Genomic DNA, 288,358 nt, shown 5'->3' with positions numbered 1-288,358 from the left:
CAGCTTTCAAAAGTGGACTAAGCCATATCCCTTAGACACTTTTTGTCTCAGCTTCACACTCACCTGTGACCCAGCAGTGACTGAAGGCACCACTAAAACTTCTCAGGGTGACAACTGTAATTGGAGAGTCTGGTGCATGTGAACATAAAATATCAATGGAATAAATTTACAAACTAAATGCTAAGCCTGAATGATTATGATCTGTACATGCATTCCCAAATAGTGATTCCCTGTACCTTAAAATGCTGATTTCTAAGGGTGAACCCTTTAACCCAGCACTGCCCTTTTAAAACCAACTGTTTTAGAAAACACCTGACAAACATGTAGCAAGAAACTCCAGGAAAGTTGTCATATACTTTCTCTCACCTTAAGGAAATGGTATTGAAAAAATGCATTATTCATCTGCTATCGTATGGAGCCACTGACAAAGATTCTGCATTCCCTCAATGCATTTGCTCATAATCAATGTTTTCATTAATATTAGTCAAGATTATTCTCTATTTTCTTGAAAATAGTTAACCTGAAGCTTAGGAACCAGTGAGCTTCTTTTCAAAATTTCTTTTGGAAAGAGTGAAAGCACTTCAAACTTTTGGCAGCTTTACTTTGCTTCATTTAAAGGTTTAGTACAACACATTGATTTTTTTCCCCGCCCTGGTCAGGCCAAATTTACGCTGATGTCACCTGGAGTACATCATCAGTGGACTTAAGACATGGTGTCCCAAGACTTGTAAATATTTTCAACTGTGTCAGACAAGCAGCTGTTAGAACTGGAAAAGAGCCAACATAATACCCATCAGTAAGGTCCTTTCAGTCTAAAATTTAGGGGAGAAAGACGACCTAATGCCATGCCCTTACACTTTGGTGGTGTAAGAAAACTCAATATACCTCATCTTCAAAACATCACCTGTGTCCCTCCAGCTTTCTTTCCTTTTTAAAGACCTCAACAATCTGTCAGCTTCCTGTTCAGCCAAGCTAACCAGACCCTTAAGGAGTTAAGAAAAAGCAATGTCATCCCTCTTGCAGTGGCCCGTTCTTCTGTGGTTGCACGTGGCTTAAGCAAGGATAAACCTGGGTGTTGGGTACGCCCTGCTGGGATGTATTAATCAGAGAAAGAGCACTTGTACTTGAAGCCAAACACCCCCAAAGAAACACAACCATCCGTCCCTCTTAGCTTTGCTCTCGTCTGTAAATCAAGCAAGAAATAAACCAGATCCCCTCTGTCTTTCACTATCAGTACCGTAGATAATCCCACTCTGGTAACAATCCATATGGGTAATAATCAATCAAAGGGAGTGAATTAACAGCAGTAAGCAAATGCACCGCGACAAAAGACTTTCCCTTGCACCCTGGCTCCTGATCAGAAAATTGTCAGGATGAGCTCCTTCTCAGGCTAATTGCTGACAAATGCAAGATAAATAGCCTGTTACCACAGCCACCTCCCCTCCTTTTCAGGAGGGGGGATGCAATTAAAGCCTTAAGTATTACACAGAACGTGACATCCATTTATTGTTCTTGTTTCACAGAAATGGGGGTTTATCTCATTTCACACAAGCAGATTATGAGAGACTTACATGTGATGAAGAGGCAGGCTGGGGAAATTTATAGATGAAGAAGTTATAAGAAGGCTACAGAAAAAGAAATGCTTCATTTTATTTGCAAACTGGCAGGTGTTAATGCAGAACCTGGCTGCTACAAGAGGTAGGGGATGGGGCAAGGCTGCTGGGGCATGGACAGGGGCTGGACATCAGAGATACCAACCACTACCTACCCACAGCCAGGAGTATTCCCCCTTACACTGCTGCAAGAGCCATACTTGGCTGGGAAGAAGCAAGTAAGGAGAGAGAAAACACCATGTTAAGTGCATCCAATTATCCACTCAGGCCCTTCTCCTCCCTCTGCCACTGCCCACAGAAAATACTTGTGGCAAAAGCATGAGATGCAGTGCAACATCTGTGACAAGGAGGGCACTTGCCTGTATTGTTTATGGCTTTATAAACCTCCATTGTACCTCTTCTCCACTCTTTTCCAGGCTGAAGAGAACAGTCCATTCAGCTTCACAGCAAGCAGAAGTCATCTCACACCTCTGCCCAAGCTTGCCATCCTTGTCCGTGCCCCTTCTCCTAGGCCCCATCTGAGATGGAGTGACCACAGCGTTCAAACCTCAGCGTGCAGGGAAACCATGCCTGCTGGAGCTCTGCCTCGTCTGACTGTTCCCTGATAATCCTTGGCATCCTGATTGCCATTTTAACTAACCTTACAGCACTGAGGTCATATATTTACAGAAATGTCCACCATGATCCCAAATTCCCTTTTCTGTGTGGTAGAAGGCAGTGAGAGCTCAGAACCTTGTATGTATACAGCAGGGTGTACATCAGGGGTAATTTTCTTCAGGGGGTGTTACACTCTAATAAAGAGCAGAATTCTGCTAATTAGCAAGGAGGTGTCAAAGGGTGAAATCCTGATATTAATTATTTGGGTAAAGAACTGGAATACCTTCCCTGAAATCCAACAGACAGATAATTAGCTGCTTGTACCCAGACAGCCTACGCTGCCTGGCCCTAGATGTCTAAATTCAAGCACACAGGTTCTGAGAGGAGATGATCAGATGAAAACAGTGTGATGGAACCTTCTAATGAAATGTGGCTGGCAGCTCCCTGAGTTGCCAGTGCTGGATTTGCAGTCAGGCTGCACTAATGAGGTCTCAGCACGTCACTAACAACCCCACACAGCTCCTGGGTTGTGTAGTAACTCCACCCAAGATGAGACATCAGACAGATGCATAAGAATTCATATACGTCTATGTATGTCTCCTGTGAAGAGACCATCAGGCCAATACAAATAATTAAGAATCGTGAAAAGTGGAATTTACCACTTCAGAACTACGTTAACAACATTTAAAGCATGCAGTCTGTTTTTATGTCTCTGAACAAATCCATCAGAAATTATACCCTTATTTTACACAGCAGGACTCATTATAGCTTAATTTCATGTTTTACTAAAGCGTACATTCAGAAACGTGGTTATCTCTGATTTTCCTCTACTTTTGTTTAATTTCCAGTTTGCAACAACAAGGAGAAAAGTGGTTAAATATTATTGAACAGATCTATGATAAAGGAATTACCATAATTTTAATGCCATTTGCAAACTTCACATTCTGCCTGCTGCCTTTCATCCCCCATGCCTGCAATGGAAGAGCCCTTGGCAAAGCAGAGGGGACAGTGCTCATCTAGTCTAAGTCTGGCAACCTTTTACTGTCACCTTATGCAACCATTTATTAATATAGTGCAATCTATTTAATATATGACAGAATATAATTTCAAAATGTGTTGCTGGTCTGCTTATACTGTAACAAAAACCGCTACCTAATACCTGTACTTTACACCTATCTAGCCCATCACTGATAGCAAACTTAATTTTGCACACAGAAAAGCATAATTATTTACAATTTAAACCTCATGTGATTTAATATCAGGGGAACCCACTATTTTATAGCAAGTTATGGAATACTTTTGAAGTGAAACGCTACAATTAAAATCTTTGCAACTGTGTGACTTTTGTGTTACAGGATAATGCTCTGCAGTTGATTTTACTGAGGAAGAACTAAGGAATTAAGTCTGCATTTGTTAGACTTTTGCAGGAACACATTTAAATCTAGGTACATGGAACGGATGTATTTGTTGAATAAGAAATCAAGATGAAACACTTACCTCTCTTGAAATTATACCCATATATAGAAATTTGTAACACCAGAGTAGTTATGAAATTGTACTTTACAGTCATTTTACCATGGGATAAGGAGTAGGCTTAGTAAATGCAAAACCATGGCAGCTGCATAACTGGGTAAGGCAGTGGGAACTGGATGGTATTAACACATAGCTAACAAAACTCAGTAGAAAGAATCAGATGGAGCACAGAGTAGAGATTCCTCAAATCAACTAAAGGCATCCTCTAAGATGATAATAAGTAAATAGGAGATGTTCCACAGAGAAGGTGGGTAAAGTGCTGAAACTGTCTCATGCCCTGTGAACCTCACCATGATCTATGATCCCACGTATGGGTAGGTATCTTATGCAGCTCTTAGATAAAACTGAGCTCATATATTTCTATTAAGCAACCTCGAAAATACAGTAGGAAATCAGAAGGGTCTGTGGGAGGAATCTTTCTGCCTGTTGAAGTCAGAAGATTCACAATGAATGGTTTAGTCCTAGTTAACTCCTTTTCTCAGAGTGATACTTCCAGAGGGGAACACATAACTGATTGGGGGGGTGGGGGTGCGGGGTGGGGGGGTGGCTGGGGAATGATAGATCAGTACATACATCTTCACTAGGACAGAAAAGATGGTTTAACAACTCTGTTTCTTACAACTATCTGTAATTCCTGCATCAACCTCACAGTAAGTGGTGGTTTGGACAAAAACATCCCTGGTAAGGGACAGTCAAGTTTGCTTTGAACACTTGAAGTGAAGGCAAATCCACCACCACTTAGGAAGTTATCTCAGTGGGCACTTGCGGATTCAGTGGTTTGCTTTCTGTTGACACGCCAAGGATTTTTCAGGCCCTGTTTTAGAAGGACTTTAATTGTAAGAAGTTTACATAGTAAAACATCTATACTTGCATAGAGAACTTACTTTTTGAGAAATTACATAAAACTTCACATCTTAGAGCACCAATCACTGGAGTTGACCAGGAATTAATTACAGATGCATGATTGGACCCATAATATATTTTCCTTTCTTTCACAAACAGTGTGAACATCCATGGAGTCGTCTCAGGAATTGATGTCTCTCATGTCCTGGGCTCCTTTGCAGCTATGTATTTCCTACAAAACAACAGTTTTCCTGCCCGTTATACAGTAGAACAGATTCAGAGACTTAAATGGTATGAGGTGCAGTAGGCTGTGATGTCCAACTCATGAAAGCAACACGTATCTGGACCAAACTGCTCTCAATCACCATGGCTTCACAGGCAGATGGGGCTTAAACTTGCAGTGAAATGCCTTGACATTTCTAAATGTACGTGTTTTTAAAGTTTTTATTTCTTGAGAATTTTTCCCTTCTGATGATCCCTTTGGGGCTAAGGAGTCTATTTGCTTCAGCAAGTTTTGCTCTGCCACAATATAATATACAACCTATAAAAACATCAGAATCTCGCCGATCAGTGATTTTTTCAGTATTGTTTGCAACAGGGATTTTTGCATCTACTCACAAATCATCTGGTCCTGCCAATACTGGAAAGGAGTTACTACACTGAAAGAGCAATGGCTTTATCTCATACAAAACTACCTTCCTCATACAAAACACAGGGGCTCATTCTGCCACTTGCAGGCCACTGCACATGCAGCAGGTGGGCTTCCTTCCCCGCAGGCTGAGCCCCCAGCAAAGCGCTGGTCTGTGTCGATAAGTATTTTCTCTTTCACTGGCAAAGCAAGCTGTCTTCCTCTCACCCTTCTTCAAAGTAACCCTTTGTTCAAACATATCTCACCGCCTTGTGCTCAGGACAAGAACCAGATGGTTGCTGCTACCGCTCACCTGAGCCCTAATGCTATTATGGCAAAACTGAATTTTAGAGCTACGTGATTTAATTAATGCTGCGAACTCCTTGGATAATGCTGTTTCCAATTTAATGAAAGAATTTCTTCCAGCTTTCATTTATTTATTTTTAACGAAGACAATAGCCCTCTCTGCATCTCCTGCTGTCAGCATGTAGTTCCAGCCTGTCCCAAACTAACCTGCTTTCTCCTGTAAAGCTCTTTAAAACTTATGCACAGATGTCCCTGTGTACATATTTTTATAAAAAAAAAAAAAAAAGAGGGGGGGTATTTGCCTCTTTAGGGACAAAGGCTTTGGAAACAAAATAATCTGAACCAAGCTTTAGACCGTTATTAAAAAAAAATAAAACAAACAAACAATCAAGCAATGCTACAAGGTTTGCTGCAGATGGTTGGGAGCAGCACCTCATTTTTCATTATGGAGGGTGGCTGGTGACTTTATTTTTCTTGGCCCTGAGAAAGACCAAGCATTCCTTAAGCCATGTAAATATCCAGCTATGTCTCACTTAGTGCAAGATGAGCATATACATTAGTGGCTTTTCATCAGACACATGCTAGCTGCTTTAAGACTAAAACTTAAAGGGAGGTGAGTGAAAGAAGGAGTAACAAAGTTCATGGGAATGTCTCCAATCCCTTTTCTTCCCAAAGTAGTTCCTGTAAAATGTTGTTGATAAGGTATTTGTGATGTCTTTAGAGAAAAAAGTTAGGGACGGCTTATGAACACAGAAACTGCTGTCTCATCTAATACCTTGTCACCAACTGTGGCCAGCATGGTGTACTTCAAAGAGAGACGTGGCTGACCCAGGCCACCCACAGAGAAAGTCTATCCCTGACTCTCACTAGTTAAGGATGGGTCCAACATGTGAAGCACTGGAAATTTTCCCTTGGAGGCCACAAGCCTGTTCACTTACTCATGGCAGTTGTCTCGTCACAGGCACAGAAACTACCGGCAGATCGAGCGAGCAGGATGTGACCTTAAATCATTATTTCAGAAAACAGTTGCAAATAAGGCATTGAAAACACATGCTGCCCTTACAAACCAGAGAGCTGTCATTGTTAAATGATATCACAGCTGGTGAAGAGGAATTCTTCTCTGGTGGGCAGAATGCCCCTCCTGACTAATTTCGTGGATACATTCCTCCTCCCAGTTGTTCATTGTCTGAGCTGTCTTCCCGGTTTGTGGTGCGAGCTTCAGATTTCTGTTCCTTGTAGAAAGCATATAAAAGAAATGAAGAAACAAAAAATTTCCAACACCAGACTCTTCCCTAATACTTTCTATATGTAAAAAGATCTTTTTTAAATGGATTGAAAACATTTTGTCTGGCAATTTCAAGTTAATGTTAATTTTTTTTTTCTGGGAAAGAGGTGTCTGGCTCTCCTAGGCATCTCTGTAAACCTCAACCTCTATTTAAACGTAATTGTAAAAATCAAATCTGAGTGCTTGGCAGTTCTTCCTTCTTAGGATCCCAAGAAAAACCTTATCTGAATATGAGGACAGGAGTCAGAAGGCACTAACAGACCATCTGGCTGAATATTTACAGCTAAATCTTGCGAAGTAGGGAAACTTCATGTTCTCCTCAACCACTTTCAGGATACAGTACCAAATACATTCTCTCTTACATTTTTTCTAAGCATTAGACAGTTTAGCTCAACAAAGCAGTTATTTGTTTTGCATAGATTCTCTTTAATCTTTGGCTGTTTGTTTAGGAAGACATAAGACAAAGACAGCTTTTAGTGTGAATGATAGCATAGGAGATCCTGAATTGGCCTGGGGGGAGGGGAGGGAAAGTTCTTCTCTTTCAGTGGACAAACTTTTGAAATGAGAAGGAAAATATGCTTAGATGGAAAAGACAGATCTTTAGGGTTTGTTGTTTTTTTAAAGACAACTCTGAAAACGTTGCATTTTGAGACAAGCCACCTCTTTCATTTAACTCACAAGTTCTTTTCATTTTCTGAACTTAGTCAGTTTAAAAAAAAAAAAAAAGCAGGCAAAATCCCAAGTTGGGTTGTTGTTTGTTTGGGTTTTTTTTAAGAAAAGACAAAATGCTTTGACAATTCAAAAAATTATCTTTTATCATATTTCAAAATTGATCCCTTTTTTTTTTTTTTACCTAAAACTATTCACTGGACTTGCCTACATATCCTTCTCCTGAAAAACAATTTTTGGCACATGTATGATTACATTGATTACATCGTTCTTTTTCCTGTACATCCTTACACTACAATAAATCAGGTGATCACCTAATGCCGTTCACATCCTTTGATCTAGAGCCCTCTTGTTCCCATTTTAGGAGGGGTGCAAAGAGCTGAAACACAGCGATCCTTTCTCTTTTTTGTGGTTACTCCACCTACCTACCAGCAGCTGAATGCGTCCTCTTCCTCCTGGATGGCACAAGGATTGCACCCTTTTTCCTGAAGGTGCACAATCACCAAAGGCAGGAGGGAGGTTCCCCTGAACCAACACCTTGGGCACAAAACCAGCATCGACAGCACACAGTAAAAGCAGGCAAAGCACAAGTCCAAGCATCGACCCAGGGTTACCTACGTGGTCCTGCCGACCCTTAGCTCATGCCCCAGCTGAGCCATACGCCATGCTTCCCTGGCGGTTGCCTGTGCATGGTTTGCAGGTGACACATGCTGGGGACATTTCCCAACAGCCGTGAGGCTGAGCCCACTCCTCTGGCAGGTGGGGAGCAACCCTTGGGTCTGTGGACCCAAACAAAACTTGCCCGTTGGCCTCGGGGTGAGGAAAGGGGCTCTGACCCATTTCATTTATTACTGTGGGTGAAGCCATGGTGTCTGATATTTGGCAAGAGCGTAAGCCATAGTCCTCACTTCAGAAATAATTTATAGTCTTTGCCTCTGTAAATACCATATGAACTGGTGGATAACTTTATTCCCACAAGTAGCTGCAGTGAGTTCCCGGCACCATGACCTGGCTCTCACCCTTATAGGTTTTTTTTTTAGACTGAGAAGTCCCAGCTCTCAGGTAATGCAGACCAGTGTTTTCATTTAAGTGAACAGAAATATAAAAGAATCCCCAGCATAACAGATAGGAAAGGAAAATAATATATACTATATTATGCTCTAAGATCTTAAGGATCACAATTATACTGGACCTTTCACTGAAGGTTTTGCAATCGTACATCAGAAGTTTCTTTACTAATCATTATATTTCAGAATGCCTTGCTCTGGATTCAGCCTCCTGGTGCCGACTGCTTGCAAGAAAAGATGTCGCGAGTAAGACAAGACACAGTCTGAGAAATCTTGTTGTTAGCATCTTTGTTGTCCTTTCCCTACCATAATTCCCCTCATCTGTGCAAGGAACCATACTGACCAAGTTATAAAGAAGATGAGTGGGAAGATGACAGGGGGGTAATCTCGCATAAGAGACAGAGAAAAGGACACAGATCAGAACCAGGAGCAGGAAGCAAAGGGGGAGGACCCATGACTGAAATGGCAATACCAACAGCAGGAGACATTTAACAGCACTGACAACATAACATCAATAGTAATAAAATAAATATTAGTGCTGCATCCCCATTTCCCTTTCCCCACTATATAACTCTTCTTCTGGCTTGGTATTTGAAAGCTGAACTGTTTTGTTAGTAATCAGTAGAATGGTGAGAACTTAAACAAACCTGTTTGGCGAGAAAGCTCACTTGAAAAAAAATTAAAAATAAAGCAGCTTCCCAAGCCGAGAGAGAAAACGAGAGAGAGACAATAATTAAAGTCAATTGAGAAGTCCCCGGGGGCGGGGGGGGGGGGGGGCGGGGCGGAATTAGGAAGACTTAATTATGACCTAGTTTCTTTTCCTAGCATGTTTCTTGACTTGGCACAGCTGGAAAATTGAAAGCTTACTGCCAAAATATCAAATGTGCCTCATGTGGGCTCAGTGCTCATAAAGTTGTGTGTGTGTGTGTGTTTTTTTCTCTCACTTTGTCTGATTGCTCACAAAGATAAAATAATGGACTCAGTGAGATAAATACTGGCAGCTGTCTGGATTTTCAGTCTAGCAGGCAGGGTCTCTCGCAAGAAACCATGAGGGGCTTTTTGCACATAAGCTGGAGCCCTTGGCCAACAGTAAGCAGCAACTTTTGAAACTAGCTCTTTCTAGAGGACACTGCTGTCAGTCCCCAGATCCACTTACCATTCTGAAGTGATAAATTGTTGTCCTGAGAACATGCTACTGCTGAAGGATGTGCAACAGACTTAAACATTTATTTTGTTTCATGAACTAGTAGGTTTCTCTTTGTAACTTGCAAACAATGAACTTTCTGTATAGTCAGTCCTATGATAGGACTGTAAAGGGAGATGAAGTTTAGCACAGAAATAGGCCCCAGGCTATACGGGACAATTCACTCATGAAGATACTGACCTTATTCATTCAAATATTAAATAGAATTTATATATTTAAATCAGGATTGGGTATCAGCTTTGAAAGGAGCCAGAGAACCACACATGATAAAGCTGCCAAGTCACTGGGACTAGGGACAATATTTTGCTGCCCAATTAGTATATATTTCTTCAGTGAGCTCTTTCTCAGATTTAATTTCATTTGGCTTATAACTTTCTTGTGACTTCACTTCCTTTTTTGCTAACTTCTCTCTAGTTATGACAGGGAATATTTTAGACTGTAACATTTAAAAATAAAAATAAAAAGTCCTGAAATCTATATATATATTTAGACTTGCAAAGATAGTCATATATCATTGTGACAATATGACATAAATAAAAATAGAGTTTCCAGCTAGTAAAAACTAACATGGCCCTTATCATATCAACACAGGTCTTAACATGATGGAACACTTGAGGGATTTGCAAACCAGCCCTTGGCCCCACATAAGCAGTCCTGTGACTTTGTCGGGCAGATTTCCTATTGGAGAGTTGTGTCACTGTCCTTGTAGATGGCTGGAGGTGCTGTAGTCTGAAAACTACTAAGAGAGTTACCCTTCTGTATTTTTAAAAAACTCCCTCCATAGTAACAGATAATTTTCATTGATGATAGTCATGACAGTTTAGCATTCAACCAACAGAAAATTCCTCTGTCCCTTTCCTTTCTTTGCAGATTTTGGTGGCATGCCAAAGTAGTCACCATGCAAGTATGTGGTGCTTAACTTGGCCACTTGGTCTGCTATCTGTTTTCCAAGCTGGGTCTTTCCATAGGGCAATAGCTTCAACCCTGCGGTGGTTTCTTATGCCAGAAGATTTGAGGAAAACTTGGTTCCAGCATCCACAAAGAGATTTGATGCAGAAATGATGAAAGCAAGCACTGAAATTTATCTTTTGAGGACCTCTCCTGGATCATGATTCTGGGAATAGGGAGGACACCTCAGCTGGGGCCATGGCACTGTAGACAGGTAGGTTTAAGACACAGGAAAAGTATGTTACAGTGCTTGCAGGCGATGCAGGCTGGCAAGTTTACACCAAACATTGCTCCGGACACAAGCACAAATCACATTTGAGTGAATTAAGAAGATTGCTCAGCCCTACCAAAATGTTCTTTGAGGAACAATACACAGGCTCCTCCCTCCCTCTGCTAACATTTTTATAGCCTTTGCTTTTTATTGGCTTGGTGAATTGTGTGTGCACCATTGGTAAACATTCTAAATCATAGGAAAGGCTGGTCAGAGTTCTTTTCCCCATAATTAATGACGCCTTTGGTAATTATATTTGTTCTTGAAGTTCTTTATAGAAGACTTTCCCACCATTATTTGTGACTCTTCTTTATCCTCTATCATGTGATTGTTTTATTGTAGGAACATGGGATTACCCTATTATGCATAGCGCCTCCCACCAACAGTTGGCTTAGGATGGTTATTTTGTTCATATTTTCCTTTCATGTTTCTCAGACTTCTCTGGCTTTTTTCCCTTGAACTCTGGAAACAATGATGGAACTGAAATGTGGAGAAGCCTAATGAAATATGAAATCTGGTGACAGAATAAGATGTGATAAAAAACAGTTATAAGACTTTCAATAATCCATTCTTCTAAAACTTCACAATCCCACAGATGGGTTACAACATAGATCAGCCAAAACATATCAGTCAGAAAAGCAACTGGATTGCTTTTGATACCCTGCAAATGGAATTAGATTAGAGTCTTGCCTGTTTATGTTCTGCTGTAGAACATGGATCAAACACCACGAAATGTTGAGTTTACCTGTTCTTCATTGCCTCTCAAAGAAATTAATGAGAAAGGCTGTACACATGGTCAGATAGCATACAGTAAAGATGCTTTAACTGACAGGTGTGATATTCTTAGGTTATAAATGAGACAATCTTTGTACGGAAGAGCGGAATCATTTCTTAAAATAGATAAGATAGCCAGTTAACTTATATACCCAACATCTTGACCCATTTTTTCTGACTGGAACTGTTAATATTACCTCTTCACACAAATCCACTGCAGATTTAAATGCATCTCAGTCAGCAGAAGAATTTACCAGAAGAAAAGAGGGGCAGGCTAGATGAGCAACATGATTTACTTGTTTTTCACATCTAGATGACTTCATTCAGATGAAAGCTGTCATCCCATACCCGTAATTGCAGTAGAGTCATTCTGCTTCAGGAGAATGCTTTCTTCATCTGTCCAGGAAAAGCAAGAGGTACTTTGAAGGTCAAATAAATAAATATTCTGTTTCTTTGCCTAAGCCTTGTGTCTTTTTTCCCTTCTCTTCAAAAAGGCCTGCAACCCCAGCATAAGAAGGAATGTGAAGGTGATGCAAGACATGGCCACCTGTGACTTTTCTCACTCAGTGGAAATATCCAGGCTTAAAACATAAGACATGTTGAAAACCTTACCATATGAAAGCACTGCAAAGACTACGAACCTGGGTGTCTGCTACCATAAAGGTAATACCAAAATAAGAGTTAAAAGATGCAGGGAGTTCTAATCTGAGACTATTAAAAAAAAAAAAAAAAAAAAGAAAAGAAAAGAAAAGAAAAAACACAAAACCACACAACAAAAACCCACAACCAACCAAACAATAAGCTCCAGGAAGAATAGTTCTCCAGCACTAAATGAAGCCTGCGTCTATCTGTCGAACTGCGCTGCCGATACCAAGCAGTGACATATAACTGCCTGTGCCTATGCCTAGAAGCACAATGGAGAGACAATAATGAATTTGGCATTTTACAGATTTCAGTTAGAAATTGAGGGGCCTGTGTAGAGTTCCAGAAAAGAAACAAAGGGATTTGGGCTGCTGCATGGGCCACTTCCTTGGGTTTTGTTTGTTTGTGTTTGAGTCCTATTGATAGGAACCTCTTGGAGCATTTACCCTGTGTATGGGTGGCTGGAGAGCAACTTGACTCGCATGCCAAAGCACAAGAGTGGTGAGGTCTAGATTTTCTAGACAAGGACCGTCTCTCACTGCGGGTGAAACCTGACTCTTGGCTCCATCGAAGCGAGTGGGATTTCTGCCACTGGCTTTAAGTGGGCCAGGACTTCGCCCAAAGTGTTTTCACAGTTCCCAGCACAGTGGTGTCCCCATCTCAGGTAAGTCCTCCCGACAGTAATTCAACAAACAGTAGTGCATTTTACCAGAAGTGTCTCCAGCCCTGTGCTCAAAACTGAAGTGCTTAAAAAAAAAAATTAAAACACTACAAAAACAGCAAAACATGAAAAAAATTAAGCAGATAATCTTGTGAGAACTTTCTGGTAAAGAGTTTCTTTATATATCATTTTGAGAAGCAAAGGTACTTGCAAGCATATTCCTAGAACACTGCTAAAATAACTAAAATTATTAAAAGTACAGTTTACTTATGACAATGATGATAATTGTTTATTTTTCTACTGAGGGATATCAATGCATTAAGGCATTGAACCCTAGAGAAATATTAGCACTCACAGCAGGACCTGTGGAAGGGAAGGCTTGTATTTGTTGTTTGCTCAGAGGAAAAGATGATATTTCCATTCTTTCTTTTACAAAACAATTTGAAAAAAATGTTGTCGCTTCCTGTAAAACTTAAATTATAAAGCATGTTTCAATATTAAAAATGACACAACGTTCTGATTCTTTTAGATTTTTACGAATATTTTTGGTTTAAAATTATGGCAATGAAATATTAACCTTTCCTTTCAGGAGAACACTGCAAATGCAGCTTTACTTGATATTTTTTAAACTGTCGTTTGCTATAAAGTCAGTATTTTTCATGAGAAGATCATTTTTCATGAAACAATGCAGGCTGGTCTCTGGCACTCTAAGGTTTTTTTTATTATTATTATTAACATATTTTTAACAGTGAAGGTAAGATGAAGACTGAATTATCTTCAAGGTGATTGCATTTCTGATCCTCTATGACATCATCTCAGAGAGGTCCGGGGCACTGCCATAGTCTCATACAGAAAGTGTGCAAATTGCCTTGCCTACTCTGTGCTTGAAAATAGATATTGACCAAGTTATGGATGGCAAAGGTTCCATGTAATTGCAGTTCTTGTTAATTAAATCACTCCTCTCTTAGCTTTTTCAGGTGGCACCATGGAGTGTGTCCCTCCTGGCATGCAGCACGGTCCCCAGGCAGGTCCCTGAGATGGTGACTTCAGGGCAGGCTTTAACTTGTTAATAGCAGGCCTCACCTTTAGCAGGAGGTCTCAGCGGACCTCCAGGATGATGAGCTCTGACTCGCTAAGAACGAGGATAAACAGCAAAAATCTATCATAAAACCATCAAACACACTTTGCTCATCAGCAATCACTCATCTTCTATGTGACTTCTCTGTTGGGACTAGACCTTACTGTGGGCTTCCCTTTTCTGTGTATTTTACTGAGGTCGAGTAATTATATTTTTTTTAACATCAACACCATCACTTTCCAGACTAGCTCCTGAAGCAATCAACATTTCAGCAGTGTAAGGGAATATGGAAAGCCAGCTGCTCTGCTTTAGCTTTGAATTAACTCCTACCCTGAGAGACTGCGTTTCCTCCAGGGAATCATCCTTATAAATACGGAAAACTTTTTAAATATTTGTACAAGATTATACTCCATTTACCTAACATGCTTCAAATCATTCAGCTACATAGTTCATTCTTGTTTCTGAGAACAAGGATCAAACTTACAATTCAATAGCAAGAACAGTGTCTGGTTTTCCTGTATGGAAATGCACACAAAACAGAGCACATATAATAGAAATGGACTATGTAATATAAATGTTATGTAAACAAAAAGGAATGGGATTAAAAGGCCTCTAGTTTGACTTCAAGAGTAGTTTTGACTTAAAAAATATAATTTTGAGTTCATTAATAGACAAATCAGACTCTAGATAGCAAAATAAATTTCTATGCATATAATTTATGTGTAACATATACTTTATTTTAAATTTCCTGGATAAGAGATGTTTCTTTACCCAGAATGTTTGTATTCAGATTAAAAAATAAAAAAAAATAAAAAATCAGGAAATTGATTGACTCTACAGCAACAAAAGCCTATCAGACCTATTCACCACAACCCCATTCATACCTTTATTCCATTATTACTATGTTAAGCCTTCTTCCCGAGAGGGGGTGAATATTGCCTCAGTGTTCTAAATATGCAAAAAGTGTATTCTAGTGGAATCTTTATATATGTTTAACTAGAGACCAGTTGGAAAAGTAATCTGAATATAAAATGTTCACAATGTCAAATACAGGGGGTGAAATGTGGATGACACATAATTTATTCCGTATGGTAATAAACCATATGTATAGTGTATACTATATCCTATACTAATGATTTATACTGCATAGTAATAAATTATATGTATAGTATATACTGTATCCTATACTATATATTTTATTCTAAATGCTGTTTACTATAGTATATAATATTAAGCATTATATATTAGTTGTAAAATGAATATTAATTAATGAATAAATATATAAATATACTCGGTTGGCTATAAATATTACATATATAAATACATAATATTATACTTTAATATTAGTTCTATAATAGTACTAATTAATATCTAATAGATATTTAAAGTAATACATATTTTATAATTTATAATATTATGCTATATAGTACTAATTGTAGTACCGTGTGGTACTATACCATATACTATACACTACTCATGTATATTGTATTATATAATGGGCTTGTTCGATATAACATGGAGGTCATAAACTCTAATGATCCGTGGAACCAATGCTGCAGTGAATATAATCTAGGTTGCAATTCAGCAACACAAGGATGATATGAAATCTCATCAAAGATGTCAAGCACATGCTTAAATATTTTGTTGAAATTTGGCCTTTAAAAGGAATATTGCCTTTAGATTTGAATGTGGGGCTCTGCACAGGAATTTCAGAATGACTGAACAATAACATAAGAAAGCATTGCCATATATCAACCAAATACTCCAGTTCTGAGCTTTTTTATTTGAAGCAGCAGCCTGTAACTATGCTGGAGTATGTGTTGGGTTTGAGAAAGGCTAAAATTGAAGGTTATGAAGGTAAAACTCCACTGAGGGTAAAATCCACACTGTCCTTCAGCCCTTTCAGCTGTGGATCTTCCCGTTGCTGGAAACCTCAAATGCCTAAATTAAATAATTCCTAAGTCCTCTTCAGTGCTAGGGAAGCCCCGACACGTTAACTCCAGCACTCTGCGCGTAACTCCAGCCCGTTCTTTTGCAGTCGTATACAACAGTGAGAACTGCGTCCCTGTCGACTGCAACAACAACAAAGAAGGGCATGTTCTGTACACAAAGGAATCATACAGATGAGCTGTGTTTGTACAAAACGTCAAGACACTATCATAAGCCTACCATGAAAGCCAGGAGGCAACTGGCTTACGAAAGACCTCTCTTTCTGGTGCTCGACGGAGTAACACAGAAAATAGATGTTTTCTGGTCAACCCTTTATTCCAAACACTAGCTGCGTGGCTGGGTAGGTCTGGGCAGATGTAGCTCGTGAGTGAGCAAGTGATCCTGCCCTGGCACCTCTGAGGCTGGACTTGAAAGCAGTGGGGATCTGTCCACCGTCTCCAACGGGCTTCAGTTTGTGCTCTCGACCCTTCATCTGCGTTGTCACCTTCACACCTACAACCCATGCTTTATGGAGCACACACAGCAGCCCAGTGCAAGTACATTTTGCGTGGAGAAGGGGAACTTTTTGATGCTTTCACCTAGAGGTCTCCTTAACCAAGGAAAGCCACTCCCCTGTGCTCTAACCATCTCTCAGAGGGCACAACCCAGCTCAGGTTGTGATCAGCAACTCAGCTCCCCCAAAATCAATACCAAGCCTCCTTCAGTTCCCATGACACGAGGTCAGGCAAAGGAAGAAAGCTTCAGAAAACTCCCTCCAGGATGTTTGTTCAGACAGGGCACAATCCTAAGGTGTTAAGGGAGGATTTATTTGGCTGATGCTCAGCCAAATTTCTGTTTATCCTGGGAAATCAGAATTCATCATATTCAGAAAGAAAAATCTTAACAGCTAAAGTAGAAGCAAATTATTCCTTTAATCTCATTTTGCCCATCACTACTGTGTCAGAAGTGACAGTGCAGACCAACGTCCTTCTCAAAACATGTGTCCTTGGTAGCCTTTATGCAAGTTTGTTAATTTTGTTTGCCACACAGGTGAACCCTTGCAGTTCGGTGTTACAACGGAGAAAGGGGAACTGGCAGCCCAGTTAGGCTGAGCAGCACCAGGAATTTCTGTGAAGAACACCATGAGAAATGAGGGTATATACCTTGAAATTAATATTAATCTTAATGCAGAGTATTTCTACTCTGACCAAGGATCAGGCAGTTTTAATGACTTACATTATACCGGGGATAAACTTGGCCTCAAAAGTCCTGGAAGAAATTCATAAATGAAAGAAACTTTCAAACTGGACAGAGTGGTAAGAAACACACTATAAAAAATAATCTGTCTTGACTGAGGAATGGACAAAATGACCTAAGACATCTCCTTCACAGTTAACGTACAGCTTTTTATTTACAGTACACTTAAAGCATATCATTAACAGGCTTAAAGTTTCTTTGGCAATTTGGGGAGGATGGTTAATCTGAACGGAAAGTGATAAGGGGTGAAGACGAAATGCATGAAAGCTAACAAAAAATACGTTTATCCGCTAAAACTCAAACCCTGTGCCTCTCGTGTGAACTTCTGTAGGGCTAACTTACACCACTATTTTATCTCAGTCAATGGTCCTGTGCCACCAAGCTGGGCTGCTTCACTCTGATCAGTTCAGAGCCCACCAGTAACTGAATGCCATGGAGAGGAAAGTAATCACATCGTGACATCAGGATGAGTCACTGCCACTTGGGCTCTGCAGAACTGAGAAATTAGCAGCAGTTCCTTGCAGAGGAGGGTTTGGAGGGATCAGCTCTGCATCCTGACATGCTAAACCATCACACTTCTTGTTCTGCCCCAGTGCATGGATGAGCCAGAAGCAAGTGACACCTCTGCAATTAGGAAAGCTTGCAGAATTGGGCCGTTAATAGCACAAAAGTCAGTTACTTGCTCTACAGGTCAAAAAAGAGGCAAGCCAGTGATTCAGCCGACCACCAGAGCAGGGCAGAGGGCAGGGAGGGGGCAGGGTGCTGCCTCCTTTGAGGGAGCTGGGGAGCACAGCTCTCAGCATCAGCTCTGGTGGGAAGGGGAACCTAGATCCCCCCGCGGGAGCCGTGGGGTCAGACTTTCCCCTCAGCAGCACGGGGCTGCACCTAACTGTGATTCATGCCTGCTTCCTTGCAGAACCACTTGTCGCTTGTGCTCCGACATAAACCTTCTCAATAAGAGAAGTATATTCCTTGTCAGGTGGCCTAATTCCTACTAAAGGCTTTAGGTGTGATGTGAGGCTTTCTTTCTAGCTTTGATTGTGAACTTAATGTCTTTTCTTCCTCATTCTGGGGGGGGACACCTCTAGTCTAGCCTGCCCTCTAGTGCTTTGTGGAGCCAAGGATCTGGCTCCTAACGCGAACACTGGAAGAAATCTCGGAACGCCAAAGAGTACGCAGTGCTATAGCCAGAACGTTTAGAATATTGTGTGGGCAGTAGCCTGCCACAGGTGCCCTAACCAATGCTTCGCAATGTCAGTTCACTATTTAAGAGCAAGAAAAAGCACGGTGTTTTGTACCTGAAATGGTAGAAACTTCGCCTGTAAGTACAACAGGATCATGATTTAGAGGAACCAGACTCTCCTTTTTTATTAAGGCATAGTTTTGCAAGCCGACTCTCAACATAAATCCCAGATGTGGCCCCTGTTGGCTTAAAGCAAACACAAATACATAATTCTTCCCCTGCCCTTATGTCAAGGATGCCTAAACATTTGTGCACATCTAACCCAAAGAAATGATAGTACTAAAATTCTTACATCTAATTCAGCCGGAGTACGTATCAGTGAAAGGAGGATCTTGATTTACAATAACTTGAGGTTTCAGTGCCAAGACTGTGGGTGTTTGTAGCAGCATACAGATCTGCAACTATGGCAATGAGAAGACTGATAATGAAACTAGCTAATAGGGGGAGGAAATTTTTAAAACCTAGAGACACAAATGCACACATTAATACATTAATCTGTCAAATTTTCAGGTGGGCAGCTCGAATGAAAAATACTTTCCCTGTAAAAGGCCCTTTATTTCTGTTTTGTGAAGGCATTCACACTGAGTTATGGACATTTTCCTTTTTCCTTATCAGTATTTTTAGAAATCATTTAAATAAAAAGATTGTTGCCAATTTCTGATTGTTGGTCTTTTTTAGTATAATGAAAATTGTACTTTCAGTAAACTAATGAACTCTGTGATCAGTTCAGTGGTGGTTTCACTAGTGGTTTTATTATTTTTATATAATATTTAATATAAAACCATATACATACATATATAGGCATCAAATCCTTTTGAAAATATAAATTGGATCCACTTCAAATAATTTGAACTAAAATCAGCTTCAGTGTTTGATATTTTTAAGTTGGTTTTTGGACCATCTAAAGAAGGACAGATTGTTTCCAGTTTTTGCCAGGGAAGCAAACTAGCACACGTAGTCACTTATTCTGGGGACTGTGCCTGCTCCAGCTCCTCTGCTCCTGTTTCAAGATCCATAACAATTATTTCTCCTTTTTTTTTTTTTTTTTTACTAGACAGACCAGTGAAACTCACACCAAAAACCTCTATCTGACCTTGTTTTCATACAAGAAATGATATCACTTAAAATACGTAGAACTGATCATCCTCAGTCTGTCCTCTGTGTCTTTGGCAGATGGTGGTCCATGGGCAGGAGCTGACCCAGGGGCAGCCATGGGTCCCAGGCACAGGTCCCCTCCCAGCAGTATCTGTTACAATACCGGATGACCCACAGCTTCCCAGTACCACCCACCTCAGTGGGTCGCAGCCTGCTCCCACACTGTATGTGCAAATCAGCTCATGCACCCCTTTAAAATGCCTTTCAGGCAAGCAAAGTTGGGTTTGAAAGTTTTTTTTGCAAACTCATTTTGACTGAGATGGGTTTAGGAGGCAGTCACAGATGCAAATCTGAGGAAAGCGGGTGGCCCGCAGCCCCAGCAGCAGAGCAGCACAGCTTTTGCTGAACACAACCACACGATGAGAAGAAGGCATGCCTGTAGCAGGGAGAGGGGTCAGCAGGGGGGACCCAGCCCCCCAGTCATGGCAGAAAAAGGAAAAATAACTACATCTGACCCCATCACCTGAACTCTATTCCTCATCTGTGGGGAGAAATAAGTTCTTGCAACATGCCATTCATCTGACCTGGTTTATAGAAATGAGTACCATGCCTGTACTTGTGCAGGTCTACAGCTGGCCAGAGGAATCCCCTTCTTCCTCCACAATAAGGTGGGGAGCAAAATACCAAGAAGTGGGAGCGGTGTGCAACCCTGTGTTTAAGAGTCATCCTGTGGCAATGAATTTGTCAAGTTTTTCAAGGACAGCAAGCCAGATAAATGAGCCATCAAAAGAAAAGATTTAGGTTTTCCCAGCACTTAAGTTGTTGCAGCTCTTCCATAGGAAACATTAATTTTCTCAGTCGCTTTTCCGTTTACAGCAGCCAAGATACAGTACCTGAGATATAACGTGTACTAGACATAATACATAATTTCGTGTTCCCATTGTGTCTGAGCAGCAAAAGAAGGTCTTTCATCCTTCCTGTAAAAATATCTCCCTGAAAGGAAGTAGAAGTCCAAGCTCAGCATATGTAACAGCCCCCTCGACCCCTCTGACTGCACATGCACGGCTCGTGATGTTGGTCCTCCGGGAGAGGTACAAAGTCCCTACTGTGTACATAGTTCACAGACAGAACTATGTAAAATACTACATAAAGCTGGCAAACCGAGTATGGCCCAATCCATTACTTGCACATTTCTTTCTCCCAGAACTGCTATTGACAGCCCGCTGATTCTTGTTGTTTCTTTCCTTGAGATGTTTCTCCACCCTGTGCTTTTTCTTTTTTTTTTTTCTTTTTTTTTTCTTTTTTTTTTTTGGTCCTGTAGAAACTTCTACCTGCTTCCTTTTAAGACCTACACACACAAATCATTGAGTGTTTCTGAATCCTAGGGATCTGAAGCCACTTGCAGGAGGGAAGGTGTTGAAAATCCCAGCTGGTTGAAAATCTGATCGATTCCAGTATCACTTATCACTAATTCTGTGAAAAACAACACAAAGATAATTATTTTCTCAGTACCAACCCTAGGCATTTAAAAATCATGACTTGGGACCTCAGAACACTGGCTGAAGCTCTGAGAATTAAAATAGCATTTTCTTTTCATCATACCCTTGGACATACAGACTTACACTGTTTTTTCTGCAACCAAGAAGGCCAGGAATGCACCCTTGCTTTAACACAAGCTGAGTTTCTGACCTTAGCATATAATCTGGGAGCTGAGCCTTTGATACTCAAACTAATAATAATTTTGAAAACACTGACAAAACTACTGACTTTTTCTGCCTTTTTATAGTTCACACATCCCACAGAGTATTAAGGCCACTGACTTGAGAGATACTTTGGAAAACTTTTGAAGCATGTTGCTGACTGGTTCCCTCTTCCAGAAAGTTTCTGTTAAGACGCATCTCTGTGACTCCTGGTCACTGTCCTTCTACTCTTCGTCTCCAGAAAACATTTTCAAAGCAGGCTTTTCTACTTCTCTATTTGTTTTCTTGAATCTTAGATCATTATTTGCATTCTCCTGCTTTCCTTGGGCAATAGGCAGATCTGAAGTCAGATTTTAAATAGTGGGGGATAACATCAAGATCAAATTTCCATGTCTATGTTGCATACTGTGTTGAAATAACTGCAGGCTAATAGGAGCCTTATAAATTAACTAACGAAAATCAGCCAAAAGACAGAAGGGGTTGGGGGAAAAAAGAGTCTGTTAGCATTATCTTGAAATTTAATCTTGAATTTTGGCTACCCTTTTGTCAGGTTAATATAATCAGATAAGGCTGTGAAAATACAGATAGTAATTAACATCTCTAACTTGGAATAAATGAACAAGTAATTCAATAGTAGAAATATATTCAGTTTTGTCTCTGTGCAGAATATGATAAAAGATTAACTATCTCCTAGGTTTCCTAGTTGTAACTGAGAGCTATTTGTAACAATGAAAGGATTGTGGTACTTTATCTGACAGAAAACTGTTACATGATTTTCTCCTGCGTCCAAGTACAGTGGTATTTCATGTATAAAGAGTCCCCATTTGATAAACAGTGAAGGAAAACAGATACATGATGTTGTTTGCTCATTTACTCAAAAGCAGGCATGCTCACAGAGACAGTTTAGCATAGCCAACTACAAAATTCCTTTACGTCTTGAATAAATCTCCATCATGGTAACCACAGTGCCACAGCACTCATTTTTATGTGCCTGGGGAAAAGACAGGAGCTTTGCAATGAGAACATTATGCATTCATAAATAAATACACACACATACATATTTCCTGTATTAAAAATCCTCACTTGCAGCTCAGGAGCCTCTGCGCCCCTCTTGAATATCCATCATCAATTACACAAATTCAACTGCCCTCTCTATCGAGGCTTCTTGTAGGTATTCTTTGCTCTGATCTGTTTCCTTTGTCTAATTGGACAAATCTAAAAACATTTTGTCTCATCTCAGGCTACCTCTTTGATACCTCCTTGTGCAGCGTCACTTCTGAACTTCAATATAGCTACAGCCAAGCTGTATCTTCTCCCTAAGCCCACTGCAGCTCTCCAACCTCCCTGTCTTCCTGGTCTGTCTTTCAGGCTCATGGCTGATATCTTCAAGTCAGATGTCTTTGTGTGTCCTCTGTTGATGAGGTGCTTGTTATGCCTGGCAAAGCATTTCTCCATTTACCTAAACTTTTTTCTTATCAGTCTTGGGTATTGCAACATCATCTTCTCCTATGATATGAGACTCCTGCCTTCTTGCTTTCCGATCAGACATGTGCATGCTGACCTATGGGAATCATTCCTGCATCCCATTGCTTTCACATCCTTTACAAGGTGCTGCTGCTCTTCCTTCTCCTTCTCTTGTGGTCACTGGAAGCAGTGGTCCTTGTTTCAGCTGGGATGGAGTTAATTTTCTTCTCAGTAGTTAGTACAGTGCTGTGTTTTGGCTCTGATGTGAGAACAGCGTTGACAGGGCACTGATGGTTTTAGTTGTTGCCGGGTGATGTTTCTACTAAATCAAGGACTTCTCGGTTCCTTGGGCCCTGCCAGCCAGAGGGCTGGGGGGGCACGGGACATGGGGAGGGGACACAGCCAGGACAGGAGACCCAAGCCAGCCAGAGAGGGATTCCATACCGTGGGACGTCATGCTGGGTATATACCCTGGGGGAAGGAGAAGGAAGGGGGGACATTTGGCATTATGGCGTTTGTCTTCCCGAGTACCCGTTACGTGATGGAGCCCGGCTGCCCTGGGATGGCTGAGCCTGCCTGCCCGTGGGGAGTGGGGAAGGAATTCCCTGCTTGGCTTGGCTTGCGTGGCTTTTGCTTTACCTGTGAAATTGTTCTTACCTCAACCCTGGAGTTTTACATTCCTTTCTGATCCTCCTCCCCATCCCTCTGGGTGAGGGGGAGTGGGCAAGCGGCTGCGTGGTACCTGGTTGCCAGCCGGGGTTAAACCACAACAAAGCTTCACTATTTTAAACTGGTTTCAGGCATTAACTGTCTTCTTCTGTGGCTGGATGGCACCTATCACAGTGGGCTTCAGGTCTTTGGTCAGACCTTTCCAGCATCGTGATGCCACCAGCTAGGAATAGCAGGAGCAATGAACCACAAGCAGGATGACTTTCAAATTTCTCATCTGCCAGTATAACTGACATGGCAAGATCCCTAAAGGCATGCAGAATTTCATCTGGCAGGGGCTGGCATGGCCACAGCCCTTCCCTCCCCTTGGTTCCTGACCTGACTCCACCCTAGGACATGGGAAACCAATCTGGAGAGCAAAGCCAACACAAAAGCTGGACTGACTATGCGGTTATGGATCCTTTCAACCTGGTTCTCTTCCTGCTTCATGACTACCTGGACAATTTTACTGGTAGGGCATGGGAAGGGGGGAGAAGGTGCCAGGAGCAGGAGAGGGTGGGACTGTTTCCTCCGGTATTGATGCCAGGTTACATCAGCTGCAGTTTGTAGGGTTGCAGCTGGAAACACATGCAAGGCTGGAGTCCATTCTTGTTTCTGTTTCACTTACCTCTAGTACCATTGCACAACACTAAAAGCTATTAATGCCTTAGCTGAGGCTCCAATTAACACCCACATTTAATTAACTGCACACAGACAGTATAGAAGACCTTTCCAGTTGTCAGTGACAAATAGACTGACTCCTACATTTGTGAAGCAGTTGTTCTGATCTCTTTGCCCTTGGATCCTCTTCCTGAATTTAAATGTTAAAGGAAAACATTTGTTAAAGCAATTCAGATAGAGGTTTCCTGGTTTTTCAGCGACACAACTTCAAAGTCACCATTCATCATTGATGAACCCTGTATCAGGTTTGGCTCTGCTCCACTGTGCTTTCCAGACAAGACAGTGAAAGAGCTGGGGGAAGGGAGAGGATTGTTTTTAATTTTAATTTTTGAAATGAATGTTTCTTTTGGGGTAAATCTTTTGAGTCAGCAGAAAATGCAGAAATAGAAAGCTCACATCAAAACATCTAAAGAACTGTACATCTTGTTCTGCTTAATTCTTCTCTGCCCTTAAAGTTACCAGCATCATTTGTATCTTATAGAAAAGCACTGCCTGTGTGGAAGTGCAATCCACAGAGATAAATCAAGGGGATATTATGATATGCTAAAATCAAACTGCAAATCTAGAAAGTCCAGGTCTGCTAACCGTGGCCTGGACTGTCAGGATCTTAAAACCACAGCATGACCTCATTGACAAGCTTCTTTGCTCCGAAGTGCTCAGCAGCAGTCACACCTCATTTATCGACCCAGTTCCTGGCAAATCAAACAGATGTTAGAAAAAGAGAGGCTGCAGAATAGCAGATGGTGGACACGAAGTTGACAGATCTCTGAGAAGGCAAGCTGGTAGGCAAAAAGCACAATATGCAAGCAAGCAGTTCAAGCAGAAACTGCCCTGGCACCTGCAAGCAGCTTGTCCATCAGACATCACAGGCGCGTGAGCATCCTTGCACAAGACCAAGTTTGAAGGTCCTGGTGTGGCAGTGCCACACAGGCTACTGCACTCCGTAAGTCCCGTCTCATCATCTGCTTTGCACGTGAACAATGCCACTCTGCCAAAGCCCACTCTTGAACAGTCTATAATACTCCAAGAGAGTATGTATTTGCTCACTGGTATCACTTATCTGAGCTGTTCAGCCCATGGACATCTTCATATGTCACTGAAGTGTATGTTTGATGCAATGTCACATACACCAACTGTGTGTTCTGGCACTCACTGCAGGTGGCTTACTCCAGATAGGGTCAGTACAGAACCACGGAGATGATCAGGAAAGATGTGTGGAAAGGAATCGTTCTGCCAAAAGGAAGGATGGTGAAAACTGCAATGATAGCTCTATCAGGGAAGAAATATCTGTTTTATTGGGTTTGTCCTCCCAAATGGAGCTCATTTGCTTCAATAGCTTCACCTTTCTGTATTCACACCATTTCTCCCTTAAGCAACTAAATCATGTTTAAGCATCATAAAAAGGTGAAAACACACAGCACACAACCTTAAGGTTTCAAGGCACCTACCTACTGAAATTAGAATTTGAGTCAAAAACCTCGAGGACTGCTCTTTAGCAAATGTAAGCAAATGTTGGTATAAGTAAACTTTCATTGACCATGTTATCTAGGGAGCTGAGTAACCAAGGATTGCAAGTGGGATGCAGCTGGGTCTCAATAATGAGATTTTGTATGAATACAAGAAGAAATTTTGTTGTGTCTTTAGCTCCAGTATCTGGAAGTGTCTTGCAGAAGACATCAGTCTACTTCAAAGAAAAGCTTACAGCTGATTTTTTTAATCCTGCTTTCCCACAATCTTGCTGGCCAGAATAAAACTCAGTAAGTAATTCCCTGGAAGCTACAGGAGTTTGCAAAATAAACCTTTTTGGATGTATTTACAAAGCCTTCTTGTAACACAAGAGAAAGAAAGCTGGTCAATGCAAAATGCAGAGAACATTTTCTTACAGCCCTCTTTAAAACAGTAACACAGCTGAAATACATAAGTAGATTAACACCTGTGCATCTCTTTCCAAAAGGGACCAGTTACGCGAAGGTGACATTAAAACCAGTGAAGGGTTCAGCATTACATTCAAGTTTCCAGAAGTGACCGCTAGAAGACAGGAAACGATAATGTTTTAAGAGGTCTATGAAAGGTTCATTGTGCTAGTGTTTCTCCACATTAAATCACACATTTGTCAGTGCATTTGTAGGCTACAAACCATCCCAAACTTCTAAGAGTTGCAGCCTGGACTCCGTATGGTAAAATTTCAGTTCCCCAGGAGTCCACTTCACAGGGTACTTTTTGTTAAAACAAGTATACTGTTACATATTTTTCCTTCACAAAACAGAATCAGTTGTTGTCTCCACAAGACCCACAACGTTCATCTTAGGCATCAAAAGGTACATGGCAGTTGCCTGGGTGTAAGATCCCTTCACTACAGCAAAACATGCATCCATACAGCTACAGAATTCAGGGTTTTTTCCAGCCTGTGCCATTCAATGGTTCACAGCCAATTTTGCTTGAAAATTCATGTCCAAACCTTAATGTATGAAAGTATTTTTTTCCAGGGGAAGCTGAGTGCTGAAAACCCAACCTGCTTAAAATAACTATTTGGAAATACAAGTAATCATTGCAAGGCCAAGCTATTCAATAAATTAATTTTCTCTAGAGCAGAGCAGCATACAAGGTTTCATTATTTATTTACCTGAATGCTCAGAGGCAATAAAAAGAATCATCTCTCCTCAGCTCCAGGGACTCAGCACTCAAATTACAAGAATAAAATAAATTGCAAGTAGCTGCATTCCACCCCAAAGGCATTGCAATCCCCCCACGCCACCCCCCACCCCTGCCATGCTTTAAATACAAGTGGCAATGAGCCCGTGCAGACACAACCCCCTTCTGTCTACTCCCTTTAAAACACCTTCTGGTTTACTGACCATATTTAGACCCTTTGGCAGTCTATAAAAAGTGCTACATGATCTTGATTGCACTAAAACCAGTAAGAATTATAATCTATTTCACACTTATGGTGAAAAAACCCTCATTTCCTATGGAGGGATTTCCAAAGGTGCCCGAGGCCTGCATCTACAAAGTGATTTTAAGTTCCTAAGTCAAATTTCCAAGCACAGCTGGCATCCACAAAGGACCTGGATTCACAAAGGGGATTTAGGTTCAGCTTTGCAGCAGCTCACTTCTGCCAGAACCCATGGATCTGGAGCCAGTGCCCTCATGTAACAGATGAGGAGAGTTGTCAGAGTTAGAGTGGGACTCAAGAAAGCCAACACATTGAAAGGAGCCTCCAGACTAGGAAAATTCTCAAAGGAGAACAATTAAAGCTTCAAAACCCTCAGGATGCAGGAGCAGACCTACACAGGAACATGACCAGGATGGCTAACCACTTCAATATCTGTGAGTCCAAAACTCAGGTTCCCTAAACTTGCTGCCTGAAGCTGATTACAGTTCCTATGGACACCGCAGTGCTGACCAGGCAGGGACTTCCCTGGTGCCACACCGCTTCTGACAGTGCTTTTCCTTCCGGCTCACACTTGAGGCTCAACCCAGCCAATGGGCTCTGAGAAGGATGGAAACCTTCAGCCTCTTCTGCTGAAGCTTCCACTTTGCGTATATGGACAACTTCCCTTAACCTGCACAACACCCAGAGTTTAAATGCCTGGTTTACTTTTTGTTATCTACTAGGTCTAGCTGGTGACCATCACACGTAATGAGCAAAAACTCGAGCACTAGCTTGAGAAGAGTTCACAGCATTATTCTTTAGAAATGTTAGAGTAGCAACTTGGAAGAACAGTGAAAATACGCATTATTCTCTTAGTGCCTTGACTGTTACATACCACTAAAGCTGGGCTGTTGACAAATGAGTGACAGAGACCAATGTTGCATGACTAGGGCTGGCTTGTTTTCTCTCACTGTTCATAAAAGCTATAGACAATTTTCCCACTGTAAACACGGGAGGGAAAAGCACACATATCTTTTAATCTGTGCTTTTCGCTAGAGATGCCAAAAGCAGAATTCCACACTCTTTCATGTGTGGAATGTCAAATACTGTTCGGAGCTAGTGTCACTGGAAATAAGCTTTCAGACTTACAATTCATGCAGTCCTCCCAGTGCAGGCTACTTCTGTTAATGCCTCCAAATTAATCAGTTTCATAGTCAGCTGACAATCTTTCCAAACCTTATAAACTAGGTTTAAGAAACTCCAAGATAAAACTTACCATGCTGTGCATGGACGTATTTCCTTCTATGCAGTAATGAAAAGCAAAAAAAGAAAAAAGATAACATTTACTTAATACCATAGGATTCAACAATTTAATGCAAATAATTGACAACATTTACTCTCTTCACGTCCACCAAGAATTATCTGTCTTAAAGAGACATAGCATTGCTTAACAGAGTAAATTCACCCACAGAGGAACAGTTTCAAAAACCCAGGTTCCATTCGTCTAGGTTCATCCTAAGAAATCTATCAGAATTTTATTGGAGGCTCTAAAGTTTAAAACCCAGTTGCTCCAGGATGGGATTCCTCAACACAGCGGGGACCTCAAGTATAACCAGATGCCACAGTTCACCTCAGATCTATATCACCCTGCATCCCACTGTCCCCAGGGAATAAAAGAGAGAGTGATTTATCTGGCTAGCTTTGGTCATGAGATGAATGACAGCCTTAAAGCACTGGATTTTTCTCTTCCTTAACTCTGAAGGGTATCTAAGATGATCAGTTCAGACACAGAAGTCCATACTACAGTCATGAGAAGTTATATAAAGTATCCTGTGTCCTGGCATCTTCCAGGAAAATTAATTCTACATCTAGGTGGTGATACAGATCTTAGACAGGTTGAATAACCCTCTACATATAATTTCCCCTATATATTGTCTGAAGGGGGAGTCCATGGCAAGAGCCAAAGCTCTAATAGAAGCCCTTGGTTGAGGTCAGACTAACTAAATTATGACCTAACTGTTGTGTGAGAACCTGCAGAGAAGAGCTAAAGTAAACGGGAGCAAGGAGCCAAGGAGGACTCCAAAGGCAGAAGGAGAATACTCGGGGCTTTGCAGACACCGATTAGCCTGGGTATGTTTGGTGATTTGGGCAGGGGAAGGCAGAATAGATGCTGTTTTGAAACATGAAAAATATTCCAGTGCCCTGTTCTGGCAGAACAGAGCCATGTGGGAAGCCAAACAAGCAACCAAAAAGCACCAGGTTTGACATGAAACAGCATTGTGGAGAGGCACAGATTTTAGTCAGGATGATTGCATTTCATGTTTTAATCCACAGACACTGTAAAAACAAGAGATTGAGTTTTATACAAATCTGCTGAATAAGGCCTATTCCACAGTGTTTCCAGGAGCCACTGAGCAGTATCTTATGGAAGGGTTATTACTTCTATGTGGCTTAAAGCCACAAAGAGCAGGGCAGTTTGGAAGTGTGAGAGCTTCTCAGATAGGCTTCCTTTCCCTCAGGGCATGAGTTATCAGGGTTCACATGACACCAGATTTAAAGGGTCATGAATTTAAGGTGCAAGATTACAATTGCACTGAAAACTCACAGCTGTTTTCACCCAAAAGCTAGCTTACGTTTTTTTCCCTATTCTCCCAGACCTGCCATTGAATAGAACTGAGTCTTAAATAATAGTGCTGCTCTGAGGCATACTGACTACGTAGCAGATAGATACAATTCTGTCTGATCATCTGAAGGTTTTGTCAGTCAACCAGAAAGATGTCAGCCCTGCAGGGGATAAAATGTGTGCATTAATTTCTTTCATGCTTTGTCCGTCACTGTATAAGGAAATGGAAGCAGCAGTCAGGCCTGCATTGGTGGATGGACCATTCATCTCGTGTAGCATCTTGCAGCTACCAAAAGTTTAATAGGTTGAACCTTGACCTGTCTTCTGACCAGGCAACTGCAGAGCTGTCAGGCATACAAAACTTTCCTGTACTGGTGTAGAGTTTAAAATGTTTTCTAAAAAGTCACATTATACAGTAATCACATCAGCTATACAAAATTAATTCAAAGAAGGAAAATTCACATAACAATAATCCTTGTTTTTTTCATTTTGTGCTTCAGTCAACCATAAATCTAAGACAAAGCCACAAAAAGCCTGGAAGATTGTGTGCAATCACTGGAGTGTACCCCAAGCTCTAAAAATGCCCCCTAGTTCACCTTTAATGTATTGAATTCCTGACTGGCCTCGGTTTGATTCTCAGCTGCAGATTTCCTTGACCTCTCAGTCACTTTGTCTCAGGCACTTTGTTTCCATTTGATGATGATGGAATTAATTTGGCCTGTGCACTGGGACTCTTTCTTACTGGCTGGAACTCCAATGGCTTGAGAAAGATCCAACCACTGCACACAGCCTTGAACCCTAGGTCTATTTTCACAAGGCACACAACAGAAGAGCTAACAAAAATATATGTAAAAGGGAGAAAATCAAAGGGTAGTGACAACTGCAAATCTGTCCAACAGAGGGAAGGTTTGAAGGCTCCTAAAGCTTGGCCCATCATTTGTTTATAGTGTGCATGTCACCATAACATGATCCCCAGTGAAGGGATTTATTAATCTCTGTGAAAGCATGTGGATCAGCTTCAAAGTAATTTTCTACCATAACCACTGCAGGACCACATTTTCATCCCGCTATTTCCATTTAAATTTTGTGTTCCTTTGACAGATTGGCCAGTTCAATTGTGCTGAAGACCCATCATGTCTGGTCCTTTTAATTTGTAGAGTAGCAATCGGTGGAGGTTTAGGTCCTCGTTTAACATATTCAAAGTTGTTGTGCCCCATTTGGTTTTCCCAGTTATCTCTCACAATTGCCTTCAGACATGAACCACAATGTCTAGAGACCACAGAAAACCACTGTTGAGATTAGCAGTCATGAAAAGTGAATCCACAGTTTTACATTTAGAGGAATTATACTTCAGATGTCCCAACAACAAGGGCTGCCCAACACACTAAATGTAGGCTGGCGCTGAGATCCGAGAAGCAAGTTGTCCTAGCCTTTGCTAGAGGAAAAAAATGTAGCAAGCAGTATGTGGCTGACAATGAAGAAGTGCAAATTAGTGTTCAAAGTGTATTCAGTATAACAGCAGCTCCTCAGGAGCATGGAAAAGGACACACGGTGTTAAGAGTTAAGGCAATGTTTTGGTGTAATTGATGTTTGGACAACCTACCGCTTTGCAGTAAGCAAGTGGCACTGAAGTAAAGTTAATGCTAAAGCAAGGTGGGATTTGTATTTAAGACCTCTCAGGTCAAGCAAATTGCTTCTATGCCTTTAGGCATGCCAGAGCGTCACCAGCAGACAGAGCTGTATCAGGCTCTGTTGTTTCCCACTGCAACAGGGACTCTATGCAGACATTTTCTTCTGTCTGCCTCAGGTTTTGGATTTGTATAAAATTAAAAAAAAAACACAAACTGCGACTGAATCACAACTGTTGCATTTCACAGCGCTTCTAAGAAAGCTCGGGGGGGATTATGGCTTCCTTACTATTTTGACACAGAACCATACCTCAGAGCTTATGGCTTCCTTACTATTTTGACACAGAACCATACCTCAGAGCAGCTTCTTTAAAAAGTAGTTTAAAGTTTGCTCAAAAAGTAACAAATGTTTTTATTAAACCAGTCTGAGATTGAAACCAAAGTATAAACTCAAGAGGTATATGTAATTTGAGATCTCCTGTAAACATTTCAAATGGATTTTTAATTGAGCTTTCTTCATTCCCTCTCACTTACTTGAAAAACAGGTCATTTCATGCACTAGGAAGACAACTTTATGAAATCAGTCATTCAAGGTGTTCATGGCATGCTTTCAAAGCTGAATATGACAAATGCATGTTTGTGTTTACGGACATACACCTGATTTAAATGCTTATAGCCAGAACTTGCACATGCAAAAGTGCACATTGTATGTACGCAGTGTGATTTTCCTCATCGTGAAAGTGATGGTGCATTTTGCTTCTCACATTTTCTTTTTTGTCTCTGGGACAAAGAACAACATAAAACAAATGCTTCCCCACCATCACCTTCTGTAAAACAAGGAGTTTGATTTCAGTGCCTGCTACATGAGGGCCTTAGAGGATTCTGCTCTGATAGTGTGTGAGTTGAGTTTATTTGGTCATATATTACTCCTGTTTGATATTTACGTGCTGTTGTACTGTGGGAGAAATTAATCACACTGCCTTTATCAGAGATAAGCTAATCCAACCAAAGTCAATGGTTTAGTAGGCACAGAGTTTGAGAACAGCAGTAAATTAAAAATGGATTTGATTAAGAGGTAATTAGCTAAACCTGTTTACCTTAACCTTTGCTGCAACTATTGTTTTTACTAGAAGAAGAGTGTCATTAAATTGTGTCTGGGATACAAGTTATGGAGTGTACACCACTTTTCACTGTCCAATTTTCATCTGTTGTTCAAGGAAGAGGTAGAAAGGTCAGGATCAGATTGCTATTGTACAATTCTCCTGAGATGAGAGCAGAAAGTTTCCTTGACAGAGACAAAATAAGCCATGAAGAACAGTAGTTTATTTTTCAGTAGGATGGAGGGGGAGTCAAAAGAACATATGTCTACAGCCCTAGACAGATTTTAGCAATAATTCAACTGTCTCAGTCGGTTTGAGAGTCATTTGAACTCATTCAGCATTTTACAGAAACAGAGAAGAGTAATACCAATTTGCTGCAGACTGCAAAATAGTGCAGTTGAGAAAAGAACTGGGTGATTTTTGTCAACTGCACAGCATTTTCTAAAATTATTTTACAATATATTCCTTCAAGAGAATTAAAAGAACCATAGGAAGCCAACTCTTAAATTGCTTTACAGTCATTTAATTGACCAGTTTAGATAACTTTATTAAAATAAGGGTTTAGATCAATCTGCATTCTTGTGTTATTGATAGCACTCAGCCAAACTGTAAGCACATTTGAGAACGGTGTAGATTTCTGTTTCTTGCTTGAGGGAACTTCAGCTTCGTAACAGAAAAGAGATAAGTAGGTGCCCAAGTAAACATGGTTGCTGAAGGACAAGAGATAAGCTTGTTTTACAGTTTTACAGTTAACTGCCTATAGATTTCATTCCCTAATTTTGATTCCTAGAACTGTTCAAAAAGAGTACCCACCTACACATACACATAATGGCTTTTACCTTGCTCGAAATTCAAGGATGGCCATTTCAGTTAGGTCACTGCTTGTTCCTGCATCTTCAGCCACAGTTTTTGCCCACGAATTCCCATTACATCCCAGAGGCCCACAAGGTCTCACATCAGTCAAGCTGTTTCTGCATGAGCAGAGACAGTTTCAAAGGGTTAAAGCATTATCCACCCAGCAATTCTTTTTTTGCTTACCCCAACAGGGCTCAACCTCAAAGATCTGGAGCCTATATTTCAAAAAAGGCAATTTATTATACAGTTCAGACACTTAGGGAGGAAAAAAAGGTGCATCAGTTATACGTATGCCCATGTAGGCTCAATAATAAAGCCGATAATTTAACTGCATTTTTCTACCTGAGAACAAAGTTGGTTGCTTATCTTTGTTTTAGCTTGGCTGGCCAAGAAGACATATCTGTACAGCGTAGCCTGTTTCTTATTCATAACAGTATCACATATTTTGTCGGCTGAAAAGTGATATGGGAATACCTTCTCCCAGTTGGTTTCCTGAAATCTTACTGGTCCCAAAGAGGAAACTACTTGAAATACGGTAGACTTTTGCAAAACAAAGGTTTGACTTACTGCTCTGAGAGTTACCTGTGTTGTTCAGTCTTTGTGTGGGCTGGGAAAGCACTGGAGACCTCACATCTGCCAGTCTGTAGTTACTGATTATCCCATTGTGCTGAGTGAGCAAAGGTTTATATCCCTTGGCAGCGTGGGCAGCCCAGTTTACATCTCCACTGGGTAATCGTTTAAGTGGCTAAAGCTGATCTTCCAGGTAGGTATGGGAACGTCAGTGTTTCAGGCCACAGCAAGAGGTTTATAGGCAAAAAAAAAATAAATTAAAAAACAATGTTCTATTAATGGCATATTGTTAAAGTTTCTTCAGAATAGGGAAACAAGTGCTCTGTGTGTTGCAATCTATAGGGGGTTTGCCATATCACTAGTTAGATTTGCTCTTCAACAGAGCCTTTGGATAGACAGCGTGGAAACCACTAGCTTTCTGCTGGAGATTGTCTAATGCTTTTTTAATAGGTAGTCTGCGCCTGTAAATCAGAGTAAGAGGCTAAAAGTGAGAGAAAAAGGTTGTGCGCCTGTGCACATGCACAAGTATGTTTTCTATGCAGACAGAAGCTTGATTTCCTCTCAAGGTAGAACTGACTAAAATTGACAACAGAGTTTAGACATCAGTTTTTATCATTATAAAGAATCTCAGTTCAGCTCATGTAGTAATTCTTTTTTGTTTTTTTAATAGAGATAGGAATTTCACTTAACCTAGGAATTGTTTTTAAATTCAAAATTAAAAATGTCTTATCCTTACCTTTCCAAAAGAACAAGAATTGCACATGACTCTCAGAGGAGTCAGGTAAATTGCTAATACCTCTCAGGCACCCTGTTCTCTTAAGGAATTGACATAAAAGCCACTTGATATAAGTGCAGTTGCTGAAACGCTGTGATTACAGTGACTCCTGCCAAATAATACAGGCTTATTGTTTCCTTGCTGCAAGCTTTTGGAGGGAGGGATCATCTTTTCATTCTTGAGTTGGAAAGCACCCAACTCAAAAGTGTTCTCACTTAGGAGGAGGACTTCTGGCCATTACAGTTGCACAAATAAAAACAAAGAAATAGTTATAATTATATTGAAACTGACTAATAAAGATATACAGTGACTATCTGTTTGGTGTTTAATTTTGGTATGACCAGACATAAATAAATTACAGAGATAGGTGCAAAGATAGTACTACTCTGTTCCAACCCAAAAGATTAAACAAAATGCTAGCTCCAAAACATATTTTTTTCTCCCCCATGAAGAAAAACAATTAATTATGACATCAGTTGTGTTTGGATAAAATTCTGTGTTTTTATAAAGCCTTTCCCAAGTCCTGGCTTCTTTACTGGAACAGAACAGAAGACCATCTCAGTATGACAACGTCAATGAAGTCCAGTAAAGGTAGTCAAAACTTGATATTACTCCCCCATCACAAACAAAAATGTTTCGAGAAAGGAGGGTAGATCTTCCCAATTAGAAAAAGTAGGACTTTAACTGTCTTTAAAATAAAATGTAAATCTACTTTAAGAATGTACAATTAGTGCATTCACATTATGATTCTGATTGGTGGCTCCTGATTTTGTAGGCTACGAGACTCATTCTGAGAGAAAAATTCCTACCTGTTTCAATAAGACAAATATAACAAAAATCCAGTAATAACTACAGAAGATAGAAACAGATGTTGTGGGTTTAAGCCTGTGTGTGCGTTTCTTCTTTTCATCCACCACGCAGGAAGCTGAACATTCGGAGCACCAGAAATTTCCTATTATGTCAGCAAAGTATTAGAAGATGACATATTCTGGCTGTTAATGGATGAGGTTTGGATTGGAAGCAGTAAGATATTTCATGCTGGTGCCCAGTTTTTAAGTCTGTTCAGCTTCCATTTTATGTTAATTATTCCTCACACTGGATGTGTAAAATGCATTTGCTGTTGTTCAGGTCCTTTGAATGTATGTCTTTACAGACTCATGCTGAAATTATTTCACATTTTCCCCTGCATCAGCAATTTTGTGCTGGGTTTCAGAATCCTTGGATGGTTTTATAAGACTCCTTTTTTTCTTTGTAACTCAGTCTTAGATCCTTTAAACAAGATTAGTCAAGGCTGAGTCTGTGCCACTGGCTTTTATTACCAGTTCATGGGTATGTCTGGTTGCAGATTTGGTTTTCACATACATTTGCACTGCTGTTTTCCACCCAGGATTAGGAAGTCATGAGCCTTACATCTTCTTTCATGTCTCCAACTTGCATGTACTATGTTAACGAGAAGCCTCAGTTTATAATTGCCACTGAATTATAATCTTCTGCATCACAATAATGCAGTTGGCACTGTTTATGGGACACCATTAGAAAACTCCTTACATCAAGATACATCACCAAATTATTATTTCTCACTATTTCTAGGTGAGCAACTCCCACATTTTAAAGAACTTTTAGGCTTAAAAAAAAAATACCTTCAAGACAACCAATACTCAGAACAAGGCAATTTAATTTTAAACCACTTGTAGTACATCTGGCCAAAAGGGTTGTGATGTTTTACACACAAAAATTCAGGCACGTAACAGCATGAGAAAATGTCGCATTACTCTGGCAAGTCAAAACCTATCTCCTTCAGATGTTCACCAGTTAAGGACACTTAAATCAGTGAAAATCAGTACTCCCATTTGAGAAAAATAAAAGAGTGGTGTTGAGCAAAGGGAAGTCGTACTGCGTTGTGGGTTTCCATGAAAGCACACCTGAAACTTTCCCATGCCATGGGTACAGCAGACAAGGCAGGTGATGTCACACCCTTCAGCCTAAGCCTCTGATCTGGTGTACTGCCTACCTGAGGTCCTTGTTGACCTGCTGTTGCAACTGGTTGTGCTGGTGGTGACTCCAGGGATGGGAGGAGGTTAACCCTGAGACATAGCAGGATGTCCACTGAATTTGTGCAGAGTCTGAAAACACTTTTCAAGTCTGTGATAGCTGTTCCCATGTCTCAGAGAACCAGTGGCAGTGACTCATATAAATGCTATGGGAGAACAAGATGAGTTGCAAGAGGAATTGCCTCCTGAAACAACAACTGCTTTAGGCATTACTAAGCATCAAGATAAATTTTAATTACTCTGGTGGCTTCCTGTCTTCCAGTTCAGCCTGACACTGTGGTCAAGTTCCTATTTGCTATGGCAACTGTCATGCTAAGCTGTGTGTCTCCATGCATTTAATTTCTGAGGGCAAGTGTCATCCCACCCAATTTAAGCTACTGAAAATTCACAGGCTTTACCTAAACCAGCAGCCTCCTCTCCCTCTGAGGTCACAGGGAAAAGACATCCACTTCTCACGGCTGATTCACCCTGTCCTAAGCCAGGGCTCTAGGATGGGTGTGATAAATCACCTCCCGGAGGTGCCTGTTTCTCTTCACAGGGTGTGAAAGGAGCTGAGGGGAACATGGAGACAAGACACCCAGCTCTCAGCTGCTGCAGCTCAGCTCTATGACCTCCTCTTGCACGCTAGCAATGCCATATGGGAAGCATAAGGAAAGGGGATGGACCAGTGTACATGCCTAAGGGCTCAGGGAGAAATATTTCCTCTCATCACCCTCCTCATCCCCAGAAACGGCCTTGCAAGCATAGCGGAGGTGAAGGTACCTGTCCTGGGTTCCAACTGCACGCAAGGAAAGCTCAAAGTGAATTTCTATTGCGGCATCCCAGTTAGATACCCTCTCCCACCATGTCCCTGATGCTATCCCCTCCATACCCTCCACCCGCTGCCACTGCCCACTGCGTGGCATGTGTTAGCTGCTAACTGGCCTCACCCCACAGCAGGGCTTGCAGCTGGGAAATTCACTCCAGCAAAACAGGTACAGCCGATCCTGGCTGATGCAAATTATTCCTTCCTGCTGTCCAAACCTGGACAACCACTTGCTACATTTTGTAATGGTCCACTCTGGAAAACCGCAGTATCCTGCAGCAACACACTATGGTAACTTCAGAAAATCACTCAGCAAGCAGAAAATTATGCTTAAAGACTTATTTGCTAACAAAAGGAGAGTGCAATTCATTCAAAGACTTGTCAGACTGCAGGGTAGTTTTAGGCTTGGTTTGAAGACAGCTTGTTCACTGACTGGACTTTTGGGACTACTTTAAACAAATGTGTTTTGCAGTATTTCCCACTGTCTTTCCTAGATGGAGAATTTAGAAATAATAATAATAATAATAATAATAATAATAATAATAATAATAATAATAATAATAAAAATAAAAATAAAAATAAAAATAACGACAACTATAATGACGACACTGTTTTAATTTGTTTGACACATAGTGGTGATTGGCCTAAGCTAAAACTTTGCTCGGGAATTGTACTTGGACATATTGCACAAATGGAGTGAAGTTCAGACTAGGTATTTACGTCCCTGAGTTTCAGAGGTGTTAGTCAGACTCCTTCTCTGATTTTAATTAAATTGCCATGAGAAATTTCAGGGAGGGGGGTGGGAGCCACTATTTAAAGAGCTGTTTTAATCTGCGTTTCCAAGGCATTCTCTGTCCTAGCCTGGTCTCATGCAGAGATTAAACCACTGAATTGCTAAATACAAATATTTGTGGGCTTTTAAGATTCTTTGCTTTTTACCCCAAACATAAAGGGAGAGAAATCTAAGCAATGAGTTTGCAATATTTTCTTTTTCCTTTTTTTTTTACCCCAAAAATGTAAAGTCTCCTCTGTAAGCATTTACCCACAGCTAATGTTTCTGAACACCAGATCTGAGTGAGTCATGCAGAAAATTTACTCCTACTGCCAAAATTAGGTAGCTGAGTTCTACAACACCCAGGTCCCTTAACCCAAATTTATTTCCCTTCAGTACATTTCCCACCGTGTCCCTCCACATTCCTCTGAGCCACCAGTGTTCACTGCAGCTGCATGAGAACATCCCTTCCTATGGGAAATATTCATGTCTCTAGGAATAACCATAGCAGATCTCATGTCTCCCTCACCCTGTCCCGGCATAATGAGAAGAAAAAAAAGCAATCGTTCACAGATCATTGTTGCCCACGGGAGCCCCAGTAGTCAGCAAACAGCTGGATGTAAGCGAGAACAGCCCTGGGGAGCTTTGACTTCCATCTAAGGCTGTGTTTGTCCATGCCTTGCCAAGGGGAAAACACAGCCCTGGTTTAAAGCACAACTCAACTGGGCTCAAGAGCGTAGCCAAAGGCTCCACTGGGGTTGAATGGCAGGAGCTAAGAATCTACACCAGCGTGTTCGCAGGCTCCTCTGCTCCAGAGCTCCTCGTGGTGTAACCGGAGCAAGCACGAGGAGCAGATCTCACCTCCTACGCGCCAATTAGCAGTGACCTCCGTGCTGTAATGTACACAGCCCTCTTGCCGCATGGAAAGGCAGTTCCTTGTGGGGCCCATTACATTCACCCATTCTCATGACATTTTGCTGCTTATTACAGAAATCAGCTTCCAGACACTAAAATAAAGGGCATTTAAATTTTTCACTGTACTACTCATTCGCTCTGCTAGCAGTGTCAGCTGATCACACATCTAGGCCCAAGTTCAGGCCATAGTAAGTTTTCTTGTGGTATTTGTCTGCTAACAATGGTTTGGTGAGACTGTGTGGCACTGTTGGGGGCTGGCACCAGAAGCAGGTCACACTGGGAGGGGGCTGGCCTGTGGAGCTCCTGTACATAGCCAGTGCACAGGGGAAGAAGTTACACATGCAAAAACAATTTCATGATCATAAAAGATATGAAAATGAAGCAGGATTCTTCACTGTCATCCTTCGGGTCTGGTTCCCACCTCCTCTCTCCCAGAACAGCTCCCTGTTATCTGTTCAAAGGAGGTTCGCAGACCCATCCTTGACAACGTTACACCCACTTCATAAAATCCTGATCCCTGCTGCCTGTTACGGCTCTCCTACCTCCCTGACAGCATTTCCCAGTGCAGATCCAGCTGCCAGCTTAAACTACATAAAACATGAGCTTTGATCTTTTCCTCTCCAACCATCTCATCAGCTCAATTTCCCTCATTGTCATGGGGATTCCTCCACTTTCCCGTCAAATGTTCAAGCCCATAAGCTAAGTGCAATTGCCAGTCCAAGCTCTGCAGATAGGGCACCTTGCCCATCACCGCCAGTTTCAGAGTGTTTGGAGATTTAATCCTTCCTGCCTAGGTCTTACTTAAGACTGTATCACCTTGGGGAATGCCTACACAGAGAGGTAGTGTTAAGCAAGCATTGACTTGCCAAAGCAGATGAGCACAAGCTAGCTGTAGCCTGAAAACCGTGCAATGGCGTTAAAGGGGTGCTATGCCCAAGCTAACGTGGCCTCCTGAGAGGACTGAAAAAAACATGTTCATTCCTGCCCAGACCTCTCTTACAGCTTCTCCTCTGGCCTTGAGACCAGTTGCATCACTGTAACTCACACTGCTCACCTCCACTCAAAATACTGCTGCTGGTGACCCTGGTGGGGTCCTTTAGCAACAGCATCATCTGCTACATCCTCCTCCTCAGGCGTGAAGACCTTCATGCAGCTATCTCGCCTGCTGCCTTGTTGCACAGAATGCCAGAAGGAGTCATTAAAACTATAAATCGCTCCCACCACCCTCAGAAGAAAATATGAGACCAACTTGGAAAGCATGAAATTATTAGTTTTACAGCCACCCTCTCACTGCTTTGGCTCTTGCTGCCACTGAGAATCCAGGCTCGTTTACTGAAGTGTGGTGCACGGAAGATTTGGCAACAGATGGCTGGCTCAAGGTTTGGCTACTAAAAACTAAGATTTTGATTAATTTTGGAAACAATTTTTTTTCTTTCTAATATTATTAAGCATAACACTGAAGTGCACACAGAACATGCAAACAGCCAGTCTGAGCCACAAAAATTTGGTAAGCTGCAGTTTCTGAGTCTTCTTAGCTTAAGCAGTTCACTAGACCATCTCAGTAGCCAGCACGGAAATTAAAACCAATGGGAAGTTTCAGTAGTCCTTTCATTTTCTTTTCAAAACATTAACGGCAACCGCTTCATTTGTTTATGAAGAGCTCCCACATCTCTCAGAATGTTGAGGAGAGTGGAGGTTTTTCCTTACCCCCACCTCCCTTCCTCTCCTGGCCCTGCGCGCACTCCGGGCGAGGGGCTACCACTGGATCAGCGCTGCCGTATCGAGTTGCAGTGAGTTTGCAGCTTGGCTGCAAGTTCAAGCTGGAACCAGATGACATACTTCACTATAGTTTCTCATGACATCTCGGTAATTAATGTCCCAAATCTCACTCCATCTCCTCTCTGAGGAGAGCAGCTCTTATTTAATTGCTTCATAACATATACTCAGAATGAATACTTGCCTAATTGTCCCTAGACAGATGCTTGGATGAAAGCCTGTGAGAAAGCATATAGGCTGTAACACTGAATAAAGGCCCACAAAGCACAATAAAGCAAAAACTTATAACTCTTTGTTACTTTCTAATCCCATCAAAACAATATTTATTTATTTTTTAAGATACTCTAGTAACAAATTAAAAATAAAATTTTTCTATATGGTCTGTTTCCTCACCCCTTCAGCTATATAGAATAAGATCATGAGGCAGATTTCTTTAATGCAACAGCTTAAACAGGAAGGGATAAATTTTCAAAGCACAGTGTGATGCTTGAGCCATGTTACTGTAGTTTGTGGGACGGCATTGTCGTTTGACAGTTTTAATAAGCCAGCTAAAGAGCAAAAGCTCTGAGTGAAGTGAATTACTAGAGAATTGATATCTGCAGTAACAGTGGTATTTTGTACATAACCTGTGGCCATTGTGCCACCAGTGAGGCCACAATGTTCAAATAAAGAATACATCTTTAGAAACCACACTGTAAATTAAAACCTTGTGAATACGAAAGGTTACATTATTCAGTATTGAGTAGGATTCAAAATTATTCAAAAGCATACTTGGCAACACTGATTCTAAATGTTACTTGATCTCAAAGACCTTCCTCTTCCTCCAATCAGTAGGGGTATTAGGCTATAAGATCACTTGTTTCTTGCTATCTTAATTTGTTCAAACTGGTAATGGTTCTATCATTTCTGTGCTATCAAGGGTCCTCCTGAATTGACTTCTCTCTCTGCCTTTAAGAAAGGACCTTCCATCAATCATACCCAAAACACAGACCCAAGTCCATCCCTGCCCCCTACTGTGTTGTTTTTGCAGTTGTGGGCAGAAATTTCTGTTGAAACTCCTCTTAAAGCTCCTAACCTAAAATGCAAGATCAGGCTGAACACTATGATTAACTGTTGACTAATGTTTTTAGCCAAGTAAAAAAAAAAAATAATCACATTTTCATTTCAATGCTTTGAATACCTTTTTTCCTAACAAAACCATGAATTTTTCACTTTCAAATACTTGTTTCTTTGTTAACTTGCGGGAAGGTGAGGGGGTGGTAGTGGTGGTGTTACATTAAATGCCAACAAAAGGACTGTTTAAGCTAAAACAAATTTTGATTTTTCATTTCACTTGAAATATTCAAATATATCTAGGTCAGCTCAGCTCCCCCCACCACAAAAAATTGTGTTTGTAACCCCTCAGCCCATCTGCAGAGATGAAAGTCAACCATTCTCAGAGTTCTTCACAGCAAACCTCAGCCTGAATTGTAGTCCCACCTCACTGCCATGTGTCATATTGAGACTTCAGAACACACACAGAATTATAAGATTGTCCCAGCTGATCCCTTCAAATCATCAGGTGGATGATGTGGCTCAGCACAGCAGATGCTGAATCACAGAAATGAACAGAGTCTGGTCATACTGTTCCAACTACAACTACACACAAGTGCAATCAACAGGAAAACCCAGATTCAGCCAAAGCTTGGTACGTGGTCCAGATTCTGATTTTGACTGTTCACACACTTGCAGACTCTGCTGAAGTTGAGACATGTCCAAATTGCCACAGGGCAGCAGCTTCGAGTGCTGCTACAGTGCAGAATTCAGACTCTCTTAGACTAAATTCATTATAAATATCTCATAATACTCTATATTCTAACAGGTTTATTAGGGGGTTTTCTGTTTAAACTGCATGAAAATCTTATGAATTCCCATATCATACAGTTGAAATAAATCTGCTAAAAGGTAAGGTTTTTTTAACATGCCCTTGGTAACTTTTCAAGGAATAAACTCTGTGCATAATATTTAACAAGAAAACAAAACTACTTGGCCAAGCACTCTTTTAAAAATGGAGTAAAAGTCATAAATTAAGAGATTTGTTGGTAATTCAAATGGCAGAAATATTATCCTGTCTGCAGTCTGTTATGAGATATTACATATGTTCTGCTGGGAGTCAAACAAATTTAAAGAACAGAGCGTGTAACTTCATTTACTTCAAAATGCAGTTCATGTAGAGTACACATGTAATATGCACTTACTGTGATGTTAAATGCTAGAAATGAGCTGTTGCTGTAACTTGGAAAGGTATGAGGGTGTTCTCCCCCCTGTTCCCCCTGCAAAAATGAGGATTTTGGCAGACATTTCTAGTGTAGTTGTTTCTACACATGCTGGGGGCTCGCAAGAAAACCCCAAACTTTCCCTCAACAAGGAATTCAAAATAATATGTAAAGTCCTAAATATTAACATCTCAATGTGAACAAAAAGGTGCTGAGAAACATGGACAGAAGAACACAGATGTTTTAATTTCTGAATATGGAAGATCTGTTTGACTATGGCTCCATAACACTGGTCTGCATCTGTACTGCCTTTATCCCAGCATCAGATAACCACCACATAAAAAAAAAAAAATATTTTGAAATGGGTTATTTTAAAAGAAAATATCATAACCATAACCTTTTCAGAATGAACCAGTGTAGACATTCTTTCTCTTGTCTCTGGAACTGTAGTTTTAGAGATTTCTCTACAAAGTCAATTCCCTATAGGAAAAATAATTTTGCGTTGCAAAGCACTAGAACAACATGGGATGAGAAAACCTCAGATACCTATATTGATAGTTTGTCAATGAAGATACTGCTAGCAATAATTACCAGGGGGGAGGGGGATAAGAAAAAAGAAATTAAGATTTAAAAATAGTGGTTACATTTTGGCTCTGCTGAGGAGCATGAAAGTTGTATGTGGTGTGCCAGAATGCTACCTTAGATCACCAGAAAGACACATTAAATTTTAATGTCACTTTCCTGAACAGTAATTATGATTTTCATTTTGATTTCATTAAAATTTAGTATGAAAATTTCTAATTTTCAAGAAAAAAAAAGGGCGGGAGAGGTATTTCAAGTCAGCTGTCAACCTTTTAAGAAACAAAGAAAAATCGATTTTTAATCTCTTAGCAAGTAGGAGCAATTGTAGAGTTGTGTTCATTGGAAAAATAGTGTTGCATAGTAAACTGCTACAAGCACGCTAACCTTCCAGGTTAGGAAACAACATTTCTTCTGGAACAATGATGAGACATTTTGCAAAGCTGCTGGCTTTTGGTCTGCATCAGAGCTAAGCTTCTTAGTCTTCCATGCTGCTGTGTCTTACAGAGGGAGAGGTGGTGGAGGGCAGTGTTATTTTTTTTAATCAGTTGCCTAGAAGCAGATTATTTAGATAATCTAAATTATCTAAACTGGGATTTAGACTCGAATTCAGATTTACCCGTTTTGAAGTCATCTGAAAGAAATTAGCCAGTTAATAGCTTTTAATTGAAAAGACAGTAGATACACTATTTTCTGACTCTGACTCTCCTGAAGCATGTAGGTTCTGCCAGCTTGCTTCTCCACAGCAAGAACTCCGTCTCCCTTTTATTTGATATGTGCCGCTGAAATTGGTTAGCTGTTAGGGAAGCAGTTGAGGAGTTCTGGACTCAGACCCCCAAATAAATCAGGAGAAATTCCACTACTGCTATTTGAGATGCGCCTCCAGTAGAAAACCAGGAAGACAGCCCAGGAGTTGGGGGACTTCTGTAATATATCACAAGGTAAAATAAATGCAACTGGATCCTGAAGCAGTTTCAGCTCTCTGAAGAGCCTGGAACCGGAGATGTTAAAGTTGCAGTTGTTCTGGCACCACTCCTCTGTTAAACTAAACTATTTACAGTGCACAGTAGTAAGCTGCAGACATTACAGATCCCTAAAGATCTTTCTTAAAATAAAATTTGATAGGAAACACAAATCATTTATTTCACTGGACATATTCTCCAAGACAATTTAATCTGGAACATTCTACATCTTTTGCTTTCCACTTTAAAACACTCAATTCGGAAATTCTTACAGTCTTTCACTGCTTCCTTCTTCATCAGCTCCGATTTTTATGCATAGTTGAGCAATCCCATCTTTTGCCAGTAATCTATACATTCTCCTAAAAGCAAATGCCTTCTGACCCTGACATGCAGAGACTTTGCAACCAGCCTTTTTATGGGCCACCGCGACCCACCACGCTTTCTACAAGAAATCTACATGCGACAAAACCCACACAGTTTCCCTTTCAGACATGATGGGTGTTCGTCATTATACAGCTTTGAATTAGGAGTACCTAAAACAACTCTACCTGTCTTCACACTACATAGAAAGTTAATATTTCATTTAGGAAGTGATCTGTCCTCTTCTTTCTTTGAAAAAGTTTGTGATGTTGCATATACCGACCGCAGCTCTCTGAGGGACCCAAAGATCAATGGCATAAACCAAAAACCAAATACTTTGAGCAAAATTATTATCGTAATGTTTCCATGCAATACATATTTAATGTTTCAACAGGTAGTTTTTCATAGGAAATACCACACAGGGTCCAGGAATAACTGTGAGAGAAGTAGATGCTATGCTGCAAGTGCACTATATTTGGCAGTAAAGAGCTTTTCAATAATGTCTTTGAAGAAGGAACTCAAGAACGTCACAAAGAGTCAGAAGCAGCGAAAAAAGTTATAATCAGAGGCAAAATTATTTCAATTTGTTGAGATGAGAGAACAGTACAAAGAATTTCAGAGCATTTGAAAAAGCTACAGCTATACATCAACCTGGCAGATAAAAGACATGCAAAACAGTATGTATTGCAAGAAATAATGTCTTCTGCAGTAAGAAAACCATTCATAAAAAACTCCGGTGACACTGTGGAGAGATCTGTGCAACAACTATCTTTTTAAATGTGCAGGGGCAGATGTCAGTTTTTAAGGATGTATAAAGCATATGTGCATAAAGTAATACCAAAGGGATTATGGAGTCGCTCAGTAAATCAGTGGGGTACTCGTCTACAACTCTGGCTACTGTAAAAGACATACTGTAACAATAGAAGTGTCTCAAAAGAGTGGCATAACAACATGAAAAATCTTCCATAAGAAAAGAAACTGGAAATACCTGGCATACTTATTTGAGAGAGGATAGTCAGAAGAAGAGAAATGATTGACAGATGTCTTTCAAAACTACAATGACTACAAGAAATATCGTTTTGTGTTTTCTCAGAGTAGTTATGAAAACCAGAAACCATTCAGTGACCTGACAGCAACTAATTAAATCACATTATTTTATTACAAGATAATAATGAAACTGTGAAATTCATTGTCACAGGGTAGCACTGCAGCCCAAAACACACCACAGGTCTGAAGTGCACAGAACTTCCTATAAATAATATAACTACCTCAGCTAATATAAAAAGCAGTTAAGCCACTGTCTAAGCAGCTTGAGTTAACTGAAGAAAAAATGCCATTACCAAAAATTCTCACTATTCTTTGGAATCACCTGATAGTGACTACTCTCGGCAGTGACAGCAGCAACATGTGAGCTGCTACCACCCCACTGATTTGTACTCAACGACGCACATGAACCCATGATGTTAATCCTATACAAAACCGTTAATCGACTTCTCAGAGCATTTCCCATGTCCTCACTTTCAGGAGGAAAATTCTCAGCTGGTACCACACGAGACCATTCAGTGAAGCGTGGTCCACAGCATCTTTCTTCAGCTCTGCCCCACTGCAGCTGTTAGCTGCCACTGCAGCCCACGCCACGCTGCGGACACAACTCCGGGCAAACACCTTCACTGTCTACATCCTCAGTCCTGATGCTAAAAATGATGACTCTGAATCAGAAACACATTTACAACGTCTTTAACTGGTCAGCCACACAGCTAATTGTGTATCCCTACACGAACAATATAAGCACTGAAGGTTAGATGGATGGGTAAGAACACAACTGAACCCAGGCCTTCTTCATTACAGTTCTCCAGGCAAAATACTGTATTTCACCTTAGAATGAATATGATAAGGAAAAATCCATCTTCTGAGATAGAATTAATAAGTATTGATGCTCTACATTAAGCACCGCCAAGTGAATAATTTATAATGAGTGCTATAGGGCGAAAGGAATTTGAGTAAAAAAATTGTTAGATTAATCAATTTATCCTCATTTTGTGTGTATGAATTCAAAACTTAAGCTCTACAATTGTATAATAAATTATAATTACTCTTTCTTTTTTTTAAGATTGAACTGAAGATTGTTTGCAAGCGTTCTGTTTGACTCTGGAAAATCAGTACCAAAATCTAAGCCAAATTTATTATATTTGACATGCTAATCTCATGATATTACATATGTCTACTAGTGGAAAATTATTTTAAAAGTACATTCCAGCAATTTGGCTCCAGAAAACTCTTTTCTATACATTCAAATGTTACTTTATATAAACCTTCTCACAAACTGCTTTCAAACTCACTGGTTTTGTAAGATTACTTGCCCGTGTTTTTGTTCAGCAGGAAAAGTGGAGCAAATGGGTGCAAAATATTCTCAAAGAAAATTAATTTTTCCACTAAAGCAAACACACTAGAGAAAATGTTGCAGTATTCACCCACGTGATATTGAGCTGTCAGCAAAACTGTATAATTGCACTACGTCTTGTCCAAGTGACCTCCCACTGGGAAATGCATCTTTCCATACTAATGAAGTTCAGCACAAAGTGTAACTTAGGCATTTGCATGTTAATGGAGCTTTGTACATTAGACTGTTTATTCGGCATGGGAGAAATACTGAAAAGAAGGTGTTAACAGAAACCTTTAGCCAAAATAAGACAGGGTTAATTAGGACATATGGAATGGGATCCGAGTAACAAGAGACATTAAAATTAACCCTGTTTATCCAGCTGTAGCAGGACAAGGGAGGGGGTGGGAGAAATCCCTTCTTTGACCCACACAAAGGCCTTTTCTGCTATAGGATTCAAGGGCAATATTTTCCCACTGGCACAGCTCCACCGGTGGCTGGGGCATTTGCATGGATCAGGCGATGTGTATTCATCAGTCCTTTCATCCCTTCTCTAACTCCTCCCAAAAACTAAGAGAGCACCAAAACACCGCAGCTGGGCAGAAACACTCCTGGCGAGGTGAAAACATCTATAAAAGAAGCAGCAAGGTATTTTTGGCAAAACAATACAAGGTTCAGGCCAAATCTATCAATATATGCTCTGATCTGTACATTTTACAGACATGGTTAATGTTAAAGCGCTTGGGTAGACCTCACGGACATTCAAGCACCTTACATCCACGCATGGGCCTTCCTTCCAGGAGACTGGGGACAAGACAGCTGAAGGGCTGTTATGATTAAACTAATGTCTACGTGAGAGGAAAAGACCAAATAAAATGAAGAACAGGATGTCCGGGTCTTGTAGCAGAGTGTATCACAGTTTGGTAATTCTATATATGTTTTTCAGACTCCGTGGCATGTTTTTGTTTTAGGACAAGATGTAAAAAGAGCTTTTTCTTTCCTTTTAAATAGACTATTTTTGTTGACTTTTTTCTTATTTGACTTTTTTTCCTAAGTATTTTAAATGTATTGCTGCTTGCTGATTTCTGTGGGCAATGATTTCACCCCAGAATCACAGAAGGAATATCTGATCAGTATTTCTGATAGCTCGAATTCTCAGCTGCCCTCTCCTCTCACAAACTGACCACTGATTACTACAATCAAGGCAAGGACAGGGGATTTGGTTTCTCCTCATCTTGGTGTTTCATACTTGCATTTCAGACCTGGAAAAGGTTTTTTTCATGCCCTCAAGCTATTTTCTTGTAAGACTACCAGTTGGTGTAACAAAGGGTGTAGCTCCTCCCTACAAACTTTTTATTTCTAATCCTAGACCTTCACACCCACAACAACACTATTACTACCATATTTCAAAGCAGATTTTTAAAATGCAGGTTAAGTTCCTGTTTCTAACAGAATATGGATGCTTTGCTTATCACTGTGCACATCTGAAAAGGTTTTCTTTTTCAAAAAAATGGGGTTTATTTTCTCTCATCTTTTTATTCTGCTATGTGCCAATAAATGTGTAGTTTATTCAGTGTAAGCAGAACTTGCATTTGACTGATTGATGTGAAGTCTCTTCTTGCTTAGTGGCAATGTATCTGTCATCCTGAAAGAAGCAAAAAGGCAGAAGTGACAGCCAATGTGCAGAATGAGGATATCAAGAGAGCTGCTGTCTTCCTTGAGCATAAAGCCACTATAACGTAAAAGCAGCAAAAAAAATGATTGAACTGAAACATCAAGCAGTTACAAGCATCTCTCTTCTCAGTGCACAAGCAGCTGATGCATTGTTTACTTCATAAATTAAAAATTCTGCAATGCAACAACTCCTGTTAGGGGTGAACAAAGCAGCGAACGCATTGCTGCCGGCACTGCATTGCACAAAGAGGCTGCAAGGCACTGTGCTGTAGTGCAAGCACTGGCTGTGGTGCCATCCATCAGGAAGACTGCTGTTACCCTACACCGAATATTTTCTGGGCTCAGGTCTATTGAAACTTAACTGTGCTGGGCCAACTGGAATCATGTTTACACTGGAGAAATCTACGTGACCATTAATTATTACTCTGTTGTTGTTATTATTATGTGTATTACATCAGTGTAGAGAACCAGTGGCTAAAGTGTGGAAGAGAAAGCCTCTTCATTACTGAAAATTGCCTGTGTTTCATGGTGGGTAGAATGAAAGAGACAGAAATGGGATGGAGTTAACTGAAAGGAATAGTGCTCAGCCAAACTCCCACGTATGCACTGCTGCTTATGCAAAACAGACCGAAAGCTTTCCTCAGCACAGCACTACCTACCAGCCACTATTTACATGGCAACTACTTCAGAGGAATCAGAAGCTCCACTCTTTTTAGAAAACCTTCTGTTCTTCTAAGAACGAAAGGCATCTGTCATATGCTTCTCATAATGGTGGGTGCCTCAGCTTATTACCGGCAGGAGAACAAAGGAGGCATTTTGCCCCAAGAACGAAGCAACAATAAACTTGCTCCCATTTCTTCCTCTGTGAGGGGGCACATTTCTTTCTGATCTAATGAGCATAACACCAACATGAGCGAACCTCGTTCAAAACTTCTGCAACCCTAAGGCGTGTGGCTACTTGAACATCAAGAATTATGGCAACATTTGCAGGGAGCTCATAACTTTAGGACTGCAGTGATTTATTAGCAGTACTGACAGTTGCCTGGGTTGCTTGCCATGATACAGGCCAGTTGTGCTCATGATAGATTGAGGTCATTGAGGGGGAGTGGAATAGGTCCTGTCATATATCCTTCATCAGGTTTTCATTTGTCTGTGAGTTAGGGTTGTGGTAGCAGTGGGAAAAGGGTCTCATCTGAATGTTTATTTTTCTAGCCTGAAGGGCTCTGTTCATTAAACATGCATGTGTTTGATACCTGAAAAGGAGACATCAGCATGAGGGATTTGTGACTCAACTCACTGACCTGTACTGTCAGTCAAATTTCAAAAGTAAAATTTAGAGCTTGGAAGTTAAGGAGGGAAAAAACCCCAAACAAATAAAATAAAACAAAATAAAAAATAAGTAAATATATTAAAAAAAAAAAACAAACAACCACACAGGAAAAACAACCCACAAAGAAAGGAAGAAAGAAAAAGCAAAATACTAGATAGAGCACTACAGGTCTTTGAATAGCCACATGGGCTGGTCTTTGAAATCTGTGTGCCCACCACACGTGTATGCTACCCCACGCAGTGTACTCCTGCCAGCCCACGGTCAAGCCTGTCTGCTTTGTTCAGCCATGCAAAAACAGCTAGAAGTCCTACAAGGACCACAGAAAATGTCGACAACACTACTCGGGATTTGCCAGATCAGGTCCTTCACTTGCATGCTTCTGGTGGATGGGTTAACTAATTTACTTCTCTGCCCCACTGTCATAAATGAATGAGTACAAATAGGTACCAAAATCCTCACGGTCAAACATTGTGAATGAGAGATCATGCCCAAAACTCAGGAGTTTATTTCTAAAACACCATTCCCTCCGGTGGTAACTAAAGAAATTTTGTCGTCTAAAGAGCATTTTCTAAACACAGATAACCTCAAAAGCTGTAACCTTTTAACTCATTCTGTTCTTTTATCTTATTCAGCCAATTTTATACAATAGAAATCCATACAGCAAGTGTGAAGATGGTACTTTTAACTCTATAGTCTTTAAACCAGCCATGGAAAACCAAATACATTTAGGAATTGTGAAAACAGTGTACAATCACCAGAGGCTCGAGCACTGCAGCCCAGGACTTGGAAACAAGCAGTAGATGCAAAACATTTCACCACAGCAGGCAGCATGGATTTTGCATTTCACAGGTTTATTAGTGTGCATGTGCATACACGTGTGTGTGATGAAGTTTCTGCAACCAGAGCCAGTGGAGAGGTGCCGTTATCTCCCAGTGAGTGGCACACCGCTGGTTTTGCTAAGACAAACTCTCGGTCCGTGTGCTGCAGCTGCGTAGCTGAATGAAACCTTTCTGATGGCACATATTGCTGGGGAATAACGTTAAAATACCAGCCTATGTCTAACATTTATCCATGTGGTTTTGTACCTTCTTGGGCTTCTGTCAGGAGAATGAGAACTCATGAAAATCAGCCCCTTTTCCACACACCTCTATTAACAACACAGTACTTTTCTCCGCCCAGGTGTGTTTCACTCAGTATTAATGGCTTGGGCTGAGACTGAGTAGGGGTGATGGTGACCTCCCATTAGCACTATCTGATGCAGAGATGACGTCGTGAAGCTACCCTACTCTTTGCACCAGTAATATCCAAACTTCCCTGTGCTTTCTGCAATGGGATGGCTGTTTTCCTCAATGGACCTCGCAGAGTGTCGCTACCAGTATCGTGTTATTGACTAACACTCCCCCAAAAGCTTACTGAGACACTGGAGCCCAAGGAGCAGGAGGTCTCCTCCCATTTATATGGAGACAAAGCTAGAGCATCTCTGCTGAAAGAAATTGAGCTTCAGCTGCACCAGTGGAGATACTACCTATTTACAATCTAACTCAGGGGCTTCTTTTTGCTACATAATTAAGCAACCCATGAGACAGGAAAACAAAAGCAGTTGAGTAAGAGGAGGAATCCTTTAGGTATTGAGGGAGATAATAAGGCCTGAACTTGCTCTCATTTGAATTTTATCAGATAAACAGAAAGGAAAATAAAAAGACACACAGTTTAAACATATGCTTCCAATTTTCTCAGAACTAGTAAACGGAAAATACTGCTATGTCATTAACCATTTTCATATTTATTCTGCAGTATTTAAGGTTAGAGGTGGGTCATGTTTCTGTGGCAACTGTTGTGGAAACAAAAATTCATTGTGCTGTAGTTTTATGTTAATTAAAATCCATAGCATTTAAAAAACCCTCAAACAACTATTTAAATACATTTTTAGGTATTTACTTCAGATTCAGGATTGAGTCAGTCATCCAAGTCAACTGTAATCTGCAAAGCGAGAGAAAGACATGGAGTCTCCCAAAGCAAGATACCTTTCTTAGTTTCCCTATTACATGAGAAACATGAGTTACAAGACTCTCCTGCATTTGAAATTTCACTGCTATTAACCACAATGGGTATCCAACACTTGCCATGCCAGGCTTCATTCAAGGTTTTTGTTTGCTGGGTAAAGAAATAAACTAAACCGAACATATTTAAAAATCTGTTCCCCTTTATTTTGAACAAATCAGAACTGCTGTTAAGGAGCCTGTTTTCTTTTGGCTTGTTGGTTTAGGGTTTTTTCCATTTTCTTGAAACAAATGAAAATCACATGCTACAATGCAAAATCACTATGCTTTATCCAACATTTTATGCCCTTTAACTGAAGCCTGATTTCCAGGGGATGTAAAACACTCACACCTCTCAGCTGGTTCCCCAGCTACTCCTATTGTCTACTCACCTGCTCACAAAGCCTGTTCATATCTCCACTTTTAAAACACTCAGTGCTGGATGATAAAATCAAGCCTGATGCAACTCTGCGGACTACACTCTAATGGGTACCAGAAATATCAGTGACAACAGAGCAGGGAGAATCTGACTGTAATTAAAGCTAATTATTAAGGATCTTTCCTATTTCATTTTTACAAATGTATCTATTAAATCAGATGGAATTAATGAAATTCTGTTGAAAACCTTATGTTTGTGGATTTTTGGGAATTTAGGACTCAGCAACCGACCCATCCAAGCCTCATTGCTCTCTTACACAAATTCCTTACTTTTAATTTGCCATGCTAAGGAATTCTGGAAGCTATTGTAGTTGATACTCACAGGGACATGTATGATTTAATGTCTGTTATTCAGGTTAGTTTAATCCTCATGCAATGGTACCAGGAGTTATTACACCAGCTTTCATCATTTTCATACACATGGGTTTAGGAAACCTCTTCTTGCTTTAGTCTGTCAGAGCAAGGGATGCTTTGGCTTCATACTTTCATGAGGAAAGAGCTACACCCTACTAAGGGCTTAACATGCCCTGCAGATTTTCATACAGACCTATGAAATGCATAAGCTTTTGTGGATAAAACAGCAGCCTAATTTTTAGTATCTGCCTAATCTTTAACTCTCAATGCCACTACGAAGAAAAAGGGAACAGAGAGCATGTCCTGAGACTGAATGTTGTCTTTGATCTACTCTTCCCAGGGATCTTTTCCCTTTCTTTTGAAAATCTCCTTTAAGAAAAGGAGCTATATCAAGTATCATTTACCAAACAGTAAATTCAGTAGTGTTGTTACCCAGGAAAAATCCAAACAGCAGCTGGCAGCTAGGTACCAGGAGCTACCCACTTCGCAATGCCAGACAGCGAGATGTCCACGTGTGGTTGCTTTGCATTGGATATTTCATGCATTTCTTATTTCCAAAAGTAGGTGATCATCAGTTTTCAATGGCTTGTTTTGACCTTATTCCATGGAAAATGAGGTGCTATTTCTGGCATGCTTATGAACCTACTGTTTAGTCCTAAAAGTTTTGCAAGAAAAGGGATAATAAATAGTTATTCACTTCCACTGAATAGCTTTGTAGATTATGTGCTGAGGGCAGTAACAGCTGCTTCTCGTTACCGAAAAGGCCTCCTACCATGTGTACTGCTTACACACCGAGCTAAGGTCAAGCCGAGTAGCAGGTTTTTTTCCCCAACATTGTTTAAAGGCTTTTAAATAAAACCATATTAGAAATACAGTCACCTCTGGTAAATGATTTTCAAAAGCAAAGTTAGAAGAGCTGTAAGGTTTTAAAAAATCTTCTTTGTTTCTGATTCAGAAGGCTTTTTCTTTTCTGTGTTAAAACACTGGGCTGCCCTTATGCTGCTAAATCTGGAGATTCTTCCTTGCAGTTCCTGAAGCTTTTATTCATCTCCTGCTGTATTTTTTTTTCCACCCTGCTTTGCATTTTCTTCACAAAAGAGTATCATAATCCAGGTTGATGATTGTTCCAAAGACTTACATGCTGCCGTTTTTCCCTGCAGTGCACACAGTAGGGTTTGCCCATTTCCACCCATGTGAGGTGCACGCTGAGTTCCCAGGCTCCCATGTCTGCTCCTGCTCGCTGGAGGCTGACTTTGGAAAGGAGGAGATGGGCGTCCTCAGAAAGCAAGAGCTGACCCAAAATCAACACAGAGTAACAGAGGAGGACAACGGCTTCCTTCTAAAACTATCTTGACACCAGCACATCTCTCTTGATGGATGGTTTGAGGAGGGATTAGCACCTGCATGAGCTTGGCCCCACTGTGGCTACTTGTTAGGGGGCTGCTGCAACTCATGGGTAAGATTGTGCAACCAGCTGGAACTAAGACCCACACTCCTGATGGAGGGTTCATCCTAAAAGATAGAACGTAAAATCATCTCTGTCCTGGGGGTGGTCTTTTCACCCACCCACCCACCCTTAATTTGAAAGGAATGCAGGAAAATACAGCAATCCTTTGCACTACCTGTAACAGAGGAAGGCAAAGCATTCTGTACAGATAGGAAACAGAAAATATGAAGCTACAACTCTGCTGTGGTTTTAATTGCAAAGAGTCTTTTAGAGGCTGGTGAAGTGTATGTAATCAAGTTGAGATTCTCACAAAGCTGCCAGTTAGTACTACTGCCTTATAACCCATGATGTACTTCTTCCTAGGTCAAAATGCACTTACTACACATACGGTACACAAAGGTGCATAGGTTTTTTCCCACTTGTTTCCAGATGAAATTCAAGTGGGAGTAAGGAATAACAAGTTTTATTGATAAAGCAGCAAATGTTTAGGTATAATCACTACCCAATCCCATAGTGATGTTGCATTTCTGTGGAAAAAAATAATCAGGTATTTTCACAAAACTTTTTCACTCCCTTTTGTTCTGCATTTCAGTTTCCAAACTGCCAGGACTTCCATCTTGCCCTGAATCTACACAATTAGTGACATAAAGCTGCAAAAAGCGGATGAGTTTTATGAAATGTATGTCACTGTATTGCTTTTTAGATCATCAGATCTATATTTACTCAAGACAGACTTGGTGCTTACTTGCAGAATTAGCTTCTGATGGGGGAGATGACCATGGTAAAGAGGCACAGATAGATTTCCCTCTGCCCATGGAGGGGTTTGAAAGGAAACCACTTTCACCTCTGGGGACCTTTGTTCGTACCACACATTCTGTGTTCAGTCTTAGCTCAGCACTTTTGATAAATAAATTTTCTGGTTTAAAAAACAAAAAACAAAAAACCCCAAAAAAACAACAAAAACCAAAAACACACAAAAAAAAACCCCAACCCAAACCATGAGCAACTTTCACATAGCGTAATGAATTTTAACCAAGTTACCCATCATGCCACAGCAGCTGGTACTAAGTCTCTTTATCAGCTGCCTGGCATCTGTCACGTGCTGAATTTTCATAGCATCCCGACATAACAGAAACAGAAAAGCAGAGAAGACCTCTACTATGTTAAGGGGTTCCCAAGTCATATGCAACACCAATAGCTTTCACAGGACTTTCAGCAGTCATCACCATGTTTTTTATTTGAATCCAAACTGTTCTATACACAGTCCCAAATGGTTTAGTTCAGCCAGCTGTGACTAGGCTGGAAAATTATCATAAAGGGTTGGATACAAAACAGAGGGAAAAAATAGCAGAGTGCATTCTACTAAAACAAATGAAAATCAGAAGAAAAGAAAAACTTGCCATGTTAAGGAAGACCTCTCAGAAAGTCAACGTTTAAAGCCAGTGTAGACAACAGAAAGTAAAGGTGATTTAGAGCATCCATGCTTTCTTAACACTGACGTATTTTTTAAACAAAGAACTGAACAGAGCAAATAATACTCCATTCTGGTCAACAAATCTTGTTTGTGATAACCCTCACTCTAATGAAAAAAATGTGTGGTGTACCATTTTTAATTGCAGAAGTCAAGACTGTTTTTGAAGTTCTCTGCTATTGGTTTTGTAGTCATCACTGTAAATTGCTGTCATTCATCTCTGCCATCAACTTTAAGACGAAAAAGTAACACAGATGGAAAGATATACCAGTCTCTGGCCTCCAAAGTAGACTGTAGCAAAGAACAGTCTCTTGTAGGACTCTGAAGTGATCTTATTATACTCCTTGGCCTCTGCTCAGCTTTTGACACCATTCGTCTCTGTGTCACTTGCCTCCTTCCTTGGCTTCACCAGTAAACATGGTGCCATGGTGCAAATGTCTTCAGTGCAGTCACTTGGATGGTGTCAGCAGCATGGGAGAAAGACCAGTAAAAGACAAAGGGTAACTGAGAATTCCTCAAGAACCTGACATTCACAAATGAAGCTTTCTCCCAGTGAAAACTACGCTGGTTAATAAAGGATATGAAAGTAAAGTAACTATACCAAACAGGGACAATGATAGCATTGGCTACAAAGAGATAGCCGGGTAACAGATGAGTGTGGTGGGAAAAACTGAATGAAAAAATGAATGAAAAGCAGTTAGCTAGTAAGACTGAGCAAGAGATACTTTAAATAAAATCTTACCTTTTAAGTATATCCAACCGTAAATAAGGATGACATCTTGTCTATCACAATGCAGGGAGAATGGATTTTGTATTGTCTAATTGCAGAATTAGGAATTTCAGAATATGTAATAGATATTCTGCTATTAACCATGGAGGATGTTAAGAAATAATTGTTACTTTTAAAACAAAATATTAATAACATTGAGAGAATAACATTTCTTTACGTATAGAGAAAATTAGTTTTAACAAAGTTCTGAAAGAGAACAAAATTTCAAAGGTCTAGGAAAAAAGGAATATTGTGCTAGAATTTAATAAGCATACAGAACACACCATGGGAAATCATACCCTGATTAGCATGATTTTGATCTAAACAAAATATTTGAAAGGCTGAAGTAGGAGGTATTGGCTTAGAAAGCAGCAGTGTAGTTAATGTCCATTAACTCAATTAAATCAATGTAGCTTGATTTTATGGGAAATGCATCTTGCCAGAAAAAAAATCTGTTTTTTAAAGAATGAGATTATAAATATGACTAATAAAGGTAAATATATTTGCATTACATAAACAAACACACTGCAGCAGTTCACTTACTGCCCTATACTCAGGGCACGAAAACCTGTTATGTGCAGAGGTTTGTTTTGTAGTAGCTACAACTTTGCAGCAGCCACACCAATAGTCTTCAAGTTGTTCTACTTTTCTCTCAGCAGCTAGGTATCTTCCTTCATACCATGATGTGGCACTTTCCTCTGTTCCACAGGAGCACGTTGCAGAATTCATCACTCAGTATTTCTAATGGCAAAGGTTTGTGATTAATAAAATGCTCAGACCCTTCTGAATTCCTCCTGTGGAATTCATATCCACTCCAAAATCTACTGTGTTACCAATGTAGTGCAAAGGGTTCTTCACATCAAAAGGAATAAAAAAGTGATTATGTTTCACTGTTACTGATTTTAACACTCTTTAACAGGAAGTTAAGGCTAACGTTTCTTCTAGCACTACAAGCAAAAATTCTCAAATTCTCAAACATAATTTGCATGTCTTCTGTATAAGCTGCTTTTAACTGGAGCATCATTATCCCTGAGACAGACAAAACAATAACTTTTGTATTTGAAGAATGTTTCAGTAAAATGACCCATATCTTAACAGTGGAGGTTTGGAAATCTACAAGGTGAAAACACTGATAGAAAATTCTCCTTAATATATGTATGCATGTACAATGTATCTGGTGGAACTCTGTACTCAGAAGCAATCCCATGCATTTACGTTGTGATGCAATGGACACCCTCACCCCTGCCTACCCTGGCATCCTACCCCAAAATCAGAGAGCCATATATAATTTCCTGGAACCATAAAAAGCCACTGAGAAAGAAAATAATGAAGCATAAAAACGCATGGAAATCCAAGCCACAAACCACAGTGCATCTCTTAGTAAGTAGTAACCATGTCAAAGTCATTTCAGAAATGGGGGAAAGGTTTGCAACCTTGTTAAGAATTTTCACGGTCTAAATCTTATTTTCTTTTTCTCCAGTGAAACTTCACCAGTAGGAAGGATTCTTCCAAAATTGGTAAGTACAGACTAGAAAAATCAACCGCACTATGACAAAGCAAGGTACCATAAATAAATCGCCAATCTATGTGGTTTGGAAATGCAATTTAGAAAGAGATTACTAATTAATAATTCTTGCATTCCACAAAGCAAAATGTGTTTTTTCTCTAAATATCCCTGTAGCATTCTTAGCTCCCACACATACCACAGCATTCAGTTCATGCGGCACGAGCTATATGGCTTTATTCCTCTTGTACAAACTGTATTGCACTCACATTTCACGGACTCTCACCAGTCACCAAGTGCCACTGGATTTCTGTGATTTTATTATGGGGAAGTGAAATACTGAATATGTAAATATTTATCCAAAGCGTGCAAATAATCTAATTTTTTAAAATTTTATAGAGCTGGTAGACTTTTGGAAAATATCTTAAGCATAATTTTTAGATTAAACAGTTCTAGAATCAAGAATCTTGTTGAAAAATACTGAAAGTTGCCATGATATTTGTTATGTTAATTACTGGTACGTTGTTACAATCTTTTTTCATGGTCAAGATGAATCTAAATTACACATTTTATTGAAGATCTGATGATTCCTTGTTTGAACCCAGAAATCATTTTCCTTGTATATGATGTGGCTCTATTCTTTGTTGCTCACCTGGTAATTGCATTTTATTTACTCAATACTTTAACTATCTTTTAAGGTTGCAAATAGTATTCATAACTCTGGAGGTACATATGATGCTGATTTGTCTTGTCAAATTGAATACCGGTGAGAGTTCTGCAGCTGGAAAAATGTAGTTAGATCATCAGTATCAGGAATTCAGTTGAAATCACGCAGAGATAATAAGGTAAAACCTTGGGAAATACCTCCCTCTCTCTCTTCATTTCTGATCTGAAAGCATCATCTATTCTCTTTAAAAATAAACAAATAAGTAATCAAAACAAAGGGATGGACAGGATCCACCTTCAGATTTAAGTCTGTATTAGGAGAAACAAAAGTCTTTTTTGCTGGTATTCACTAGTTACTTACTAAGCCAATAAAACTGGACTCTGCAATTGAGCTGCACTAGGTGCAAGTCACAGTGCACAGAACAGCACTCCAAGGAGCTGCCAGAGGGTTCCTGTGCCTGGTCGCTTTACATTTTTGCCTGCTACTGGTTGTGTGCCAGGTTTGTCTCCCATGAACAAAGCTAACACATCGTGGCAGAGGTGGTGGGGAGGGGTCAGGTATTTTGGTTGTATGAGACCACAAAGGGTACTGATAGCAATGATTTGCCCATGAACTACCCATTTAAAATCCCGTTGCTGTTTTCCATGGCTCAGAATCACTTGCAGCTAGGCATTTATTTTTGGCAAAAGCTGTGTCGTAGCAGTAGCTCTTCTGGGCTGGCACTCAGTACACCAAGCGGACCGTTTCAAAGGCAATTAAGCAGTTCACTTCGAAAGGGAAACCGCATGGTTACTGAGCAGAGACAGATAGGACTGTGGGAAGAAAATTAGCACTGCTTCTCCAAAATGCATTCCATGCCCCAAAATAAATGTACTTTAATTTCAAAAAAACAGTATGTAGAAGTAATGAGTGGACCACTGAGCTCAATGCTTGGCGAAACATTCTGAGGTCTGTAGGCAAAGTGTGCAGCCTATCCCTTGGAAAGAAAGTATGACCTTTTCCTGTTGCAGTGACTTTCCAGCTTGCATTTTAAACCTAGCTGGCATAGGTGATACCCACCACATTGCACTCCCCCTGTTAACAAACAGCTCAGTATATATGAGAAAGTGATCATCATCCAAAGGCTGAATGGTCGTCACCCAGAAAGTGACAAGGGCTACTAAATTAGCCATAACCTGTTGTATAGAAATGTGTTTTCTCAAAGAAATTGGTTTGCCATGCTGTTAAACTTGAAGGATATTTAAATGGGGATAAGTGAAGTTTTTTACCAGGCATGTCACAATGCTTTTGGATATCCCTTTTCACAGATAACTGACAATTAGCAGCTATATCTAGACAACATTGCTCAGTTTAACTGGCTTTCCTTCTGACATATCTACTACAGAAATCAAATTTATTATGAAATTTTTAAGCTGCAGTTATCTGAGGCCAGAATACAAGATGAACATAGTATATTTGCCAGCTCCTACAACCATGACGAAAAAGAGACTTTATTCTGTATCTTCCTGAAGAACTAATGCCTCCATACGTAAAGCACTCCAGACAGAACCTGAATATGGAATAGACCCATACGACATAAAACCACCCAACAACACCACGGGCTCTTCCTCCATTAGTTGATCAAGGCTACAGCTGCAGCCCTTCAGATTCATTCCCCATAAATACATACCATATGCACAGTAGACATCGGTGTTGGCTAACTTGTCCTGCACAACCCTTCTCCCCACCTTAGGAGATAGATTTATAGTAGGATATGCACAGAGATCTGCCCTTTGGATGCACTCTTTCCATGTAAGAAAGGTAACAAAAGGCTTCTTAAATCCTGTTTAGGGATGGGGAGGTTTAGGCTAAGCACCATTCTTGTCCCAGCTATCTGCACTTGAAGAAAGCCTTCCTGGAACACAGAGATGCTCGCTGTGGCACGGCTCCTCAGGGGAGCAAGAGGGCTTGGAATAGAAGATGCTGTAGTCTCACACTGTGTAGCACTGAGCACCCACCACTACAAGGTAAGTACATTTATCCTTAAGTTTGCCTGCTGAGTATGCCTGTCAGAGACACAAGACTTCCAGTGGAATATGGAAATATCACTTGCAGACCAAGTGATGAGTCAACTGCTGAGGAGAAAAAAAAAAGGCCAAATACTTTTGAAATTAATAAACCACATTCAAACCATATTACCATTTTCTGTTTTTTTTCTAGCATCCATGCAGCTAAACCTCCAGTTTCTTGAGCATTTCTGATCATCTCTTGAATTCCAGAGAGCTTAGGATAATCATTAACAGCCAGAATGGATAAATGCTGCAAAGTCCAGAGCTTGCAATCCTCTTAGACAATTGTTTGGGTTTTCAAACTAGCATGAGTCTATAAAATTTTGTTCCTTTAATTTAAACCATTTTTCTCTCCCAAGAGCAATTCAGTTTAAAGACAGAGGCTTTTTTCTAGCTAAGAAAAAGCCTGTATGTGTAAATAATGTAGGTAATCCTGTATGTATTCTTTCAAAATGGCTAAACTACCATAAAAGTAAATGTTACATATATCTAGTTTAAGATGTGAATTTTCTTTTTCTATTTCTACCTGTTTTTATGGGAAAGGAGAGAATCATCCACCATTTTCATTTTGTTGCTTTCATTTTGTTAATCCACTTTTTAAGTTTGTATTGGATTGTCCGCAAACTTTTTTTTCTGCTTTTTCTTTACATAATCACTCATGTGAAAAACTTAAGCTCAAGAACATTTGTTCTAACTGAACTCTTAAACTTTTGTTCAGGTGGGTTAGAAATCAGGCAAACTGAATACAGTCATTCCTAATTAAAAATTCCTGAGCATATTTAATTAAAAAAAAAATAGAATAAGCAACTTAGGGCAGATGTTAAAACCTCCATTATAGCAAAAGCAAGCATCCTTGGTGCAGAACATGGCATAAGTTTTCACCATATACATATTATGGCTGGCAGTTCTCAGTTTCTGACAGCCTTCTGCTAACACAACCATTTATGTGGAGAACATGCAACACATACTTGGACAAGTGTTTTACAAAAGGTAACTTCTGTCTTGTTCAGGTCCATTTTGCTCAAATTGTAAATCCTGGAACGGAAGATGACTGCAAAACAGCTAAACTTCTTTTAATCTTTAACTCACTTCACGTGGGACTTCAGTCATAATCGCCTCTTTCACTGTTCTTACAGTTGTTCTTCTGGTTTCATTTGCTATTATTATTGTTGTTGTTGTTAGTATTAACATTATTATTATTTAGTTTGCTTAGGAATAAATTGAAAAATATCTAGAAATTTACATTGAGAATCTGGATCCCCAAATTCTTTTCCCCTGATTGTCACTGACTCACTTTGTGCTGTTGGTTATGTCATCAGTGTGGAAGTAATGACAATAATAGAGACAAGTAGCAACTTTCTTGTGGTTGACTGCATTCCTTGTGAGAAAAGTTTTTGTAGACTCTTTAAAACTTTAGTATTATATGAGACCACCATGTATCCATTAAACAAATACACTGCACTAAGAAATCATAGGTTTAAAAAATACTCTGGTACATGTAACCACTAACAGTTTGTTTGATTACTTATAGTTACTATTCTACAAAAGCAATAATTCTCTACTACAAATGAAAACTTGCATTAGCAGTTCTCAGTAGGTAGCAGAACAAAGCCTACATAAATTAAATTTATAAATTTATTTGAGCTAAATAATAATGTGTAATAGTCTAAAATTATAAGCTTAGACTATCCACACATGGAAATTATTTTTATTGCAGACATCCTACAATCAAGCAGAAATGAAGACTTAACAGCACTTTGCATGATGAAGTCACAGATTTTGCAAAGAATCTGTTGAAATCCTGAGGGTAGGGATCATTGTTCTGCTTTGTTTCAGTTTGTTCTCAGACAAAATGAGGGAAAGGTGTACTCATGGAAAGACCTGGCATTGTCACAAAAAAGTTGTTATTCGGGATGTAATCTCAGTGCTTCTTTTTGTCTCTGAATACACCTACAACGTTCACAACAAACAATATGCTTGACACCAAGTTACAGCAGTACACCTGCGAAGTCTGCAAAATTAGGAACCAAAGCACTTTGCCATTGACGGGTCACTCTCATATTTTGGAATCTTACTCTTCGCTGGACAGCCAGGAGAAGAAAAAGGTGAAATCTCTAAAAGATGAAGACAGGCTCAGAGTAACTGCAGAAAAGTGGACTTGATATCAAGTAGCACTGTTAAACTCTTTTCTAGTTTAAAAAAAATAATGAAGTGAGTCTAATAAGCTGAGTCTTTCCCTTTAATTTATTTTGTGGCTGTATCACATAACAGGAAAGGAAATCAAATACATTCGCCTGCGTAACACAAGCACAAAACACATTTAATGGCTTCCGTTCCTCTGAAATGTATTCGACGCAGTAATATTGGAAATGAGAAAATACATTTCATTTTTTTGTGTGGGTGAATCAAAGCTTGGCGAATAAGACCCGGTAACATTATGGGAAAAGCAGGAAAGGAGTCACAACAGAAAAGTTTGTCTTTATGTTACACACTTGCTATCAAAAAGATATAGCAGAAAGGTATATAATTCTCATGCACGGCTACAACTCTGATTAATCTTACTAGAATAGTAACCAATGAAATAATCTTTCCCAAATTTGAAGCAATGCCTCTAAAAAAAGCATTCACATCAGCTTGAAATCTCCCAGAAATTCAATATATGATGTTTGAAATATTTTTAAATTAAGTGTTGGCAGATAGTACATAAAAATGAGTCCAAATCTGTAAAGCAAAACAATATTTTTTCCTCCTGGTGACTACTGTGGCTTGAGAATATAATCTCTAAAAGACCAAGAAGTTTACATTCTTGGAGTGGAAGGGGATGAACCATCATCCAAAGCAACTCCAGCTCCAAGAACAATAGCAAAAGAATGTCTGTGCAAGGCAGGTACAACACAGAAAGTGCCCAAAAAATAAAGTGAAATTGCAGTTGTGGAGAATGCATGCGTCGCCCTACAAATGGCACCATTTGTGCTGTCTCTACACCATGTGTACTTGCAGTGTACATGTATGGGTGTGTATAAATAAGCGTGCATATGTTTATATTTATTTCTGCAGTCACATCCACCAAGAAAAACATGAGAGGCAGCAGGAAGGAAATGAAGGTCAACTCCCTAGGAGCTGGAAACAACAGCAGCAAAACAGCCCAAAAGGCACCTTTATGGCACCATATTGCTGTTTTTTGGACAATCCACTGACACTTCACCACTCTCTTCACAGCACTTTTCTGCCTGTGTATGACGTGGAGACACAAGGAATTTGAGCTCACTGAGAATTTCAAAGAGGGAGACAAGGTAACCTTAAATCTTACTCCTAGAAAAACATTAAAAAAAACAAAACCAAACTCCCAAGCTTGTAAGAAGGACAATTGATTCAAAAAAATTAGAACAGAAAAACAAACGTAAGTGATTGGCAAAACAACCAGTTGAAAAAATCGATGAAACTGCAGAAATTGCACATTAAAAGCTAGGCCTTTGAATTCTGCTACCTTTTCTCTCATTCAAACACACCTCTTTTAATGAAGTTCTTGCAAAATATTAAATCTTTTACAAAATCCATACCATACTACTTCATTAAGGGAGCCATATTGGCCTCTAGTGGTCTTTTTACTACTCTTACATACTATGTCATTCCCATTATTTTCAGGAACCCCATTACAATGCTGATATTCAGGACATGCCAACTGGACATCCCAAAATAATAAAACATCTGAACCACCTCGCTTGGTCAATAACTAGAGATCACCCTATAGTCTGAAAACAACTGCTACACAAACTTCCGTGCAAAGATGTTGGTCAGCCGAAGGGTACCAGACTACACAAGAACTGTTGAGTAAGGAACAGCCTGGAAGGGTTATAAAATACACCTGAGACTTCTTAAATAGGAGGAGGGAGTGTAAAATCACTTTCCTCTTTAAAGCAGCTCATTCCTTTGGGAGTCATTACTTTAGAGAGTTTAATTACACTTGCGAGTAGCTTTCAGAAATGACCAGCTCTAGCTAACATTCATTCATGCTGAACATTACAGGTGGGTCTTTCACAGCAAGTTTCATCTTTTGTTTTGTTATAAATAACAAAATGTCTCATTAAAAGCAATGTGTTCATAGGAAATAAAGTGTGATAAATGTGTGTTTCTGAGCTATTACATTAAATATTCATCATTCTTGTTCTAAGCACATGAACAAGACCAATTGTCAGTACATGTTGTTATCACAGACCTTAAAATACCTGATGATCATTATGACCAACTGACTGTGTGAACCTTTCTGCAACACTGTGCGACAGAGGAAGGTCCAAGCCACATCCAGAAGAAGCAGAGACCACATCACTCAAGCAGATTTCTTTCCCCTTTGGTCTTCCCCCCCTGGAAAGTGAAATAACCCCTAAGTGACAATCAGCTTGGAAGCTCTTACAAAACCCTTAGGTTTTCATGCCACCTCCGCATCTTGCACAGCTCCTGCCGCAAGCGTTGCTGAGTGGAGCAGCGGAGACCCACCTCAGCTGCCGATCTGACCCATCTGCACTGCTGTGGTTGCATAAACCATCAGCCGCGGGGCCCCCCATCCTTCACTGCCAGACAGCAACGCCGAGATAAACTTTCTCTGCAAAAAGCACTACATGTTTTGGAGTTTCCTGTGTTATCCTCCAAAGTTGGATCCAAGCCCTGGCACTTAAACTTAGATTAACTGTCTCACGTTTTATTTATTTACTGTTTCCTGAGTTATTAATATAATAAGCCTTCCCCATTTAAAGCCACCCCCCACATGCTGAAAAAGCACAACAAAGGCCTCTTAAAGTGGCCCATTTCCTGTTGCTGTAACTGCACCTTCCCTGCGTGATTTCCTCCGTTTGCATAAAATGATTAATTATGTGTGTACATATTAGAGAAGGTACACACACATTGCTTTTCCTCTTTGCTAATTTTTCATTGGTACCCAAGATATAAACCACCATAAAGTAAACACATTAATGTTAAGCACCAGGAACAGGATCTGCCAGGTCCAACGCACACTTACAATGACCAGGTCCAAAGACTCTTTTCATCTCCGGCTTTTTCCGAGCTGTCGGACTTGGACAGCATTAGCATGACACTGACTGCGTTTTCACTCCTACAGCAACTCTCGTCCAAAAATTTTGAAACATTTTGGAAACATAATGATTTAACGACTTCATCCCTGTGAAGTCGTTATCCCTTGTGCAGCTGGGCAGAGGGAAGGCTTACCTTCCTCCCTTCCAAGGCATTCCAGTTTTAATGGGCTCGTGCAGCCAGAAAATGTGACCCCAGCCAGGCTGGATCACTGCAGTTGGACTTATTCTGGCATACTCAACATGTTCCTTCTGAAGGAATCAGCTGCACACAAACGGCATTTATACATACATTGTGAACTGTAAATCACATTACAGCCTAGTTAATCTTAAATAGATGATAAAGTCCAGCAAGGGTTTACTCCTAACATGCAGAGGAATCTTCAGCAATGAACAGCAACCAGCATCAGTGGCCATTATTCAGTAATAAATGCAGACAACAATGGTTTTCCCAAACTCTTCCTTCTGTGCTTCTTTAAGCGGTCTTTTTCTCCTGCAGTCCCTCGGCCAGCAGCAGCTTCACCCCCCAGGCTGCTCCCTCTCCCTGCTGCAAGAACTGGGCAACTCCCAGCAGGGACAGCTGGCATCTCCCTGCTCAGTGAAAACGCTTGTGACCGGTAGTTAAAGACTGCACTCACCCTCTGGTGCTAGAAGGTCTCTTGTCAAGTAGGATTTTATTTCTGGACTTGCACCAGAGCAAGGCTGAGGTGGGAGAGGCACTCAGCATAGGTACTGCTCTGCAAGGAGGCACTGAACGTTTGGAGACAAATGGTCCTGCGAAGCACCATGGTCCACAGAGTGCAACTGGGTTAACACCTGGGATTTTTGCAGGACTTTGTATGTCCTAGAGACCAATCTTGAAAAAGGCAAGAGCAATGCAGTAAAAACATTTTATCTTACAAAGTACTAGGCAAGTTAGCAAAGGTGAGCCTAATGACTCACCTTTCATGAAGGAAATTCATGTCCATGCTAATTTGTTTGCACTGCTGAGATATAAAGCTTATACACTGAACAAAGCAAACTGTGTATCAGTTAATAATAACGGATTATGTTTTGGTTTAAACCTGTTAATTGTCCAGTCCACGTGCTCTCAGTGTTATTTCAGTGGTCATGTTGTAAATAAAATAAACAGATAGATGGGAATGGCTGTCTGAAGAAAAATATTTGTTGCCCCACTCCTCTGCTTCTATCAGGAATAACCCTTTCCTAATAAATCAAAAGGAGACATGCCTGTTACCCCTCTACTTTAGGTACATAAAAGAAAGTCCTTCCAGAAAAGGTAGGCTACTGCTGGCTTTGCTCAAAAAAAATGTCATGGACTTCTGTTGATCTGTAGATAAAATGTGTGTGTGTTGTATGTGTGTTCACACAAATGTAATTTGTACGTATATAACTATACAAAAAGAATGGAGAAGTCATTTCCTCCCCAAGCACGACAGGAATTTTTACAATTACCTTCTGTAACGAAAGCTGTCCAAAGGTATTGCTGCAGGGCCAATAGCTCAAGTACCTTCTGTTTAGACAGTAGGTCACACTCTGCCAAACCACATTTATTTGCAGAGAAGATTTCTAAATGGTACTGATAATAAGCAAACCCTGAGACTTCTCTCATGTGGCCAATTTTACACCAATTTAATTCAAATAGCATCAGTGTAACTGTTTCAAAAGACCAAATCTGATAAGAAGAAAACAGATCATGTCAATTTCATATGACTGCAAAGCAATGCAGACTCCAAATGGTTGTACCAACTATTTTTAGAACATGAGATTTACCTGCAAGCTAGCACTACAACGTAGACTGCTAGAAGCTCTTATTAGAGTGATACAGCAGTCTCTGGAGATCTTTGCCACACCTACATGCTACTAGATAGGAAAAGTCTTTCTACCTATGGTCTTAGATGAGAGTCAATTAAAACAATACTATTGTTTACAGCAAACCAAGGGTTTACCTCTCTGATAGACCCGAGATTATGGTCCCAGGATGATGCAGACCAGAATAAAATCTTTGCCCTATAATTCATGAAGTACCACAGGTTTGAACTCTGCCCTCAAAGACATGATATATGCCAGTTTCTCTCTTCCCATAAATTTCAAATTGTTAGAAAAAAATAACTTCAATCATAATCAAGGAATTTTCAATTCAAGCCTTCAGCTCAGGACTTATGAAAAATTAGCTCTCTTTTGCCACCTGTGTGGGCACTGAATTTTTGGTGGAATTCCTTATGTTGTGCTTGTATGGCTTAAGTTTGTCAGGTGCCCAAAGATGCATTACAAATCTTCAAAATCCATTAGATCTTGCTTTAAGACATGCCTCATTTTTATGTATTAAAGTGCTGTTTAAAGAAGGAATCACAGATGCTCTACACATTTCCTAAATTGATCTCTCTCAAGTTTTAATTTATGCTTTGTTAAGTAGTGCTCCTGGCTCCTGAAGTTCTCAGTCTAAATGCCTCTACAGATTTGACTGGTTCCAGGTCAGCAGATCTTTCTCACTCCCTGTAGCACACTTCTGCTTTTAATCCTCATGACAGATACATCACTACAGATTTGGGATTACAAGATGTCAAAGGGGTTGCACAGATATGTCATTCATGTTGCTCATGCACAAACTATCCAAATGCATTAGCTTTGAATTTTAAAACAGGTAAATCTGCCTAAGGAGAATAAAAAAATGATTCTTCGGAACCTTCAGAAAGAGACAAAAACCGTAACATGCAGCTGAAGAAACTGAGGGCAGAACTTATAACAGAAATTTTATATATTCTAAGGTAGGCTATCATATTTTGCTTACTTTCTTGATCAGCATCAATTAGATAATTGTGATCAAAGGATAACTTTTTCAGATAAGGATAACTTTTCAAAAATGGTAACTTTTTAATAAAATCACTTTAATATAGTCTCAGTACAAAATTAGGGTAGTAGATTGCAGTCAGGTTTTTTTACATGATCACATGGGATTATGTATGTACTGAAAAACATTTTCAGGTAAATGCAGGGCTGATGAGGCTGCAGGCATCTGGCAGAGTCCTTAACTTTTACACCTTTTGTGCTGCTTGTGCTAATTCTGTCTATAAAATATGTCAATTTGCGGAAGGCAGCTTCGCACAGGTGACTTGGACAGAAACAGTCTTGTCAATTCCAAAGAGGGCATAAACTCAAAAGGTTTAATTTTGTTTACCAAAAAAAAAAAAAAAAAGATACTGGTTGGAAGGTTAGAAGTAGGGCAAAACCCTGCTACTCTTAACTTCTGAAGGTTGTTATTTCTTTACCTTTTTCCCCAGCAGGGCACAGAGGCCTGCAAGGAGCCAAGGCAAAGAGCCTTCCTCTGGACTACTGGGGTATCAGCAGGAGGAGGAAAAAAAGTGTTGCACAAGCACTAAGGGTGGGGAGCAGCACTCCCATTCATCTGCTTGAGAGGCAGCATTTCAGATGCCATTTTCTCTGCCATCTAAGTGCTTGCCTTTTCCCAAACCTTTCCCAAACTGTTGCTAGTGGGTCTGTCAGGTCAGTAAGTTCCAGGTAAGGTCCAGGTCAAGCCCAACTCATCCAACTTTGTCTTCCACATAGTCCAGGCTTTTCTTTGATAACCTCCAGACCTCTCAGCCTTATCTCAGCAGAAAACTGGCAGCGATTTACATTTTTGATCTTCTACTAAGATCTTGACTTCATTATTTCTTGCTTAGACTGGTATAAATCAGGAATAAATGTCCTGGAACAGAATTATATGACATTATTAAATCAGGAGAAAAGAGGAAGCAGGAAAGTTTATTAAATAACAAATAGATGTTGTCAGGTTTGCTGAAGACTGTTATAGTTGCAGGCGGGAGGAAAGAAGTCTTAAACAACATTAATATAACTTGTTTTGCTACATAACAATCGATACCAGTTTCCTCCTTTTTCTTTGGAGTACATTTGTAGAACTATTACTGTAGTACGCTGTTTCTATTACTATATTACTTTCTGGCCTCAGGCAATGTATTTTTTCTCCCTCTCAAAACAGAACAAAAAAATAATCTTTTCTGGAGTTTGTAGTAAAATGGGATGTGTTCAGCCTTTCCTGAGCCTTAATCTAGCTCCTAGCTGCACTGCCATGTAGCAGGGATTGCCTTCATGCTTTCATGTACACTGTCCTTTCAAACATGAAAAAAGGGGAAAAGTGTTTGCAAATCTCTAAAAACATAACAAAAATTAACCCTAATAATGCTTAATAATCAGGTAGTGAGTGCAGCCTGCTAGCATAGTCACTGACTGTAGACGACTCCTCCAAAATTATGACATTGGGTCTCAGGATAAGCTTGTTCAGACCCTGTCCAGCTGAGCAGAATGACTCCTGTTCTGCTCAGGTTTCCCTCATTCCAGAATAAGGCACTCAAATTACGGCACACTAGGTGTCACACAGTCACACTGCAGTGACATACTGTCACCTTCAAACTCAAAGGGGAGTATGCAGGGATGCTGAGACCTTTCCTGAGAACCTGCCTCCAGATAGAAGTGAGGACCAGGAACGCACCAGCCTGTCCTCGACTTTTTGAATGAGGCTGAACGCCTTTCAGTGATGAAGCTGGACATATGGCACACATCCCTGCATCTCTGTGAACAGAGCAGGTGACCTCTGACATTGCTCTGTCCCAGGTGACCAACCCCAGTGGTGCCCAGTCAGGTCTGATTCACCCTCTGAATAGCTTCTCCAGAAATGGTCCAGCATTTCATTGGTAAAATTGAGTGTTGGGACAAGACAGAGGGATATTCATGACCCTCAGTTTTTGAGGAAGGAGTTTCAGCTGTCCATACGGTTTTGGCCCATGATGCACTGACAGCTGGTCAGGTCCTGCACTCTCCACTTCCCTGTCTGTCTCTTTTCATTTCAGTCTTCATTTCTTTTTCCCAAATTAGAAGGCCAGTAAAAACTTTAAAGTATCCTGGCCAAGATTATCTACTTTAAAGATAAGTATCTCAGCCCAAGCAGTTTCCTAAACTGTAATTTATACTTTAATACACACTCTGATAGTGAAAACTGAACCGTGGGATATCCTATCCCACCATCCTATGCCAGAGACTGACTTGCAATGTAATTAGAGTAATTGATTCAATGTCAGTAAATACCACTCTATTAAACAAAAAGGCTCTTTTTTTAAGTCACCTCTGCAGTCCTTTTTCACCTTGGCATAAAAACCAAACATTCTTTGGTTTTTTCTGTACTTTGATCTTTCCCTTTCCCAAGAATCTTAAAGTGGTGTGCAGACATGAATGAATTATTCTTCACAAACCCCTCTGAAATGTAAATACTACATTTTTTAAGATAAGGATGGTTTTATTAAAGTAGCACATCCCGTTTTAATTCAAAATCTTCTTTTCCCATCTGTAACAACAAAAGTAATGAAAAATGTCACTTTTATACCAGAGAAAGAACGTGTGCAAGGAAAAGGATTATCTTTGTTTATTGATGTGTTGTTGAATTCTCCACCTTCAGTTGGAAATTTTTCTAAGCACACTGCCAAAACTGTATGGTGTTCTTTCTAACAAAGTACGGATGGACACTGTGACATAGCAAGAAAAGTGTAGGAAGTGGCATTCATTGCTGAAAAGGTCATATTGGAAGTAAATTGGTCTCACTGAAATGAAACCGAATGAAAACGTAAGTTGTCTTGTAATCAGGTTTTTTCATTGTCTTTTCTTTCATTTCTGCATCTGTTTACTTCATTAGGATGGAATTACTTCATGGTTAACTACCACAGTCGCTTTTATTCATAATCTGGCAAGATGTGTTATTTGGTGCATAAAAGTTTTCATCAACAACCATTAGTGTGGGAGTTTAAATCAATCATATTGACTAAAAGCCCAGTTGTGACTTCCTGAGTTCATTGGGCTTTGTCATCATCTTCAAAAGAAATAAAAGTGCAAGCAACTAAAAACCTCAGCTTACGTGTAGAGGTGGACAAATGATTGCAGTTTTCTTGATGTGGAAGAGAAAAATTTCATCTTAAGGTCAACTTGATAATTTTAATTTGATATGAAGTGGTTTGTTTTCCAGGATGTTCAATCATTTCTATATCCTCTTTACTTCTGCTTTTAAATTGCCCATTCCAGAAGCAAGCAATAAGAGGATTTCTGTAAAAAAAAAAAAAAAAAAAGGCAAAATAAAGCCTCTTGGCACCTCTGAAAAAGGTGAAAACTATTTTGAAAATGTCATACCGATTTCTTGAAGATTTTACAAATGTTTTCCCACATTCTTTTGGGTTAAAGTTATTTACCATTTTGCTCCCACAGCAAATTCTGCCTTTTCTTTCCTTTCATTGGAGGAGAAAAAGCATTGCCCACGGCACTTCAGCAGTGCTGAGGGCTGGTTTAAAAGAGAATATACCTAATCCTACTGTCACTGTACTCAACAGACATATAGGATAGCTCAGGGTAAACCCAAACAAAGTAAACAATTTAATTTTTCTTTTTTTACCATTTATCTCAAGTCAAAGCCTCTGGTCCCTACACATACTTTGTCAGATTTTTCATTTATTGGAAGAATAAACAGCACTCAGCGTTGCATTCACTCCTCAGTTGACATTGTCATGAATTCAAGCCCACATATTGAATAACTCAAAGAAAATATTAATTTTCATATCAATTAACTTTTAATAACTATTTAACAAATTCCAAGTACTATTTATTCCTATGACTCACTGTAGCTCCCCACATTTTAACAAACTTACAGCATTGGCTTTCAAATTATGCACCGAAGGGCCAAGCAGCCTGTTGATTTTGGACTGCAAGGTGCCAGAATGTTCTGAGAAGTGAAAGGATTTATGTCCTGCAATGCAGGTGACAAATATTAGTCACAATTTTAAATTTTGGACACTGCACGTTCTACTCCAAACAGCTAACAGTTTTTTGGCATCTGAACCGTCACAACCTATGTGAAACTTACAATAAAGAACACAGCAAGGCATTATTCAATGTAATAAAAAAAAACACCTGGTTTCAGATTGATCATAAGAAATACATTTAAACAGTATATTGTGAAAGTTGTCAGTACAAGATAACCCTGCAATAAAAAATATTCAAAAGAGATAGGCGATAAAAATCATCCCCAGGATGTTTTCTGTTTAATAATGAAGTGATTATTAAATCAGGCACAAGGCATAAACTGCCCATTTACTGTTTGCAGTGAAGAGGGAATTTTTCTTCTGCACAAATTATTGCAAAATTACTTTCCAGTTTGTTTGAGGTGGGGTGGGGGTGGGGTTTTAACATTTTTGTAGGGATAGGGTGCTGTTAACCTTCCTTTGAAGCATATGCTATCCATCATTTTCTAAGCTCCCTCTTTAGGAAAGTACATGGCATACACTCAGCTTCACCTGTGGCTTTAAGGGCATGAGTTTTGGGATATTAGAGTTGTTTATTTAAACTGGGTCCAGACACAAAAAACTGAGTCATGAGAACCTTTGAACATAAGCTTAGATAGCAAATCCAGTGCTCTTCACTATCCTCCATTTCCAAATGCAATAATTTAGTCTTAAGTAACCACACTTCCCAGCAAAGAAGAAAGAAGCACTAACAGAAAATTTAACAGTAAAAAAATAACAGTAGCTCTCATACAGAGTAGCAATATTTGACACACTGCAAAGTGAACCATAAATTCAATGCAGACTTAGAAAATGCACGATGTTGTGAATGATTTGGGTTACCAGGTAATGGAGGCCCTACACAAAGAGCCAGTGCAAGGGCAGAAAGCCCGTTGTGATAATGAAATGGAAAGGTTGTTCTTTAACAAAGATTAAATGCACTTTTTTGTGCCTCGTGCATTTTCTAAAGATATTTTTGCATTCTAGTTGTTCATTAATAGAAGGCTGGCAAAGTGTGAAGGACTAAGTATAAAAACATATACAATTACACTATGTAAATAATCTAAACTTACATTATAGCATAGGGAAAAAATAAAGTGCAGGTAACTTGCAAAGGCTTGTACAGTGCTGTCAGGGAAGAAAGGCTGTTCTCAGTCAGCTGTTTGGGGTACCAGCTCATTACAAAAAAGATGCTGTGGATAGAAGTAAAAGAGAAGGAAAACCTGGGAACGACTCAGCCTGACACTTTTAGAGAGAAAGAGGATTGTGAGGATAAGTACTGACCATGTCCTGTCAGATTCATGGACCCTTCCCAGTGCTACTGAAGAAAGATGGAGCTCAGTGCCTGTAAGCATGCACGTCAGAGTGATGCAGGTAAACACAGCTTGCTTTTAGATACATTGGTCTACCTCAAGCAGCCTTGGTAATGTTATTTGGTTTAGAGTACTCCTACAGATCAAGGGATTTATTAAGAATTATCTGTCCTCAATTCAGTTTCCAAACAGAGTAAAAATACTGTTTAGCACCCCCAAACCCACATAATAACCTCAACTTGGCAGCTTACAGAAAACATAACTGAGAATTAACAATAATTCTTAAAGGTTCTTTATTTCTACAGTGAGATGGGGTTACCTCAGTAGCTTACAGCCTTCTACAGTTCAGCACATGGAGCATCAGCCTAAATCTGTTTTCTTTTCTCTACATTTCCCCTCAACCTGCATGCTTACCCGCAGCTCCAGATCCTGTGCAGCTCCTGATCATTCCTCGAGTCTTAAATCACAGGATTTTAAGAATAAATATTCCTGCTTTGTTAGTACCTCTCTTCACCCTTTGCCTTTTTAATAGAACACTGTTCTTCCAAGATGATGAAAACTCAATCCATGTTAAGAAATTTTCACTTGTCTTTTGTTTCTAGGGTGTTCTTTACCTCCAGTTTTTCCCCACATCATCTGCACCTATAAATTTACTTTTTGTCATCTCCAGGATGTTGTCAGAAGTTTCCATGCCTTCACCAAAACCCTTCCCACAGCTGCCTGGGTTCCCAGCTCTGCTTATGGTGACTCCAAGATGGTCTGCCTAAACCTGCAGCAGCAGACTTAATAAAACTGATATTATGTCTTGGGCTTTTTCTTTTGTCTCCAGGAAAATTATTCCTGTTTTCAACTTGCCTCAAAATTGACAAGGCACTGCTTTCGATGTCTTGTACATAATGAAGATTGCACAGCAGTGAACAGCTAATGGGGCCAAGTTCTCTATTTGACTTGTAAATGCCTCTGGCGGTCTTCCAAACTCAGTGCTATTACTACAGATTTACAACACTTTAAAGTGAGAGGTACAGTTGGTCTAGTAAATCCAGTAACACATAAATGCTGAAAAATCACAAAATTGTCACCCTTTAAGTAAGTTATGCTAACTTCAGGGCTTCTAGCTGTGCTGAGAGAAATGTGAAGCTCTCTCTATGTATAACATCCACCGACTTAGGGGTTTGTGTGTTAGCTCCTTTTAATATCAGGGACTTACCAAAAGAAACACAAGAAAATGTTGTCATACTCGGTACAACAGACTTAAGTTTCTGTGCCCTCCAGTTGCGGTGTATGTCACATCACATTGTGATGTATTAAGTGTGTTTACTAAAGTGACCTCTTTCTACTTAAGAAGGAAATTCAGTCATCAGACTTTTATCTTGACTTCAATAGACTCCAACAGGAACAGTGTGTTCCCACCCAAATAAAATTTGACCCTCACAATTTGCGCCGTTTCTTCCCATGTTTTGGAGACAGCATTGATGCTGTCAATACAAGAAAAAATAAAAAATAATTTTTTTTTTTAAAAAAAGGTAAAATGTAAGAACAGTGCCAGGCTTTGCCAGAAAATTAGCAGATTATAGGGTGCAACAGCTTGGATTGTGTATGTGTTAGAGCTGTGAACAGGAATCACCACCAAATGAAAAGCTGAGAGAGAGTTATTTGCAGAGCTGGGGGAGGCTAGACTAACAGACTTAAAAATATTTTGCAAAATGTGTATAGTACTGAGCTCCACGCCACTGCAGCAAGACTGCTTCTAGTAGTCAAACCAGACTTCCTCATGAAAGCTTTCCTACGTCAGCGTTTCACAGAGTACTTAGTATGACACACAGAGGTAGTACTCCTTCTTCATCCTGGGAGATCAGGCACGAAATCTGATGGAGATTAATATCCCCAGAAAGGTCAAATAACCCTTTGGTTTTGTACATTAAATGCCATCCAATGTGTGAAGTGCAGAGACTGAGATTCTCTACTTTTGCAGTAATCACCTGTAAAGAGAAAGTGTTTATTATCTTACTCAAATGAAACAACTCATCTGTAGGAGGTGAGAAGCAAATCACTATTATGGCTTTTATCTTAATGATGCACTCAGTTCTTGCTCCTTTTCATCACAGAGATAAATGAGTATGTTCAACATCTTTTTATTAATCACTCATTCTGGGAAAGAGTGAAAAGGTTTTTTCAGCTGAAGGCTAAAGTCTTAATCAGTGCTGTTCTTGTTGGTAAAGCAGTAAGAAGAAAAATAAAAGAAAGTATCTGATGCTAGCGCTGCCTTTTTTTTCAAGCACACGTCTTGAAAACAACAGGTGTAACTCATCCATCAGCCATTTCAAGAGCTGGCAGAATTACATGGCTGTTGTGCTCCTCAAAGTGCCGCTTCTAGAGAATTTTGCTCAGGAAATCTTAGCAATGGTGCAAATTGGGGCAGATTGAGGAAAACTTTCAAGCAGAAGGCAAAAGCAGGGAGAGGAAAGAAGACAAGTATGGGCTTGGAAGAAGGAAAACAAACAAAGGCAGGCTGTCAGGACTATGTGGTCACTACCCGCCTGCTTTTTAGGATGCGGCCTCTTAGGTATCCTTCCCGATCTGAGGATGATGAAGTCCCAACAGTGTCATACTAGAACACAGAATCCTACTATTTGATAGAAATAGCAGCAACAGTGACAAAAATTACCTCTTTCCCGGTAAATTAGCCTTTGGCTCCTGCCGCACCACAGATGTCCATCACATGGACACACATTGAGCCATGCAACTTGTTCTCAGAGCCAGAGAACAGGCCTTGGCCAACCTTATTTACTGGCAAAGGCACAGCTGTCTTCATAACAGTTAGGAACATGGTACCGGTGCTTTAATCGCGTCTCATCTCACACCGGTTTTGTATCACATACAATCTTAACATAATCCTTCAATAATGTCAGTTTGTAATTTTGTTGAAATTCTTTGTTGTTCATTCTTTTTCCTTGTATAATTTACAAACAACTTGTTTGCTGTAGTCCTAGTCAGTGTTTTGTTACCCCTGACAACAGCTCATAAACTCCTTTTCCAAGTTTCCTAACATTTTCTTTCCCTACAGTTCACAGAAGCCCAGGTGATGTTCTGTAAAGCAGAGGGACCATTTGGCAAGAGCAGTAAAAACAAGAGTTGGCAACCAACTGCCAGCAACAGAAGGGACTTTTTCAGTAAACATTTTCAACAAAATTTTAAGTTGCCAAGCCAAAAAGAAGGGGAAAAGTACAGTCAGGGTTGTAATGCCCTGGAGAATAACAGTTTGATTGTTATTTACAGGTCAAGAAGGATGTGGCTGGTGCTTTGTTACGGAGCCTCTAAGGTTCATTACTTTTCTCCTTCAGATCTCACTCACTTATACATGTTGTCATTACAGACATTTACATACCAACAATCTGATAGCAAGCATGTAGCTCTTTCAGGCAGCAACTGCTACAACATTTTGTTGATTCTCCCTCACAATGAAGAATTTGCTCATTTAAAAAAAAAAAATCAACTTGGTTTCAAAGCCTGCTGTACTAAACCTATCACCTAGTATGCTCAGTAGATTATATAGTATGCCAGATACAGAGTATTGCTACATGCAGATATCAGACCTCAGGCTACATTTTAATCAGAACCAAATACTGCAACACCAATTGCATGGGAGGAGAGAAAAACAGCAATTTTCAAGCTAAAATAACTCATTCTTCTCATTGATGTCTTGTGCTTTAGGCTTATAAACCAACAGTGATGTCAGTGCAGTCACTAAATTACCCAGTGAGAGAAAACTTCAAAACTCAGCAAGAGGCCCTTAGAAAAGGGATATATTTGCCAAATTAAAACCTCCACTCCCACTCTCTCAGCCACAAAGCAAGCAGGATGCTTCAGCTGACTAATCAAAACACTTCCAAAGGAGAAATACTCAAAAAGAAAAATCAAAATACAGTAATATTAGCTTCTGATATCTATTCCCATGTCCACTCAAAGAAGGCACTTATGATCTTATTTCCCTGTGCAGGAGTTGGAACAATAATTTTAATTAGTCTGTCCTTCATCTACAACAGAATAACATTTTTCTAGTATTTAAAAAATAAACTGGAACCCATCTAAAATTATAATTTGTCCAGCAAGAAATAATCTGAGACTACTGAACTGCAACAAAAAAGGTCCAGAGTGAGTGTTAAAATTAATACAGGAAAGGCACTACTGCTCTTAAAACATGAAAATGTACAGTCCAGAGATTAAAGAGTCTGTCCTTTTGGGGGAGAAATCATCAATAAAGTTCAGTTATGATCCCATTTTATATCAATTCTATTTCTTTTTTTTTTTTCTCCTGTGTAATTTAAGCTGTAGCAATGACTGGCTCTAAGGAGCTGTAATGCATGCCAGAAGGTTAACTCTTCAAAAAAAGAAAAAAACCTAACTCCTCTGATAAAAGGAGAGGCCAAATAAATGAAAATTTTGGCAGATATGTGAAGAATAGACCAAATTCATCTTTGGTGTAACAATAGTCTACTTCACTAACATAACCACAGGAAAAAGAATATGAATCATGATTTTAAACATGAGGAAAATGTGTTCCAATTTCACTGAATTACAATTGATTCCACAGCACTTGAGATACAGGGGGTGTGGGGGAGAAGTCCAGCATTCTTGATTTGATGATAGTATACAGCACTTCCACTAAAGAGAAATGCAACCTTGTTTTATGTTTTGAAGGTATATTTAGTAATGAACATAGGCACTGGAATGCAAGCCCAAGTGAGTATCCCCGAATCCTCACACCACACATTGGAAAAACACTGATCTGGACCCGTACTAAAACTTCACAGCAGCTCGCTTCCCGGGGAGAAGCCAATATTCCATTCCTGCACACCCCTCTCGTTCGCTCAGGCACAGAGATACTCCGGAGGCAAACAAAAGCCACAGCTGCCAATGCGGAGTAATTGCAAACATAGCAGGACATGTTCTTGTTCACAGACAAGCTGGATCTAAAAAGCTTGGGTCCCGCGATTTGGTCAGAAACGCTAATAGTTACAGGAATGTACTTCAGTGCACTGTAATACTGCTATAAAACCAGTTTAAAAAAAAAAAAAAGTTAAGTCGCAAGTGTAGACCAGCATTTTATCTAATCAGCTGCTAATGTTTTTGCTGCTTGGACAGGGTTAATCAGACGTACATAAAACCATTTCCTGGCACTTTTGGAAAGCTTCTCCGGTGATGATTCCAACAATATGAAAGGTTTCAATTTTGCAGAGTTTATATTGGCCTAAAGTGTACTGAATTGTATTTTATCACACCCTGTGGGACACATTCACTCAAACTCTTTTTTAAGACAGCTTAGAGCAAATCTAGCAACCCAGTCTGCCTCTCATCTATGAACATTGAAACAAAGATTAATAAAGAATTAAGCAATGAAGTAGAAAGAAAAACTTCGAATGACTACATTCTGTAAAAACAGCAAAAGTACTTATTTTGCACATGCTTTACAGGCACCTTTCTGATCAGGATTAGGCAGCTAGGAGCATTGCTAACTCCAAGCAATACTGTACGAAAGCAATCGAGCTGCCTCAGGAAAATGCAACCAGAGCAATGTGACTGAGGTCCAGTATCAAAACCATGAAGTACAACAGACAAAGAGCATAGCAGGCAAGAGACTTCTTCCATTGGGAAGATGTGACGCGTCTGTGCCAAGGCTCCCCACGCCTAGCCTTTCTCAAACAAGTTTTGCAGTGAGTTCCATGTCCCTGTGGTTAAACCACTCGTGTTGGCTTAGCCCTAGCTCTGATGTCTCTGTATAACCAGGAAAAGGCAAGCAGATGTCAGTGGCATTGGAGCTATCAAAGCAAGAGGTTCATCGGACCATCCTAATGCCTCATGCTCATCTACTCCAGCACCTCGTCCCTTGCCACTTGCATTGCCTGAACAGTGAAATAGCTCTCCTGTACTCGGAAATAAACGGAACAACAAAAGGCATCACGCTGGGCCAGATGGCCACATCTGCTGAGACTATCACAACTGCAGTTACAATGTAGAGCAGCTTTAAAAACCTTGTAGATCGTCACTTTTGCACTCAGGTTATGGTGGATTTATATCTCTAAAGCAAGGTATAAGAACCAATATTCAAGGTCTGAATTCCACATTAAAGACCAAGGTTATATCTGCCCTTTGCAATGTTGAGATACTCCTAATAATATATTTTTTTAAATTACTGCTCTTTTACACATGCTTCTATTTTTAGATTAACTCCCATGAAATTAAGCAACTATACTGTTGGGAAGAAGGTGAACAATTATCAAAATTCCACATTTTCTACATGCAGATGTAGAAACTGCAACTGCAAGAAACGGCATGAAAGCCCCGTAGGGAAATACTGAATATTTTTGCCCTATAGGCAAATCGCAAATATGACTTCTCAGAAATCTGTTTAAAGCATTTTATTCTGCATACAGTTGAGTCACTTAAGGTTTATTTGTTTTAGTGAACTGCTTAATTGGGCAGTTATCCCAACACATTAATTAGATTAAGTCATTTACAGAGTAAATTTTATTTCTTGTTACTAAGTCATAAAAAGATTACAGAGTACTGCCCTGTATGAAAGGACTTGGATGCATTGCCTGCGCAGCTAACATGACTGAAGCAGGTGAATTGTGCAGTGCTATGCAGATAAGAGATTGACCATTTCAGCCGTGTCACTTCTTCCCCATGTCCAGCAGAAAGCACAAGGCATAGAGGAGTGAAGATTTTTGTACCTGCCTGGCTGCTTTAACATCCATCAGCCTCAACCACAGCTATTCCCAAAATACCGTGGGAAGAGCGGCCTGGGAAATGCCGGAGGCCCTTCCTCGCTAAGCAGTAACGGTGGGATGACAGGAGAGCAAGGTCACTTGTCCCAATCTCAGCCCCACACCTGGTAGTCCACACTAGCAAATCTGAAGAAAGAAACATATACGGTAGTCTTTTATGAAACTTCTCTCCTGCTGGACACTTAGACCTTACGATACTCTGGCTCAGCAACTTAGCGTGTGAGGGAAGGACTAGCACAGCTTGTGGTGATGGCACAATAGACTATTCACCGCCTTGCAACCTGTGTAATGTCCTTTAAGAACCAGATTCTGTCCAAAAGAGCACGGCCTTTGTATTTCTTAATCTTGCTACTCTTTCTGGCAAAAAAGTAAACCCCGCTATAGCTAAATCACTTCCATTAAGCAGTACAACACCATTGCATTGTCTCCTAAATGTCTCTCCCAGGGCTGCTCTGAGCACTTCATCTCTGAACCGTTTCCATTCTTGAACTGCAGCATAAAGCGTGGTGGACCAGCTGCCTGCTTTGCAGATCATTCTCTGGAACTGCAGGGATTGTGCTGTACAGGTGCAGCGGGTGATATTTGCTCATGAAGAGAGATTGCACAGCCAAGGTCAGGAATTTGAATTCAAATCTCCAAACAGGCTTGATCTGCTGTTGACAGCCAGGTGGAGAGAAATCCATGACAGAAAATGTGCAGCTGTGGAGAGTGATATATATAGGCAGAGATGAAAGCTGTCTTTATCCCTCCGTTTTAGCAAACTGCTGGAGTTGCTGATCTTCAGCTTCACATAGATACCCATATTCAACTCCTTGAAGTATTATAAAGACATTTTCCCAATAAGAACTAATAGGTGAAATTAAGCCCTCTGCCTTTCTAACTAGGAATATATATGAAAGAGAAAAATGGCCTTTTAAAATTTAAAAGGCACATCAGAAGCCCAGACCAGCACCAGGCCTTCTGAAATGTGATTTGTTCCACAAGATGAAAGAGGGTCTTTTAGGAATGTGTCCCATTCCCAGCTTTGCCCATTTTCAGTTGCTGCTAAGACACTGTGGGAATTTATTTATCTTTTTCTTTAACACTCCTCCAAAGTTATATTCATGGCTTTCCTACATCACTGGGACATGTAGTCATTATAGAATAGACTTGTCTTTCCAGATTCCTGCGACTGAAATGTTTAATAATTGGTTTTAGTGTTTTGTTTTCTTAAGCTCATGTTGGAACCCCACAGCTACCCTTTGGGTTCAAATAACATTTTCTGCACTTGGCTTCAGGGATTCTGGGTGCTAGGCATGGACTCCATCACCAAAACAACTTAATAGATGTTGACTGTTTCTCCTGGTCCTCAACAATATGTCAGTCAGAGGAAATAGGCCCTCCTGGGCTTAGGGAATAAGAATTGCTGCTTTACAGAAAGATGACAAGACAAGTGCAAGTGTTTTAACTAGGACTTGTATCAAATTGGCATCCTGATGTTCAACTTTATAGGGCTGCATTTGTTTTTTTTCAGGGTATAAAAATACGAGTAATGTGCTGTGTGAACAAGTTTCAGCTTCTATATATTATTACAAAGCTCTTCATACCTGGTGTTTACTCAAGAAGACAATTCATTTTTATCCTTTTTGAAAATCATGAATTACCATATGAAAAGTATTGCTATATCTAGCTGTCTCGACAAGGAAAAAAAAAAGATAAGAAAAAAAGCCCTTAAGATGTTATTCTCAAATAGAACTTTTTTTACTGCTTTGGAAAATGATTGTTTTTAAAAACTTTTCCTGTGTAAACATCTCCCTGTGTAAACCAGGAATTGTCTACATCCCCTGGATATTGCTAGGTAGCTCACAACCACTGCAGAAATGTTTCAAGTAGCAGCCTGGCTTTTGGGAAAGAAATTTTAGTCTTCCAGGATGTAAGTATTAGTGGAGTGTTCCCAGGAACAGTGATGGGGGAATACTATGGGTGTTCCTGCTCTTTGTCATGAAGGAATGGAAGTATTTGAGATGTCTCTTTCTCCAGTTACTCAAGAGGAAGGTAGCCAAGGGGGAAAAGCTCAGATGTAGCAAAGGCAGGGACACAAGAGGTTAAGTAAGCACAGACAGAAAATGTAATCCTGTCACTGCTGTGGTGTTTTCCAAAAGGACCCAGGGAGCTTGTCTCCACCTTAATTCACAGTTCCTACCCCTGCACTGGAAACTTAGCATAATACTTGTTTTTCTCACCTGGTGTGCAGAATGGGGGAAATTCAGGAAAGTCCCAGAGCTAGGTGTTGTTTCCACAACCCTTCAGGTCTACCTCACACAAGTCAAATCACGGAGCCGGGCTCATTTCCTCCATCGATCTGGGCTCGATGCATCTTGGCCGAGATGACAACTTATGAGCATTCTCCACGTGAGCCTTTTTGCACTAGTGAGAGGAAACCTGAAACTATACCTAAAACAATTAAAAACATTAAGTACATAACATACTTCTATATTAAGTTAGTTTGTTATATACCATCAAGAGTAGAAGCTAGGGTAAAAGTAAGCTTCAAAAATTTAGTTCCATTGTATTTATAATGTGAACTGTACAAGTTCCAGAGCTCAGAAGCATCCCTACTGCAGCTCCATTAAGAGGGGAGAGTCAAATATCAGGAGAATATCCTGTCTAGTCAAGTGAAGGTTTAAATGTTACCAATAACAGTTCTACCACTCACTTCTTGCATGGAAAGAGAAAGATAATCGTATGCTACTATAATTATTTTTATCAATATTGTCCTCAACACTTAGCTAAGCTCTCCTGGGCAAAACGTGCTTTTTTATTAAATGTCTGTTCAGGAAGAGCAGGAAGCAATGAAAAAAAAATAGAAGTCTAGAAAACACAACCTGCAAGGAAAGAATGGGAAGGAAAAAAAAAAAAAAAAAGAAGTATTCAGTCCAGAGGAGACTGATTGGAGTCATGGTAATAGTGTTTAAATATAAAGCAGACAAATGGGAAGAGGAAAAGAATTGGATTTTCTCTATTTCCTGACAGACGTGACAAGAAGTAATGGATTTGAAGTAAAGCAAAGAAGGTTCAGCAAGATAAAGCTCTAGCATTATAATGATCCTTCCTCCACTTGGAGGCAGAGACTGAAAAATCTCCGGAGCTGTGCCTATACTAGTAACTAAAACAGCGCCCAGGAATATTCCCAGACACTGAAGCTTCATCATTAGCACTCTCAAACCATCAAACCAGAGTACCTGGCATGCCTGTCCTGTGCCAGCCAAGATGCTCACAAGCCACTCTAGGAGGCAGTGCTCATGAGATGGTTCATCCCAGGAGCCATTCCCACACAGACCCTCAAGGAGCAATTGTTTGGGAACTTTTCTTTCACTATTTTTGTTTGGGGACTTTAGTTTGGGGACTTTAGTTTGGGGACTATTCTCAGAACCCAGCAAAATTCCTGAGCATAATCCATGCACTTTTGGTTGCATTGTAGCCCAATGCTCTTTATTTCAATGAATACTTGAGGTAGTGGGGTTGCGTGTCTTCAAGATCTCATAATAATATAGAATTTTTATTTCACCAAGTGGTTTCCTCTTGTACTGAGAAGCAGAGATCACACATGTGCCTGTTGTATAAAAGGAGTGATCACACAGGGGATACAGAAAAACAAGGACTGAACTTATTGAAGTATATATATTCCATATAATGCCTTTCCAGCATCATTCTGCTCTTCTCCAGTTATGTGTAGCACTGATCGTTTTTCAGAAAAATGTGGGTCTAGACAGCCCATGGGTCTATTCAAATGGAGGGCTGTAGCAAGTAGAAGACACTTTTGTACATTATTTAGCTAAACCTCTGAACACATGTACTATACAGAACTCATCTGAATTCTTTTGGGGATTGCAATTTTGCAAGCTGCTTTTTCCTTCCCCCCTAACAATCTTCTTCCCCAGCTCTCTGAGAGGCTATTGCTGTCTTTGCAACATCACATCCTCAAACGATGAAGGACAGCCACAAGAGACCCAGCTCCATTGCCCTGTCCAGATTCTGGCCTTCCCAGCAGCCATGCTGAGTGTGAAGGTACAAGGAGGAGAGGCATCCACAATTACCTTCAAGTCAGGAGAAAGACTGCCAACCAAGAAGAAAAAGAAGTCCCTCCTTTCCTTCAAACTTGAGTGCCTTTTGATTTCTGGAGCACACCTGCATTCTTTCAAAACATAGGCTATGTGACTCCTAAACAAAAACAGACAAAAGCAATGAACAGAAAAGAGTTATTGCTTGCTATTAGGTGTAAAAGTTGTCAGTCACTGTTGTTTATTCTTACTATTTCTGCTTCTTTTAGCATGATTTTTTTTATTTTTGTTTCATTAACAAATGCACAAAAAGAACATCTGCTTGGAGAAGGAGTTGCTCTTTGCATAGCTTTAAGTACCACTTCTTGTTCAGGATTTATGTTAAAGTTGCCCTACTCCAAAAGCTCTTTTATCATGGAGCTATAATCCTAAATCACATGGCCCTTCCTGATATGCTTCATTAAAAGAGGACATAATAATATATAGCTTACCAGACACAGAAAAAACTTTTTCTCATCTAATAACATTAGCATTTGGGATGTTTTTATCTTCTTTATTCAGAGAGGAAAGGTAGAACTTCACACTAAAAGAAAGAATTAAAAAAATGTATTTTCCAGGTAAGCAGAAACATCTTTTCAACAATATTTCCCTTCTATGTTACATTTTGAAACAAAAATAATGACCTAAAAAGCCAGCTTTAAGTCTCAAAACAGAATGTCTCACCGATTTTAAGTTTTCTCCCCCTGAAAACGTTTCATGCAGTGGGATTCATCTAAGCTGAACTACTCCCAACAGAAAATCTCGATTTCCATATGTCAGTGAAGTTTCCTAAATCAGCTGCTGCTTTATTGCAGGAGTAGATGACACTCCACCCTACTCATCAACACAGACTAATGAACAGGTCAGGCTCTGCCCCTTCCTAATCCTGCTGCAGCATTTGCGAACCATCTGCACAGAGAGGAAGCAGGACGAGTGAACACAGCCGTCAAGAGAGTTTGTGTTTCCCTCTCCTTACTCACACCATATGCAACCCAAATCTCAAAACAGCCTGTCGGATCCACAAGACGCTTTGTTCCTTGCTTGCATTGTCCCCTCTGGACCAGGGATGCTGGGTGAGACATGGCCATCCAGATTAGAATGACTATTGAATAAAGAAAATTGCCTAAATGGAGGGGGGAAGGTATTTTACACTCATGCAGACTCCAATAGAGTGTTAATTTCAATAAATTCTAAGCAACTTGGATGGATAAGAATTATTCATCATACTCTAAGAAGGGCAGGGGGGTTGATAGGTAGTGTACAATACACACACAAAGATTTTCTGTCTCTTTATTTTAATAATATTCGCATTGTCAATGCTGGAGCTTCTATAATTTCCCATAGGAAAAGTCAAAAGCCATGAGCTGGAGAGAAACATTGCAATTAGAGTCAGACAGAAATTTTCCAACCTAAATTTTTTCCTTTAGAAAAATGCTGATTCCATGAAATCAACAGACTCCCACGGTACATTTTGATTTTGTCAAATACTTAGAAGGAAACCAGCTGTCTGGTTCCCTGCCAGTTTGCCTGCTTGCCCAGCATCCCACCTTGCAGGCAGCCATAGAGCCAGGACCCAAGAGGTACAAGCCACAGTGTTCAGGACTTCTCCACTCAGCCCATGAAGATACAGAGACCCCGGGAGATTTGCAGCCTAATCTCCTGTTTGCACAGCAAAAAGCATCTAGATGCCTGGGGCTAGGGCTGACGATCCTTGTGTTTACTGGAGGTCCAGCATCAATTTTGTTTTGAAAACATGTGGCGTAAAAAGTTCCATCCGTGAGACATTTTAAAGGTTTGTTCCAACTTAGAGCTATTTTATTTTTATTTTTTTTTTTTTAGAATTTCCCACAGACTGGACACTTTAAATGCCGTCTGACACTGCATTACAGCAAGTCACTACCAGATACAGTCATCAATGATTTTGGGTTGGCGGAGATATAGACAATAGGTTTATAAGAGGCAAATGACATCACATTTACCAAAGACTCCAAGTGTACTGTAAAACACAGAAGAGGGCTAGAGTGAAATACACAAGGATCTGTAAAGTCAAACTCTAGCTGAGCAGGATTCCTCATTAATACACACTGAGTGAACAAAGAATATACTCATATGAGGACAGCAGGAAAAATAAAAGAGGAAGAATTATTCAGAGTTGTTCAAGAAATAAACTTCAGAGAGAGCACCATCTTGGTCAAAGAATAGGAATTAATTATTAGCAACATAAAAGTCAGCCAGGAAAACGTCTTGGCTAAGTCTCTGATTTTTTGAGCTGTGCATTCCAGATCTTCAATAAGGGATCCCATGACTCCTGAGCAAAAGCTGTAATGATATCTGAGCAAGTGGAAACCATTTATCAGAGAGTTTAGAGTCACTCAGAAGTAACAGGAGGCAGAAATAAGCGTATGCTTCCCTTGTCTTCCAGCTGTAGTATTTACTGGGCAGTAAATGGTGGGGTAATTAACAAAGGGGGAGTGGGGTTCACCACTGGAAAGCAGATGCCACATCACCTAAGGCAGACTTTTAATTATACACATGCTGCTAAAAGAGCAGGAATCGGGGCTACTACATGACCTAAAGAGCATCAGGCAAGCCTTTTACCCCACAGCTCAGACTCAGGGATGCCTATCATCTCTAATATTATTTTGCTTTATAAAAAAATATAAAAATGCATGCACACACACAAAAAAACCCCAGTGTGCAGCTTCCCTTCTGCCAGGTTTTTAAATACTTGCAAGGTAAGAGAAAGCTTCGTAATAGAAAGGACTCATTGCCCATCACCATGCAAAACCATAAACAAGAAACACTGCTGGGAAATTAAATATATTACTAATAGGTCTTCCCTGCCCACAAAATCTTCAGCAAGCCATCTCAGCTGCAAAGACCAGCATTACAGAGTAATGTGGCTAAAGGCTCCTCTTTTGAAAGGCTAAAGCCAAGGTAACTGAATGCAACTCTTAGTAACTATTAAAGATATAATCAAACATAGTTGTACTGAATAAACCATTGACAGACTTAGAGAACAAATTGCCTCAAATCTGAGGCCACAAGAAAGGCAGAGTCCAGAAATCACTGTGTTGAAAAGAAAGCCTCTGAATTAATCATGTAAGCATACTAAAACACTAATAGTTTTGAACACTGAAGGTGAAAGAACATTTGTTCACCAAAGGTCAGTCTTCCAGCTCAGGGGGGAATTTTAAAGAACACATGTTGGAAAATTTGCCTCAGTATTTGTGTTATTTCACCCCTGGGCATCATTTGCAGTGTAAAGCAATTAGTCTGGTAGCCAATGAGCATCCTGGCTTTGAAACCCTCCAGGAAAAGTCAGCATCGCTTAAAGTAACGATACCTCACTGCTGGACCCTGGTTCTCATGAATAAGTATTTACTCTTTATTAAAAAAATAATATTCATATTCCAGGCTAGAAACTGAACAAGCCAGACTGATATAAAAACTATAGATCCACTGCCAGCAGAAGAAAGGCAACTGCAACTGTGAACCTCGAAGCCATCACCTTTGGAAAGAAGGGAAAATTAATGACAACGTTGTTTTAACGGGTGGAGATCAGTGTGAGGGCATGTCTGGAAAAGAAGCCACTGGCCAACTTTTCTGAAACAAACGCTCAGTGTGAACAGGGCATCCTATGCCCAGCTAGGACTTTACAAGGATTTCTGTAAAGGAAATATAATCGGACCGGCTGTGACAAAGGATATGGTGAAATAATTAAAGAGAAAGTCTGATTGCCATCCAACCACATTTTACTATATCCTTAACTGTCAATTTGAAAGAAAAGTTAATGAAAAATAGTTTTTTTCTCATTTAGTTTTATATAATAGAGGCAGTAGTAACCTCCTTGGAATTTGGTGCCTCTCCAATGTTTATCACACCATTTATCATCCAGATTTCCAGCTTGCAGAGATGTATAATATGAAGCACAACTGTTAAATCACATTACTCTGCTGGCAAGAAATACCATCTAGCATATGTAAAAGGAGCTCAGTGACTGATTTATTCAAATGGTTACATTAGTTATTTAATATGATGGAAAAGGCAAAAAAGGTTTTAACTGTGATAAGGTACATTGTATAAATGTTTCTTATGTAAATGCATGATAGCCCCGTACTGAAAGTTATTTTTAGAATCAATATGCTGCACCGCTGTGGAGCATGTTTTTCCCAAATATGTGCCCCATGTACTTGTTTTTTGTCACCATAGTGTTATAAAGCCTCCTTAAGCCATCTTAAATGGGCAGTTTCTGATTCCCCTTTTGCAGCTTTCTTAAGGAAAACTCTCCTGAGGATCCACAAAAGTAATACAGACAGGGAGCATGGCTCTGGCCCGTGCTGAGTTTTGCACACTCCCAGCTTCTGGAAGACCCCTTGAAGATTTCGCTGGAGGACCTGGATGCTCATACTGTATGCAAATTGCTTACACAGGTGAACATCAGACATAATGTAACAGCTATCAGAAATCTTCTACTGCTTTCATCATATACAGTATTGAGTACTTAGGGCCATATAGCAACTCATCTCTGTAAAAGAACTTCATCCCCCGTTCCCTGTGGGGAATAATCAGTGGTTGCAAGCGCATCTTAGCTACTTTGTAGGACTGGCCCACTACTAGAAGATGAGAACACAAGTTTTCTTCTTCACATCACAGGGGTCTTCCAGGTGCCCTATAGTTTTACTTGATAATCAGTTAGGGACTCTTAACAGTTACAGACCACGTATTTACTTAGACTGCCTTAGAGCGGGATTTGCAACATTGAATGATAAAATAAGGCTCCAGATCTGATTATTTAAACTGCAGATTACCAAAACATGTAACACCAGGAAGAAAAAAAAAACAAAACCATGAACAGTGATCTAAGCATTCATTGGTGGCATGGAGGTAGGTGAGGGAGGAACAAGGAGCTGAACAGGGACTCCATTTTCCACCACTAGGTAAGTACTACACCAGCTCCACAAACCCCTCCAGCCTTCATGTGTCCTTATGGTCCAACCCCCGTTCTGCCTGCCTGCCACATGTGACGTATGAAAGCAATGTAAGGTCAGTGCTGGAAGACATCAAAAACTAGGAAATATAAAACTGAGATATAAAGTGTATGGTGTGGAAGAGAGATTGCTTTGGAGCTGGGCCAAGGGAGCAGGGACAGCAGGGCTGGGGAGTCTCGGCAGGGACTGCCAGGGAAAACAGCTGGACCCAGGGCTTGTGCCAGTGTCCCACCCACATCATGTACCCAAGGAGGCCTGTAGTTCTTCAGTGACATGCTTCTTGCAACCCAGCAGCGGAAGAAAAAAAGACAGAAGAAGGAGTAGCTCATCTTGCTCTGCAGAAGTCATCTTGTTATAATAGCCCGATTGTTGAGGAAAAAGATGCAACAGCACAGTTAAACATGGAGCTGGTAAGACCATGTCCCATTTACAGCTGAGCCTGTGTCCCTGAATGACAGGCTGGGACAAATAATTAACAGGCTCCATCGAAACCTGAAGTTTGCTTGCATGCCTGTTTTCAAAGCACCTTCCACCAAACGAAGAGCTCTGAATGTAAAAGGCTACTTTGCATACTTGAGTTTCGGTTGTTTCAAGGTGTTCACAAGGTGAAGCAATTTACCGACATCAAGCCCTCACTCAAAGCCCATGGTCCCCAATTTTCCAGTCCCTAGCTATGTGAGGTGTTAGAGGAGTTGCACACAGTCCCCAGATTTCTGCATAGTAGGTAGCATTGGGTGCCACAGACAAGCAAAGTAAGAGAGAGTCTGTTTTAATAATGGCGAGAAAAATTACCCCAGTTTAGGGTAACACTAAGTAATAAAGCTGTTGAGATGCTGGAAAACAGACCACAGCACAACCACAATTCCCATCATATTATAACAAAGGGTATAGTAGGGAATTACAAAAATTTAGGAACCACATGGCACCCTTTACCTAACAGCGGATGCATTTGAACACCGGATCTACCATTTTCACTGTTGCAGTTATCAAATAGTCACCTCTGCAATAAAACACTTCATGGTAATGGCAATAAGCAGCTAAGGGGAAAGAATTATACAATCAGGAAATGGGCAATAATCACTGAGGCGGCAGAGGAGCCAGAAGTTAACATGGGATTGTAAACCTAGAAAAAAAAAAAAAAAAAAAAAAAAAAAAACCAAAAAAACCCCATACACAAGTATTTAATGCTAGGACTCACTATACCAGAAGGAGCAGAACAGGATAAATGTATCGATTTGAAGCAAGCAAAATGAGGTTGAAGCCTTAGGTATGTCCTTTTCATAATACAGCTAGGGAAGCAATGCATGTATGGAGAGATTATGCAAACCTCATTATCAGGCTGGAGGAGATCAGTGCAGGCTGGTACAGAGGAGCAGACTAAGGGGCATCTTGGGTTCTCTTCTAACCATGCATATCTCTGACCAAAGAGCAGTAAAGACAAGAAGCTTTGTTTTACGTCGATGGTGTTTGCACTGTGAAACTTGTACCACCCAGGTCATCTGGAGGTATTTTGTCCCTTACTGTTAAGGTTCAGCAGTTCATGAGAAGTCACAGGAGATGGTGCACCCCCCGCCAGCTAACTCTGCTCTGCTCAGTGGTATCCCCACGTCTCTGCAAGGTGTAGCCTCGTCTACCTTAACACCCATAGAAAGACTACCATATAACCCTGACCTTGCCTTCGGTCCTTCACACCTCTACCCGTGATGCCTTCAGCATGGCTCATGCACAGCAGGCAGCAGTCACCTCTGATTTAACAGCTGAAACAGCAGTGAGCCCTTGCCAGAGAAGGGGTAACTCCTGCATTAGACAGCTCTCGGGTAACAGACATACCTCACCCCTTTGCACACACGCACACAAGTCAGGAGCAATGTGAGGGGCTCTATCACAGCAACAACTGTTAGTTTTCTCCACTCAACCCGTTTTCTTTTTGCAAGGCACTGAGTTATCAGACTAACACACCACACAGTAGCTACTGCCCTATCCCTGGAGGCAGTCATGAGGTCTCCCAGGTATATACTTTCACTCTTTTCTATGAAGTAAAGGCTTGGCATGAGCTTTCTGAGATTTACAAAAACAGCAGACAACCCTAAGTCTGAAAGTACCAAGCTTTTTGGGATGGGTTTTTCAATGGAGAGGTGCCATGAGGTCAGGGGGAAGCTGTTCCCTAAAGTGACAAATATGGCACTTGAAGTCGTTCTGAATTGTTCTTGCAATGGTAATTTCGATAATGTATAAAAGGAAAAAAAAAAAAACCCAAAAAAACAAACCACCAACCCAAAACAACAACCCAACCTACAAACAACCCCCCCCCGAACAATAATCACACAACATCTCTTTTATACTTTCATATTCACCTCTTATATTTGTACGCCTATACTCATTTTCTAAAACAAATCTAAACTAAACCTTTCAGAGGTACTTCTTATTAAAAGTAAAATCAAGGTTGCAAGAGACAACGGGAAAAAAAAAAAGAAGGGTGGCTGGAAATTGTGTCAATGATGGTTCATGAGTAGAACGATGAACAAAAAGAACAATACACTTTTAGAAAAGAAATGCAAAAACCATGTGAGAAGCAGAGTGTGTAAGTTCCCTTCTCTGTCCTATGAATTGTTAACCTTGGCAGTGAGCAACTGACTCACTGCAAATTGGATTTCAACCAAGTAAAATAATAAGAAGGGTTTCAATCAAACTCTACATGCTAATAAAGCTGAACAAAATACTAAGAGAGATGTACAAACATAATCTATCATTGTGTAAGCTCTTTTTTTTTCCCCCTTTTTTTGCTTTTTCTTAAGGTGAATTTAATGCTTATGAATGATTCCAGATTTATGACCCCAGACTGAAGTTTTCTGTCTTTTCCCCATACAGGGGGGACAAAGCATCCACCATTTTACCTAATCAGCGTGTAACATCCACCTAGGTGGCTGGAAAAACCAGCACAAAGAGCTGGCCCCAAGGCCAAGAAGTCAAAAGCCCTGCATTCACGGAAATAATTCTGCTCCTTCTGCATTGCCTACTCAGGAACAGTTGAAAGAAATTGTCGTTCATTATTGGAAAAGAAAGTCTATAGCTTACAACACTCAGAGCTGAAACAGGTACTGTAGTTTTATGTACTGTCAAAAAGAAAATTAAAAATTTAGTTTTCAGCATACTAGCATATTGAAGAACAAGAAGCAGAATAAAACACTGGTATTTTGCCTACTAATTAATAACCAGAGGAAAGAAAAGAGTTGAAATCACACACGTTCACAAGATGATCTTGTCTTCAGAACTAACATTACTTGACCTGTAAAAATTTAATGTGAAGTTTTGGTCCAGCCATGAAATGAGAAAGCCCTTTGATCAATGATACTGTAAATTAAAATACAGTACATCTTCAGTGGCTGTTCAGATCAGAAAGAAACCAGATGGAAGTTGTGAAAGAAAAACCAAGCCAGGCCAAAAAGTGATGAAGAAAACAAAAGCACCACGAAGAATAATGTCCCTGGCTGGCAAAAGAAATGCACAGTCACCTCCCCTCTGCAGATCGCACACTGCTGGGAGTCATGGTCCTTCATCAAAACTAACAGGACAGAGCAGACAGAAATGAAAAGGGGGTGTTAGCGTTTTGAGTTATGAAAACGAAACAGTATCAACAAGAACACAAATAATGCTTTTTACTGTGAGGAAAGTTAAATGACACCAAAGAATGCATCAGGAAAATATTTAATATAATATGAGAAATCAAATCCGCAGAACCACCATAAATACAACCCTTTTGATAGAAGTAATCAAGTTTTCCTAGAACAGGTCTTTATAGATAGGGTCATGATTAACTTAACATAGATACTAAAGACTGAAGATTGTTGTACTCTCTTGGAAAGGGCACAAACAAGGAACAAAGGATACTTCAGATATTCAAAAATATGAATGAGACAACGTAGCTTCTCAAGCTATTAATAGACTGAAGATGACACTTCATGAACTTAGAGTGCATCTGATAAAAATTTGAAAAATTCAATTTGTTCAGTGTGGTAGAACTACATCATACATTCAGTGATCCCATTATTAAGGTATTCGATAATTTCTGATACCCATTCAGTCAGTAGGAAATCAAATTATTTACACTTACATCCTGCAAATGGCATGGGCTAGAAATATTGCCCTGGTACACAACATTGTGCAACTCCTCAGCTAGACCTTGGTTTTGAGCTTTGACAGTGCTGCCAAAAGCAATACACATGGCTCCAGAGTCACGATGCTGTACACCACCCTCCTGCTACATCTTTGCCTTTGTTTGACTCTCTGCTGTAAACAAGCAGTGCAAGTAAGCTCATCATTCTCTTAGCTGTAGAGCCTGAAAATTGCAGCAATAGGCCATTATTACAATAATTATGAAGAGCATTTTGGAAATTATCTTCCTTTTGATACAGATTCTCTCCTGCTGTGCTTCAAAGAATGCTCAATTACTGAACCTAGAGGGGTAAATCATCCTAAGGAAGAAATGACAGTAGTTCTTTGAAAGGAGAGACAGCTAGTTTCAGCGCACTGCTAATCTTTGCGATTTCATGTTACAGCTTTCATTTAAAGCACACTATAAAATAGACACCTGAAGAATTATGAAAGAAGTTATGCTTTTTGTAGCTTTAGATTTTTTTAAAAATTGCAGTGATTCAGTAACGCATTTCTTCTACAGTATTTCAGAGAAGAGAAGCCAAACCAACCTCATTATGGACAAAATTATTTAAGTGAGGCACTTAAACCAGTATTTAGGAATCCAAATAAAAGTGTATGATGGTGACCTCCAAATAACCCCTGACTTAAATACAAACTTTAGTCTCAGCTGCTTTAATAGCTCCATAACTCCAGCACAGCCAAGTTTTTCTCCTGGAGTTTCATGATGATGTTCATTTATTCTGGGGAAATAAGCAAGACATCTACAATGACATCATAATTTTCCCAGTGCAGCGCCCTTTGGAGAGTGTCCTAGCAGCTCTAGCTAGGTGTAAAAAACCTAAATGAAACACTGTCATTGCTTGTTAGAGAGAAACAGATCAGGTGATTTCAGTTTATGTGTTGTTTTTTATGTTTCCCAAAGAATAATCACCGAATGTAAAACCAGCACTGGCAAACGGGGAAGAAGAAAAGCACATAGGTTCAGCACTCCTCAGAGAAGTTGCAGAACTCAGGCTGGCAGCGGCAACACACTGTTGTCCATACAGCAGATAAGTTGTCTTGTAGCATATGCTAATCAGCATGTGCCAGGTAAATTGAAAAGCATGCAGACAACTCTTTCCCTTGAGAAAGTTAGTGGCCTGAATGTTCTCTTAGAGGTTCATTACATTCCATTTGACATTTAATGCTGAGCTTGAGTATAGTGACTTCTCTCTTAATTCCTTGTCAATCTGTTTTAGAAAGTGTCCGATTGACAAACCCAATTAACTCCTTCCAATACCCAAACATCAGGTGCCCTCATACTCTCCGCATCAAGGGAACAAGAAAATAACAGGTCAGCAAGCTGCTGATGAAGAGATGCTGGAGGCAGCAGGGTGAGGTCATGAGAAGGCTGGAAGCAAATTCCTGCAACAGTATGGCAGTAGGGACACAGCTGTAATCATCATCAGGGAACGAGGCACAGGGCACAGGCACTGCCTTCTGTCCCTGCCTCCCATACCAGAAGTGTCAACAGCAGATGCTTAGGCAGCCATGAAGAGATTCCGCCTTCCATTAGTGAATCCTTCTTGTTTCCAGAAACTCATTCTTTGGAGACATCCACAGCTGGAAACTGCATCCACTACACCAAAGAGCACATTTTTGCAGGATTTGGGGTAGATTTTCAGGTCACTTTACTTTTCTCAGGCTCTGCACCCCTCATCTATGGGCAACATGGTGCATGGGCAGAGTGAAACCTTGTCCACCTGAGATGTCCACCAAGCAGTCCACAAAAAGATAAGAGATTCCTCCTGCCCCCTGCTTTTCATCCATGGAGCCAATGATTGCATAGGTATCCCTCATTTCTTACTTCAAACACCCAGCTAAAAAACCCTCTTCAAACGGCAGCAGGATTACCTTACCAGTGCCTGCCTATACTGGGCTGCCCCTAGAAATGAAGTCAAGAAGCTCGAGGCATATTACATACATATTTTAATTATTATACTAATTGGATATGAACTTTCTTTTAAGAAGGGGGAAACTATTTGACCAGTTAATGACAATTGCAAAATTAGTTGCCCGCTGCACAGTAGTCCAAAGTACTCTTAGAAAAGGTAAGGGCTTCTGCAGAGGCCAGAACCATGCCTGTATGAAGTTCTCCCAGTAAGGCAGAGAGAGGAAGAAAACGGGGAGGCTAGGACCAAGGGAAGAGCCACTGGAGAGTGAAATAATGATTGTGTGTAGCCTTGAGAGGGAGCCAAAATCCAGAGCCAAAGAGCACAGGTTTGGACATCTGAGTGAAGAAATTATTGTCCCTACTTGGTTGGGGAGTGAGGATTTGGAGATAAACAGGGTTACCTGACTGCTGGCTTTCTTGGTTGAAGCAATGTGCAAGTTCCCAAATACAAGCTATCCCTTTAATTTTAAAGGCACAGCTATACTTGTACCTTACATCTGAAAAATCAGGATCCAAGTATGACTCTTCTTCTGGGTGCTGTTGTCAGTTAAAAAGGTGGCCAGGTTCGAGAAGTGTTATTTACATCTTCATAAAGAGCAGGTAGGACATCAATGTCCTTGCCTAGCAGCCTCCCAAACAAAACTAAACCCATTCCACAAACGCCAGTACAAAGCCAACTTCTCCATTCCCAAAATCTGATTTTAACAGAATATTAAGTGAGAAAGAAAGGCAGAAGAGTATACTGCAAAAGCCAACAACAAATGAATCAGCAACATCTGTTAAGCAAGCCTCCCATGCCCCAGCACATCATCATAATACTCCTAGCCCTCAGCCTCCTCCTGCCCCTGTGGAGGCTAATAACGCCTTCTAGCACTTGTTCAGTCCTCAGGTTCAAAGTTCCTCTAGACAGCTTTATTCTGCATGTAACCTCCAAGCTGCCAGCACATTGCTCCATCCTCAGAGGGAGGATGGCCGCAGGCAGAACCCCAGAGGGGCGCCCTGCCCAAGGAGGGACACGTCTGGTAGGACCCATTCCCCCCTCAACTCAACTCGCGCCCCCAAACTTGGTTTGGTCAGGATGACCACTCACCTTAAGAGCATCAGTGTGATATTCCAGCACCTCGAAACAGTCCTGCATTTTAACTGGTTTACTTAAAGGTGTTGCAAAGTTAAAATCAAACCTAAAGATCCCAGACAAGAGTGCCCTCTCCACTCAGTGAGGTTGCTCTTTAACTTTACTCCACCAAAAGAAATACTGAGTTCGCTTTTCTATAGGGCTTCAGGTTGCTGGAGCTACATAAAGACATAATGGCGACAACCACCATAATAGCAAGCAGATTTTGGATTTTTTTTTTTTTTTTTTTTTAATTCTGCATTGAGCAAACCCCAAAACTTTTCAAAACATCCGTGAAAAGCAAAAGGTATTTGCTGTGGAAGAGCAAATGCAAAGCCTGGGAGTAGATACTACTCATGCTACTCTTTTCTCCTCTGTTCCTGCCTAAAGGCTTGTACATATAGAAATGCCTATGACACTCTTTGTTCATACAGCCTGCAGCAGAGGTGGACAACCCTCCTGAGGCTAAAAGCCCCATTAAGGAAAAAAGAAAACAGTGCAATGCTAAAAGCCAAGCACCTTCCCTCTTCCCACAATAACTTCCACCATCAGTGCCCCATAACCACAGTTCTAGGTCCCCACAACCCATCTTCATGGCCCCGCACCAGGAGCACAGCCCCATTCCATCCTACACCTCTCACCACCACCCCATCCCCCTTCAGCCCAGGGCGAGGACCTACCCTACACATCTATATCCACAGCATCCCTAACAGCTCACAAAGCTGCTGCTGCCCCGCACCCAGGGTGCACCAGCCCACGGCAGGGCAGGGGCAGAGCCCCAGCCTGCAGGCAGCAGTAGGTCTGCTGGTAGCTTGGCCCCATAGCTCCTCCACCACTATCAGACTGGACATTCACTCACTGTTAGCATCACGTGCATGCCGTGGTCTTTGCTGCCATGCAACCAAAAGCACCTGGACTGCGGCAGCAGGTCAAAATTACGATGGGAAAATTGCTGTATGCCCTGTCCTTTCATTCTGTCAAAAGGAATGACAGGGCTCTAGTGAGCAACGCTGCAAGCTGCGCAAGTACTGGGCGAGCTGCTTTCCAGTGCAGCCTGATGGACCGCTCTGAGCTGCCTCCAGCATTGCTGCCACACTCACGGGAAACAGTGCAGGCAGTGACACATGCTGTCACTTCACCATGTCACTTTCTGTCCTGTCCCCATATCCCAGCTGTCAGCATTAGTGACGGTGACAAATGCCTTCTGAGTGTACAACACTCAGTAGCTGTGCTGTCCTGAGGAGCAGTCGCTTCAGTCCATCTTGCCAGGAAACCTGTGTGCTGGTCTCAGCAGGCACTTCTCAGTCTGCAAGGATGCATTCATTTGCATGCTTTCACTCCTTCATTTGCTTGATCTGCCTCGGCGGATGCCTAATTCTGCCAACACCAGCATGCAGCTCCACTGCATAGAGCTGCAGAAAGCTGCCTAAGGTTCAGGTCGGAGAGGCAGCAAGCCTTGAAGGCAGCTATGGTTTCTCATTGCTCTGCCAGCAATATGTAGCTCTGAGGGGGCACAGCCCAGACCTATCTGGCCGTTTGGACCCCGTCAGCCTGCTCTGCAGATTCAGGCTTTACTGCAAAACCTCATGGGCAAAGGCTGACTGCCAGTGACAGAGCTCTCACTTGCATGTGGATGTCCACACAGGTACCCCACCAGGGAGGGGACAACAGACTGCAGACGCAAGTGCTTTGCTGCGCTTGTCCTTGTTGCGCCTGTGCCTTTGACCTTCTGGCTGTGATTCTATGGATCAACCTCCCTCTTTGCAGCGGCTTCAACTCAGTCTTGTCCTTCAGCAGCTTCTACAATTTCTTTAGAAAACCATTCTGCATGAGATGCAGGGAGCAGTTTCAGTGCTGCTCCAGAGACAAGCTTAAGGTGCAGAGGTGCCACCTTATTTGAACTCCACTCTCTCAATAATGCTTAATCCCATAAAATTTTAATTCCATCTTTGGTCAAGCCAAGCTGAAATCTCTTGATGGCACTACAAATCATGACTTTCCCGCCCAGCTTTGTCCAGCCTGTTTTCTATGTAGCCTGTTTTGAACATACTTGTTAACAGAATAGGTGCTTTGTCTTCTTACTACGCTCTTCTACTAATACACACACCTTTTTTTCCTCAGATGTCTGATGGTTCCTTTCATTGCTTTTTGTAAATATTTACTCTTAACTCCACAAGAGACTGTTCCCTTTAAGCAATATATACTAACATTTCCTGAAGTTCATCGATTCTTTTTTTACCATTTACAATTTGGCTTTATCTTTTTTTCTCTTTTCTTTACCGTTTTCCCCGCTGTTATATGAAAGGGATTTCTCCTTGTTTTTAACTTTCTTTCATACTTAAAAGAAAAGAAAAAATAGTTTCACTCACAGGATATAAAGCTAAGTTTTCAGCTACCTCCTGAAACAAAATTTTATTCACTGTCACTTGTGGAACTAGAAAGATCAGCAGATTGACAGTAGTTCTAGGTTCAAATCAGGAGGCTTATAAACTGCTCCTCTTGACATCCTCAACTGCTACTCAACTGTTCTTGTGACAAAACAGGATTTTATCTTATTTAAGCCAAGGAAAAGAGCAACAGGGCAGAGTAATTACATGCACTATTTTTTCCAAGCAGTATTACAATGAAATTCTCTTCTGTTATTCTTGTGACTCATTCTTGGGACATTTGAACCAAAAAGGTGCTGACCTGCATCAAGAAAATCAGCAATTACAAACAATCACAAACATACTGCAATTCAGGCAATTACTTAGGAAGGCATACTTTTACTTAAAAGCAAAAGTTCTGATCATTTATAATCTCCTTTAACAAAAATGAAAGCTAACACAGCAAGTAACAGTTCGAGTGACAGAAACACATTTAAATGCTAAGCTGAAATTTACCAAACAGTCAAAATTAATTAGGTACACAAACATATCTGAATTTAAAAAAAAAAAAAAAATACCAAGCCAGGAAGACAAGAACGCATGTATATAATTTGCAAAAAACTAATACTAAAATATTCTTACCACACTATTTCCTACATCAAATAAGTGCCTTGTTACATTTAACATGAAGCTATGGTATAGGTAACAAAACAATTTGGGAAGACAGTGATAAATTTAAAGGAGAAACCTGAGCTTAGGAAGCACTGCATGTACCATAGCACCACAGGTCAGGCAGAAGGTAAATATGGAAATGGCCAGTAATGCCCAGCACAGCATACTGTGCTGCTCACTCTCTGGTTTTGCACTAGCCGTCCACCGCTAACGATAATCGAGGCAGTCAAGGCAAGGAGGTGCCTCAGAAGCCAGGTCTCCTGACCTCCAGTATAGCCTTATCATCAGTCTACCTGAAAGGCTGCCATAACATAACAGTGATCAAAACATTTGCTGATATTAAAACGTAAAGAGGAAGAGCAGTAAAAGCGGGGGGAAAGGGATAAAAAAAAATATCTGGCTTATGATCAATTTCAGAAGAGAATCAGCAGCTTTCTGCAGCCAGCAGGATTTGGCACATCAGTGTTACATTCTACCTCATCTAGTTATTGGGAAAGTTTCAGAACAGCCTTGGGCAGTGACAGCCCATTAGTGATGTATCCCATCTAAGTCACGTGCACAGAGGTTTTAAATATCTGCTTTCAATTGACTCACCAACATTCCACCTGAACGGTTACCATCTCTGTTTTTCAGTGATTTGGGATTGAGAGCATCGCCCTGCTTAGGATTTTATTTTTCACATGTCCCTGTCAAATCAGGGAAATCGGTATTGCTTGTATTGCTGCTTAAGGGGCAGTGCTTGGGAAAGAAGAAAAACTGAACAAGAATCAAAGCAGTGGAGTAGAATGCCTATGTTCCAGAGAATAAAGCACTCACAAATTCAAGTTATAGCACTCTGATACCCTTTTACAAACCTCTTCCTGACTCGGATCACTCACGCACACTGCAAGCCTGTCACTCCATCAGAGAACACCCTCCATTATAAATAACTTCCTACTTCAAAGACTTACAAATTACTTTGATGCACTTTTAAAGTCAGTGTTTCCAATTCTCCAGCATTTTTGCCTGATAGGAAATCATTAAATGGCTAAGAACACCTTGTTTGCATTTACATCTGTTACCTCTGTGAGGAGGCATTAGCACCTTTGCCCTCTAAGATCCCACTATCAGTAGCATCCACATCAAACAAGCTCAAAGCAAACCAGCAGCCCCAACTGCACCTCTGCCTGCACCTTTCCAGGAAGAGCTCAGATTCAGAATGGTCCTTCCTTTCTTCTCATCTATCATATAGTTCACCGAATCAATGAAAAATCATGGTTAGGGGTCCTTTGCAATCAACAGAACAAAAGTGTCAAAAAAGCAAAGTTAACCGACTATTAATCACATTTCTTTGATAACCCTGACCCTACTAAAGCATAGCATCTGTCTTGTGTTTTTTGTGGCTGAAGGCCAAAGCTGGGATCAGGAAACAACTATTTCACTGGTCAGATGTTAACGTAGCACAGCATGTTGACTTTATAACCACCCTATGAGCTCAGAGAATTTAATGGAACTGTCTTTTATTTGGCTTGGTCCCATTTATTAACATTACCACAGCGAATAACTCATATGATCAGACATGCACTTAACAGAGCCATGTCTAGACAGACCCAGAAGTGCCTGCTCTCTTTTCCACAATTAGGTAGAATCTGAAGCTTAGGACTAGTAAAGCTGGAACAGTTGTTTGAATTTACACTAAAAACATTCCCTTCAGTTACTGTCAAGGTAGACACGTGAAACAGCAATTACTGAACAGTAGCAAGCAAGGGCTTTCAACTGTGGACCAGATGGTCAAAATTGGCGGCATTTATGCCAACTGAATGATTAGGCAGAGAGAGAAGTTTTTACCAGAGAAGTGATATCACTGGAGAAAAAAAAATAAATAATTATTACAGTAGTTGAAATTGGAATTAGCTAGTAACTAGTAAATTCATCGAGGTTTGCAAAGCCAGCTACCACTTCTTGGTGCCATTGTGGTTGCTCTTTGGTCAGCCATAGTCTGCGTCCTTTATCATCCAGTCAAGATTTGGTTGTCAGGGACATTCAATGCATAAACAACCCAGAAAACCTTCTAGAAAATTTTGCTTGAACACTGCCTCACCCTTCCAGTCCTTGTGCTCCTGCAGTCTGCCACAAGAACAATATCCAAGAATTAGCATTTTCTCTGTGACTCTCCTTACGCTTGCATGAAATTATATGTCTGGTAACACTTCCGTTAGTCATTTTTATTTTTGCAAAAATCCAGAGCAAAAGTAGTAACAGAATGACATGGAGTGATGCATCAGCATCTCTAGCGCTTGCCTTAGTAGTTCTGCTGTCCATGATCTTCATGTGCTTAACTTGCAGCTCCTTCTTCTCCCTCATGGAATTAGTATTTGCACCACTCTTGTCGTTACTGACATTTTGTGTTGCATGAACGAGCTATGCTTGGAGCAAGCAACATGGGCAAGATGGTAGCAGTTGTAATGGACTTCATTTGAATGGTCAACAAAGACAAAGGCAAGTGAAGAAAGGTGGGAAAGAAGCTGAATCAAAGCCAAAACCGATATGACAGGTAGTATTCACCCCACTATTCACTAAAGCTGCATAGAAGCCAATGCCTTTGCTAAACTGCACTGCCTCGTTAGTCAACGGGAAAAGGTGGGCTGTTGCCCCAAAAACAATTCCTCTTACCTGTCTTCCAAGGGGTAATTTCCCCCTTGTCTCCACTGGTAACCAAGAGGTCCAGAGAAGCAGATGAGGTTCTTACCTTCCTTTTGAGATGGCTAAACTTTGGACATTAGACATATGGCTTAAACAGGAAAAAAAAACCCTACTCCGTGTGAACCTTAAACAGGCTTAAACAGACAGAAGCCAAGTCTTCATATGCTTAAATGTATACAGGCTCGCTGTACCATGTATTTTGAGCATTTTCATTCATTTCACATGGGATTTAGTTGTTCATGCCTGAACATAATATGCCCATTAGAGTAAATTAGAGATTTGAGAAAACAAACACATCTTGCAAACACTTGAAACACTGCCAGCACTTTCACCCATGCTGCCTCATACGTGCTGCTTAAATTTCCCTGAGTGCACCTTTCTTTGTTTGTCAGAGGTATTTGTCTGATTTTCTTGTCTTTGTTTTCCGTTCAATAAACTTTACTAAATCATTTAAATAACACAGATGTAACCCTGAAATATGTATTGCTTTGAACAGAGACAAGAGTACACACCTGGGACGCTTGTATTGTTATCATTTCTCCATATAAACAGTCACTCACATACAGCTGACAACATACTTCCATATGGTGTTAATTCCCAGAACAGAATTACTCTCCTGAATCACAGTTATCCTCTTTTAAATATGCAAAACGTTTAAGCATGTGATTAATTTGAAGTATTTGTGGCTAGTGAATGTTAAGCATTCTCCTGGGCCTTTGCTGGCTGACAACTTTGCTTACTCAAGTGAGAAAAAAATTCTATCAGCTGAGTAGCCTATAGCTTTGGGTCTGATCCTTCCCTCTAACTGCAGGGTAAGCCCGCGTGGAGAAGGAAGAGCTGGTTTGTTGGGGTCTGTGCTTCTTAAGGAAGGAAGGGGAAGGGGAAGGGGAAGGGGAAGGGGAAGGGGAAGGGGAAGGGGAAGGGGAAGGGGAAGGGGAAGGGGAAGGGGAAGGGGAAGGGGAAGGGGAAGGGCAGGACAGGGAAAAAGGGAAAAAGGGAAAAAGGGAAAAAAGGGAAAAAAGAAAAAGGAAAAAGGGAAAAAGGGGGAAAGGGAAAAAAGGAAAAAAGAAAAAAGGGAAAAAGGAGGGGGGGAAAGGAAAAAAAGAAAAAAGACAAGACCCAAACAGGCTACATATAGCATTTTGGTCTACATTTCAACACAGATGTTCTCAAACTCCAGCCAAGGGAAGGGCAAATCAGTCACAAGCTGATATCCCATACAGACTGCGGAAAAAAGAAAAGTGGTTACCAAATAATTCGGTCCACCACCTCGAGAGATATTTGAGTATCTCACTTTGTATTACAGTATTGATTTCTGTAGAAGCTTACCAACTGATACCTTTTGATGGTGTTTTCCTAACATCTAAGATCCTAAAGGACCTAACGAATGAGATGTCACAAGGTAATTATTATTTTTATTTAAAACAATATAGGTAAGAGCTTTCTTCCTTCCTGCTTCAGCTATATTCAGCTCACTGTACAGTACCTGCAGTGGGACAGCTTAGTGGAGAACACCATGGAAATCAAATGCATGTCAGAAGAGCGCTTAGATTAAATCTGAAGTATGTAGGACCACAGTTCACGCAATCTGTCAGCATCCCGTCTGACAATGCTCAGGCACGATACTCAGGTGTGCACCTCAGCCATCACTGCTCCCACCGCTAACCAACCTGTCAGCAAAACCTCTCTGGCATGAGAGTGGAAATAAGAAGGCAGCTGGGCTCTTTTCTTTTTCTTTTTTTTTTTTTTTTTTTCAGTCAAGACAGGGGTATAATTATCCCGACACACATCACTGGGATTCTTCGCCGGCTTTTGTTCTCCCTGAGCATGCAGCATTGTCGAGGGAACCTCAGTAGAATCAGGCTCCGAATTCCTCATAAACCCAGGCTGAGACAGGGGTATGTGGGATGGAATAACACACACAAAAGATCTCTGGCCAAATTAAGCATCCCACTTTGAAATTACCGGAGTGCAATTACCTGAAAGAAAAATCAGCTAGGCAAAATGAATTGCTTACAACAGTCCAAAATATTTTTGCTAGCATTGACCTGTATAGAAAATCTTCAGTGTGTTTGTCTGACTCACAACAAAAGGAAATATTGAAACACTGAACTCTTTTGTGAGGTGAAATAACCATTGCCCAGGTACCTGTAGTAGGGGCATAGATTTTAGGGAGGTAAGGAAAGTGGCAGGGCTGGGAAGAATGTAAATCCCTGCGTCACAAAGAACAAAAAAGGGCAGAGCATCACTTGTGAAACCATAACGCATAGCTTGTGCAATTAGTCCTTACACAGTGCAATTTGGGAACAGATATTTAACTAAACCTGCCTTTACAACTAACTTGAGATTTTTCCTTTTGCTTCTTCCCAAGTCCTCCCTTTGAGTAAGCACAGATAACTGCCCATGAGCCAGAGCGAGGAATACCATGTTTCCATCCTCTACTTCGAGCTAACAGTTCCTAAATAACGAGGATAAAGGAAGTTGTTTCTACACATTATCCTGCAAGGCTGGCCCACCCCTAGACTGGCTGGCAACACTTCATGCCTCGCCACTGGTGTGTCACACCAAACCAGAGCATGGACAGGTGCTCATGGGGACTGCAGACCTTTCCCATTGCTATCAGAAAAGCTGAGGAATAAGAACACCTCCAACACCATTTTTGTCTAGCATGACCCCATTAACTTCAGGGGGCATGCTCCTGATTTGTACCAGTGCAAGCAAAGAGATGATCCATGGGTTGGTCACTGTAAAGAGAAGTGTATTTCTGTGATACACCGTGTCCTTGAAGTACTGCAAGTGTTAGAAGCATGTGTAAGGAGTTTCCTTACAAGAAAACCTGCTTGGAATCAGTCTGTCTTAAGGAAGATGGTTCCTCCTTTTTAAAAGACTGCTTTAAAAATGAACTTGTGGCACTTGAAGTGGCTTTCCCTAGCACACAGCTTTGCATGTCTGATGGATCCTTTCAGTACACATTTTTAATTGGTAAGGGACAAGCGAAATGAATAGAAAGGCTTCAGACTCTGCAATTCCTAACTCACATCCATTTCCCTAAAGTCAACCCTCTTGACAGCTGCCTCAGCTGGCAACAAAACATATATAAATACAGACACAGTTGAGTTTGGGGTATCTTTGTTAATATTTATATAGCCTGCCACCGGGTGTTTCAGCAGCACAGCTGTTTCCAGCTGATAACTCTCTGCCTCCAATCACAATTGTACAGTTTTATTTCATGGGGGAATATGTATAATCATAAACATGATATGGCTGTCCTGCCTGGTTTATTAGTTTGCATATCTCCAAGGACCATTTTGACATTCCAGATACGCCATGTGTTCAAGAAATTCTTCAGAGACTACTGGATTTCAGAGCTCTCCTGTAATATTTTTTAACAAAATTTCTCATACCCTTATTAATGGGATGCAACGGTTATAATGCCTGACCATTAGGCAGTGATGAGTGAGGGTCAGTCTCTGAGCATACGTAGGCATGCAGACAGACAGTTAAATTAACAGACAGACAGATAAATACGTACATACGTACTCAGGCAGATGCATACGCAAAAGGCATTTTTTATAAGTGATTTTGTAAGTGATCAGAAGCATCTAGCAACAAATAGACGAAAAAGAGATTTCTTTTTCTTCCCCTCTCCCTCATGGGAGTCAAGACCTGTGGAACAACCGTTCACCCCCAGTGAAACAGAGGCCAAGTCCTCCTCTTGTCGTGTTGGTGCATTTGCAGAAGTTGGGGAAAGCACCATGGGTGTGAAAAACTGAGGTGAAAATCTGGCCCCAGATGTGACTCTGCTTCAGAGGTTTTTGTCCCCTGTTATCAGCCAGGTAGTTTTACCTGCTGCATCCACCACAGATGAGATGGCATGAAAAGACTCTGCTTGAATGCTTCTGGAGGGCAAACAGAAGCAAACCTGATGTCACACTGCAAGGCTGGTCCATAGCACACCATGACAAATGAAGGACTTGGGAAGAAGCAAAAAGAAAAAAATCTCAAGTTAGTTGTAAGGACAGTTTTAGTTAAAGATCTATTCTCAAATCGCACTATGTAAAGACTAATTGCACAGGCTATGCATTATGGTTTCTGTACACTGTTCCACTCTGGATGCCGAAGGACTGGTTACACAGACAAAATTTTTCAGAAGTGGCCCCAGAATCTTTCTGTCTTCTTCCTGTTTCTTAAAAGGGGAAGGGGGGAATGCCCATCTGTGGAGCCCACTGAAATACTGCTTTGATGAGAAGCTCAGCTGAAGACATACCCGGGTGATAATTCATTTACGCAGGAACAGACAGTGAGCCTGGTATGTTACTTTCACATATTGTCTTCTCAGACACTGACATTTCATCTTTTTTACACAATAAATCTTCATCTTCTGAGTTTAGCTGAGGATTTTCTTCTAAATAACAGAACTGGCAATGATACATTTCAACACAACTGGATTATAAAACTGTCAGCCCCAGCTCTGTTCCCCAATCTCCATCCCTGTCAACAGCGATTGGCTGTGGAAATTTCAGCCTGCAAACCAGTCGACTATGGAGCAAGGTTTTTGCAAGTCTGCAAAGGGAAAGGGAAGGAGGGAGAAGAAAGCGAACCTCGGTGTGGCTCGTCACAACCCATTTGTTCTCTTATACAGCCGATTGTCACTGCTAAGAACATCACTGCTTCACTGTGGCCAAAGTGGAGGCATGGACCAGGGTGATCAGAGCTTGAAATTATTAATTACTTTCCATGAAATAAGCCACATTTTTGTGTGCCTCGGAAGGCTGCCTGTTGGGTGAATGGTGATATACCATTAATCATCACTAGATAGGCTTTGACTTTATCACTTATCACCACCCTGTCCAATAGGCAGTGGGATTTCACTGTCAAGGCACCTGTACTACTGTAGAACTTTCTTCTTTTAATTGCAAGTGAAGCAAGGAAAGCTGCTATATAAGAGAAAAGCATCCCTGTAACTCACCCACAGCGAACCAGCCGTTGTGCTATAATCAAACCATAGCTACCAACAGTTTATGGAACTCAAACCACACTCCAGTAAGTCAATTACACAACTTAAAACATAAAAGGGGGGTGGGGGGAGTGGAACAGGGAAGTGCAGACATAAAGACAACCCATCATCTGTAGCCATACGTATACTCATCCCAGTATGAATCCATAAACAGGTGTGCACAACAGATAGAACTGCAGTATAAACACATCTGCTCAGTGAATATAATCCATAAAAGGTTTCAAAACAAAGCAGGAGACAATATTCAATCTGTTGCATTTAAAAATCATTATTAAATGAACTAGAATCCAATTAATCCCCTTTTCCATTGAAGTAAAAATCCCACTGATTTCCCAAAGAGTACAATGAAGCCAGAAGCACACAGTAATCTATAAAGGCACAGAAATTTTCTTGCTGTAAGGGATTTGACAAGCACCGCATGCTTAAAAAGAAGATTCACAATCTGCTACACAGGGCCAGGGTGGATGATTGGCTGAGTAAAAATCTCTTATTAATTACAAGACACTAGAGATTAATTTAAAAACTCAAGAGACTTCATTGTCTTGTCAGAAGCATCCAGCTCCAAATATTATTTTTTTTTTACAGAAAGTGACCTTTGAATTTTTCTGATTTCTAGACTTAGGAGCATCCAGTAGCAGTAACTCCACAGGCAGGACATACTACTGGACCAAGTATTGATTTTTTGCATGTGAACTTAAAATCTGGCAGCTTCAAAATCTAATGCCTTCCGTTTCCTGTGTTATGAGAATGGGAGAATGGTGGCTCTCATCTCTTCTGAACATCCTTCTCCAAACTGCTGGTCCTGTTGTGACCTTTTACCATTTCCCTCTTTATTCGTCTCTTGGTAACACAAATTAGCTCAACCTCTTCAGCTGCCCACCAGAAAGACATCTTTCCAAGTCCCCAAACATTCTTGTCACTTTCTCCTCAGCCACTTCTAATCCATAAAATGTAGTCACTCTTGTCACAGAGCTGCAAACAGACCCTGAGACACAGGAAAAAATGTTGACAGAATTTGTGAATCACTGTTCTTCTCTAACTACTACCCAGGCTTGCTCGCATCTCCTCCAGTAAATTTATTTGTACTCTTCAGAAAATTGCAGTTGTTGTCTTTGTCAGTGTAAGTTTTTCCACTGCAATGAACTGCAGGAATGCAGAGCTCCAGTATTTCTTACTGTTTAATTTGGGCATCTAATCCCATGGAGAGAGTTCTATTCATCTTTTTACATCAATACAATTGCATAGTTATTTAATATTAATCTTCTTCTTTGGAGGAAAAAAAAAAAAAAAAGAAGGCATTCATCTAAATTATTCATGTGGCGTTAAAATATGTCATTGTGTGAAAAATAATTGTCCATTTTAACAGGTTGTGTAGTAGGTGAAGTTCAGCTGGAAAAAACTAAGCACATGTTACATACCCGTGTAAGAAGGTGTCTGTTTTATCTTCCCTTTCTTCACTGAACTAAGCTCATGCTCTGAGTTTCCCTCTGCAGATTGCCTGATACCCTTTCTCCTGAGCCCAAAATGCAGGACCAAAGGCAAAGCATCTCCAGATAGAAAAAGGGTATTTGATCCACCCCTGCTCCATAACATTGTTTAAAAGCCCCTCCATGCAATCATATCACTGTTGGCTGGGAGGGAGCTCTGGAGTCGGCAGCCCAACCTCCTGCTCCAAAAGGGACAGTCACCACCACTAGACCAGGTCAGACTTGACTTTGACCACCCACTTCTTGACAATCTCCATGGATGGAGATTTCACAGCTTCTCTGGTTAACCCAATACAATGCTGCAATACCCTCCTAGAGAAAAAAGCCTTCCTGAAACTCAGCCCAAGCTGCAATGTGTGGTTCTTTCCCCCTGTTGTCTTCTCTGCCAGGGCTGGACCTTCAGGGACACACTCAGAAAACACCTTTAAATCACCACATGGAATTTCCAGATCCCTCAGGAGCAATCATCCTTCCACATCCTCCCCAGTTCCTCTCCTTACATCAACTTCTGGGGCTGCATCAGGTAGTTACCAGCAAAACAGGGAGCTACAGATGTCTTGGGTCACCGCAGAAATACCATTTTCATGCCAGGTCTCCCAGGAGGATCTGGACACCTTTTGCCAGCTGACAGGTGAGTGATCATCTCTTGGCTGGAGCTGACATAAAGCCAGCAACAGGCTGGGGAGTCACACTGCTGCCTGGATAACCCCAGGCTCTGCTGTGGACATTAGCAATGAGAGGAACTGGGCTCTTAATTGCAGTGTCTCCAAATGTTACATCACTGTAACTTCCAGTACCATTTCTTTCTCCATCAACAAACAGCGTAACAGTTTTTAAACTAAAAGATTCAGAGAAGCTACAAAAACAAAATACTGACAAGTAAAACCACAGAAATAGATATATAACCACACAGAGGGATTTTGCCCATGAAAACTGAGGCAGAAAAATAAATTTGGAAAAGGGCTTAGAAGAAAATCCAGGTGATTCTTTTATTTTTTTTCCTTATCCCCCTACCCTCTTACCCTTTTTACTGATGACAATAAATTTTCCACAGGAATCAACCATGTGAAAAGTCTCTAGGCAAACTCCTCAAATAGAATAGTCACTGAAGCCTTAGGGGAAAAAAAAAAAAAAAAAAAAAAAAAAAAAAAAAAAAAGGAAAAAAGACCAAGAAACCAAAACCTCTTAAAACTCAATGGGTAGCCATTATTAGGTTTTACTCAGTGGCCAAATCAGGTCCAAACAGAAAAAAATTGCCTTTCATTCCTGGAGCATAGAAGGAACAGTGTTCATACATCTCTTGCGCCCTGTAGTTAGACTGGTGTGACAGATCTGTGTTTTGCAAGCCCTCTTGGCCTCAGAGCAGATGCATAAATGATCAGTTTCTGCTCTGCTTTTTGCTGGTTTATGATCCCGCATCTCCTAAACCCACACCTTTCAATAACCTCAGTCTTTCTAAAGGGAAACAAAATCACTGTTTCATCTGTTTAGCTAAGTACAGTATGTCCAGTGCAATGAGATGCTTAACTGTGCTGGGGTGCTGACTTCCAAAGCCACTAGCAACCACACAACCGTGTCAGCTGCTGCCTGTGGCTTAGTGAGACCATCGATCTTCTCAGGCACCTGATCCTGTTTCAAGAGCTTCAGCAATGCCATGGAACTCTACATAGGGACAATTGTTTCCATTACTTCCTGACAGTTGTGGTATATTGTTCTTATACTACGATGTAACATCTCTTTTTAAATGTCCCACGTGCCATGGATTCCAATATTTCTCTACAGGTCCATTCCACCACTGCAATGACCTCCGCTTTCTTTTTTTCATCCTATTGCTCTTACCTAAATCCCCATGTGCAATGTGGAAAGCATGGAAGATGACTTCAACCTCCATTATAGCAGCGGCTGAAGGAAAGGCACAGCCAGCCAATATCAGCATGTAGTTGGCAGGCTTAAGCTATTCTTGATGTCCGTTAGGTTTACCTCATCAGCAAAATAACACTCCACTTAGGGAAAGATTGCTGTCCTCTTCTTTGCTTAATTTCTTTTTTTATTATTTTAGCATGAAAATCAACTGCAGAAGAAAGCATTTACATGTTATTACAGAAACTAAACTGCCCCCAACTTTCACCGCCACTCCTAGCCACCAGAGAAGAGCAAAATGCCTGATTCTGGTTTCGTGTATGTTTTTCATCCATGTGACTCTGTTGCAGCACTGTTTACAATATAACTTAGCAATGAAGAATTTCATCCAGAAACACAAAGAAGGATACTAGAAAAAGCTCAAAGGATTGGAAGGAAAATTTCTAAATGAAGAACTTATTGTCACAGTCCAACTATTCTTAAAGCAGAACTAAAGAGCAGACGGAAAATACCAAGCTCGCTCAGACAGAAGAGATTTTCAGTACAGCTATTCCACCACCTTTACACAGCCACTTTTAGTCCACGGTCTGATAGTCCTCAAGCTGACGTCTCCTGTAGCCGTTTCGCTTCTGTAAAATAGAAATGTTGCTACTTATTAATCATAAGGATAGGAATTCATTGACATTTCTAACACATTTTGAATAGAAACAGAACATGAAAACAGATTTTGTTGTCAGTTACAATTTTTGAGTTCAGAGTCAGGGAAGCTACTGTCATCTACTACAGGAGCAGAAACTCACCCAAAATAGTGTGCTAAGTATTATTATTACAGTTCAATGATATCATTTTACTTTGCTTTAAACTTCCAAATTCAATCTAATTTATTCAGACTGGCACAAAACAAAAGACATGGGACAACTGCAGAGCTCATGTCACAAGACAAAACCCACGATCCTCAACACTTGCTATTTCAGTAGCCATTTCTTTGCAACACATCCTTGTTATTTGCTTATTGTTATCCATAAATGGGCTTTTGTTCACAAAAACTGGCTGATAACCACCCTGCTATACACAATTACACGAAGTAAAGGAATTCATTAACTCATGCGTCCGTCATTTACCGTATGTTATCCTTCATTTGCTATCCTTATGCTGTTGTTTGAAGCAGGAACCAGTGCCCTGTGATCCAGGATCTATCTATACAGGAAAGCTGTAGAGTTCTGTGTACATCAGCTTGGAAACAACTGTCTAAATGTGGTCAAATACACAATTTTGGGTTATAATTATTGCTTAAATAGAGATAAGAACTCTGTTTTCTTAGGCACTGAAAAAGCATTTTAACAACCTTCCTCCTAAAAGCTACATTACTTCAGTTGAGGAAAGGCCTGTTTATTGACTTAACATTTATTTCTGATTTAATGTGTGCTAAAAGACAGCAACTGTAAACCAATTTAAGACAGTCCACAAAAGGCAATTTAATTAAGATCGGTACATTCCAACTGAGTTAGTCGAATTAGTTCGGCTTGTACATTCAGGAGCTTCACCTTACAAGGTGTTAGAGCAGCAGTTCTTTAGCATGGTAAAATTAACTGCAGACTCAATTAAGATGCCCAAGCTCTACATTTATGTGCAGGAAAATTTAAGAAAGCTCCAAGGAGCGAATTTCCTACCTCTTTGGATGCACTTTGTCATGGAATCACAGAACAGTAAGGTTGGAAGGGACCTCAAAAGACTGTCCAGTTCAAACCTTTGTGGGAAAGGGAAATTCAACAGGATTATTTAGCACCTTGTTCAAACACATCTTGAAAACCTCTGTTGATGAGGTGACCTCCATTTGATCCTCTCCAGAGATGACCGCCTCCTGTCTAGAAATAACCTCCACTTTTTGTACAGTCTACAGTAAGAAGATTCAAGGAGAAACTCCTGCGGTCTCTCTGGCCAGAAAGACATTCGCTTTCTTCAGGCCCATGAAACTAGAGAGCTCTTTTGGAGGTGGCTGCTGCCTGTGAAAAGCCCAGAAAATGAAGGCTCAAAGCATCCAGGGATAGAGCAATCCAAATTTTTGTGATGTGAGAGATGCACATTGAGCCAGTGCTGGAAAGATGTATCTTGAACGCATATCCCAGGTGAGCACCCAGCTGTCTCTTGCTTTGTTTTTCTTTTGTTTTCTCTGTCTGTTGGAGCTGTTGAACTCTGCATAAAACCCCAGTGTGCTGGGTTATAGCCATAAGCTTACATGCCCAGTCATGGGATTTATTTATTTTTATGCAGAGCAGACCATCTCTGCCAAAAGAAAATGAAAGAAACCCACTTTGAATAACCAATAGTCCAGCCACTAAAGCATCCACCAGGGATGCAGGAACACATTCAAATGCTCCCTGCAAATGAAGAAAAGAAGGGACCAGAACCTAGTCACTCATATGGATGTCTAAGCATTGGGATTTTCCAGGAGCAGACACATGGTTCCACCTTGGTGCTTTAAACATGCTTTAAATATAGATAGAGAGTTACACCATATCTGTGAAAAAGTGAAGAAAACCCACTTAAAGCATCTTGTTTCAAAGTGACTGCTTCTTCCCCTTGCATAAATGTGTAATAGAAACCGGGGTGTTTACGGAATTAAGTAGCATCCCACTGACACTTTAAAGGATGCCTGTGGTTCAACATGGCTAGATTTGGATGCTTGAAAATGCAGAAAGGTAGTCCATGAATGCAACCACACACACTGAACCTTTTCAGCCAATATTTCCAATAACTCTTGCATAGGCGGAAACAGGATCAGCTCTGAGCTGTTCACAAACCAGAAGAAGAGATCCATTCATCCGAGAATTTCATTACAAAGGATAAATCTATCAACCGGTACTTCAAGTCACCTCTTTTTTCAGTGACTTAAAATCACATGGCAAGATTCCCAGCAGAGATACAGATGCCTCCAGGAGTTTTTGGGCTGTTACTGCCATTGTTGAAAGTCGCTGGAATTCACAAAGCTGCCATGTAAGTCCAAGTCCTTAAATTCCAACTTCTCTAAAGGTTTGCTTCCTGGGCATGTACAAGATCCTCAGCTTTCACAACACGCAATTGTTTACACCTGTCCCCTGTGAGCCTGTAGCAGGTTCACAGAAGAGGTCTTTCTGTGCCTTTGGGGCCCGTGGCTTTGCTCTCAGAGCTACAGAAAACACTGTGGTCGCCTCACTCAGCTAAGGCATGTCCTAAGCCAGAGTGAGGACCACTTCTTCCACTGCCCGGGAAAGGGACCTACTCCTTGGAGTGGGGGCTGACTGTTCCCCCGCTGCCGCAATGACGAGATCATGGGGCTTTAAACGATGGCATCACATTGAAACGTCCTTCTTGCTCAGATTCAGTGACTGCCTTAACGCTGAAATCAGCCTCCTGAACCCCATCCAGCACTGCTCTCTGAGATAATGAGGTCTGGAAAGAGACTTTTATTTACATCAGCTTCCTTCCTTGCAAAAAGTGCTCAGGCTGATCTCTCACTACCCTGGCTTCTTGCTGGCTCTCTTAAGCATGACCATGCCATTAATCTTGCACCCTGAATAAATACCTACTGGTTATTTGGAGGTTTTCCCACTCTCATATGGCAATCCCTTTCCATCCAAGGAGATACGGTTGTTCGTTGACCAGTGGGTTCACTTGAGATTTTAAAAATTCTTGCAACATATTCAATTAACTTTGAAACAGTCATGTTACATTTTTTTAACAATGACAGACTACTTCCTGAGCAAAACAATGAGATGTCAGCATATTCACAATATTTCAACATTATGTGCTAATCCATTTGTACCCACAATGTTGTTTCTAGAAAAAAATAGTAGGCCAGCATAATGCAAAGGGTACTTTGAGTTATTTTTCTTTCTATTTTTCCTCTTCTTTTCTTTTTTTTTTCCTTTTTTCTTTTTTTTTCTTTTCTTTTTTTTGTTTGTTTGTTTTTTGGGGTTTTGGTTAGTGTTTTTTGCTGTTGTTGTCAAAAATATTCCAGGGCACACCCTGTGTCAGTCTTGATAATTCAGAAATAAGACCAATTTGTTTCTCAAGGTGGGAGGTCAGAATAAGCAAAGAGACTATCCACAGTTCAAAAACAAGGCATTATCCTTCTTCTGGGAGGAGAGCAGCTTCGGCAGAGTTATGGATGTGAGCTTCATTCAGTTTACCCTTTTCTACTCTATTACAGACTGCTTGCACCTTCCAGTATTGCTCTGGAGCTTAAGTCCTGGAGACAGATTTATTTCTACTTAAGTTTAGGAGGTATCCATACCCTCCTGTTTTCTTCTGGTGGGCTGGTTACATTAAGACATGAAACGGCATCATGCAGATATGCCTCTGCATGGACATGCTGTGGGCCTTCTTAGCAGGAGGACCCACATGTAAATGAGTTGTCGAAGATTTCTTTCCCAGCTGTGAGCTTCAGCACACTCAACTTGAGTGCTGTTCCCTGTGCGCTGCTGGAGAAACAGGAACCGTCGGTCTCCTGGAGCTCAACCTGCAGCCCCCTTCAGGACCGCTGCAATAAAATACCCCACTGCCTAAATTCCTCTGCTAGACCCTGTGGTCAAACGCACCTGGATCATGTAGGACATGATCTTGCTTCACGTCTGTTATATTACCATGGCCAAAACCCGTTGACTTCTACTCAGTACCTTAACTCGCACTAAAGGAACAAACCCAACTAACGAACCCACTGTAAAAATGTACTCGTGAACTAGCAAGACTTATCTATGGGAAGTCTCCTTTGAAAAGATCCATTTAGGAAAACCTTTTAAGAGAGGCTTCAAAGAGAATGTCTTTGGGAGAAGATAGTGACAAAAGGAAGGAAGAAGGCTCAGCTGCAGTAATAGGAGTTGCAGAATTCCTCCAAAAGTTATTACTGCTCATTGCTTCCAGGAAAAAAAATCCCCTCTGGATAAATTCAGCTTTCTGGAAAAGTGTTTAAACTTAGCACATCCATTTTACTAGTGCTTTGCTTTCCAGCACAGATAAAAGGTAATGACTGACATGAATTGCATGAAATCTTCTTGCTTATCCACACCTCTGGAAAATATGCTGGGCTCTACTTCCTTCCCGGCTTCGGTGAGGCCCACATTTTCACCCTGACATAATCTTTCCCATGTGTTCAAAAAACTGAAGGTCTCTTTGTATCTGGAGAGTAATCAAGTGCGCACATGCCCTGAAGATGTAAAGAAAATCTGTGCCTAAGGAAGATCTACTGGAATTTAGGAGCAACTCTTGGCATGCTTTGTCAGCTGCTGCTGATGCATCTGCCTTTATTTCTCCCTGGTGAAACACCCCAGAAATCATGCGTGTTATCTGAGTGTCAGTGCACCAGCCATCGCAGGCGTGAAGCGCCCCAGACCCTCTTCTCACAGCTGTAGCCTGGGGCTGGGTCAAGCTGCCAAAGAGCAGGAGCAGGTCCCAGCAGCCCAAAACTTGTGGGACAAGCTCATTCAAGTGGAGACGGTGCTGACGGTCAGTTTATGGCTTGGAAGAGAGCTGTGTCTGCTAGTCTGGTGGAAGCCTTGGTGCAAGATACTTCCAGAGCGCATGAAATTAAGCTCCACTTGGCATAAGAGGTCTTTTGGGAATGCAACAGTATAGCCTGGGCTGAAAGGCTTGCTTGGCATGGACCCAAGCTGTCACCACTAACCTCTGTACTAGCTCCACGACGGGGATGTTACTGGAGCTATGGTTCTGTTTGCCAGCACATGTGAGAAAGCACGGCAGCCGATGTACATGCAGGCAAGGTTAGCTGAGCTTCCCACAGCGTGCTGCCTTCGCTCGCCTCCCCGGGCACCAGGGCTCTTGAGAAGCCAGCCCTCAGGCTCGCTGGAAACGAAGCCGGTGACAAATGAGATCCTGGGGCAGGAAATGTAAGAGCAATGCATGTGCCTCTGCAGGCTCCTTTGAACTGTGAAGATATTTAGTTAGCATTTCAGGCACCATTTATTTCACTTGCATCTGTGATTTTGTCTTCATTTGCTTTTCCTCACTAAGCATCATGCTTGCAGTTAAACTATCAGTTTCTGGGAGATTTACAAGCAGAGGAAATACAAGCACCCCTAAAAAAAAATAAAATTGTTAAGACCTGTATCTTTTTACACTGGAGCCAATATTCTTGCAATCCCCTTCTTTCTCTGCTCACTGAAATGCAGGAAAAAGAAAGGCAAAGCAGCAACTGCCTCCCCTCTGTAAGAGCACTGTAAATCTATCGCAACAAAGGCCATGGTCACCACTTTCAAGAAGAATTTCGTTACCTTTTACACACAAGCCAAGGTTCTTCCCCTCTGTAGCGATGGCAAAGCCTGCCCTCGGGCTGCAGAAGGCCTGAGATTCTCCCTGGGAGAATGTGGGATTCTGAAATCGTCCAGCTTTATCCTAACTTAGAGGACATGAAATGCAAGAAAAAAAGCATTCACGGCACAAGAATGAACCAGTCCTCTCTGTTTCCCTTTTCCCCGAATTCCCTACTCAGAGCTAGGTACATGGGGCAGACTGCTAAATATCTCGGGCTGCATCCATTTTAGAGCCCTCCATTTCTGACAAAACCCTTTAAAGGAAACAGCAAAGGCCACAGCGTGAGGAAAGATTGGCACCATCCAGTGTTGCTCCGTCCACTAGTCCAAGAAGCTTCCCAAAAATCTGAATTTAATTTCCAGGATGCTGGATGGTTGCTCGCCTGGTGAAAATGTACCAGCAGCTTCATAAGCTTTTTATTTTCTGTTAAGAAACCAATTGCCTCGGATTTTGGATGAGAATTAAAACAAACCAGCTCCCTCTCACTGTTTGTTCATTGTTCATAAGCTGTTCTACATTTGTCCTGTTCAGTGAGCTATTGTTCCATAGGGGTACTGCAAACCTCTGCGAGCACAAACTCAAACCACATTGTAAATAGCACATGGCTTTGTTTAATCCAGAGTGAACCCCTCGACTTCAGCTGGAGAGGCGGTCACAGCAAAGTGACCTGCCTAGTTTATCGCCGCCATCAGATATTGCCCGCTGTATTCCAGTGCCAGGCCATTGTTTGCCGTATTTATATTTTATTTTTGAAAATACAGCAACATGAAATGCTTCACCACACTGGCTTGTCATGGTTACAAGGATGCTTTAAGGGTTTCCATCCACTAGTTAAAACAGCATTGTCCTATTAAGCTCTGCTAGCAAATGCTCCCTCATTACAGCCTTTACACGCAAGCTGCTGATGCCCTCTGCTGCTGCATTGCTGTCGGTTTGAAGGCTTTTTGTTGTTTCTGCAGAGAGCAAGATTAAGCTACTAGGTATCATTTTCGCTCCTAATAAACATGTGTGTCTTGTCAACAAGCTATTGAAAATACTTTCCAACTCAGAAATCTATTACCAGGCAACAGAACAAACTGTTCATCACAGTGCTCTCCCCTCCAGTTTAAATTGTAAGTTTTCTTTTTCTTTTTTTTCTTTTTCTTTCTTTTTTAAAGATAACAAGCTCCATCAATATTTCAGCAATTTATACAATACCATGGAAAAGGAGAGAAGGGCATTATAATAAAAATACCAGTCATCAAATCCTGTCGTTCCAGTAGCATTTACAGAAACCAGTCTGGGTTGTCATGCCGCCCTGATTATACATTGTACATTTGAATAATTGCATTTTTTGAAAGTTTGCTGTGATAGATGGGTATATCATGACAATTCTTACTGGTGCTGTGCAGTGCACCGTTAGTAACCCTTTGCTCACCTACATCTGCACTGGGAGGCAGCAGCCACTGCTCACATGCTTGTGTATGCTTGTATAACGCATATGTGCTTGGCACACAGCATAGGGATCCCCGCTCACACCCAGGGAAGGTGAATCTGGTACCGTATGGAGCAAGAGAGAGCCAGGTCGCTGCTCTGATGGTGGGAAGAAAACCACAGCAGCCAGTGGCCCCTCACTCAGAGAAGTCAGCTTGCCTGGACCTCAAAGGACAGCAACAGGGGCAAGAGTTAAAAAAAAAAAACAAACCACATTTCCTTCTCCTCTGTGGATAACCAAACCTCGCCAGCACAGAACGCGAAGTTAGCATCTCTCTGCAGCAATGGGGGGAAGTTAGCTCTGTGGGATAACCCTGTAGCATTGTCACCCATTTCAACTTGAGCAGTTAGCCAAGATTTGGGGACAGACACACTGTTTCCATTAGGAGAAGTAATTGATGAAGAAATTAGATATTTCTCTGATGCACTCCTATATTTCTGCAGAGAATGTACAAAGCCCTATTTCCCTTCCCCCATTGTGTTCAACCAGCAGGAGACAAGACTTTTCCGTTCAAAACTCCAAAACGTTTTCCAGCTAGGACTCTTCCTGAAGACTGTTGCTTACCCTTTTCCGTATGGACACATTGCAAATGTGGCCTTGGTTGTCTGTGGCCTTTCTCACTGGCTTTTCCACCCACATATCTGCACTGCTCTGAGTGCTTCTCCGTCGGCGCAGAGGATGGTCCCCCAGAAGCAGCCTGTTCCTGGTGGCTCAGCACAGCTCTTTTAAATAAAAATAGGTGCCCATCAGAAGGTGCCAACAGAGCTGCTCACATCCTCCTCTCTCACCTCATGCCAGCAATGTTGGCTTAACCACTTTAAAAACATAGGTCTTTGCTATACCTACTTGTTTTCACCTGTACCAAGTTAAGCAGCAGGCACACAAGCAGCTTGGCCGTCAGACCTTCAGGGGTGAAAACATGGGCAGTCAGCAAGGAGGAGCCAGGGGTGGCCGAAGATGGTGCAGGGCTGACCTGAGGTAAGGATGCCTGTGCACAGCCTCCTCTGGCCGTCTACCATACACACACACACACACACACACAGAGCTTGGCAGGACCATGTCAAGGTCCATGTGTTTGCATTTCGCCCTCGGTGCAGGCAGCCTGGCTGCAAAGCACAGGCTGCTAACCAGCCCCACACCTGGCTTGCATTTGTCAGATGTGGCAGTGCCCTTGTTTCCATCAGCTGCAATGGAAAAGAGCTCGCTTCAAGGGCTTTTTTCTCTTTCCCCTGAACAAAGGATGGCTCTCCACCTTCGTGGTGTGAGATCTCACTCCAGTCCTAGCACCACCTTTTAGCAGCACTTCAAATAGGACACCTGAAGAAGCGCTGCCAGCGCTCGGTCCCTGAAATATCAATTTCCTCTTGTTAGCAAGTACTAAATTAAAAGGCTATAGCCAGGTGGAGAAAGCAACCTAGCGAGATGATTCCTCCCTCCAGGCATGAAGAAATCTGCTCTCACAGAAGAAAACAAGATCTTAAAACAAAGCAGAATAAATAAACCTTCTCTCACTTCTGCACACTGCACACAGCTGTAAATTCAATGCTTTCTGGAGGTCATGGAGTCCATCTGCTAATGGGTTTCCTGCCTGAGGGTATTTACAGGGAGAGTATGTTTGATAGACAAGGGCCATCACGGGTGAAAACCATTTGACAGCACAGAAGATGAAAGCAGAGAGTGACCAGAGCAGCTCAGAGCAACATCCATTGAGCACATGTCATGGTAACAGCTCGGACGCCGCACACTTCTGGCAACTACGTTTGAACAAAGAAAGATGCTTGAAGAAATGCAGCTGACAAGGGCTGACATGAAAACTGCACGACACGGCTCCGAGCAGCAGACGGGGAGGGAGGGAAGGAGGGAGAAGCAGGCACATGTAGTGCTGTGCAAGTGTAATAAGCAAGTTTGCAGTTAAAGAGAAAAAAAATCAGGTAAATGAAAAGTGGATTTATAAGGAAACCAGAAAAATCTTGTAAGATTATGGACAGCAATAAAGAATTGATCCAATCTGCCCCTTCTACTCCTTTTTGACCACTCACATCAGAAGATAGACATATTAAGAGCTGGTGAAAGGGGCCATATGGAAAAAGGGCAACAAGAGGAGGTTTTTGTCTTTCAGAGCATAGGAATTGCATACTCTGACAGATACACACTAGCTCTTAATCTTCACAGTATCTACTTATTCATCTGTCCATCATCTGAAATTGCTTTGATCACCCTCTCTCATCCTGCGTCCCTGCACTCCCTCTCCTGTCTGTGTCAGGAGCGGCTCCATCAGCAGGACTACAAATTGCAGCAAGCGTCAGCACTCCACCTGCAAATGACAAATCCTAACTGTTTCCCTAATCCTAACTGTTTGTTGAAGGTAGAGGCAACGGTTTAAGAAGAGGTTTTGAAACCTAGCTAGTGACTGCCCTTAGCCACGCACCCATATAAAGCACGTACAGTGATGAATACAGAAGTTGCTCTCCTGCAATGTGCAGGAGGTATCCAGTATAATTCTGCAGTAATTTTTAAACCCCATTAAGCTGGCCATCAAGCTGCTGCTGGGTGTGAAGCTTGCATGCTTGAGCCCATATTTCGATGCAACCCCAAGTTTTAGCTGGATGAACATACTTGCTGCTTCACTCCTCACGGCTCCAGCGCAGTGGGAAGCAGTGAAAACAATATCATCCAAGGAGATCTCACTGTCGCTCTCCACTTGGCAAATACTTTCAGACTGTCACTGTTTGCAGAATGGTTGGGTTTTGTTGGTTTTTGGTTTTTTTTTTACTTGCAATAAAGTCATGCAGCTGGCAACTTACTTGCCTTTCTCATGTTTCCCCCCATAGTACAAGCATTGTTTTGCGCTTCCTCGCAGGCCACTCTGTTTCTCATTAGTCTGTGTTTGTCTCTCATTTTATACATGGCAACTTAGCTCCATTACTATTATGCTTTCAGTTTTCACCATCGCCTCTTTCCTGCTTTGCTGCTGCAGAAGACGCCATTAGGACAGTGTGATACTGCTTCATCACCGGCTCTGTAGCACACATGTTTTAGATGTATCGCCTCTCAGTCTGCAATAGCAAGGAGGATCAGATGCCTGAATCAAGGTACTTAAATCTGGGAATTTGGGCCCTAGATGAAGGCACAGGTTCCCTTCCCACAGAAATGAAGCAGGAAGGGAGGCACCCACAAGACTTGTCGAGCAGGAGCACAGCCAGGAGGGAGACTCAGCCGAGGGAGTGTGCAAGCTCTCTTCAGTCTTGCAGTTTAGGCAAAGTGACAGTGTCCCATCTCCTGACGGGCAAAATGAAAGTACCCAAAACTCAGAGACGTGTTAAGAGAAAAAGTGACAATTTGGCATCCTGAAATCATGACCGTGGAGGAAAAGTAACTGAGACAAAGGGAGTGACAGTGAAGGACAAGGTAAAATGCCTAACAGAAGATTTATAAAAACGCTGAGGAAGTTGGTGTCCTCTGTTTGTTTTCATGACACCCTGAAATTGGAGTAACCAAGAGTCCCTTTCCACACTCTAGGTACAGTCATGTTCATGATGCACTGTGTGACTGGCAGGCTGTCCCCTTCCCTGTGCTCATGGAGCTGTTTTCCAGATTAAGCCTGATAGGCTTTTTGGTCAAGCACCCTCTTCTCACCACTGAGAATAACTGAAGAATGAGACTTCAAGCAGGTGTTGACACTTGTCCTCTCATACAAGTTTCTAAGGTTAAACAATATTGATGGGAAGTCTTCTGAGCGTTTTCCATTAGCATAAGCTACTACTGGGCAACACCATAACTTTTTAATATGTAAGAGCTAAAAGCTTGTGTGCAATTTATTAACATGCTTCTTTTTAAAAGACCATGTAAGAAGTGTTTATTTCTATCATGTTAGAAGCGGTCAGTTAAGATAGCACCTTTCATTTTACTCTGAGATTTTAGCTGTGATTTTCAAAACGATCCTTGGAAAACGGGCACCAAAGCTACTCTTTAAAGGCACTTGGACTATGGAAATACCTAAATACTAAAGGCCATTAATTTTGGCACTACTGGCTGCCTGTTCCAGCCAAAATTCAGTTACCCTGTCAGAGGTCACAGCCTAGTATTTGGTGGAGGAACATCAAACATAGCCTCCTATACTGAGAGATGTGACCATGGCACTTGTGTGCCTTTGTACCCTTTTTGGTGGGGACAGTCACTGCAAGAGCTGGCTGCGATCTCCCACCAGCTGAACCTCAGACATCCTTACCCCAGACACAAATTAGGCTCTGCCCTCTGACACAAAAGCTATCCCAAAGCACAGTGGCTCTGCAGGCATTTTCCATGGAGAATCTCACTTGGGTAATGAACAATTAAATGCTCATTTTAGATTTCTTTCCTACCTTTTCTTTTTTCCAAAAAGAAAGCAACTGTCATGCTTGTCTGATTAGAAAATTTAAATACTTCAGATTCACTGATGTTTTTTGAGATATGGAAAAAGCTAGGTGATGAATTACATAGAAAAAAGTCTTGTCAAATGGCTGTTCTCTCTGAGGTTTGGTTTGGGTTTTCTTTATAACTATGTAGTCCCATGTTCATCTGACTATAGAGGAATGTGCCCTGAGGAATGCTGTAGCCTTTGTCCTGTGGGACGTCAGCTCCTGAGTAGGGGTACCAGGGACTCACTCACAATCTACAAATCCAAAGGGGCACAATGAACTTCCATTGAAGTCTCTTAGTAACCAGTATTTAAAGCATGGGACAACTCTAACCATGGCTTCTTTCAGATTAAGTCCAAAAAAAGATAACTCAGATCTCCAGACCAAACTGGAATGTATATTAATAATATTAACCTAATAAAAAATCTGGCTCCAGCAAGTGCTGGATGAATTTCAGCTTAAGTACCTAAGCTTTTTGGTAGACCTCTATCTCAGGGCCAACCAGAAACATATTTTGGGGAGAAAGGAGAAGAGGAGGTGTCTGTAACATAGTCATAAACGCGCCATCGGTGTGGTGGCCAAAGCACATCCCCAAGGATGGCTGTGGGCACTGTGAGCAGTAAGCAATCAAGTAGTGCTGGGATTAAGTGGCTGGAGCTAAAAGCTTCGTGTGGCAAGTCCTAGGTGGCTGTAGTTATTTCTGTTTGAAGGTGGGCACTTAATTAAATGCTCAGTAAAGAAACAGCTATTTTTACTGCCTTGCTCCCCGTACAGCTTGTTCTTGGAAAGCATGTACAGTTTGAAATCTAAAAATAGAGTTTTCGCTTCAATGATTCCTTTGTAACTTGTGAAATTAATAACTGCAAGCTAATAAAGGCTAACTCAATTCTCCCTCAGACAAGAAGGTCAGGTCTGGTTTTAATCATTAGTTAGGTCTAGACCAAGAATATTGTCTAATTGCAACCCAGATGCAGGCAGCGTTGGGGTTGCAGTCAGAAGGGAGTGCAGGTGAACTTGAAATTACAATTTCCACACCTCTCCCTTCCTCAGTTTTTAAGCAGTCTGAAATGGAAGTTTCATTGCAAAATTATAAATTCTTGAGCCATCCGATGCCAAAATTAAGCCAGCAAGCATAGTTTACAGTTTTCTGATAATTATCTTTTTCATTTGCTTTTAGAGCTGGAGAGGGACTACACGGAGTGAATGAGTTATATTCACAATGTACTTTACTGTGAGCCGGTGACCTAGACTCGTTTTCTCTGAATTTCACATCAAACACTCTAAGTGACTTTCAAGAAGGCCAAAATGACTCAGGATGGAGCTGGTGTTAACACAACAGGCCTACATAATTGATTTATAACAACTAGTTGCTCGCACTTGGGTGTAAACCCCGGTCTAGTGCAGACAAATTTAAACCCCCAAGTCCTTGCGTTACTGTTTTTCCCCCCACTGTTTCTACTTTGTATAATTCCCAGTGAAAGAACGGGGGAGTCTGCACCTGCCCACTAACTCCTGAATCAGGCTTTTTCACAAATTATATATAACTTGTCCATCTTTTTTTTTCCATCTAAGCCAGACATTCAGATTAGAGGTCTGTAATTACAAATGCCAAAAAGTTTGCGCATTCACTGTCATCATGGAGGAGGTAAGAGGACTTTTAGCCACCCTATGCCCTTTTTTTGCAAAGTAATGTCTACTTTTTCACCAGTCATCAGACATTCCTAATCAAAAAATCAAGAACTGAGGTTTAAATAGAGCTATTAGTAAACTAAAAGCATGACTCAGGAGAACTCTGAAGAGATAATGCGCGCTGCTTGGCCTGGTTCACTTGTCAGACCTTATCCCTCATGAAAAGTGGTTTTCATAAAGACAGTCATCAGGCTTTACCTAGAATCTTTTCCTTTTTTCTTTTAAATAAATATGGTCCAGAGTTCTTAGTTTGAGAAAAATGCTAACCTTAATAAAATCAAACTACTATTTCAAAGTTGGGTAACAGGTATTGGAAAATAGCAAGCATATAAAAATGTAAGTGGAATTAACATTGCATATCACCCTGGTATGTGGGTGGTGCAATTTCCAAGGCTCTAAAAGCAGACTATTGCATACTCTAATTCAAAGATGTCAGCCTCTTCACTATAGAGGCATTCACCACGAGCCAGGTACTGAGTTGTCCTAACTCCCATGAACCTGTTGTATGTGAAAAAACTCAGCAGCAGAGCAATATACGTAATTCAGTCTCTACAGGTCCTCAGTGTAATTGCCACAGTGGGATATAATAGTGTAATGTGTCTTCTTACCAAAGACTGTTTTGGACTCTCCTTTAGACTGCTTGAAAAGAAAAAAAAAAAAAAAAAATCATATAAAGTATTTCAATGAGTTGTTGGATAGATGTTGATTCAGACCAGCGTTTGTAAAATCCGGTCATATTAAGACCATGACTGGGCATTACCTGGTCTGTTGTGCAGAGCAACTCATTTACCTGTTACATTGCAGATACAGACAGAATATGATAAAGAAAAATAGTACAAGCAAAATTCTACATCTTTACATTTCCAATTGTGCAGTTTCATGAACAGCTACAAATCAGAGTCTGAAGAGTTTGTTCAGCCTTTTTTTTCAGTAGCTGTCATCCCGAAGGCTTAAATACAGACACCTTGGTTTTTTGTCATTACAAAGTCTGCCCAATGCCAGGACCCACACCACCCATGATCATCCCAGTTGTTTTCCAGTGCTGCCTCCCAGCTCACAAAAACCTCCATCTTTTCCAAAGAATCATGCATTCAGCACAGAGTTGATCTACACATTTCAATTTTCATTAGGCAGCCATTTCATTTTCAGAAAAATCAATTTTTTTTTACTTGCTCAAATATACCACAATCACCTCTTCTTCCCTAACAGAACCTAAAACAAAGACAATACTTTTATCAACATGGTAGCACTGGAACTTGGAGCTGAGAAATATTTACATTTTTATCAGCGCAGAGCCACGGCTAGAAAAAGAATGGTGAGTGTACCCAGAGTTTTTCCCTTATCAGTCACACAAATAATGCAGACCAAAGAAACCAAGCAAACCACACCTATGACTGAAAGCAGCTAAAGCATTCAAGGTATTCAGGAGTAAACTGAACATATCTGATACTGAATCTGCATGTTGAACTATGTGTATTTCTGCCAAATACTCTCCTAACATAGAGCCCTCAGGCTTTGAAATTGGTGGTACAATTAACTGGGGCAATGGTGCAACCAGCTTTTGAAACTGGTGGTGCGATTGGTGGCAGTTTAGAAGGATTTAAACTCTGACCTTATATTTGTATGAAATGACATCAGCCCTTTTGAAATATCTGACTTTGGGCATGTAAGTAAGTTACCGCTGAGAAAATCGGGATGTGAAATTACACCCTCTGCTATTCTATGTTATGTGATGTGCATCCACACCCACTCCTTTATACTGAGAAATAATCTCTTTCTTTTTCAATTGCAAGGTGGATAATTAAAAGAGATGGTGTTTAAGGTCAGTCACTAGGGGCAGCTCCACGGGAGCAGGATCACTAAAGTCTTTCTGAAGTCAATGGGTGTCATCTGGTTAAAAGACCAAATTACTGTTTGGAAACTCACTTTACGGCTTTTAATAACCACTTTTTGATGGTTAACACAGTGAAGCTGCTGCTTTGTAAGCCATCAATACAAAGAAGGAATAGGAAGACTGCCCCCAGGGTTATGGATGAGACTTGACCTGGAGCAGCCCCTGCTCATTGCCACTCAAACGCTGCAAGTCTGCAAGCCCCGTGGCATGCAGGTGGGATCCGTCTGGCAGGCTCTTTAGCACAGTGCAGGAGGGGAAGAAGTGGAAAGGGCAAAGAGATGAAAAAGAAAAGAGTTAAAAGAAAAAGAAGAACAAAAGCAGAAGGCCACCAGAAAAGCACACTGTGGTGGCCTCTTCAGGTGGGCACTTCAGATGGCACCACCACAGACGCACTTTTTGTTGGAAGAGGAGGTGAGGGGTTACCCACCCGCTGGCCCGAAGGGAGGGAAGATGCAGGAAGATGCAGAGGACTGAGCCTCTAACGCAGTGCTTGGCTGAGGACCTCGACCAAAGAGGTGCATTGGCCCAATGAAGACACATCAAAGCCAGCCGGCCCCATTAGTCTTGCTGGAAAAATGGAGTCACACAGGCAGGCATCTGGTGCAAACCATGAGGTAATCCATATTCTGAGATATCACTGAGAGGTTGTAGAATTGCCGCTTCCTGCGATCATAATGCATCATGGATTTTTGATGACCAAAATTATGAATAAAGAAAAGGAGGGGGAAAGCATGTTCTACCCCAACACAGCGATGGTATTTATTTAGTCTAGTTTGAGGTAGAATAAGTAAAACAAGGAACAGTGTTTTGAAAATGTCTAGGTAAAGGCATGTGCCACAGAATGAAATCTTGTATTACCAACTTAATAGATAATTCTGACTGACCACACTGATTGCCTCACAAAGTCAGAGACCAATGCTGCAAATACAATCACAGAAGCAGAGTAATTTATGTCAAGCCCATAGATTATGAAGTGAATAAATGCAGAAGCAACCTTTTCTAGTATGGAACCTCTGTTCATGCTCAGCAAAGGACCTTTACCTGTATTAAAATTAAATTATATCCTCATGTTTATTCACTTAGAGGGTGGGACTTTCCAAACTGTTCAGCACTGGCCTGATTTTGCTGCTTTTGAAATCTATAGGTATTTCATCATAGACACCAGTGGGAACAATTAGCATAATTATAGGACCTTCTGAAAACCCCATCTATGTGATACTGAATGACGAAGGCATGATTTTGTCTCTCACTACAGAAAGGAAAACTTAAGATTTGTATTTTGTTCATTAGGGGCAAAAAGGAATGAGGAAAAATAACTCTTTTAGAGAAAAATAAGACAAGAGCAACAGCCTTTCAGTGTTAAGAAGAAACCCTCTTGGGTTTCAGATTTCAGCACAAACCTTGTGTCATTCAGACATGCTAATCTCCACCCTCACATCCTCATTCTTAACCTGCCTCCTCCTGCCTTTGCCGGTGTGCTGAGATTCATCATCTTCCTTACTAACCTATGCTTCCCCTTTCTTTTTGAAGGGATGATCCACCCAAGCAGACCTCAATGCTTTCCTTGCAAGGGCTTGCCCTTTGCTAGGGATGGGAGCTCCATACAGGCCAGCACCTTTGGTTCAAAGCCCCAGGGATTTTCTCCATTCAGGTTCTCCACCGCATCAGCCCCCTATCTACGAGTGCCTTACAGCTGCCAGAGCTTGAAACTGCAAACCCTTCTTAAAAATCTGGTTTTGTCAGGACAGTCATGGCCAGTCCCACATCCCACAGGACCTGAACTACAACCCCAGACAATGATTTGAGCAACCTCATCTGTATACACCAGCCTCTACAGCTATCAGCTCTCCTTATCCTGGTTAGATACAAGCATTCCTCTTCTAACATGGCACTTTCAGCTCATAGGTCTCTTTAGTGTTTATTTATCATCCAAGGTGCTACCAGTTTGGCTCATGGCATGGCTTCCACCATACTCCTGCCATCAGCAACCAGCAGAGACAGAACTCCACATATATAGCATGTTATGTATAGGAGAGACCAAATAACTTCATGCTGGAACACCAGAAGAATTGCCACATGAAATTGTACATTCCACTTCAAGGATTTTAATAAAACTGTAAAATCTGAGTGATGATGCTTGGCTGGAACAAAGCAAACACAGGACCACAGTCACGTGCTCAAGTGTGTATGCCTGTTGCATTGATTATTACATCACTTTGATTAGTACATCATTGATTAGACCCACTTTATCATCAAAGTCAGGTGGAAAAGGCAAATGCAGTCCTCTGCCACATCAGGCGAGTGTCCAACAGACAGGTAAGCCATTAATGCTATTTTATTGAACAGGGACGAAACTTCATCTGGAACAGGCTATACAGCTGAGCCACCTGCGTTCAAAGGGGAGCCAAAACTGGAACATATAGGGCTGGACTGCTGGGGAGGGTGCGGCCGCCGTTGAAGAGGGTATGTGAAAGGCTTGCATAGCATATCACAGTCAGCATCAAGAGGGAGTGGGACTGATTTCTAAAAATACACCAGTGGATGAACCTCAGACCGAGCTAAGTGACAGCATTGGTGCAGTACCAAAAGTGTACAGAATATCTATGAATACTATTGGACCTCCGACCTGATGGCTAACACTTCAGATCACCAAGATTCCTTCCAACAGAGGCAATGAAGGGCAAAAATTAGGAAGTTTTAAATCGGCATTTGACAAACCAATCACAGTGATGATATAGCAGAACAGACCACGATAATGGTCTGAGCTTGATGATGTAGTCCATTATATCCTCTACTTTTTTAACCTTACCATTGACTCCTATTGCCCATGTTATATTATTTTGTTACATTTCATTTATTCAGGACTCTTTCCACTTAAGTCCTGATGTGTCTCCTCCCGGTTAATATGTGACATTTTATCATCGTTTTCCAGGTTTTGCCAGTGTCAGTCATCAGCCTTACACCCCACATAAAACTGTAAAGACTGATAAACAAGTTCTGCCAGGAAAAAGTGCATGAGACAGTACTCTTCTTACCAAGGTAAAAAATTGAATGATTTTGCATCATATCTCATTTAATAAAATACAGTAAGTTCCTTTATGATTTAAGAAGTTCTTAACGTCTTTTAAAACACATCTTGGTACCAGAGTGTTGTTTGACACAAATTTTAAATGTTCTACTATAAAAAAATCTTAGTTATTCCTTTTGACTTTTTAAATTTTCCTGAACCTAAACACTTCGTTGAATTAATCATTAATTCACAAAATCTTCAGGTCATCAGAAAATTTTAATTTTCAAATATTTATACGAAATCAGTCAGTCAGTCCAATAATGCAACCGATGCAATAATACTCTTTTACAAGACATTTTCATTTGATACCACAAAACACTCTAATTAAAAAAAAAAATTAAAATGAAAATAACCCACACATGGCATACATTAAATAGCAGATTTCTGAGGGTAATTGTAAGCAGACAACCAAAACCAAGTAGGTGTGCTTTTACTGCAATTACACAAATTGGTTATTGACCCTATACTGCATAATGTTTTGATGATCCAAGGGAAATACATACAACTGTCAGCATTGAACTTGGCACATGACAGTAAGACTGGGAGAATAGTAAACAACGAAGAGAGAACAGGGCACTGAGAACAATCTGGATTAGCCTTGGCACATACCAATGGTACACGTTACTCTATGCAAACAGACAGAAAACCGTATGCATACAATAAACAATATAGAGCATACATAGAGGATACAGTATTTTTGTCATGGGAAGCAATGATTTTAAAAGACTCAAGGATGGAAAATCTCCGCATCATGATCTGCTAACACTAAGTATAGCCAGTGTAATAATGGCAATTTAGGGTGTGTACACAGGGAATGTTGAACAGGGGCAAGGATGCTAAATGCTTCTGCATTTAGCACAGGGGCAATTGCTACAACAATTTTGCCAGTTTCCAGTATCAGCAGGTAAATAGGATATTGATAGAGAAGACTGGCATAACTGACTGAGGAATAGGAAAGTTATGATTAAGGGAAAGAGGAAGGCTTGGGAATACTCATCTCTTTAGCCTACTCACCTCCACAGAGAACAGACATCTACCACAGTGTTTTTCAGCTGAGCAGGCACAGCTGCAGCAAGCAGCCAGAAACTGGAAGTGGCAGCAAAACAGTTCAAAGTAGAAAAAGATTAAAACAATTTAGTCCATACTGTAACTCATTTTCCATCACTGGCGATTTGCAAATTAAGAAATGGAGGCTGTTGTTAAAGACTTGCTCTATTTCAGGACAAAGTTGAGGGAAGTCCTAGCAGTCATGCCAAAATTCCCACAAGCCTATCCCAGCGGCCTCTTGTTGCACACAATAAACCAGAGACACACAAGGGGTGAGGGGAAGAGGTGGGTATAGCTCCATAAAGCTGTTCTCTGTATTTTTCAGTACCTTTTGATACTTCCTTAGCATGAGTCCTGCTGGGATTCAGTTGTGTGTTGCAAGAGCATTCTTCCTGGTCTGGAAATCACCCTGTCCTGCCCTGTCCCTGGAGGCCACCATGACCACCATATGGCAGCAGGTCAGCTCATCTCTCATCCCTCTCAAGATCAGTCCTCCTCTTCTGGGATATCTTTACAGACTTCAAAGGGAACTTCAGATCTTCTTGACAGCAAACCAGCATGTGGTGTCACCCTCAGTGCTTCCTTGCAGGAAGATCTGATGTCTGCTATCCCCAAGCTTTTCACTGGCACTGGTCTGTTACTGATCTATCTACTGTAAGACAGAATATATTAGACCCAAGATAAGTCTGCCATAGTCATATTTTAAAAGTTAATTACTTTTGAGCATTGTGTAGTCTGCTCAGTTTGCATGCTGTCCCAGCTTTCCAGCTCATATGGCATTTTCCTTTGTCTGGCAAACAAACACACTGGCTCTTCCATCACCCTCTGGCACATTTCCTAAATATAAGCTTGTTTCTTAAGAAGACGGTTTCTGTTTACTATCCCCTCCTATCCAGGTCATGCATATCACCACCACCACCTGAGGTTCACGTTCCACTCTCCACCCTCTCCACCCTCCCACACATTGCCACTGCAGGGATTCAGACCTTCTTCCCTAGGCCAGACCTCCCTCTCAGCAGCCCCAGAGGCACGACTGTGTTCTGGTGTGGGCAAAGGAGACATTATAGAGTTACAACCATTCTTCTGTCTTCTTCCAAGCTAGCAGTCTGCTTATGAAGGCAGCTGGTTATTTGCCTATTTCCAGAACTGACCCTAATGTCAAAAGTATTTTCATGATAGTCCTTGAAAAACTTCAATTTATAGTTATAGTATGGAATTCATAGAATTAAATGTTGTTTAATGTGTTTGCTTACTCTTTTCCAAATTAATCAGACAGCATTGTCTATATTGCATCCTGATCCTGTGTCTTCCCTTGCATAAATGTCCCTGGCTTGACTCCCTCTTTTCCCACAGTACCACCAGACATACAGCAAAAACCTGTATGCAGAGATGCTGTCACACTGAAAGGCTAGCCTTTACCTTCAGAAAACCAAAATTATTTTTCCCCATCAATTACATCTTCTTGCAGATCAGAACATGTAAGTAATAATGATCCCTTCTTTCTGCGCTTCGACGTACTCTACCACAAAGTCTCTGTGTAAGAGGGCAAAGATGGTACCTAGTGACAAACCAACCCTGCAGATTTCCAATAGATGATTCAAAGCCCAATAATAAATAACTGGCCATAGCACAGGGCCTACTGACCTGGGTTTTCAGCATGGACCATGTGAAAAATTTGTATTCTGCAAAGGAAACCTGTTTTCAAAAGGAGAAAGTAATGTGAATACCCTGGGAGAGGCTCCCACTGCTTTTTTTTTTTGCAGTCCCACTGCTTTTTTTTTGCAGAAACATGGGGGTCTAAGTAGGGAATGATATTTCTGGTGTTTATTTTAAGCACATCACATGTCCTGCTGGCACTCCAGTAGTATACAGCATTTGCAAATAGCATTTGCAAAAGTGGAAGCAAAGGACAATCTTACAATCACAGGGGTTTAATCACGCAACAGCTGGAACATATTTTAAACAAGCTACTTAGTTTACTGAACTCGCATGTCCTATAGATCCTAATTAAAAATTCCCTGAATCCAGGTGCTACACATCCCTGCAGTGAAGGCTGATCAGACTGCACTGCATGGGATACAAGGGAAATCCTGTCTTGCAGAAAAGAGCATCTGCTTCCCATCTATCAATATCTTATGGAAATAAGCTTGCAGCCTTCATTATTTCTCACTGATAAATGCCTTTTATATGCAGTCTTGTTAAAAAAAATAAATAATAATAATAATTAAAAAAAAAGGATTATCAGGGTATTTTTAGTTTAAGATGATCTGATTGTGCAGCTGTTGGGATTTTTCTTTGGTTGGAGAACATTCCTCTTCTTACACCTTTGAACTGGTTAAAAATAAAGTCTATGCCACTCTTCAGTTTGACCTGGCCCACACACAGAAGCTGACTCAAAGGGCAAAGATCTACCTGACTCTCACTGGCCATTATGCTCCCTTAGTAAAAATGTAAAAGCTGCAGCAGCTTGTGGCACGGAGGAAATCAGATTAACTGAAAATGGCCTTGAGCACAAGGTTTGAACTCACATCACTACATCTGCAGCTGAGTTTGTTCACTTCCCTGCTGTCACATTTAAACAAAGGCTGCTGCTCCACAGCCCCTGCATATGATTATTTAAACCAGATTTATTTAGATCAAGCTTAAATTAGCTAGGTAAAAAATCAAATAATTGAAAATTAAACATTTTCTTGAAGCAAAACAGCTTTCATTTGGAGTACTGCAGAAATGTAGTTACTTCAGTTCTATCAAGCTCATATAAACAAGTGCATACTGGAAAACTAACATTTATTAATTTAGGGTCAGAAAAAGTAAATGAAGTAACTAGAAAATCTGCTAGGTCAGTTTTCTGGTCTCTACATCTACCCTGAGATCAGCAAGAACCAAAGTCAACTGAAAGTATGCCTCGAGTAAAGGACGAGTTAGAGGTGATACAAGGCATCAGACCGCCTCTTTCTAGGAGCAGTGAGCTATCAATTAGCCTCACCTTAAGAAACCGCTAATTGATTTGAAACTAAGAGGGAAGCAGAAAGAGAAGAAATAGCAAATGAGACTGTTGTTCCTGCAAGCAAAGAAGCAAAAGGGAAAGGACCCCCCGCCCCAGCTGCCTGTCCGGTGCTGCAGAAACCCAAGAAAATCACTTTGTAGCATTACAGTCATAGAATAACTTAGGTTGGAAGAGACTTCTGAAGGTCTTCTCGTCCGACCTCCTGCTCAAAACAGGGCCTGCCTCAAAGTGGCATCAAGCTCCTCAGGGCCATGTCCAGCTGAGTTTCAAATATCTTCAGGGATGAAGAGTCCACAGACTTGTTGGGCAACCGATTCCAAAGCTTAACGACCCCACTATGGAACAACTTTATTTTTATAGCCTGTTGGAATTTCCCTTGCTTCTTCCTGTGTCCACCATCACTGATGCTTTCACCGCGCGCCTCAAAAAAGAGTCCCTACAAGCGTCGGGTAGGTAGTTGAAGAAAGCAAGTAGATTTCCTCCCCTTAGCCTTAACTTCTGCAGCCAGAACAAACCTCATTCCCCTGGCCTCCTGTTGTACACCCTAATCATCTTTGTGGCCCTGTGCTGGGCTTATCTTTCACATAGGGGGGTCACCAAAACCGGACATAGATACAGTCACATGAATTCCAGGTAGAGGAGAATAACTGCTTCCCTTGACTCTCTGACCCCACACTTGGCAATGCAGTCTCGCGAGGGCTGGCCTTCGTCACCAGAAGGGAGTGCTGCTGAATCAAGTTCAGCTGGCTGTCCACCATGACTCCAGGATCCATTTTTTGCAAAGATGCCTCCTACCCTGTCAACACAGACCTCTGTAGAGCTGCATGGGGTTGCTCCCTGCCACGTGCAGGGCATAGTGTGCTGCCAGCTAAACGTCACATCACTATCACACTTTGAGGTTTCACTAACCTTGTACTCCAACCACCCAACCTACATCTCCGCAATTTGTCAGAAGGACACTACAGATGATGAAGGCACGTTGCATTCAGTGCTCTCCCCTCACCTGCAGTGCCAGTCATCATAGAAGGCAACTAGGTTGATCAGGCAGAATTTTTTTCCTTGAGGAACACCTGCTGGCTTTTCCCAAGTATCTTTTAATTTCTTGTGCCTGGCTACACCTTCCAATACGATTTGCTTCAAAACATCACAAGCAGCTGAGGGGAGACCAACCATATCACTTTCTGTATCATTCCTCTTGCCCATTTTGAAGATGAGTGTGACAATTCCCTTTCTCCAGGCACCAGAAGCCTCCACTAATTACCAAGACCTTTCAAAATTACACAACCTCTCAGTGATGTGCACTGGTAACCTCAACATCCTCGGGTGCATCATCTCTGGTCCTATGACCTGTGCACTTATTCTGCTTAAGACTTGCATAAATCAGCCTTCCTCCGCTCCTTGGTAGTGCTTCTTCCCCAGCGAAGAGCAAGACTGTATTCTTATAGCCCTCATTTGTCTGATTTTTGAAACAGTGATCATAAATACATCCAGCCATCACCCAATACCGACAAATCCATTCTGGAAAACTTTGAGGAAGTACACACGATTGGAGATGCATGGATTCAGACATGCCTTCATCTTTAGAGTACTTGCCAATCCACAGATCATGTGAGATGAAGCACAACCTTTAAGAAGGGGCAAGTGGCTTGGGAAATTCATTCTAACAGGAAAACAGTAATCACCCTCAAACTAAAAAAACAAACAAAAAAACCCCAAACAAACAAACAAACAAACAAACCCCAAAAACAAAAACAAAAAAAAAGAAACAAACAAACCAAAACCAAAATACTTTTTTCAAAAGGGATGCTATGATTAATGCTCACAAAGGCTTCATGTGGCTGTGTAAATTCCCTGGGGGAGATATATGCTATATATGAAGGGATTGGCTTCAATCTGTAAAGCTGCAAAAAAGCATAGTGGGGCAGCAGTCCGTCAGGAAAACCTTAAGAAACTCTTTTCTCCTCAATCTTCCACGGAGTCCTTGCAAAAGTCACAGGGGAATATACTAAAGACACAGGAGAGGGCAATTTATGCAAGGTATGGCAGATCACCCTGGTGCAGTACATCTTAATTTTTACCTCCCTGTGACAGCAAGAGCAAGGCTGGTCCACATCTGTAAAAGAAAATGATACTAATGAGGCCAGGGGCAATCCATCTCCTGCTAAACACACTGTACGTCTCCCACGGACTTCAGCAGGAGGGAAATCAGACCCACAGTTTACAGGTCTATTCAGAAACCATTACACACTGCAAAACAGTCTCAGTGGATAGTTAGACACAGACCTGAAGAAGGGCATGTCTTCAAACCTCTCTAAGAGCGAAAATGCAGCAACACCTCCTGGGATCTTCCCGATCACTCTTTGGGAATATTATCTGCATTCACACTTCTCGGGCTCTGTCTTCCTATAGCCTCACCTGCTTTCCATAGCCATGCACGACCGCCCGCTGCCCCTGCCCTCTGCCACACCACGCCGTGTAATCAACACGATATAGTCCAGCCTGGCTCCGTATTCCAGAACTGAGGACTTCTGAACTATTTAGCAGGTCTGGAACTTAAAGATGGGTGTCATAAGCTGTAAGTCATTGTCTGAGTTTACAGATGCTTCCTTTGATATGTTGTAAAACTGCTGGTAATTTAATCCCATAAGGGATTGTTTTCAGAGCAGTTTGTGAATCAAACTCTGTTAACAAATAATGAGTTTCTCATGTTTCCCCCTGCAGGAATGTGATTCTGCAGATCCTAAGGCTTCTCAGCTCCCATCGAGGGGAATGTGGCTTTTCAGACAGGCTGAGTTAGGTACCATGTGCTTCCAAGTGGATGCACAGCAGTTAACGGAAGGAAAAGGCGCAGGACTGCAGGTCTCCAAGCTAAGACAACCACTCAAGGTGTTTCTTTTTCATGCCAAGACCCACACACCTGGCTGGAGAGCAGGCATCAGCCCTGGGTGGTTACCAGGTCTGCAGACCATTTGCCTTCTCACCAGCAAACTTTTGCTCTGCCATTTCTCTCCGGTTGCTGCTCACCTTTGCAGCCTGGCCTGGTCAGTTTCTACCGTGCTTGCCCAATCCTTAAGCTGATGCTTTGGACAGTTTTGACCCAAGCTTCAAAATCTTTGTGGTCAGTTATTTCCCAGACATCTGCCTGTATGCATCACAAGTTGGGTAGCTGCCATCTATCTGCCAGAGAGGTCTTTCACCATGGAGATCCTTGGTTTTCAGGCACTGGAAAGCCTCCTGGGTTATGACACAGGACCTAATTCAGACCTTTGAGGTTGTAGAAAAATAACCTTGTAAGCAGAACGAGAGCTGCAGCGAGCAGCAGATGGAAGGAAATCAAATCCTGTGTCATCAGCCCTGCCCCTCTTCCATGACACTTCCCTGCACAAAGGCCTTTGACGAGCTCACACGCATGAGTGACAAAGCAATGTGCACAGCTTTCACTGCCAGACACATGCATCCGCTTATTACAGTGAAGAAAGTTACAGAAAGAAGTAAGGAGAATGAACCTCTTGTAACTGTAGTCGCACTGTCAACATTAAGAATTAAGTAAAGATCTGCATCAGATACTGGCATGGGGGAAATCTCCAGTTCTTACATTTAAGCAAACTGTATGTGTCTCCAGATCATTTTAATCACATCTCTTCAAATAACAGCATCTGCCTTCTACAGAGCAGTACCCCACACCTATACACAGAAAGTCAATCTGTTTGACATTGCTGCTTTTAACAGCAGCCTACAATTCAAGGGAGGTCCCACACCTCCCAGCATAAAGAAAACCATAAAATGGTATGTCGTGTCTAAAAGAATTATAATAGATCTATACAGACGCGGGCATATGCACACACATAGTGCTATGGAGTATACACAGCGAGGACTATTGTCCTTTCTCCTCCAGCCTACTATGGGTGCATGACATACTCCAGTTTCTCAAGCACATATTTCCCCAGCATCAAGAGGGGGATGCACAACAGAGGAGGAGGTGCAGGCATAGGCAGGGGATCAACACAGCTCTTCCAGATCGTGCACTTCCATCTGCAGAGTAGCAAAGCCCCCCTCCTGCTCCATCATCCCATGTGCCTGACACAGCCAGCTCACATCTAGGGGAAGGGAGGAGAGGACTGTAGCCTGTGCTGCACATGTGCTCAGCATGGATCCATCCATGAGGACATGCAAAACCAGAGCCAGCTACATGAATCTCGCTTTCTGCAAGCAAGGCCTGTCAGAGCCGTCATATTCCTTGATGCTCTGCTCCTGGATTTCCTTGTGTCCTTGTGAACTGCACATATGCATGACACAAATAAATTCAACTGACTTGTCAGAAAGCCTTCATACGCTGCAAAGTGACCCCGTGTCCTTAGATCAAGGGGTTTATTTGAGAAAATATCCCTTGTTTGGCTGTCTTCACATCCTACAATAAAACATGTTGTGATATCATATTTCCTCCTCCTATTCATACTAAACATTTACGGTCTTTAAGTTCTCCTCATGTCATTACTCCTCCCCATGCACTGGGCACTTTTAATTGCCAAACTCTGGACCTTTTGCCTCAGACAATACCCTCCTTTAATCTCTTCTCCAGTGAGACACAGTCATCAAAGGTTTTCAGGATATGAGGAGGAAAAAGATTTTCCATATCTTTAGTGGCATCAAGTTGGGAGTGTGGAAGAGCTGCCTTCTCCCCAAGCATCTGCATCCCCTAATTAAACAGATTGCCTTCATCAGACTGGCAATGCTCATCACAGTCGGCCTTGACCTGACCTTCTTCTGGAAGAGGAAAATGCCTGAGGCTTGTGATTGCTCCTCTGCTTTGCATCACCTCTGCAAGGGACCATGGGAAATCACATCAGACAACCACAAGGAACGAAGAGGGGAAGAAGAGACCCCAAGGAATGAATTTACGGGAGGGCAGACAGCAGCAGCGCTCAGGCTTGTTAAGTATAAACCTCTCAGAGTTCAAAAAATGCTGGGAGGAAAAGAAGGAGGGGGAAGAGAGCAGGAGGCAGAAAGGAGAAAATTCCCTGTTGTCTAGTAAGGTGTTCCACCAAAGGGTGGGCTTTGGGTTACTCAAGTGTCACTGGTAAGCAGCTGTGGAAAAGGTCAGGTAGGAATCATATGACAAGGGCACGGGCAAAAATCAACAGAAGGAAGGCTCTCACCAGCCATCTGCATGGCAGGAGGCAGAAGAGGGAAAAAGACCACAAGCAGGATGCTCCTGGGACTAATTAAGGGAGCCATTCTGCACAAGACAGATGTCAGTCTTCTTGACTGACAGCCAGGAGGGGAAGATCACATCACGAGAAACCAAGCTGAACAAGTAAAGAGAGAGAGAGAGAGAGAGAGGCAGAGAGGAAAATGAAGCTCCCTAGCAAACACGGAGCAAAAGGCTCCTCTTCCTGCCGGGGGCACAGAGTGTGCCTGCACAGGAGGTCGGGCAGGACTTGCCTTGGATGTACTGCACAGCGCAGGCTGCTGGCATCACCCCAGGCTTCATCTAGACTCAGACTCCCTTGTTATCCACTGCTGACAGAGGGGGAAACACAGACCACTGGTCTGACCCACTCATGCCTAATCCAAAGCCCACTAAATCCCTGGAGAGATCCTCACTCATTTTTCTGGTATTTCAGTCAGAATCCTATATTTTAAAATGAGCATGTGGCCAGAAGTGGTAAGAATAGAAAAGGCAAAGCAGCACATACATTGTCCAAAACTGATTACACGCCAGCTGAGAACCTGACTCAACAGACTGAAGAGTTACAAACAGCCAGGTAAAGCCTCTTTATAAGGCAATATTTTTTTTATTTTTTTTTTAGTTTTTCCTAAAAGCAGATCCAACAAGGGCAGCCGAACAGTTGCAGTGGCGGAGGAAAAGCCTAGGGCAGATGAGGCAAGGCAGGAATGGGTGGCAACAGGTTTTGCCTGGGCAGGGAATGAAGGCATCTTCAGACTCACAATCATTTTTACTTCTCCTCTGAGTTCATTTCTCCCCTGTCTCCCAACTGGTGACTCAGGGAACCTAGAAAATGGTACCAGGGTACCAGGCAGGGTCTCATCCCATTTGTGCAGATCAGGAACTTGACACCTTTCTGTGTGTACCCCCAGCTCGCCCTGGTGCTTTTTGGCTTCAGTGCACATGTTCCAGCTGCTCACCTGATAAAAGGAAAGGTGCATAAACCTGGGTTCCTATGCAGGTTTTCCAGAATAAAACTGATTCCTAACCGGAGTGCCTTTGGGCAAGTTAAAAGTGACTGGTGACATTTGATGATGATGGACACCTGTCAGATAGAAACAGACAAGGCTGATATGTGAAAACAAACTCTTTTAAACAAAATCCTGTTGGCTGTGAGCAGCCATAACAAAGGTGTAAGAACACTGCAGCTACAGGATAGGCTCAAAGCACGGCACCGCTCCAATTTCTTCACAAATTCTTTTTTCAGTGTGCTGGATTGAAAAGCGTAGACTAGAAATAACTCCGTCTCCTGTTGAAATACTTTAAAGCTGCCCGCTTTTTCCCCAGAGGTCTTATTTCAACACACAAGCAGAGGCTGACAGGGGATGTTCTCAAGTGTTTTGTTTACAACAGGCAGATTAAACCCTTCAGAGTTCACAAAGGGATGTATTTCAATACCCTTGAGCTAGGGGAGGTGTTCATCCGTTACTCGGTGGCTCTACCAGGGAAGGCAGCTCATGGGTCATCTTCTGGAGGTTAACTGGAAGATGTCTTGCAGCTCTGCAGATCCCAGTTGCCTTGTCCACTTCTCCCCTCTGGTCTGCCCCACAAGCCACACCAGCTGGTTCCAATCCTGCCCCAAAGGAGGGTGGGTGGCAGGCAATTTTAGCACTCTGGGTAGGTTTCCTTCTCTGAGGCATGGGACAACTTGCCTGAAGATAGTAATTTAGACACAGAAGGGGACAAATTGGTCAATAGAAGTACTTCTGGACAGGGACGAGAGACTCATAGGCTATAGAAAGTGACTGACGTACTAACCAACATGTATTATGTTTCTGTTGGCGTTGCTGCAATGTACAGCACAATGGGGACCTGATTCTGCATGGCATCTCTAGAGGACTCCAGGTGAATACAACAGATAAATATCCATAACCTATCTCACTTCTCACACAGATTAGAGACAAGGTCAGTTCCTGCCCTGTCTCCAGCTCGATTAGTCAGAAGAAAGAAACTATTTCATTTCTGCAGCAGAGTGCTTGTTTGTCTCTTTAAAAGATTCTACATTCAGAGCTAAGAAAAAACAAAGTGAAAATATCCTACAAATAAATGAATGCCAGTCTTCAGAGAATATGATGGTCTGTCTGAATTTCCAGTGCTAGCATCAGCAACAGTTTCATTAGCTTACAAAAAAATTACAGAGCAACGTTATAGAGAAAATGTAATGGTGGGCAGAGAACGTAGTATCTTACCAGATGCATCTTCTACTCAAGGAATGCAAATTTTCTAGAAACCTTGAAGGACACCCTAACAAATCTACTCTTGCATACTAGCTTACAGCACGTTCTTTTTTTTTCCAAGTTTAAATTACTGTTAGTTTTTTTCTAATTGTTTGCATGTGGGATTTTTTGCACCATGTTCTTGCTTTCCTGTGTGTTGTTTGCTCCCATAAAAGTCAATAGGGAATTGTTCACAGCAGCAAGGCTGAGTCCACAGCTAATGAAGGTCAAGTATTTTCCTCACCAATTAATCCTGATGTGCTGAATCTGAAATACAGACTGAAAGACACAAAGACAATATGTTCACATTGAAGACCTTGGTGATAACAGCAAAGGTGGTAAGAAGAAACAGAGAATTATGTTCACAATAAAGTCTTTGGGGATAAGGAGAGCCTAGCCGATATTTTCTTGTGTTACAGAAATTTTCCAGAAGTTTCCAACCCTGTCTCAGCACCCTCTTATACAGTTTTCTCTGAGGAGAAGGCAGTTACCTCACCACACATCTCCAATCTAGACAGCAAAAAAACCTGCATTTTGGGACATCCTGATGACTTCTGCTGAAACACGAACCTTGCATGCACTTTTGTGCAATAGAAAAACAATGCAAGGACCTAGGATAGGCAACATAAAAACAGTTGCTAAGCAAAATAAATACAAATAGGTTTGCCATTATTTATTTATTTCCCTGTCTAAAAGAAGGAAATAGGCTTTGCAAGGAAATCACCTGGTTTAAAAGAAATCATTAAAAGCTTATCACTATAGTTTGCTTCTTGGACCCTTTGAAGAGCCGTTCATACTAAAGAACCTACTGCATATACCTGAGCCAGACTTCATACCCTCAGAACTGAAGAGTCCTGTTATCCTGGGATGAAAGGAGAACAGCTGAGCAGGTTTTTACAAGACTGAAGGTTCAACAAAATACAACCTGACAAGGGATTTCAGTCTCCCTGTAACTGCTAAAAAGCAGAAAATAAATAAAAATTTATAAAGCTTGATGAAGAGCATAGGAGATACTCGGCCAGCTCTTGCTCTTCTCTTGTTCCCTATAAAAGACTGTAACGTCTCAATGTGTGGGGTGAAGGGTACTGATACTGCCTTTTTTCTTGATGGTTTTGCCTTCCCCGGTATCAGATCACAAGTAAGAGCGGCTTCAGGCAGAGGCTGTGGAAAAGGTATTGAAATCAAGGTGCCTTTTGAGGAAAGAAATATCTCCTGCCGGCTCCAGAGACAACAGGTTCACCACTGAAAGTGCCACAGGTATATTAAGCCTTGTGTTTTCAGTCTTGACCAAGGCAAGCCTATGGAGATGTTTATTGATTTAAAACCACCTTTAAGGAGTTATCAGAGGTACATCTGTCCTCCACAGAAAGGTGACTGTCTACCTACAAACACCACCTTCACCCAAGTGACATGATGACGCCGCCAGTGTTGCTAAGAAATACCCATTAGAATGAGGCAAAGTGCCTGAAAGGGGGGGAGGGGAAAAAAACAAACAAACAAACAAACAAAAACCAAACAGACAAAAAAACCCACGTTATTTTTTAATCCTTTTTATGTTTTTAGGATCCTTTTCATATTATATAATGCCTACTGAATTTGGATATAGCAAATGTGTAAATAATTACCTATCTCCAGAATGAGGAGGTAAAAACATACCTGTCAATTTTAAGTATCATTCATCACAGTTTTGGCATGATTATACACTGACCCCAGACAAGATAGTTTTCTGCTAAGGTCCACTTGTCAAATATCAAAAAGAAAATTTATTAGAATAAGTGACTTGGAAGACAAAATTAGCACCTAGCAGAACTTTTTTATGACTTCTGCTGTTCTGTGAAACATGCATAAAACTTTTATGTACCTATCAGTTGAGGAAATAAGATTTTAAGTACATGATAGAAAATAAGCTTTGACTGGATTATGTTGAGCCATTAAAAAAGATATATATTAAGCACAGCACTGTGAGGCGAAGCCCTAGAAATTTTTGTCTGAAGTGGCAATTTCCCTCCCTCAGTGACCAAACTGATTACAAGACAAGTTTAAGCAAATAGGGGCACTGTGGACTCTGGAGACTGCTACAACATAAAACTGAAGGATTTTACAAACTCTTCCCAGACTTTACTATGGAAGAACATTGCACTTTAAACTTATGTAAGGAACATCTCTTATCTAGATTAATAGTTCCAGCGAAATTTCTTCTTGTCTAGTGCATCTATTTTAATTTGTTCCTGCATACGAGAACAAAGAGTGAGGAGCCTATTAATACTACAGCTTCAGCAACATCATTCTGCATTTCCCTGATACTTGAAACTGAGCTTTCCTAAAGACCAAAGAAGCTGTGACAGGTGCTAAGAATTTGCCAGCAATCCAACACTTCTCTTAATCTACATGTGCCAGTCAAGGAGACAACATAATTGTCTTTAACCATAATTAAAGGACATTCACCAACATCACACCCTCCCAGGCAAGCATCATACAGCAGCTGGGAGTTTGCCTAGTTGTTGGCTCCACTAGATTAGTGGTTTCACAAGGGGTATTTTCTCAGGTTATTGAGAAGAAATGCTGTCTAGAAAATCACTGTGGTTGTAATGGTAATGGTGGTGCTATTGTTCTTCACAGTGCACCACCAAGAACGCACCTCAGTCCCTTGCACAGCCACCGAGCGCCGGGGTGGGCTTCACAACTGAGAGGGTTTTGAAAGCACCAGAACATCTCATGGGCTGCATGGAGTGGAGTGTTGCTGCTCTTGAAAGGTCGTCGCCCTGTGTACATTAAATCTTTTGGAATTATCCTGTTGATTTGTAACCTCAGATGCTCTGTAAGTCTCAATTCTATGAATTTATGCAAGTTTTGCTGGTAATAGATGGTGTATGGCAAGCTGGTTCAGAAGAACAAAAAATGCCCCTAGCTAAGAACAGAGAAATAAATCTAGATGAAGTTTAGATAAACCCATGTCAGAGAAGCAGTCCATAAAAAACATTAATTAGGTACTAATGCCTTGAATTTGGGATTGATTTTTCAGCTGAATTTTTCCTGCCCAACAGTGAAGATTTTTTTGTTAATGTATGTATGCAAACCAATTGACCTAAAGAAGCTGTTTTGTTTGTAGAATTTTAATACAAGAGAGGGAGGCCACTTTTGCAGGGCATTGGATGTAGAGGGTCAACAGCAACAAAATTTACTTGAGCTTCAACTACAAGAATTAATTTCAGATTGTTCTATAATTGCTTTTCCAAAGCGGGTCCTACAAAGCTAGGGCTAGTCTAGCAATTCAGTGATGTCTCATGAATTTTTATTTAATTTATTGGAAATCCAAGGATGTCTGATAAATTGTATGACCTAAAGAAAACTCCAGAATCCCCAATACTTAGCTGAAGCAATGAAGGTGCCTCGCATCATGAGAATTTTAGGGAGATCAAAAAGGGCTAATCAGACTCCAGTATCAATTAGCCCCAATCTTTGTGTGCATTTATAAAGGATGGGGAACTGAAGATGTTGCTTCCTCCAGGGAGAAGGGTAGGAAGAAAGTGAACTCTTCAGAAAACAACATGAGATATAAGAGGGATCTGTCAGAGCCCTTGAGAGCGTTAACACGCTCTCCTGCCCCTGCCCAGCCCCCCCCCAGCCCCTCCCCCCCCCCCCCCCCCACACACACACTCATTGAGCCTGATGAGCAGCAGGGGTAGGGGGCTCCAGGACAGCCCTCCCATGGAGTCATGAGGTTCGGAGAGGACCCCCTCGCTTTCTGAACTCCTTCTCAGAGAGGAGTCTAGCTGCCACTAGATCCAATCCTAGTCTCAGGCTTGGTCAGTGGGTTTAATTCTAAGGGATTATATGTACAGCGACTCATCAGAGTCAACATTTGCCTGTCACAGCCCCGTTAAGGACTTTCACTGAAACAGTTTCGCAAACTTGAAAAAACATATTATTTATTAAGGCAACAGATATAATAACTTTGGAGTTGTGATTGATAAATACACTTACTGCAAAAACCAAGTGTGAGTTCAGCGTACAGAGCTTTTGTTAGTAATATTGTCCTGGGTAACATCCGACACCGCCAGAGGTGCAGATCTTGCCCAAGAGGCATCCCTGCTTGGGTGGAGGACAGTCCAGGCTTGTTGACCTGTCCCATAGTTGGATTCCAAAATGCCAGATTTTATACTCCTGGTGAGGTGGGACTAAGCCTATTATTGTGTGGAGAATGGCCCTTAACAAGGTGTCAGTTCGGGAAGGTCAGTCAGGTCCGACGGTGCAGAGCCGGAGCATTTGGTACAGACACAGATTTACAGTTACAGATGTGCGGGGTCTTACCTGACCATCACTGAAGCAACACCGGGCTGAGAGGTCCCCGCCTCACCCCAGGCAGCACTCAGTTGGTTTGCTTGTCAGACACCATCCACCATCTGTCCTGTGAGATAAGCACGCTGTTCGTCACACTCCCAGCTCCACTTTGAGCCGGACACAGTTGTTCATTGTCAGGTCAGGATGGAGGGGGACACACGCTGCCACACTCATGTCCCAGGGTCCCACTTCAGCCCAGCCCAGCTCCATGGTCCCTGCTTACCACGCTCGGGGCTGTGGGACACTTCCCTGACCCTTAGGGAGTCGTCCTTGCTGTGCCTTGGCAATGGCACTTTGCTTGTCCTGGCTCACGTCAGGCTAAAAAACTCAGCTGGGTCTCCACACAGAGCCCTTACCATTTGCTGTTAGTGGAGGTGGCACCTGGTTCCACGTGGCAGGAGCCTGTAAGAGGTCTCAAGTCTCCTGCTGGGGGGGAGATACGAGATTATGCAATGAGATTGGCACAATTAGGTAGGAGGGGTCCTTGGACATAGACACTGGTCTCGGTGGTGTAATGCCACCTGTCCTTCAGCACTGTAGATGCTCTCCTGCCCCATGACGCCACACACCAGGCACAGCTGGACGACACTTCTCCAACAGCAGTACGCGAGGATTTTCATTCTCCGTAACGCAGCTGAGAAACATTACCTGTGTTCCCTTTGAAATTCCCAGCTGCTAGTTGTAGTCTGTCCTGGAAGCAATGACATTTTATTGTTCCAAACAACTGGGACATTAGGCCTCCTAATGGACCACAAAACATTCACTAATAATTGCAACAATCCCTTCTGAATCTGGAAGCAGAAAAGAAAAAACAGTGAGACCCCAGGACCAAGCCCAGATCCTGCACACCTTGCACGTAACGTGAGGGTTCCTGCCGAGCCCTCAGGTACCACTGAAGCTGGTGGCCCAGCAGTATTCTCTGGTTTGTTGTCATTCTGTTTGCACAAATGACTTGCAGCATCGTGGAACTGTAACGTTCTGATTTTAGTGGGGTTTCTGGAGATGACAGACCGCCAGTGCCTGGAATGGCTTGCAAGACCCAGGCTGGTGTCAGCAGTTCACTCCTGTACATGCTTTTATATCTCTCCTACAGCTTGTGTTCAGGTGCAGTTCATGTGTCTGGATGGGCTCCTGCAGTGGCTGGAAAACAAAGTCCCTTAACTAGAGGTCATATGTGTTTCTGTAATGTGTTGATAAAACGACCAATGCCCTGTGACAGGGTGACTGTGGCTTGGCCTGCACACCCAAGAAGAAAACCACGGGGGAATTACCCTGTTTCTGTTTCTCCATCTGCACTGAACCTCTCTGGCTGGGGAGCTGCAGTGGTGGGATGCGCTCACCGGGAGGCTGCCCTGCTCTGACCAGGCCAACCCAGCCACCAAGGTGGCACAGCCCTGCTCCTGCCGTCCCCCACAGCACAAAGTCACCCCTTTGCACAGCAAACAATGGAGAAGTGCATTATAATCTATATAACTCTATGCATAGAAACATCTCTCTAGCGGTTAGCCGCAGAAACCTAGCCAGATACGTATTCGGACACTGAATATGATGCTCCAGCCACTTCCACACAAATCCCTACAACGGTTTTATGTAAATCACTAAGCAGATTTTCAGGGGAACTGAATTTTTCCTAATCACTTTAATATCATACAAGATCTGCCTTCAGAAAGGTTTATGCCATCACTTCCCTTATGGTCCATTAATCTTCTCAATGCCACATGAAGATTATACATCTAATTTTGTATCTTTTTCATTTTCAGCATGGAGTTCTTGCAAAATTTACGAGGATGCATGGCATATCCCAGGGAAAAAGTTCTCAAGGAATTTTGGCAGAGAATTATTTTTACTGTAAGTGTTTATATAAACCACTTCAACCCTTAAAAATTCCCAGCTGATACTACAGGCAACAGCCACAATAACAAAAGGGATCCACAAGATGAACAGCTAGATTTAAAATTCTTTCTTGTGTTGTGCACAGAGCCAAGTCACCTCAAGCCAAACGAAACAGAAGCACATTTGAAATGGAAGAACATTAATACTGAGGGGTATGCTTGTTTGGCAAGAGCTTTAAGGATTTCCATGAATACCGAAAAAGGAAAGAAAGACCTGAAAGGATTTTTCCAGGGACATACCATTCTCTACATGACAAACCTAACCAGCACAAGGCATTTTTAGGGATAACTGCAAAGCAACACATGACTGCATTGGAGGATAACTGCACGGTGGTTTTGAATTCAGCTTCTCCATCATCTCCACTTTTTCTTCCATCTGCTCCCTTGGGCCTCAATGTTTGTCTTCTTTAATATCAGTTTCTTTACTCTGAAAAGCAGCTCTACTGCTGGAGGAATGCTTCCATGCAAGGTAAAATACAAGGACAGCACATTGTTCCCATATTTCACAAAGACAGCACTTTGCCAGCAGGGATTTGGGCCCTTGGACAACAGCTATTTTTGTTTAGTGCTCAGACTTAGAGCAATGAACCTCTGCTCCACAGCTTGCTGATTAGGGGCAGGGTTTGTAATGACTCCACACCTCATTTCACAGGCTGTGGGTTTAGACTGGTTGAATGTGGGATTCTCAAGGACTGAGGCTAGAATCATCCCTTTCCCCTAGGCTTCATATTTTTGAATTTACAGTTGCAACTGGAACAAAGCTTTTCGGTTTACTTGAAGAGGCTTGATTAATATCTTGTGACGGAAAACTGCAACTGGGCGTGAAAAACCTGCTCATTGTTGATAAGAAAAAAACGCTGCAACTTCAGTGCTTGGTGAGTTTCAGACTGTGGAGAGCCACTGACTAGAGCAAGTAGGCAGCATGCCCTGCCCTGCAAAACAGAGAGGCAAGCTCTTGCAAAGCAGCAGAAATGGCTGATGCACTCACTGATCATCCCCACAGTCCCTCATCCTACCCCAAGTTCCCACCTCTCATCCCCATCCCACTGTCCTCTCATGGCCCATCACACTACACCTCCTCCGGGCAACCCGGATGACCTCCAAACCACACTGCAGACACCCAGAGCATCCCTTCAGAGCCTGACAAAAATCCAGCTGTTCCGTGCCGCTTGCACCTAAGGCAGAGAAAGCTGCCCCTGCCTCATCTACTGGGGACTGAATGTCTCTAAACCATCATGCTCCTGAAGATGCTTTTTAAATAAAAGCATTTGCAGCGGTGCTGCTCCTGCTAAGGTGGAGCTGGGCACCTTCATTGTGGGCCCTTTTCGGTGCCCTTTTCACTGGGAAGACCGGCTTTAGCTGGAAGAAAACAATGAGAAATCATGTTGGAAAACTTACTCATTTCTTCATTCAGAGAAGACAGATAATAAATGCCTTCTACTGCAGACATGCAGGAATGGCAAAAAAAATTGTTTTTCTCAAGAGGATGCTTGACCATGTGATGGTACTTGCAGGGATGCGGAAGAAAGGAAAGCATCCAGCTCACAGTGATGGCCCATTCAGATTCCTTCTGGAGACCTGCAGCTAAACTTGCTGCCTCTCTGCCCAGCCAGCTTGGCTCTTGGATGTCTGAGAGGCAACTCAGTAGCCTATGAGACAGCATGGGACCAAAAAAAAGGTGTTGCTGCTCTTCCTGCGGCCCTGATCAATCCACCTAACCTCCAAGCTGAAGGCAGGAGACTGCCCTTCCCCAGGAGAGGAAGGTGAAAGGCTGCAATGGTCCAAGTAGCTGGTGTCAATAAAGCGCTCTGTACATGCAAAAAAGCTTACTAGGATGCACCGAAAAAAAAAAAAATCCTTTATTTGGAAAACTTACTTTTACAAAAGGGCGCCTACACGCTGGAAGTGCAGGAGTTTGCCTCAGAGCAGTTGCTAGAGGTGGTTTCATCACCCGTCAGTTCACTCATCACACTGGGGTGTAGAGCCGGAGGCAGCAGAGCCCCATTGCTGGGGACACCTCAGGCAAGTGGATGGTGCTTGCTCACGGCCTGGTTGTCTTTCTCCCAGCCTGGAGAAATGGCAGAGCTTACAGCTCCAAGGGTGCTCTCTGACTGCAAGCCAGAAAACTCTGGCTCTGCCTCATCCAGCAGGATTTAATGAAATAAATAGAATAATGCACTTTGATTATGAACGCTGATAACTGAGTTCAGAAAATGGATCAGCCAATCATGGTATTAAGATGAAAAAAAATCTGTCATATGTAAGAGAGGGTTATAAAGCAGAGAAATGAGTAGAGAATAAAGCTGCATTCAGAAGTCAGTGTGCATTTCCATCCTAAATCAATATTCCTTTATGTTCCCAAGCAGCAGTGTTTCCCTACAAACAGGCTGGGAAATTATTTGCAATAACTGATTCAAAACTTTAAGTAGCTAGCAACAGGCATGCTGATATACTGAAATTATAAAACTTATACAGAAAAAGCATTCAGAATCAGGCAGGTGCAGAATGTTCAGGAAGGCTTGTTCTGAAATTTGCAGGAACTGAATCTTGTTATTAGGCTTCAAGAGTAAAATGACTCACAAGCAAATTTACACCACTGACTTGGAAGAAACAAGTTACATTTTCCAATAAATTATGAGCTATGAGCTGAAGGGATGAAAGTGCAAAAATGTGTACACAAGGTTTAGCACTTTCTTCTGGTTTCCTGTCTCATGAATGGCTTGATATTAACAGAGTGTTCCTCCGAGGTTAATCCTGTATCTAAAATTCTGCCAGGGGGACATCACTTCTTAGCTTTCGTTTTAAGTTCCCATGAAGGCCAAGAACCAATTGTCATGAAAAACACTTTTCAGCAGACCCTGAATCTGTGTTGACAGCTGTCTTTCCAGAAAAGCTGAATACTGGCATAGCTGCTCTCATGTCTCTCTACTGATGCTTTCCTGTTCAGAAACAGCTCCAAATACATCTGTATTACCCCTGGAAATGCTACACACACAAAAAATCACATTTGTTGGAATTATTGGCAGCATGTACTGTTCTGTAAAGTTTGACATCCCTTAGGTGGGTTACTGAGGCGGGTTCAATCTCCTTCAGGCGATGCAAATTCTTCCTTAATAAAATGCTTCGTGCTAATTTCAGAATGGCTCCACGATGAGGCTTTACCTGCACAGACAGACAGAGAGCAGCAGTGGTCCAGGGAACCAGAACACAGTCCTCTTGGATAGCGCACCTGCTGACTTCATGATGAATCCCAAACTGGCTGTTCAGTCTGTGTTCACTTCTCTTGACTCTATTACTGCAAGCAAACCAAGCTTAGAAGACCACACAGCATGGCATCTCAACCAGGGTGGCTACACACAAGTTGTAGCTCTTGATGTGCTTCTTCAGCTGGGGCTAATTTTGAATTCAAATGAGAAGTTTCTTACAGTGAATATGACTCAAATGACTGGCTGTTAACAGAGTTTGTGCAGCTCTGAAGGTAGTTCCAAATATTTGTTCTGTAACATCAGATATGGCCTGTAATGTTACAGCAAATAAATTAAGGGGTGAGCTAGGAACCACTGATTTAGGTTTGAGATCTACCATACATGAGTTAAATGCCAGGTCACAAGGCTTCTGGAAACGGAGAAAACCTTAACAGCTCTTCAAGTAATCGTGAAGAACAGACTCACCCTGAAAAATGCAGTCACCAGAGGGTAAGTTGAACTATGGAAGTCATAGAGAGAACTGAAGACTGATTTGCTACTATATGAGTTACTAAAAGAAGACATGTGACAGACTACCAGTAACGGTAACCTGACCGTTAGCCCAAAGCCCTGGTGTTGCGTATTGGAAGATCTTCTTAGGATGATGCTGAGAAAAGATCCTCCCATGGGAATTGTTCTTCCACCAACTCTTGTTTTCTGTGCATCTAAGAAAGAAGCAACAGCAGTGAAGGCTAAGGTTCTTTGATAGTCATGGTTAGATTCAGCTTTTCAGGATTGAAGTGGTTATTTTTCCCCTTGTGTACTAGGCTACCGTTTTCCCAAACACGCCTTCTTTCTGTGCTGCTGGGGACAGTTCTGAAACTGAAGGTTGCATCCAGCCTTTTGGAAATCCTCCATTAAAAAAACCAAAACCAACCAACCAAACAAACCTGACAGAAATATCAGTTGCTGCTACAGCAAGAATCAATGTTTAAAGGAGGGGAGGGCAACACCACTGTTTTAAAAACCTGAAGGGAAAAAATAAATCTCTTTCTTCTGGCTTGGTGGAATTCAGCGTTACTTACCAGCTAGCAGACTCATGGTTTTTCTCCCTTTCTTCACAGCGACCTTGGCTTTGGCTATTCCTTGTGCATTTGTAAATAATACTATGCCTGCAGTCTTGCCACCACTTTAGTTTTAACAACACTACTTTATGTACTGCCTGGAAACAGAGTCTTCTGCAGACGTTGCATAACATCGGGGTGAGGGGCAATTATCTAAAATTTTAAGTACAGCAGCTGAAATGTATGAGAAACATGCATTTATTTGTTCAATTCAGTGTTATCATCACACAGTGAGAGCTGCATAGTCTGTGAAATTTATCCTGTTTGAGTGAGAGGAGATGGGGCCCTGAATTTGAAAGTGAATCAGTTTTGAAAAGATGCTATAAGGCTTCTGTTTGTATGAATGTATATATGTTGAAAAGGCTGCTGTGATCTCATGCAGCAACGAAATTATGCAGAATATGGACCATGTAAAAAAGCTTGTATTTTATTAATGATTCTGTTACTGATAATCTAGCTTATTTATGGAGCAAGCAAATAATTTTAACTTGAATTTTCTTGTTTCAGGGCCAGAGGAATGGAACGCATCTGTTGTTTCAAAATGTGCCCTTAACAAGAATCGATTGGCTCACAGAAAACGCAGCTTACCAGGAATGCAAATATCCACATTTTACCTTTTCCAACCATCGGTGCTTGTTTTTATATGTGGCACGAGGAGACAGAAACTGCAATAATAATGATTTTTTCTTCTGGTGCTTTTTCTACTAAAGCATCATTAACTCTTTACACATATATGGGTCATAATTCCAGACCTATGGCTGAATGTTGTATTTCCTGTCTAACTCAATTGGTAAGTATATTTATCCTTTCTAACTCTTGCAGGCACCTGTGTAGAGATGTGATGACACTGAGCATACCTGGCAGAGCAGAATCGCCTGCCACTGCCAGACAGGACTGCAACATAAAAAGTCCCAGCAGAAAGGAGGTAACTACTCACTGTACTTCTCCACCCAAGAGATCCTGGGTGTAATACCAGTTCTGTCGTGGTTTAGAAAAAGCTGATAAAATTTATTTTCTTTTTCTCAACACTTTTTTAAATGTTTATCTGCATTCTCCTTTTCTTGTGTAAATAGTGGGCATAAGTTAATTTCTCCTGTTCAAGTGCATTCCTGCTGAAAGGACACCACTCATCCTTTCATTCTGCACTGACACATGTTGGAGATTTGCAGTGCTGCTCTCAAGCAGAAAGCCAGCAGGTATCACCTCACCCTCAAAACTAGGATAAGATGAAGAGAACATAGGTGGGCTGGAAAATAGCTAGGGAAGGAGGTTTAGAAGGACATGAGGATGAGGGACGTGATTAGAGGGAAGCTCCTTTGTTCTATTCCTGATTTATCAGTCTCATAGGAACCTCTTACAGCAACATTGCCTGTTTCAAACATGCAATAAAGTGACAGTACGAATAATACTGACAGCATAATCAGATGCTAACCAGAAGGTTAAATGAGCTCTGTGGGAGGAGCTAGCACACTTGTGTCTCAGAGAACACGAGGTTTACAGAACACTGCCCTGCCCAAAGCCACCCTGCACAGCTCTGCAGCGTGGGTATTTTACATCAGTGAATGACATTAATTTTGACAGTCAGACTACCACTGATTAGTGTCAGATTTTCACTGCCTGACAGGCAAGCAAACCCCAGGCACAACAGCACTGTTCTCCAGACTCTGAGGAACATCACTGATTTAGCACTGGCATCCTTCTAACACTATCAGCCTGTATCCTGTCATTGCTGTGTGTAAGCAGAGACCAATCGCACGAGTGTTTTGCCACTCCACATAGAAAAGTGTGGGTTTTATTTGCACCTTCTCATTTTAACCTCATTCAGGTTCTCAGAGATTCATGGTTTTGTTTGCTGCCTTTATAAAACAGCTGAGGCTTGGCAGTAACTGCCCACAGACAGCCTTGCCAAGTCCCCAGAAGCTTGTCTCATGTCTGGTTATACTTCAAAGATTTTTTTTCTTTTCCTCTGAAGTGCCTTCCTAAATCAGCTAACTGCTTTGGACTCCACATCTAGTCTGTGTGTCATCTGTGCTAATAAACAGGAGACTCTTGGATGTCTCTCAAGGTGTTTAGAGATCACTGCAGTATAGTTTACAAAGACCAAAACCAACTAATTAGATCTATTATCTAAAATAAAAAGGGCATTTGTTTACTGAATCTGGTTTTGCAGAACATTTTCTAACATGCTAGGTTTTGTATTACTTGTGACCTAAAAGCAGTACAATTAGTACATTGCTGCATTCTTCCTTGCTAGAAGTCAGGGCCAAATTACAGGCTAATTTGGAGTTGCCAAATCCTGACTCTAACAGAAGAAAGGATGAGTGGGAAGACCATATATTAAACACTCAGGAGGAGGAGAGAAAACTGTATCACGGTATCCTCTTCACTGCTAGGGAACCTCCACCACTTTGTTTATATTTTCAGTTATAGCACTGGCTATCTCCATTCAGGTAAAATTCCCAAAGGAGACTGATGGGATTTGATAGAAAAGAAATTAACCTAGAATTACAGGGTATAATGCTCATAATCCATCTTCTGGCGTGGAGTTGATCCGGGGAGCTAAGGGTAAGCCTTTGACCAGATGTCTACCGTTCTCCCACTAGATCCTTACAGTAAGCCTCCAGCTTAGACAGAGAAAAGAACCAAGATGCTGCTGTGCTGGAGCCATCACTATTTCATCAGTGTAGTGGATAATACCAGCTTATACGGTTCTGAAGTCTCCAAAGGAAGAAAAGGAGTTTATGAAGACAAAGAGGAGTGGATGTAATTTGGAAAATAAAAGGAAGACACACACTGAGAAAGGAATGGATGCTATTTTGTCAGGAGACAGCGCAGGGCGGATGAAGTAAATACAAAAGCAGGGAAAAACTTGCCTTCTGAAAGAATAAGCAAAGAGATATTTTATTTTACAACTTTTTCTATCTGTATTTAATTTCAAAGTGTCCATTACTGATTCTCTCTTCAAGACTTGATAAACTGGATGAAAATACATGCATCTTGGTTTTGTACTACAGGAATAAACTCCCACAACATGAAATCTCTTACAATGGCATTTTTTTTCCTCTCATCTTGTTTCCCAAGTCATCTTTGAGGTTATCAGTAAATAACAGACAGTAACTGGTTAAACAGTCTGTTACCTACTTTTCCTTTCATCAGTTGGTGAAAATCCTGCACAACCTACATACAACAGTGCCAGAGGAAGAAAATACCACTTGTTTCACTGAGACAGATGCATACTGCTAAATATAGATTTTACTGAACTGTTGGTTTCTAAGTTCATAGGACTCGTTTCCACTGCTTCTCAGTGGCTCTTTCTCATCTCCCATGTCATTGTCTTTCATCTGCGTAAAATAGGCAGGCGAAGCTTTGCATTCATAGTGCCTGTCAAGAGATTTCAGGTGGATCAACATATGAAGAGCGTAGGCAAGAACCAACAGCAGAATCAGTGACATAACCAGTCCCATAAGTATCGCTGGAGAGAAAATGGATGCACAGTCTTTTGCATAGGCAAAATGTCCTTCTTGAATGTTAAAACCTTGAATCTACAAAGAGAACAAAAGGGCTTGTATTAAATAAAGTATTTGTGTCTCAGTTACATACAGCTTCATGAATTTGCTCCTGGTGGCAGGCAGAATTTTTCATTTAATACCTGCATACTGCAAAATTGTACCTATCAGTGCTAGCTGGAGTTAATGCTCAGAGTTTACCCATGTCAGTCTTCTAGAGACCACCAGTTATTCTAATCCACTTCACTCTGCTGCCCAAGGGATTTGCAGTTGTGTTTCAAACAAAATCTTCTATGACTACTCATCAGACCCCAGTAACACTTAATCGTAATCGTGGTACCTTTCAGGTTAACAGTACATTTCCAGTACTGTTTGTTGACAGCCTCTGTTTCACAATGCATAAACTTCAACATGACAAACAAAGAAATACACTCAATTGCCTATGCTAATATTCAGTTTTTCTCACCTGATCCATGTGCACGGTATATGGCTAAACTACATGAAGTTGCATTCAGCTATGGCCAAAACTACCAAACTACCAGTAAGTTTTACTTGTGCCTTTGATTCTAACATGGTTTACCACACTAGCATTCGGGGAATTGACTGTCCGCTCCACTAAAGCAGCCTGTGGGCATCTATCACGTGGTGAGAAAAGGGGATCAGCTCTCCTCCTCAATCCCCCTTTTCAGCTCTTCAGGCCCTATGACTTAGGTATCTAAAACCAAGACATCCTCATCCAGTCATCTTAGGCTCCCTTATTGTCAAATGCAGAAAAATAGGCACTTTCAGAAGATGATTAATCTCATCCTAAAATAAGGACTTGAGTCACAGGAATTATCCACTGGCTTTAGAGGCAGGCTGGGGTGACTATAATCAGGGCACAAGGTTAAAATTACTAGGCATCAAAAGTTAAGTGAGATGAATCCCATACTTGGTGACTGATGTTGTTGATGCCAGGTTGAAGAGCCCAGCTCAGAGAGATGTTAACACTAACATTTAAATTCATTCCGCACACTAATGGGAAACCCACACAAGAGACTACAGAAAATGTATATAGCCCTTCATTTCCTTGGACAGGAAGGTGAGCATAATAATTTAAGTCTTCATTTCTATTTCAAGTTTCCATGGACATCCTGTAAACTGTACATGGAAGGTCATATACTTTCTTGGCAGTGAAGTGCAAAATTTCCCATCAGTCTACCTATGGAATCCATTTGGCTTAATTCCATCACATTACCTGGAAATCAATAAAAGTGACTTCCCAAAGCTTTGAAAGATCATTTGCAGAGCTGGGTACAAGAAGTGCATCGTATCTCTGCAAGCTGCTCACGTGTTCACAGTGGTAGGAGTAACTTGCTGGTGCATATATTCTGGTTGCATTGAACGTTGCCTGTATGGAGTGGTTGTAAAGAAGCTGCAGTCTGTGTAAACTAAACCAGTTCTGAACAGACAGCTGGTAATAGCTGGCTGTTAACAAGAATCTGAAAATACGTATGGGAAGAAAGGTGAGTAAGTCTACCTAAGAGTTACAACTATTAAATTCAAATGTTGAACAATCTTAGAAGACACACTGGTATTACCAGAGTTTCACCCATTTATACCAGTGGGAGCTCTAGCCACTTCTACTGAGTCTGGAAAGTGATCTGAGGTTCTTCACTGCTGCAGCTGAAGGAGTTTGCTGCCATCCCACACACTGAGGGGTTTTTACTAAATGACTTCGAAAAATCTGTATGCAACATTGGTATTGCACTTCCATAAAAGATACAGAAAATTATTTTTCAAGAAATGTTGTTTTGTTCTGTTGACAAGAAACAAACATAAAGTAGGTCATAGTCTGATGCCTGAGCAGCCCACACTATCAGTTCTTGTGGCAAAATTTCCAGACAAAGATGTAGCTAATTAGCAAAGTTTAGCAAAAATTTCAGACACGGGATGAATCTATTTAAAAGAGATGACCCAAACTTTTCTCATTAACAGAAAAGTCAACATAGAAGAAATGCCTTAATAAAACAAGGCAGGCAAATGTTAAACCTATTAAATGCAGGTGTGCCTATTATATAATCAACAGCTTTTATCACATTATTTCTGTTTAGACAAATTCTCCTAAAACAAATTCCACAAGCAACTGCATAACAATGCATATTAACATGTGATTATCAAATATTTACATTATCATATAAACTTACCTAATAACAAGTCCCTTTAGATTGCCAATGTCACCAAACTTCAGAGAAAGCCTAGGCCAAAAACCAAGTAACATCAGGCTAGATAAAAAACTTCACAAATCTTAAGAGAAAAAAGCATCACAAAAGATCAAGCACAGTTATACATGAAACCTTTTGCTCAGTATACCTTCGAAGTCAGTGAGAAAAAAACTGAAAGGATTAAAACTTCCTCCAGTGAAATCCAGTAGTTCACCTGTTAATTTGAGTGAGGCCTAGACCGTCCAGAAAGAACAGAACTGCGTGTTTAACTTTCCACACAATTCAGTTTCACTTCTTTCAACGTCAGCTGACAATTAGGTCCATTTGATTGGTGTTTTTCTCATGCCATGACAATTCTGTCATGCATCACCTCTATGTCATTAGAAAGTGTAAACAGCCACATTATTCCTGTCTTTTTAAATACCACACTTCTACCATCTCTGGAATTAATGCATTGTAGCACTGCATGATTAAATGGCATGTTTTTTTGGCTTAACAGTAATGTTTTGCCTCTTAAAACCTGCATAATAGATTCTCGTTGTTGACATAACCTTTTCAGACTAAGTAGAGATAAAACATAGTGAAAACATGCAGCATTGGAAAGACTTCCAAACTTGAAGCTGAAGAATATTTTTTTAAAAAAACAGCTAGCCCTATGATTTCAGAGAAGATCTGGACTTCTTGACCTTGACTAACACTGGTACAATAAACCAGGACATTGAATCTAGACTACCCCTTGCTTTGCTACAAAGGGATATCACAGACAGCTGAGGACTGGACACAGGCAAATATGGCATTCAACTCAGTGGCCTGATCCAGAAGTTGGTGCATAAAAAAACCTGCCGGTTGGATTATTATATTTGTATAGCAAATGCATATGTGCTCGGTGTCAAATATTTTTTCCTGACTCCAGCTACTTTGCGTTGATCAGGCAGTGTAAACCACCCTGAAAGCTGGCATAAAGCCACAACAGAGTCAAAGAAAGCTGAAGAAGGGAGAAGCTTAAAGGACTTTTCTGGGGTGAGAAAAACAGAGCAATACATCCTGTGAGCACTCAGCCATCAACTGGTATAACTTAGGTCAGCCCTTAAACATGAGACTACAGGTAACGTTCAAGACAGTGTTTCCTTTTCTTCTCTGCTACAGTCAAATGCAGGTTGACTAAAAATCTACTCAAGACTCTTATTTGATAATTACACCTGAGTCTAATCTTGACTCATGAGCCCAGATTATCTATTTTCCTAACCATAGAGCATGATTTCTACATATAGGGACCTCAACCAGTACTTTGATGTCATCAGTGGCAACGAATGAATGGATACTTGAAACATACAGTTTTTAATCACTTGATAAATGGAATCTAGCAGAGATGCCACAGATCTGTTCGTGCAAACTGTCAAATGTCCTGACAAACCCCTCCTAGAGAGAGCTCAGAATAAGGAAGCCCTTTCTTGATTAGGATTCTGGAGCACATTCAAAGGGCAGGAGTCAGTGGGAGTAGTATTTCTTAATGTACCCCAAATAAGCAAAGTATAGAACGTGCAAGAAAGCAAAACCATTGGGGATGGGTAGCATTTTCCTCTCTCTCTCCACAGAAAAGAGGACAAAATGCTCAGTAGTCACAGTATGTCTCTTGACTAGAAAAACATGCCAGCCTCAGCTTCAAACTAAGCAACAAGGTCCTGCCTGCCTTTAGCAGCACACCCCTAGCTCAAGGCTAATCAGAAAACTATGAGAGAAACAAAGAGAAAGATCAAAAGACATGGCAGGTAAGATGGCTCTGGACAGTACAGAGCTTGAAATTAAACTTGGTGAAACACTGAGAAAAGGCATGTCAAGGGTATGCTGTAGAGTAGTTCTGGTTCCTGACTCTTCCTTTTTTAATGAATAATGTATTCTATAAATCCCCAAATATCTTTCAACATAATGCATCAAGCAGAATATGCATCCCTGTGGTGGACTGACTCCAGCCAGCAGCTAAGACCCATGCAGACACTCACTCGCTCTGCTTGCACCCCACTCCACAGCAGGACAGGGGGAATAAAAGGAAGAGCAAAGGAGGGAATTCATGGGTCAAGATAAGAGTTTAGTAAGTGAAGGAAACAGGGGGGGAAATGACCACAGTTTTGCAAAGGCAATCGCTGACTGTCTCCCACAAGCAGACTGATGCCCAGCGAATCTCTGAGCAATGGCTACCCTAGAAAACACAACCGCTATCCCCTGCTCCCTCTACCCCAGTTTTTATTGCTGAGCATGATAGTTATATGGTAGGGAATATAACTCTGGTCAACATGGGACAGCTGTCCAGGCATTGTCCATTCCCAGCCTCTTGCCAACCTCAGCCTACTCACTGGTGGGGCAGCACAACAAGCAGAGAAAGCCTGGACACTGGCTCAGCAAGAGCCAAAACACTGGTGTGTTATGAATAGTTTTAGTCACAGACACAAAACACAAGAGAAATACCTCCGTTCCAGCCAGAACTAGGACAATTCTTAATCTCTTAGAACTCAGTATTTACAGACTGAAGCATCCACTACTGTAACCAGAGTACGAGGTACCTGTGACAGGTAAGTAGACAGAGTAGCCTGCTGAAATCTAAGTCTCTAAACAGGAGCTCTGCCACTGCACTCCTGATTTTTCAAGCCTTATGAACAACTATAAAACTATACTTCTTGCTTTGAAATCCTTACTTTTGCATCAGTATATTTTCTGTGAGGTTACACTCGTTACTAATAAGACTAAACTATTTTTGAATTGCAGACCAGAAGAGAAGAATGAATCCTGGTTAAGTTATTACTTTTTATTTTTAAAATAATATTATTCCGTTCTCTACCTCTGCCTGTCAAAACATAGTGCCAGATTAGTTCACGTGTTGATGATGTAAAATTCAGACTACCTTGATGAACACTATGGTACCACAGGCAGAAAATCTGGCTTCTTTTCCAATTACACTTTTAGTTTTCTTGTAACCTCACTAGAATTTCTGTGCACCTTGGGTTATTCTTCACAGGTGTATAATCAGAAAGAAGTAACACCTACTTTCTGTGAAAATGTCTTTAGATGTACAGGTGAAATGTTGTATAGGAGCTACATGAAACTGCAGGGTTTGGTCATGTTATTTTTATTGGTTTGTGTCATTACAGATTCAAACACCATTTATCACTCAATGCTCACATTCAGCACATGCCCAGTTAAGTATCCACTTCCTAACTTCTAGACTCTTGCCTACCAGAATGGAATCAATGACCTGGTATTAAACATGAAGCCAGTCAGCATACCACATGGAGGGAGAGAATTAGTCAGGTACATGACAAAGGAAATTAAAAAAAATCTACATGCCTTTCTAGTATAGCCATGGGACTGGAGGCCTTTGGGTTCAGTTAGGTTAATACATAGCTCTCACTCAGGTTTAGCAAAAGCAAACCTGCTAAATACTGTTCATGCTGAAGAAATTCACGGCAGACTGGGACGTAGAGATCAGGGTTTTGGAGACTCTTCAGATCACATGCAAACCTACAGTGAATTCACTCTCTGGCTTCTGTAACTCACTTATCGCATCCTGGTACTTGGGGCTACCAAACTGCTCCTAAACACACATCAGCATCTTGTAGCAATGGTTTATGTTACTGCTGCCACACATCCTATGAAGGGATAAGTAGCCATGCACAGCCAGCCCCTAAGACTCCATACTCAGTGTAAGATCCTCTATCCAGTCTCCCCAGCAGCTACGTAAAACAGCTGGAGACTAAAGAGATCGACAGCTTCAGCCTCATAGGCACCAAGAGCAAAACTGGCTGGCCACAGGGATTAACTGCGCCACTGCAAGAGATGAAGACAGCTAGGTATATCTACGTGCCCTGTGAAAGACTGGTGTGAAAGCATATAACCCATGCTGCCCTGCTGCCTGCAATGCCAGGACATTCTAGGAAGGAGCCTGCCCCTGGAGCTCTACACCACATGATGATACACAAGGTCTGGTTTCCTTCAGTATGTATTTACTAGACTTGTTATCTGTCCATTGGCAGAGTAGAATGCCACCTTACATTGCACTGTCTTCGCTGCAGTTTGAATCTCCAACATCCACTGTTGCATGGACACCAAACGTCTTCTCCGTCAAATCCAGCTGTGTGTGGTTTTCAAACTTAATCATGATCCTCTTGGCCCAGAAGAGAATGCAGGGGATGCCATTCACTGTAACATTGAGAGGGCTGTAGTGGCTGTGGGTGAATGGCCTCCAGGATGCTCTTTCCCACTGTCCTTTCCTGCTCAAGTTGTAGCTGACAACCTGATGGACCACACAAAAAAACGGCATCAGAAGATGTGTATTTCAGGAGTGACTCTCCATCCTACCAGAATAAATTAGGCCAGCACTTTGAGAGCATCTGTGGAGCCAGTTCTCAGCCACAGCAGTACCGAAATCCAGACTGATTTCAGTACTTCTGATTCTGAATCAGATTTCTGAAGATTTCTGAAGCAGAGAAATCTCTGACTAACCCCTTCCCATCACGGGAATGGCACCACACAGACCTCTAGCTCCAGCACAGCTGGCCAGAGTGCCAATATAAGTTATATTTATTCTACTAGGGTTGTAGCACTGGGTCAAACTGCATTCTTAGCATGCTCCCGGTCTCACCCCAGCACACTGCAGAGCTGCCAACAAAACATTAAAGCAAAGTCAGAATCACAAGGTGCTGATCACAGCAGAAGACTATCTAGGACACTTGCACAAATTACTTCAACACACTAAAGAGGGCTCAGCCTGGGCCAAGGACACAGCCCACCATGCTGAAAGCACACTAGGTAGCTGTCCAGGTGAAAAAAATGTCCAAGTCTACATCTACCTGCAGACAGTTTGGCTCCTGATGGCTTTAAAAGCAGAAAAATGCTTGCTGCGGAACAGGATGGCTCAAGTATGGACCCCTGCCTTTACAAAATGAGTCATTGGCAAGATGAAAACCTGGGGACTGCAGCTTCATGTCATCTGTAGACATCAGAAAAATGCTATCCCTTCTAAGCTAAATTTCATAGCAAAAGGAGGGCAATTGGGCAGTTGGGCAAAATAATTTGAGACAGTGAGTCAGAGCTCAGAAAGGACCTCAAAATTTAGCTGTCATTTCCATGTTTCAGACTAAAATTTCCAGACACCAGCTCTTTTCCATCTACAAGTATGACTATGATAATGTACACAATGTCTGCATGGCTGTTTTAGATGTCATATGATTAAGCAAGCTCAAATCCTGTACAAACAAGAGAAGTGAGTCCCAGTCACAAACAGCATCTTACCAGGTTCCAGAAGGGATGCAGTTAAGCTCCAAAGCTTTGTCTTGGCTTAAAGAGAGATATTTTTTTTTTTTTTTTTTTGCTCTTCAGATTAGCAAATCACGTCTCCCAGCTCAGACCCTGAAACACCCCTTTTGATACTTGACCTTACGTATGGCCCAAGACTGCTTTAGGATTAAAGTACTCACAGCAACAAGCTGAAAGTAAGGTAAGAACGTGGTCAGAAAACGTGATGCAACAGCCAGCAAGAAACACTGAGTATGACTGTCATCTGCATAAATTCTAAGGCTGTCTTCCCAGAAGCACAGATGAGAGATATTTAATCAACAGATAATTTACATTAGATTGCATCATTTGCAGGGGTTTTGGTACAGAAGCCTTTTATGCTCACTTTTTTACAAGACCTAATGACTGACCTCAGGAAAACTCCCACTAAATTTAACCAGTCTTGCAGTTTTGCTTCGGCTATTCTTTGATACAAGCAAAATACTGGCCGCAGCAGTCAAATTACACTGTACAGAATACGGATGATAGGATTTGGTTCTTTCAGTAAGACCCTGTGCCCCAACTCACTGCCTGTCAGCACCAGCGATGGCAACTGAAGCCTCACCTCACTTCTCAGAAAAGCAGAAGGTATCTTGTACAGCACGTAGTGGATCAGTATCATACCACAATGATTTAGACAGTTTTGTTGGCTATTTCTTGTAAACAATGTATTATTTAATTCAATAATGTAAATGAAGAGATCTAGATGTGCTATGAAAAATCTTTACAGAACCAGTCCTTCAAACATTACCTGCGTAATTGCTACTTGATTTACATTAAATTTTGGCTTCACACCACCATCATAACGTCGACCTGCAGAAGAAAGTGTGTTGTTAGCCTACAAAGAAAACATCCAATCATTTATAAAAGCATGCTCTTGCACGTTCCTATGCAAACAACAACTAACCCTGCATAAAATTTGTATTTCAGAATACCTGATATTTTTTTTGGAAAGTAATTTGGCTTGGTGCAAATACTGCTTTCAATACATGTATTTTCTGGTTTACTTTACCTTACTCATACAACAAGGTTCCGCTTCTTTCCATTGAACATCTTGCCACTCTTACTGGGAAGAACTCCTAATGCCCCAAAATTACAAGATTCAGCCTTTATTCATCCCAAACACACTTAACAAAAGCTTCTTCTTTCTTCATACAGCAAACTCTATTGTCAAAGGGTGTGTGTACAAGTGCATGGCGAAAACATGTTAACTATGGGTGGGAATTTCTTTCTCTGCATTGGTGAGCAATGGGAAGCTGTGACAAATAACCTGACTGTCTGACTGCTTGCCAGGAGAGTGAGTTTTCACAGATCATTTCACGGACACTCTCACAGCTCCATCCTTCAAACATACAACTCTGTTTTCATTTAGTTTAAAAAAAAAAAAAAAAAACCACAACAAAAACACAAAAAAGGCAAAACACTTCTTTCTTCCACATTCTCACTGCATCTCAGTCAGTTGGTAAATCATTATTTTAACCAGACAAGCCCTTTAAATGGTGTCTTTTAAAGAGAGATATGCTTTAACAAAACATTTAACAGAAGTCGCTAATGCCAGCAGAAGCAACATCTGGGAATGAAGATCTTTTATGGCTGCTCTAAGAGAACCGGTATTCAGGCATTCAGCTCACAGAAAGCCTTACCATTTCTTTGCAGAGAATCTTGATCTGAGAATGCATGTGAACTAGAAGAGAGGAGAAAAATATTTACTGTACAGCATCTGGATTTAAAGTCTGCAGCAAGTTGACTGGGGAGAGCTCCTGTTCCTATTCATTCAATAAAACATTCAAAACGTAACTCATATCCTTGGCTAGTTAATGTCACAGGAACAGGGCAAATTAATCCCAAAGCTAGTGTACCCAGGGCAACAATGCATACATTTTCAGAGATCCCTCAGGTGGATCAGCCCTGCCAGGCATTCCCATATCCTTACCATATTTACTAAAGGCTTCATTACCCCTCTTGTCCCTTTCCATGGGACAACAGTTTTGGATTACAGACTGAACCAGTTCCAGCGCACAAGCAGGGGAAGACAAGGATAGCACTGCACCATCCTCAGCGCCCAGAAATAATCAGAAGCAACATGCTGAATTTCTCCAGGACAGGCCAAATGCACTGGGCTAGCACGCATTATGCCCAGATTTATAGCCACCTAAAGAGAGCTCCTCAGTGATTCCAAGCAATCCCAAACCCCATGGAAGTCAGCTGCAAGGTAGGGTGCAAGCAAAGCACATCTCAGGTGACAACATCCAGGCTCGTGATATTTTCAGCCTTTGATTTTCTTCTTTGGTATAATTTAGGGATAAGTCTTCAGGTGTTTTAAGTATGATCTGCTTTCCTGAACCAGAGAATCAAGCCAGTAGATTCACAAACATCCCCAAAAGACCTACATGACCAAAGTCCAAGAAACCAGTCTCTCCCTTAGGACCAGACTCCACTCCTTGAGTCACAGGAACTCCTTTCTGCCCCCTCCACACCACAGCAGCTTCTTTGGGACCTGCAGCCCCCTACAGTGGATTCACCTGATGACACATACCCACATCTTAAAGTCTGCCACCAGTGTTCCCTAGCGAGTGAACACGCCAGCACTCCCGCACTCAGAGCTGAGTATCGTTCCACAGAGACACTGCACAGCCTGCCCTACTTCTGCCCGCGCACTGCCTTCCAGGCCTTAAATGATGGTGGGGCCAGACCTCCCTCACCGCCACTTCACGTGGAAATACACTTCCATTTTCTTCTCTTGCCTTGTTTCTTTCTGCCTTTCCCACCCATCACAGAAGCAAAATACTTGAAAAGATTACACAAAGAACAGCATGTAAGGACTAGGAATAAAAGCAGTTTTCACTGTTTGTGTGTAGATTTGGTATTTGGCATTTCAATTGCGGAGTCAAGCCTTGACCTCACTGGGGAGCTCTACAGCTGTTGGGTGAACCCACTCTCCAGTGGACGCCCTGGGTAGGGGGATCTGTGTTACCCACTAGCATGTACTGCAAGAGTGATCCCAACCTACTTTCCATCACAGTATCCTTAATGGCAGATAAATATGAGTCTAAACAATGTAACGCCATCAAAGAAGAATCGAGGGATGGTTTACAGCCTGCCCTGCTTGCTGCCATGCCCTTGTGGATCTGGCAGTCAGGGAGTTTGATCACACTGAATGCAGCTTGCCTGAAACCCATGGCAATGTTATCGCTTCAGCAAAGCCCAGATTTCATGTGCAATGTCTTGTTTATGCTCAAGGTTTAGGACAGCAGCAGGCTCTTCTGATCAGTGAGAATGTCCTTTTGCAGGCATACTCTCGGCTGCCACAAATAATCTCTCCTGTCCCCTTGCAAATGCCTCAAACCCAGAAGGCAAAACAGACAAAAGTGAAGCAGAGTCCATATACCAGCTTGTCACTTTGCCACCAGACACCAGGTCTGATGAGCAACTTTGCTCCAGACCATCAGGAAAGCTGCTCAGTCCCTTCAGCAACCAGAAAGACAGTTAGGGTCTGCAGCACCGCAGCAGTGACTGTGATCCGAGCTGAAAGAACCTTAAGACAATCTTAGGTTCAAAAAAGTTTAATGTAGATGACACTGTTTAAAATCAATCTGGTAGTTTTATTCACATATAGTGAGACTGATTTTCTCCTCAGCTGCAGCTGTTAAATCCCAGTGACTTCAAAGAGGCTGTACACTTGCAGGCTGGGTCCCACTTTCTCACACTGGCCAAGGTTTAGGACAGCAGCAAGTGGGTTTTGGGGGTTTGGGTGCCAAGGTTTGTGCTGGGCTGAGGTCACCGAGCTGTTCAAAGGTCTCGCACCTACAGTAAGCAGCCTTGAGATGGATGGAAAAAACCAACTTTTGATAGATAGGTAACAAAAGACATGGCTAAAATGGACCAAACCTTGTTTTCTTGCTCAGACAAAATTCTCTCTTACATTGTGTAACTATTAGGAACAATATTTTTGTGATTTGATGCAGCCTTACTTTTCTTTTCTAGTGTTCCTGCATGACAGATTGGCTAGAAAAGGCAATTTTGGGGTATTTTTCCATGATAATAGCTACAATAATAAGGCACACCAAAAGCAAACTCATGTAAATCATTTAGTTGAACTAACTTTAGTCATATTTAGTTGTACCTATATATCTATTTACTTACACTTAGTTATATGTTTAGCTCCTCCCTATATACATAATTAAAAGCTTACAGCCCACTACTCCAGCTTGGAAATCACCATGCTGTAGTGTGCAGACTAAAACCTTAAGAAGACACCAGACTGATGTAAAACTGTGTAATACATTTCATCTCCTCACTGGACTTGAAAGGTTTTTATGCCGGTCTGGGAAAAGAAAGGGTTATTTTTTTTTCATGATTATCAGTTTAAAAAAAAATAATCATCACTTAGTTTCCCACCTGGGATAAGGCTAATATCATGGTCAATTACATCACCTTAAGGAATGCTAACTGATAGGCAACATCAAGTCTTGAGAAGAGTGTACAATGAATATATGAGGCATAGCTCATTGCAAACACCCCTGTAGGGTTACACCCTGGGAACAGTTATAACCGACCTTCACAGAGCCTGCCGGCACAGGGTGGGAGCTCACGACAATGCAGTTTGACTCCTCTGCCATAGCAACGCGCAGCCATGCCGCTCCAGAAGAAATGTCAAGTTTCTGCTTTCAGGATGAAGATACTCAAATATAAATGAGTGCACAGCTAATAAAATAGTCATGCTTTCATGATGAATGCAGTGGAGAGAGTGACCTGGGAACAACTGCTAAGTACCACAAGTACAACAAGTATGACTAGCCACACGGCAGGTACCCTCGGGAGGCAGGTGGAGGCATGCAAGGGAATAAACTCCACCTAGGCACTCCTGTTCGTTATCTGTTTATTAGCAATGCTGGTTGCTTCCTTTCCTCCTGCAGAAGGTATACAGCCCCAAGAGAGAAAGATGAGGGAAATCCGTTACGGCAAGGCTTGCAGTCTTCGCTTTGTCTCACTAAAGCCAGATCACGATGGCAAATTCTATCAGTGGTGTAAAGGAAGGCTGGCCTCCTGGCTTCTGAGCAAGGACAAGCTGATGTTGATGTCGTTGGGTCTTTCAGCTGCCTTTGACACCCATAACCCTGAGAGGTGTCACAAAGGTGTGTGATCTGTGACAGGAATGGGTGGCCTTCAGTAGCCATCCTGCTGTCAAATCAGCAACCTTTCCGATAAGAGGCAAGCTGGGGAATTCACAGGTGGTCCCTGGCAGTGAAGCCCTTTTGCCCTCAGCTGGACTATGTTTCATAGAACAAAAGCATTGAAAGGAAAAATGGGACAACACCACCACATTACAAATATATATTCCCTTTTGTCTATAAAGATGTTAATTACATGTCAGAAAGAGGACACTAGCTAGCACTATAGCTTTCTTCTCCACTGCCTGAAAGACTATCAGCAAACAGTGGCTAGACCTGCAACTCAGTGACAACAAATCATTTTAGCACACTTAATTAGAGACTAGCCTTTTAAATTATTTTTTTTTCAGCCACTCTACCCTAAAACTTCAAATTCACTTGCACATGTAGTATATCTTTTGATAACTAGTATTTTTCCTTACCAATTCATAAATAACCAGCTCAGATACACCCAGACATGTAAGTTGTATGTCAAATTTACCATACCAAGTACGTCAGGAACTCACATGAAATTGGATTAGCCCTAATACAAAGCACTGGGATGACTGATCACTATGTAAGACCCAATTAAATAAGATTATAAGTATAAAGAAGTGTAAATTCCCTCTTATCAGATGACATTATCCATCTACATAAGATAACCAAGTCTGGCTTATTTGTCTGGAAAAGTTTATATAGACTGCAGTTTGAAGACATTCACATGAGCAGTCTTTTGTACACACAAACAAGCTGCATGAATAAGCCTGGCACTCAACAGTGACTGAGCGAGGAGCCCATAAACAGTTTCCACTCCATCAGGTTAAAGGGAAAAAAGAAAAAGGTAAAACTGTCTTTTATTCTTCATATTGCTGCTCTGACTAAGCGCATCAGATGGCAAAATGTACTCTACTGCAGTATGGCGACTACTTCAGAATTATCCCTCTAGTACTAATGTTGCCCAGCTGCAGACTCCCTCATTGGCTGCTGAACTAGTTTCAGTTAATTTATGAAGCACTGGATTTCCAAATATTTGGAAATAATTGGAAAATAACATGTGTACCTTCAACCACACTAAAAATATAAGCTATGATTAAAGGTGGTGGATGAATGCTTGCTGAGCACCTGGTAGCAATGAACTGGTTGTAGTCCTAGGGACATTGGTCATAAGTAATTTCAAAGAAGTTATTAAAATTATAAACGTGTAAGCCTGGTAGTCCAGATTCAGGGCAAAAGCTAGTTCCTTCTAAGAAACACCCTAACAAAAAAATCTTACTAAATTTTAAATGTTTAAATGTTAAATTTTAAGTTCTATCATTAAGATACATCTACAAGCCCATGACTCTTATATTTTTAAATTTTAAGTCTTCCGTGTTATGTTTTGGTAGCCTTACATGTGATTTGGCACAGAGACAGATTTATGCAATTATTTTACAATGCATTGAGTACGGGGGTTTGATTCGCACTTCAGTGGAAGTTCAGTAAGAACTGGATCAGAACAACAAGATACTCAAGCTTTCCTTTTTAATATATATATAAAAAAAAAAACAAACCAGCTCATAGAACTTCTAGCAGATTAACACTGTGCAGGTATGATCCCACGTCCACTGAATGCAAAGACGAAACATCCATTCAATTCATTGGCGTCAGGATCACAAATACATTTGTTAATATTTATTGTACTAAAGTTCCTGTAATGCTCCACTGCTTGCTCTCTCTCAGATTTTGATCTGATTGCAAAAAAGTGCAATTTTACTAAGAAGACACTGGCAAACCCAAAAACTGGCAGAGGAGAAGAGCAAGTAAGCTATTTAAATGAAAACGTATTGTAGTATTTATCGGTAACTGACTACCAGATCTCTTAATACAAGCTTAAACAAATCACCACATGTCCTTCTTGCCTTAAATGCACAGATTTTATTGCCAGTTGTGACCTTCATCAGCATATTTGATCTGTTTGTTATTAGTGACTTTGGGGCATGATTCAAGTAATACAGTTTAGGCTGTTTTCACTTTTGTAATGCTTGGCTCTAGAAAGTCCCCTCCTCCCCCTGCTGTGATTTGGGCTTCCTATTTATATGTCATTAGAGAATGAAATAGCACTATGAACAATGATAAATCCAAATGTCCAGTAATCTTCTAAGTTTCATACTTCTTAGCAATATTGAATTCATGCTTCAAATATCCATTCTACACAAGTAGAATATTTTAACACCTATGCTTCTTGGAGCAGTTTTCACACCCTTGCTATTACCCTATTTAGAAATCTGTTCCCACACAGACCAGGGAAAGACAGTCTGAGAGTCATTAAAATGTAATTAAATATGACAGATGCCCAGAAAATACTTATTTTAATACCATTTCTAGTATTGTTTATAAAATTGTTTTAAAGTTACATTTTTAATGCACTGTACACTTCAAAATAATTCATTTCTATATTGGACCCAAGCATTTCCAAACCTAAAAAGAAAATTAAAACCACGTCCTGACATTTTAAACTGCAATGAAATCTGCTTCCACACAGCAAAAATGACCAATTACAACATTTAAAAGATGCACTCAATTCCACCAGTTTGTTGATACACACTCGATTACTGACCTGCCATCCGCTGTCGCAATCATTTGCTCCACAGACACTGTAAATCCCACATACAAAAAAACCAGTAATAATCTAACGGCAGCGTTTCTTTCCATTGAGAAGACAGCCAGTCCCTCCACACCCAGCACATCTGCTCCTCTGGTCCAGCGGGCAGCCAGCTGCCTGCACTCTGCCTGGCACTGTGATGGGCAGCAGGTCCAGCCAATCGTGGGTGGGATCCACCACTCCATCACTGCACTGGCACCCAGAGGAGGGATCCTTCATCTGCTCAGATCTGTTCTGACAGCAGCCACCTACCGTTGCCACATTCCAGCTTCCTTGTGAATCAAAGATTACACATTCTGGGGAAATAGTATCAGGATGTGAGCAGTTTGCTAAGGAAAAGAGAAATAAAATCAGACGGTCTCTCCAGCCTCTGAAATCACACCAAAGAGCCCTTCTTACCTGTACCCAACTAACCTTAAAGAAAGCTGAAGGTGCTGTTTCCAAACAGTTCTGAAATTTCTCCTTCAGTACGATAACCAAACAAGGAATTACATGTATTTTGAAGTCTTACAATACCTTCAGAGTACTAGTATTATCCCCATTCTACAAATGTGAAAGCAGACATAGCAAGCTTAGAAGTCAAATATTTGGAAGCAGTTTCCTTTCTTCAGCCCTAATTCAGTTTGTGCATGTCCAGCTTTCTGGTTCAATCATTTTTATACTAACAAATAACTCTAAGACAGAACACAGTTGTTGAATGCCCACAGAATTACAGTGCTTCTGTTTCCGGACTGTCAGACCAAGACATCAAGGTGCATATACAACACTGTGAATACAGCAGGCTGGTTCTGGGATGGGTCATTCTCAAAAGATACATGGGTCGCAGGCACCAGTGCCTCTTCTGCAGACCCTCTGTCTTCAACGGCCTTCTGAAAATATACATCAGCTGTGCTCGTCATGGCAAAGAAGACGGCAAGACACCTGAGCTGACATCTCAAACCCTATGACCCACGTGCATTCTCCACACATTGCTCACTTGCATTCAAAGTGTCTACACAGGACCAGGTAAGCTGAAATCAGGTTTCTTACTTGTGGACTGGGTGCAATGACAGCGCTCTGCAGCATGCTGATGTGCAGTCTGGCCACCTTCACGAACACGGTCATGGATATGTGGGATCTGTGGGAACTCTGGGGTCCAGGCAGAAACGGTTCTTAGTACCCACCTTCAGCATGGGCAGCTCACTCTCAAAAGGAAGCTCGGACCACTGCTTACCTGACATTTTGTCACACTGCACCCTTCTCCACTTAAATATCAGACAGGACATAGTCACAACCTGCTCCTGCTAACAGCTATATGTATTCATGTATGTATATATCTGTCTATGTACATACATACTTCACACACAACCGCTGCTTTCTCACTCAGCAGCTAATGTCAGCTATCTGCTGATGTGACCACATGGTAAGCCCTACTTCACTGATTAAGATCTCCTGTCTGTTGCATTCCAGATATAAGATAAAGATAGGGGCTTTAGCATTGTAATTACTAAAAAGGATTTACCATCTTAATTAATTTCTCCTCCAGTGGTACACAGAGTATTCGCTACTTAGAAATCTATCAACAGCTTGTCCTCAGTAGTACTGCTTCTTTCCAATTTAAGGAGGAGTCCAGATACTTAAGTGAGAATCCCAGCTTGAAAAATGAGATAAGGGAACGCAGTGATAAACAAGTACCAGTTGAAAATAATGTCTAAATTTTACGTGATGCACCAGAAATGTATGATGCTAAATTTAGAATAATTACACCAGTACAGAGATGTGGCTCAGCTGAAAATTTTAAGCGGCCCTGGGAACAGGCAGAACCGTCACACACTCTTCTAAAAACTGTGAAGCCACTAATGTCACTATCCTGTTAAACATTTCAGTACTCCTGACCCATAGGCCCTCCTAAATAAGTGGGGAGGAAAAGGCACAGAGAGGCTTTTTGATGATGCCTTGAGATTTCATTCACACACTGCTATTTTCTAAGTGTTATTCAACAGCATGGGAGCAAAAGCTAAGAAATAAAAACGCTGAAATACAAACCAGTATGGCACAAATGAACAAATAATGTGTCCTTTGAGGGCAGAGAAAGTGAGAGAAAGTAGTGTAAACAACACGTGGCAGGCAACAGCTAAAGTCAGTACCCGCTTAATCCAAGATAATGTCTTGTAGTCCATTGTGTGACAACAGAATGTATCTTTATTTGTACTTCCAGCCTGTGTGTTTCCACGGTGCTATCAATTTCTAGAGGGAACCTGCCTTCTTAGACCACTGTTTCAGATAGTCAAAGAGGGGAAAAGTACATGTCAATTTGCTCAGAAACAAAGGCAGAAAACCAAGAAAACATGTAACATCAAACTGTAAACAGACGTTAAACCAGTGTACTGACCTTCTCACTATACACTAGTCCTATGGGTGCTGATAGCAATTCACTCACCAGCAGTCATCATCTGAAATAATGCTAGAAGTAAAGAGCATGAAGAAAAATCTTCCCTTACCTCTTGACACCGTGGTGGTGCATCTCACCCCCTCCCCTGAGCTCTATAATCACAGGAATCCCTGTTGGGCCTTGGACTCTGTGTAATGAGTTAGGCAGTTAAGTGTCCCTTGACCGTACCAGCAGCTCTTGCATGGCTGAGTTGGCAAACTGCACTGGCTGTACCAGAAACATCCCTTATCTCAACACCAACACCACCTGCTAGCCTTGGAACATTCCTTATCTGGACCATAACATCCTATAACAAGCCTGGGAACAGTCTTGATTACGACTCCAAGTGGCATGATACCACCATCAATGGATTTTTTTTTTTAAAATGCATTAATTACCAACTCAGATTGCAGCCAGGACAGAACATTACTGATAATGAAAGCCAATCATCCCCAACCCCATAAAAAGCAGTCCTAAGTGAGGCACTTTGAGCTGTCCTGGACTGCAGCAAGCTGCAGCCAGCATCTCCTTCTGTGTGGGACATCTCTCAGAACTTGCGAACTCCCAAGTCTGCAATATTAAGGTGACCAAGCCCAAAAGCTGATGATGGTGCCTGGGCTGATCTTCCCGCTTCATGAGGCTCCACCCTTTGTCTGTTGAGAAATGCAAAGGCATTTGACGTGAGTATTTCACTGCTCTCAAGGGGAATTTTTAACAGGTATAGCTTTGTACATGTGTCTCTGAACATCTGTTCCTTTGTGTCTGTGTGTGTGTGTTGTGTGAATTGATTTAGGTACCTCATATTAAGTATATGTATCATCTTTTTTGCATCCACAGGTAAGCTGCTTTTATAATTTAAATTAAACCCATTTGATGCACTTTGTAAATGATAAATGAGTCAATGATTAAGCGCTGCTAAAATCCTACGAACTACCTCTAAACTCCAAAAAAACCTTAAGAGATCCTTGAGACATAAAGCATTGACTTACCTCTGAGACTAGGATCGGATCTAGCTGCACCTAAACTCTATTAAGAGTTTAGAAAGCAAGAGAGTCCACTCTGAACCTCGTGACTCAGCAGGACGGTCTCCCTTACCCTTCTGAGTTTTTAGTTGCTATGTAAATCATTCCAACTTAATTTTAATTTTGATTCTTCTTTGTGTGATTTGATTTATTTGTGTAATAGATGACAGAGTGAACCTTACTACCAAACTCTGTGAAGTCACACTCCCACAAATTCCTACAAGAACTGTTTCACTCATACCTTTGATGGCAATTCTTTAGATGACTTAACATAAACCACTAGTTTGTGACAGACACTTGCTAATAATAGTAATACTAATAACAGCAATAATAGTATTAAATATTCTCTATGCAATATACAGTTCTTAAGTATGTTGAGATACGTATTTGTTCTCAAATATGTTGCTTTTTAAGAGGTTCAAGCATAAGCAGACTCACACAGTATCTAAAAAGAAATTAGATGTGTTGAAAGCAAAGAATCACCCTAAGCACTTAGTTCATTCTGGCGAAGAATGATGACAAAACCACCTCCACATTACTAAGTTCAAAACAAAAACTTGAATGGAGCCTTACATGCAGTAGTCCTGGCAAGGGATTGATTAGATGTGCTTTTGTGACTCCATTGATGAATCGCTGTTGTACATTTCCCTGTTTTTCACTGCAATCAGCTAAACAAAGCTTGCTCGGCCACATGCTTCAACTACATACATACACAGTGGAAAAAGGGTGAAGAGAGGATCATAAGCAAAGCCCCCACACTGTTTTGTCGAACACAGGAGGTTACATTCAGCTCCACAAAGGCACCCAGTGAACCTCCTGCAGGGCAAAGTCAATGGGAAGTCAACAGTTCTGTTCATGTCCTACAAGATGAGCTATGGTAGTCTGAAAGTGGCCAATATTCCAAACAAGAGGACTAGAATGCTGTTTATCATCTTTCCCCCACCCTCTGGCAATAAGTTTTTGCATGTGATTAATGCAAGATTCATCCTTTGATGATAAAGCGGCTATCACTTAGTTTTTTACTTAGTACAGTGGCAGTTCAGACATTTTCATCACCAGGGAGGAGGCACAGATCTTACTGTACTTTAAACACTTCTCTTTTTTTTGGATCTACCTTGCAGAAAAGGTAGTTAAAAAAGCAGCTGGCAATTATATTCAGCTCAAGGATTCACAGTTTTCTGAGGTTTCTGAAGCAAACAATCAAGCTGACAGGCTAGCCTGTCAGTATTTCTGGCATCCCACACATCCTCAAATGTGTCACCACAGTCCAGCAGACCCCCTGTGACACGAGATGATTGCATACACATTGATGGACACCCCAAGATGACAGCTGTTTTGCTTGATGCTGCAACGATCACACACACACTGAGCTTGAGTGCAACTAATGAGACTGCAGACATACTTTTAACCAGGGATAATTTATCTCTTTGACAAGACAATGGTACTATTTATTTTCAACAGTTTATACTTACCTTCAGGTGACATATCTGGTCACCATGAACTGTGCAGCTTTCTAAAATAAATGTCTTAACCAAAGTACGAGGTATCAGCCACTGTATGACATATTAGCACTGAGTGTATCATTACTATTACTTTAAGACATGCATTGCTCCTCTAATTCAGATGCATTCACAATGCCCTGACAATGCAACAGAAGCATGGGCAGAAAACTGGCCTTAACACACAGGAAAAGGTTGTCTCAGGTGCAACAAAATCCTCTCTGGGCAACCGATTTGCCCATAGGCCTTTCAGCCTTCACCTCCACCACGCTGGTCGGGATGATACAAAACTTAATCCTGTTACAACTTTCTTTCCAGCCTCCCTTCCACTCCCAACCCCAAATGATGCCAATCCTATCCCGAGAAACATCCACACAGGCTCCCGGCCCTGCTGCAGCTAGTCTGGAAAGAGACTGAATCAAGAATGAAGCTTCTCATTCCTGGTTTACCTTGGGGAGGGGGGGGGGGGGGGGGGGGATAGGATGGGGATGGGCAATGGGGGGTAAAGGGCCCACACACCAAAAAAACCCCAAACCCCCTCACCCCCCCCAAAAAAAAAAATTAAAAAAAACCAAAACGAAACAAAAAAACCAAAACAAAACAAAACAAAAAAAACAGAAAAGCTCAGGCTGCGTTACAAGGTACGTCTGCCACTGAGGAAGAGGGCCCACTCCCCTGGAGATAGGCCGTGGGCCTGTCTATCTCCACTCCCCTGAAGAACAGCACTGTGGCAGCCGGAGGGCCCGCTCTGTTTTACACCCATCGGCATTCTTAAGGCACTTTCCCTTCAACTGAGGGAAACCCACAGGCTCTGAGGTACCAGGCGAGGCGGTCAAAGCCCTGACTCCCCCTCCGCTTTTTGTTCAACCTCCTTGTTGTTCTCCCCGCTGGAAGAGGCCCGTTTCAGGCCTTTCAGGCGCTGGCAGAGGGGGCTGCGCTGAGGGACCCCCGGAGCTGCGGGAGCAGGCGGCGGGCAGGCCGGGGCCGAGGCTCAGGGGCGGCAGGCGGGGCCCGGGGCGCCCAGAATGGCGGCGGGCGGCGGGTGGCTGCCGCCCCGGGCGGGCAGGGGCAGCGGGCCGCGGGCGGGCGGGGGGGAGCGGGCGGCGGGCCGGGGCAGCGGGCGGGGGGAGCGGGCGGCGCTGGCTGCAGAGCTCGGTCCCGGAGCCCCGCCTGTTGGGGCTTTTGTTTTACAGCCCTGCGTGGCGTCTGGGGACAGATTTCACAGGGAACGCTGGAGATCGGATTATACCGGGAGTTTTAAGATAAATGGTGGGATTTAGGGTGGATTTATCTGCTCGGCCAACCGAAACATTTAATTTTAGAAGCGCTTATGTAACAGTGCCGGTGTCCTCCAAGGAAAACATCCCGTTACCGCCCAGCTGCCGGCGGCCCTCTCGGGGCCGTGCCCCGCGGAGTCGCTGATGTGGGGTATTGCACTGCAGACCCCCGGCCGGGGCGAGGAGGGACCCCCGAGCGCAGGGCCTGGCGGCTGCCCGTGCAGCACGGGCTGCAGAGCCCGGCGAGGCTCCTGCGGCCGGGAGCGGGGCCACGGGCAGGCTGGGTGGCAGGGACAGGGGCTGCTGCCGGGGGTCCCGCTGGCTCCGCCGGCACACGGAGTTGAGGAAGCAAAGCGGCCCAGCTCCGGGGTCCGGCAACGTGTCAGCACCCCCTGGTCCAGAGCGGCACGAACATAGCGGCCCTTGCTCCCAGCAGCAGGTGCCTGAACTCCATCGAGGTAAATAACCTGCATCCGGAGCCAATAAAGTTAATTGTCCCAGTGTAACTGCTGGGAAATGCGCTCTGGGGAGCGGAGAACTACTGCGATTGATCTGCGGGTTAGTAAGCACAGGCTGCGAAACGATGGAGCTCCAATTTTCCAACCTGAGGCTAATTCAACAGACTCAGGGGCAGCTCCTCCGCTGTACGTATGCGTGTGAATTTACTAGAGTGAGTCTCGGTTGCCAGCCTTCCTTGACTTTATTCTTACATGCTATTTCAATTAAATCATACGGTGGTTTTTAGCAGTCCAGTTGCTGCTAAATTCCAGGAAAATTACAACGTTCTGGTTGCTGGTTTTGGTTGGAAGGATCACCTTGTTGGAGACACTGCTGGAGTTCAAGGCTGTCAGTTGGCCAGTGTTTCTCTGCTGGCCTTGTAGAAGGGCAGGAAGGGGAGACCAGGTTCCCAAGTCCCTTTTGTGCAAGTCAAAGCACTGACAGACATTTTCATTTGATAATGTTTGTATGTCTTTCTGTGTCATACTAAATGGTTTGTTTATACAAATATATCCCCTGCATGTTATTAAGTGCTGGATGAGATGTCTGAGTGAACATTTTTGCCATGGATGACACCTAACTAAACCTGAGCACTTCCCTTTGTTATTCAATAAACCAATACTGATTTCAAAGAACATGGTGAAATGAGGAAAACCTGTCATAACAGAAGTGTCCCAAAGTCCTCCTAAAGTTTAAAAAGTAACAGCAAAACCTACAGCAGCAGCATCTCAAATCACCTTTCCTAGATCTTCAGGCCTTAGTGAATATTTGTGCACCAAATGCTGTAGTTTCTTTCAGTATGTTCACCTTACATTTTCAATATATATATCAAACATATATCAAATAATAGATATTATCAATTTCCTTCCTAGTCAGCTTTGAAGCATTCCTAGTATTAAGATTGTAAAGCAAAACTGTAGCATTTTTACAAGATTAACTTCCCTATTCTTAAAATTAGTAGCGATTGCATTTTCCTCATTAGAATTGCATCTTCTAAAGAGCTGCTTTTCATAATACTAATGTTTCCTCCTGAAACTGTTGCTGGGTTTTCTGGGTTTTATTCGTTGGTTCATGGGAGGGTGTTAAATTATTTAATGGGGTTTTATTATTTATTCTATCCAGATTGAATGTAAAAACACCCCTGCATAAACACACAAAGTATGTATTTTGTATTTAAGTTGTAAACACAAGCTTATTAAAGATACATTTAGTTACTAATGTTACTAAAGATACATTTAGATCTGATTACTGCCCCTTCATAGTAATTCCAAAATGTGAAAGTTCATGACGTTTTCTTTTAGGGAGTGGACTGCTTCAATGAGGCAGCTGTGACTGTTCAGTTGGCATCTGCAGATTGCTGGTTTCGCAGTGTGGACAAACGGTACCTTTCAAAATTAATAAATGTTTCTTTTGAGAGGATTTGATACACCAGAAGGCTGCACCGCTGTTCAGCGAGACCTGGGCAGGCCAGAGAGTTGGGTGGGGAGGAACCTCATGATGTTCAACAAAGGCAAGAGTAGGGTCCTACCCCTGGGGAGGGACAGCCCCGTGCACCAGCACCGGCTGGGGCTGACCTGCTGGGGGGCAGCTCTGCAGAGCAGGACCCGGGAGTGCTGGTGGGCAGCAAGTTGCCCATGAGCCAGCAGTGTGCCCGTGTGGCCAAGGTGGCCAGTGGGATCCTGGGGGGCACGAGGAGGAGCGGGGCCAGCAGGCTGAGGGAGGTGACCCTCCCCCTCTGCTCCGCCCTGGTGAGGCCGCATCTGGAGCGTGTGCCCAGTGCTGGGCTGCCCAGTTCACCAGAGACATGGAACTGCTGGAGAGGGTCCAGCAGAAGCTACGAAGCTGATGAGGGGCCAGAGCATCTCCCTTACGAGGACAGGCTGAGAGAGCTGGGCCTGTGTAGCCTGGAGGAGACCGAGAGGGGATCTCACCGATGTCTACAGATGTCTTAAGAGCGAGTGTCAGTAGGACAGGGCCAGGCTCTTTTCAGCGGTGCCCAGTGACAGGACAAGGGGCAACGGGCACAAACTGCAGCCCAGGCAGTTCCACCTGAATACGAGGAAGAACTTCTTTGCCTTGGCGGTGGCAGAGCGCTGGCACAGGCTGCCCAGAGAGGCCGTGCAGGCTCCTTCTCTGGGGACATTCCAACCTGCGGATGCGATCCTGTGCAACCTGCTCTAGGTGACCTGCTTCAGCAGGGGTTGGACTGGGTGATCTCCAGAGGTCCCTCCCAACCCCAGCCCCTCTGTGATTCTGTGATTTTACTCTGGTGCAGATCCATTGGAAGACTTGGGGGCAATGTAGTCATTTAAGTCAAAAGCTGGAAGTAAGAATTCCTGGCTCTGCTCAGCTACTATTAGAACTCGTTGCTATCTTCCTCGCTCACCCTAAATACCGGAGGTTTCTGCTTTTGCTCGCGTTGTCAGCAGCCCGGCAGGCGCCTGCTGCCTACGTCCGAGCAGCGGCGGGGCCTGGCGAGCTGCGGGCACAGCGCGGCAGGGGGAAGGGGCCGCCCCAGCTGCAGGCGAAGCCGCTCTCCGCACAACAGGGGCGATGCCGCCGTGCTCCGCGCTCCTCAGACTGCTCCGTGCCCGCCCCACGCCGGGCAGCCACCCTCCACGTCCGTGGAGCACGGGAAACCCGGGCGCTGCGGGGCAGGGCCGCACCGCGCCGGCTGCCGAGGCCCGCCCCACCCCGGCCGGCCGCGGCCCCCGCGCCGCTCCGCCCCCTCAGCCGCGGGAGGCGGCCTGCGCGCCGCCTGCCCCCCTGCCCGGCCGGGCCGGCAGCCCCCGCTGACGCCGCACCGGAACGGAACGGAGGACGAGCCGCCGCCGGCGCCGAGGCGCTGCGGCCGCCAGGGAGCCGGGCCGGGGCCGGGGCCGGGCTGCGTTCCCGTCAGGCGCGGCGCGGGCAGCCCGCGGCGGGGCCTTCCGGCCGCAGCTAAGCGGCGCGCGGGGGCGGCGCCTGCCCCTTTCGCTCCGCGCCGCCGTGAGGGAAGCATGGGTGAGCTGCGGCGGGGCCGGGCCGGGCCGCGCCGGGCCGGGGGGCGCCCCTCGGGGCCGCCCGCGCCGCCCTGCCCGCCTGCCCCGCCGGCGCTGCGCGCTCACGGCGCCGGGCCCAGCGGTTCCGGGGAGCGCCGCGGCCGGGCCTGGCTGCGCCCCGTCCCCGCGCACGCGGCGGGGCGGGGGGGGGAGGGAGGGAGGGATGGAGGGAGGGGGGGCCGCTGGGCCGCCTGCCGGGGCCGGGCTGGGGGGCTGCGGCGGCGGGAGCGACCCCCTCATCCCCCTCCGCCCCGTTCCGCAGGGAAGTGCCGAGGGCTCCGCACCGCCCGGAAGCTGCGCAGCCACCGCCGCGACCAGAAGTGGCACGACAAGCAGTACAAGAAGGCGCATCTGGGCACGGCGCTGAAGGCCAACCCCTTCGGCGGCGCTTCCCACGCCAAGGGCATCGTCCTGGAGAAAGTGTGGGTAGAGCCCGGGGGCTGGGGAGGTGCCCCTGGGGTTTTGCTGCCTGCAACGTGCCACGTTTCCATTAGCTTCCTGATGCTTGGTTGGAAACGTGGTTTATTTTTTCCAGATGCCTGTGCGGAAGGGTTTTTTTTCTTATACACGTATCGCTGAAAATTCTTATTTAGAAGCAAAAGAATAAAAATAGTATTTACCTCAGGTTAGGATTTGGAGGGAGGGAGAAACGTTGTGTGTGTGCTTTGTGGCAAAGACCTCATCTTATTTTCTGCCCTTTTTTTTTTTCCCATTTCATAATTTATAAGCTTTATTGGGACATTGCCAGGGCTCCAAAGTGTTTCTCTTCTCCCTTTCCACTCCCCCCCCTTCAGGTTTTAATTTATTGAATTAGCATGTGTCTGTAGGTGATAGTAAGTTTTTACTCGGCTTGGGAACTGTGGGTTTATATATTGAGTAGCTAAATAAATAGCTAATAGGTTTTGGTTTTGAAGTATAGATCAAACTTGCATGTAACAGAGTAGTCGGGTGATTTTTGGTGGTGTAATGAGTATCTGCTAGTTCATCAAACTGATTTTTGCTAACTTCCATGTACTTCCATTTTAGTGGAGTAGAAGCTAAACAGCCCAACTCTGCCATCCGAAAATGTGTTAGAGTCCAGCTGATTAAGAACGGCAAAAAAATAACAGCTTTTGTTCCCAACGATGGTTGCCTGAACTTCATTGAGGTAATTTTCAAGAATTAATCTATAAAAAGTTACATGTCAGGGGGGAAAAAAAAACACGTAATTGACAGATTTAAGGGGTGGTTTGGTTGTCTAAAAGTGAGAGTGAGTCCATTCCCAGTGTGCACTAAGCCAGTCTTGCACGCTGAGAGAGGTTCTGTTCTGTTACTGAGTGTGGATGCTAGCAAACAGTGCTGGTATACTGCAGTACAAACACTGTATGTAAAACCTTACCGCAGTTTCCTTGCCCAGAGAGCAACTCCATATAGATGATTTGCTACGCATCCACATATCCATTACCTATCTTGCTACTACGCACGCTCTGAGGAAGGGTCTTTTAGTGGGCCCTGGGTCTTCCCTTTTGAGGGTGTGATTTTTAGTATTATAATGAGGAGAGTTCACTTCTAGGGCAAGGCTGAAGACCATAAGAGCTAACTATAACATAAACAGGGTAGCCTGAGTGCACGTGACTTGCATCACAAAGGTAGGGTGTTCTTTGCTTTTCTCTCCTGAATCTGACTCCCTTCACTGGAAGTCCCTTCATTCAGCATTCTTGACAACTATAGAGGGTCAGCTTGACGTGAACTGTGCACGTTTAGTTAAGCACTGAGTCAAAGTTCAAGAATTCGGGAGTTCTAGACAACAATTGGACAAGGGTTCATGGCATTCTGCACCATGTGTATCTTAAAGCTGTAGCTGCAGAGGCAGATGACAAACACCAGAGATGTTTTTGTACTTACCAGAATCCTTAGTAAAGTTCTCAGCCATGCTGCTGCAAGCTAAATGACATCTCGGCTGATGCTTCCAAACACTGAAGAGGTAATAGTCCTTTATCCATGTGTATATATCAGTAGCCTTCAGTATTTCTACACTTTGCTTAAGGAAGTCTATGGTGCGGCTCAAATTTAACGTTGCCCATTTCAGAGTTATGTACAGGTTTAATATTTACACCTTTGTAATTACATGGTCTTTTGTTGCAGGAAAACGATGAAGTTCTGGTTGCTGGTTTTGGTCGGAAGGGTCATGCTGTTGGTGACATTCCTGGAGTTCGCTTCAAGGTTGTCAAAGTAGCCAATGTCTCTCTGTTGGCCTTGTACAAGGGCAAGAAGGAGAGACCAAGATCATAAATTTAGATGGAATTAGCCGAGAATGTCAATAAATTTCTTGACTGGAAAAACTTTCATGTTTGTTAAGGCGTACTGTTTTTTAATTTGTATCTGCAAGTGACATGCCTCAGATGTTGGCATGTAGTCTTTTGCTGTTGGCAGCTGGCTTTCCCTTCTGTATGAAATGCTTTGCAGTTGAATGACAAAAGAGAGCCAGAGCATCTGTATAACCAGCAGGTAGGCTTGAAAAGCACTTGTGTTTCCAAATTTACCTTTCTGTTGTGTGGAGCCATACAGCTGTCTGCTGGGAACCTCAGAGTTACTTCATGGAATGGAGGGGGTGTTACAGTGCTTTGCGGACCATCCCCAGTCAGCAGCACCTTCATGAATGCTTCTTCAGCTTATTAACTAGAGTAGTGACTGTCCCGCTGTTGGGATGGATTGGTAGATCCTTCTAAGGCCTCTGTCCCCTCACAAACCCTTCTTCCTGCAAATGTCATGAAAAGGGCCCCATGAAACAATTTCTGGGCTGTGAGGCTGCCAGTTGTGCAGAGCTGTAAGGCTACTGAAGCTTGGGTCCTAGTGTGGCACTGTAACACAGCTGATGGGGCCCTGACCCAAGAAAGTACGCTGCATTGTAGAAATGAAAGGTCTCCAGTATTTCCTCCGTTGCCTACATAGTTTCTGAGGGCTGGAGTGCTGTAAGCATGGAGGAAGAGAGCACCGTCACCCTGCCACATGGTCCGGTACAGAGCGGACAAGTATTACGCGCACCAAAAACGGCAGTGGGCTAACTACTGCTTTGGGGTCATACAGTCTTAAATAATCTGGAGGGGCTGCACCATCACAAACCTGTATCGTGAGGGGTGGCTGCTCTGCAGTGGAAGGTGTTAGAGAGCAAGTTCCCTGCCACACCTTGCAGTGTTTCCTTGTTCTTGTCGGTGTGGGGGAGTGGGTACTTCTTACTGGATGTTAATACAACACAGAGGGAATGTAAGTCTTTCAATGAAAATATGTCAGGGAGTAAGATAGAGAACTAACCTCGGATCTACTGTGACCTTGTAGTCATTCAAAATACTATGTTTTAATGAGGCAATTCCAGTTTTATAAAATGCCACGGTACAAAGAAAGAACCAATTAGTTTTCAGGACTACAGAATAACAACTTATCCTTTGGATACTACATAGTTAACTGTTGCATAACTATGTGAAGGAGGATGTTTGTTGGGTAGTTTGTTGCTTGGTTTTTTCAAAGCCTGAAGTACAATGTATTACTCTTGGTTTTGCCTGTCCAGCGGCTGAGCACAGATACTGTTTGGGAGAAGTTCATATTAACTAATAAATAATGCAATTCAGAACTTAATTAACTCAAATCTTTTTTAGAAGAGACAGATGCCTAGTGTAGCTGGAATTGTATCTTCAGTAGTCATGTCACTCATAAAGCTGCTCTTGTAGGAACTGAAATTAAATTTCTTACTACTAAGTCTGGCCAAAAGATTCTAATGTTTCTCTGGGACTATTAAATTCATCAGGAATCAAAACATTTCCTCAGGCAAGTTGGGAGGAGGCATTGCATGAATTTTAATGCATATTTTGGAAATCAGCCTTCCTCAAATTGAAAATGGTCACTGTAAATGTTGAAAATGGTATTTATTCATGGTATTCAAATGACAGCAGTTACGGTGCCTAGTGTGAAGATGGGCAATGGCATGTGACACAATCAGATTTAGGTCCCAAAGGGGTTATTAAACCATTTGCCTCATCTCGCCTCTGTCCCGCACAGCCAGTAGAACATCACCCAGCTGATTTCCTCTTGAGTGCAAATTAAGTCTGAACTTGGGTGAGTCTGCCTGATTTGAAGACACCCGTTTTCTTTCAGTGCATTTCAGCTGTTACCGTTCACCTGCTGTGTGCTGAGTTGAGCATGTCTTTCAGTAGGGCTTTTTGGCTTTCTTTGCTAGATTAGAAATAACTTTTAAATAGTTCAATTCTTTTTACTTTCCAAAGATGTCTGCACCATAATCAAGCTATTTGAAAAACTGAAGTATTTCATCAGTTCTTATCTTGGCATTTTTCCCCTCTCTACTGTCCAGTTTTTCAACATCGCTTTAAAATTTGACTAATACAGAACTAATAGAGAATTACAGAAGAGAACATCAACCAAGAAGCCAACATGCCCCTCTGTATCAGCCTCTGAATCGTTGCCACCAGATCTTCCACTCTCTGATACTTGTACTCATGTATTTTATCTTGAATTTGGCTCCCAAAAGTACATTTTGCACAAAGCTTATAGGGTTCTTTGGTTAGAGCTACCTTATGCAACAAAACCTCAAAATACTTACTAGGCTGAAGTGAAAGAGTGTAAACAATTCCCCCATTATAATCACAATTCATCTGTGTGTTGACCCAAAAGGCTCTGCTTTGATTAGTATTCAGTAATTTATATTACAAATGGGAGTTAAATTTAAGAACAGATTGGGAATCTTTACTACTGGGTATTTTGTAGTTTAGTCATCTGGCAATTTGTGAGATTTGGATTCAAATCCTTCACATTCAGGCACAGAAGCAACACTGAACTTGGGCTTCCCTTATCCTGCAAATGTGGCAGCCCCGGTCGTAATGAAATATGCTTTTGCTGCAGCCCCGTCCCAGCTTTATGGGGGAACTCTGGAAAATCTGCTCTCTGCAATCCCAGAATTAAGACTCCTTCTGTTGGAATCTCACTTAAATACCCTTTTAAGGTTTTCAGAGGGAGGCCTCCACGCTTTGACGAACAGTGTGAATGCGCGTCACCTGTAGCGCACTTCACTCAGCACCTCAGCGGGCAAGCGAGGAGGCTGGGTGACCATGCACCAGCTATCCCCGCAGCCCCCTGGGGTACCCATTATAATTTTTATTTTTACTGTACTTCATTTTCCTAGACCTTCTGTTTTCTTGGCTAGTGGAGAGTTAACAGCTCGTAGTTTTTTTTTCTTCCGTGCAACCATATGCATGTACTGGATGTATTCTCTTTTCACTCAAAATGCTATGCGGATGCATTTTGAGGATCTTCTACACCTGCCCAGTATTTCTTACAGCTTCACTGACTCAAAGCTACTGTTTACGCATGGAAATTTCAACCAAGCTATTACATGCCCAGAAATTCCAGATATGTCCTTACCACGTCTGCTGTGGCTCTGCCTAATGCTTCTGTGAAACTTGGAATAGATACGCAGCGATCAGAGGTAGCGCACAGTAGAGATGTGTGCATATTTTGCTACAAAGTGTCTGAAACCCAGCCTTTGTCTAGCAGCAGAACAATGTAAGTAAAGTATACAGCCAGGTTTGAAAGAAGTACAGCTGTATTTACTAATAATAAACATCAAACCAACAGCAGGTACACACATGTGAGAGAAATCAGATGCAAAATTACATGTAAGACTGCTAGAACATCACCAATTTTTTTTCAGGTGATCCCCGATTACAGTAAGACCAGAAGCTACTGGATGAGCAAACCCGAACACTGAAATAATGACTCACAGCTTGCAGATCTGACAGCAGTTGCTGGTGGAAGAGGCAGATCCCAGTCAGCTAGTTTAATCTAGAAATCATGGTCTTATGTATGCAAATGTTATCCTACAGACCTGCTGGTGTTAGGATTTCAGCTCAATTTCTACAAGAGATACATGACTTCAACTAAAAAAATCAGCAGCTTTGGTCTCGTTATTCCAGCAAACCGAGTGTTTGGTTTTGTTACTTTGATTTGCTTGCCCTGCATAGCGAAAACTATTAGTAGGGCTGCCAGTAATACTCCTTCGAAAAAAAAGGAAGAGGACCATCGAAGTCCTCATGGTTCAAGTTGTTTTCGAATTGTGAAGTCAGTCTGGCAGCAGAGGAGATGAAGATTTACCCGGAGGTGAATGAAGCCAGACCAGCTTCCAAAAGTAGGGCATGGTGATGAGGGATCTTGCCACTAGATGCTGCTATCGGTACAACGAGGGGAAGAGCTGAAACAAAAGGTATAAGCCAAAAAAAGTTGTTTGTGGGGACTTCAGTAAAGGAAATCTTCAAAATGGGAAATTTCGCTTTTAACTGGGGTCAGTGAGTTCCTTTTAGGAAAACGGGATGGTTGCAGCCTTGTTGCCTTTGCGTACCTAAATGGTGCGTAGATGCTACATAGAAGCACAAGAGCTTATGGAGTAAATTCACCTGAAACCTTGTTAGATCAAAAACATGAAAGAGAAGAACACCAAGTCCTTATTACTCTACCAAGCCTGTAGCTATTTTACAGGTTTGGTTGAATTAGGGTTTGTTTTGGGGGTTTGTTTGTGGGGTTTTTTTTACACTTCTTGCAATGTAGCAGAAGTGAGACTGCTGTTAAGGCGAAGGGACAGTAATAGTTACCAGGAGTACGAGAACACACAGAACTGGGAGCAGAACCAGTGAAGCACAAAGTTATTAAAGACAGGCGCACATTTTGAATTGCGTTTTATTATTTGTTTTACAAGCACCTTTAGCACGTGACATCTAGTCAACACTCGGGTACCAGGATTCTTCTAGCAAACATGTCCATGGATTCTGTCAGCACCCAGGAATAACTTGTGTTATCTGGGCACTAGAAAAATGTCAAAGGGAGATGAGCCAAGCCAAACCCCATCAGTGTTAGAGGGGTTTTAAGCCTAACGAAGAAGCATTGAAACTACGTGTTACACAAACCAAATGGAGGGGAATCCACAGAGATCAGGGAAGACATGAACTTGTGCAGCAGACATGGCAGTCCATGTTTCTACTTCATTAGTGAAGCATATTAGTAAATACTAAAGCACTTGGCTAATCATATGAAGCTAACACCACTTGACTGCTGGATGCATGGGAATGAACCTTTACAAACCGTGAAGAAGCAATCAGACCTTTGGTGGAGTGAGACCTGGCTGGAACCCACCAAAATTCAGTTCAGGATTTTGATTTGGATCAGGTGCAAAGGAAAGAAGGATTAGTTCGTTTCCACAGTTTGACAAATCTTTTTCAGGCTATGCGCAGCCCATGTTCTCCCCTGCTGTCAAAACAAGAATTGATATTGATTACTTCACTATATTCAGCTCTCATTAACTAGGTCATCATTTACTGTTGTGAAAACAAGCATGCGAGTTGACTGAAGGAATGTTTCTTGTAGTAACCAAAACCAACCAACTACAGACCTTCTGGCAGACCAGATGGGGTTAAATTCTAACCCGATCACGCTGACACTTCACCACTTGTGAAGAGAGCTTGTTGTAACTGCCCTTGAAAGTGGCGTGGCATCAACCATGGCGCTTGCTCAGCAGAAGCAAAAATCATTCTGCTTTTGAAGGTGATGTATTCCAAAAGGGTCTGACCCAGCACCAGGGACTGTCTGTGGTGATGATGCAGGTGACTGTGGGTGAAAATCTTCTTACTGGGATTCCTCTCTATCTGTAGCCTAATTCCTAAGCAGCAACCAAGGGCGAAAGGAAGCCCCTGAACGGTCTCTCCCCCCATCTGGTCTCTGCTGATGAGGCTAATGGAGCATGGCTGCTGAGCCCAGCCGCGCACAGAGAAGCTGGCAGCTTAATCTCTTTAGACAGGGCTACCTCTTCCACCGTGCTGTACTAACAACATTACAGAAAAATAATACTACAGGAAAACATGTTGTTTTCTAACAGGCTTGAGGAAGAAGGTGTTCGAGGCGAAGCTCTGTAAATCCATTCTGTTTTCAAACACAGCAGTAAACCCCTCTCTTGCCTCGAGTTGAAATTCATCTTCAGTAGGTCACAGTTACAAGCTCTCAGGTGGAGAAGTGAAAGCTTCCTTGTGGTGCGGGGTTTTTTAAGACTCCAATGAAGTCTAGCACATAAAGGTAACAGGTGAGACACCTCCCTAATTCTTCTTGAGTAGTCAATACACGGTTAGTATTGCAGCTATGAACTTCAGGTATACTTGTTTTTTTTCTAGATGGTAACTTATTGCTAAGAAATGTTCTAAACTCCCTGAAATACTTTTAAAAGCCCCCATGTTACTAAAAATATGCACAAATATACATATATACACTGTTCTCTGAAAGAGAGCATTTTGAAGGAAATAACTGTAACTTCACAGATCAGAGGAAAGAGCAATCATTTTTGCTTTGTGCTGTAACAGAAATGCTATGTAATATAAATATAGATGTCCAAACAAATTCATTAAGCCACTGTCGTAGCAAATGGGAAAAAAAAAAAAAAAAAAAAGCTCTTGAAAAAATTTTGCTGAAATTCATGGAGTCAAAACAAGAATTGATATTGATTACTTCACTATATTCAGCTCTCATTAACTAGGTCATCATTTACTGTTGTGAAAACAAGCATGCGAGTTGACTGAAGGAATGTTTCTTGTAGTAACCAAAACCAACCAACTACAGACCTTCTGGCAGACCAGATGGGGGTTAAATTCTAACCCGATCACGCTGACACAAATGAGGGATTATGCAGGTAGCAATTGCCTTCCAAAGAGAGGCATGTTTTTGGCTTAGCTGAACACATAAAATTAATTCTTGCTGATTCTTGTAACCAAGGGCAGGTATGAGTCAGTTCTCTTAAAAAAAGAAGTCCCCAGAAGCAATGGTCCTCAATATGTCTTCCCAGATTAGCAAGGATGAATGACTGAGCAAATTTACAAAAACCGTTTGGAACTGGAAATTTTCTTTTCGGTAAACTGCAAGATTTCAGATAATGTACATAGCCAAAACCGAAGTTCAGATCTAAGACTCTCCAATAGATTTTCTAAATAAAATTATAGAACAGTGCTGCAATTAACTTGATTATGAAATAAAATAGCATTTTTGTACACAAACATTATGTATAAAATACCCTCTAAGTCCTTAAGGCACAAATGTAAGGAAATTAGATGCCTACCTCCCACTTCAGCTATCAGAAAGCATGTATCTAAACAGCGTTACCTCTCTCCATGATCCCAAGTATTTATGTTATCCCGCATTTGTTTCTCAATTTAAGCTTAGTGTACTCATACTAATGAGCTGAATTTTTACCTAGTGGTATTCTAGACAAATTTCAGGGAAACACTGATACTAATGATGACACTGCTCTGTTATTTCACTGTTTACGGTGTTAAATGGTTAAGAATTGTAGCAGGGCAGGACAACTGTCAATTTGCTTATCCATTCCATGCTCGTTATTATCACCATCGTGTCTCAGTAACTGTGGGAACAGGGTCAAGGCACTGAAGAGGAATTTGGAGGGGTGTTATCAGCAGGAAGGAAGCAAGACAGAGACAGCTTCAGAAACTGGGAACAACTTAAGTGTCCAGCCAAGTGAATGCATGGTTGTAAGATCCAGGAGGTAGGGTGACTGCTGAAAGAGGATGTCTAGGAGTTAAGAGTGTGTCTGCCATGTCACTGACACAGCAGTATCCCGCTGTGTGCGACCTTATGCTAGACAAGTGCCTAGGGCTGTCTCCCACAGAGGGAACTTTAAGTCTAGTACAACATGTAATGCCCTGTCCAAATACTTCTCGATCTTGTTTAGAAACGATAAATTAAGGTAGAAAGTAATGAGCTTTGAGACTTCTTCCATTTAAAAGAAAAGTATTTTTTCTATCTATATACAAATTCCACTTTTATTCTAATTCATGAAAAAAAGAAGGGAAGATTAAGGTGCAGTGGAAGGCTGATGAAGTGGAGAAAGTGACTGGAGTACATTCTCTCAGATTTGTTTAGGTCTGTTTTTGGTTTTTTTTCTGTCTGTAATTCCAATCTGTAAATTACACTGTCTGATGTACAGCATCCCATGGATGAGATGCTGACATTCGGAGCAGAGCAATGACATTTTACAGACTTGCAATAAGAAGTCTTGCCTAGAGTGAAGAAACCCAACTGGTCAATTAATATTGTTGTATCACAGTTCCTGTTTCCAAGACAGAAACAGCAAGAGCTGGTCTCCAAGAAATGCCTGTGAAACCATGCTTATAAAATTTGCACAGCAACAGCTTAGCAGTTGAATCCTCTCAGGGTCTAACTAGTATTGGAAATAATACTCAGTGCTGTTTCAGGCTCTTTTCTTCTCCGTTCTCAAGGAAGGTCTCGTCAAGTATATGAGAACACCAAAACCAGCTTTTCAGCTGTAAGTTATTCCAAAGACACTCTGTATTCAGGACTGTACTCTGTGATTTATATTGTTTAAAAGTGGAATTTCTTCTGTATATTTGACCCTCAGTGCAGTACAAAGTAACTTCTGTGTTGCTTGCGAAAATATGCATAACTGATCCTCAGATACACTGATATCTCAGTTCAGTACCGATGGCTTACAGGGGACAACTACATCAATCCTTTCTACTTCTCTAATCCGAGGTCAGGAGAAGCTAACTCAGACCTTGCTTTAAATAAAGCTACCTGAGGCCAGTTCTAAGTTACACCAGGAGTAAAGGTCCTAGGGGCTAGCCAGCACAGTGTCGGTGTGCCAATATGCCGCACAGAAGCAGCAGAAGCTGACACAGAGATGTCTAGCAATGCTGGGCAGCTGAGAAGGGCTGATTGATTTTACTCCTCTGTCCAGTGTATCAGAAATCACAGGATCACAGTATGGCCAGTGCTGGGAGGGACCTCCGGGGATCACCCAGTCCAACCCCTGCTGAAGCAGGTCACCTACAGCAGGTTGCACAGGATCGCATCCGCAGGTTGGAATGTCCCCAGAGAAGGAGCCTGCACGGCCTCTCTGGGCAGCCTGTGCCAGCGCTCTGCCACCGCCAAGGCAAAGAAGTTCTTCCTCGTATTCAGGTGGAACTGCCTGGGCTGCAGTTTGTGCCCGTTGCCCCTTGTCCTGTCACTGGGCACCACTGAAAAGAGCCTGGCCCTGTCCTACTGACACTCGCTCTTAAGACATCTGTAGACATCGGTGAGATCCCCTCTCGGTCTCCTCCAGGCTACACAGGCCCAGCTCTCTCAGCCTGTCCTCGTAAGGGAGATGCTCTGGCCCCTCATCAGCTTCGTAGCTTCTGCTGGACCCTCTCCAGCAGTTCCATGTCTCTGGTGAACTGGGCAGCCCAGCACTGGGCACACGCTCCAGATGCGGCCTCACCGGGCGGAGCAGAGGGGGAGGGTCACCTCCCTCCACCTGCTGGCCCCGCTCCTCCTCGTGCCCCCCAGGATCCCACTGGCCACCTTGGCCACACGGGCACACTGCTGGCTCATGGGCAACTTGCTGCCCACCAGCACTCCCGGGTCCTGCTCTGCAGAGCTGCCCCCCAGCAGGTCACCCCCAGCCGGTGCTGGTGCACGGGGCTGTCCCTCCCCAGGAGCAGGATCCCTCACTTGCCCCTGTTGAACATCATGAGCTCCTCTCTGCCCAACTCTCCAGCCCGCCCAGGTCTCGCTGAACGGCAGCGCAGGCCCCTGGTGTGTCAGCTGCTCCTCCAGATCTGTGTCATCAGGAACCTGCCGAGGGTGCCTCTGTCCCTTCACCCAGGTCACCGATGGGCAAGTTGAACAGGGCTGGACCCAGCACTGACCCCTGGGGAACACCGCCAGCTACAGGCCTCCAGCCAGGCTCTGTGCTGCTGGTCACAGCTCTCACCCCACTGTCTGAAGTGAAAATCACAGAGCAGGGATGAACACTTAACAACTCTTAAAATTCCTGTTACCTGGGGCTTTTTTGTTTTTCCTTCTCGTTAAGTTCTGTTACATTTGAAAATGGGCTACGGATGCAATTATCAAGCATACATTACCAAAGTGTTAAAAAAGGCAATGTAGTTGCTGGCATTGTACATGAACGGAAGGATGTCTTTTATAGATCTTACACAGAAAAATGACTTTTCAGATTGTTATGATCCAGAATTAGACAAATTATGTGTTTTCATTATTAATTCCAAATGGCTGGCAAAATAACTACATACCAATAGAATTTTAAAGACTGTATGGTATTTCAATTCACCAATAACACACGATGCAAGTTAAAAATATGCAACCAATAAAAATACCTAAAACCCCAGAATCTGAAACCCAATGCATTTCACATTTCCAGCTCTGATGTGGCATACATTAGACTCTGTATGGAAGTGACATATTGCTGAACATAAAAAGTAAGATTTGTAATTCCATCTCCACTGCTCAGGACTTGCGGTCTGTTTTATACTACAAATAAAATGTGATCTGAAAAGAATCCAAGACAACTTGTATGAAAGTTACTTCTAATCTGGTTTTCACTGATTGCACGACCATGCAATTTCTACTTGCCCAAAAATCAACAGCTGTCAGAGGAGGCTTGCATAAAGACTGCACGATAGGGACTAAACCTGAACAACTCCTAGTACAATGAGAAATATTAATTGACTACAACAGTAACTCTCACAGGGTATAGCAAAGCTTCCTTTGGAGGCAGTGAAGCACAGAAAAGCCAGATGTTCTCATACGCTAGCATTAGGCACCTTGAACTCTAGAACTGTACATGCTTAGTCAGATGTAGACTGCAAGGACTCTGTCTACAATCCTGATCCTGTTTGTTTCCTGAAGCATGATGTACACAAAATATCCTCAGGAAAGTATTATTCAGTCCTCGGATTGGGATATTCTGTGTGCGGTGTTGCACACGAGGGTGGTAGAGAAGGTGGTCCCTAGCTGAAGCAGTCTCAGCCCATACACTGATTGCCACAAGCTTAAACCACATCCTCCATGTATTTTGCTGTAAATATCCCCACAGATGGTGTAGATTTTCTAGAGCCGTGATTTTTAGTAGCTAAGTTCAGCAGACCCAAACCCAGCGTCTCGGCTCTGTATCAAGGAACCATAGGCTTGCGCATTTGCGTGGTCTTACTAAGGCCACAACCACAGCAAAACAGACGGCAGGAAATAAGTGACTTCAGGGGGCCAACGCAATCACAAGGGAGTTCAGGTCTTGGTGGTGCCTGAGAGTTTTAATTACAACTGCAACCAGCTCTTGGGTCTTCCACTGTAACCAGGCAAGTTCTTGCCAGAGAAACAACCAGGAACAGTCATCTTTCCACACTGCATTTCTTACCAGTCCGGAAGGATTCCTGTAATTGATTTCATCCCTAGGAAAATCTGCAGTAACTTTACAAGAGCTAGCCATCATCTGTCTTTCAGCTCAGAGGTCTGAAGTGGCAACATCAAACAGAAAAAACGCGATGAAATTAAAATCATTGTAGCAGACTTATGTTAGATCACACCACCACCCATGTGCTGGAGGGACCACTATAAAATGCTTTTACACACCTAAGAAAGACTGTGGGATTATCAGGGACCTTGTGACAATCATGAAGGTTGCCAGCAATGTGCCAAGCACATCTCTCTCAGTGCAATTTTTCATTCCAAAGTACGTAAGGCAGCCATGTAAGCAAAATATCGAAAGTTGAGTTCTAAGTAATAGAATCATAGAAAGGTTTGGGTGGAAAAGGACATTAAAGGTCATCTAGTTCCAACCCCCTTGCCATGGGCAGGGACACCTTATGCAGGTTGCTCCAAGCCACATCCAGCCTGGCTTTGAACACTGCCAGGGATGGGGCACCCACAAATGAGCTGAACCAAGAGCTCCAAAAGAGAAGACAACAGTTTTGCCAGATATCTGAACTTTTAAATTTCATAGAAGGATGGGAAAGAAAAAAAGGTAATTTCATTTTCTTACCTTTCAACTGAATCAGCATTTGTATTCTGCTCTGGTGCTAGTTTTGCATAACTCATGGGCAGATTTAGACCCACAACTGGGCCTACAGTACTAAGCCACAAAGTGATGTAATTTATGTGTCTAGGGGAAAAAAAAAACCAAAACACAAAAAAGCACCATAAACATATTATCCCAACCTTTTCTGAATTGCAGGCACACTTGACAGTCATAAAATAACTTTACATGGCACCATTCCTTCACTTTTATCTATAGCAAATGTAATTCAACTTTCAGCCCTTAGGTGACGATACAGACTCTTATTCTGCTTATTTGGACCAAGGAAATTGTTTTGACCATTTCTACTTCCTAGCTGATTTCCTTTATCTGCATTGCATAAAACCTTGCACGGCACAGTAGCATTTCTCACCTGTCGTGTTTCCGTGAACTGCTCAGTACAGAAGAGATGAATTCATTAGTCCGGCAGGGGTGCAGAACAAAAAACGGCTGCCCAAGTATGGGGTGCTCCTACGAGGGAATATCAGCTGATTTACTACACAAGAAGAAGACAGAAAAGACACCACGTGCATTTGGAAAAGAGAAAGCAAGGTCCAATTAATCCTTGATGCAACTTTTCTCATTTCGGAGTCTAGCCCACATTGCTCTTTTACTGATAGTCATGACAAATTAATAACTGAGACCATATTCTCCTATCTTGAAAGGGAAATAAGATCACCAACCAGGTTATGTCACCGTTTTAGTTAAAATCTAATGGTTTGCAGAAGTGAAGTTACTGTATCAGCATTGCCTGAATGCAAGTAGGCAAAACTATTGTGTAAACAAGTATCTGATCTGTGTCTGATATGGATATTACATATCATATTACGATATGTAATACAGAAAACAAATCCACTCCATGGAAAGGCTCTTTAAAATCCTTGACGCCTTATCCTTGTATATTCTCAGACTGGTGCTGGGAAGTAAACATGCTTTAATTTGCAACCTGAGGGTTTGAGGGGGAGCAAGAAAGAAGAGCTCTCAAGGTGTCTTTAAATTCCACTAGGTGGCACATCCTCATTTTAGACTATTCTATAGAAAAATGTCCTAGAACAGACGTTCTTCAAGAAGCCCAGTCAAACCATCCTCAGGAAAGAACATCATTTAGTGACAGAGTTTGCAGTCAGACACACTCCCTACAACATGACAAGGCCCTGTCTGTTCCTCTCTACCTTCACACTGCACACAGTGCTGCTGAAAACTCAATCCAATGCTCCATAAAGCTTTCACTTTCATCTCCAGCCAGCACTTGAACAGCATATGTGTTCTGACTTAATCAAGCTTGCACTCAATGCAAAGCTGTAACAGTGATCTCATCAGCTCCTACATGGATGATACCACAAGATCAGCATATCTGTCTCACGCACCAAGCCCTAGGGAAGTGATTTTCCTTTAATGCTGCTGAGGTCACTGCTAGTACTTAAACAAACCCTACCTTGTCCCCTTGTGCAATAAGGGGCATAACGGCACGGCAGGGGATGGCTGGAATGGGATTCTAGACAAGAAAGATGTCACGTATGAAACGTCATGATAGCCTGTTCACAGCCAAGCACAGGCTGTGCTTAGACACTGCTGAGCCCAAGACTCTGCCAGAGCTGAGCTGCACACAACACAAGGCAGCAGGGTGGGGAGAAGCAGGCACGGGCCATGATGGAGAAAACAGCAGCGTCACCACCTCTGCACGCCGTTCCCCATTCAGCTGTGTCAGCCTGACTTACTACGCTATGCTACTCACCAGAGCCACAGCAGGGACTGACTATGAGGATTAATGTGTCTAGGGGAAAAAAAAACCAAAACACAAAAAGGCACCATAAACATATTATCCCAACCTTTTCTGAATTGCAGGCACACTTGACAGTCATAAAATAACTTTACATGGCACTATTCCTTCACTTTTATCTATAGCAAATGTAATTCAACTAACCTACTGACCTGGGTAAAGACCCTTTTCCTTAGATGTGCTTCTTATGGTGGTTCTGTCTCCTGATGACAAAGAAGAAATACTACATTTATGCTCCAACACAGACTTCCCTTGTCCAAGCTGATAAAACTGTAGCCAGACTACCCTAATTCTGTGATGCCATTTCATCTTGGCATGTTGTAAATTGCCTGCACTGAAGAGAAGATGCTTACGAAGTCTTCCTTCTACACAGTAAAAACCCTTTTTCCAACTCCTTGCCTAGAAACAAAAAACGTATCATAGCCTGTCATGTTCAGAAATAGGACATGTTTTATATTATTAAATATTAAACAGGGTCTCTTACAGCTGAAGGACACTTGGCTCATGCTGAAGATGTATCCATGACGATCAATCATTTTATGTCTAAGAGAACTTTAAAAAACTTCCAGAAGCTCTAGAACATAAAAAAATAACGTTCACATAGCACTGTTTTACACTGCAGTGCAAACAGGTAACTCGTGCAAGAATGCTACCATCTGCTGTTGGTAAAAGTGAACTGATGCTGTTTTCTGTTTAGAAAAAGTAGCAGTTTGGATTAAAAATCCTTTCTAATTATCTGCTATCTTAAATCAGCTTATGTCTCCAAATAATTCTAGAAAATGCAAAGATTATGCCAATGGTATTCCTCAAAGATAGTACTAAAAATAGTTAACAATATTTACAAAACTATTAGGCAAAGAAGAAAAAAAGTAGACTGAGGCAGCAGTTTCAGCCAACATCCCCACACAAAGAAAGACGATAAAGATGTACCACACACTCCCAGAAAGAACAGAGAAGATAATCTGGGCACTAAGTGACAGCACCGACAAGTGTCCTGGTTTCAGCTGGGATGGAGTTAATTTTCTTCTCAGTAGTTAGTACAGTGCTGTGTTTTGGCTCTGATGTGAGAACAGCGTTGACAGGGCACTGATGGTTTTAGTTGTTGCTGGGTGATGTTTCTACTAAATCAAGGACTTCTCGGTTCCTTGGGCCCTGCCAGCCAGAGGGCTGGGGGGGCACGGGACATGGGGAGGGGACACAGCCAGGACAGGTGACCCAAGCCAGCCGGAGAGGGATTCCATACCGTGGGACGTCATGCTGAGTATATACCCTGGGGGAAGGAGAAGGAAGGGGGGACATTTGGCATTATGGCGTTTGTCTTCCCGAGTACCCGTTACGTGATGGAGCCCGGCTGCCCTGGGATGGCTGAGCCTGCCTGCCCGTGGGGAGTGGGGAAGGAATTCCCTGCTTGGCTTGGCTTGCGTGCGCGGCTTTCGCTTTACCCTTTTCCCACACCTTTCCATTTTGTTATAATTATTATTGTTGTTATTATTATTATTATTGTTGTTCTTACCTCTTTATTCTGTTTAAATTATTAAATTGTTCTTATCTCCACCCTTGACTTTTACATTCCTTTCCGATTCTCCTCCCCCTCCCTCTGAGTGAGGGGGAGTAAGCAACTGGCTGCATGGTGCTGGGTTGCCAGGTGGGGTTAAACCACGACAATCAAGGTATAAAAATAATTCCAAATACTGAATATTCTGCCTGAAGTCACTCCCAACCATCCTGCTGCCTGGTATTTGATTCTGTCCTGCACTTCTTGCTTCAGCAAACCACCAGTGAGTGACAAATGGAGGCCAGAGTAGATGTTTAAATAGCTTACTAACTTTACATTCTACATCTTTCTTCATGTAGTCCTTCCTCTTCTTACAACATGACAGAGTGATGCTAAAAAATTCCCAAACTCTAACAATTAGATGTCTGTATGAAAAAGCAGAGCGCATTACTACTGTTTTTCAAAAGGGTAACATGCTTGGTCCCACCATCTTTGACATTAGTCTGCAACTCACAAGCATGTGATAGAGGTAAAATCTGTTTAACGCTCTGAACTCCCTGCACTCTCTCCTCCATTCTTCTTCAACAGGTGGAAGGCTCTTTCTTCCCCTCCAGATCCAGTGGATGTAAAGGCAGAGGTTTTGGCTACAGGACCCAGCGATCAGCTTCTGGGTTAATCCGAAGGCTCTGAGGACACTTGGTCTTGGCTAGTCGAACCGTCCTCCTAGCTTGTCTCCTAGTTCTTCAAATTATCAAGGGTTACTTCATACACATCCTGAAGTAACAGCTGCTCCAGGCTGGTGTAAATCTCAATATAATCCACAGAATTTTGAACTGCAACAATGAAATGACCCCGGGGTTTAGCTAAATCCATGCTGCTCCTTGGCCAGGCTCTGAGAATGGCATGGGCACTAAAGCTGCGTGTCTGGACATTCAGGATGAGCTGCTTTGATTTCAATTTAGCCGGGTATTTTTGAAAACAGAGCACTGTCACTTACTTGTTTACCTCTAATCCAGAAAACTGAGTTCATTACCACACTGATCCTTCAGCACTGAAAGTCCACAGGCACCATGTCATGCAAAACAGCTGTGTCCAAAGTCAAGATTTTTTTCAGTAAGTTTGGTGCGTGTATCTTCTTACCCTAAACAAAAGGTATGAAACTGCAAAGCCATGCTATTTATTTAAAACCTGAAAGCTAGGAGTATTGTCACACACTGCTAGGAGAAACACAAAAGCTTAAGAGATTAAAAGAAATCCTGAGGTAAGACCCATTAAGCAGGAGTCTCTAAAAAGGGAAAAGACTGAGGCATGGAAGAGCTGTTGAGGATCAGGGAAGACACTCTGAGAGCATCAGATCTGATTCAGCCAAATCCTAAATTCCATATCCTGTGTATAATGGCATCCCCATGAGGCTTTAATGTATACTCAAGGTGAAATCACTGACCCAGCATCTCTGAGGAGGAAGTACCAGACAGCTGCCAATAAAAATGCAGAAGTTATCGAAGCCCTCAACGATTTCAGAATTGGTAATGGGCTACACAGCCTTTTCATCGCCAGGTCACCAGCTCAGATGTGTCCTGGGCTGGTGGCAGCCAGAACTCATCACTGTGCAACCGCTGTACATGCAACTGTCAGGTTTCACACAGTCAAAGTGCCATTAATTAGTGCCCATGCTGGTGGTCACTGCAGGTGAGTCCAGAACTGAAGATGTTGGTTTACCTTGCCACCACAGGGGCAAGTCCCTGCAGGTCAGCTCTGAAGTCAGGAAAATCGGGAAACTCGCACTTCCACTGCTCATGGCATGCCCTGAGAGAGGGCTGTGCATCGCCAGTGCCGTGAATCCTGAGTCCTTCTCAAACACTATCAAAGGTGTGAGAATGAATGAAAATTTGTGCTGCACCAGCTTCATGAGCATATTTACTACCTGCTGCAGTCATCTGGTGGAATGATGATATTCCACACACAGTGCAATGTATCCTGAGCAAAATATTAAGGCAGCAACACTAGCCTTCAGCTAGCCTGATATGTAAGCCAGTTACATGAAAAATATGAAGTCCTACTAGGACTCCATGGGAAAAAAAAACCAACCAACAAACACTTTAAAGAGTGTAAAAGAGTGTTACCACTTCTAGTTTACAATTAATCTTTTTCCAGTTGGTCATGTAGCAATGCATTTTAGAGAGTAATGCGTGAGAGTTTCAAATCAATTCTCACAATTACTCACTGGCATAGTACAGCAAGAACCCATTTGCAGGTTGCCACAACTCTTCTGGACAGTAATAACACTGGCATACAGTTTATTTGAAATCAACAGCATTATTTTCTTGTACCTCTATGATCTTGTATCCATCTACCTATGAGGCTGATTCTTAACACTGTTCAGCACCGTACACTGGAGTCCATCATACATCTGCATATCCCTCTGAGTCCGACCCAACTTTCATGGAAAATAAAACTTTTACAGGCAGCCATTAGCTCCATTGAATCTGAAAACTCAAAATGCTTTTTTTGCTTTTTCTGTAGAAAAACGTCTTCACTAGGCGACTTGAAGGAGACTTGGCAACAATGTATGTTTTGTACCCATCTCTGTAGCTGTGACCTCAACTCTTCCCATACAAAACCATACAAGAGAGAGATGGATGAAAGATGTGAAATGTCTGTTTGGGCAGATCGAAAATGAATGTAGTTACATTTAGGAATGCCACACAAGATTGGACGTGACTGAGCACTGGCAGCACAACAGCTTACTGCTTGTTAGCTGCGCAACTATAGCCATCTGTGCACAGTCACTGAGCTGCCTCAGTTGTGAGGTTAAACTGGTGAGCTTAAACCTCTTCCACTGAGGTTTATGTTAGATAGTACGCTTGAGCCACAAAAAATGACTGCTGCAGGTTCCCAGAGCACTGAAAACATTTCAGCTGAGCAGCAGCTATTACTGTGTGGCGTACGAAGGCCTCTTCCCACGAAGTCCATCATGGATGTGAAGGTTTGATCAACCATCCTTCACCCGTCCCGTCATCACTTACTAATGAAACTGGACTGCCCCTCACAGGGTCATCACAAGTTAAGGTGTAAAAAACTAATTTCATCCTCTCTCCTCTGCAGTACAGTGAAATGTTAAGACATGAATATGAACTGTAGCGAAGACTGGGTAGTTCCTAAGTGTAAGTATAATTAAGTCTAAAATGCCTGTCAGATTGGACATTCTATCAAGCAGTGCCTATAGGAAATCCTATCCATGTCAGACTTAAACTAAAAATAAGTATTACTTCAGGTAATTGCCTGTAGGTATCTGTACTGTACCTGCTGTTCTCTCCCGCAGCCAGCAGATATTTTGTTGTCAATACATCTCTTGTAACAGCACCATTTATTTTCTCTGTCATAACTGGAGTTCTTCCAGTAGAAATGGCTTCTATTTTCTCCAGTGCTACATTAAACTGCCTTCAAGCATCCATCATAACATTTATGGTAGTGCAAAATGGATTTGTGCCTGAAACTGCCTCTTCTCCCATCCAGTCTGCATGATGTTGCTTTGAAAAAATACATTCATGGAGGGGTTTCAAAACTTTCACGCAGGATACTACCACCAAACACCACAGCCAGGACCAATTCTTTTCAGACGCTTTCCCAGCACCATTCACAATTCCAGTCATCAGATCAGAAAAAGGTGGCAGGATTAATAAAACATGTCCCCTATCATCTCTTTTTTAGGGAAATGGAAATAGTGATGCAATGAATAAATAAGTTGCATGCTCTTCCCTTTTCACCAATTTTTGACCACAGTTACCGAAACAAGTGCCTGTTTTTAAGTAAAAATCCTTCACTCAAGATACTATAAATATTTTATGTTCTTGAAATCACAGTCTTATCTCTTTCTCATCCCTTATTTTTATATACATCAATAATAACTTACTTTTTAATAAACCCTAAGTCTACTCATTGAGAAAGGAAGTAATAAAATCATGTTCTCCAGATTGACTGTGTGTCCCACGACCAGAAGAGTAACTGTGCACATGTGGAACTTAAACTTGAAGTCAAAAGGATTACTTTATGCTTAAATTACACATGTTCTCAGGTTCAGGTGTAAAAACTGAGTAATGTTTTTATGAATGAGGTCTAGGGAGACTTTAAGCCTGAGCACTGAAGCCAGATGAGTATATGCGTGTTGTGTTTACAAGGACTGGTAATGGTGATTGCAAAGGCAACAGGACAGCCACAGCTGTCACTAGAAAGACGCAATGTTAAGGAACTACAATTACACAGGGAACTTTTATCATCCTGACAGAAGACATAGATCATAGTAACAAAGCTGTTGTTAGGATAGTAATTCTATAGGGCTTCTCCATTCTACTGACACAGGTCACAACATTTCTATTAATGCAGCCATTCATAAAAATAATGTTTTATTAATAGGATTGATACAGAGAAATTGTAATTGGAAAAAAAAACAGAAAAAAGAAATCAGAAAAGGCAAAATGGCTGTTGAAAGAAATGTGCTTGCTGTAATAGACATCAGCTCCAAAAAAGCTTAAAAAGAAGTCATCAGCTCCAAAAAAGCTATTTATCCTTGGGGGCATGGGACACAGTTTATTATCTGGGACAGGTAACATATTTATAGTCACCTTGATTTCAATTTACAAGCAGAAGCCAAGCCATTCTACTGATAAAAAGTGAGGAAAGTTTCTGTAACTTCGCCATAAAACCGGGAGAAGCACTCCCACTGCTAAGCCCATTGAAGATGAAACAGCCTACTTCTGTCTGTAACGGGTGCTGAAGAATGACTACGAAAATGCAACTACCACTGTTCTCCTGCATTTTCTTAGACAATCAAAATAAATCTGCAATGCTACTAAGCAAGGGAAAACTTGAAGGGACCCCAATGAGACAAATAAGTGCAAACCACACCAAAAAAAGCAAATTTCTGTCATTACTGAACATCTTTTTGAGAAGAAGGCTGCAGAGGGATTTTGATTTATGCTCAAGTTCTTTGCAGAAGAGCTGTTGCAATTGCCCTTATGATTTAATCTATCTCTTCCTTATGTATTTCGAAAGACATACCAACTAACTTTAGAGACAAGTTTTTATTAATGTTTCACTACTACTAACGCCACACAGCCAACTAAGCTGGATCCTATCCTTATTTCATCAAATATGAAGTCCAAGCTGAAGAGGCAACAAATGAAACGGCTAAGTTTTTCTGAGGAAAACGGAGTCACTTTGGCACATCCTACAACACAAACATACCAGGACACTTAACGCAGCCAGAACTTTCTTAAGACGAACCACACCTACCTCTTTGTACCTGCTGTTTCAAATCCATCGCGGCCACAAAGGTAGAAGTGCAGGTTCTGAAGAAACAAACACTTCATGGCACAAACTGCTCTTCTCGTAAACGAAAACCCTGCTAATGTAATTAAGCCTGGCTGATCACAGCCTGATTGCTGCCTCTTGACTACAGCTTGCGATAAAACCATCTTTTCATTCGGACAGACCTCACATCACTTCTATATTGCTAACTTATTGCTACTTACATTGACAGCTGCAGCTTCTGCTGAATGTGACAGCTGAGCATGTCTACAGTTTGATGCCACAAAAACATCAATCTTGCTTTTCCATTTTTAAAGCTATCAGAACTATCAGGGTACATCCGAAAGAGGAACAATAGCTCTATTCACTATCTTCGAAGACAGCTTTACTTCTCCTGTACAATGCACAGTGCAAGTTAGAAAGTCACAGACAAAGCCAGTTTGCCAGCAGTAAAGTGCTTTCAAAGGTGGCAGATGGAAATGGGTTTAAATCAGAAGTTTTACTTCAGTTTACTCTGCATCTTCAAGGCCTTCCTATTTTAGGTGTCCTCAAAAGATAAATACATTCTCTATATAGTGATTTCTGTAACTAGGAGAATGTTAACAACAGAGAGGACTGCCGTAAGACCTGATGTACAAATGTGCTTTTTGTGCAGAGCTAACTTACTACTGTAATACTTGATACTACAGAATATAAATATAACTAGATGACCAAGACCTATTTTGTATTTCATCCCCAAAATCTCTGTGATTATAGAATATTTACAGTTCTGAGAGGATGGTGATCCTTTTTTACAGTTCATAATCTCATTATTTTTTAAAAGCTACTGAATAGCTAACACAGGACCCTTTAAAGGCATACCTAAGAGGTAATCATGCAGGACAAGCACAACATTAATTAAGAACAGCCAACACTGCTAGTACATATTTCTATATTTATGTGTGTGTGTGTGTATATATATACACACACATATATATAAAGTAAGATTTGAATTAAAAATTTTAACAAGAGGAATCAAAGCACTAGGTGACGCTCAGACCAAGCTACATTTTTAAAGCTTAAACTTCTCACAAGCATGTAACTTGCATTTTGGATTCTTTAAGAAAACTTTATAGTTAAAAACTGGCAGGTCCATAGTTATATTGTCAAGAAATGGCATCTCAGCCATTTTCCTAAGAAAATAAACAGATGATTCTTCTTCCATGCTTGCCAAAATAAGATTAATTCAGTTGTCACCATTTCACTTATGTAGCATATAGTCTTAATTAATTACTATTTAAAATCTGTTCTTAAGTTATGAGATTCATCTAAGGTGCAAAACTGAACGATCCAACAAGCTGTGGAAGTATGGGAAAGATATTGGAGACAGATTTCCTACCCTGATTAAAAAATGGTAAGTTAAGAAAAAAAATCCATACTGGCATTTGACGAATGTGCCCCAAAAGGGTTTGTTTTATAAACCCAGGAAATCCTGGACAAAAAGATATTGGGAAGAGAGATTTTGTAAGACTTCTGAGTTTGAAATAGTGTAACCAGCAAACAGGAAGCCATATATTCCTGTCTTCTCTCTTTACTGTTTATCAAGAAGGTAGTATGACTGATAGCTGTAACAGTCGGAAGACAGACAATTACCACAAGGTAATGTGGAAAGCAAATTTCTGCTGCAGCAGAGCAGAACACTTATTTAACAGTATCAGATATAAGGAGGCAATGGCATGTCTGCAGAACTGTGACTCAACCCTCATTTTGAGTTCAGGCCAAGGGAAGACTTCCTTTGCTCGTCCTCTTTCCCTGCAGCAGCCGATGTCTGTGCTCCCCTCCTCCAGTCAAAGCACCTTGTATTACCTGTCATTTGAAATAACGTTTGTTGGACCAAGTACTTTGAATCACTACCGAAACTGAATACCCAATGTTCTAACAAAGACATTGTAGGACTGTCAATATTCATGGTGATTCCTCTAATGACAGATTCAATATAAAGCTATAAACTTTCTACTGCCTAAAAGTCGGTTCTGCCACAAGTTTCCCCAATGTACTTACGGTTCTCTGTACGCAGCACGGCTGGTGGAGTCAGAGGTTAGAACAGGGATTAGCAAACCACCAGAACAACAAATGCTGGTATGAAAAAGGCGGGCAACAGAAAATGTCAAAAGGACACTGAAATGGTCGTTCAGAGTTTAAAAGACTCTGATCACATCAGTGTCTCAGTCAACACATGACTGAAACACCAAGCTTTCCCCTGAGAGCACAGAAGAGCTGCAGCTTATGGGAGCTTGAACCCACCATTCCTACAGGAGCCACAGTGCCCATTCTGCACTGGGATTTTGGGTGGTCGTTCTTCAACCAGGCTGCTGTGCAGTTAGAAACACAATACACCAACAGAGGCGCCAAAAAGGGACTCCAGTTGACTTCCAGCCGGTTTTGAGATCCTTGGAGATTGTATACAGCTTCATATACAAGTCTGACTACATGGAGTAATTTCACCTCCTTGGAAGAATTCACTTCCTTTTTTTTTTGAACCCCAGACTGCCTTAAAAACTTAAGTGACTGACTGGATTGCCCCAACAGCCCATCTAGCAATACATCCTGACTCCATCCGCGGCAGTTGGAAAAGCTATTTTGGGAGAATACAAGTCTGGCCTCTTTCTGTGGTCAACTGCCCCTGTACTGCTCCAGCACGTCTGCATTACTAAGGATGACGGAGGACACATTCCTTCCTGGTAATTCTGCATCTACTGTGGTCCATCCACAAGTGGTCTCATGAATTTGTCTAAATGCTTCTGAACTGCTGATACCATCTACTTCCAAAACCTGAGTGCACAGGTGCTTAAGTACAAACTGCTTTCTGTTAACACGGATACCTAACTCACATTTAAATAGCACCTAGAATACTTTTTTTTATTAATTACAAAAAAAGCCAACAACCAACCCCACCTGCCAAAAGCCCTTGCTGCAGAAAACAAAAAGGGAATGTGTTACAAAATTATCAATGCTTTGTGACCATACCAACTGCCTTTCAAATGGAGCTAAATGCATCACATACGATATCCACTTCTTTCATACTGTGCAGTCAATGTTGTTGTGTATTTTATAATTTTTCACAAAAACATTCAATAAGGGGTATTCAGTTACAATTCAGTAACCAGCTTCATTCCAGTAGTGAATTGTTAGAGGTTGTAGCAGGGGAAAGACAGAAGAGCAACCCACCGCAGCATACAAGGGGAAATGCCAGACCAGGGAGGGAACATGCTATTACAACTTATTCCACAAAATCTCTGCCGGGAAGCTCTGTGAGAGCAAAGTCACTGCTAGATAAATGCAGTGTGTAGCACTGAAAAGTTTTTCTACAGAAATAGAAAAAAAATCAAGATAATCAATACTATTAGATTGCAATTTGTTCTATTAATTACGTATCTGTCTGGAAAATAGCTTCATCTCTTCATTTCAGAATAGCTGATCAACTCAAGTAACAACAGTACCAGTGCTTGGAAGTCTACCCTGAATTGTGCCCCAGAAACTGGCACACAGATTCTCCTACTGCTTTTTCTCTCTACATGTAAATTATCCATTACACCTCTGTATTTACTCTACATCATTTATTATCAGTCCACTATTTGATCTTTTCCTCCTACGAAATTGGTCGGACTAAGTTTATGTCCATAAAGCCTTACTGGGAAAAGCATGATTAAACTGTAGGGCAGCTACACAATATTAATTAATGCTTAGTTTTAACATAAACCTACTCGCTAGCTTGTACAATACTACTGCTTGGTTTAAACCACAGAAGTTCAATACATGACAGAAAATTTTATTTGGAAATAAGTATTTACCCAGCCTTCCCATTCTTAAGATTTTTTTCTGTGAAACAGCTTTCTAAACAATACTGGTAAGACTCCCTTTCCTCAGGAAGTTGTACTAATAATTTTCCAAAAATATTAGCAGGGGTTCCATAGCAACTGTTGATATGACTCAAAATGATTTAAGAGCGATCTTAGCAACCTTCTGTTAAGATATACTGTATACAGTCTCCCCCACTTAGCAAAATCCCACAATATGGCAAGAAAGATTTGTATGTCTAAGAATAGCGACCTACACACATTTTTCAAGATGACTGAGCCATAATGATTTAAATCCTCCCTACCACAGTTTCAGCAAGATGTGCCTCTACAACACTACATCAATGTGTTCTGTTCAGAGTTTTGAATCCTTTTCCTTTTTTAAATCACATCATTAACATCCTTGACATTTTAGAAATAATGTTTATTGATTTTTCTGTTAACACTGCTATAAATTAAGTGATGTAATGGACAGGATTATTGAAGTACTATAAAGAATACATCTTCCAGATTCTTAACTACATATTGAAAAAGAGCAGACCCTGGATAAATATTGAAATAGTGCAGTTCTGTGCTGTTATTTGGGTAGTTTAGGTTTGGTTGACTACTTTGTATATGACAGAATGGACATGTAACAGAAATTATATTACAGCTACCTCCTAAGTATCAAATGACAGAAAAGAAACACCCACCTCAGACAAAATTGAGAAATGAATGTTGAGGAAAAAACAAGACACAGAATTCCTTATCACTTACTACCCTGAAACTTAAGATCCAGTACACTGTGGGACAGAGTCGCTAACTCATCCCTTTTTGTAGCAGAAGTGCTATTAGCAAATGGAAACAGCTTTATTCATTGTAGATGAGGACTCCGAAAAGGGTTATACAGTCTGCACCTAAAGATGCATGAACAATGAAGAAGGAAACCAGCAGAATCCCTTTCAGTCTTCACTTGGCTAGTATTGGTATCAACAGTCTATAGTTTTTTATTTTAAGGTGAGCCTTTAAGCAAAGACTTGAAGCGCTCTAGAGGATCTTTTAATAGACCACTGCATAGACAACAATGATCTGCCATATTTAAGCATTTATGCAAGGTTATAGAACTGCAGGAACACAACAAAGGACAAATAAACTTTGAAGGAAAGTGTATTTGCACAGATCACTATTCATAAGACTACTAGGTTTACCTTTTCTGCAGTGCCATGAAGGAGGCTCATGAAAAACAAGTTTTATGAGAAGACAGAGTGGCAGAATAACAAAATCAATGCAACCACAGAAATGCATCATTCTTAAGAATCCAGAAGGTTTTTTTCACCCTTCTGGAAGCAGAATTCCAGACTGGCAGAAGATCTGAGTTAATACAATGCAGAGGCTTTGCACTGTCCTCACAAACTGCTGCATTTACCGTCAGTATCAGAATGATCTGAATGTCTTCTTCTGAAGTGACAGCAAAGCACTGAACAAGCAAAACGCTGACTTATGGTTGGCAAATCCAGAACCAAGCCCTGCACACACACCTCCAAGTCACATTTTGATAGTAGAAGTAACTGCATCTCAACAGTTTTGGCTAAAAAGGGTAGGATGGGGAGGGATGTACAGAAACATATGCTCTGTAATTTCCACAATCTTTCCGAGCCCTGATTCACAGATTAGTTTTTTAGACTATTTCTGCAGGACCTTCAAGTCACCAAGCTTTCCTTCTTGTTTTATTGGGCAATTTTCCAACTGTTAAGCCTCCTGTAATAATGCAATTTGATTTCTATCCTCAGATGTTTGATTTTATATCCTATCATCACTAAGCATTGATTAAGCCTTAGCACATATACTTGGGTGGTGTTTATGACTTTGTTTTCTCAAGGGAAGGTCAGGCTTTAGGACATCACACTGTTAACATTTTTGGTTATACCTGGAACTGACTGTGGCCAGGTTCGTTCATCGGCTTTTAAAATTCTCATGCTAGTTTGCTTCCACACAGGCAAAAAATAACCAAGACATGGACTTGCACAAGTGACAAGAATAAAAAAATGGGCTTGGGCATATATGTTCAAGGGCTTGTATCTAAAATTCTTAAAATTACTACTCAGCTTCACTGTAGTCTTAGAAATGCATGCTGCTTGGTGTTGTCTCTCCCCACAGAAAAAAAAAACAAAACACATTTATGTCACTGGGCATGTGCATAAACAATTACATCTTGAAACGGTGATCAGTTTATGGCCTATGCCCTGATATGGCTCCCAGAGTATGTCTATGACAACAATGCAGGTAGCCCATAGGCATTCATGCAGCATGCCTACCAAAGCAGATCTTGCACAAACGTATCAAAAAGAAAGATGAGAAGGCAGTTATTACCTCCCCTTTACTCCACAAGCAAGCAGAAAACTCACCTGAGACATAAGAGACCTAGATTCAGATTTTTTTTCTGCTTGATTTAGAGTAAATCTCTTGACTTCCTAGGAGAGCAGTTCACCACTGACCTACATGGTACTCTGAGGTGAGAATGCTTCACTTCTTCCTGCTGAAGTCATTCTACTATGTATACACTTCTATAAATACCCATCAGGGCAAAGAAAGGATGAAAAATTACTAGTGTCTTTATCCATTTTTTCACTGCAATAAATATTCTATAATTCTTAAACAAATTTCAGAAAGTGCCTGGTAAATAAACGGATCTCAGTCTACCTTTTAATAGGTAACTGTATACATCACCAGTCCAGCACCATTTCACGCTCTCTGGAGAAAACTTAACTGGATGTGGAGACTACATTATTCTCTTGGTCCTTGATGTAGGTACCTCATAGGTTTGGAGCACCTAGCCACACCAGGATGAAAATTAATGTACTACCAACACCTATCCCATACCCATTCTAACAAAAAAAGAGCTTCAGTCTTGAAGACTGTCATCTCAAAGCTTTTCACAGACAATGAGTTACCTTGCAGTGGAAAAAACGTAAATATGATTCACTAAGACAAGCTGAGCATCTCTGTTCAGTTTTGTTATTTACATTTTTAAACGGTTCAATCATTATTTGAAAGTTTGGCCATTAGACATACATTAAAACTTTCAAAGCAGCTTTACTGCTGTGTGCAATAATACATACAGCTTACATGGAAGTGTGTATATAGTACCTGGTGAAGTTACTATGATCTTAAATCCTTGTGATTACCAGGCCATAATTTTGAAAAGCAGGTTTCTAAAATTTAAGAGGACAAAATCTGGTATTGTCAGGTACTTATGTCCTCTGTATTTGCAACTTCTACAGCAAGGACCTAATACTGCATAGTTAGAAGACTGAAGTTCTGGCTATAACCACACAGTCACTTTCTGCTGCTTCACATCTCCCATTCACCCTGGGGGAGATTTCCAAAATGATAAAAAAGTAAAATGTAGCCTTTACAGCTTAACTAAACTTCAGTTACCTTTATTTTTTAAATTTCTAGTTGATAAATCATGCACTACCGTATGTTCACCTTTATAATCGGGAAGATCCCTCTCCCTTGTTTCATTTCTAGTCTCTACTCTCTGTTCCTTGTTTTTGAAACTTTTTCCAATTCTGGTGGTTTTTTCCTTTCAAATTGCCTCATCATTTAGCATTTGACCATGGCACTTTTGGACTGCTGCCAATTTAACTATGCCTCTGATATATTATACCTGGACACTGATGTGGTGGATCTGTTGTTGCATTACACAAAGGACCATTATGTTTGAGATGTTTTACCCAATGCCACTATACACTTACCTAAAACTGTACTGGATTTCTCTGCTGAATATCAGAGTACATGCAAGCAAATTACATCTGTCTCTTGCTGCCATCCATTACCACAATAACTTACTTTATTCTTTTGTCTAGGCTTTTCTTCCCATTTACTGTAACTTTCTTTTAGCTGGACACACTTGCCTGAGATTTTGGAGAATGTGTCTCGGTTTTGTTTTCCACTATTAGTTGAAATCTCCCCAGGAGCCCCAGTGTTATTTTTGCCTTCACCCTATCTGCAAGCTCTCTCAACCTGACATCTGTTGTCTTCTCCTCCTGTCCTCTTCCAAACATCTGGATGTCTTACCAGCTCTTTACAGCTGATACTTAACTGGCTTAATAAGTACTTTTAAACAGCAATGCAGTCAGGAAAAACACCAGGGCTGGCAGCCAGAGGGGCCTGGAAGGTTACCCAGTATGGTGGTATGAGGGATGCAGGGCTGGGATTCCACCCTAAGTCAAGCTGAATGGGAAAATCCAACTGAGGAAAGCTGTATTTGTCTGCAGTTCAGGAAAGGTACACGGACTTGGAAGGGAGCTTCTTGTAAAGAATCCATTAATGCAAAAAAGTGAAGAGACATTCTTTTGTGTAGAACGTGTAGAGAGAATTAACTCATACAGGATACCCTTGAAAGCACCCACCAAGTAACAAGTAAACTGTTCAGGAGTTGGGCATGCAATGTCTGCAATTGCATTTCCAGCTCTTGGTAAAAAGAAGCTAAAATCACAATTGGCAACAGTTCTGAAATGCAACAGTAATCCATAAATACTCCTTAATTTTCCTGCCATTGCAGAATTAAGCTACTTCCAGCTCACACAGATCTTACCAGGTGTGCTCAATTGATGTCATTATAAGCCATCAGGAAACACCCACAGAGACCTGTAGCAACATTTAGAAGTTTTGTTAAACAGCTGTGTGTTATAATTGATTTGTATTATTTAAAACAGCCAAAGCAAGTTATCACTGGATGTAGAAAAGGGATGACTGAAGACTCTAGGGAGATTTAACTCACAAGAAAGCCAATCATAGGAACTTCATTTGAGCATTTTAAGATTATTACTAGAGGAAGTGCAATTAAATCATCACCATTTATCAATTATCATTATAAAATACTATGCAACCTTATCATGTTGATTTATTTATACGAAGGTAATGAGCTGACTTCTGCTTTTTGCAATAAAAACAATCTAGTCAGTAAAAGTATATGAAGATGCTTTCTCTGAAAATGAGCGTGACTTTCCACAATAATAATAAATAAATAAAAAAGTTCAAATTTTACCTAAAACTTGGGGTTTTTTTGGCAATGTAATAGCCAAAAAGCTATATTCTTTGCAGCTTAGGCAATGTGTCAGTTCTTGATCTCAGCTATATTTCACCATACAGACTATAAGCCAAAATATAGTTGTATCAAAACTGGGTACAGGCATGGCACCCACATTTCATAACATACATGGAATGTAGGTTCTAAATTATTAGTGTAAGATCCTGGATCTGGGAGAAAAAAAGGCAGTGTTACTTTCTTTTCCTAATCTGTCAATTATTGAATCAAAGTACAAAATCAGCACTAGTTAAAAGTTAAGGAACATTACACGTGAACAATGCTAAGCTCAATTTTTCTTCTCAGTGGTGGATTGCTTTAGAATTTAAAATTTGTATCTGTTTTGGAGCAAAATCCTAAGCCTTTTCTCTCTCTGCTGTTCACGTGTACTGAGAGTTCAAGCCTGACTTTGTGAGTTTGCCCAGTGACTTGCATTATACGATCTGTGTCCCTGCAGGCAAAGCCTAACCCACATAACAAAATGGGTCAGCAGAAAAACAGAAAGAGAAGAGAAAACTCAGTATTTCAGTTCAGAACCCTGATTCATTTGAGGGGAGAAAAGTACTCTTTTTCTTGTAGACCTAACCCTTGCTTTGATCTGAGGCTTGCAGGCTAGTGCTTACAGTATGAATTTATTGTCTTTCATAATTCTTTTGAGAATACTCTGATTTTTACCGCTGTTTTACAGTTGCACTGGCGTATGCATCTCTCAGTTTACAAGGGGAAGTGTTTGTTGCACTAGCGGTTGCTGACACTGAAAACGCAACAGCGTTGACCCCGCTAATTGTACTGGCGCTCTTCTCTGCTCTGATACATCCAGAGATGCATGCTTCCACAAACAATACATTCCCTCTTATCACTTGACTGAATGACCATAAGCAAATGCACTCTCGCTGCCTGCTGCCTTTCTGCTTTCACCTAAAATCAAAACTGTAGACCTCTTGAAGCCACTTTCCTGGAGGCCTTGTAGTCATGTGGGAAAGTACATTTGCAATCCAGGAATGCAGCTGGGGCCTTCGGACCAAGTTCAATACTGATGTAAAGCAGGCTAACTTCACTGAAGTCAGTGGAATTCAGTGTCCTTGAGCCACTGGTATAGGGTCTTCAGGGAGAAGGCGTACATACAAATGGCACAGGAAAAAAAGTAAACTAATTCCAAATCATGCAGTGCAATTAGCACAGGATCTCAACTTATCTGGCTTCTGCTACCTGCCAGCAGTTCCAGTATTGTGCTATCAGCCTGAAGTATAGTCTATATTACTCTAGGATAAAGAGTTTAACTTAGCTTGTAATCTTATGTAATGGAAGTCACCTTAATATCATCCTCAAGGTAAAGAAGTTCTTCCTCATATTCAGGTGGAACTGCCTGGGCTGCAGTTTGTGCCCGTTGCCCCTTGTCCTGTCACTGGGCACCACTGAAAAGAGCCTGGCCCTGTCCTACTGACACTCGCTCTTAAGACATCTGTAGACATCAGTGAGATCCCCTCTCGGTCTCCTCCAGGCTACACAGGCCCAGCTCTCTCAGCCTGTCCTCGTAAGGGAGATGCTCTGGCCCCTCATCAGCTTCGTAGCTTCTGCTGGACCCTCTCCAGCAGTTCCATGTCTCTGGTGAACTGGGCAGCCCAGCACTGGGCACACGCTCCAGATGCGGCCTCACCAGGGCGGAGCAGAGGGGGAGGGTCACCTCCCTCCACCTGCTGGCCCCGCTCCTCCTCGTGCCCCCCAGGATCCCACTGGCCACCTTGGCCACACGGGCACACTGCTGGCTCATGGGCAACTTGCTGTTGTTTCTTTACATCTCAGTTTGTGTTTGTCACTGGACTCATGTTGGCTGAACCACATCTGGAGAGGTGTCACGAAGACAACAGGTTCAGCACTCTACACATTTTATCAGCCATAAAACCTGTTTCTGCAAGTTTTTGAGTGTAAGTATCTCACACACATCTCTAGTTATTAGATGCAGGACAGTTTTACTTTACTGTTGCTTAAGAGGTAAAAATAATCTCTGCGTGGGAATGACCTGGTTTTCATTTTGGCTTCCACCACTCTGATTTTACACATTCCAAACATACTGTTTATGCTTTATTCTCAGTAGTATTGCATTATGATTTATTACCTATACAGAGCTGTAGGTTCTTGCAGGCTGTTGCAGACAAACAGAAAGAGATTGTGCTTTCTAGAGAGGAGCCTGAACATGGCTTCAGGCCACAGTATAATATGAGCATCGAGAAGGCACACTACCTCTAGAGTGCACATAGCAGATTCTCCTGTACATTTTTGCAGGTGGGAATATAAACTACCCACAAGCCAGAACAGCTCACCTGGGAAATACCATAGGTGTCAGCCCTACGGGATACCTAGCATCTGACCACAGAGTTACTGGTCTAGGAATGTAAGAAGGTGGGAACTGTGAAGGCAAAGTTAATCGAATCCTCTGGCTCTCTATGCAGAAACATTCATGATTTAGCTGCAAATGTGGAACTTCAGCTACAAATTGTAAAATTTTACCGAAAAATCTGAACTACAATACTTTTCTTGCGCAGTTATCTGCTACCGTATTAAATTATTTTATTAAAACCTAACCTTCTCACCTTCATTCTGCAGCAGGCAAGTCAGGAAATCAGACAAGTCCAGCAGACATCAAAAAAACAATGCTTGTAAGGTTCTCAGGGAGCTATTATAACATAAATAACAGTTTGTGGCTGCAAAAACATGAGTGCTGCTTGCATTCCCATAATTGAGTACCATCTACAAATAGGCATCCTGTAATTAAATTGTATTAGTTGAATTAAGGAACCACCTGCAGAATTCAGTTGAGGTTACATCCCTGTTGTGCCATCTGCTATAGTAAGAGACCTGTGTGCCTGGAATCAGCTAAAATCAAAAAGTCAAGGAAGGAAAGGGGAGGAAGAAAGAACACATTAGTATCTTTGTCTGATGGTAACAAATTCGCACCCAAAGAGTCTCTGTTCTTTGTCCAAACTCGCACTGGAGGCCTGGAGCCGAGGGAAGAAACCAGAGCAACGAACTCAGCTTGAACCATATCTCACTGTTCCTTGAACGAGTATGACTGTTTTCAAGACAGCCATCACAAGTCTGGCAACTGTTGCTGAAACGATCTGGTGACTTAAAACCACTTTAAATAAAAGTGATTTGAATAGCTTTAACAGAAGGCAGTGATATCAGAGTTTACTAATCTGCTTCTTGTTCTAAAACATGGCATTCATTAACTACTGATTCTTCAAGACATTAGTCAGCAATAATTTATTATTTGACTGAGAGACCAATTTTCTCTCCTTCAAGCCCAGAGTTTGCAAGTCTATTTAAAATGGAAAATTACACAGTCTTTTTTGGTAATTTGATTAATAGACAATCCATGAAATGTCACACAAATATATTTTACTTAGATACATAAGTCTACTTTTGTATTTACTCAATTCCATGACTACTCAGAAATTGCCTGAAGTTTGCAGGACCAGCTTTGGAGAAGTATTTTAAATGAGAGATACTGTCATGTTAAGTCTTACATGATGAACCCCTACATATCCTTCAAAATTCAGGACTAAAACTACTGTTGGTAACTGGCTCAGCACAAACTCAGTTAAGACTTCTATGCATTTTATCTGTGTCCAGGGGGGGAAAAAGTCCATTGAGGATCCAGGCATATATTGCATTCATCAATTTTGTAAAGGACCAGTGGTTTCTCACCTGCTGTGTAATAGTGTCCCAGGGCCCCTCCAGCAGACGAGCCTGGTAGCATGCATGAACACTCTTCCATATTTCATCCAGAGTTAAAGGTCTTCCATCTGTGAGGGGGGGGAGAGGGAAACAACCACCCACAGGTTAAAGCTCTTAATCATGCTATATCTTTAATACAGAATAGCAAAAGTAAATCTGAAAATACAGATTATCTGGAAGCAGATGTAAAAAATAACAGCAAAACATGACTGACCTCTTTCTGCCCCTGTAACTCCAAAAACAGCATTGCTGAAACCCTGACTGAAGGTGCTGATAAAACTACCCCAAATTCCCTGTTCAGCTTTCTTCTCTGTCACCTGATAGTAACAACTTACTGCTCTGGTTGTAAGGTGTGAAGTTAAACTAATTTTGTGTAACAATGCTTGGACAAGACATATTTAAAACCACAAAACAGTATCGTGAACAGCTGTCTCATGTAAATACATGCAATTCACAGTGTGAGTGGAAAAAATCTAAGGAACAAAATTCTGCAGACAAAAGTTTACTGCGTTTTGGTAACCTACATGCCCATAGTTTTTTATTGAGTTGCATTTATATAGCTTTGGTGCACCAGGTTTTGGTTGCGAATTATGGTCAGAACTAAGCCATGATATTAGTGTCAAGCACTTCAGAAAATAAGCATGTCAATTTTTCCTGAATATTTGTTTTTGGCAAACAGCAACAGAATATTTTGATCTACTTTCAATAAGTAGCTTCATCTTGCATTTATTAGGTGTCAGAAACCATTATCCTGTGATAAAGTTTTATTCCACTGACATTTTCATGTCTGTTAAATGAACAAGATTTATTCACCCAATTAACATTTGAATGCCATGTTTAGATATAAGTTAAAACCAGCTGCCTACAGTCTCTGTTTTATCTTATTTTCAGCACATATTTATAAAAAAGCATCAAGTTCTGAACTTACATAAGCACCATATAGCAGAAGCATGTGGCAAATGAAGTATCCGAAGGGGTAAACAGCATATTAACTAGTTATACTATGCCATCCTCATGAATGTGAGACCTGGTAGACCATCATGCCCTCTGTCTAACGATGGCAGATACCACAGCTGTGCTGGAGATGGTCTAACAGCTACCAAGAAATTTGTTATGAGAGCGTAAGTTAACTTTAGAAGGATGTATTTATGCTCAGATCACTTGCGTGCAGGTAATCTTTGGCTGCAGTGACCATGAAATGGTGGCACTCAAGATCCTTAGGGCAGTGAGGAAGGTACACAGCAAGCTCCACACCCTGGACTTCAGGAGAGCAGACTTTGGCCTCTGCAGGGATCTTCTTGGTAGAGTACCAAGGGATAGAGCCCTGGAGGGAAGAGGGGCCCAGAAAAAGCTGGTTGATATTCAAGGACCACCCCCTCCAAGCTCAGCAGCAACACATCCCAACAAAGAAGTCGTCAGGTTAAAATGCCAAGAGGCCTGCATGGATGAACAAGGAGCGACTGGACAAACTCAAACACAAAAAGGAAGCCTACAGAGGCTGGAAGCAAAGACAGGTAGCCTGGGAAGATTACAGAGAAACTGTCCAAGCAGTCAGGGATCATCTTAGGACAGCTAAAGCCCTGACAGAATTAAATCTGGCCAGGGACATCAAAGGGCAACAAGAAAAGCTTCTGTAGGTACGTCAGTGATAAAAGCAAGACCAGGGAAAATGTAAGCCCTCTCCAGAAGAAAATGGGACACCTGATTACCTGGGACATGGAGAAGGCTAAGGTACTTAATGACTTTTTTGCCTCGGTCCTCACTGTCAAGTGGCCCAGCCACACTGCCCAAGTCACAGAAGGCGAAGTCAGGGACTGGGAGGATGAAGAACCACCCACTATAATTTGAGAGCATCTAAGGAACCTGAAGGTGCACAAGTCCATGGGACTTGATGAGATGCACCCATGGGTCCTGAGAGGACTGGTGGATGAAGTGGCCACTATCCATCATATTTGAGCAGTCATGGCAGTGAGGAAGGTACACAGCAATCTCCACACCCTGGACTTCAGGAGAGCAGACTTTGGCCTCTGCAGGGATCTTCTTGGTAGAGTACCAAGGGATAGAGCCCTGGAGGGAAGAGGGGCCCACAGACTGGAAAAAGGGAAATGTAACTCCCATTTTTAAGAAGGGAAATAAGGAAGACCAAGGGAATTACAGGCCAGTCAGTCTCACCTTGGTACCTGGCAAGATCCTGGAGCAGATCCTCCTAGAAGATATGCTAAGGCACATGGAAAATAAGGAGGTGACTGGTGACAGCCAACATGGCTTCTCTACGGGCAAGTCATGCCTGACAAATTTGATGGCCTTCTATGACATGGTTACAGCATTGGTGGATGAGGGAAAAGCAACTGGTGTCATCTACCTGGACTTGTGCAAAGCATTTTACACTGCCCCACATGACATCCTTGCCTCGGAACTGGAGACACATGGATTTAACAGGTGGACTGCTCAGTGGATAAGGAATTGGCTATATGATCGCACTCAAAGAATTGAAACCAGTGGCTTGATGTCCAAGTGGAGACCAGTGATGAGTGGTGTACCTCAGGGGTCAGTACTGGGACCATCTCTGTGGGCGACACTCGCAGTGGGATCGAGCGCACCCTCGGCAGGTTTGCTGACACCACCAAGCTGCGTGGTGGTGGTCGACAGGCTGGAGGGAAGGGATGCTGTCCCGAGGGAGCTGGGCAGGCTGGAGAGCTGGGCCTGTGCGAACCTCATGAGGTTCAACCAGGCCGAGTGCCAGGTCCTGCACGTGGGTCGGGGCAATCCCAAGCACAAACACAGGCTGGGCGGACAGCGGATTGAGAGCAGCCCTGAGGAGAAGGACTTGTGGGCGCTGGTGGGCAAGCTCAGCATGACCCAGCAACGTGGCTCGCAGCCCAGAGAGCTGGCTGTACCCCGGGCTCTGCGTCACCCGCAGCCTGGCCAGCAGGCGGGGGAGGGGGCTCTGCCCCTCTGCTCCGCTGTGGTGAGACCCCCCGGCAGCGCTGCGCCCAGCCCCGGCGCCCTCGGCACAGGACAGACACGGACCTGCTGGAGCGGGTCCAGAGCCGGGCCACGAAGATGGTCAGGGGGCTGGAGCACCTCTCCCGTCAGGACAGGCTGGGAGGGCTGGGCTTGTCCGGCCTGGGGAAGAGAAGGCTCCGGGGAGACCTTCTGGTGGGCTCCTGATCCATAAAGGGGGCTTACGAGAAAGGTGGAGAGAGATGTTTTACCAGGGCCTGTAGTGACAGGACGAGGGGCGACGGTTTGAGACTGGAAGAGGGTGGGTTTAGGTAAGATACTGGGAAGGAATTCTGTACGGTGAGGGTGGTGAGATGGCCCAGGCTGCCCGGAGCAGCTGTGGGTGCCCCGTCCCTGGGGGGGCTCAAGGCCAGGCTGGACGGGGCTGGGGGCAGCTTGGGCGGGGGGGGGGTGTCCCATGGCAGGAGGGTTGGAGCTAGATGGTCTTTAAGGTCCCTTCCAACCCAAACTGTTCTATGATTCTGTGAATACGAGATGCCATACATACTTGTGATTTTCTGTTTTTTATTCAACCTGCAAAGAGAATCCAGAGGAAATCCAAATGGAAAATCTAGAACAACACACATTCTAATGCAAAATTTGATTTGCCACTCTAGATCTTGTTCTGTACACCTTTCTTTGTATCTGTGAATTTTTATAACACTTCAGCAAATCCAGATCATACACAGGAAATTGATGACTCTGACTCTAACCATTAATCTCATTTACAGAAATGATCAAATATTATTGAAGCATTAAGCATATTATAGTTAAATTTAGTTTTGTCTTCACCTCATGGATTTTATTACTTCATGTATGAGAAGTAGTGTATCTTCCATCATATATCAGTGTAGAATTACTTTCACTTCAGAGGAAAATACAAATAACATCCATACTGAAAATTTCAGTTCATATCATAGCAAGACCACAGACAATAAAATACTTCAGTAGTTAATATAGAGTAATTGCAACGTTTCAGATAGGAATAAAAAATTGATCTGGGCATTCTGATTATGCACTTATACATTGAAATATGTTTGGATTTACATTTCCCTATATTTTTCATTTTCTGCACTATTTTAATATATTTCACTAAGCTTTAAAGGAGTTTAAGTGTGCATTTTAAATGGAGTTAGCTTTCATACATGCTTCCAGGTACTGTGTTCCCGTACATTATTTAAATGACTAGATGGAAGGCCAGATGCAGCAAGAAATATTAAGTTATCGATACTTAAAATGGATGTGAGTTCAACTGGAGAAAGAAGACAGTCTGGATGGTGCGTTTCCCCACCCTCTTTTCTGGGATAAAGACCTGAAAGTCTGGTGCTTTCTTTCTCAATTAAAAAAAAGAGAAAAAAAACAAACCACAAAAACCCCCAAACAACAACTACTCTAAGATCTTAAAATGACTGATAGAAGGACTGCTTGTTAGAGAGCACAAGGGAAAGAAGAACAGTTCGGAGGTTTTGCAGTCCATTTTGGTTTTGTTCCTGCAGTGTCAGAAGGTAAGTGTGGACAATAAAACCCATTTCAGGTAATCCGGCTGGAAGTGTGGTTTATGTTTTAAAACTCCTCAGTTTGTGTGAATTTGGTCATCTGCTTAGGATAATGTAAGTGAATCCACTTTATTTGCAAGCTCCCAGAGTTGCACAAAACACACATCTGTATTCTTTGGGCGCCCGTAGACCCCTTATTCAAGGGCTGTCACCATTCACGTGTTTAGCAGCCCTGTTAAACATTCTTGCAACCCACTGAGACCTCAAATATCCAGCTGTGCTGACAGAGCACTTTGTAATTGTTGCTGCTAGCAACAAGGGGCCACTGTGGCACCTGCTGAGCCAATCAGCCTCTCTGCTTCTTCTCTCTTTCCTGTGATGGAGCTGAACTCAAAGGGTTCAGCCAGAAAAAGCAGGCAACAGCAGCATCAAGACAAGAGAAGTGGCAGGAGAGGAAGGCAGAGCAATACATTAACTCACCATGCACCCACAATGACACAGCTGCTGAGGTGCTTGCAGCTTGTCCCAAGTCTTATCCCAAGTCTAGCTGGGAGCAGGCGTGCAGACAGAAGTGAAAGTTTGTGGCTATATGTACCTTTTGTATAATCCATCTAAGTAATTACAGAGCATGAAAGGAAACGTACACCACACAGCAATAACTGCTTGTGGGTCGTGTGAGATTTACTGCACCTTTGTCTGAAGCTCCATGCCTGTAGTGCCACAAATATGGCATGCAACACATCATCAGCTCATCAGTAATAACCCAGGCTCTGCAAAATGCAGACTCTGATAAAATAAACTTGACATCTAGCCAGCAAGAAAGGCCAAAAGAGCCTGGGAAGTAACCAAGAGAAATGAGATAAAGGATAGGAGTCAAGAACTCTTTCAAGTATGGGTTCTGTTTCTGCCACTAATTAACTATGGGCTGGAATCAACCAGTTCATCTGCTTTAACAGTCAGCAAGAACAACTGCAACCTTTATAACCTTTCTATCACAAACTCGGATTTTTATTACTTAAACTGTCTAGACTACAACAAACTTTTCTGAGAAAAGGTTCTAGATGGTCCAATTGGGGTTAATTCATTTATATCACCACAGGTAAGAAATAATTAAAAAGCAGACAGTTGAGTGCCCCCCTCACAGCAGCAAGGTGTGGTCATTAAGACCACGTATGAGTCAGCTCCCAGCTGACTTGGCACCTTAACTTCTACAAAGGGCGGAAATTCTTCAGGCACACAAATTTTCACATACATTTTCAGGGAAAATTTTCAGGCTTCCCAAGTTACTGTTTACTAAGGGCTTTTAATAATTTCTTAGGTTTCCAATTAAAGGTTATTTGACTCTTTTGGTGAATGGGTGCACGAGTTGTATTGAGGCTTCATTCTGGCATATTTTCCAAAGAAACACTCTTATGAAACCGTTTACCACAAAAGAATAAAAAACCCTTACAGCTTGGGAGAATATCTGATTATACAAATTATTCAGTTTTATTTATGTCCAAAGCCAAGATAAAACAAGTTCATATGGGACACAGTCTTAGGAGGAGCTATCTTTCTGAGAAATGACATAGTGGTTACATGCTTTTGAGTTGAGGGAGTAAGTCTGTGTTCTGGAAAGTGCATCCACCAGGCCCAGTATGGTTATGAATACAGAAAGTCATGCCTTCAGGGCTGGAGGATGTTACATTATCTCACAAGCTCCCTCCCTCTAACCGCTGATTAGCACTTTTTTTATTGGCAGGGATCTATCTGTATATCAGAGCACAAAACTTATTTTGAGCAGGTCAACTTGAGAATCCCATTCCTTCTCTCTTTCCTAGAGGAGTTAGGCTGCAGTCCTTATTGACTCCCATTAGTTCTGCTCTTTTAGCGCTTAGCCGGCATTCATGATTCTTCCTCTACCTTTGTAGGAAAAATAAGAAGAGAGGTGTGAGACAAGCCATTATTTTCTTCAAATTCAGGTGATTCCTGAATGATGCCTGTGTCCACCTGTGATTGTGTTGCTGCTACCTCACTGTTGGTGCAAGAGGTTTTTTGAATGTATGGTTTCAGATGATGACACCTCAGGAAAAGACCCAAGTTCCTTGACATCTTAAAGACTAAGAAAAGGGGAAAATACTCTGCTGATTAAAGAAAGCTTACTGGACCTAGCTCAGCCCATCTGGCTGATGCCAGCATTGAAGGAGAAGGCTAATTGCCTATACCATCTGTCTCTAAGAGGGCTAATTGCTGACATCAGGTATCAGCAGGGGTTCATGCATTTCTCCAACTACCTATTTGGTAATCTCGGAAGCCAAAGAAAGAAAGAGGAGCTCCCATTTCTGAAAAGTATGGCATACATAAGACAGATTTTGGACAAATGACACCTAGTTCTCTGAGACTGAGGTATTGAGGAGCATTGTTCTGAGCTCCTGACACAAGCTAGGACTTCAACAGGTCTGAATTTAGGAATATATCCCATGGGGGAAATATTATGAGGTAGAGGAAAAATGTTTCTTACACATATCTAGTCTAAAATTATGTTCAGGTATCCTGTGATGTTCCCCAACAACCTTCCAGACAAGAGTCATCACGCTTAATCATTATATTCAGCTCAAATTTGTCCTTGCGCAGAAGAAGATCTTCCTTTAAATCTATTCCCAGAGACTACCAGAAAGTTTAGATGTCTCTCATAAGGTTTTAGTTCTGTGGCAATTAAAATGTCAAACCCTTACCTTACACTACGTTACATGTCGCACTGCCTCTCCCCCAAAAAAGAGGTCTAAAGATGAAGTCTGGAAAATAAGTTATTTCATCCAATTTAGACACCAGCAAGGATAAAGATACAACTTTTGCCCTATTTGCAGGAAGAACTGAACTGTAATGTTTAAACACAATTGCTAGCAGAGAGCAGTGAAAACTGGATGTCCTCACTGACACAAGCTCCTGAAGATGCCAACCACACTGAATGTGACAGGAAAATCTCCCCTGCAGCTCTACTGGAAGCCTTTTTCCTAGGTGGGACTGCAAGAGACCAAGTCAACAGAAACTGGACTCACAGAGAAAGGTAGGATTTAATTATTTAGAACATTTAGAAATGTTTTCAAAGAGCCTATTTTGAAGAGTGCAGATTTGGAGAGGCTGACACCAGTTGCTACCATAACATACAAAGTGAGCAAGTGAATATTGCAAAACAAGCAAAACCACTTAGGTCGAACAGAATTGTTATTTCCTAGGCAGGCCTCGAGGCGTAATGGCCATTTAACATACTGCCATAGAGGAAGCAGAGTTCTGAATTCAAACTCTGTGCCCTGCTGCTGGGGAAGGCAAGATAGGGCAGGGCTGTGGAAACACTGGAAGGATTATAGCTCACCTCCACTCCCCCAACAAGCTCTAATTAACCTGAGGATCAGTATGGACAGGATTCAAGGGAAACCACGAACAGCTCACAAGAGACTTGTGAGAAACTGCTTCTGTTACTTAATCTACAAATAATCATAGGAATTTAGACTGGGAAATTGGTGTACGTCTCAGAAGATTCTTCCCTGATTATTTCAGATGAGGAATGCAGCGAGTATTACTAGTTGTCTGAGAAACAAGGTGAGGAGCCTACCACATGAAGACTATTACCTCAAAGGAAAAAAATCTCAGGGCATTACCTAGCCTAGAGTTTTCCTTATACCGGGTTCAGCATCAGACAAAAGATATTTTGCTCAGATATCTCAAGCGATTGTGAAAGCGATTGTCATCTGCTTGTTCCTGAAAACCCCATGTCGGGACCTGGAGACAGCACGGCACAATCAGGCAAATAACTTGCAGGGACAACAGAATTTTCCATTTTCAGAAGTACACTATCCATAATTAAAATCAGAGAATAATAGTTGAAAATATTATAGGAAAAGTAATTATTGCCAGCATTTCGTATCCTTCTCTCTTCCAAGAGTCAGACAATGTTAAATGTTAAAAAACAATGTTAAATGTTGAAGAGAACCCAGGTGACTTTAGGAATTATCTAAAAAACAGTCCTTGTTTTCCATTGTGAAACGTTCCCAAGAAGTATTTTCAAACATAATTATACTTGTAGGAACAATTACGGATTTGTACTGCAAGGGGAGCTGTTGGCACATAATACCAGGATTGTGCATTAGATCATCCACTAGCTTCTGTAATATCCACTTCCAGCTATAAGGAGTCATGTTTCAACACCTCCAATTCCCTGATGCTGACAAGCTAAACAACTTGTTTTGTCTCTGGGAGCTCTTCTCTGGTGATTAACTGCTTATGGTGAATACTAATTATATGAAAGTACAGTACATTAGAAACAGTGTCCTATTTCCTCTACCTGCAGCGTCTCCATCCTCTTCTGTAGTGACACTGCACTATTAATTCAGCTAAACCCAAGAAGATGACATTTTTCAGGGCCACAAATAGGTTAATCTCTCTCTTACAGCAAAACTTTCTTTATCTTCCTGTCTGCACAATAAGTTTAAGGGCAAAACATTGCACATTTGTAAATGCCTGTAACAATTCTAGAAATAAATTTGCAGCAGGATGTGTGCAAATGAATTCTGTTGGTGGTAAAGGCGGAGCAACGTCCCCAGTTCCCCACTTCCCAGTTTGAAAATTTACCCCAAATTATCCATTCCTGAAACTGCACCTCAGACTAAAATCTTTCCACCAGGGAGTCTATGAGAATTTGTTCTTCAATTTTAAATTTGAAGTGCCTTTTAAAATGCTAACACTGCAAAATTAGAAACCATTAAACAATGTAAGCCAGAGAGTGATTAAATCTACCAAACACATTCAAAGCAGCTTAAGCTACTTTTTAATTAAATAGGAAAAGATATCACTGGCAACATTCAGACATCTTTATCTAGATAAAGTTAGGAGATTATTCAAAACACAAAAGATGCTGATGCTACCATGCAGGAGACTGAATGAAATGGCTTGGAGATTTCAATCCCTCCACCCTAGGTACACAGTCTTTGGGCAGAGAGGAACAGAGCACAGCCAGTGCTGCAGTGTGATCACTCTGCTGATTAAGTTAAGTGTCACCACCAGCGGCCTTGGAGGGAGACTGTGTGTTCCTCCTTCCTTTCTGACAGGATGGGGAGTGAAATCACAGTGGCTACAGCAATTGAGTAACAGGTAACAAGATGTATGTATCAGGGAGGAAAGAAGATCAGTTAGTGTTTCAGGAGCCAGTTTTAATAGACAGAAAAAGGCAACACCTTATCAATTTTGTTTTGTTTAAGCAGCAAATTTAAATACAAAAAACCAGCATACACTTTTAAAGGTACATTTAGACCACAGCCTTGTGGCTCAAATTCAGGCTCCAAAGAAACCGACACAGTTCTGCTGAAGCACTGTATGTAATTATGTCCTCTTATATTGCAGCCAAATTCAAAACTGCAGCTTTAAGTTTTTGTGTTAATTTAAAGAAAAGAACAAGAAAAATGACCAGCAGTTTTAGTCAACCACAGGCAAGACGCCAGGAGCCAAAGATCAGCCTCCTTCAGACTGAGATGATATCATCTACTCCAAGGTTCTGAAGCTCTGTATTGGGAGTATGACAAAATTTAATTGTGAACAGCCTAATCTCTTACTTTTTTACTACATATAATTATTACTCTGTTGCTCAATTTAATATAGAGTCTGTGTTCTTAACATCTATTGACCCAACATATTATTCTTCCTTTTGTTTAATAGAAGATTGGTCTTACCTAAAAAGCATGCCCTAAAATAAAGCACAGGTACTCTGTAGCTGCTGGAGTACAAGACATGATACTCATAGTGAATCACTTCTGTTGCACAAACTCCAGCTGCTTGAGAATCATCCAAAGACTCCTAAAACAACAAACATGAACACAGTAATACATCAGCTTTTGTATTTGCATAAAGGAAAAGTAGTTACTAATATTGTAATAAATTCAATAAATATACAGAACAGAAATAATGGCAATCATCCCTTTCACAGCATCACTCACTTAACTTTCAAAAGCCATTTATCAATACTAGCGAGAAAATCACAAAAGTTCAAAACCTACAAAGACATCTTAACTCCCGCAGCTGTGAACTATGCATTTGCAGAACTGAGGTCCCTCTAAGTGCAGGCTGTTTTGTAAACAAAAGACAAAAGCGCTCTAAAATCTTCATGGCACAACAACTGGTACAGTAAGGTGACTACAGCTGCATCCCTCTCATTACCTTTAGTATAGATAATTTTAAAAGTGTATCCTTAAGTAATCTGGTTTTCCTTGCCAAAAGACAAACCAGATGTATCCATGAAAATTCTTTGTTCTACCTTCTTGAAAGGCTTTTTGCCAGAGGTTGTTTTTGCTAATAATACTTCTAAAACTGAGATTATTTTTTCCTGTTAATGTATATTTAAAGTGTAAAGTAAGTAAAGTTTATTGTAGATTTGAAATAAATCAGGACAGAACGTTACACCATTGAGATATATCCCAGTTGCAGCATATATTTCCTTAGCATTTCAAATTAATATTCAAAGTAGTGCTAGTTCTAGTACCCAGTTGTTTTGACTTATCTAAAAATTATCAATACTCAACACCTCTGAAAATGGAACCATTAAATTAATAATGCCATTAAGATTGTTAGAATAAACTTTCCAAAAAGACACTATGGGTGTGGACTTGTTCAGTTTTCAAACCCCCAAATTTGCATGCATGAACTAAGCAACCATAATGCCCCACAGGTTGGGTGTGTATTTCCAACCTGACTATTGCCAAGCAACTGTGAACATTTTCTTCCTGTCTCTGTCCAAGCAAAATAAAGATTGATCAGGAAAGAAGAACCAGCATCTTTTGAACACCATCCGGACTTAACACACGAGAAACTTAAAGCTATTTTGCACTTTTATCTCACATCCTTAACTGAACTCAGTGATGAATTAATCTATGAAGAACTGATTAACTATAACAGTAATGACACACAAAATACTTTTTTTTTTTTTTTTGATAGCCCACATAAAAGTGATTTCCCCCAAAATTAGTGTATTAGACAACCAGATGCTGCTGAGGCACATGGATAGAAGATCACAAATGGCAAGCCCAGACCTTGGGAAGGAATCTTCAAAGAAAGTGCTCTCTATGTTAACGTAATTTTTAAAACTGTATGTGAATGGATACTAAAGACAACATGCCAGAAGGGACAGTGATGATTACTGTATCTGACTTCATGGGCCAGGTACAGTTAGGCATGCTATGTCCAGTTCCCACGTAAATGTATAACAGGCTAAGAAGGCAAGTTCTTTTCCCCCTCACAAATGTCATACCCTCTGATCAGATGTGATACTCAGATTTAAAAAGATCACTTCAGAAAAATGGAATTTTTTTCTCTATGGTAAGATGAACTTTCTTGAAAATGGATCTATTTTCAATGCTTTAGTGAGAATAGTAAAAGAAAGAACAGCAGCAGCCTGTGGAAAAAGAAACCAAAAAACAATTACAAACTGGCTTTTGAGTTCATAGAGGTGGGAAAGCATCCATATTCAGAACCGAACCTACATTAAAATTTACAAACCCCTTTTTGGATCAACCTCCTGGAATCAAAATCATACTGCTTCACAGACATCAATGTTTCATCAGATATTATGGTCTTGCCTACTGCTTAGTCACCAGTTTACCTTGCCCTAAAACTTCTTCTGGATATGGCAAGACTACCTGTTCATGTATTAAATACTACTGTTTTAGAAAAAAGTTGTATGTATACACTATTCTCCCACTTTCTGTATACAAGGGTAAAATGACTGTATACCCTCACATAAACACTGATACCTAATTTGTGACTACTTCAGACTGAATAACGAAGAAGCCATATTCTTCACTCTCTCCAAATAATTAGGAAAGGAAGTTAATACTAACTTAAAATGAAATACTCAAATCTGTATATCCTTAGGAAAACGTGCTTTAGAAAACCACTGCTTAGAAGTATACTTAGGTATACTCAGAAGGTCATAAATTAACCTAGGAACAACTGCGTCATTAAGAATTCAATTTACTGGGTTAGCACAAGATTTCAGCTGGTAAAAAACTTCCACCTTCAATTGCTGGCTTAGGAAAAGGAAAGCAAAGGAGAGACTTTCTGATTTCATTGTTCTTTGAGACAGCCATTAAGAAATCTTAAGAATTCCTGCCATTACCAGACATACATTAGATGACTGAGTACTTCCCAAAATATCCTATTACTTCCAGAGAAAGGTGGGTTTATGCAGAAGTGGCCTTCCCAGAAGACGCACATAGTTTGACGGCAGGAGAGGCAGTTGAGAAGGGAAGAAGACAGCTTTGCTGCTTTACTCTTCTGGATAGCAGAACATGTGGACACATTTATTCTGGATTATCCTGGATTTTTTTTGACTGATAGTTTAGGCAGTTTCTGAAATCAAGCATTCAGCTGAATGCAAAGCTCAAAGAAGTTTTAAAACTGACATTATTCTGCTCTGTAACAAAATGTACTTCAGTCTACTACAAAGTTTCAACACTCACTCAAAGTTAAGTTTCTGAAACTCAGTCTTTTTCTGCTGTTTCTAGTGACAAGTGGGTACACTGTATGTGTGATTTGCATACAAAGGCAGATAGCTGAATCCTTCTTAGGGCTGCCTCTAATCCCCTTTCCTTTCAGTATACAGCAGTTTCAAGACTTCTTACAGAAAAAGATACAGCATTGATGTGTAATCCTGTACTTCACAGTCTCTGTAAGTACAATGCACAGTATTTATGCAGAGAAACTACATTTTGGAACCTAAAAATTTTGATGATATCTCTCTAGCTGATGAGATTAACTTTGCTGATGAAATGAATAAAATGAGTACAGTCATTTTAGGTGATCTTTAGAACATCTAAAAATCTGTGCTTGGCTGAATAAAGCGATGGAGCCTCAGAGAGTTTTATATCAGCCCAAAATAAGGGATTTATTTTTCACTCTTTAACCAACTACTGACAAAGCCATAAATATAAAACACGGGTATAATTTATATAAAAAAAATCACAACAGAATTTTATTTTTATCTACTTTATATGATATCCTGTTGAAATTTTTCCGTCAAATAATTGTTCTAGTTTCCTTTTTTATGTATACTGTTGTTTTCTTTTTAAGCTAATGCTGAATCTTAATTACTATAATAGACAATATTGAAATAAATTTTAACTTTGCAAGATTTTGTAACTGCTGCAAAACATTCACACATACACACCACAGAACAAATTCATAATTTTGTCTAGATCTTGTAAAGACAAAACAAACATACTCGCATTTAAAAAAAACCTGAAATGTTAACAAAAAAGGGGGTTTGACAAAACTGCAATCATTAGAAATGCTATGAAGTAATTTGATTTCTCAATTTTTTGTTTCTGCTTTGCAGATTTCCTTGCATGCTTGCCATGCTTCCAGTTAAAACTGTGAATCCAGGACTCTCTGACTGTTTCCTAAACAAATAGGGAAGTTGTCATCAGGAAGCATCTGTTCCTCAATTGCTCTCACGTAAAACCATTCTCATGCTATCATAATGGACTACTGAGCAGATGTTTAAAAGTAATGTATGTATTAGAAAAAAGATAAGCAGCAACTACCTAATTAATTACATTAGTTCCATCATAAATGAGTTATCACTAATTTTAATTGATACAAAATTGTTCTCAACCTTTAAGTACCCCCTGAACAAATTAAGTTGATTTGTTCCTTTTAAAATGCTACTTTATTTAAATCAATAGATAAGAAATTATGCCGCATGTCATTCTAAAGGCAAAATAATATATTTGTACTATTCTTACTTCTCCTGATGAAGAAGGCAAGTTTAACACCCTGGTAACAAGCTAATTGGCAGCAGTAGAGAGTTAATAGCATGTTTTGATACTCTTTAGTAGTAACATTGCTCCAGACTGAAAAGCAGCAGGAAGGTATGGGTTAAGGCAGGTGACCTTCAGACTGGGAGGGCTTCAGAAGAAAGGGAAGGGCCAGGGAAGTGATGGACCAGGTAAACTGAGGAGGTGACAGAATTACCTAATAAAAAAGGGATTTTCCTGTGCTGACACAAAACATTTTCCTCTCTCCACCTCACCCACAGAGGCCAGCTAAGACAGCCATCCTTGCTCAGCCCAAATTCCCTTTGAAATGCTTAAGTAGGCCCTAACACCCTTTTTGGGGGAAGAGGTAAGAGAAGTGGTTTAAAGAACAGTGGGTACATATCTCCTGGATCTCAAGTCACTCCCATGTTCCTCATCTCTTCTCCTGCCATCTTGACCTCTACTTCCTCCTGCTGCAGGCCAGCCTCCTGAGATATTCTGCAGGAGCAGGGCAGGACTGGGCTTCAAGGAGGCAAGGGAGAAAAGGTGACTCAGGCACAGTTACTGGTACTGCTAGTTTCACTGGGGTGGGGGGGGGCGGGGAGATGCCATCCAGATTAGTATGCAAATCTGATTTCATTGCTTGGAATACATTTACACTTAATTTCATTTCAGCCTCTGCAGTTGAAAACAAATGTATCACACTTTCTCCAGCGTGGTGTTTCTCTTTCTTCAGAGACAACTGTGAGCTACCGTGAGAAACACAAGAGTTTTCAGAAAGCAGCTCCCCTCCCCATTCAACACTTTGGCAAATAGGGAGATCTGAACATGAAAACTGAATGGTAGGACAGTGTTCAGCAGACAGAATTAAAGCACAGTTTAATGTGGAGGGTGTGGCAGCGTGGTGAGATAGTATCTGCACTCTTTATTCTTCCTCCCGGGTGTTCTCCACATCTATTTGGACCGTGTCTCACTTTCTTGCCTGCAGCCCCCACAGGTCTAGTCTCTGCAGGTCATTTTCCTGCTGGTTTTTGTACCTCCTGTGCAGAGTCTCAAGTCATTCTCATCCTTACAAAGATCTTGAATCTCCAGTCTGATCCTCCCTTTCCTTTCCATGTGGAAAATGCAGTGTGGCGTTGGAGCAGTCAGCAAGATGAGCCTCATTGGAGAGAAGAGTCAGACCTCTGGGCAGCAGCTCACCTCACACCCTCCTGACCAGCCTGGATCACCCCTACAAGCCAGAGGATGGCAGAAGACAGAAGTCTGGCTGACTGAATGAAGGTTGAACAGCCAGTACGCCCAGTGCCTGGAATAAAATCTCAACATGAAGTATTACTTGAAAATTGCAAGGAGACCTACAAAATGAAAAAAATCTCCTTGCAAAACTAAACATGCTGAGGAAAAAAAAGCGAACCGAGAATCTCAAAACCACCCTAGCACATGGGGATTTTTATTTTAATACAGTACAAGAATTTCAGTTTGCATTAAGTGATTGTCGGTATCTTCCGTTCACTATTCATACTATGCTAAAATTTTTAGGCTGTAATCAAAGTTACCCCACTACGTCATGGTCTGTAAAAATGCATAAAAATGTGGACAACTTCCTGAAGAATTTAAGTGTAAGATGAATGGTATACAAATGTCTTTGCCACTAGCTGCATCATTTTTATATACATTAATAAATTGCTCTTTTATGTGAAGTATATATGGGGAAATCCAACAGCCTCCATATGTTACCTGATGCCAGCATCATTACTGACAGATGAGGCCATATGAGAATAACAGAAGAGGTCTCAAGAATAATGAAGTTACCTTATGGACTTGTTTCCTGTATTCAGTGACAGAATCTTCCCCACTATCTTGAATGCCTTCAAATTCAGTTGGCCAAGGGCAGAACCTGGTTAAATACTGCCCGTCAATACCGAAGAAAGAAACTGGTCCTTGTATTAGTCGGAGATATTACTAAACACCATGTCCAACGAGCCTTCTTCTGGAAGACAGGGCTACCTTGAAAAGCCACTATGTCACCAATGGAAAAACTCAAGTCTGAGTTAAGGTAAACATGCAATGGATCCCTGAAATACTTCATTTCCCAAAGGAAAATCCTCTGACTGCCAGTCAGCACCCTGACCATGACACTGTTAAAGTACCAGTCATAATCAGAAAGACTATTTACCCCCCCCAAAATAAAGGTTACTAACAAAAACCCACAGCCTTTTGTCATTCAAGGCATACCAAAATACCTAGATTTCCACCCCAAAAAGATACGGCACATAAACTTGCAGTAGTTCCTCATGCATTAATAATCGTTTCTAATGGTTGTAAATTAGATTTGTCTTCTGATTGCTTTAAAACTGCTATTACAAGTGAAAGCAAAACCTATTCAAGCAAAAGAGGCAACAGACCATGAAAACAGAACAGTTGGGAAATTTTTCTTCACATAAAGGTGGGGAACTCTATCAAAATCATTCTTCATTTTTCCCAGGCTGTCACATACAAAATGCAGAATTTGGTGGCTTCTCTCCTCCCCCCGAAGAAACATCTTCTTTTTTTACGTAGGAAGTACAAGACTCTATTCTGAACAGGGCTGAAGGACTGAGACACAGTACTTTAGGAAACCTCGTCTGGTGGAAACTACAGCTAACAGCCGGTGAAGCTAGGAAATGAGGCAAGGTAATCAAAGGAGCAAGAGGGGCATGGCCCACGTGGACTAACCCAGTCTATTTGAAATTCTTAAAAGAAGGGTCCACCTGAAGCTATGGAAACACACCTCGCAGAAGAACAGAGCAACCTCAGCTGTAAGCTGCAGGGATTCAATTACTCCCACTACCTCCAATCAACATTATTTGTCAGTATCATTCCTTGGAATTAGGCATTTACAGCAGCCCTTCTTTCTAAGGAAGTATGGCAAGATAAGAAACAACTGGAGATGGTGGCACTCATACCCCCTCTTTTTTACCACTAGCCCTTCTGTAAGAAAACTGATGCAGGACAGGTAAGGTATGGAGAATGCTCCACATATGCCTCTCTGCTGGGACAGGAATTCCTGCCTCTTATTCTGAGTACGGTAAACGTCAGCTCAAAGTCCATCCCTCTGTCTCATCCAGCGTATACTTAATTATTCCACATGAAGCGGAACAGCTTCCACAATAACTGAAAAACCTATGAGTCAGGCACTTTCAAAGCAGCTTCCAGCCCCTCTGCCAGAGGAGAGAACCAAAATGAGGATGGCTTCATGACTTCCCTCGTACTGTAGGGCACCTCTGGCAATCTTTTGCAGGGCACGTTTTGGTACTTGTGTTTTCAGAAGCCTTGCTAGGTAATAGTGCTGAGGGCAAGATGAGCTGTGGAAGTCCATGGCATGACCAACCTGGGACTGCACTCTCAGGAGCCCCCAGGATACCGCAGGTTAAGGGACAGGTGACAAGGAATTCTGTCAGACCAAATTTTGGCCACAGATACCAAGTGCATCTATGTCACTTGGCAGAATAGTGTGATTTAGATCTGTGAATCTGCCTACTCTAGGCATACAACAAAATAGCTATGTTTAATAGAAAGGTTTGGAATTTCATTCGCAAGTCTTCATAAAAAATACTTGCAAATACAGTGCTACCACATGAGCACAAGCTATGCATATACACAGAGGAGCGCAGCGTTTTCAAGGCTCATGAAAAATGGATCAAGTTGGTGTAACTACACATCGTTGCAGTTCGTTTGCAATAATTATCAGAGTAAAAAAATTAAAATTCACACACAAGCAAAGTTTTAAATAATTCAATTTCATCCAAACATAAACCAAATTGCAGGATTTTCTGATTATTTTTGTCATTATCTTGCATTTGGATGAACTAGAATAAGTTACTACTTTGAGGTTAAGTACTATTTCACAAGATTATTGCTTTTTTGAGTTGAAGTGTTTCCAGGATTGGGCTCTATGTTTTATAATAGGCAAAAAGAAAAAAAAAAATTGCTACACTAGAAGACAATGGTAGCAGTTCAGCTGTATTTTAGGTCAATTTTATTTTTTTAGAACAAGGATTATTATTTCTGCTTTGAGAATCTCAGCAGCAACCCAGTTTTGGCCATACTTAATTCAATGGGGAGACTGACAGCAAATGCCTACAAACCTTTCCTTTATAGAAGACAAATTCAAATCCTCATTAATTTCTCAGATGGGAAACTGCACGAAAATGGTGCCAAGACTGACAGACAGCGTTTAGCAGCAATTCAAGTGAAAAAGTTACAGACAGAAATGCTCAAATTGTCACAAAATCTGGCATTATAAAAACAAGAAATTTGAAGTTGAAGGCCACATTTAAAAGTGGCTGAAGGGGACGCAGGGACAGTGCAGTTCTGGATTTATTTGCTGTGCTACAGGCTTGGCAGCCACAGTGGAGCTGGGCAAGCACTCCACGGAGGCTTGCCTGCACAGACACCCACCCAGGGCACTGTAAGAGAAAGGCAGTGACTTACTGCAAGTATGATAGTTGCATGCTGCCTACTTGAAAAAGAAAACAGTATCCAATTAAGTTAGTATCGTCAAAACGCTACAACTTAAAAGTTACCTGAGATGCCAGTCTAAGCTTGGTCATAGCCTGTATTATATAAGCACAACAATTAAAAACAATAATCATAAAAAATGTAGCTTAATTACGACCAGTTTATTTGAATACAAAAGATCGAATCATATTAACTATACATTGAAGCTAAAGTATATACATTACTCTCCTATTAGGACAATAGGAAGATGAAATTAAAATACAAAGATCTATTTCAAATTCAAAATAATCTTAACTCAAAAATTTTAACTATCACTCAAAATAATTATGAAGTTACTTGCAAATTCTCAAAAAACCCACCTGAATTTCTTCCTACTCTTAAATAAAAACTGGTAGCATATTAGGATCCAGCGATTTTTTTCTTTTTGGAAATGCTTAAGTGTAATAAAGGTATTTTTTAATGGAATAGGGCCAGACCCTACCATGACAAGGAATTTCAGCTTTTGCTTGCCCTGAAAAATGTTTATTTTATTAATATATGATGTAATACAGATGTACTTACTTTCTACTCTCTCATCACTGTTACATAGGAAATGCAAAGCTCTGAATTCAGATTTGGGCAGGTCAAAAGCCCTTCAGTTCACTTTCAAACAAAATACTCTGTAAGAATATTCTAAGTATTAATAAATATAATGTTATCAAATGTCACTGATCACAAACAGCCCAAATGTATACTGGAGACATTCATAGTGGCTGGAAAGAAAGTACTGAATTACTTCTTTTATTAATGTGATCTCAAATAAAAACTGCCATGCTGTATTACATGATACTATTCATTTCCAGGAATCCCGTACATAATAGATCTCGATGCAAATTTAACTGCTAGCAAGCTTTACAAAGAAGTAATTGTAGTTTGACAAAATGCTGTTAAAATTCACAAAATTCAAATGAGAAGACAGTACGCATTACATTCATGTAATTAAAAACTGTCTGTTAAACCATTATCTAACAATAAAGATAGCTATACTATATTCCTATGGCTGAATAATATGGTTAGGAGACTTCTACGGAAAAATAAATAAAATACAGTAGTAGAAAAGGATCTCAGCTATAGTAATACACCACCAAGAGTTTTGTACAACTCCATACAACTGCACCTTGAAGCCAGCTATACTCCAAAACTAAGGATTTGGAATTTGCTTTATAATTATTTAAAGCCAAGTAAAAAAACTGTATGAATTATTTACAGTGTTTCTGTCTGGAATGTAACAGTTTCCATCTTCATGCAAACTCTGTTTTATTTGACAAGAAAGCTCAGTACAAAATTAGGAATGCCCACAGTATGGGGTGGAAAACACCTGTGATGCTCAACAATACTACACAAATACAACAACCAGGCAAGACCACTGTAGCACAAGGTTTACAAAAATAAAAAAATGGTACACACTGTACATTAGCTGCATGGGGCCAAGCTCACATATAGTGTTACTACAGAAGTTTTACACAGATGCAAGATCCACATAATGGGTGAGCTGTTAGGTACATTAACTCATCTCATTTTAGGGAATTCTTCTTCTAGTTGAATTGCTCCATACTAGGTGGAGGGACCTGAAGAGACTGTTCTGTATAAAACCATTGAACAAGCATATTTGTATTTTCCTTCAAACTTTATAAATAAGCTATGTAAAATACTTGAAGCAATTTTCAAGCAGAAAACTTGAAAAGGAAAGCTGCGTTCTCCCACTTTCACAGTTCCTCCTTCGGCATGGGGAAACTTGAAGGCACATCTCTCCTCCCTCAGAAAAGCACTTCAGACACCACAAAGCACTTAAGGTGACATCTCTGCTGTTCCAATTTGTATGAGTCACCAAGCATTCGCTGGAGCAGAGAACATAGCCCCGGTACCCCAGGGCCCCGGTGAATGACACCGTGCCATATTAGCCTCCACAGGTGATCTTTGTGTTCAGAGGGCACAAAGCATGAGAGGTTTCACAGCCCCAACTTCTTTGACCATATCAGAGAGTGATTCACTCAGTATCGCACAGAATCAGAAACACAGGATACAAGAAGTAAGGAAAGAGCTAGGAATTGTACGCATGTGCAGAGAAAGCACCATAACGTCACTTCTACTGTTGCTACATTTTATCTGCTCTCGTTTCCCTCAAAAGCTACTCTATGGCTACTGGAGTTAATTTATTCCTTCAATTTGATGAAGGTATGTCACGGACTTTTTCATATGTTCGTCCCTATTTACAACTAACTGAAATCACAGCTAAGACGATTAAGTATTTAATTGGTTAAATTGCTCTTGCTTTTCAAAACAGAGATTTTCCAAGTGTCCCGAAGGCATTTAATTCCAAAACAGGAAGCCAAAGAGGAGAGCACTCAGTAATTCTAATCATGTGCAGATCTCTTGGAAAGTATTTTCCTAAACATTTGCCGAAAGAACCTTTTATTGTACTGCGTGCTGCTGCACGTACCCCAAATCGGGTCTCAAAGAAAACAGCAAGATATTTACTACTTAAATTATTTCTGCTTATGTAAAGGAATCTATCTAGAATCAACTAAGAGCATGCTTTCCTAAATACTAAATTCAGTCATGTACAAAACAAAGGAAGTAGTGGAAGAAAAAGCAACTGAAATACATTAAATACATTTTTAACTTCCTATATAGTAACATTGTTCATAAGGCAGAGACTATGAATGGCAGGGCTGCACCAAAATCAAAGACACAATTTAATTGATTTTTTCTTAACTTGCTGTTTATAGGCTTCTGCAACTCAACTGCAATCCCTGAAGGAATAATTTTAGAATAAAGGCCTGGTGTCCATATGCTATTTCAAACAGTATTAGCGAGGTCCCTATTCTGTAATGTTTCAGGTAAAACAGGACCTCTGCCTTTTGCACTTTGCTAACTCTGGTAGTAATACGTGAGCAGATCAACAATTTATGGCTGTAGAAATCAGTTCCCAAGTACCAGGATCTTTCATACATTGAATTCTACACAACTGCATGCAGTTTATAGAAAAAAGGGAAATGTTGGCTTTTTATACCAATGCATACGTTTTCACAAACATTTGCATACCTATGCACGGCATGAGTGTAGATACACGGAATTTACTTTCTATAATGAATGGTAATTTTTCCCCCAAAGTCTCTTCAACCTGTTCAGTACACAGGACAGTCAGCAGCAGCACCATACTTCTTATTGTCACTCATTATTTGGCTTCCAAGACCCGTATGGGATGAAGCATGGGAAACTCTCCTGCACATCCCTCATACTGAGGCACACCACAGTCCAGCATTACTACAGAAATAACTCACAACTATACCAGGCAGAGGAAAATGCTCAAAGAAATGAAGGTTTCATGGGGCTTTCAGTAGAAATTCTGTGGTTCTTTGGGATTTGCCCTTTCAAGGGAAGGAAGGTGGAGGCATAACATCGTAGTGTTGATCAGCAGACAACTCATCAATTAACTTTGGAAGGTTTGGGGACACTTCATCATTGGTAGGCATGCACACAAAACTGACTTCTCTCAACAAAAAGACATCATTTGAGCATGGGTCATTCATGTTTACAGTCATGTCTAGTACAGTGAAGTTTTTTAAATCAGGAGAAAAGTGTTGTGAAAGATTTGTCTGTTATCCAAAAAGAGAATAAAACCATAAGTGAAGACATAGTAAAATATAAATAAAACTTTAAAAAAAAGTGCTGGAAACATCAGTAGCAGAGAGGAAGTACGATCCTCGATACTAGTGTTCACAGTTAGTGAAAGGGCTGTATTTCAGTTATACAGGAGACAGAGATAGGTCAAAGGGAAGTGCTCACAGGGTCAGTATGATTCAAGAACTCTGGCAGCGTGGGAAGAACCAGAGACTTCTGGTGGATGGCTGGTGCAAGACTTGGAGGAAGATATTACAGTTGGTTCTCCTTGGGGAGAAAATGCTTTCAATGCCTATATTCCAGCTGTGAATGCTGCAGAGAAATACAAGTGACATGGATGGAGATACCTCAACCTGGATCAAAAACTATCTAGGGGAAGAATTATAAAAATAGGGTCTATAAGAGTACAAATAGGACTGAAAGGATTTTATTCAGATAGGAATCTCTGATACTGTTAGGGAGATTAGTACTGCCCAGAACTGCAGGAGATGGTGTTTCTAATATTGGCAAGAATCTCTTTTTTTGGATGCGATACTTGAACTACTTCTTCACCAAAAAGTCATTGAATTAACAAATATTTTTATTTGTTGTATTTTTATATATTAAAATATTTTTATTTATATATATATATCTTGAAACAAGTTTCAAGACAATTACAAGATAGCTGCTTATGTAAAATAAATCTGACTTAAAGATTTCAATTATATGTAAGTACAAACAAATATAGAAAGACAGGTGTACACATGATATTAAGCTTATTTGACTGTTGTGTCTTGCCCAAACTCTCAAAACCAACACATTGCAAGACTGCAAATGAGATGGGAATCTCTCCACCATGAGACTGGCAGAGATCACCGAAATGTTCATGCCTTGGACCGATCAGTATGCTCTGCGTTCTAGGATGACCTAGGAATTTTACAAATTAAAGGACTGGCTGTTGGTATTTTACAACAGAGCTTCACTTTGTATGATGAACTGAGAAATGTGTTTTGGCCTGCAATATGCAGATGAACACTGAACGGGTATTTTATAGATCCTCCTGTACTAAGTATCTGTTGAGATAAACTGTCCATGATAAGCTTTCCTAAATCTATGTTAAGATTATTTAAAATACTTGAGAAACCAAGGGTGAAATAAAAAAAGTGAAGGACTGGAATCTGGAAAAGGCTTAAATGTATTTAAATCAGAGATACAAAAACTGCCTAAAATTTATACCCTGAACCACTAAAAAAACCTCACTGTAGGATAAAGTTGCAGACTTAACTGAATGAATAATCACCCCAGAAAAGAATACCCCAAGTACGCAATAAAAACCTACAGAGAATAAAAAAGACTAGGGGCAAGAAAAAAAAGCTACATCTTGAAGTCTAAGTCAGAAGGAGAAAATAAGAACTGCCAAAATTCAAACTGGATTTACACTTAAGAACAGCAAAAGGCTTACCAGACATGAGTAGCAAGAAAAAAAGTGGTGCAAAACTGTAGTAAGATTGAGGTTTAAATTAAAAATAATGAAGGAACAGCCTCAAGCCTAATTTCATATTTTGTCTCAGTGCCCAGTATGTACATTACATACATGTACATACAGTAGAAAACAGAAGTATGATATAATGGTTAATTCATCCTATGATAGACAACCAAGACATATCTTGGTCACTGGTATAAAAGCCAAGGAGAGGGACAGGAACAAGCTTCAGTGTAAATGTCTAAAAGAACGTACACTTGAAGCTACAGATCCAGCAAGCAATGTTTTTTTTATAACTGAAACATGCTGGAGTGATAGTACCTGAATGAAAAATAATAAATGAAATATCTGCATTTAAGAAAAGCGGGGGAAAAGCTCTTTAGGTAACCATTGTCTGACCTCAGTGTATACAGGATCAGAACCATTTTTGAAGGCAAGAATAATTAAATATTTTTATTTAATATATTTATACTTTTATTATATTTATTATAAACAGTATTATAACAATATTTATAAATATTATTAAATATAATTCTCTATAAAAGAACTATAGAGAAACTGGGATAAAACATAACATTGGTTTACCAAAGAAAGTGCATGCTAAACTGACCTGGTATTTTCCTCTGATAAGTTAACTAACTTTGTGTACAAGGAAATGCAGGCGATTCAATCTGGCTGGATTCAGTAAAACATTTGATATTGTGCCAAATGGAAAATTATTTAAACTGGAGATGATGTGGATTATATAAAAAATGTAATACATAAGAAACTGTAAAAAGGGGTGATAATGGGATATGCTAAAAGGAGAATTATTGACTAGGGGACAATCAACTAACTAAGCACCTCTAAAACTGGTCTGTAAAGTAATCTTAGTTAGAATATTCCTTAATAACCTCAGCACAAAAGCAAGAGATTGTTGACAAATTGTGCTGATGATACAAAGCGGCGAAACACAGTCAATAGAGCAGGAGCTAGAAACTGTTACAGGAAATCGAGTTTATAAACACAAGTGTTGCCACAGCAAGATTACTCACAAGCTGAGCTCAGCTCTACCCTCCCTCTTTGTCACAAAAGTATTGACAGTATCAACAAATCAAAAGACTAACACCCTTCATTCTTATATTGCAGCTAGGGATTCCCCCCCCCCCCCCCCAACTTCACATATCTCATTTGCTCAACTATGTGTTAGACAAAGAAAAGAGGACTTGAAATACTGAGATCTGACCAAATACTGTGATTTCATTTCCACAAGAAGTTCCAGTATTTTAACATTTGTCTTTTTTGAAAATCAACATAAAAGTTAAATATCAACATTTTTCACACAACAAAAACTTTCTGGTTAGAGATGGTAAATATTAAAAAAGAAAATGTCAGTACTTCTAAATTAAACTTTGCCATATAAATCTGCTGAACTGATTCCCTTATAATCAGCTGGACATTTGGTTTGATAATTCTAGTAGTGTGCATAACCTAATGCACGTCTGATTTTCATCCTTAAAACAGGGTTCTAGCCAGCCTACCTCTACTTTGAGGCATCCAAAGGCACTTCACTACTCTAATTGCCATATAGTCAAAGGCAACAACATACCACCACAGTATAATGCCGTTTTCCCCAACAGAGCACTGGTGGAGAAAGATCTAAAAAATACAGCTCTGCTCGGCAATGCAGCATATTGTTGAACCATTGCTAAAAAAACTTCCAGAAAACTTTAATGCATTGTCACACTTTCAGTAGGATTAAACTGATCTTAGGTAAACTGCTTTTCATTTGTCTAACTAGAAAAATTCATTCCTGAAGAAAATCTGAGTGTGTAGAAAACGAATTTTCCGTTAAAAAATTCTCTAACACCTTCACCTCTGCTGCAGTATATATACAGCACTAAGCAAAAGAGAACTGCATGTTTATAAACCTGTCTGCAACTCTGAAACTCTGAAAACGGAAAAATATAGCCACTTACTAGTCTAAGAAGATTCATTTATTTCGTATTGATACCAGGGACATTTCAAACCCTTGTATAAGGCATTTACTATGTAAACATATTGAGCACACTGAAAAAGTACTTCAAGAGCCAAAGTATGTATTTACATGACATAATGTAAAACAAAAATCAGTTTACTGCAGCTCACCATATAGGCGGCTATGGTTATATCAGTTTTGCTCTTTGCCTCTGAAAACATCTGACAATACACAAATCTGAACTAAAATAAACCTGAAGGTCTAACTTCAAAACAGCTCCGTCCTCAAGGTCTAGAGTTAAAGCATCTACCACCTCTACAGATCTGCCTCATATATACGTTGCCTAAAACATCTAAAGATGCTCAGTAACATGAAGAAGTGAGATAGTAGCAGCCTCTAATATAGTGCAGGAGGTGCAGCCATAGGGACAAATCTGGTTTACCAGCCAAGTTTGTCTGATTTGGGCCAGGAATGGTTCTGTCTACTACCACAGTAGAACCACTAGTGGTGGTTCTTGAACTACACGCACACCAGCAGCACTTTGCTGGTACAGCCTGCTGGTAGAGCATACTTAGTGCAGATTTGCCATATTACTGAGACACTTCCAAATAGTTTCTTAGGTTTTTCTAAAAGAGCTTTCTAAAATGTCTGTATTTCAATGGAATTAGAAACAACGTTCCTGTTTCTTGAACCTGTTCCATCCTTAGACCACAACCAGTGAGAAAACAATCCTGTTTTCTTCCCACTCCTGCTAAAGACACAGACCTCCAACAGGAAGTTGTATTTCAAACTAAATTTGAGGATAGAGAGGGTTAAACTAGCCCTCTAGTCCTCCTCTAATGTCACTTCTTTTTCTTAGTTTTGAATTATCCTCCAATTGCTCAGAGATACGAGTCACTAGAGAAATACATAATTACTTACAATGCAGTATGTTAGTACTCCAATAGAAAAGATGGTTGCTGCTCAAGCCGAATAAACAACCTGCAGCAAGGGAATCCATAATGATAAGCATACTCTCATTACTATAGAACATGCAGTAGGAATTCCTCACATCATACACTGCCTTTCATTTGGGCAACATAATGCTTCCCCCTCTCCTCTGCTCAGGGAAAACTGTAAGATTAAAATTGGATGACAATAAAAACCAGAAAAATGGGGTCATATTTATCCATTGCTTAATTCTGCATGCTTTAGTTTGTCGTCCGAAAGAAATATGTAGACCATTGCACGAACACTGATTATGTACAGTTCTATTGTGTAATACAGATTGTTCTAACATTTGAAGTATATGTTGATCATCTGTAACATAAATACCAGACAGCTCAGTCCTGAGATTCTTCACCCTCATAAGCAGTCTTTACTCATATGATCTTTTTTGTTAAGTTGCACCATGTCTGCTTATTCTACAGTTCCAGCTTTAAAAAAAAATCAGGCAAAATTTTCAGTAATAAGCCCAGGAGGACCCAGATATAACAGAGGACAGCAAGGTCCTAAATGTATCTATTCCTTGTTTAAGATGGGAAGAGTTGAAAGGAAAGTAAACATTACAATGCAAGTACAGACTCAGGTAAAGCTCTTGCCTTAGTAGTTTTATTGAATGTTATAGGGAGGTTTTTCAATACAAAATGGCATGAAAAAATTCAATGGATATTCTGTATCAAGATTACTCTTTCACAAAGTTATTTTGTGTTTTTAAGTTCTACCTCCTACAAACATAAGCTACTCTGTGAAAACTGAGACAGAAAGGTGAAGTGCTTTGATCAAGTTTATGCAGTAAATTCACAACATACCCAAGAGCATAATTTAATTATTCTGATTCCTAGTGCTAAAATAATGTGAATTTCCAAACACTCAAAACAATAATTAGCTAGCTGACGACTCACTATTTTAGTAAAATAACTTAAAAACCAGTTCTGAAGTTTCAGTAGGTAAGCCACTGATGAATATTACCAGCCTTTAAAACAAGAGATGGCAGTAATACACAAGACATATTACAAGATGTTTTTGTTTTCAAAACCAAAACTTCAAAAATGAAAATCAAATATTATCAAGCTGTAATCATTCAGTGGCAAAACATCAACATGTTTAGAAAGTCCTTTCTGTAACTGTTTAATTTTAAAATTTAAATCAGTACAAATCAAGCTTAATAGTTTATCAAAGGTTGGCACCACCTTTAACCACAGGACAGTATTAACATAACCATGTCTCAGATGAGAGACCTTCTATTACATCCTGGTACCTTCACAGCTTTAGCCAGTATCAAAATTGAGCTTTGAAACAATTTAACAAATAAAGAAGAATAAATAAAGCAGAACAATTAAAGAAGAATAACTCCCTGTACTAACTACCTAAGCTCAAAAACAAAAAACACTGCCAAGATGTTCTATGAACTATCAGACAACATGCTTTCGAAAGCTAGATGCCCCTACATCAGCAAAACTATAATTTAGTTTTCAGCAACCTTGAAGAACAAAACACAACAATACTTGAACCTGTTAACACCAAGATTAGTGAATTTCTTCAGCTGGTGCAAGATTATTACTAGATATACCCAAGGAAAACCACATGACAGTGCCTGTAAAACTAGTATTATCATGCCACACTAAGTAACCCAGCGTAAACCCAGGCACAGAACTCGATGCCAGAGCACCAACAGCAGATGCAAGATGTGTTTGTGCCTTTAACTCAGAAGTATAATAATTTAAGCACTGAGACAGTTAACTCCTTCACAAATTTGTCTACTATTCAAATAAGGATTAATCACAGAAGTAGGTGCTGAAAGCATACTTAAAACATAGTTTAACATACTCTGATTAAAAATTCTCTTCCCACATTTTCCTCTGTTAACGTTCCTGTTAGCTTTTCAATCATACAGTTCTTCGTCACAGTAAAGAATCTTAACTTTTTTACATAGAATAGTCGTAGGAAATCTCAATTCTTAACATAATCATTGAAGGAATGATGAAAATGGGGAAGAAAAAAGAAACTTGAATTTTGTAACAACTAAATATACATGTATTTCCTTAAAATTACAAAGAATGATATGTGTTTAAAAAAGTGCTGGTATCCGCTTTCCAAAACAGACTGACCAGTTACAGTGTATCTACCTTGCTTCATTTAGCCAGGGTTCACGGTGGTTGTACATAGGCAACCTTCCTGATAATGGCACAGTTTTATGTAATTCCATTTTATATGGAATAAAAAGTTAAAAAGATATTCATAAATGCCAAATACCTGAATCATGTTAGCCTGGCAGATTGCATGTTGGGCTTTATTGAGGTCCAGTTTTCCAAAACGCCTACATGTTAGATGAAACTCCTGCCTGCATTTTAACCAAAATACTTGAAATGTGAGATGATCATGAACAAGGAACAGGATGCTGCACCAAGCCTAGCACTGGCCTTCCTAGCTCCATCTTGACACCATTAAGTCTCCTCACGCCGCTCCTCCTCCTGACAGTTTTGAAATTTCATAGCGAGAAACAATCTGACTTTCAACACGATTTCTGTAGCTTTCATCCCTTTGATATCAGGTGGTCTCAAAATAACTTCTTCTGGCTCATCTCTTAACCACATTGGTATTGAAGGAACTGTTGATATAGCAGATATTAAGTAACACATGTATAACTGAGCCAAAAAGATACATACCATTTGGAACACACACACACACACACACACACAAAAATCAGATGTTAGATAGAAATATAACACGTTGCTAACTAAAAATAGAAAGAAAACAGTGATACTTAAATCATTATGGAGATAAGACTCAAGTGAACAGGAAAAACCATATGCCATGTTGGGATGTTGAAAAAAAACTTACCGGAGATTTTATTTTGGTTTTAAGGTTTAAGGTTAGACACTGTTAAGAAATAGCAGTCATATAAGTTGTACTATTTGCATGAACTCCAAAATCCTTGCTTCTCTTCCTAAAAGACCATGTATGTACATACATAACACTGTTCTACTCTCACGTTAACAAGTCTTTCTGAGATGCCATGCAGAACCTCCACTGTTTGAAATTTCTAAAGGGTATTTATAAAATACATGTCATTAGCTAGTGCTGCAAATGTTTAACATGACATTTTAAATGCCCATTCTGTTTCATATTTACACTTCCCTATTCTTACATAAGCCTTTGTCTCTGGTACTTTACACATTAATTTCTTTAGCCCCCATGAACTCATTATTTAGAAAAAAAAAAAAAGCAAAGCAATCTTGTCTCTATCTGTGCAGAAAAGCAAACAATTATACTGTCTGCTCTGAGGCTTGTCATTTTGATGAAGAAACATGACTTAGTGCTCATATTATTACTATTGATTGCCAATCACAATTGGGAACTGTCTGAGTCACTCAGACAAAATTAACCTAGAAAGAGCACATTAATATTAGATTTTCTCACATACAACTATAATTCTATAATCACGATCAGCTTTTTACACCGACTATACAGATGGTCTATCCTCTTCCCTACTTGTGACTGCATGGATACATTTTAGCAGGCACACTTGACCAAAGAAAAGGCTTCCACAAGCCTCTATCAAACATATACAAACCTCATAGGCACTACAGCTTTGTCTCCCGGGTATCTTCCTGAGGTTTCAAGGCCCACTAGTGGGAGAACACTGCTGTAGGCCCAGAGATCAGTCTCTACACAAACCCAGAACTACTGGCCTTAGACATAAAGGCTGCCGAGCAGCTGCGTATGAAAAATGAAACAGAACTGAAGACAGGATTTCTGAAAAAAAGCAGAATGGTCTTTTGGTTTAAGAAAAAAGAACTGAAAATTCATCACATTTGTAGATGACTTCTACACAGTCTTCATTTTATCATCATCAAAAAAGTATTCACCTCAAATCCTCACTATGTATTAGCTCATTTTTCTAACATGAAGTCAAATAAGCAGCTTGAACCAAGTTTGTGAAGGAGTGTGGGTTGGGAACAAGAGCAAGGGAAATGAAGGACAATGCTGATATTCAAAATTAATCTATTTCACTAGGGCAAACTTTCAGCACAGATATCCAAACAACTGCATTTTCAGCCATAGAAGGTAAGTAATACGGACTGTAATAGCACATATGCTTCAACCCACATCATGGTTCTCAAGTGCCCATCATTTGTAAAGATTGGGTAAAAAGTGGTTTTCTGAAGCTGGAAGTGTGTAGAAGCATGTAACCATCTGAGGGATTGCCCAGGGCTCTGCTTTACTCCACCTACACCTTGCCTGTCAGGATGTTTTCCTACCAGTCAGCAACTGATACCAGGTGCACGTGGATCCCTCCAGCTGGCAGGACTCATACACAACTCCAGAAAATCCCAACCTTCTTTCAGGTTGTAGGTCCCTGCTCCTTGGCAGTTTTACATGCTGCTTTCCTAGATACATCTTCTCTGGAAAAGCCTGTCTGTCAGTTCTGGTTTTTTAACACCAGATGACTTACAAATGAAAACAAATTTCACCTACTAAAGCAAAAGATGATGTTCTAGGTAACAAAGCTGGAAATAAGATTACCAAGAAAAAGGTAAAAATCTAAAGCTAAGGATAATCTAAAATTATGTGTCATTAAAAACAGCATTTTCAACCCTCAGCGTGTTTCTCAGCCTCAAGGCAAAGCCTCACTACAAAAAGTGAAATATATGACTAACCTTGCAGCACCCATGAGAGCTCAGCTCTAAAGCTAAGTTGCAAGAGCAGGGACCAAGTTTTCACACTCTGAGGCTGCTCAGAGCAGTGATCCCTCCACTCACTTTCTCTGCTTTGTGTTCAGAATAGGACCTCTCATCCCTTCTGTTCCCTTCTTTTTCTCAGATAAGAATGCAGGTTTTAGACAGATACACTATGAAGAACTATGACAAGTCACATTTTCAATCCCAGCGGGAAAAAATACAAAAGCAGTCAAGGGGTTTTCATCATTCGTTGGTCTCATCCTATCACAACTCCTAAATGTCTGATGTTCATTACAAAGTGGACACAAGCTACCTGAAGCCCATGGGCACTGCTTAGCATTGCTAGTACTAATACTGAGTAGCTGTATCGGGTCTGAACCAAGGAAGCACGAAAGTTCAGTTCAGCCTCTGGGCAGAAAAATGCAGTGCGTACCATCATTAAGCAACTTACAATGACTACTTATCCCAGACTTCCTCCTCATGTTCCTCTTCACAGTCCAACCATAGTGAACATTCCTGCCCTCTTTCTCACACGTATGAAGGGTGACCACGCACACAATCTCACCCGCAAATTCTCAGCCCGCTTCCTCTAATGAAACCAAACTACTTCCTCATTTTCTTTTGAAGCCTTATCCTGAGACAGGCATTCCCCATGATACACTGGAGTCTCAGTGATGAAGCAGGACTCCATACAATAAGGGGGAAATGCTAGCTAGCACTGTGACTTTTGAGCCTAATTCCTGATAAAATTCCTGTACTTTCTTCCTTCTTTTCTTCTGCTGTGAAGTACCTCTCTTATTTGTTTCATGAAAAACATAAAAGAAGGAGAAATTCCTAGCTAAACCTTACATGAAAACAGAATTTGGATGCCAGTTAAAGAAGAAAATCTCAGGGATTTTGAGGACTGGATTTACGCAAAATTAAATCCCAGGCTTTTAGGATCCTTTATCTAGGGCAAAAGTGAAAATCTTTCTCACAGACAATGTAAAGATGAAGGTCCTGTTTTACAGGGGAAAACACACATTCCTGTGCAATCTCTGCTCTAATTTCCTGACCTTCCAAGCGGCCTTGCAAAATCTGATATAGATATATAGCTCCACAAAGACATTAACTCTAAACACTTGTCTTTCATCACAGTCATACATAACACAAAATAAATAATTACGATGTGTGAAATAGGAGGGTAAAGGACCTTTTAGATCATGAAGTTCAGTGTCTCATTATCATAGGTATCAAACATCACACAACACCTTTTACTAAATTTATATAGTTTTATCTAAGAACGCACTGACTTCAGGATACTATTGCTTCTTCTGGAAAGCCATTTCAGCATCTCACTTCCCCTCTGCTTCTTGTGCAAGTTTAGCCATGTTCAGTTTATAACTTTTAATTCCAGTGCCAACATTTTATTTTAGTTTAAATAGCTTTTTCATTCCCTGGCATTTCAAACCTTTTTCCCCCAATGTATTAACAGATAAATCATACTTCCTTTCAGGCTTTGTTTTTTTCCTAGGCTAAACAACATGAATTCCTCTGGTCTTTTCTCATAGTATAGGCTTTCCCCAATCTGATTTTCCTATCACCGTAGCAATTTTACTATTTTTTTTTTAATACCCTTTTATTTTGGAGTGGGAGTAACTGAAACTAAACATACAACATGACAGACAAGTCCTCAACTCAGTTTCACCTGAAAGCAACACCCAGACAGAATCTAAAACTGTCTTTATTTCATTCATGCACATTAGCAGGTCACAGGAATCCTATGATCATCTAAAATACCCATATATTTCTCCTCCCTAGCCATTTCCAACTAAAGAGTCACGAGCTTTTGAAACAAAATTATCTTATCCTTACTGCCTAAATACATGGCCTTACACTTTGCACCACTAAACCTCATCTTGTCTTTGTTATGCCAGTCCTCAAGGTCCTCTGGTTCTCTCCACAGGAATTTATCTTCTGCTGTATTGACAATGCCTCCAGATATTTTGCCATCAGCAAATATAATTAAAACACTCCCACTTCCTGTACTACAATTACTAGTTAAAGTATAAGACTTGTCCAAGAGTGAATTTTTGTGGTATTATAACTCAAGCTTTGTTTTCCTGTATGCTATTAATATAAAAAAAAAAAATTCTAAGCTCTAAATGGATTAAGAGCACCAAACTTTGTTTCTCCAACAAATCAGTTATTTTGCCAAATAAGAGGTAATGGTTCACTGTCTTCTGTAACCCCATCTTGCATTCTATTCTATTTCCATTTTCAACTTTGTTTCTTTAAGAATTTATTCAAAAACCTTGAATACCACTGATGTTAGGCTAATAATCCTATAGCTTTTTGCCTTTTTAAATAGAAAAAAACCCAGGTTTCTTCTTGTATTCCAACACAAAAGACAACAGACACCTGACAGGAATTCTGCAGTTGAAGTTACCTCTTACCTTCTACTTCACAATCTCCTCTCAAATTTTGTTCCCCCCTTGATCAAAGTCATTTCTGTCTACATACACCCCCATTCTCATTAGCCATCCTGCCTTCTCTGAAATCATCTTTACTGAAAGTGAGAATTTATTTCCGTTTATCTGGTGGAGAGAGTAAAATACAATTTTGTCTTCAATCTTTCCTCTGGGCTTGCTTCTCTTTCTTTAATCTTTCTATATGCAGGGTTAAATAACCTTTTAATACTTGTCTTAGCATCTTTTCAGACCTATTTTCTTTTACAACACAGATTCTCTTCTGGGGAATTCTTATTTTATACCTAAAACATCTAAGCTATACCTTTGCTCCATCCTTTAAGGTTGCTTTATTTTCCTAATGATCTTGCTACAATAGTTAGGTTTCAGACTATTCTGCACTTTTGACTGAAAGGAAGTCAAAGCATGCTTCAGCCAAAATCATTAAATACCTTAAAGAAATTACAAACCGTCCTTCTGAAATAAAGAAACATATACTGAAATTGTCTATCTGTTTATTTTAAACAGAATCAATTCATGATACATCCATTCAAGCTTGTTTTCTAAGGCCAGCTATTCTATAATTCTTACTACATGCTAAAACCAAACCTAAAAGTTTCAGGTTTTGCTCATTAAGAATCCCAGCTGCTGAAAAAAAAAAATCCATCACTGTTAAATGCAAAAGACTCCTACCATTATAACAAATAATACCAGAATAATAATTAATTTAATAATGCCATAGTTATCAATAAACCACTTGCAACAGACTAGTGGGGAAAAAGAATTCTACAAGTTTGCCTTCAAATGCTATTATTAATATGGTAAAAACTCATTGTTTCAACTTGTAACATAAAAAGTCTCAGATCCTTCAGAAATTATTTCTAGTTCCATCACAAATATTTTTCCTAACCTATTTTTGGAAATATATGTCTAGGAAGCCTTCTGTATTCTTCCAAACACTACAGATTTGACTGCTATTTACCTACCATTACTGAAAATACTCAAGAAAAGCACTATAAAGTGCAGCAAAAGGAAAGACAGAAAATAAGGAAAGAGAAAGAATTACATGTATTACTGTTTATTTTACAGTAAGATTCATGGAATAATACACTACTGAACACAAATAAGGTATGGACAGATGGAAACAATGCAACGTATGCAATCATGTTATTATATTGTTTGGTTTCCCGACATTATCAGAATGAATCGTCTGTTTCAGCAAAGGCATGTTCACAACCTCTAGAGAGATGGCTTGTGTACCAGAAGGAACGTAGCCATGTAAGTATGATACTCTGCTTGTGTTAACATAATATGCTACTTCTCTATGAAGTTAATTATGTCTAACAAAGCAATGTACGAATGATAGCTACTCTGCCTCCAGAAGAAAGCACGGACAACTCCTTCAGAAGAGAATAAATAGAACATCTTGGTAAAACAGCTTATGACCCAAGTTATTTCCTTGTTATAGTCCAGTTTGGAACATTTGAAAACAGTTTTTCTCTCTTCTCTGTTATTTGCAACATACAATACATAACAGCAAACTGTGTGAGTACGGTGGCAGAACTCATTTGCAACGGTTCTCCCAACCCTAATTGGCACCTGCTATTGGCTAATTCAGTACGGTTCACAAAATGTAACCAACCTTTTTAATTTCTAGCATTTTACTGAATTATTATTTAAGAAAAAGCATTTCATTTCAGAAGCAGCTGAATACAACTGCATTTACTCTACAGTCAGAGATAAGATATTTTTAAATACCTGTTCTTTGATACTGGCAGGGGAAAATTTAAGAGATCAAAAGAGGGAGTGGAAAAAAAGGAAAGGAGGGAAAAACCACCATTCTCTTCTGATCCTGAAAATGAAACTATTTGTAATCTAACTTCTGGTATTCAGAAACTGCTCTAAAGGTAGGGTCTGACTAGAATCTGCTCATCCCCTTGCTTACCAAAGTACTGGCATTAGCTCACTTCCCTCCTACTCTTAACACTAGTTTCTAGTCATCCATTCACTCCTTGTATGTCTACATGTTATTAGTGAGTTTCGTTCAAAATGTTAAGTGTTCAGTTCTTAATAATAATTATTTAAAAAATTTTGAGGCACTTGATTTTGATTTGGTTTGCTTAAGCACTTTGCCATATTACTCATGTATGGTTATTAAATGTTCTTCTACCGCTAAAGAAAACTGATTATGTTTTTTAATTCCATATTATTTACATCTTCGAAGAGAGCTGTCCTTTATGAAGTACTTCACACATATAAGGGAAAAGCTCACCACAGCAAGATTTCTAGACCTGACTGAAAGTAGAGATTCCATTCACTGGAACACCTACAACGTAACCAGCTGTCTGTACAGCAGACTCATAAAACTGATGTTTACACATAGTCAGGAGATCTATGATAAAGGGCTGCCTTTGAAAAACAACCGGCAGAAGTGAATTCTTAGATACAGTTTAAAATACCAATTGAAAAAATCTGAAAGGACTAGCTGAATAAAATACTGTGAGTTTTTTTCCTGTGAGGACACCTCCCAGAAAAATAAGCGTATCAGATTACAATAGTGATTTCAATTGAAGATAATGAAGTGCATTAACAGAAAGACATTAATAACGACCCCACTCATGTTATTATTTTTCTATCTCTTCCTTTTTACTGATGGTTCTGTCACAGTAGTTATCTGGACAGTTTTCAGAAACAAGACTTAAAAAAAAGGACATTAAAGTCTAGTTATTTTTAGAGGTATTCCTAGAGATGGGATTGAAATAAAATTCTGTAATGAGACTCTAATGCTGCAGCAGAATGCCCATCTCAAGTGGAGCAAAGAGAGTAAGCAAAGTTAGTAGAAGAGGTGGAAAACCTGGAGAACTACATGGAGCAGTAGATAAAAGTCTAATACAACAAATCTGATTAGCAGTGGCAAAAATACCTTGCCTAGATTACTGATGGCTAGACTATTCTGGGTACGCAAGAAGCTCTAGATAAAGGAAGCTTAGACTAGCTCCACTGTTTGAAAACAGTTTAGAAATACCTTTACTTCATCAGTAAGGTATGATTCACTTTGATTCAAAAACTTGGATATTAAAGAGCTTTGCATGTCTGGCTAATAACACTGTTACCTGTAAAGCAGAATCAGACACAGCTGGATAGAATTTTAATATATCCTTGCTCTGAAATCTGCTACAGCAACCAATGCCCATGCAATACTACAGTTATAAAATTACGAAATCAACCAGAAAAGAAACCTTCAACTACGCAAAAAGACAAGGAAAGTAAGTACTCCTCACAGTGAATTGAAAAAGAGTATTTCCATTACATCTTGCCTTCAAAGATGGCCATCTCCCATAAATATGAAAGATGCCTAGCACTACAGAGTGCCTGCACAGTAAGTCCCGTGTTTTCCTTGGAAGTGTTAAGAATTTTTGTATATATGAAGAACTGGGTAATAAAGCTTGGTGGAGTCATTGCGCCTGCTGTATAGATTATGCATTTACTTTAGTACGCACACATACACACAGAGCAAATTTGGATAGGATTGTACGTGTCCAGAAATTTAGGACAGACTTAGCAAGACCTGAATATCTATATAATGTGGGATCAAAAATGCTATCAGAAAGGTTCAGCACAGTTTTACTATTCAGAAGCATTCAATACTTCCATTCACAGGGACAGATGTTACATCAAAAAAGGTACGCTGGGCTTCACCAAGGAATGCAATGTTTCAATATCCATATACCCAGCATATTCTCACAGGCTACAAGGCTGCCCATTGAGAGACTTTACTCACAGTTAGTCAAATGCACTCTCTGGCATCCCAAAGCATAGGCACTTGAGGAAAGAGGGGGGAAAAATCTCACAGCACAAAAACAATCTTTAATTTATGTGAGCATAGTTCTACAATCAACTTATGTTTATTTTTTCATATTGCATCAAATCCACATGACAAAATATTTTGAAATAGTTCATCCAAGTTGCTTGTTAAATATTGTACACCCAGAATTACCTTGAATTCTTTTGAAATGTTTTGTCTGATTGATTTTGGTTTCCTTCAGCTTTGCATCTTGTGGTCAACTGAGTTTAGGTCCAAAGAAGGACAAGGCTTTTCCTTCAGCTGGGACATTTATAAGGTTTTTCTCATGCGGATTCTCTGGGACACAGTAAAGTCATCAGCACATGCTGCAAGTTTTCCCTCAGGCAGAGAACTTTTATGGTCTCTGTCCTCCACTCAGCCATTTAATTCCATAAAACTTACAGGAGCTTAATTATCTTTAAAAACCTCTACCTTGCTCATATGTGGTTAACATCACTCCACTGATGGAAGAATTTCTGAGTTGAGGCAAGGGCAGAGACAGAAACTCACATCACAGAAAATCAGATCAAAACAGTTTTTCTAATACAATCCAAAGGAGAGTATTATACCTTGCTAAATCTTGGAACAGAAAACCTTTCACATTCTCATCTTTCCAATGTTTAACATTTTTCTTAGAATTCAAATTCATGCAGTTACAGTTTACACAAAAACTATGTCTTTGATGTTAAATGGCAAGTATGTTTCCACCCTTTCAAAATGTGGGAAAAAAAACCTGGAGAACATGAAAATAAGCATCTAACAACAGACAGCAAATAAAAAATTTTAAAAATTAGAAACTCATGAGAGTTTCTACCATTTAATTTGTATTTAAATGGCTGTAGTTGTAATATTTATTTTTGAAAGCTAAATAATTCTAGCTAATACCAGACCATAGGATCAAAATTTTGATTGCATACTCTCTGTAATTGTTCTTTTAACTGCAATTCTACATCTTAAATCACTGGACTGGTTAAACATACATTAAACGTACACTAAAACATATGCTGTGACACTGCTGAAGCACAAGGATCCTGCAAAGGAGGTACTTAAATGCATTCCATGCATCCTACCTGGGATTTAGAATTTCATATAGGTAGCTTTCTGTTGTTCTTGTGTTGATTTCTGCAAACCCAAGTGAAAACCAAGTAACTACTCCAGACAATTAACCATGCCTTAGCTGCTGAATCTTGGACAAAACCCTCAAAACTAGAAATTTCCATTTAGATTAGCAGGTTTCTATTTATGTGGCCCAATTTTCCAAAGCATCATGTACTCAGAAGCTTCCACTAAAGATAGCCAAAGGATGGTCCAGATACCAAAAATGGGATGATCTTTAGTCAAGTTTAACTGATTCTTCTGACACACCTTGCTTCTAACATGATAAATATTATCTGCTAACATCTCCAATGTGTAGATGTGCCTAAGCGCTGCATAAAGGAGGGAAAACAAAACTTTCATAAGCCAAAGAACTAACACAGGTGGAACAGTTTGCTTAAGCTAGACACTTAATTCAGATTCATTAATTCAGATTCAGGGCTTAACTTAGCTGGTGAAGAAATAATGGGCTTTGAATGTCTCCAGAAGCAGATCATCTCTGCATAACTGCTTCCTAAACTCAAGCAGACAAGATCTTTATTTACAGATACTCAAAAGCACATACTGCTCTTCACTGACCACACAGGAGGTCCTTATTTTAGGAGGACTACTTTACTAGGCACAAGTGACGGTACACTAAGGTGCTTAGGGCTACATCAGCAAGTAATACAGCACTACAGGAATAGATCAAGGGCATCAATAGTTGGTGTGGAGATCACAAAACCTACACTGTATCCAGCTCCAAGATTTTGCTGCAGCCTGGACTTAGCCCAATTCTCTGAAATGAAAGACCAACTACATGCGGGTCAAACCTGTACCTACAATCAGTCATTGGTTTGGACCCTCATACCTCCATTACAAGTTGGTGCTCATACAGTACAACTAGTTTAGTTTCCTCCAAAAGTATTCCAGTTCATGTTCAGGAAACTAACCAACTCATGGTAAGCAGGGACAGCTGGGGGCTTTGCTCCGAAACTATACTACTTCTCTTAACACTCACACTAATGTAGACACAGGCTAAATCTCCGCATCTCACTACGGCCTCCCATCCTTCCCTCCTCTCTTCTACATCCCTGAGTAGAAATCAGTCATTTGAGTTATTACCAGTGCCTTTCTTCCCCATTTTACTGACTGGTATTTCAAAACATGTCAGGAACTTAGCATTTTCAGAATATGAGCAACTTCTGCCAGATGTGACTGATCTTGGCAAACAACTTCAAAAGTACATTGTGGTGGAGTGACAGACAGACAGTATAAGCTCTTTAAGATCATTTATGAAGTCAGTCAGTCAAAAAATGGTTACTCACAATCACTGGCTTTCCCATATTACTGCCTATAGGAGCTATGCTTTTATCCTAAATGTCCTTAACAATGAAAGGCTTTAGGGAAGACCTTAGCATAAACCACACTTCATACAAAGTTTCATATTTACTTATTTTGAGATCTTGTTTGAAATAGAAATGTGTATGTTTTCAGCCTGTTATAGTAACAGATTGTAAAAAGTGGCCAGGATGTGAACATTTTAAAACTGTGTAGGGAGAAAACACAGTACAATTTTAAAGAAACTTTTATAAGCACATTTACTGCATGCATTGCAGTTCTATGTGTCTGGACATCATTTACACCTTCCCATTTTTTTTTCTGCAGTACCGCCATCCTACCAACTACAGCTCATTTCTTCAAACTTCTCTCATTAGCTGTAATACCAGAAGTGTTTTGCTTAATTGAGCTTCTTCCTTTCCATGAAATACTGATTTTTTTTACTTCCATAAGTAACGTATCAATAGTAGCTGAACATCAGTGATGTTCTAGCTGCTATAAACTGCTCCTTCTTCACACAGGTTCCTCAGTCCAGTAACTGGTGGTTAGTATTTCAGTCACTGCACCTGTAGCACGTAGGTATACAACACAGAGACAAATTCCACCATCAATTATCATAGTTACATGAATACAGAGAACACCAAATTCTTCAAGAAAAAGGTGAAAAAGACAGTTATACAGTAAAGCACCTAGAAGTTCCCATATGCCAAAATGAACCCCCTTGCTGTTCACACTTTCTGAAAGCTAGACAAGATTTGCATAAATGCATATTATTATATGACATTTAACTAAACGGGCAGAATACTAGGAGTTCCTGTAATACTTTCAGGAAAACAATAAAGTTAATTTACCTGCTTACCACTATGGGACAGAAGAGATTAATTTATATTCTGAAGGAACAGAATGTACAATAGGTGATGGCTAACCCAACAAGCTTGTCTTACTGTGAACACACCATCAGTGTCTCTTGCTATAAGAACATGGTTATTCCAGATATTTAGGGAGGACCAAGAGATGGACATTTTTAACTGGTTTGTGCTTTGAAATTACAAACTAACTGCTTTATCTCCTGGTCTGGCAATAAGAAGTAAGTGTCCTGTCTTCATCTTCACTCGCTCTCCTCCTAACAGAGCTCTGAAGCTTTTCCTATGAAAGCTGTAAATACTAACCCTGTCAGCAGACTGGGGCTTGTCTTTCCTCCAAATATTCCTCATGAGGATCTAAGATGGTCCTTGTTCTGCAGTAAAGTGACAAGCTGCAACCCCAGTATCACCCCAGTTGCCAACCAATATAAGGAAATATAAGCACATTCCTTTTGCTACTGGGAGTGAAACGTGTCAGGCCCACCTCTTCCCCATCCGTTACTTCACAAAACCGTTCTTCCCTCTCAAAGTGACAACTTCCAGTCAGTAGCTATCTCACAGTCCTGAAAATTAACAGTCCAGATGTAACAAACAAAATAACTACAGAGATCCTAAGAAAAGTAAGACATTTAAGGCTGGGATGTTAGCTAACATAAGCCAGGAAATTTAAAACAGAAATTGAAATTTCAGTCTTAGACAGACATTTTGGCACAGATTTTGAATGATTTTCCTTTGAGTATTGTCAGTCAAGATCCTCACTCCCAGGACTACACCTTCACAGTACATTCCAAATATATACAACATGCCGAGATGCTCTGAAATTTGATCATATTTGCATTTGGACTGACATCTTCTTGTAATACGTTTGACACTGAGCACTTCTGTAACAAAGAACAGAGCCTATTTCAACCCAAGTCTTTTCCAAAGAATAATGGGCAACTACACATGAATGAATAAGTGAACAGTTTGCTACAGCAATGAAAGCCTCTGAAAACACCAAGTTTGCAGGCACCAGATGGAAGAAGAACATTACTGCAATTCCTGCATCCCATTGTGTAACAGCCAACAGAGCCGTTAACGCTTCCTGGTGATTTCTAAGCTTTTTAATGTGCTTTCCTTTGAAGGTGTTTTTTTCTGTGCCCTGTCAGTCTGCAAGCTAGGTTCAGCTGTCTGGGAAAGAAATTATATTGGCAAGCTATCAAATAGGGAAAAATACAAAATATAGATGGAAATAAATATAATGATCATATTACAAAAATCATTAAATAGACACAAAGCCTACATTATAAAGTATGACCTGTTATCTACAGCACAAGTCTTCCACCTATTACAAGCCGCAGCTTTCTCTTCTGTACCAGAGACGTCTGCCTTTCCGTATCTTAATCATTTATCCCAGAGAAATGTCTATCTCATGATCCCAAGGTTTTTTTACACTTTATCTTTTTCAGAAGCAAACTTAAATCTTCTTCAGCATGACATTACATCTTCCTTCAAAATTCAGAGCAAAATGGTAAAAGATGTTTGAGTCAATTCAAATTACTTAATTTCCATTGCTACCACCACAGATCATGCAAAAGCTATGCATGCAGCAAAATACTCCCAATTACAGACATCCATTTATGCTAAGCAGTGTATTTTCTTGTCCCTAAACATCTATGAACATTTAAACAATGTTCCCTTTGCTTAGTATGTACTTTCAGTATCTTCTATACAGTAGAACTGAGTGCCCCATCTAAATTATCAATAAGCATGTCTAAGCGATGCCTGAACTAGCCCCTGGCAAACCAGAGCAGAAAGATTGCACAACATTAATAATCTGAATTCAAGTAAAAAATACTTGCTATGTACTAAAGATATATTGTCTTAGTCATTCAGGAATACACCTATCTCATACAAATTCAGAGAACCAAGTTAATTTCTGCTGTAAACCAGAAAAATAACTTTCAAATTGGGGTGTTCATAATAACATTCGTACCAAATTTTAACACTCTGCTTTGGCAGTATCATGTTGAATACCAGTTGAGTATCAAAAAAAAGTCTTATTTTCATAGCTACATTTTTAAAAAAGGTATACCAAGACTCGACTCCTAAAAGGTAAGAAAGCAGTGTCTCCTCACTGTGTGTTTGCCGATACGCCCCCATCAGTTATTCCTGACAACAAAGTATTTTGTATCTCTAGAATGTATTTTCCTGCAGCAGAAGTTCCTAAATCTCCATCAACTTCAATGCTCTTTAGTTATCTCTAGGAAGGATTAGACCTCAAAATCACACACAGATTGTACAGTACAACTATGTAATGTCCTCAGTGAACACCGCATTCTGACCTTAGGAAGAAAGCTAAATTGCTACCTTTACAGTATTCACATAAAAGCAGCAGTGGCTGCTTTTTAATTAATAAGGCTAACAAGATTTGCAGCATAGAAAGATTTATCATGCAGAAAAAAAGTATGAGACTGCATTTTTTTCCAGAGTAGGAAATTATAACTGTTCCTTGTAACAAAGGGGAGAAAAGGATTGTTTTATGATCTTGAGAGTGACCCATGTGAACAGTTCAGAGACAATGATGGTGAGATGGTGTTGGGGAGGAAACAAAACTCACAGTCAGACCTCACAGCTAAAAGGACAGTAACAATGAATTTTCTGCAAAGCACGGACATGTGGAAGTTTGGCCATTTTGCCTGGTTCTCAGGAAGCCACTGCTCACTCTAAGGCTCTAAATCCGCAATATTCACTCCAAGCCAACATGACCTGTGTGTTGCAGGCAAACAATCCAAACACACTGAAAGATGAATCATGTAACACTGCTAGAAAATACAGGCACTTGGCCAAAATAAAAGTATTTCTCCAATACAGATGAGCATTGTCTCCAGAAAATTAGAGCATAGAATACTGTACCAGTACAATTTAATTTCAAAGAAACAAAGGCAGGCATATATGTGAGACTGGCAACACAAAGTATTTTGAGGTTCACCATAAAAAGGAACATGCTAACAACTGACTGGATTGTGATTTTGTTTCCTTTGTGGTAAAGCAGTATTGACAAATACTATAGTGTCATGTTTCTTGTTTGTGAGCTAATGCCATAAACATTTGAAAAATACAGTCTGGACAAAAAGACAATACTCTGCCCAGAGTTAGGGCAGCACATCATTAGACTGCCCCTGGAGCAGCCAAATGCTGAAATTATGATTAGGGTTGTTGCAATCTCCCTCAGGACTCCCTTGCCGCTCTGGGAGAGAGCAAACTAATCTACACCTGGCACAGCATATACCACCCAATGTGCTGGGGCAGCAATGCCACCCAGACTGCTGGGAGCAAGGCTCCTTCTCCTTCACTCTGTCCTTCCCTGTTTGCCACCATCACTAATTTATGACGTATGTACGGGCATAAAACAGAAGTACACTGTAAAATCCAGGCTTCCAAAATGTCACTCATGATTCGGGCAGCTCTCTCATATCTCCATACCCTACAATGGCCAAACCAAAATATAATTCTGTAGCATTTCATTTCAGAAGTATTTCTGTTGCTCAAAAACACCTCCCCTTTACTTTCTTAAGGCCAGAATGTTCCAAACATACACAAGTAATTGTTTTTAGGAATGCAATCTTTCTATTTTAATCTTTCTATTATATTTAACATCACTGTTAGTTTCAATGTACATGCTTGGAGCATCATCTTTTTGCGTATCTCAGTGCTTAATCAATTCTGAACTACCACCAATACATATTGTGTTCTACTGAACCCTGAAGTGTATACTCTTAGTACAGAATGCTCACAATTTAGAGATAAAGCCAACTATGATAGTAAAATTCAACAGTAGTGCATGTGGGTCTTTTATGCATTCCATAAACATAGAAGTTTTTAACCATATGCCCATCCCACTTATGTACTGAGTAAAAACACTGTAGTGTACAGCCTCTTTCAACTCCTGAACAATCTAGTTTTGGAGGTTTAACTGGGGAAGTGTTCGGTATCTGCTTGCTCATAGGTGATGAAGAGTCACTGTATCCTACTGATATGCTCCCTCAAAACTTCATTTCCATTACCCCCAAGAACAGCAATGCTTAGGAAATGCCAAAATGATACTACGTTACAACATGCACTAGTTGTAATATGTTAAAAAATATAATAATGATGCCACAGTGTGGCTGTATGTGCCACCGTAAGTACTGTTGATATGTCCATCACTTCAGTAACTCTTCCACTCAATTTGAATCTTTTTTGGAGGGAAAAAGAAAAGGGCAGAGGGGAACGGACACACAACACAATACAGCATAACAAACCCCACTGTTATTGTGAATGTTCCTTTTAAAAATTAGTAAATCTACAAACAAGTGCCTATTTTTATAACAGTTTTTCTTACTAAGACTAATATAGTATATTTTTAAATTGAAAACAGAAAAGCAGATTTTAATTTCTCACAAGTCTTTCCACTGATGAAACTGTAAAAGTTGGAATCTCTGGATCAGGGCATGGGAAGCATGTGGCTATCAAAACATTCGATGCAAAATTCACGAAGACTTGTAAAAAAAAATACACTACCCTAGCAAGCTGAGAGGGGAAGCACACAGCCCAGGAACATAAGTATCTGAATGCGTGGCCTACATACCACTGACACTTCTGTTATATATGCAATTACAGCTTTAATGTAAATCAGTCAGCATAACTTACAGGGCAAAGACAACTGCTGTTGAAGTCCACCCTGTCATTATTTTTAAAAATTAAAAAATGAGATTGTAAAAAAGAATTTTATTTTATGATAAAGGTATACATGAAAAGAAAGACTGTACATTTATGAAATTAAATCTTACTTACAAATTATTTAATTGTATTTTAAATTGAAAAATTACAAAAGTTTAAAGACTTCAGTCTGGATTTTTTTTTCTAGATGCACTAAAATCACACATTTTTCAAAACAACTTTCTAGATGTCATGAATAAATGCATTAAATAGAAATAAAATAAAAATACTTCTTTTTAATACCTATAATATATCATCACCAGGCCAAATGAGGGAGCTTATAAATAATTTTGTCAGTGGCATTAATGGTCTCTCAAAGATCAGATTCTGGGAAAACCATCTTCACTTACCATGTGTGCTCTGTGTGTGCTGTATCTATAGCTATATGTATAGCTATATCTATACCTATACCAGTCTCTATGTGTGCTCCATAGGAAATGAGAATTTATTTATTGCAGAAGGAAGACATTCTGCTGGGATTACACCATGCCTTCAACTATGGTAACTCTAACTAAACTGTCATATTCAGTTACTAAATCTGAATTAGAGCATCTTTTCCTGTGTTTAATGTAGCATTTATTTGCTAATATTAAGCAATAACACTGAATACTAAGACAAGTGGACAAAAAGTTCAAAACACTGTATGCTAACATCTAAACTAAAAATAAATCACCTTTGGAGGTCATATGGCTTCTTCAGTTCTCCCAAAAGCTTCATAATTATATATATATATATATATATTTGCTTTGATACAATTTCTACTGTTTGTGAAAACTTATTAGGTATATCTTACTGTGTAAAACAGAACAGCAATCAAAGAATATACAAAATAGGTAATTCAGATCAAAGTCCCAGAACCCACAATGACAGTCAAGCCAACAGCATGTCATCAAAGCTGTTGAAAACTAAATGTAACTACTGCTAACAAGATTTGCCAGGACACCAAAGTGACACAAAAAATTATCTACAAAGGTCCATGCATGGGAGACAAAAACTTCCCATGTCTCCAGAACTTGACATAAGCAGCATTTAGCCTCTTCCATGAAGACTAAGACATCCCATCAGTGAAGGAACCCAGAAGCAAGACATATCTAGAATTCAAATTACTTGTCACTACAGCACTCTACTGAGGTTTCTCCAGCTCAAGAAAGGGGTGTAACGTTGAAGTTTCTTCCCGCCTTGGTATTTCTAAACAATGTCACTCTTTTGCCAAGCTTTTTCATGTACAAAACAGTTAATAAAATCCACACCATAATTTTTTTGTGTGGTTCAATAAAGGCTAATTCCATTTTCAGATTAATACATTTTTATGCAAAATCACAAGCAGCATTACTGTATTTTGCAACACACTAGATCTCCTTTAGAATACGTGGTTTCTTCATTTATTTTTTTACAGGTTTCCATCAACAATTTGGGTTTCCTTTCTGTGATCTGGTATTTGAAAAGGTTGCTGTATATATGCTAGACAATGAAGCACGAAGGAATTTGGAAGATGGGGCCAAATACTGGCCTGGCTAACATAGAATTATGGGGCATTAGCATGTACTGTTGCCCAGCGAAGGCTGACTAACAGCACTATGGGCAGCAGCACCAAAGGAAGAGCTCACTCCCTGGAGACCTAAACGAATTGGAATAGGAAGCCAAGCATGATGAAAAGGGTCCAAGCAGATCCAAAACAAACTGAAATTAAGAGTATTTCCTTCTCATCAAAGCTACCAAAGCTTCCCACATCAGTTTTTCAAGGGAAAAATTCTGGGTTGAACACAGATGGCAGCATGATTTACTTCCCTTCTCAGAGCAACAGGGATTAGGGGTAAACTCACCTGTTCTGAGCGACTGCACTGCTCTTAAGCTTGGATCACTCATTACAAACTGATGTTTTAGGTGAGTATGTAGTAGTTTATTTTCTCCCTTTTTACTAAGGTCTTTTCATTATTTTCTGCAATGAGTGCTAGATTCCATTAAATGTATTTACATTTTTCTCCTTAAGTACTGTTGCTGGGTTTCTACTTCACATGTTTCAACCATCCAACAAATATGGTGGTTATGCAAATGTTTACACTGAATTCATCTTATTTAGGTTTGCACCAAAAGAGTTGTTCTTAATTCTAAAAACACTGGATTTGTTTAGAGAAAAAGTGATTAATAATTACTAAGAATGTAATTTTCTAGTTATAAACTGAACAGCACAGCTAAACAGCAAATCACATTGTATCATGAAGTTTAAGATAGATGTCAGACTCTTTCCCATGTCCTCCATCAGGCAGATCTTCACCAACACTAATGAACATCTGCCAGTAAAGGTGGATTCCATGTAAACGTAAATACGTAACTTAACATGTTTGTGAAGCTCATCAGGTATTAACAAACCAACATTTCCAACCTGCCCACTCCTTCAACAAGTAGCAATGGCTCTAGCTTCAGAAATGGTTCCACGCTGACTCACTTCTGCAATACCCAGAAGAGCTGAGACAAACCACACGCAGGAATTATTACTCCAAGTTATTACTTCCCTTGAGCTATCTGAATACCAAACAAAAAGAATGCATAAAGTGAATCCAGATTTTCCTATTTTACTCTTTTAGAACATAAGCTCTTTGAGCCAAGAGGACTATCTTCATTTTGAATTTTGTACCATATTTTCACATTATCAACAATTCACATAATAATGTATGTAATTGTTCTGTCTTTGCTTAAAATGTGTCTACATAGCACTTAACAAAAGCTGAAGCAGGATGATGGTAAATACTAAAGTCTAGAATGAAAGGCATCCTTTCAGTGCAGTTGGCGACCTGGCTTATATTAAAGTGAGTGAAATACTCTTTTTTTTGTAGCATTCTAAGCACAGGCAGGAAAAACTATTCTCTTCACTGTGACTTACTTGAAGTGGAACAAAATAGGATGACTGAAAAGGGAAAAACCCCCACAAATATAGAAGGGTAAGATTCCAGTTTCACTGGAAGCAGAAGCTACTACCTCACACAGTCAAGATTCCAGTGCCACAGCACCCCTCAAAACCAAGCCCAGGTTAAGTTCATCAAACTTAATACTCCCCACAGCTGGTCACCTTTGCATCTCGTTTCAATGAAGAGCTTGTGATGAACAACTTATATGAATCTCTCTTATAAATTTAAGTAGTATAAGACTGTCAATAACAAAATAGTTGAAAGATATTTCCACATATAAGTTACACAAAAGAAGAAACAATTCCACGTTCATTGATACAGACCCTGACATATCTCTTGGCAGGACAGATTTGATTTGGATCAAGAAAGAATATACGCTGAAAACTGTTGTTGAATTAGCCAGAACAACAGTATGGTGGTTACACAAGATTTATGCTGTCTACGGAAAAGTATAAGTGACACTCATTTGGCATAAAGTCAGCACAGAAAGGCAACAATTGATTCAATAAAAATTTAACCAGAACAAGACTGCAACTTAAAAATTTTCAAATGGCACCATGTGTTTGTATCAGTTCCTTGCTCTGCATCTCATGATGATTTTATTTTATTGGAAGATACTCTTAAAAGATTTATAAACTCTTCAGCTCACATCCTAGGGACCAAATCTGATCTCACTGGCTAGAAGGGTATCCTTCACAAACTCAGTCAAAAGTTTGTTTATGGCTAGTCACAACATCATTAGTAGTTTCTGTTTACCAATCTGGACGTTAAAACAAACATCTTGATTACACTAAACCAACATAAACCACGGAATGACATTCCAGAGGAACATTTTCAATTCTTTTCTAGTAAGATGGCAAAGGGAAAGACAGGGTCTGCATAAAACAGGATCCCCAGGCACCTGCTTAGATAAACAGTTTGACAACTCAGTTACTGCCAAGTATAAAGAGAGAAACTTTTCTTAAACTGCTCTAAGTAGATATTATCATATCAGCATACCTGTCTCCAGATACCTTTCTTTATACTGTCAGTGCATCTACGTGGATATAAATGCTTTTTTACATCTACCTTCATCTAAGCTGGGTCATTTCAATACAAAGAGTAAAACCCAACTGATGGCACTTATACTGTACCCACTTACAGCTGTGAGCTTCTCACAGCTCCCAATACCCTATACAGTCCTCGTATGAGTTCATAAGGTAATTCCTATACTGCCTGGGACAGCTCAGGAACTAGCAAGAGTGCGTCTGCAAACTAGCAGATATCAAAGGTTCACTGACATGCAAAAGGATAACAAGGAGACAGTCTGAACTCTGCAGGCTTGCCAATGCGCTGAAGGAACCATCAATTAACTATTATGCATATGACAGAACCCTTCAGTTCCAGAAAAGGGAAAACCTGCTTCATACAAGATAACATGCCAACTTGGTGCAGTACAGCACAATGGCTCCCAAACCTGTTCTTAGCTTCTGCCGTATTCCTGCTGGTCCTACAGAGCAGGCTGCCTCCCATTACAGCAACCTACTGCCAATCAGCTAATCCTTACTATCTCACAATACCTGCAATACAGGAACCTCTGTGCAAGTAAGAAGTTCCAACAGGAGCTAGAATGCAGCAACTCACACCGCTATATCACCCCCAAAAAAGGACTCTGGCATACTACCACGTGCAGATCCATTACATGCACTAACTGTAACTGCCCAGTCTGACAACCCCCAGTATCACAAAGGCCATAGCATTTCACTACACAAGCAGGCCAGTCTCAATGTAAAGACTTAATCAAGCTTAAGTCAGTGTCAGTTGCTCAAACAGTTTATCCTTAAATCCCTTTTTTTTTCCTCCTGAGTTGCTGCTTTACAAAATACAGTCCTCTACAAAGTACAAGCTTTGCTGTCACAGTGAAATCTTGGTCTCAGAGAAATCACCAGCAAAAATTGCTCAGATCCATATTTTGTTGTATGAGATTCAGATGACAAAATGCAGATATCCAGGTTAACCACCTAGTTTCTCTTGATTATCAGTGAAGAAAATCAGACAGTTTTAGACTCACCTTCCTCCTAGAGGAGACACCTAAAATAGTTTGACTGACTTATACCTCAACATGCTTTCTTACCTCTTCAGGCTGAAACAAAGATTTAAGTGACAAGCTCTATATTGCAGATATCTAAAATAAGCGGAAAGAAACCCACACACAATTTTATTCTTGGTATTCAGATGAAAATACAACTTGTATAAATGGAAGCAAGCACACCACGTAATACAGACTGCTCTGTAGAAAAGACCAGAATACATAGTTATTCATCGCTCCTTCACCAGAAAGGCTTCAGGTATTTAGATACCAGACAATGAGATGGCAAGTTGGAAACCTTAACTATCTATAAGACCAATGAGCCAAAATAAACAATAAATAATTTGATCAGGTTCCCTGGAGATCCCATAAGATTAGTACATTTTTGATACTGTGATAACTTATTTTCTATTTGAATAAAGTTACTTCAGGTATTCTGTTTTCCCTAACATTATATGTATTGTTAGACTTCAGTATCCCTTCACAGATTAAAAATGAACAGAACAGTAATAATATTGCTTCTTTGCAGTTTCAACATCCTAATTCTACTCTTCGCTACAATATACTCACTGATTTATTCAACATCACCCCTCCCCTGATGTGTCTTTGGTTCAACTACTTAAATAGGAGTTAAAGCCTCACGATGGATAACTTTCCTGTATTTCCACCCAGCTTCAAAAATCTGTCTTCTAATTTTCTTCATAATTTTCAGCTTGCCTACCAAAACTAACTTTCTATTTGTTATCTCTGAATTGGATTCACAGGAATAGGAGAAGAAAATCTTGTGGCTTCTTGTGCCTCATCATATACTACAATACATTTTTTCCCTTTTCTTTTTGTCAACACTGTCTGTTACTAACAATGGATATTGACCACTGGGACCTTACTTTCCTTATTTTCCCTTTCTTTCTGTTCCTAGTTAGTTATCTTATGTAAAATTGTGTCATATGTCCTATCATGCCTTGAAGAAGATGATCAGACTACTGAAAGATGGAAATCTCTCTAATACGACACAAATAGTAGAGATACAATATAGAAAAATCTAATTATAACAGCAATTCTGGAACTGAAAATTGTGAAATATGCAAGTATCAGACAATGGCCAATTTTTTTTCCAAAATAAATTAAAATTCTTGTCTAGAGCTCCATTAGTCTTCAAATAGAGAGAGAGAGAGATTTTCTAAGGAAAAAAAATGCTAAACCTTGAATGCATATAACCAGTGGAAATCTTTCAAAGTTCTACCAAAACCACAACTTTTGCTGAACTCTATGCATCAGAATGGATTTCGATAACTAATTGAAAGAGATGCAGTAACTCCATTAACACCCATGTGATTTATGGGTGTAATGTGTATTTTTACAAAAACAAAACCTATTTAAGTAACAGAGCATTAGAACAATGCAACAAGACTCTCACATGCAACATCTGCAGAAAAAAAAAATGCATCTTATACATACACTGCTTTGCCTGAGCAAATTTATCCCCCTCTGCAGTCACCATTTCCATCTTTCTTCTAGTGTTAAATATATAGTCCTACTTTATGTATCCATAGAAAAATTCATTTTCCAACCTATTGGTGTGCTTCTCCCACTTTCTAGATTAAATAAGTTTAACAGCCTGGTTACCCTTCAGTCCAATGACGAATATAAATTTGACATAATTTCTATTAGGCAGTGAGTATTTTGGAGAGGAAGCTTTTTTTTTTCCTTATGCACACCCTCAGGTCTCATAACCTAGAAAATTTTCTAAGACCTTTTGCTTGCTTCACTCTTACCTTTACTTTCACTACACATGAACAAAGGCCTTCTCAAAGAGAACCAGCTAGCGATCAAGGTCCCTTCTAACCTAGACATTTCTATGATTCAAAACATGGAAATCTTTCACAGTATTTCAGTAGGTACTTACTAGTTGGTACTTACTAATATTACTATCTTGATAAACCACAGTTTGGCCCGGAATCGTATTTCAGTCTATGAAAGACTGTTTATGATTACGTTTGAGTATATTAAAGACTCTGTTTCAGTATGTTACAGGCTCTGAAGCCCTTTTTGTGTTGTGGTACTTTGTCTATAGCTGATACTTCTTTCCAGAAGGACTCAACAGCTTTTTACAAGATGTTCCTTTACAATATGCTCTGTAATGAAGATTCGATTCATTACTAAAATAAAGTCAATCGTCAAAAACCGTTCTGAATGTAAATAAAAATCTGTTCTTACAAGTCAGGACAAAAGCATACAAACACTGCTGCAGTGACAATTAAGTAACAACTTCTGAAGCATTGATATTAGCCTTAATTTTAAGAAGCATTAGAATTTAAATTAAAGGAACACTTTAAATGCTTCAGCTACCCTTCAGATAACTTACGTACTATACTTATAATTGGTACTTATCAAACATATGCAAGCAAAAGATTCTAAAGATTATATGGATTTCAATTCATATCAAAGCTGGTGTTATCAGCAATGAAGTTGTAAAATTTTCTCTCGCTCTCTTTTTTCTTTTTTTTTTGTTAGTAGTTTGAATAAAGTTGCCATACTGGTAACAGAACCATGTCTTGTTTCCAGCTTACTTATGTTATGTGAACCCTAGGTGTCCATCATGGCACTCTGAGTGACTAAGGTGCTGCTTCAGTCCAGTTCTGTACACGCACTGCCTAGCCAAATAGAACATAAAGATCATTCTTCTACCTACTAGTAAAAGTAATGCTCATCTAGCCAGCCAACTGCTTTCACAAAATTTTTAAGAAACAAATACTTTTTGGTATCTACCCCTCTTTAAAATACAGCTGAAGCCTGCAGTGAACTGAAAAAATCAGTAGAAATAACTAAATTACAGACTAACATGACAGCATGATTGTTTTAAATGCCATTTCCTTCGAAACTAGGCCAAAAGAATACTCATTTCAGACCCCATATCGGAGTCTCTGTGGGAGAAAAAAAAACAACAGTGTGCTGATGAAAAAGGAAAAGGAATTGATGCAGAACAAGGTAACTGAAAAATATTCCATAGCCATCTACTCAACAGTTTATAATATATAGAACACACTGTTTTCAGTCAATTATAATCTAAGCTTTCTTTTTGTATTTACGATAACAACATAACAAGGGAGTGAATTTCTACTGTTTATATCTTGATTAGTCAGTAAACTGGAAGTCTTAACACAGAATCAAACAAGCAAATAATTATTCAGATAAGCTCACCCTGAGTTTAATGAATGGTTTTCATTTTCTGGAAGAAAGTTTATTCTCCTTCAAGAATACAAAATCTATTTTATTTCCTACCACCAGTTTCAAAAAAATGCTCAGTATTTTAAGTTAGTTTCACAGTAAAAAAGCATACACCCAGTATAAAACTCTTGAACGTAACTTACTCAGTAAATATCACTTCAAAATAATATTATCCTCAAGAACTTTTCTGTGTTTTAATATTTATCTCTAAAATAATTAAACCTTGATGCTTACTCTTTGTCCAGAAAAGGCAAGTTTCCTTAATGTTAGTGAATCAACATGCAAACAAACATTATCCTTCAGTGAGGAAAATACATATATAAAAAATGCTGGAGCCTTTGCATTTCCTCCCAGTTTTCATCACCAATATAGCTATGAAACTGAACAAGTACAACTGTAGGAAGAATAATTAACAGCCACTGCTAACTTAAGTTCTGTAATCTTTCTGGAGGGACATAATTTAATAGTATAGTATTTTTTCAAAATTCTGAAAATTATTTATTTTATAAACACAAAAGTCTAAAATGTGTACTTACTTCAACATGTGTACATAACATTTGTTCACAGTTATCATTGTTTTTCTCCTTGAGATCTGGTGGGATGTTTCTGTTTCTTACTTGGTAGTGTGTTTTACTAAGATAACCATCACCAAGGTCCTGTGTTCAGAAAACAAAAAATATTTTCTGTAACCAAAATGCTAAATGCCATCACTGTTCTAGAAAATAAACAGAGCATGCTATTTAGGCATAAGCTCCAAGTCTTTTTATAGGCACCAATGACTGCATTGCTTCTCAGTATCTTCTCACAGGTATTTTGCACTAGTTCTTGGTGTTAAAGGAAGTCAAACACCTGAACAGTAAAAATAAAATTTAATATAGCTACTAATTGAATAAGACAACTGCTACCTGGAGATCAGGATGAGTGCCAGAGAACTGGAAGACAGCTCACTAAGGTCATGAAGAGAGGAACAGCTATTAACATTTTTTACCTATTTCAAGCAATGAATTCACCCCAGTATAAACTTCCCAATTCTTGCTAGATTGGTTTATTTTTGCTCAGTTCGCTCTCATCAAAGTCCTCAAAAAAACCAAAAAAACTCAAACAAGACACTTCAGAACTTATGTGTGCAGTCACAGTTTGTTCCCTTCTCTTAATCACCTCTGAGGGTCAAAGGTAAGAGAAAGCTGTACCTTCTTCCAGTTCCCTTTTTATCATTCTGCTTCCCAGGCCGCATGGTCTACTGTTGTAAAAGACCCTTGTGCAATTTCAGAGTGGCAGGAGAAGGTTTTAGGAGCTTTTCCCCCTTGCTGACCTGACTATCCACACACATACATAAACATTATTTTTTTTTAATTAGAAGAGAAAAAAAGTTTAATAACTGATCACTGGAAGAACATACACTCTGAAAGGGAGAAAAGAGTATGCACAACACAAAGATCAGTAGTTGCACGTTAAGAACTTATTTCTCAAAGGAAACAAATAAATCAGGGGTTTATTAGCTGTTTCATTATGTTTTATTTTAGAGAAACATAGAAAGCACATGTGGAACATCTGATGAAAAAGGATTCTATTCAAAACAGTCTCTATATAAAATTCATTACTGTAGCACTAAGTTGCTTGACAAGGCTGCAAATTTAACTATAATTCAACTCCGGTTAATCTGTCATTGCTGACAGTTTATCTCATGTATTCTGACCTTTCAATCAACATAGGTTTTATTCTGACACACTAGTTCTCTCTTTTCAAGGACAGTATAGAATATATGTACCTCCAAAATCACTATGGGCTACTTGTTTGCTTTGTTCTTATGAGTTTCACACATAAAAAACAGTAATGGTCGCTACATGTATTTTTGTCCATGAATTTTCAAGCATGAATCATACTATGAGCAATTACCTTGCTCATAACTTCTCCTACCACATGCCTTATTTTCTCACTAAATCTCATCAAAAGCATGAATACGCCAAACTGTGCTGGATGTTCTAGCTGCAGTATCAACTGCAACCTGTGCAGTGAAGAATTATGCAACAGTGACAAAAAAATTAAGCTTAACGTGGTGATACCAAAGCCACTTTTCTCACTCTCAAGTCTCTCCTGCAGCTTCAAGGGAGTGTCAGCAAGAGCAAAGCGACCTGCATAGGTATTTATCTCCCTACAAGCAGCGAAGTACTACCGCCACCCACAGAGGTAAACGCCCCCAGGCACAATGAGCTTTGCCAGAGAAGGGCTGGATGTAACATTCACCTCCCCGAACCAGTTCGTCCTGTCAGCATAAAAGAGCCAAGCTCCATTGCCTTTAAATTCTGTAGTATTTGAGTGCCATGAAAAAATATCTATGGATAGACACAAACATGAAGTTAGCAGTCTCTGCATTTGAGAGCTGTATGTCAAAGGCTAGAGGAGAGGTAGCAAGAAAGAGAAGCACCCTTCCTGTTGCACTCCCTGTAGTGTCACGTATCTTGTACACTTCCACCCCTGTAAATAAATCGATACTTTAACAAGGACTTTGATCTCATTAAATGTGGAAAGGGAGTCCATTTCTATTCCAGCTGTCTTGTGAGCATCATAAACAAAAGTGAACTAATAAAGCCTTTTATATGATTACTTAGATTAACCTAACTAGATATGAAATACATAAAGCAGAAAACAAACACAGGACAGCCTTCACACCCTGATTTAGCTATCCATCCCTGAACACAGCACCCAAGTTTAGCTCCATCAGGTCCGACAGCAGAGGTGCTCTTGGATTTTTTACCGCTTTCTTCTTGGGCAAAAAAAACCCACCAACACAGTTTATAAAAATAACATAGTTTAGAACATTTCACTCACAGTTGTAAATACAGTGTTCTGCTTTGCCCATGTGAACTTATGCCACAAGATCCAGCTCCACCAAAACAATGAGTATTTCATCATCTAAATTTAATCTCTACAGAAAACATGGGAACACAAGAACACAGTTCTACTGGTTTACTTGTGTGGTCTTATTGCTATCAATGGGTGTATTCACGTGAGTATGGAATGAGGAATGAGATCCAAGTGCATTACATCAGCAAAATTACCCACAACACATATGTTGGTAAAAAAAAAAAAAAAAAAAAAAACAAAAAACCACAAAAAGACAATGAGACATCTTGTTAACAAAAAGCTTCCTTCCCAGACTACACACTATAAAAGGATGGTCTCAATAGTCAGGTTTTTATCACACACTGAAATCATGGAGTCACCAATTAAAAAAAAAAAAGATTCTTACATTTTTTTTATACGTGAGAACAAAAATCTACCTCATTCTGCTATTTCCAGCAAAGCTTCCTATTTCACAGTAAGTTCAAACTTTGACCCACGTATTAAATTCCCAATAGAGGCTTAAAGCATCTTTCTTTGTTGAATAAATCCGCACAAATATAACCTTGGACTGAAATCTAAAGTTTCAAATGGTTGCCTGTAAGAAAGGGTGCATTGTAACACTTGGCTAATATTTGCAGTCTTTTAAAGACTTCTAAACAGAATGCATCTAAGCCAAAATCCTGCTTCTTACTGCAATTCTGTTTCATCAGTGATGAAAGGGTTACAAATGCTAATGGACAATGACTTATCTAGAAATGACGGCATACATTTACCCTGAGACTTCCTGCATTTCAAAATGGTACAAGCATGGTTTTTCTCCCCAAAATTCATGAAAGCATGGGAAACCACTAATTAAAGTGGCAGCAGGGGAAGCCAGGGAAGCTATAGCAGTAAGTTTTCTACAGCACAAAGAAGTAATACACAGATAATAATGAGTATTCCAAACCATCCAATACAGAAAACTGGTCAGAGAAGCAAATAAACCTACGAAAACCTATATTGCTCACCCATCAAAAAAAGTGTGGCAAAATGAAATCCTAAAACAGTGTGAATTTACTAATAGATGGAAAATAACAGAAGCATACAAAGTAGAAAAAGCAAGTATTCAAAATCTTTCTGCTATTACAGAACAAACACAAATCATGTAGCCATAATCCATAACTATTACAAAGGTTTTAGTACAGCAGTGGTTAAGCTGGACACTAGCATGAAATGGCTATCATTAGATATTTTTAAATCAGTATGTAAGAAATGCTGATCTTATTTAAGTCTTCGAGCACTGTGGAAGTTCAACTGAACTTTGGACAAAGCCAGCATAAATCTATCTATTTTTATATACTGGGTAGAAATATATTCAATAAATGTAGTTACTTTTTAAGAAAAATAGACTTTGTCAGGTAACTTAAAAATACGTGTTTGGTTGATAAGCATAAAAGTTGTAACAATATATGCTCAACTATTGATTCCATCAGCAGAAATTAAAAAACTAAAATAATCCCACACTAATCTGACATACACTAACAAATGAAAAAATGATTAATTCATAGATTTCAAGTGTAACTTAAAAAATAGAGAATGATCATAAAAGAAATGATTCTAATGGTGTCCTGTGGGACTAGTCTTGGCCCCACGCTATTTAAAATTTTGATTAATGACCTAGAAACAATATGTAATTATTGTTGGTGCGGTTTGAAAATTACGGGGAAGCAGCAAATAATAAGGACTGATGATTAATACAGACAGATTGTTCAGGTTGCTGTATGCAACTAACATGTATTTTAATACAAAACATGAAGTCACACATCTAGAACAAAGACTATGTACTGTTTTAGCTTAAAGGTTTAAAGTTATCCTTCGATATATAACCACAAGCACTTGCCCAGAGTAGGAAGGTTTGAATTTCACAGTGATAGCACATTCATTGTCTAGTTCTGCTCACAGCTGAGAAAGGATTTTCATATACTGGACAGTATTCAAAGGAGATCCACAAGGATGATTAAAATACTAGAAAACATCTAACAGTCAGGGAGCTCAACATGTTTTGCTTTTACAATGACAAGGTTAAGGTCTGAAACTGAAGTCCCAAAACAGGGAGAATTCTAATAAAAGGCGGCTCCTCACCTTAGCAGACAAGGTGTAACTACCAATGGCTGGAAGATTAAGCTGGGCAGTTAAATTTAGAAGTAACAGTGTTTTGGGTTTTTTTAAATAGTTTAATTTTAAGCATAGCCAACCATTCAAAAGTCTTGTCAAGAGCTGAGACTGTTTTCCCATCATTGGAAATTCTGAAAATGAAGACTGCATAATGCCTTAAGAGACATTTTCTGATCAAGATCGAAATCACCTCAGGTAATCCTACACCTCTGTTACATAAGTGGCACTAGACTATCCCAGCAGTTTCTGAATTCACAAACCCTGTTCAATACATGTACTGGCCTAAATCCTCATATAAACCACCTATGCACTATTTTGGTTTTGGACCAGCTGTGTAAAATGCCATTTATTTCACATGTTGTAAACTCCCCTGAAGGATGTTTCAGCTTGTGGTGTTCTCAACAGCTCAAAAATGTCAGAAAATGCCAGCAACGGTACCTAAAAAGTACCACTATGATTATTTTACCTTGGTAGTTCTCCACTCCCAACCATCTCCTATTTGCTGTGAACGTTTAATAAATTCTTCACAGTACTGCTTGAATCTTTTTTCTTCCAAAACAAAGTCCTCTTCACCAGCCATGCTACAGGACATCTGCAGAGCAAACCAAGTATTACTAATGACAGATAAAATGAACACTAAAAACTTTCACTGCTTTACAGCAACTGAATAGTAAAACAACAAAGCACTGGGGAAAAAAACAAACCAGTTTCTTTAGATAAAACAAAGACACATTTCTACAAGTACATTAGAGAATCATAGATTGGCAAGGTTGGAAGGAACCTCTGGAGATTTGTCTAGTCCAATCCCTCTGTTCAAGTAGGGTCAACCAGAGCAGGTTGCTCAGGATCATCTGCAGTTGGCTTTTGGTTATCTCCAAGGATGGAGACACCACAACCTCTGTAGGGAACCTGTTCCAGTGTTCAATTACCATAGCCATACATAATTTTTCTTCTGTTTAAATGAAAATAATTAATGTATCATTTGTGCTCATTGCCTCTTGTGCTTTTCCTGCATAGTACTAAAAAACGTCTGGCTCCATCTTCTTTACTCCCTCCTATCATGTATTTATATACATTTGTAAGATCCCACTGACCTGTCTTTTCTCCAGGCTGAAAAGTCCCAGCTCTCTCAGCCTCAACTCACATGTCAGACACACATAATCATCTTTGTGGCCCATCACTGGACTTGCTCCAGTATGGCATTGTCTTTTTTGTACTGGGGAGCCCACAACTGGACACACAGTACTGTAGTTTTGACATATGCTTCCTTAGCAGTATGGTTCAACTGGCGACCAGAAACCTGAATCCACCTGTGGGCTACTTCCATGGGCCTAGCATCTTTCTGTTGGGGAAACTGAATGGCTCACAGGAGCTTAACAACTGTAGTGTTTGTGGCCTCAGAGCCTTCACGATGGCCAGAGTCCAGCTAATGCAACTGTTCCTTCTCATGCCAGCAGGCCAACATAGCTTCAGGGGGTTATAGCCCGCTTCAAATGATCACCTTCCCTGCCCCTCAAATGTTGTCCTCCCAGGGTCTTAACAGAAAGATTCTCTCAGAAAATCTGGCCAGTTTTTAGTTTTTTACCCCTTTCAAAAAAGATGTATCATTTTCGATGTAGCTGTTTCGATATGTTCATAGACATCAGGCATCACTGCAGCACCACAAATATTCAGTAACTATTACACCTAGAGCACACCTTTTCCTAACAAGAAATACAAAGGGCACAGCACCTCATACAATGTTTGTTATTTTTCAGGATCCGGCCCTGCATCACAACATCATCCTGCCTGCCCATGACATAAATTATCTAGCACTTGAACATAAATTATTTTCAATGGCAGTTAACCCAAGCCCCAGTTACTGTTTGTGCTATCAGCATGTCAAAAAAGAGGAAACGTGGAAAACCGACACTATAAATGTTTCTGTGATTCTCAAATTCCCCAGTCCAGACGACAGACTGCAAAACTGCGGCAAGGGCACGTAATGAGTGCGTATCTCTCACACAGGTTTTCAGGAGAGTTACGTGCTTTAGGAAGTGAGCGGCTGTGAAGGGATACCAGGCTGCCGGCACCTGTGCAGCGCACCTCCCTTTCTTCCTTTCTGTAAACTACCCCGAAGAGCGGCGAGCAGACCCGAACCGACTGTCCCACTCGCCACGGGCGGCCGCAAGGCCAGGCCGCCTCCTCCGTGCCTGCCGAGCCCCTCCCGCCCCGCCGGGCGGGTGCCCCTGGCCCTCGCCCCCTCACGTCCCCCGCCGGGTCCCGCCGACCGGGGCAGGCAGGTGGCGCCCACCGGCAGCACCGTGCGCGGGGGTAAGGCAGCGGCGGGGCCCGGGCGGAGGCGCGGGCGCCCCCGTCCCGCCTGAGGCGAGGCGCGGCGAGGCCCGGCGCAAGCCGCGAACGGAGGGAAACGGGGACGCAGCTCCGAGGACACGGCGCCACAGAAGAGTGCAGGGGAAAGTGGGAGCGAGCAGCCCCACCGCACCGCCCTCCACGTACCGTGCCGCCCTCCTCCTCCTCCTCCTCCTCCTCCTCCTTCTCCCTCCGGCTCCGGGCCGCACACTCGCCCACAGCGCATGCGCATTGCCGCGGGCCGGGGCGGCGGGAGGCGCCCTTCGCAGCCGCGCGGGGCGGGAAGCTGTGGCGGGCGGCGCCGGGTGTGGATCGGCTGCCCCCGCCGGCCTCTGGCTTTGCGTAGCCGCTGTGTGAGGCGATGTATGAGTCGGTCGGGCGTGGGCGTTTCCAGCAAGCCTCTGGAAGGGCCCTCCGTTCGCCCAGGACTGCTGCCCGCCTCCACCTACCGCCCCCAAAAAATATTAGACCGAGATAACGGTAGTTCAGGCTGGCCTTCTTCCAGGAGTTCGGCAGTGCCAGTTTTTATCTCAATGTTTCTAATCGGTTTCGCCAACTTAATTACCCTTCTTCCCCTACCATGTAGATATGTAACGTTACTACTTTTCCCTGTCGAAGGTGAGGAGGGGGTAACATGAAGTTGAAATGGCTGGTCACCTAAGCACTGTCTTGTAACACAACATGGGGGTCAGTAGAAGAGTAATCCGAAGTGGTCGGTTATACGGTTGTCTGGATGAAAATGAGGACAAATGCAGGACGTCCCCCACAGCGTGGCCCGGAGCTGTTCCCAGGAGATGCCCAGCGTATGCCCAGTGCTCATTTTGTGACCCAGCTGTGTTGCCTTTGCAATTGCTCTTAGAACTGAGAATGTGGTAGGTGCACAGAGGCTGCTTTGCTACGCAAATGTTAGAAGAATTATTTTCAAATTTACAAGTCTGTTAAACCCTATATTTCTCAGTGGTAAAGTCTTGTCTGGCATGACTAAGCTATCCAAACCGTAGTATCTGCAGAGCACACTGCATTTCAGTAGACTTAAGTGGAATGTAAAATGTTGGCTTTACCTGTTCAGCTGTAAACCATTATTTTAAAGAGGTTTATGATTGTTGCGTTAAGAGTAAACAAGAGCTATCCCATCAGCTTTTGGAGACCATACTCCTCAGTGGGAACCTCCATATGCAAATGGTGCTTTGCTCTAGCTGGTTGTAATGTGACGTTTTCCAACTGTGCAGTTCCTAATTTGCTTGTGATTTGCTGGGTGTGGAGAGCTCACAGGGGCCAAAACTTTTTCTGGAATATTCCTGAGATAAATAATTTCTCTTTGTTCTTAAAATTCCATTTTCTGTATTTTGGCTGTTAGCAGCTGCATTCTTCAAATATGTGCCATGATTTGTATTTACAGATGGTTTTCACCACTCTCTGTGAACAATGAAATGTTCCACCCAAGTCTGTAGTTTTCAGCATCGGGTGTATATATAAGCAAAGTTTTGTTTCATGAAGGTATTCTGGAGAATGATTAACTGCATGATGTGCTTTGAACAAATTATGGTACCTCCACAGATTACTGTTTTGACTGCATGTATTATTTTTTAAAGCAGTTGCATAGCTTTGATGACACCATTGTAACTACAAGTTGTGATGCTATAGTCGTTATTTAGTCATCAGAATTAATTATTTATATTGTTCTCCACTGTTTCTTTTAAATGTTAGGGGTTTAAAATTTGGTAAATAAACACCATTGCTGTCATCCAACACTGAGTTTCGAAGGAAGATTTTTACATTGTGGAGTATATTCTGTAAGTCTTTTTCACTAACAGAAAATGCCTGTGGTATTGAAAAAATGTCACGTAATGTGCATTCCCTTGGAAGCTACAGCTCCTGATTTCTAATTTTAGCTTTGTTACTGCCTCTCTGGATTTTCTTAGGGAAAGAATCATCAGGTTTAAGACACAGCTCATTTAAAAAGCGGCTGATAGGGCCCTGATTTTGCATTGAAGTTACCAAAGGAGTCACCATGACTGGTAGTTTCCAGAAAATTAAGCCATAGTTTTCGTATATTCAGATCCATTTACTTTATTTAAAATTGTGAGTACACAGCCCCCGTTATAATCAAGGACAAGGACATCCAGGATCTCAACATGGTTGTAATTATTAAAGAGTATAGGCTTTAGCTATACTGCTGGAGTGTCACAAACAAGCAATATTATCTATGGATCTTAAACTCAACATATACAATCTGAAGTAATTAGGTATTATTAAAAATAATAAATTGTTGACCTGAATATCCTCTTTAAGGACTTGCTGGCTTCCTAATGTCAAGCGTCACTAACTCTTTGTGTTGCAGAAGTTAAGATCTAAAATACTTAACTTTGATAAATTGTTAGTATCCATACATTATTGCTAACAGAAATACTATATATATCTCTGTGTAGGGAGGAAACTGTACCTACTAGAGGTGGATTCTAATCTTGGCTCTGCTATTGACAAACTTGGGATAATAGTTTCAGTTTTCTTTGACCATTTCCCTTTTTGTCTGTCTGCAGAACAGGTCGGATTCATGGTATATTCTTACAGCATCTGGTATCATCTTGGTCATCTCCAGTATTGTTGCCAGGGCATTTCAGTAAGTTGCTCTGAGTGCCAGTTTATCAAGGGAAATGCATTTGCTATAGTTCTAAAATTACTTGACAAGAAGTTCCTTTATGGGGGTTTCTCTCCTTTCTCTTCCTTCTTTTGCCCATACTCTGCATAAATGCCTCAGGTTTCCATCTCGTCTCTGCTATACAAAAGCATTTTAATAGTCCTGCTCCTTGTGTCACTACTTAGATGTTTATATACTTCAAACAAATGCATAATAGGTCATGGGACCAGTTTGTTTTATTAAAAATATTAATATACTATGTAGATTAATATTGTCATCACGTATTGTTGGTTGTTTATACATTATCACATATTGGTCGTTTTTGATATATTATCACATATTGATAATTTTTGAGTGTAAACTACAGTTGTTGTAAGACCTTTGTTGTTTGGGAATTTTAGAACTGAACTAAATAAAGATCATGGATAATAGTCCATCAGCCAGGCAGTGAACTGAATGATCTCTAAAAGGTCTTTTTCATCTCTTTGTTCTGTTTTTTGGTCCCAGGAAACACAGTTTTGACCAAAACTCATTGCATGACCAAAACCATGCAGTTCAGGCAACATTCTACTGTCCAAAGAAAAAAGTTAACATTACAGCTCTCAGGCTGATAGAATTAATACAATGTACTATTGTATTAATGTACTAAATCCAGTTTCACAAATCCTCCTTAGTGTGGTTTGGATCCTGAGCAATTCACAGTAATTCTAATGCTATTCCTTCCGCTTTTGTTTTTTCATTACTCTTAATTTTCATTTTCAATGCTGAGCAATGTTGCTAAACAAAAAGAGATGAAAATCTATTATGGCCAGTACCTGGCAGTACCTGGGTCCCAAAGTTTGACAATAAAAGAATATTGCTAAATAAGTCAAATAAGAAATGGTATAGCCAAACCGAAATGCTTGCGAAAATGTCTCATAAGGCTATCAGACAGCATGTTCAAACCCAACATATCATTTGTACGATAACAAATAGTTTCTTCATTTGCTGTGCTGATATAGTCATAGCATCAAACATACCCTATCTACAGTTTGAGAAGGATTGTATATACAGGCAACCTCAGCAGAAGTTAAATGGTGGATTTCATTCCAGCTGAAGTTGATATTAGCAACTATTCACCATGGCTGATCGCTTAATTCAAATGTCGTAATAATCTGTTATTAAATTAACAGTGCTTATGGAGATTCTGCACAAATAATAAATAATAATAATTAAAAGTAACGTATTTTACATTCTTTTGCCTTGTTTGTTTAGGAGACTTGATAGTTGAAAATTCCCAGCTAGATCTTGGTAGGTGGAGAGTTACTATTTCAAAATTGTTAACAAACCTTATCTTCCAGTAATCGCTGTACTATTACAGTGCTCTTATGAAGTAGACAAGTAGTGTTATTTTCCTTTTGCTGGCAAAAAAGGGGGAATTAATTAAACTGTTGAAGGCTGTGGTGACTGTGTTAGGCTGGCGAATGGAGCTGAATTTTGCAGACGCATGGTCTGTGCCTTCCGCATACCTGCTCTTGGGCCCTGTGATAGTTCTGAGAGAAAGTTCAAAAGGAAACAAACCAAGAGGTATACAAACAGCATTCATTTTTCATGTGTATTTTTATTCCACTCCAGCAGCTACCAACCAGCACTGAAGAAAGTACTAGCATAATGCAGCAATTGTTGCCACCTTCTGTTTTCAGCAATTTTTCCTACTTCTTTCTACTTATTTTATCTAAAAGTTTAATTCTTCTTTCAGGCTTCAAGGTTGGTGTTGGGGTTTTTTTCATTTGTTTTCTCTTTCTGTTACTGCTATTCATGTTCTGTTCATGAATTTCTTTTGTTTTGGTTTAGTTTTTTCCTTATTAGACCAAGACATATGGAAATCAGCTTGAGACAGGCTACATATGAAATACCCAGGTCATTAATATAAAAGATAATAGCAGTTGAAGGCCTAAAAAATTTGTTCCTAAGCAGGGAAATTGGATTTGGGGGATTTTGAGAGTAATGAGGAGGACTGATTGATAAAGAAAGATAAATTTTGAAATCAGATTACAAGTTCATGGTCAAAACAGCATTAAAATATAACTGCAGATGATGGAGCAAAGGTCATTAGAACAGGATTATATGAAAGTACGATAAAAGAATACTATAAGAACCTATAGTAAATATATATAATAGCAGTAAATAAGCAAGTTAGCGTCTGTCTCTCTTGTTTTATTAAACCAGAAAACCTATGCTACCACTGTCCAGTTTGCTAAAATCAGCAAATCAGAAACCAGTTCAAAGTGGGATGGTGAAATATTTTCATTCCGGTTGTTAGCTAGATCAGAACTATGATTCATTGTACACATACAAAGTACATAACATAAAGCCTACTGCTAAACTCCAGAGTAAATTGTTCCAGTTATTCATCTGGTATAGGTCTGCAGACCCACATATAAAATTAGCAGCTTGTTAATTAACACTGAAGAGAGTGAAGACACACAGATATTGCTGGTGGGAAATTAGGATTTTATTCTTGATTCCTACAAAATATTATGAGCCCAAAATTATATAATGTGACATGTAGATCTAGGTTTGGAGAATATTTTCCTTGGATGATAGATAGAAAGGTCAAGAGGAAAGCTGCCTGGATGAGAAATGACAGGCAAGAGCAGACCAATTATCATCTGCCCTGTGTAGAGGAAAGACTCAGAGTTTAACTTGAAGGTTTATTGTAAAAGTTAAGAACTCTATTATTTAAGGAGAGTGACCAAGTTGAAGAATGAGGGAGAACTTCTTCCTGAATGAAGAATGGCAGATTGTACATTTTTTGGTAAGGTAATTCAACAGCAGAAACTACCCAAAACTGAGGGGAAAAAAAAATAAAAGAAGCTTGCACCTTCCACTATCATTTTTGCAGAGAAAAATATTATGAAGAAATTGTTCATTTAGAAGTCAAGCAAGAATTAATACAAGTAGAAGCAGACATCACATGATGTTACTGATCATTAGTCAAAATTGCAGGCGAATTCCTGTTATTATGAGGCAGATACTTTTGCACAAATGAATAGTGACAAGAATTCAAATTCCACCAAAATGCATAGAACATCACTTTAAAAAAATGTTGTTTTTTAGTTAATCTGGTAGAAGTCTTAACACAAATCTAACACCCATCCATATTTATTAAGATACTCTGTTTGGGCACCTCTTTCTGACCAATCTGACCAACATGCAGCTACCAAGGAGTTGTTGTATGGGAGAGGGCAAAAGTGTGGCCTGCTTAGTGGATGAGGGAAAGGCTGTGGATGTTGTCTACCTAGACTTTATTAAAGCCTTTGACACTGCTTCCCACAGCATTCTGCTGGAGAAACTGGCTGCTTGTGGCTCGGATGGGTGTACTTTTTGCTCAGTGAATAACTGTATGGATGGCTGGACCCAAAGAGTGTTGGTGAATGGAGTTACATCCAGTTGGCAGCCAGTCACAAGTGGTGTGCCCAGGGCTCAGTACTGGGGCCAGTCCTGTTCAATATCTTTACCAATGATCTGGGCAAGGGGACCGAGTGCACCCTCAGACAGTTTGCAGACAACACCAAGCTGGGAGGGAGTGTTGATCTGCTTGAGGGCAGGAGGCTCTGCTGAGGGACCTGGGCAGGCTGTGCTGATGGGCTGAGGCCAATTGTATGAGATTCCAGAAGAAGTGCTGGGTCCTGCACTGGGATCACAACAAGCCAAGGCAACGCTAGCGTTGGGTAAGAGTGGCTGGAAATCTGCCTGGCCTGGCCTCAAGATGCACCAGTGAAGGTTCAGATTGGATATTAGGAAAAATGTCTTCACCAAAAGGGTGGTCAAGCACTGGAACAGGCTGCGCAGGGAGGTGGTTGAGTCACCATCCCTAGAGATATTTAAAAGCTGTGTAGATGTGGCACTTAGGGACACAGTTTAGTGGTGGATTTGGCAGTGCTACATTAATGGTTGGACTTGATCTTAAAGGTCTTTCCCAACCTAAATGATTCTATGATTCTATAACAGGATCAAGAGCTGATCTTGTCTATCATGGCAAATTCCTGACCGCAGGTGTGCACCCTCATCCAAGGGGTATATGCCAGTAACTCTTTTGCACTTCATTCTTAACAAGTTCTGTTGAGGTGCAAGGCAAAATATACTCTGAACCCTGCCTGCAATTTGAATCAGGGTATTAGTCTTACCTGCACTGATGCTGCAGCTAAGTGAAAGAAAGGCAAGCACCTTTCCTCATTTCAGGAGACAAACTTTCCTTTATGGTCACTCAGTGGCTGAAATAATCCCTTCGAGGCTTTTTTCCAATCCATGCTACACCCTTTTCTTGCCATGGAACCCCCTCTGAGCATTTAATGTACAGCCAACAAGATCATGCCTGTTAAAAAGTATTTATGTATAGTTCAGCGCATTCTGTATCCCAGCAAGTTTGACTTCATGTATGTTATTCGTGTCACAGCATTGTATGCACACAACATCCTGCACACTAGGGATTTATATGATCTACATGTTTGATTTCAGAATTTCTGGGGATCGTCATAGGTGTCTTTCCAGGAATTAGTTTGTTTCTTGGTTTTTATTTTGCTTTGCAAAACTGTATTTATCCCCTTGCAGCTGCAAAAGAGGAAATAAATGGCTTTCAGAGACAAACACTTTTGTAGCTGAATGAGGTCCCAGATAGCTCTGGAGATATGAAGGGAGTGCAGATGCACCCAGTTTGTCCTTAAAAAGTTACGCCAGCCAAAAGAGCAATGCACTCTAGCTCAGTAAAGTCTTGATGGATGACAAGGATGGTGTTTTGAACAGCAATGTGGGAAATATGGTAAGGCCTGTGACACCAAGTAATGAACCCTAGTGCTTAAGCTCTCAGTCAAACTCCTTCCCAGTAGCATGTTACCCATGGAGTATTACTACTCCCTGTTACTTTTGTAACAACTAATTTCTCTTATTAAAGACCATGAAATCCTTCCCTAACTACACAGGTCCCAAGAGGAAAACCAGTTATATATGTAGCAGTGAAACAGTGGAACAGTGTGCATCTGGGTGACTGAAGACACCCAGATGCTGTGAAAATCACTTCTGATATCAGCTAGGTAAAAAGTTTTGGACATGACTCTAGACTTCTATATCCTAAAAAACATTCACTAGGCTCTGAACATGGACCTACATTACTGAAATTAAACTGGTTTGTGCTGCCAGAAAGTACGCCTGTTAACACTACTGTAAGTTTATGAATGGATTGGAGATACTTCACCAAGTAATTTACAAGTTTACTTGGAAAAAATGTTATTAAGTATCTCTCAAGTGCAGGTGCACAGCCTAGTGATGATCTTTCTGTTACCAGTTCAAAGTAACTTTTCAAAGTATAAGCTAAATGGCTGCAGAAACAAAGTAATCTAAACCACTGAACTTAACTGTAATATGCAACAGAGAAAGCAGTAGCTACAGGCAGGTGGAGTCAGAATTGTTTGCCGCCTGGCGAGCCCCCTGTCTGCCTTTCCTGATACCTGTTACGTCTGTTGCGCTGGGCCAAGCAGAAGGTCAAGTGTGTTGGCCTCTCTCCATGCCAAGGCTGAAGGTGTCCACAGGATTTCCAAACCCAGTAAGTACAGCTGTGTACAGCAAGGAATGGGATGGGTTTGCACTGGCACAGCCCTTGCACTAACCACCGTAGACCTGGTAGTCAACGAAATCCGCTGTGGATACACTCGGTGACTACACTGTTCTCCTTCAGGCCTCTTGTCCCTGAAGTTAGGGCTTTCAAAAGTTTTATTACTCTCTGCTGTTCCTAATACAGCAACTGTGGGTGGCAAGGAGCGGACCCAAGAAGCGCCTAGGCTCGCTTTCTTCCCTGAAATGACCTCTGCTGCTGCTGTTACCAGAGGCAGACTAGTCAGCTACGTGAGCCCTTCATCTCACCAACCAGGCTGTCTCTTAGGGTTTTACTTTCTGTTGCCAATTCCTTTCCATAGCTGCCAAGTCCACCTCCTGTACTCCTCACTTGGTATTGTTTCTCAAACACATTGTCAGTTGTTGGTTCTTATTTTCTGAACAGCTGGACTGTTCACCACTTGTTCAACCTTCCAAATGGTATAGTCACCTATTCTTATTTTGAAGTGCCTGTCACAGAAATGGGGGGATGGGGGGGGGGGGGGGGGGGGGGCGGGGAAGAGTGTTTATCTAGTTTGATGTAAAGCGCTGGAGAAAAGCCCCATACTTTATTGTCATCATCAATATAACATCATGGCCTCTAACTCAGTATTTTTACTATACCTCTTTCTTCCATTTGTGAGAAATCTAGCACATGAATAACCTCAGCATGGTAAGAATGTTCTAAAATTACATTTATTTTATTATACTCCTATGATCACACATGATGTGTGATCCTAACACATCATCTTTTATGGTCATGAGTCCTGTATTCCAAACTTACTGCCAAAATTATAAATGTACTGATTGCTTCAGAATGCAAGACAAAACCGCCATTTCCCCCAGTGATGGGGTTTTCATCAGGATATGCAAATAAGATTTTTAGAGGCCCAGTGGAAGGAAAGGCTATCAATGGAGAGTTCAGGAGTCAGTCTGCTAAGTTTGTTTCTTCATCATTTCTAACTGACAAAGGAAATTCTTGTTCCCTGAAAAATATACGTCAGTTGCTAAGACTGGAAAAAATCAGAAGCCATCCTGATAAAAGTAAGCCCTGAGCAACTGACTGTTAGCATGTGCTAAAATGCCATCTCTGTACTAGACCTCATAAAATTCTCTGTTGACTAACGTAAGCTAATATACGACACTCATGCTTTTGTTTATCCCTATTTGGACAAGGCCAAAGGCCACTTTGAATTGAATTGCTTGAATTACATAGTCCAGAAATTTACCAGACCTTCAAAATTAAAATCAGCCATTGAATTACTGAGATATTACCAAATCCAGTTTGTAATTTTTTTTCTCCCCAGAAAAAACTGTACATTTATTCAGACATAGTTTAACTGGCAGAATGGCTGCATAAAATCATTGTGTATATCAAGTAAGATGATACTTTGAATGACGCGGGAATAATTTCCTGACCCTGAAACTGCTGATGATTGCCACCACAGAAATGAGCACAAAAAAAAGGGGTCCAGTCCTTCAAACCAGTGTCAGCAGAATTTCAAAATAAGTTATCTTGCAATCTTGGCACAATTTTTTTCCTCCTAACACTCACCTTGGAATTTCTTACTTCTTGCCTGTGATTCCCAAATGCACTGACTGAGGTGACCAAATTTACCCTGGTATAAGAGGCTGCAACTCTACTTCATTCGCTGAAGTTCTATTTACTCATAACACAGTCACACTGCACTAAAATATTTCACGCAGGGAAGGTGTAGAGGTTATGCAAACCATTTCCAGTCCTGAGCTTCTCATTCTGCTTTAGTCATGTGCAGCATTTTCATAAGGGAAATAATACAGTAAGAGTCAAAGAAAGTCAGGAAGACACGAGGATGAAGAGCAGACTGGACAGGCTGGATTGATGGGCCAAGGCCAACTGATGAGGTTCAACAAGGCCGAGCGCCGGGCCCTGCCCCTGGGTCACAGCAGCCCCAGGCAGCGCTGCAGGCCTGGGCCAGGGGGCTGGGAAGGGCCGGGGGAAAAGGGCCTGGGGGGGCTGGGCAGCAGCCGGCTGGGCGTGAGCCCCCGGCGTGCCCAGGTGGCCAAGGCGGCCAGCAGCGCCCTGGCCGGTGTCAGCAGCAGCGTGGCCAGCAGGGCCAGGCAGTGCCCGTCCCCCTGCGCGGGGCACTGGTGCGGCCGCCCCTCGGGCCCTGGGCTCAGGGCTGGGCCCCTCACCACAAGGAGGACACTGAGGTGCCGGAGCGTGTCCAAAGAGGGCAATGAAGCTGGTAAGGACAGCAAATCCTGTGAGGAGCAGCTGAGGGAACCGGGGCTGTTTAGGCTGGAGAAAAGGAAGCTCAGGGGAGACCTTAGCACTCCCCACAGCTGCTGGACAGGAGGCTGTAGCGAGGCGGGTGACAGTCTCTTGTCCCAAGTATCAAGCAACAGGACAAAAGGAAATGGCCTCAAGTTGTGTCACGAGAGGTTCAGATTGGGCATTAGGAAAAAACTCTTCACCAAAAGGGTGGTCAAGCAGTGGAACAGGCTGCCCAGGGAGATAGTTGAGTCACCGCCCCTGGAGGTGTTTAAAAACCGTGTAGATATGGC

General features: G+C 40.9%; 3 protein-coding genes across 5 annotated transcripts; 1 reads left to right on the top strand and 2 right to left on the bottom strand.

Moving 5' to 3' along the window:
• Window positions 1-155,327: 155,327 nt before the first annotated feature.
• On the bottom strand, window positions 155,328-172,095 carry LOC101914005 (V-type proton ATPase subunit S1-like protein). Of its 2 annotated transcripts, XM_027784863.2 has the most exons (8): window positions 171,699-172,095; window positions 171,537-171,613; window positions 165,137-165,177; window positions 164,245-164,306; window positions 162,212-162,453; window positions 158,151-158,201; window positions 157,202-157,445; window positions 155,328-156,000 (listed from the first exon to the last, which is right to left on the bottom strand). In XM_027784863.2, exons 2-8 carry the CDS (start codon window positions 171,545-171,547, stop codon window positions 155,698-155,700), a joined length of 954 nt encoding a protein of 317 aa, XP_027640664.1. In that variant the 5' UTR covers window positions 171,548-171,613; window positions 171,699-172,095; the 3' UTR covers window positions 155,328-155,697. The 2 variants fall into 2 exon arrangements, with proteins under 2 accessions (XP_027640664.1, XP_013153625.2); XM_013298171.3 differs by lacking the exons at window positions 171,537-171,613; window positions 171,699-172,095 and adding an exon at window positions 171,240-171,524.
• Window positions 172,096-180,732: 8,637 nt separating this feature from the next.
• RPS23 (ribosomal protein S23) lies at window positions 180,733-183,356 on the top strand. The gene is made up of 4 exons (XM_055790481.1): window positions 180,733-180,993; window positions 181,294-181,453; window positions 182,058-182,178; window positions 183,156-183,356. The coding sequence occupies exons 1-4, from the start codon at window positions 180,990-180,992 to the stop codon at window positions 183,300-183,302; spliced, it is 432 nt and encodes a 143-aa protein (XP_055646456.1). The 5' UTR covers window positions 180,733-180,989; the 3' UTR covers window positions 183,303-183,356.
• Window positions 183,357-187,730: 4,374 nt separating this feature from the next.
• On the bottom strand, window positions 187,731-277,777 carry ATG10 (autophagy related 10). Of its 2 annotated transcripts, none has more exons than XM_055790480.1 (8): window positions 277,693-277,777; window positions 275,660-275,785; window positions 270,732-270,851; window positions 226,363-226,486; window positions 216,132-216,229; window positions 195,308-195,405; window positions 194,902-195,021; window positions 187,731-188,312 (listed from the first exon to the last, which is right to left on the bottom strand). In XM_055790480.1, the coding sequence occupies exons 2-8, from the start codon at window positions 275,783-275,785 to the stop codon at window positions 188,285-188,287; spliced, it is 714 nt and encodes a 237-aa protein (XP_055646455.1). In that variant the 5' UTR covers window positions 277,693-277,777; the 3' UTR covers window positions 187,731-188,284. The 2 variants fall into 2 exon arrangements, with proteins under 2 accessions (XP_055646455.1, XP_055646454.1); XM_055790479.1 differs by having other exon boundaries at window positions 187,731-188,315; window positions 277,693-277,776.
• Between the last annotated feature and the right edge of the window lie 10,581 nt (window positions 277,778-288,358).

This window comes from Falco peregrinus, chromosome Z (assembly GCF_023634155.1).
Source record: "Falco peregrinus isolate bFalPer1 chromosome Z, bFalPer1.pri, whole genome shotgun sequence".
Lineage (NCBI taxonomy): Eukaryota > Metazoa > Chordata > Aves > Falconiformes > Falconidae > Falco > Falco peregrinus.
Note: the sequence above shows the minus strand (reverse complement) of the source record. Positions and strands in the feature narration are given on the sequence as shown.

What these genes read in the sequence shown, in the direction of transcription:
- LOC101914005 (XM_013298171.3), bottom strand. Translation starts at nt 171,469, where the DNA reads ATGGAGTGGTGGATCCCACCCACGATTGGCTGGACCTGCTGCCCATCA. An exon ending in TGCAGCGAAGACAGTGCAAT is followed by an intron (nt 158,202 to 162,211) that starts GTAAGGTGGCAT and finishes TTTTTGGCCTAG; the next exon opens with GCTTTCTCTGAAGTTTGGTG. An exon ending in TCACTTTTATTGATTTCCAG is followed by an intron (nt 156,001 to 157,201) that starts GTAATGTGATGG and finishes TTCTCTTTGTAG; the next exon opens with ATTCAAGGTTTTAACATTCA.
- RPS23 (XM_055790481.1), top strand. An exon ending in GGCATCGTCCTGGAGAAAGT is followed by an intron (nt 181,454 to 182,057) that starts GTGGGTAGAGCC and finishes CTTCCATTTTAG; the next exon opens with TGGAGTAGAAGCTAAACAGC. An exon ending in GTTGCCTGAACTTCATTGAG is followed by an intron (nt 182,179 to 183,155) that starts GTAATTTTCAAG and finishes CTTTTGTTGCAG; the next exon opens with GAAAACGATGAAGTTCTGGT.
- ATG10 (XM_055790479.1), bottom strand. Translation starts at nt 275,785, where the DNA reads ATGTCCTGTAGCATGGCTGGTGAAGAGGACTTTGTTTTGGAAGAAAAA. An exon ending in TTTTAGGGCATGCTTTTTAG is followed by an intron (nt 216,230 to 226,362) that starts GTAAGACCAATC and finishes CCCCCCTCACAG; the next exon opens with ATGGAAGACCTTTAACTCTG. An exon ending in AGTTCACGGAAACACGACAG is followed by an intron (nt 195,022 to 195,307) that starts GTGAGAAATGCT and finishes TTTTTCCCCTAG; the next exon opens with ACACATAAATTACATCACTT.